The 268,052-nt window shown below is 42.3% G+C and overlaps 9 protein-coding genes and 2 long non-coding RNA genes across 19 annotated transcripts; 3 read left to right on the plus strand and 8 right to left on the minus strand.

Annotated features, from left to right (window-relative positions):
- Positions 1-5,712: 5,712 nt before the first annotated feature.
- LOC149972580 (uncharacterized) lies at positions 5,713-57,116 on the minus strand. Its single transcript, XR_016491104.1, has 3 exons — positions 56,799-57,116; positions 6,463-6,569; positions 5,713-6,075 (listed from the first exon to the last, which is right to left on the minus strand). It is a non-coding gene; the product is annotated as an uncharacterized LOC149972580 (long non-coding RNA).
- Positions 57,117-76,905: 19,789 nt separating this feature from the next.
- On the plus strand, positions 76,906-96,455 carry LOC149972581 (uncharacterized). The gene is made up of 2 exons (XR_016491105.1): positions 76,906-77,172; positions 96,392-96,455. It is a non-coding gene; the product is annotated as an uncharacterized LOC149972581 (long non-coding RNA).
- LOC110502837 (choline O-acetyltransferase) lies at positions 93,858-123,222 on the minus strand. Its single transcript, XM_036960551.2, has 15 exons — positions 122,593-123,222; positions 122,118-122,224; positions 119,580-119,771; positions 117,177-117,295; positions 112,472-112,525; positions 111,661-111,838; positions 105,804-105,981; positions 105,454-105,623; positions 105,120-105,220; positions 104,696-104,824; positions 104,336-104,458; positions 102,347-102,488; positions 101,882-101,944; positions 101,232-101,369; positions 93,858-96,574 (listed from the first exon to the last, which is right to left on the minus strand). The coding sequence occupies exons 2-15, from the start codon at positions 122,163-122,165 to the stop codon at positions 96,272-96,274; spliced, it is 1,938 nt and encodes a 645-aa protein (XP_036816446.1). The 5' UTR covers positions 122,166-122,224; positions 122,593-123,222; the 3' UTR covers positions 93,858-96,271.
- Positions 123,223-123,898: 676 nt separating this feature from the next.
- Positions 123,899-128,944, minus strand: LOC110502838 (putative vesicular acetylcholine transporter-B). Its single transcript, XM_021581166.3, has one exon. The coding sequence runs from the start codon at positions 126,378-126,380 to the stop codon at positions 124,785-124,787; it is 1,596 nt and encodes a 531-aa protein (XP_021436841.1). The 5' UTR covers positions 126,381-128,944; the 3' UTR covers positions 123,899-124,784.
- A 151-nt stretch (positions 128,945-129,095) lies between these two features.
- On the minus strand, positions 129,096-184,582 carry LOC110502839 (C-Jun-amino-terminal kinase-interacting protein 4). 6 transcript variants are annotated; one of them, XM_090217392.1, is made up of 29 exons: positions 183,910-184,566; positions 166,133-166,253; positions 163,497-163,567; positions 162,090-162,172; positions 151,591-151,735; positions 145,595-145,663; positions 144,413-144,926; positions 144,116-144,212; positions 143,727-143,863; positions 142,990-143,047; positions 142,419-142,571; positions 142,187-142,235; positions 141,954-142,084; positions 141,363-141,416; positions 137,240-137,419; positions 136,922-137,054; positions 136,711-136,806; positions 134,994-135,161; positions 134,704-134,875; positions 134,341-134,556; positions 133,568-133,736; positions 133,357-133,485; positions 133,118-133,266; positions 132,708-132,856; positions 132,222-132,393; positions 131,907-132,020; positions 131,585-131,758; positions 131,375-131,512; positions 129,096-131,253 (listed from the first exon to the last, which is right to left on the minus strand). In XM_090217392.1, the coding sequence occupies exons 1-29, from the start codon at positions 184,207-184,209 to the stop codon at positions 131,132-131,134; spliced, it is 4,263 nt and encodes a 1,420-aa protein (XP_090073518.1). In that variant the 5' UTR covers positions 184,210-184,566; the 3' UTR covers positions 129,096-131,131. The 6 variants fall into 6 exon arrangements, with proteins under 6 accessions (XP_090073518.1, XP_090073517.1, XP_021436845.1 ...); XM_090217391.1 differs by having other exon boundaries at positions 141,360-141,416; XM_021581170.3 differs by lacking the exon at positions 145,595-145,663 and having other exon boundaries at positions 141,360-141,416; positions 183,910-184,582.
- A 228-nt stretch (positions 184,583-184,810) lies between these two features.
- On the minus strand, positions 184,811-195,789 carry LOC110502843 (diacylglycerol lipase-beta). Its single transcript, XM_021581174.3, has 15 exons — positions 195,050-195,789; positions 194,523-194,674; positions 194,152-194,326; positions 193,734-194,001; positions 193,539-193,661; positions 193,331-193,458; positions 191,760-191,886; positions 191,563-191,646; positions 191,409-191,486; positions 191,104-191,184; positions 190,885-191,012; positions 190,700-190,768; positions 188,859-188,931; positions 188,462-188,712; positions 184,811-185,978 (listed from the first exon to the last, which is right to left on the minus strand). Exons 1-15 carry the CDS (start codon positions 195,142-195,144, stop codon positions 185,783-185,785), a joined length of 2,028 nt encoding a protein of 675 aa, XP_021436849.1. The 5' UTR covers positions 195,145-195,789; the 3' UTR covers positions 184,811-185,782.
- A 568-nt stretch (positions 195,790-196,357) lies between these two features.
- Positions 196,358-201,759, minus strand: LOC110502842 (uncharacterized). The gene is made up of 7 exons (XM_021581173.3): positions 201,291-201,759; positions 200,031-200,233; positions 199,809-199,910; positions 199,555-199,650; positions 199,320-199,430; positions 199,095-199,218; positions 196,358-198,999 (listed from the first exon to the last, which is right to left on the minus strand). The coding sequence occupies exons 1-7, from the start codon at positions 201,316-201,318 to the stop codon at positions 196,547-196,549; spliced, it is 3,117 nt and encodes a 1,038-aa protein (XP_021436848.2). The 5' UTR covers positions 201,319-201,759; the 3' UTR covers positions 196,358-196,546.
- Positions 201,446-208,725, plus strand: LOC110502841 (uncharacterized). 2 transcript variants are annotated; one of them, XM_021581172.3, is made up of 7 exons: positions 201,446-202,065; positions 202,461-202,663; positions 202,779-202,880; positions 205,162-205,257; positions 205,351-205,461; positions 205,572-205,695; positions 205,824-208,725. In XM_021581172.3, the coding sequence occupies exons 1-7, from the start codon at positions 202,038-202,040 to the stop codon at positions 208,538-208,540; spliced, it is 3,381 nt and encodes a 1,126-aa protein (XP_021436847.2). In that variant the 5' UTR covers positions 201,446-202,037; the 3' UTR covers positions 208,541-208,725. The 2 variants fall into 2 exon arrangements, with proteins under 2 accessions (XP_021436847.2, XP_090073521.1); XM_090217395.1 differs by having other exon boundaries at positions 201,774-202,091.
- Positions 208,726-208,772: 47 nt separating this feature from the next.
- On the minus strand, positions 208,773-219,538 carry LOC110502849 (ER lumen protein-retaining receptor 2). The gene is made up of 5 exons (XM_021581183.3): positions 219,188-219,538; positions 216,690-216,790; positions 211,907-212,065; positions 211,517-211,769; positions 208,773-210,122 (listed from the first exon to the last, which is right to left on the minus strand). Exons 1-5 carry the CDS (start codon positions 219,276-219,278, stop codon positions 210,088-210,090), a joined length of 639 nt encoding a protein of 212 aa, XP_021436858.1. The 5' UTR covers positions 219,279-219,538; the 3' UTR covers positions 208,773-210,087.
- Positions 219,539-219,846: 308 nt separating this feature from the next.
- Positions 219,847-223,655, minus strand: mettl9 (methyltransferase 9, His-X-His N1-histidine). 2 transcript variants are annotated; one of them, XM_021581181.3, is made up of 6 exons: positions 223,055-223,655; positions 222,687-222,848; positions 222,172-222,362; positions 221,814-222,023; positions 221,567-221,751; positions 219,847-221,316 (listed from the first exon to the last, which is right to left on the minus strand). In XM_021581181.3, exons 2-6 carry the CDS (start codon positions 222,780-222,782, stop codon positions 221,105-221,107), a joined length of 894 nt encoding a protein of 297 aa, XP_021436856.1. In that variant the 5' UTR covers positions 222,783-222,848; positions 223,055-223,655; the 3' UTR covers positions 219,847-221,104. The 2 variants fall into 2 exon arrangements, with proteins under 2 accessions (XP_021436856.1, XP_021436855.1); XM_021581180.3 differs by having other exon boundaries at positions 222,687-223,437.
- A 21,270-nt stretch (positions 223,656-244,925) lies between these two features.
- On the plus strand, positions 244,926-252,317 carry LOC110502845 (uncharacterized). Of its 2 annotated transcripts, XM_090217400.1 has the most exons (5): positions 244,926-245,027; positions 246,895-247,062; positions 247,203-247,306; positions 250,226-250,328; positions 250,640-252,317. In XM_090217400.1, exons 2-5 carry the CDS (start codon positions 246,945-246,947, stop codon positions 251,581-251,583), a joined length of 1,269 nt encoding a protein of 422 aa, XP_090073526.1. In that variant the 5' UTR covers positions 244,926-245,027; positions 246,895-246,944; the 3' UTR covers positions 251,584-252,317. The 2 variants fall into 2 exon arrangements, with proteins under 2 accessions (XP_090073526.1, XP_021436854.1); XM_021581179.3 differs by lacking the exon at positions 244,926-245,027 and having other exon boundaries at positions 245,938-247,062.
- The last annotated feature ends 15,735 nt before the right edge of the window (positions 252,318-268,052 follow it).

The following is a 268,052-nucleotide window of genomic DNA, read 5'->3' on the forward strand; positions in this document are numbered from 1 at the left end:
ATCAAACCCACAACCCTGGCGGTGCGTATTCAGAGGTGGAAACTTTCCGTGGGAATTAACGGGAATATATGGGAATTTACGGAAATATATGCAAATTAATATTAATACCATTTAAATGTAGATGTTTTTTGCATTTGATATACTGTATTTAAAATATCATATGGAGACAGAAACATATACATTTTACCTTATCATAAGTAGACATAATTGCAAATGATTAAATCCTTCCAAAGGAAATTAAATAAACTATTTAGTTACGAATTGAACTTTATTTAAATTAGTTGACTTCACATGGGATGATTTCACTGAACAACAAAAGAAAGGGAAAATTGAATGATCCCCAATGATCCATCACATCTTCTAAAAATGTTTTCAACATACATCTGTAAAATGTTAGTCTTGAAACTAAAACTTTAGTTGTCTTCCTCTCAGGCGTCCATGTCTTCTCCCTGGACCTCCTCAATGTCCACCTCTTGAACGTCAGACTCTGAGGCCTCATCTTAACTGTCACTTTCCAACCTTGTTGAGGATTTTACCGGATGGCCAACAATTTTTCAACCCTTGCATTGGTCAGCCCGTTGCGTGCTTTGGTGTGTGTGTGTACCCAAACAAGGACCAGTTGCGCTCTGAGGCAGCTGATGTTGGTGGGATTTGGAGGATTTTGGAGGCAACAGGGGAAAGATCGTCAGATCCACAAAGTCCCTTCCACCAGGTGGCTGATATGTTGGGACGACTGCCATATTGCATATCCATCCCAAAGGCCTTGCTTGGAAATGTACTTTGCCAGACTTCCAAGAACCTTGCTCTCATCCAGGCCAAGGTGGCGGGACACAATAGTAATGACACTATAGGCCTTGTTGATCTCTGCACCAGACAGGATGTGCTTGCCAGCATACTTGGGGTCCAACATGTACGCTGCGGTGTGTATGGGCTTCAAGGCAGAAGTCTTCACACTTTTTGATGCATTTCAGAATGGCAGTTTCCTCTGCTTGGAGCAACAGTGAAGTGATCAGGGCAGTACAGATGTTTTCTTTTACATCTGCAAGCAGAGACTGAACATCAGACAGGATGGCATTGTCTACCTCATTCCGTACAATGGCTACTGCTATAGGTTTCAGGCTGCTTACCACTCTCTCTGTGATATGGCCATTTCTTGGAGAGACTCCTTCCCCTCCAGGAGACTGTCAAACATGATGACGACACCACCCCAACAGGTGTTGCTGGGCAACTTCAATGTGGTGCTCTTATTCTTCTCACTTTGCTTGGTGAGGTAGATCGCTGCTATAACTTGATGACCCTCACATACATAACCATTTCCTTGGCTCTCTTGTAGCGTATCCATTGTTTTCAGTGCCATGATGTCCTTGAGCAGATTCAATGCATGAGCAGCACAGCTAATGGGTGTGATGTGAGGGTAGGACTCCTCCACTTTAGACCAAGCAGCCAAATGTTCGCAGAATTCCAGAGCTTAACTTCTAATGGAAAATTTCTGGAAATTTATCGGAGCGTTTCCGACCCTTTGCAACACTTATGCAAGCGCCATGCTCTACAAGCGCCATGCTCTCGAGCTACATAGGACCACATCTCTTCTTGACCAAATGCATGAATTCATTATTTGTGTTAAGAATGTTTGTGGTGTTCTGTCAAATGTTTTCAAGAGAAAACGATCCATCACATCTACGGTTGTAGAAATACATGTTGTTACCTGAAGTGGCCATATGGTGGCACCTAGATCCCAGAAATCAAGGCGAAGACAGTTACTGCCAACAAAAAGCAAGGGCCTCCTGTGCTGAACAATTTTAATGACATTTATTGGTGTGCGTTCCCCTTTTTAGAATGCCATATTGAAATACAATTCCAATCATGCAAAGAGAGGGGTCATTCATTTGTACTGCAGCAAGGTAAGAAATAATGTTATTGAGTAATGATCCAATCACATTTTATTGGTCATGTACACATATTTAACAGGTGTTTCAAAATGCCTATGTTCCTAGCTCCAACAGTGCAGTAATACCTGACAATATAAAACAATACACGTAAATAATATTAATTTAGTGATCCGATTTAGTGATCACACACACAATCATCATCATTATGTTTTGAGAACCACTACTAAACTAATCAAGTGTTTATTATCCATAATGATGATACCAGTCAGATTGCCCAGCAGAAGGTAGCAAACCACAGTGCTAGTGGTGTAGTGATCTAGGTTCAGACACAGCACAGATGGCTCATTATCCATAGATCATATTGGCTGTGTAAGTCAGAGGCAGTCACAGTCTGTGCCCAAGAACGCCAAGGTAACCTGTCTAAATGACTACCGCCCCGTAGCACTCACATCTGTAGCCATAAAATGCTTTGAAAGGCACATTGCTCACATCAACATCATCATCCCAGACACCCTGGACCCACTCCAATTCAACAGATCCACAGATGACGTAATTTCTATTGCACTCCACACTGCCCTCTCCCACCTGGACAAGAAGAACAACTATGTGAGAATGCTGTTCATCAACCACAGCTCGGCGTTCAAGAAATGGAGGGCCGAACACTCCCCCATCCACATCGACGTGCCTGTAGTGGAGCGGGTCGAGAGCTTCAAGTTCCTCAGATCACTAAGGAATTAACATGGTCCACACACACCAACACAGTCGTGAAGAAGGCACGACAACGCCTCTTCTCCCTCAGGATGCTGCAAAGCTTTTGCATGGGCCATCAGATCCTCAAAAAGTTCTACAGCTGCACCATTGAGAGCATCTTGACTGGCTACATCAATCCTTGGAATGGCAACTGCTTGGCATCCGACTTTGACGCTAAAGAGGGTAGTGCGTACGGCCCAGTACATCACTGGGGCCGAGCTCCCTTCCATCCAGGACCTATATACCAGGCAGTGTCAGAAGAAGGCCCTAAAGATTGTCAGACTCCAGCCACCCAAGTCAGACTGTTTTCTCTTCTACCGCACAGCAAGCAGTACCGATGCACCAAGTCTGGAACCAATAGGACCCTGAACAGCTTCTACCCCCCAAGCCATAAATAGCTAACCAAATATCTACCCTGCATTTACTCTTTTTGCACTAAATCTTGTGACTCATCACATATGCTGCTTCTACTGTTTGTCATCTATCCTGTTGCCTAGTCACTCTACCTTTATGCACATACACTACATGACCAAAAGTATGTGGACACCTGCTTGTCGAATATCAACAAAGTTAGAAGCACCGAATTGTCTAGAATGTCATAGTATGCTGTAGAGTTAAGATTTCCCATCACTGGAACTAAGGGGCCTAAACCGAACCATGAAAAACAGCCCCAGACCATTACTCCTCCTCCACCAATCTTTAGTTGGCATTATGAATTGGGGCAGCATTGTCCTGGCATCCGCCAAACCCAGATTCGTCCATTGGACTGCATGATAGTGAAGAGTGATTCATCACTCCAGAGTCCAATGATGGAAAGCTTTAGACCACTCCATTCAACGCTTGGCATTGCACATAGTGATCTTAGGCTTGTGTGCTTGGCCATGGAAACCCATTTCATAAAGCTCCCGATGAACAGTTCTTGTGCTGACGTTGCTTCCAGAGGCAGTTTGGAACTCAGTAGTGGGTGTTGCAACCGAGGACAGATGATTTTTACGAGCAACACGAATCAGCAATAGGTGGTCCCGTTCTGTGAGCTTGTGTGGCCTACCACTTCGTGGCTGAGCCGTTGTTTCTCCTAGATGTTTCCACTTCACAATAATAGCACTTACTGTTGACCGGGGCAGCTCCAGCAGGGCAGAAATTGTACGAACTGACTTGTTGGAAAGGTGGCATCCTATGAAAGTCACTGAGCTCTTCAGTACGGGCCATTCTACTGCCAATGTTTGTCTATGGAGATAATTTGAAGGGATGTTCACCTACTTTTGGCCATGTAGTGGACACTGAGTGTACAAAACATTAGGAACACCTGCTCTTTCCATGACAGGCTGACCAGGTGAATCCTTGCAAAAGCTATGATCCCTTATTGATGTCGCTTGTTAAATCCACTTCAATCAGTGTAGATGAGGGGGAGGAGAAGGTTACAGAAGGGTTTTAAGCCTTGAGACAATTGAGACATGGATTGTGTCTGTGTGCCATTCAGGGGGTAAATGGGCAAGACAAATGGTTTTTCATGCTTAACAGTTTCCCGTATGTGTCAAGAATGGTCCACCACACCAAGGACATCCAGCCAACTTAACACAACTGTGGCAAGTATTTGAGTCAACATGGGCCAGCATCCCTGTGGAATGCTTGACACAAAATGAGGCTGTTCTGAGGGCAAAAGGGGGTGCAACTTAATATTAGGAAGGTGTTCTTAATGTTTTGTACACTTAGTGAAGTACATAGTTCAGTAGTTACCCTCTCTCTCTCCAATTCAACCATTCAATCAAATGTATTTATTAAGCCCTTTTTACATCAGCAGATGTCACAAAGTGCTGTACAGAAACCCAGCCTAAAACCCCAAACAACAAGCAATGCAGAGGCAGAAGCACGGTGGCTAGGAAAAACTCCCTAGAAAGGCAGGAACCTAGGAAGAAACCTAGAGAGGACCCAGGCTCTGAGGGGTGGCCAGTCCTCTTCTGGCTGTGCCGAATGGAGATTATAAGTGTACATGGCCATTTAAGGCCAGATTGTTCTTCAAGATGTTCAAACGTTCATAGATGACCAGCAGGGTCAAATAACAATCACAGTGGTTGTAGAGGGGGCAACTGGTCAGTACCTCAGGAGTAAATGTCAGGTGGCTTTTCATAGGTGAGCATTCAGAGGTCGAGACAGCAGGTGCGGTAGAGAGCGAGAGAGTCGAAAACAGCAGGTCCAGGACAAGGTAGCACGACGGGTGAATAGGTCAGGGTTCCTTAGCCGCAGGCAGAACAGTTGAAACTGGAGCAGCATGACCAGGTGGAATGGGGACAGTGCGCTGTGCTTGCAACACGGCTATCCTCACCATAAGGTGTTAGTTCTCCTGTATATTATGAGTACAGCTACAGCAATTAGATGGCATTGTGTTAATGTTACTACTTAGCTTTTTCGGCTGATGAAGGTCTTGTAGAACCATGTCCAGATAAAGCGTCCAGTGTGAAAAAGTTGAATGAAAATTTGAGCGAGGAAAAAACTAAGACCTCTGTAAATGTATTAAAAGTAAAAACCGGGGACTCCCGGGTGGCGCAGTGGTTAAGGGCGCTGTACTGCAGCGCCAGCTGTGCCACCAGAGACTCTTGTTTCGCGCCCAGGCTCTGCCGCGACCGGGAGGTCCGTGGGGCGACGCACAATTGGCCTATCGTCGTCCGGGTTAGGGAGGGCTTGGCGCACCAGCAACTCCTGTGGAAGGCCGGGCGCAGTGCACGCTAACCAAGGTTGCCAGGTGCACGGTGTTTCCTCTGACACATTGGTGCGGCTGGCTTCCGGGTTGGATGCGCGCTGTGATAAGAAGCAGTGTGGCTTGGTTGGGTTGTGTATCGGAGGACACATGAATTTCAACTTTCGTCTCTCCCGAGCCCGTACGGGAGTTGTAGCGATGAGCTAGTAGCTACTAAAACAATTGGATACCACAAAATGGGGGAGAAAAAGGGGTAAAATTCACCAAAAAATAAAAAATAAAAATAAAAATTGGCAGGTAGCAACAAACAGCATGGAGACAAGTCCGGAAGTTGAGGGCGGAGCGATATTCGTTGTAGTCAATCACAAATATCAAAACTATCATTTTAATTTTAATAAATCATTGTCAAAACAATAAACATTCAGCATTTCATATACAATTTATATTCATATATAGTCATATTTCATATTGTAGAAAGATACATTCTGAACTGCAAAGGCTCTTTCATAGAAATAAATACTGAAATGGCTAAACAAGGATATGAGGTGTCTTTTCTCCTAGAGAGCAGACAGACAGACACACATACATACACATATACAGGCACACACACACACTCAGACCGGCACAAAGGCACACACACACGCCCTCGTTCACTCCTCACGACAGACACCGTAGTAACACTCACCAGCACAATCTGCTGGTACACAGACCAGACTCCGGCAGAGTGTGTCAGGGAGGGGCCTGTGAATAAGCATATCACTGTTAGTCCACAACTGTTGTTTATGAAGCATGTGAATCATCTGGCTACATCTGCATGTGTCTGCATGTGTCTAAGGACAGCAACCGTTATATGGAATAGCCTAGGATTGCATTCACCCACAACTGCTATTCCCTACATAGTGCACTTCTTTCTAACAGAGCCCTATGTGTCCTGGTCAAAATGAGTGCACTATACAGTGCATTCAGAAAGTATCAGACCCCTTCACTTTTTCCACATTTTGTTACGTTACAGCCTTATTCTAAAATTGATGACATTTTCCTCATCAATCTACACACAATACTCCATAATGATAACTCAAAAACAGGTTTTTATACATTTTTGCAAATGTATTAAATATAAACAGATACCTTATTTCCATACGTTTTCAGACCCTTTGCTTCGGGAATTGAGCTCAGGTGCATCCTGTTTCCATTGATCATCCTTGAGATGTTTCTCCAACTTGATTGAAGTCCACCTGTGGTAAATTCAATTGATGGGACATTATTTGGCACCCACCTGTCTATATAAGGTCCTACAGTTCACAGTGCATGTCAGAGCAAAAACCAAGGCATGAGGTCAAAGGATTTGTCTGTAGATCTCCGAAACAGTATTTTGTCAAGGCACAGAGCTGGGGAAGGGTAACAAAAACATTTATGCAGTATTGAAGGTTCCCAAGAACACAGTGGCCTCCATCATTCTTAAATGGAAAAAGTTTGGAAGCACCAAGGCTCTTCCTAGAGCTGGCCGCCTGGCCAAACTTAGCAATCGGGAAAGAAGGGCTTTGGTCATGGAGGTGACCAAGAACCCAATGGCCACTCTGACAGAGCTCCAGTTCCTTTGTGGAGAAATACAGCCATCTCTGCCGCAGGCCTTTATGGTAGATTGGTATGGTGGTTAATTTCTTTGCTATCAAATGAGGAGAGAAACTTATCACACAAGTCAGAGTTATACTTAAATTAAATCTTGAATCACTCATTAATAAGGGAGCAGGTCAGTACAACACACACATATAAAGTGAATCGATTGAGTGCTCTACGATAATGATGGCTGGTCGACGATTCACGCTCAGATAATTCGTTGAGAGCCCAGAGACAAAAGTTCAATAGCCAAGATACACCCCTTTCAACCTACATGATGAACAACAGATGTATAGAATGGGTCACAAGGTTAAGATTTGTATGAAAGATACCTATAATACATAGCAGACAGTATCTGCTGTGTCAACAGTTTTCATTGTGTAGAGACCAGTGTCTGGCCCCCCAACTCCATACTGAAGCCATGTCTCCCTGGTACCTTATAGAACAGAAACATTAACTCATACTCTGGAATGCTCTTTAGGTTTTATCACCCAAAAGACATGGTAAATCTCCTCTGTCAGTGTTATCTCCCAGAGGCCCATCCTCAGTAGAACACACACACACACACACAATAGTTATAAGAATACTCTATTCTGTTGCATAAAACAACCATTTGATGCAATAAAAGTATTATAACATAATCTTGCAAGTTTCCACCATAGTGGCCAGACAAAAGCCACTTCTCAGTAAAAGGCACATGATAGCTCGCTTGTAGTTTGCCAAAAGGCACCTAAAGGACTGTCAGACCATGAGAAACAAGATTCTCTAGTCTGATAAAACCAAGCGTCACATCTGGAGGAAACCGGGCACCACTCATCACCTGGCTAATACCATCCCTACGGTGAAGCATGGTGGTGGCAGCATCATACTATGGGGATGTTTTTCAGCGGCAGGGACTGTGAGACTAGTCAGGATCAAGGGAAAGATGAACAAAGCAAAGTACAGAGAGATCCTTGCTGACAGCCTCCTCCAGAGTGTTCAGGACCTCAGACTGGGGTGACGGTTCACCTTCCAACAGGACAGCGACTTTAAGCACACAGCCAAGTCAATGCAGGAGTGGCTTTGGGACAAGTCTCTGAATGTCCTTGAGTGGCCCAGCCAAAGCCCAAACGAACATCTCTGGAGAGACCTGAAAATAGCCAGGTAGAGACGCTCTCCATCCAACCTGACAGAGCTTGAGAGGATCTGCAGAGAAGAATGGGAGAAAATCCCCAAATACAGGTGTGCCAAGCTTGTAGCGTCATACTCAAGGCTGTAATTGCTGCCAAAGGTGTTTCAACAAAGTACTGAGTAAAGGTTCTGAATACTTATGTAAATTTGATATATGTGACATTTGTAATGCTTTTGTAATGCTTTTGCAAAAATATCTAAAAAACAGTATTTGCTTTGTCCTTGTGGGGTATTGTGTGTAGAGTCATGAGGGGGGAAAAAACATTTCAATCAATTTTAGAATAAGTCTATAACAAAATGTGGAAAAAGGGAATGGGTCTGAATACTTTCCGAATGCACTGCATATATTTGGTAAAATAGGACTTGTAATAATAGTGTTTTGAAGTAAAGAGATGCTGAGATAAATAAGGTATTCATAGTTTGTCTCTTTTTTGCTCCTGTCAGTCCTAGTAATTCATTTGGTTTATTGCAGAATTCTGATGTTATATTATTTTCTGCTTCTTTGTTACAATTTATGTCTCAATCTCAAGACTCCGTTGACTTTACATAGGCTATTTCAAAATGGGGTCTGGGATAGATGTTGTCATTTACAAGGCCAGGCAGGGCACGGAAGACCTGGATTCACTCACGTTGACGAGAGAGCTGCTTAATTGGCCAGGGCTCTGTCGCCAGTCCAGTCTGCACCTGCGTGGCCTGTCTAGTGGCCAATTGGCCATCCATCCTATCTCTTCCCTCTTCTGTAGTTACTCCTCTCCTCTCTTTCTTTCTTTTTTTTGTCCCTCTCTTCCCTCTTCTCTCTGTCGCCAGTCTGCACCTGCACTGTCTAGTGGCCATCCATCCTCTCTTCTCTCTTTCCTTTGTCTCCCCCTTCCTCCCTCTCCTCTCTATCTCTTCTCTCTCTCTGTCTCTCTCTCTTCCCCCCTCCCTTGCTGTGCTGCTGGTAGCTACAGTACAGTCAGAGAAAGCCTCCTAAAGGAACACAACATCAGCACCTGCCTGCTGTCTAGCTAAACAGTCCCTAGAGAAACACAACATCAGCACCTGCCTGCTGTCTAGCTAAACAGTCCCTAGAGAAATGGGATCAATCTGCCTGAATTGTAGCAGTGGAAATATTCTGTTTTAAAAGACAGGTGACATCTTGACCTGAGAACTCAATATAGAGGATGGCTCTAAGTGGTTGGTTAGTCATTTTGTCAACTGAGCTTAACAAAACAAATTCTGAATTTCATTCATTGATGTTGTTCTAACATAGTATAGTTTAGGTACAGCAACAGGATAATGGAAATTGTTCAAAGACACATTCATTATTGTTGATGGTTCTCGTCTCAAGAAGAAATATATCCCTTACTATTCCTTTCATGCAAGAATGTCAGCAGTGTTTATCATTTGGCACAAAACAGTGTAATGGATGTCATGTATGTTTGAGAATTGCAGTGCTGTGGTAGCAGCTGTACATACCGAGGGGAAACAGGAGTCAAGAAGTCATTTAATCCCTTTCCATCGAAAGGTCACGTTTAGTAGGCTGTCAGAGGAAAACACTTGCCTGACATGACATGACATCACATAGAAACACAAAGCATTATTCCATTCTTAAACCTGTCAAATCAATTGAACAACACTATGTATGTCATAAATCATTTCATATAGTGGAGTATTTACATTGTTCTTACACTGATAAAATATTTTTTCACAGAATATAATTCAAGCATTGTCCACTTGTAACAGGATTTGCCTATTTTATGAAACAGGTTCCAAAACAAATACATATTAGATTTAGATTCTAGAACAAGCAAAACACTTTTTGCTATTCTCTCTGACAAGCTAACACCTTGATGTACAGTATAGCAAAAAAAGTGTTTGTGAACGTCACTCAGTTTTGCCGAAAGCAAAGCCATATGAAACTGCCCTAGCTGTCTGAAGAAAATCCATTGGGCCAGTCCCAAATGGGATCCTATTCCCTATATAGTACACTACTTTTGACCATGGCCCATAGAACTCTAATAAAATCCCTGCTCTTAATTGGATGTCAACAACATTGGTAAGTGATTGTTGCGAAAACACTTTACACATCTCAGAGGTGGATTACATTGACAGCTCAACAATTTAGTTTATAGTGGCCATACAAAAAGAAACACAAATTGTGGTAAGTTTTGGGCTATATAAGTCAATGGTACTGGACACTTACCGTGTACTAGTGATGTGCGGGTCAGCTGTTTGTTCACCCGCACCCGCCCGCATTAGCTAATAATTAATCCGCAACCGCCCAACTACATGTGATAAAGTGAAAATCTAAGACCCGCACCCAACCCAAACCCGCTAATATAGAAAATGCCACTACGTGGTACGTGGTAGTTAGCAGATGTGCAGAAACAGGCCCTGGGAACAGGGTTCTAAAAAGGAATTTGTCTCTGTAGATCAAGATAGGTGATATCGCCACCATTCTGTGTTCCTCACTGCAATTCCCACATAGCTAAATTCCTGCCGATTATAAACACATAACATCATTTTCTGGAATTTTCCAAGCTGTTTAAAGGCACAGTCAACTTAGTATATGTAAAATCAAAACGGACTCAATTCGTCGGGGCATGGCCTCTACAAGGTGTCAAGCATTCCACAGGGATGCTGGCCCATGTTGACTCCAATGCTTCCCACAGTTGTGTCAAATTGGCTGGATGTCCTTTGGGTGGTGGACCATTCTTGATACACACAGGAAACTGTTAACCTGTAACAATCTGGGTGTCGTGGATGTGAAGTCAGGCGCAGGAAACAGAGAGTTCAAGGTAGTGCTCTTTAATGCACACATGGCGAACATAGGCCACCCCACGAAACACTGGGCGCTAAAAAACAAATGCCCCAATCACGGGGACTAAAACAGTCCTGCAAAACCCACGAACAGGAACAAACACGTTCGACTCCAACATACACAAATGTTACACAAACAATCCCGCACAAAGAAACAGGCGGGCCGGCTGACTAATAAAGCCCAACTAATCACCACAATGCATAACAGGTGTAACCAATAAACAGACAAGGAGGGGGAGGAAATAATCAGTGGCAGCTAGTAGGCCGGCGACGACGACCGCCGAGCGCCACCCGAACGGGAAGGGGAGCCACCTTCGGTAGGAGTCGTGACATAACCGTGAAAAACCCAGAAGCATTGCAGTTCTTGACTCACTCAAACCAGTGCACTTGGCACATACTATCATACCCTGTTCAAAGGCACTTTAATATTTTGTCTTGCCCATTCACCCTCTGAATGGCACACATACACAATCCATGTCTCAATTGTCTTAAGGCTTAAAAATCCTTCTTTAACCTTCTCCTTCCCTTCATCTACACTGATTGAAGTGGATTTGTATTTTTTAGTTATTTAACTAGGCAAGTCAGTTAAGAACAAATTCTTATTTACAATTACCTTTATCTGGGGACAATGAAAAGCCAGAATAAAACGTGCAGTTTATCACATAACACAATGCCACAGAGGTCTCAAGTTTTGAGGGAGCATGCAATGTATTGATTGCAGGAATGTCCACCAGAGCTGTTGAGATATTGGCAGTATGTCCAACCGGCTTCACAACCACAGACCACGTGTAACCACGCCAGCTCACACCTGCAGGATCGTTTGAGACCAGCCACCCAGACAGCTGATGAAACGGTGGGTTTGCACAACCAAAGAATTTCTGCACAAACTGTCAGAAACCATCTCAGTGAAGCTCATCTGAGTGCTCGTTGATGGCCACTAGCATGCTGGAGAAGCGTGCCCTTCACGGTTGTATCCCAGTTTCATCTGTACTGGGTAGTTTGAATGCACAGAGAGCCTGAGGCCCATTGTTGTGCCATTCATCCACAGCCATCACCTCATGTTTCAGCATGATAATGCACAGACCCATGTCACAAGGATCTCTACACAATTCCTGGAAGCTGAAAATGTTATTCCGTGGCTTGCACACTCATCAGACATGTCACCCATTGAGCCTGTTTGGGATGCTCTGGATTAATGTGTATGACAGCGTGTTCCAGTTCCCGCCAAAATCCAGCAACTTCTCATAGCCATTAAAGAGGATTGGGACAACATTCCACAGGCCACAATCAACAGCCTTATTAACTCTATGCAAAGGAGACGTGTCACACTGCATGAGGCAAATGGTGTTCACACCAGATACTGACTTGTTTTCTGATCCACGCCCTTACTTTTTTTTAAGGTACAGTATCTATGACCAACAGATGCATATCTGCATTCCCAGTCATGTGAAAACTATACATTAGAGCCTAATGAATGTATTTAATTTGACTAATTTCCTCATACTGTATGAACTGTAGCTCAGTAAAATCTTTGAAATAGTAGCATATTGCACTTATATTTTTGTTCAATGTAAAAGTATACAGAATCAAACAAATCATATTAAAAAATTATCCCAGCCTTACTACCTTTAAAAAGCAAATATTTTGTTCCAAAGGCAGATTGTTTTTGGTAAATTCCCTGACCCTCCCTCTGGGGAGCAACTTGATTACTGACTGCTTGGCTGACAGATTCTGGAGTGCCTGCTAATGAGAGTATTCCAGCTGAAGATGTACACTGTCCTTTATCATGGCCTGTGTCCACAATGGCACCCTATTCCCTGTATAGTGCACTACTAGCGTGTCATTTCAGACGCAGCCATGGTCTTTCAGGCCAGCTTGCTGGCCACAGCTTCAGATGACTAATAGGACATAAACCTTTATTATGAGAACATCTATACAGTTTTTTCTGGATTCAAAGGGGGCTTAGGTGGTGGGCGTAACAGGGGCGTGGAAGGGGGCACACGTTTGTGCGGCTGAATTTTAGAACTCCCCCCATCTTGACTGTGTTGATAATTGTTTGAATTTTTAAGCCAATTCTCTGCAATTCTATACATTTCTATATCGAGCCGAGATACATTTGTACATTTTTAAAGCAAATTTCCTGCAATTCGACAACTTTTGCCACACAGCTGAGAGAAAATGTTTTCCCCATCCAGAAAATGTATTGGATTTAGATTTTTTTTATAATGATATCAATATACCTCACCGCAAATCTTTTTTTGCCAGTTCTCAATAGTGTGTGTCATGTATTGACCTTCTGAATCAACCCCACTGTCCTCCATTGTATGTTAGGCTAACTCATTCACAATGTAAAACTGTCAGTCAGTGACTATATGGGACAGAGTATAGTCCTATGTATGGCGTGTGAGAGAAAAATTATCTATTTACCTGCTTTGTTTAATATTAATAGTTAACAATTATATGCTTAACAATAGTAAGAGATTTTCATAACTACTAATGCTGTGCTTCTGTAAAAGGATGGTTACCCTCTAGCTCCCTGCAGGTGGTCTGGGCATATCGTCAAGGACATGGTGTGACTCGAGAGTGAGGTAACTTGAGGAACAGAACAGACCTGTTATTGTTTCTAATCAACCTTTAGGGGGCTCCCTAGTGGCACAGTGGTATAAGGCACTGCATCTCAGTGCAAGAGGTGACACTACAGTCCCTGGTTTGAATCCAGGCTGAATCACATCTCGCTATGATTGGGAGTCCCATGGGGTGGCACACAATTGCCCAGGGTAGGCTGTCATTGTAAATAAGAATTTGTTCTTAACTGACTTGCCAAGTTAAATAAATAATACTCTTCTGAGACACATGGTCACAAAGACAAAGAGCCTCTGAGAGTGACCACAGCTCTTCAGTCCATCCTGTTTCTTTCAAGGGCATAACTGTGTGGCGATATGAAGAGAACAGAGGCTGGCTTGAGAAAACGGAGTAACAGAACTGGCGTTATCACTTGTTTGAGCGCTATGACAAGCATTTCGCTACACCCATAATAACATTTGCTAAACATGTGTATGTGACTAATAACATTTTATTTTATTTTGATATGAACTCACACACCCAGACAGACTGTATGTGTAGTTACCTTGGTACACAGCTTAGACGTCCTCAGTGCTAATTGGACCATGTCTGGCTAATTTGACAATGTCTGGCAGCAGAGCCAGATGTTCCACAGCATCAAGCTCCAGAAGACGTTTGTTTCCGTTGGTTGTTTATTTACCACAAGGTGCTCAGCTGTGACATAGTCTATTAGGCTTTTGGGTTTTAATCCCGCATGATTAAACAATAACTTGATCATTTAGATTTTAAGCAAATAAATAAATAATATTGGTGACTAGAAAATATTATCTGGCAAAAGAGCAGGAACTAGGCTTAAATTGTCACCGAACCAATGTGTTGTGTGCTTTGCTCACAGACACATTTTATCTACTGTATATACTGTGCAGATCCTCCGGTGGAGACTTTCTGCCGTTGTGGTACATTCATTCATAATAATATTGCAAAATCAAAACGCTTCTATGACACGCCAACCATCCATGAACTCGAAATATAGAAGATATTTACTACCATGTATTTATTTACAGCCATAACGGCTGCCAAATGTCAGCGTGATCAATCACGGAGCAATTTCATCAAGGTTGCAGGGAGGGAACAAGGGGGCCGTGATTGAACGTAGCGTCTTCCTGGAACCGATGCAAATGACCCAGCAGTGTGTGTGTGTGTGTGTGTGTGTGTGTGTGCGTGTGGGGATAGGACAGTGTGTTAACTTCCTGGACAGGGGGAGAGTAGCAACAGGGAGCCTTGACTGGCGATTTAGTGTTGGGCCATGGGAAGGATGTTTATATTACAGCAAACAGGGCCTGACTAAATGCTGTCATAAGTAATGACCAGGGTGACATCATAAACCAGTCCTCTGGGCATAATGAATAAAGTAGGGCCTGATGGGATACAGCCGAGCTAGCATAGCCCCGGTTTGACTGTTAAATCACAGGGAGACATCAAATCAACTGAACTAACACTGGCTGTATGACTTGAAACAGGTCTATTTATCACATCGACCTGGCAAAGTAAATCAGGTGAGAGGAGAGGGGCCCGCCGGTGATGGAGAGAGACTCAAGTCAGGATTTACCACTACCGTTGCCTCTTCTACCCTCTTCTTCCCCTCCAGTCTTATACAATAAGTCAGGATTTACCACTACCGTTGCCTCTTCTACCCTCTTCTTCCCCTCCAGTCTTATACAATAAGTCAGGATTTACCACTACCGCTGCCTCTTCTACCCTCTTCTTCCCCTCCAGTCTTATACAATAAGTCAGGATTTACCACTACCGCTGCCTCTTCTACCCTCTTCTTCCCCTCCAGTCTTATACAATAAGTCAGGATTTACCACTACCGTTGCCTCTTCTACCCTCTTCTTCCCCTCCAGTCTTATACAATAAGTCAGGATTTACCACTACCGCTGCCTCTTCTACCCTCTTCTTCCCCTCCAGTCTTATACAATAAGTCAGGATTTACCACTACCGCTGCCTCTTCTACCCTCTTCTTCCCCTCCAGTCTTATACAATAAAGCATGAATACTTGGCTGGCTGGCTCTCTGGATATGTGACCGTGTAAAGATGAAACACTTGTGTCCGCACATATCCACCAATACCAGAGAAAACAAATCTGATGCTGTCTCTCACAGGCTTTTCTACTATTCATTAGGTGCATCTTCTATAATGCATATTCTATGAGCGCTTGCCCTGTCAACACCTGCCAGTCATCCCTCCATCTCACTCCTCGCTTGTTCTCCCTGACACTCAGACCCATCATGCTCACTGACATGTCCACCCCAGCTCTTTAAACAAACAACAACAAAAATGAATGAAAGGGAAAACAAACATTTTAACCTGATTTACAAGTGGCCCCCCATCTCTTTGCGTATATCACTTTTTTAATCGTATCAGAAGCAAACCCCTTCTCTCCCTTCAGCCAGTCTGCAAATTGGGTTGCTAAAACAAAGATCAATTACTCAGTCAAGATGTGAATGAAATGGGTGGAAGTGAGAAAATTAAACAAACTTCCTAAAAGTGTTTTCCCTCAGTGATATAAATCAGGAATCAATAAAACAGCCTAGGCCCCAGAGTGCATCCAAAATAGCACCCCATTCTCTTTATAGCAACCTATACCCTATCCCCATTATATAGGGAATAGTGTCGATTTGGGATGCGTTGCATGATGACATTTATCATTAACTACAGCTGACACATTAATTTGAGATTTGCACAGTGGTGATGCGCCGGTTGACTCATAACCCGCAGGCCCCAAGGTTATATCTGGGGGCAGCCGGGTTTAGGGTCATGCAATATTGTGGATGAAGGGCAGGTGGGTTGCGGGCGGGTTGAATGAAGAGAAAATCAATGCATTAAAAATCCATAAATGTATAATTCTTGTGCAATTCATAGGCCTATCTATAGCGTGCCAAATACATGGCAATTGCCAAATGCTTTTGGGAACTTGGGCAGAAAAAGTTTACATCTATTCACTGAGACAAAAAGGACAATGTCGGAGTTTAATTTAATAAGAGAAAAGATGCCAAATGGAGAGTTTAAAATAAAGAGAAGGGAGGGTTAGAATAGTGGTGTAATGTTTGGTTGTGTGGTAAAAGAGGATGGTAGCAGAGCCAGCAATGTAATGTGTGATGATTGTGAGGCGCTATACAAATTCGCCAGTCACAGGGACTTCAAAATGGCACGTCAAGGGAACTCAACTGTTCAGATAGATGAAATGGAATAGTAGCCTGAAATCTGGACACTGACTGCAGGTCTAGAACCCCTCACAGCCTGATAAACTGAGTGTACAAAACATTATGAACACCTGCTCTTTCCTTGACAGACTGACCAGGTGAATCCAGGTGAAAACTATGATCCCTTATTGATGTCACCTGGGGGCTTTACAAGTAGGTCGTCATTGTAAATAAGAATTTGTTCTTAACTGACTTGCCTAGTTAAATAACAAAAAAATTACCTTTAGGTATATATTTCATTTTAGGCCTCCACGTTCAAATGTTAAAGGCCATTCCCTGAAAAGAGCATCAGTGAACCTCCCCAAAACAAAAAGACCATGTGGATTTTGCGTAGACCAAACAGCACAAGTGGAATCTTGGCCCCCAGATTTGAGCTAACTTGGCAATAATGAGTCAGAAAATTGAGCAGCTAGTCAGAGATGGATTGAGCAGCCGCCTGAGGTCCTCAGAGAGAGCCTAATGAAATCTATTACCTGTCGGTGAGGTGTTGCTGCAGCCTGGAGCAGAGATTAATGGAGGGCCCAATCCGAATGGGCTTGGTCCCCATTACGTTCCTCCTCTCTCTGACGAACACCAAATTGGGAGCTAGCTCCGTTCTAGCGCCCTGATTTATGTATTGTATTGGTCAGCAGTTAGGATGGTTGGCCTGTGTGCAGAAAGTCAGTTCCCTTGATTTGAACAGGGACAAAAAACTACCTTCAAAATTCTTTCTTTAACCTTTCATTTGTGAAAAGGTTGATTCTCTGTCCTCATGGTGCCTTTGTAACAGGTTTTGGGCGATTGATGTAGATAGGCCTATGATGTGTGTTATCAATTCTACATTATTCTCCTACCACTGAGCTCTTTATCAGTTACATTTTATGCCACAAATTACTACCACTTGTATATTTACTTATTATCATTCAGCAGCCTTGTTTACTTAAATGACCAAACAAATTGTTTTACTCCTTGTCTGCTTCCAAAATGCCCTATAGAGTGCACTACTTTCGACCAGAGCCATGGGGTGCCATTTCAGATTCTCCTTAAAGGGGAGGTTGACCTAAAATCCAGAATTTTCCAAGTGATTCAATACATTGCAACTAGTTCAGTGGAGTTTGCTCTCTCCCTCTCACTCTCCATGTAGTGTAGAAGTGAGAAAGCTGAAAATAAATGGGTCACATGAAGTATCTGGTTGCAGCCCCCCCATCCCACCGAAAAGTAAGGGCATATACAGTAGTGTCATTAAACATAGCAGGGATTCCCCAAAGAGAGCACATGCTCAGTTGTTACACATTTCCTGACTCAAAACCAATGGTACTTTTGATAAAAATAGCTAATTCGGGAATAGGCTTTCTATAAAACAACGTGTTTGTCCACATTTAGAAGATTCCTGAAACAGCCGTTCCCTCACAGTGGAGAAGAGAGAGGACTGCATCCAGTTAATCACGAGTCACATGACCCATTTTTGCAGCGGTCTCCACGACAGGGAGGGAGCAGGCAAACTCCACTGAACTACTTTCAATGTAAGGAATCGCTTTCAGAAATTCTGTATTTTAGGTGAACTTCTCCTTTAAGGAATGAACAAACCAATCAATCACCATGGCTTAGGAGCAGACACAGACCAAGGTTTGTAGTTTTTGGAATCGCAGACTGCACCTTTATATGACCAAACTAATTATGTCGACCTTCCTCAATCACCCCTTTGGCCATTTAGTCCACTACTCTACATTTACTACACTAATAAATCAAGTAAGTCTGAGTCAACTGTAAGGGTAAGTCGCTCTAGAAAAGAGTGTCTGCTAATTGACAAAAATGTAAATGTGAGTCAAGAAATCACTTCTTGTCTTTTCCACAGTTTGGCTCTTTACTGTCATCATTATTGTCAGCTGGAACAAGGTTTCCTCTCCCCTGGGGAATAAAAATACATAAATAATATTAACTATTTGAAATTACCCTCTAAATCGTATACAATTACAATAAAAACATTGAAAATAAGTAATGACTTCTTGTCTTTTCCCCAGCCGATCCCTCTCCTTAAAGAAGGGATGGACCACTCCATCAACCTGTCTAAGGAGCAGGTGGCCTGTTTATTGGCCAATGCTTTCTTCAGTACCTTCCCCCTACTCAACTCCAGGATGTCAATGCACTCCAACCCCCCTGACATTGACTTCTACAGGGGTGTTAAAGCCAGGTTGCCATCTCCCCTCTTTGGTCACAAAGGAGGCACATTGTTGTAAAATAGTTCATTTACTTTGTATAATGTATGCCATTTTAGCATTTTATGTACGAGTGGTCCTGGGAATCAAACCCATCATCCTGCCGTTGTAAGCGCCATCCTTTACCAACTGAGCTACAGAAGATCACTGTAGCTCAGTTGATTTAGCCCTAGTCTTAATTGTTATTTTATATTTGGCCAATATACCCCGGCTAAGATACAGCCCTTAGCTGTGGTATTGCTATTATAAACTTGTTACAAATGTCATTAGAACAGTAAAAATGAATCTTTTGTCGTACCCGTAGAATACGGTCTCATATACCAGGGCTTTCAGACATTCAGTATTCTGGGCTCGAACATTAGGGTATTAATTAAAAGGTGTATCTATGAACATAATCTATTGAAATCAAAGAGGCAATGGCCAATAGAATATCTCTTACAAGTCATTGAAGTGAATATTCACAGTTCTGAGAACAGATGTTGACATCTGGAGGTGCACTCACTGCAGTTATAAAAAGCAACTGCAGATAGATATAGATGTCTGAAACTAGTCTCATTTCCATGAGGGGGCACTAGCCTACTGCCTTTGCTTTCCACACTAATCACTTTGTCATCTGTAACCTTCTCTCTGAGTAGTTGTTCAGCATATCTCTTAATATTAGTCTGAAAAGAGACCAATTTAAAAGTTTCAGTAACCTTAACAAATTGTTATGTATATATAGTATTTTAGGGGGCAGTTTTTGATGGAGGAAACTCTAGGACTAGGACTAGGTTTAATCTGTAGTCCAGGACTCGTTTTAGGCTTAATCTGTAGTCCAGGACTCGTTTTAGGCTTAATCTGTAGTCCAGGACTAGGTTTAGGCTTAATCTGTAGTCCAGGACTAATTTAAGGCAACCGGTAAACTTCCCTAATATGTACTGCTTTCATGTCAAACCCCACATAATCAGTGCATTGGGGTCAGGTGCATGTAAACATTGAAAACTGTGCCTTCAGAAAGTATTCACACCCAAGACTTTTTCCACATTTTGTTGTTACAAGGTGGGATTAAAATTGATTTAATTGTCATTTAATTGACCTTTTTTTTATCAACAATCTACACAGTTCTAACAGTTGTAAAAATAAGAAATAAAATAAAAATACAGTGCATTCGGAAAGTATTCAGACCCCTTTACTTTTTCCACATTTTGTTACGTTACAGCCTTATCCTAAAATGTATTAAATAATTTCCCCCCCTCATCAATATACACACAATACCCCATAATGACGAACCAAAAACAGGTTCTAAAACCTGTAAAACTGAAATATCAAATTGACATAAGTATTCAGACCCTTTACTTAGTACTTTGTTGAAGCACCTTTGGAAGCGATTACAGCTTCGAGTCTTATTGGATATGACGCTACAGGTTTGGCACATCTGTGTTTGGGGAGTTTCTCTCATTCTTCTCTGCAGATCCTCTCTTGTTAGGTTGGATGGGGTATTTGGTATTTTATCGGGATCCTCATTAACTGTTGCAAAAGCAGCAGCTACTCTTCCTGGGGTCCACACAAAACATGAAACATGACATAATACAGAACATTAATAGACAAGAAAAGCTCAAGGACTGAACTACATAAAAAAAAATAAAGGCACATGTAGCCTACATGTCAATACACACAAACTATCTACGGTGCCTTGCGAAAGTATTCGGCCCCCTTGAACTTTGCGACCTTTTGCCACATTTCAGGCTTCAAACATAAAGATATAAAACTGTATTTTTTTGTGAAGAATCAACAACAAGTGGGACACAATCATGAAGTGGAACGACATTTATTGGATATTTCAAACTTTTTTAACAAATCAAAAACTGAAAAATTGGGCGTGCAAAATTATTCAGCCCCTTTACTTTCAGTGCAGCAAACTCTCTCCAGAAGTTCAGTGAGGATCTCTGAATGATCCAATGTTGACCTAAATGACTAATGATGATAAATACAATCCAACTGTGTGTAATCAAGTCTCTGTATAAATGCACCTGCACTGTGATAGTCTCAGAGGTCCGTTAAAAGCACAGAGAGCATCATGAAGAACAAGGAACACACCAGGCAGGTCCGAGATACTGTTGTGAAGATGTTTAAAGCCGGATTTGGATACAAAAAGATTTCCCAAGCTTTAAACATCCCAAGGAGCACTGTGCAAGCGATAATATTGAAATGGAAGGAGTATCAGACCACTGCAAATCTACCAAGACCTGGCCGTCCCTCTAAACTTTCAGCTCATACAAGGAGAAGACTGATCAGAGATGCAGCCAAGAGGCCCATAATCACTCTGGATGAACTGCAGAGATCTACAGCTGAGGTGGGAGACTCTGTCCATAGGACAACAATCAGTTGTATATTGCACAAATCTGGCATTTCTGGAAGAGTGGCAAGAAGAAAGCCATTTCCTAAAGACATCCATAAAAAGTGTTGTTTAAAGTTTGCCACAAGCCACCTGGGAGACATACCAAACATGTGGAAGAAGGTGCTCTGGTCAGATGAAACCAAAATTGAACTTTTTGCAACAATGCAAAACGTTATGTTTGGCGTAAAAGCAACACAGCTCATCACCCTGAACACACCATCCCCACTGTCAAACATGGTGGTGGCAGCATCATGGTTTGGGCCTGCTTTTCTTCAGCAGGGACAGGGAAGATGGTTAAAATTGATGGGAAGATGGATGGAGCCAAATACAGGACCATTCTGGAAGAAAACCTGATGGAGTCTGCAAAAGACCTGAGACTGGGACGGAGATTTGTCTTCCAACAAGACAATGATCCAAAACATAAAGCAAAATCTACAATGGAATGGTTCAAAAATAAACATATCCAGGTGTTAGAATGGCCAAGTCAAAGTCCAGACCTGAATCCAATCGAGAATCTGTGGAAAGAACTGAAAACTGCTGTTCACAAATGCTCTCCATCCAACCTCACTGAGCTCGAGCTGTTTTGCAAGGAGGAATGGGAAAAAATGTCAATCTCTCGATGTGCAAAACTGATAGAGACATACCCCAAGCGACTTACAGCTGTAATCACAGCAAAAGTTGGCGCTACAAAGTATTAAAACTTAAGGGGGCTGAATAATTTTGCACGCCCAATTTTTCAGTTTTTGATTTGTTAAAAAAGTTTGAAATATCCAATAAATGTCGTTCCACTTCATGATTGTGTCCCACTTGTTGTTGATTCTTCACAAAAAAATACAGTTTTCTATCTTTATGTTTGAAGCCTGAAATGTGGCAAAAGGTCGCAAAGTTCAAGGGGGCCGAATACTTTCGCAAGGCACTGTAGGTCAAATAGGGGAGAGGCGTTGTGCCGTGAGGTGTTGCTTTATCTGTTTTTTTAAACCAGTTTATTTGAACAATATGAGATGGAACGGAGTTCAGTACAATAATGGGTCTATATAATACTGTATGCTTTCTTGAATTTGTTCCGGAATTGGGACGTGTGAAAAGACCCCCAGTGGCATGTCTGATGGGGTAAGTGTGTGTGTCAGAGCTGTGTGTAAATTGACTATGCAAACAATTTGGGATTTTCAACACATTAATGTTTCTTATAAAAAGAAGAAGTGATGCAGTCAGTCTCTCCTCAATTCTTAGCCAAGAGAGTCTGGCATGCGTAGTATTTATATCAGCCCTCTGAATACAATGAAGAGCAAGGTGTACCGCTTGGTTCTGGGCAAGCTGCAGCTAGGTCTTTCCTTGCAACACTGGACCGCATGACTGGACAATAATCAAGATTAGACAAAACTGGAGCCTGCAGAACTTGCTTTTTGGAGTGTGGTGTCAAAAAAGCAGAGCATCTCTTTATTACGGACAGACCTCTCTTCATCTTTACAACCATTGAATCTACAGTATATGTTATTACCATGACAGTTTACAATCTAAGGTAATGCCAAGTCATTTAGTCTCCTCAACTTGTTCAACAACCACACCATTCATTACCATATTCAGTTGAGGACCAGTTTATTACTGGCCACCCATTCCAAAACAGACTGCAACTCTTTGTTAAGGGATTCAGTGACTTCATTAGCTGTGGTTGCTGATGCGTATATGGTTGAATCATCAGCATACATGGACACACATGATTTGTTTAATGCCAGTGGCAGGTCTTTGGTAAAAATAGAAAAGAGTAGAGTGCCTAGAGAGCTGCCCTGCGGTACACTTACATTAAAGAAAACCCTTCGAATTCTATTAGATGGATAGCTCTGAATCCACGATATGGCAGATGTTGAAAAGCCATAACACATATGTTTTTTCAACAACAGGTTATGGTCAATAATATCAAAGGCTGCACTAAAATCTAACAGTACAACTCCCACAATCTTCTTATAAATTTCTTTCAACCAATCATCAGGTATTTGTGTCAGTGCAGTACATGTTTATTGCCCTTCTCTATAAGCGTGCTGACAGTCTGTTGTTAATTTGTTCATAGAGAAATAGCATTGTATTTGGTCAAACACCGTTTTTCTAACAGTTTGCTAAGAGCTGGCAGCAAGCTTAATTGCCGACATCAAGTGGTTTTGTGATGAATGAGCTATCTGATTCATTGAAAGATAGAGTTGAATTTGTCTTTCTGCCCATAATTTCATTTAATGTACTCCAAAGGCATCATAATACAGTTTCTTCTTATTTTTGTTGAGTTTAGTCACATAATTTTTCAATTTGCTGTAAGCCCCCAGTCAGATGTGCTGCCAGACTTATTAGCCATTCCTTTTGCACCATCTCTTTCAAAGACATTCAGAGACTTGTCCTGAAGCCACTCCTGTGTTGTCTTGGCTGTGTGCTTAGGGTCGTTGTCCTGTTGGAAGGTGAACCGTCGCCCCAGTCTGAGGTCCTGAGCACTCTGGAGCATGTTTTCATTAACCTCTCTTGGGTAGGGGGAAGTATTTTCATGTCCGTGTGAAAAGCATGCCCAGAAGCTAGGATATACATATAAGTGGTAGATTTGGATAGAAATCACTCTAAAGTTTATAAAACTGTTAAAATAATGTCTGTGAGTATAACAGAAAAGATATGGCAGGTGAAACCCAGAGGACAAACCATCCCCCCCAAAAAACAATTCAGCCTACCACTGTTTCCAATGACTTTCATGTTTATTATGAGGCGAAGTCCTCCCAGATTGCAGTTCCTAGGGCTTCCACTAGATGTCAAGTCTTTAGAAAGAGTTTCAGACTGGTTTTTGGAAAAATTAGCTAGAAATTGTAGTTTTTATAAGTGGCTACCATTTTGGCTGTAGTGTATCCATGCGTGTGGATGAAAGCGCGTTCTTTGTTATTTATCTCCGGTAATTAACATACTATTCTCCGTCTTAAATTTTATCATTTATTTACGTATTAGGGTACCTGAGGTTTGATCATAAACATTGTTTGACTTGTTTGGATACGTTTATTGGTAACTGATGTAACTGGGACCTTTTGGAGTGCCAACAGAAGAAGATCTTCAAAGGTAAGGCATTTATTATATCGCTATTTCTGATTTTCGTATCGCACCTGCCTGGTTGAAAAATGTTTTTCATGCTTTTGTATGCGGGGAGCTGTCCTCAGATAATTGCATGGTGTGCTTTCACGGTAAAGCCTTTTTGAAATCTGACACAGCGGCTGGATTAACAAGAAGTTAAGCTTTATTTTGATGTATGATACTTTCATGAATGTTAAATATTTATATTTCTGTCATTTGAATTTCGCACTCTGCAATTTCACCGGATGTTGGCCAGGTGGGACGCTATCGTCCCACCTGCCCATAAGAAGTTAAAGGTCATTCTCTACTTTGCTCTGTTCATCTTTCCCTCGATCCTGTCTCCCAGTCCCTGCCACTTGAAAAACATCCCAAACAGCATAATTCTGCCACCACCAAGCTTCACCGTACGGATATTGCCAGGTTTCCTCCAGATGTGACGCTTGGCATTCAGGCTATAGTTCAATCTTGGTTTCATCAGACCAGAGAACCTTGTTTCTCATGGTCTGAGAGTCCTTTAGGTGCCTTTTGGCAAACTCCAATCGGGCTGTCATGTGCCTTTTACTGAGGAGTGGTTCTGTCTGGCCAATCTACCATAAAGGCCTGATTGTGCTGCAGAGATGGTTGTCCTTTTGGAAGGTTCTCCCATCTCCACAGAGGAGCTCTGGAGCTCTGTCAGAGTTACCATCGGGTTCTTGGTCACTTCCCTGACCAAGGCCCTTCTTCCCTGATTGCTCAGTTTGGCAGGACTGTAGTCTTGGTGGTTCCAAAATTATTCCATTTAAGAATGATGGAGGCCACTGTGTTTTTGGGGACCTTCAATGCTGCCAAAATGTTTTGGTACCCTTCTCCAGATCTGTTCCTCGGCACAATCCTGTCTCGGAGCTCTGTGGACAATTCCTTCGACCTCATGGCTGGTTTTTGCTCTGACATGCACTGTCAACTGTGGAACCATAAATAGACAGGTGAATACTTATGTAAATATTTCTAAGAACCTGATTTCGCTTTGTCATTATGGGGTATTGTGTGTAGATTGCTGAGGATTTAAAAAAAATGTTTTTAGAATAAGGCCGTAACGTAACAAGATGTGGAAAAACTCAAGGGGTCTGAATACTTTCCAAAGGCACTGTATATGAAAAATAAAATACGAATATATCTTGATTACATAAGTATTCAACTCCCTGAGTTAATACAGGTAAGAAACTCCAGGGAATATTTTGCCTTGTGTTTAAGGTTATCGTCCTGCTGAAAGGTTCATTTTGTCTTCCAGTGTCTGTTGGAAAGCATACTGAACCAGGTTTTACTTTAGGATTTTGCCTGTGCTTAGCTATATTCTGTTTCTTTTTATCCTAAAAATCTCCCTGACAAGCATACCCATAACAGATGCAGCCACCACCATGCTTGGAAATTTAAAATAGTACTCAGTGATGTGTTTTGGATTTGCCCCAAACATAATGCATTGTGTTCAGGACATCAGGGCACATTTTTTTAGTTTTTGCAAACAGGATGCATGTTTTGCAATCTTTTTTATTTTTACACAGATTTCCTTCTTTTCACTCTGTCATTTAGGTTATTTTTGTGTACAAACTACAATGTTGTTGATCCATCCTCATTTTCTCTTATCGCAGCCATTAAACTGTTATAAAGTCTCCTAAGGCCTCATGGTGAAATCCATGAGCGGTTTCCTTCCTCTCCGGCAATTGAGTTAAGAAGGACCCCTGTATCTACGCAGTGACTGGGTGTATTGATACACCATCTAAAGTGTAATTAATAACTTCACCATGCTCAAAGGGATATTCAATGTCAGCTCTTTTAAAAATTGTTTGCGAACCATTGGAAAACCGCCCTGGCCTTTGTGGTTGAATCTGTTTGAAATTCACTGCTCAACTGAGGGACCTTACAGATAATTGTATGTCTGGGGTACAGAGATGAGGTAGTCATTCATGTTTAACACTATTATTGCACACATAGTCAGTCCACGCAACTTATTATATTTAGGCTTGTCTTAAAGGTGTTGAATACTTGACTCAATACATCTAATCTTTTCATTTTAATGAATTATTAAACATTTCAAAAAACATAATTCCACGTGTACATTATGTGTTACTGTGTGTAAGCTAGTTACACAAAGTCTCAATTTAATACATTTTAACTCAAGAGTGTAACAACAACAAAATGTGGAAAAGGTAAAGGGTTGTGAATAGTTTTTGAAGGCACTGTATATGAAGCCAAATCATCTGATATGGATCAGGTTAGCTTCCCCAATTACACAGACAGTGCTGGCATGTCTTTTATCTACAGCACTACAACAAATGGACATAGAACAGTTCAGCATGAATGCAATTGAGCACATGTTTTAAGAGCCACTGTACTGGCGTGTCGTTATTTCATTTCATTATTACATTTACAATATTGTGCAGACCTTTATGATTACATTTGACTTATATCAACATTGCATGGCTGTTATTTAATGTGTTTTCAGGGCAAAAGTGAATGAGAGAGGGCTATTATCTCTAGACGTAACTATTTCTCTGTCAGGTCAGTGCTACCATGCTACAGAACTATATTCATCACAGGATCAACATGTGAATCATACAGCAGGTCACAGTAATGTTGACCTCTACCCACTATTAACCCCAGAGATGAGCATACGAACCAACTGGTTCACAGCAGATGGGTATACTACAAAGCAGGATCAATGAATTAGCCAGCTAACTTGCCTAAATGTTCTGAATTAACCTTGAAATGGGCTTGATCTAATTAATTAACTCAATAAACAACAACACATCAGTTCCTCATGAACCAGAAAATCAATAGCTTTTTTGAGTTGTTTATTCAAGTTAGCTGACTAACTCATTGAACCTGTGTTGTAGTATACCGCTCTGTTCTGGTTCAGAGGTCAAAGTGGTCCACCCGCATCACGTATTATTCCTTTGTTTGTAACATTTCATGTCAACATGTTCTGACCATAACTGCTATGGTCATTCATTGCTCATTCTTGGTCATTCAAGTGCCCAGTCCACATAATCTTGAATGAACTATGAGAATCCATAGCTTTAAAACTTGTGTAGGAATGACCACTATCAGTTGAAAATGTAAATTGTCATTTCCAGTTTCTGATGTATGCATGTTTATGTTGTTGCGGTATGATTCAAATCCAAATTCTCCTTGTGGGATTAATGAAGTTGATCCCCCCCCCCCCCTCCCCCCTCCAATAGCACCAACAGCATTATTGTTGCTGTGGTGGTGCGGTTTTACTCTAATGGAGGAGCTTTAACTTCTAACATCGACTTTATAGGATTAATGTAATGTAATGTAATACTAGCCTATCTCAGTAACTCCTTAACCGAGCCTGGAGCTGCAGTCCTGCTCTTGCTGCTCTGTAGCCGTCTCTGTCTGCGCCTCAAATGGCACCCCATACTCTTTATAGTCCCTATGGTTCCTGGTCAAAAGTAGTGCACTATATAGGGAATAAGAAGCAACTTCGGACGTGTGATTATCCAAATGGAGGAGGAGATGAGATTAACATCGACTGCGATGGCTCTCTGATAATAGAAGAGCGAAAGGAGGAGGAGGAGGTCAGTGACTGTTTGCTGACTAAGACTGTAACGACCCCTTACTGACTATCAATGACTGTTTGCTGACTAAGACTGTAACGGCCCCTTACTGACTATCAATAACTGTTTGCTGACTAAGACTGTAACGACCCCTTACTGACTATCAGTGACTGTTTGCTGACTGTAAGACTAGCGTCTACTTACTGACTAACCATTTAATTCAGCCGGTAGGATAAGGTTTTCTTGAAAGAAGAAGTCCTAAACTTTGGAACTGAGATGGAAGCTTAACTAGCTAACAGTACAAACATTTGGAACTGATCTGCAACCCTGCTGATGACGAAAGATGTAAATGGTGATGGATGAGCATGGTGGTAAAGTTGATTTGAGATGGACTGTAACTGTACAGCATTAGGAGAAACCCTGTATGTCTGAGCTGAGTCGGTCACTCTAGTGGCGATTCGACACAAGCTAAGGCTGATTAACCTTGGCTGAGTTGCCTGGGGGAGGGAGAGGGTAGCCCCCCTGAGAGAGGGATCCTATTAAATTACTGGAGGGGCTACACTGTCATAAACCCTCAAAGTTCTAGAATGGTAAGAAAATGGCAGCCATTGTGGTCAGATTGAATTCCAAACCAGTCTAATTGGAAATAATGTCAGTAGAGGCATACTGTAGGTGATGCATTTCCTGCTTTTACTGATCCAGAAAAATACAAGTAATTTTTGCTAAACTAAGTCATATAATAATAAAGGCAGTTTATACAGGTTTATCCTCAATTTCTTTATAAATAGCCTCTGAAATGTATGTAAACAGACCATACTTTTCTCAATGTTTGTTTTCTTGGATAGCTGTAAATGTTATAATATGATACAATATCAGTACTTGTTGTATTTACAACTTTTCATGTCCATAGTAGTATTTTATTTACTAATTCTGTGGGGGAAACACCCAAGGACCTTCACCCAGGCTACACCACAATAGCACTGATTGTTGAATGCGTGTAAATTGCTGAGGACAGTGATCATTCTAGTGAGACTTGGACACATCTACCATTGAAATACTTGGGTGGGCTGCCTAAGCATATTTTCCAAGCTTTCATTTGAAAAAAAATAAATAGAAGGAAATTCGATTTAAACTGCAAAAAATTCTCAAATTGAGTTGCATAGATGGGCAAACAGTGCCCATTGTCACACCCCCCGCCACGCCCACCACATAAGCCCCTTTTTGATCCAGAAGAAACCCTGCACTAGCTAAGGTCTGATTAACCTTGGCTGTATAACGTTTCAGGTAAGACCCAAGTGCAGACTGCGTTGAAGTAACAATGTTTATTACAGCAACAGGAGCAGGCAAACGACAGGTCAAGGCAGGCAGGGGTCGATAATCCAGAGTGTTGGGGCAAAGGTACAGGACGGCAGGCAGGCTTAGGGTCAGGTCAGGCAGAGGTCGGTAATCCAGAGAAGGGGCAATGGTACAGGACGGCAGGCAGAGTCAGGGGCAGGCAGAGGGGTCAGGGGCAGGCAGAGAGGTCAGGCAGGCGAGCTCAGAGATAGGACAGGAAAGGGTCAAAACCAGGAGGGCGAGAAAAAGAGAGACTGGCTGACCTCTCTGCCTGGGGATCTTCCCCATTACAGGGGATAATGGGGAAGAGGGGTGGAGACAATCACAAGGACAGGTGAATCAGATCAGGGCATGACAGGCTGGACGTTCCTGAGAGAAGTTAGGGGGTAGGGAAAACTCCTAAAGGACCACCCAAGGACCCCCGCCAACACCACTTACTGATGATGTTGTGTCCAGGAGGAGAGCATTGTTAGTAGATCTCAATGATTGGTCATTCAGAAGAGTGCTGTTTTGGCAGCACCCTCGGCCTCCGCTTTAGGGTGATAAAATGAAACAGAAGCATTGTTTTCTACCATCCTCAGCAAGCTGTCATTTAAAACTGACTGAATATAAATGTATCTGTGATTCATGAATTTAATTTGTAGTCTATTGCGGTCCCATTTGTTTTAAGTTTTTCCAAGCCAGCATTTTCTCTATGTAAAGTAGATTTGGTTATGTTCTGTTGTCAGTTTCTCTACACAAATCAGAGAGTTCTAGTCAAATGGAAACCATCTGCACTCTGCAACACTTGTTACACGTTACATCACATCTATACATGAAAATCTTTTGATGGATTGTTATTTTACGTTATATAATTGGTATCTTAATTTCCCTGTTCCCAAAAGACCATATTCATATTGGTGTTCTAGAACTAAAAGCCTGCTCTTACCAACCATTGGCTGTCAAAGAAAGTTTGTCCTGTGGGCAACATGGCTAACATGACGCAAGATTGTTTCTAGTGGCTACAATGACAGCAAAGAAAAATGAAAGCCAGGGATCGGTTTAAATGAATGAGTTTCTCTGGGCCTGTGGGGGCTCTCAGCCTCGCATTAAGCCTTGTCATTATTTAATTTTGCTCTCATCAAATTCCTCTCTCTCTGATTGATTGAAATGGCATGCCGGTGAAGGGCAACGCAGGACACACACACAGAGGAGTTCAATAGACTTGGTTGTTGGTAGCGAGATGGTGATGACCTTAATGCTAGGTTAGAAGGAAGACATTCAGTTCAAATAGCCCCACTACTGCACCTCCACAGGCAGGCAGCTTTTGTTCCGGGCCAGGGGAGATGACATTTAGCCTCCTGAGGTCCCTGCTCCTTTTAAAAGGGACATGGGGCCTTGTTAATGTAGCCCAGGGGTTGCTGGGAGGTGGAAGGGGGCCATGGTTTTCTCTCTCTCTTTCATCCTTTTCCTTTTTGTGTGAGTGCTGTGGAGTGGAGTGCAGTGACATGAGTGTGACTTTGTGATGGGACTGAGGCCTGGGGCCGTCTGCCATTGTTGTAACGATGTAAGAAGGACTTTCTACATAACCGTCCCGGACCTGCTGCAGTGAGTGAAAGATGATTCTAATTCAAATCAAAAGTTAAAGCTTGACTGAACTCACATGGATGGACAAAGTGGAGGCCTTGTTCCTGTGTTTTCTCTCTCTCTCTCTCTCTCTCTCTCTCTCTCTCTCTCTCTCTCTCTCTCTCTCTCTCTCAATTCAATTCAATTCAATTCAAGGGCTTTATTGGCATGGGAAACATGTGTTAACATTGCCAAAGCAAGTGAGGTAGACAACATACAAAGTGAAAATATAAAGTGAAAAACAACAAAAATTAACAGTAAACATTACACATACAGAGGTTTCAAAACAGTAAAGACATTACAAATGTCATATTATATATATATATACAGTGTTTTAACAATGTACAAATGGTTAAAGGACACAAGATAAAATAAATAAGCATAAATATGGGTTGTATTTACAATGGTGTGTGTTCTTCACTGGTTGCCCTTTTCTCGTGGCAACAGGTCACAAATCTTGCTGCTGTGATGGCACACTGTGGAATTTCACCCAGTAGATATGGGAGTTTTTCAAATTTGGATTTGTTTTCGAATTCTTTGTGGATCTGTGTAATCTGAGGGAAATATGTCTCTCTAATATGGTCATACATTGGGCAGGAGGTTAGGAAGTGCAGCTCAGTTTCCACCTCATTTTGTGGGCAGTGAGCACATAGCCTGTCTTCTCTTGAGAGCCATGTCTGCCTACGGCGGCCTTTCTCAATAGCAAGGCTATGCTCACTGAGTCTGTACATAGTCAAAGCTTTCCTTAATTTTGGGTCAGTCACAGTGGTCAGGTATTCTGCCGCTGTGTACTCTCTGTTTAGGGCCAAATAGCATTCTAGTTTGCTCTGTTTTTTTGTTAATTCTTTCCAATGTGTCAAGTAATTATCTTTTTGTTTTCTCATGATTTGGTTGGGTCTAATTGTGCTGTTGTCCTGGGGCTCTGTAGGGTGTGTTTGTGTTTGTGAACAGAGCCCCAGGACCAGCTTGCTTAGGGGACTCTTCTCCAGGTTCATCTCTCTGTAGGTGATGGCTTTGTTATGGAAGGTTTGTGAATCACTTCCTTTTAGGTGGTTGTAGAATTTAACGGCTCTTTTCTGGATTTTGATAATTAGTGGGTATCGGCCTAATTCTGCTCTGCATGCATTATTTGGTGTTCTACGTTGTACACGGAGGATATTTTTGCAGAATTCTGCGTGCAGAGTCTCAATTTGGTGTTTGTCCCATTTTGTGAAGTCTTGGTTGGTGAGCGGACCCCAGACCTCACAACCATAAAGGGCAATGGGCTCTATGACTGATTCAAGTATTTTTAGCCAAATCCTAATTGGTATGTTGAAATTTATGTTTCTTTTGATGGCATAGAATGCCCTTCTTGCCTTGTCTCTCAGATCGTTCACAGCTTTGTGGAAGTTACCTGTGGCGCTGATGTTTAGGCCAAGGTATGTATAGTTTTTTGTGTGCTCTAGGGCAACAGTGTCTAGATTGAATTTGTATTTGTGGTCCTGGTGACTGGACCTTTTTTGGAACACCATTATTTTGGTCTTACTGAGATTTACTGTCAGGGCCCAGGTCTGACAGAATCTGTGCATAAGATCTAGGTGCTGCTGTAGGCCCTCCTTGGTTGGTGACAGAAGCACCAGATCATCGGCAAACAGCAGACATTTGACTTCGGATTCTAGCAGGGGGAGGCCGGGTGCTGCAGACTTTTCTAGTGCCCGCGCCAATTCGTTGATATATATGTTGAAGAGGGTGGGGCTTAAACTGCATCCCTGTCTAACCCCACGACCCTGTGTGAAGAAATGTGTGTGTTTTTTGCCAATTTTAACCGCACACTTGTTGTTTGTGTACATGGATTTTATAATGTCGTATGTTTTACCCCCAACACCACTTTCCATCAGTTTGTATAGCAGACCCTCATGCCAGATTGAGTCGAAGGCTTTTTTGAAATCAACAAAGCATGAGAAGACTTTGCCTTTGTTTTGGTTTGTTTGGTTGTCAATTAGGGTGTGCAGGGTGAATACATGGTCTGTTGTACGGTAATTTGGTAAAAAGCCAATTTGACATTTGCTCAGTACATTGTTTTCATTGAGGAAATGTACGAGTCTGCTGTTAATAATAATGCAGAGGATTTTCCCAAGGTTACTGTTGACACATATTCCACGGTAGTTATTGGGGTCAAATTTGTCTCCACTTTTGTGGATTGGGGTGATCAGTCCTTGGTTCCAAATATTGGGGAAGATGCCAGAGCTAAGTATGATGTTAAAGAGTTTTAGTATAGCCAATTGGAATTTGTTGTCTGTATATTTGATCATTTCATTGAGGATACCATCAACACCACAGGCCTTTTTGGGTTGGAGGGTTTTTATTTTGTCCTGTAACTCATTCAATGTAATTGGATAATCCAGTGGGTTCTGGTAGTCTTTAATAGATGATTCTAAGATCTGTATTTGATCATGTATATGTTTTTGCTCTTTATTCTTTGTTATAGAGCCAAAGAGATTGGAGAAGTGGTTTACCCATACATCTCCATTTTGGATAGATAATTCTTCTTGTTGTTGTTTGTTTAGTGTTTTCCAATTTTCCCAGAAGTGGTTAGAGTCTATGGATTCTTCAATTGCATTGAGCTGATTTCTGACATGCTGTTCCTTCTTTTTCCGTAGTGTATTTCTGTATTGTTTTAGTGATTCACCATAGTGAAGGCGTAGACTCAGGTTTTCCGGGTCTCTATGTTTTTGGTTGGACAGGTTTCTCAATTTCTTTCTTAGATTTTTGCATTCTTCATCAAACCATTTGTCATTATTGTTAATTTTCTTCGGTTTTCTATTTGAGATTTTTAGATTTGATAGGGAAGCTGAGAGGTCAAATATACTGTTAAGATTTTCTACTGCCAAGTTTACACCTTCACTATTACAGCGGAACGTTTTACCCAGGAAATTGTCTAAAAGGGATTGAATTTGTTGTTGCCTAATTGTTTTTTGGTAGGTTTCCAAACTGCATTCCTTCCATCTATAGCATTTCTTAATGTTACTCAGTTCCTTTGGCTTTGATGCCTCATGATTGATTATTGCTCTGTTTAAGTAGACTGTGATTTTGCTGTGGTCTGATAGGGGTGTCAGTGGGCTGACTGTGAACGCTCTGAGAGACTCTGGGTTGAGGTCGGTGATAAAGTAGTCTACAGTACTACTGCCAAGAGATGAGCTATAGGTGTACCTACCATAGGAGTCCCCTCGAAGCCTACCGTTGACTATGTACATACCCAGCGTGCGACAGAGCTGCAGGAGTTGTGACCCGTTTTTGTTGGTTATGTTGTCATAGTTGTGCCTAGGGGGGCATATGTGGGAGGGAATGCTGTCACCTCCAGGCAGGTGTTTGTCCCCCTGTGTGCTTAGGGTGTCAGGTTCTTGTCCGGTTCTGGCATTTAGGTCGCCACAGACTAGTACATGTCCCTGGGCCTGGAAATGATTGATTTCCCCCTCCAGGATGGAGAAGCTGTCTTCATTAAAATATGGGGATTCTAGTGGGGGGATATAGGTAGCACACAGGAGGACATTTTTCTCTGTTAGGATAATTTCCTTTTGAATTTCTAGCCAAATGTAAAATGTTCCTGTTTTGATTAATTTAATGGAGTGAGTTAGGTCTGCTCTATACCAAATTAGCATACCCCCTGAGTCCCTTCCCTGTTTCACACCTGGTAGTTTGGTGGATGGGACTACCAGCTCTCTGTAACCTAGAGGGCAACCAGTGGGTCCGTCTCCTCTATACCAGGTTTCTTGCAGGATGACAATGTCTGTATTACCGATTTCTTTGGTGAAGTCCGGGTTTCTGCTCTTTAGGCCAAAGGCAGATGACCTCAGGCCTTGGATATTCCATGATAATATAGTGAAGGCTTTTTGTTCCATAGAGTGTCCAATGTTGTTGGTCGTGGTTTGGCCTCAGGCCAGTAAGTGTGAGCAGAGCCTGCTGAGCATCTGGTACATGCCATTGGCTTCGGCGAGTGTGAGAGTGGGGGTTGGGACTGTTTGCCCGCTCACTACCTGGGCGTATGTGTGGCTTCCATGTTGAGGCCCTCTTTGCGGGGGTGGGGTGCATGGGGTGGGCAGGAGTGACACTGGATGTTGTCTCTTCCAGTTATTTTTTTATTTTAGTTATGAAATCAAAGAAGTGGCTGTTGATATTAATGGCTGTGATGTTGTGTCCCCAGAATCACTTGGAAAAGAGAAGCACTGTCTATAAAGCGTTATAAAGTGTTATGCAATGTACACTGATAAGAGATTGAACCAGATCTTAAGCACTTACAAATTTGTAACATATACAAATTGCAGTATGTTATAAAAAATAAGAATTGGGGGATGTAAAATATGATATAAAATGGATGACGTTTTACACAATTGTGCACAATTTTCGTGGACCCGTTTTGGCTCGTGAGCACTACTTTTACATCTACTGGCTGAAATTATACAGAACCTTTTTAATTACACTTTTAGAAAAAAGTAAACTAGATTTTAAGTGTATTTAATCAGCCTTTGAAAGACTCACTTTGAGACTTAACATTTACTCTTACTTTCAGGCTGTTTGAGGGGTCCTCTCCAAAGAAGATGGAGAAACTAAAAACACTTCTGTGCTATTTTAGAAGTGTAACCGAGCAAGGTAAGGTTTTGTATTACTAAATCAATGTTATGTCAATTATTTTATATTGGTTTCAAACCAAAAGCATTGATGATTGATATAACTTTTTGGTTTGTTTTATCTTTCAGGACATACTGGACTGAAAGATAAACTTTGAATCATCCTCCAAATTGGAAAAAGTAATGCACTTCATGAGAAATTATTGCCTATCCATTCTATCCAATAATTCTATGCATTTTATCCAAATAGCAACAAGGGAAAATGTTTCACTGAATGGTGATTGAGCTAAAAAGGCCATTCATTTAGCTGTATTCCAGCACCGACTCGGCTCACAAAGCTCCACATAACATGTAGGAACCAGACGATGGGTACAGCATGCTACAGATAAGATGTATGGAAGAGTTGACTGCTCCATATGAGTATGTATATGGGTAACGTCCCAAATGGCATCCTATTCCCTTTAAAGTGCACTACTGTGTGTATGCATGCTGGTGTTCATTCCTTCGTGTGTGTGTGCGCGCATGTCTCAGAGTATATGTGTGCTGGGACTGGGGTCGAGGCCCTGCTCTCCCTCTGCTCTCTACCCCGACCGTTCTACTCTCTCCCTGTCTCCTTTTCACCTTTTGTTTGCCTGCGGAGGCTGTGCCATGGGCTGACAGCTGATGGGTGCACATGACCAGATCCAGTTGGGGCCGGGGCACCCTGCCCGCCGTCGGAGTGACTGAGCCTCTGGTGAGGAGGGGCTCTCTGACAGCCTGTCAAAGACAGACAGCAGCAGACTTGGAGACTGTGTGTGTGTGTGTGTGTGTGTGTGTGTGTGTGTGTGTGTGTGTGTGTGTGTGTGTGGCATCCTGGGCCCCCCCTACTGTCCCAGAGTTGAGTGACCAGTTCAGTGAGATCATATGCCAAACAGACAGACAGACTGTCAGACAGACTGCCAGTCACTGCCTGAGTCTAGTGTGAAAGGGTGAGAGTGGGTGAGACAGACCGGGTTGGCCCTGCCTGGCCTGGGCTGTCTGAGGGCCAGTGAGCCAAAACTGACAGTCCTGAAAATTGTGGATTATATGGTTTCCTACGCAGCAAAGCAATCTGTATTCCTGTCTATATCAAGCCTTGAAGAACCTTGTTTGTTGTTTTGTTGTGAAATGGTAAACAATTTAAATAAACAGACCTAGTGCTGTAAATTGGCAGCTTCATTATGCATGTTATAGAACTTAGTTCATTTGCAGAGAAAAAGGAGAACTTCATCTTACAAAATAAAAGAAGGACGTCAGACATAGATTGTCAAGATGCACTCTCCTCAATTTAGCAGCAGTGGATCGGGACTGGACTGGGCTATTATTGTCCCAAATGGCACCCTATTTATTGTGTAGTGCACTACTTTTGACCAAGTGGACTATATAGAGAATAGGGTGCCATTTGGGACAAAGCTTGTGAGTGACTGGGGTGCGGAGAGCAGGACAGTAGTACTGCTCTGTTCTGTTGTGATGTTGGCTGTCTCCTGAGCTGGCATGGACAGCTCCTAACTAAGTGCTGCTCCCAGGGAGAAGTCATTTTGGCACGAGGGGACAGATGTCTAAACAGCCACCCTCCCTCCAGCACACTGGGCCACTACCATCCCAATCAGCCTGAGAGAACATAAATATCCTGTCAGAATGAGGGGGTGGGGGATTGACGAGGTCTTGTTTATTTTTTCCTCTACACAATATCAATCATATCTGAAAGACAAAAGATAACTTTGTTTGGCATTTTAATTGATTCACTTTTTATTTTTTTCTCTCTGTCATTAGTGCCAACTGCTCACAAACTGAAATCTCATATTTGCATAGTAGACAGACAGCACACTCTGCTCTAGATTCTGCTCTGGACTCTGCTCTGGTCTCTGCTCTGGTCTCTGCTCTGGTCTCTGCTCTGGTCTCTGCTCTGGTCTCTGCTGCTCTGGACTCTGCTCTGGACTCTGCTCTGGACTCTGCTCTGGACTCTGCTCTGCTCTGGTCTCTGCTCTGGTCTCTGCTCTGGTCTCTGCTGCTCTGGTCTCTGCTCTGGACTCTGCTGCTCTGGTCTCTGCTCTGGTCTCTGCTGCTCTGGTCTCTGCTCTGGACTCTGCTCTGGACTCTGCTCTGGACTCTGCTCTGGTCTCTGCTGCTCTGGTCTCTGCTCTGGACTCTGCTCTGGACTCTGCTCTGCTCTGGTCTCTGCTCTGGTCTCTGCTCGGGTCTCTGCTGCTCTGGTCTCTGCTCTGGACTCTGCTGCTCTGGTCTCTGCCCCTAAAACCAATCACCACTACTGTCTACTCTAGTACACTTTCTGGGGATTTTCATGAAATGTAATCCACAGCAGGGACCTTTAGAGGACGGACTGTTGACATATCCACTGAGTATACCAAACATTAGGAACACTTTCTTGATATTTAGATACACATCCCCCCTTTTGCCCTCTGAACAGCCTCAATTCGTCGGCGCATGAACTCTACAAGGTGTCGAAAAAGTTCCACAGGGATGTTGGTCCATGTTAACTCCAATGCTTCCCACAGTTGTCATGTTGGCTGGATGTCCTTTGGGTGGTGGGCCATTATTGATACACATGGGAAACTGTTGAGCATGAAAAACCCAGTAGCGTTGCCAGTTCTTGTCAGAAACCGGTGTGCCTGGCACTTACTAACATACCCCGTTCAAAGGCACTTCAATGTTTTGTGTTTTGTCTAGCCCATTCACCCTCTGAACGGCACACATACACATTCCATGTCTCTATTGTCTCAAGGCTTTAAAATCCTTCTTTAATCTGTCTCCTCCCCTTCATCTACACTGATTGAAGTGGATTTAATTAGGGGTCATCAATTAGTCATAGCTTTTACCTGGATTCACCTGGTCAGTCAGTATGTGTCATGGAAAGAGCAGGTGTTCTTAATGTTTTGTATAGTATATATTTTACAATATTTTGGTAATTGTTTTATAAGTCCCAAAATGTTTCGCTTGTAACTTTCAAAATACAAAATACAGCATCATATGTTGCACAATGCAAGGATGATTTCTGTATTTTGAAAGTTACATATCTTTAAAACCTGATTTGCTATCTTCAGCATCGTGAAGTCATTAATTACACTTTGAATGGTGTATGAATAAACCCATTCACTACAAAGATACCGGCGTCCTTCCTAGCTCAGTTGCCGAAGAGGAAGGAAACCACTAGGAATTTCACCATGAGGCCAATGGGGACTTTAAAAGAGTTACAGAGTTTAATGGCTGTGATAGGAGAAAACTGAGGATGGATCAACAACATTGAAGTTACTCCACAATACTAAACCAAATGACAGAGTGAAAAGAAGGAATCCTGTACAGAATAAAAATATTCCAAAACATGCATCCTGTTTACATTAAGGCACTAAAGTAAAACTGCAAAAAATGTGGCAAAGAAATTAACAATGTCCTGAATACAAAGTGTTATGTTTGGGGCAAATGTTAGGAGTTTTTATGGGAAAAGAAACGGAATAGAGCACAGGTAAAATACTAGAGGAACACCTGGTTTAGTTTAGTTTCCAACAGACACTGGTAGACAAATTTACCTTTCAGCAGGATAATAACCTAAAACACAAGGGCAAATATACACTGGAGTATACCAAGAAGACATTGAATATTCCTGAGTGGCCTAGTTACAGCTTTGACTTAAATCGGCTTGAATGTCTACGTCTAATGTCTTATTCTAAAATTGATTAAATAGTTGTTGTTTTTTCATCACTCTTCACACAGTACCCAATAATGACAAAAGCAAAAACAAGTTTTTAGTTTTAATTTATTAAAAATAAAAAGTGTAATATATCACATTTGCATAAGTATTCAGTCCCTTTACTCAGTACTTTGTTGAAGCACCTTTGGCAGCGATTACAGCCTCGAGTCTTCTTGGGTATGACGCTACACGCTTGGCACACCTGTATTTGGCAAGTTTTTCCCATTCTTCTCTGCAGATCCTCTCAAGCTCTGTCAGGTTGGATGGGGAGCGTCACAGCACAGCTATCTTCAGGTCTCTCCAGAGATGTTCAATTGGGTTCAAGTCCAGCCTCTAGCTGGGCCACTCAAGGGCATTCAGAGACTTGTCCCGAAGCTCCCCCTGCATTATCTTGGCTATGTGCTTAGGGTCATTGTCCTGTTGGAAGGTGAACCTTTGCCCCAGTCTGAGGTCCTCTGGAGCAGGTTTTCATCAAGGATTTCTCTTCTTTGCTCCGTTAATCTTTTCCTCAATCCTGACTAGTCTCCCAGTCCCTGCCGCTGAAAAATATCCCCACAGCATGATGCTGCCACCACCATCCTTCACCGTAGGGATGGTGCCAGGTTTTCTCCAGACGTGACTCTTGGCATTCAGGCCAAGAGTTCAATCTTGGTTTCATCAGACCAGAGAATCTTGTTTCTCATGGTCTGAGAGTCCTTTAGGTGTCTTTTGGCAAACTCCAAGCGGGCTGTCATGTGCTTTTTACTGGGGAGTGGCTTCCATCTGGCCACTCTGTCAGAGTGCCATCTGGTTCTTGGTCACCTCCCTGACCAAGGCACCTCTCCCCTGATTGCTCAGTTTAGCCGGACGGCCAGGTCTAGGAAGAGTCTTGGTGGTTCCAAAATTCTTCCATGTAAGAATGATGGAGGCCACTGTATTCTTGGGGACCTTCAATGCTGCAGACATTTTTTGTTACCCTTCCCCAGATCTATGCCTCGACACAATCCTGTCTTGGAGCTCTACAGACATTTACTTCGACCTCATGGCTTGGTTTTTTGCTCTGACATGCACTGTCAACTGTGTGACCTTATATAGACAGTTGTGTTCCTTTCCAAATCATGTCCAATCAATTGAATTTACCACAGGTGGACTCTACAGTTGTAGAAACATCTCAATGATGATCAATGAAAACAGGATGCACCTGAGCTCAATTTCGAGTCTGAATACTTATGTAAATAATGAATTTAACATTTTTTATACATTTGCAAAAATGAAGAAAACCTGTTTTCGCTTTGTCGTTATGGGGTATTGTGTGTAGATTAATGAAGATGTTTTAAAAATTGAATCCATTTTAGAATAAGGCTGTAATGTAACAACATGGAAAAAGGGAAGGGGTCTGAATACTTTCCTGAATGCCCTGTACTTTCTGAAGTCACTGTATATGGCTGGCTAGGGTACTTAATAATGCTGTGTACTCTTGACCCATCATCTGAAGGAGGAAATAACAACAGAACAGACAACAGGTAACTCACAGCAGGGTTGCTGTAAATGACAGAACCCTTCAGTCTTTCAGTCCTACTCGTCAGATGGCTCTCACAGCACCAGGCATCAGCCCAGAGAACCTACTGCTGTGACAATCACTTCCTGGAGTGGGTACCCTCTCCCTGTTCTTTCCTCTAATTGGCTCTTCCGAAGATTGGCCCCATCAATGACTGGTTAGTAGTAAACATACTTTTAATCGGTCTGTCTGCATATTTCCAGACATGGCATGTGGGGGTGTAGTGAGATACCCAATGGGCTGGACGATTCTCTTCTAATCACTCATCTTGAAAAAACACATACTAAAAACTTGGAAATCAATCAATCTGCCATCATTAACACAATGGAAAATTCAAATGATTCATTATTTAAATATTGAAATTAGGATGGGCGACAGAGAAACAAATTAGTACAATTTAAAGCCAACAATAATGCAGGCACTAGGGATGGGGGGGGGGGGGGGGGGGGGTGAGCATGCTGGTCTGGGCAGATGAGATGTAGTCATTGTTTGTCTGTAAGATGTTCGTATGTAGAAGTTTGTATATGGACTGTTGATTGCTCAGTCTGTTTGTGTGTGGGGTAATTACTGATTACATCAGGTGCATGTTGTGAATGGTATAGTCCTGATAGACAAATAAACAAACAAGAATTTATTTACCGGCTCCTGTAGTTATAATCAAGATGTCCTTGTTTATAAAGGGCTTCTCAACTTCACACGAAAGTGGAAATATTTAGAACCTGAACATTCATATTCTTGAACAATGAAAACAGAACAGAAACCCTTCAACATCCATGGTCTGAGTCTATGCTGAACCCAGCTCTGGTGTGTTTTAATCAATACTGTGCTGTGTCCATTTTACAGCTGAGTAACTAAAGAATGTGGCTTCTCCTCTCCGATAGATCTCTGCCGCCCTGATAAAGAGCATATAAAGGGGGTCATGTCTGAATGCATTTTGATAACTGAAGTGAATTGAAAGGCTGCATGCAAGGACAAATGTAGCTAGCGCTCACTCCCCTCTCTCTCGGCCTAGTGCCTAGCGAACGCTGGCTGAGATGCATTTTAGCCCAGGGCGCACACTGGCTGGCTGAACGGCCCAGTAAAACCCATCTCGCCCTGTTTAAGCAAGCGTTAAGATGAAATAGTAAGAATGAAAATAGCATGATCAGAAAAGTAGTTTTTTTATAGCACTGAATGGCACTGAATTTGTCATTTAAGTTTCATTCCTATCTCTATCGGTGAGAACCCGGTTTCTGTCAGTTAATTGTGCAACGATTTTATATTGACTTTCCCAGAAATACAGTATGGCCAAAGCATTACAGCATTGGTTTTAATGTCACTGTTGAAAAGAAAATGGCTGAGTCATCCATGTATAATTTCTCTAAATATATGGCTTGAATTTAGCCGCAGCCATAAGTGATTGGCCATTACTTTGCAGACTGATCTCATAGCTCTTCAACGATGTGAACCTGTCGGTCCCAACAAGTGAGGATGAATCAGTCCCGGAGACTAGAGTTTGGTGAGATGACTGGGTTGGTTAGTGAGATTTTGACTGAAGAGAGAGGGAATTCTGCCTACGCTGTGTGTGTTTGTGTGTGTGTGTGTGTGTGTGTGTGTGTGTGTGTGTGTGTGTGTGTGTGTGTGTGTGTGTGTGTGTGTGTGTGTGTGTGTGTGTGAGCGCATAGGCTGATTGTGAGTCGGCCTGGCAGGTAGCACGCTGTGAAGATTCCCCTATCTTTCTTAATCAGACACCCCCTCTACAGGCAGGCACTACCAACACTCACACACACACACACACACACACACACACACACACAAAGACTCAGTACACACCCTCACAAAAAAGGAAAACAAACACTCCGTACACACATTCACATACACAAACACGTACACAAACACTCCGTACACACACTCAGACACTAAATCCCCCCTCCCCCCATATTTAAAAAGACCCACTGTGGTAAACTACTATTTGTTTAAAAGACTGCAAAACAATGAAAAATATCTGTTTTATTAAAGTTCTTTTACAAGGACACACACAGGGAAATGCTGAAAACATACAGCATGACGTTTCAACAACCCTCCTGTATGTAGCTGACTGTGTCTTAACACCCCGCAGGTCACTTCTTCTGAGGTATTGTTCTGCTCTGTTCTGCGTCATGTCGTTTCCTGGTCAGGAGGACTGAATCATCTGCTTTCCCCTTCATCCTATTTATACTTTTGACCGCCCTGATGGCAGACACACAGTACAGCCTAGCCAGGCAATTAAGGCAAATTCAATTAGGTCCGGGCACTTTGGCAAATTTCAATGGGGTAAGAGCCATTAAACATCTCCCCCCATCCCCATCCCCCCCCCCCGTCCTCCACCAACTTATGTCAAGACATATCATGATTTAATACCGGCTAGCAATGATACAACAGACTTGAGACTTGGGGGGCAACAAAATGCTGGTGGTGGTGGGAAGGTTTAATAAAGATGACGGAAGGGGAACAGGGACAGGTCTTCATGCACTGAGGTAATGAATTCTGATGCTGCTGTAATAACACTAAGTGGTGTAAGTGGATGGGAGAGAGGAGGGGAGGAGTGGGTAGGGGAGAGTGGAGGAGAGTGGAGGGGAGAGGAGGATAGGGGAGATTGGGGCAGGGCCAGGTGGGGAGGGGAGGGAGGCTGAAGGTGACTCCTCTCTAAGAAGTACCCTGTCCTTCATCCCTCTTTTCCCTGGCTGGCTGGTGGAGAGGGTTAGAATACTGATTAGGTGGGTGGAGCTACAAAACTCTGGTTGCTTGTGAGTTCCTGGAAGGAATAGCCCCAGAATTGGCCGTGAGAATCGGAACTGTGATGTATCATGGGTAAGTTGTGACTATCTACAAACAATATTGAGTAGTTCTGATGCAAGGTGATTTGTTGATCAGTCAGTCTCGACTCGCAGGCTCAAGTTGGTTGCGATGTTGAACGGTCCCATTCACTTATGTGGTCTAGGTTGTGTCCCAAATAGCACCCTAGAGGGAATAGAGTGCCATTATTGTGCTTATATAGATCCAAAGTGTAGGCTCGTATAATGACTATATGTACAGCAGAGTATGTATGCATGCTTATAAAGGCTACAAACTGTTTATGTTGCTGAATACTGCTGGTATACAGTTTGTTTGCAGACTGAGTACATTGTGTGGGTGGGTATTTTTGTACTCTGTTTGTATACATTCATTGTACTGTACACAGTAACAGTGGTCTTTTAAAGGGCAAGGAAAGAGGTGGATGGTCATTGATTATGTTTATACTAAAGGTTTTAGTGACATTCTGGTATTGAGACTGAAAGTAACCTCTCGAGGGAAATCGCCTCCACTTGCCTAGTTGTTCCTTGAAAAGCTGAAGATGAGATTTGTTTCTGACCTTTCTCTGTCTCCCTAGTGGCCAGTCCTCAACAAATTAGAGAGACTATATTTGTCAGAAACAATACATGTCAAGAACTGGCATATTTACCCAGCAAAGCATTGAAGTGAATGAACGTCCTAATCATCAAAGCCAGTCCCGGGCCTCTAGTCTGGTCTGTGCCCTATCAAGCTGCTCACATATTAAACAGCTGTTTGTGTGATTGTAAGAGAGGGAAAGACTGATTTTGAATGTGTGGCCTTATGAAACTTTCTCTGGTGAAATAGATCAAATGCCAACCATTGGCTTTCCAGAGAATCCAAACGTTTGTTTTGTCTCAAATAAGAACCTTTGGTCCTCGTCTTCCAAGACAATGCTCTATCAATATCACACTACTCCCTTCAATGGGCGGTGTGACAGTCAGAGTCAGACAGACACAGTTTAGCATTCGAAAGGAATTATTCTGATGGTCCACTTGTGATGAAGGTCAAATGTATCTGTCTATCTGCATCCTGAAGTGCAGGAATGAATGTGTTATCTCTCAACTGCCAATAAAGACAAAGGCCTTGTATGCGTCCCAATTGTCACCCTATTCCCTTTATAGTGCACTATATAGGGAATATGGTGCCATTTGGGACGCAGGCCTTATCTATTAACCAAGCTCCTCTCCAGTCCAGATGCTGGCATTTCCCTTTTACAGTTTGTAGATGTGTTACGCCGCCTTGCTCTCCGACTGCCATAAGCCATCTAGTTTAATAGATTTCCAAAGCTCTTAGTGCCTTGGCTCAATCTCTATAACTGTATTGTATAGCTTACTTTACCTCAATCGATACCATCTGTTATCTTAATATCAGGCAATCAGCCAATATGCAATCATTATAATAATATGAATACATTTTATTTGTAGAGCGTTTGTCATTTACAGACAGAAATCACAAAGCTCTTTCCATTATGACCAACCATTGAAGAAAAATTTTTATAAAATAGTTAAAAGCTTTAAGCAAGAATTAGAAATATTGCTAGTGGTTATTTCGATTGCTCAAAATGTAGCTTAAGTAGGATTTGAACAGTTCTTTGAAGCACTAATTTTGCATGAATCCTTTTTTATCATTCTCAGAACTGGAATAACACACACACAAGAGATGCTGCATCAACGTCTTAGAGAGGCAAGTGTTACCAGGACTTACCAGATGTCTCTTCGAAACAGTGGCAGTTGTTACCGAGCGGACGATCCTAGTTAGGTACATACTGTACATACATCAAATGAAAAAATATATAAATCCTGAGCTGATTATTAGTGACCTACCGGGCTTGTCAAATAACATGGCTCATAAAATGTCTCCTGGAGAGCAGACATACTAACCCACTGACCAGAGGGCTCTCCTCCAGTAATCAGCTCTTGTTTGTACACTCACTGCAAACACACATACACACACACACACACACACACACACACACACACACACACAGCTACCGCAGGTACTAATGACGCCTAATGAATGAGAGGTTAATTTGTGCCTTCGTTTTGTTCTGAACGCTCCCCTCCATCCCTTCCTCCCTTGTGGGCTGGGCTGTTGCTAGGGCTGTTGCTAGGGTGCGTCACAAACGGCATCCTTTAGATTTCCTTTATAGTGCATTACTTTTGACCAGGTCCGATAGGGGTCTGGTCAAATGTAGTGCACTATGTTTGGAATAGGGTGCCATTTGGGACACAAACTAGCTCCCTCATCTACCCACGGGGGTAATAAGTTGACCTTACTGTTGTTGGAGCCAGCTGCTCTCCTGTGGCATCAGTTCATCAGTTCACATGGTACAATTACAAAAAGAGAGATTGGCTGGCTGTAAAAATCACAGCTATCCTGAACTTTTTGGTACATTGTCTTTCACTGTCAATTGTCAGTCATTTATGCTCAATTGATGCTCTCATTCAATGAAAGTGCCATAGGCTAACATTAAAGACTGTTATAGTCTTTAATTCAAGATATTTCCCCTTACCTAGAGTAAGATTAACTCGTGGATACCATTTTTATGTCTCTGAGTGCAGGTTGGAGGAAGTTGAAGGTAGTTTCATCAGCCAATGCTAAAGCAATGACTGGAAGTCTACCGGAAGACCTCCAGTCATAGCGCTAATGCTAGTTAGCATTGTCCCGTGAAACTACCTTCAAACTGCACACAGAGACATAAACATTATATCCCTGACCCTGGGTAAGTCGAAAAACGCTTAATTGCCTAAATCTCACTATCCCTTTAATATTGGTTAATTGTTGATATTGGTCTGATTCTGAATGGTTTCTGTTCTGTTGGGCCCCCCAGGTACTGAGCAGTACAGTACATACACTGGCTACGCAGAGAGCTACCCATGGGATGGAAAACATCAGGACAAGAACCCAAGATGCTTGCTAATCAGACAGTGATATACTGTACATATTTAGGGGATTTCACTTTGAAATGTTACACAAATTGATTGCCCAATTTTCTGAAATTACAGGTGCCTTACCGCCACTGACCTCGTTCGTCTTTCAGTCACCCACGTGGGTATAACCAATGAGGAAATGGAACGTGGGTACCTGCTTCTATAAAACAATGAGGAGATGGGAGAGGCAGGACTTGCAGCGCGATCTGCGTCAGAAATAGAACTGACTTCTATTTTAGCCCTTGGCAATGCAGACACTCGTTGACGCACGCGGGCAGTGTGGGTGCAATAATTTAATAATATGGATTCCTGAATTTATTTTGCAACGCTCGCGCACTCGACGCGAGTGGTGTAGTCAGCCTGTAAGAAAATGAACAGAGAACTGAATACTCAATATGATGAGTATGGTTTGTAGCTGGAGATTTGTGAGAATTATACTAAACCAAAAGTAGGCTACAAAAGCATACTAAACAGTAGAAAACACAATTAATGTACAAAATACTTAATTAGAGTACACCATTCAGTACAAAAAAGTATAAAACACCAATTCATGATGTAACCTTTTGGCAACTTTCAAACTTAACATTGTTGTTGTGTGGGACTGGGGCTGTGGCAGCATCCCAAATGCACCCTATTCCCTACGTATTAACTACTTTTGGAATAGGGTGCCATTTGGGGAGCACACATTCTCTTCTGCGTATATCTGGAGTGCTTTAAGTGAAATGTGTTGTCCGTTTTAATGTAGACACAAATATGAACATTCTGTATTATTAATGACTGTGGAAGTAAGAAGGGGGACACACTACAGCTACCGTTCTTTGATGTTAGGCTTTGATCTTCCATCTGTGTGTATGTGTTGTGCCTCATGCCTTAAAATAATTATATGCATCACTAAGAACCTTAATTGGCATTTAAGTTCAAATTAGCCTCCTCACATTGATGTAATAGCTTTAGTGTCAAGCCATTGCATACAGTCAGACAAATACAACGCAATGATTTCATAATCGCTACTGCCAAATGTAAAGTTAACTGAAATGACTAACATGTTTACTGTTCCTTAGGTAAACATTGTACTAGATACAAGCCTGGAGGTGGAGTGTGGAGCATGTCATCTTCAATGAAAGGATATTGAGTGGTTAGGCTAGTTGGGCCTAATTATCATATTCCATGGTCATTACAATCCACTACAGTGCTACGACTATTCTACTACAATACTGCTACTACGGTACTACTTATTGCTATGACTATTTTACTACTACATTCTACAACTGTGACTATTACTACTACATTCTACTACCACTACTATCACTACTACATTCTACTAATATGACCACATTCTACTTCTATGACTACTACATTCTACTGCTAAATTCTACTACTACTACTATTACTACTACATTCTACTACTACGACTATTACTGCTACATTAAACTATTACATTCTACTGCTAAATTCTACTACTACTACTATTACTACTACATTCTACCACTACGACTATTACTGCTACATTCTACTATTACTACTACATTCTACTACTATAACTATTACTGCTACATTCTACTATTACTACTACATTCTACTACTATAACTATTACTGCTACGTTCTACTTTTACTACTACATTCTACTACTTACTGCTATGACTATTATTGTTACATTCTACTACTTAATCCTACATTCTACTATTTCTACTAAATTCTACTACTAAGACTATTACTACTGCATTCTAATACTACAGTCTACTACTGCTACTATTACTAGTACATTCTACTACGACTATTACTGCTACATTCTACTACTTACTGTTACATTCTACTATTACTACTACATTCTACTACTACGAAAATTACTACTACATTCTACTACTACGACTATTACTACTACATTATAGTACTACTGCCACTATAACTACTACATGATACTACCATTGATACTGTTATTACTACATTCTACTACTAATGCTACTGCTATTACTACTACATTCTACTACTACTACTACTATACTACATTCTACTACTACCACTGCTGCTACTACTACTACTACTACATTCTACTAATGCTACTATTACTACTACATTCTACTACTACTGCTACTACTATTACTACTACATTTTACTACTACTACTACTACTACTACGTTCTACTACTACCACTACTGCTACTATTACTACAACATTATACGGCTACTATTACCACTACATTCTCCTACTACTGCTACTACTACTATTACATTCTACTACCACTGCTACTACTATTACTACTAAATTCTACTACTACTGCTACTACTACTATTACGTCTACATTGTACTAGTACTACTACTACTATTACTACTACATTATACTACTACTGCCACTATAACTACTACATTATACTACTATTGCTACTATTACTACCACATTCTACTACTACTACTATTACTACTACTACTACTACATTCCACCACTACTACTACTACATTCTACTATTATTACTACTACTACTATTACTACTACATTCTACTATTATTAATACTACATTCCACTACTACTACTATTACTACTACATTCTACTATTATTACTACTACTATTACTACTACATTCTACTATTATTACTACTACTATTACTACTACATTCTACTATTATTACTACTACATTCCACTACTACTAATATTACTACTACATTCTACTATTATTACTACTACATTCCACTACTACTAATATTACTACTACATTCTACTATTATTACTACTACATTCCACCACTACTACTATTACTACTACATTATACTACTATTACTACTACATTCTACTACTACTACTGCTATTACTACTACATTCTACTACTACTACATTCTGCTACTACATTCTACTTCTATTATTACTACTACTACTACTACTTTCTACTGCTTCTTCTTCTACTACTACTCCTACTACTACTACTATTACAACTACATTCTACTATTACTACTACTACTGCTACTACTACTACCAAACTACTACTACTACTATTACTACTACATTATACTGCTACTTCTACTACTACTATTACCACATTCTACTACTACTACCACTGCTACTTTCTACTGCTACTTCTACTAATATGACTACTTCTACTACATACTACTACTACGAATACATTCTACTACTACATTCTACTGCTACTACTACTACTGCTACATTCTACTACTATTACTCTTACATTCTATACTAATATTACTACTACATTCTACTACTATTACTACTACATTTTACTACTACTACTACTACACTCAGCAAAAAAAGAAATGTCCTCTCACTGTCAACTGCGTTTATTTTCAGGAAACTTAACATGTGTAAATATTTGTATGACCATAACAAGATTCAACAACTGAGGCATAAACTGAAAAATTCCACAGACACTTGACTAACAGAAATGGAATAATGTGTCCCTGAACAAAATCAAAATCAAAAGTAACAGTCAGTATCTGGTGTGGCCACCAGCTGCATTAAGTACTGCAGTGCATCTCTTCCTCGTGGACTGCACCACATTTGCCAGTTCTTCCACCAGGGCACCTGCAAGTTCCCGGACATTTCTGGGGGGAATGGCCCTAGCCCTCACCCTCCGATCCAACAGGTCCCAGAAGTGCTCAATGGGATTGAGATCCGGGCTCTTTGCTGGCCATGGCAGAACATTGACATTCTTGTCTAGCAGGAAACCACGCACAGAACGAGCAGTATGGCTGGTTGGATTGTCATGCTGGAGGGTCATGTCAGGATGAGCGTGCAGGGAGGGTACCACATGAGGGAGGAGGATGTCATCCCTGTAACGCACAGCGTTGAGATTGCCTGCAATGACAACAAGCTCAGTCCGATGATGCTGTGACACACCGCCCCAGACCATGACGGACCCTCCACTTCCAAATCGATCCTGCTCCATAGTACAGGTCTCGGTGTAATGCTCGTTCCTTCGACGATAAACGCAAATCCGACCATCACCCCTGGTGAGACAAAACCGCGACTTGTCAGTGAAGAGCACTTTTTGCCAGTCCTGGCTGGTCCAGCGACGGTGGGTTTGTGCCCAAAGGCGACGTTGTTGCCAGTGATGTCTGGTGAGGACCTGCCTTACAACAGGCCTACAAGCCCTCAGTCCAGCCTCTCTCAGCATATTGCGGACAGTCTGAGCACTGATGGGAGGACTGCGCATTCCTGGTGGCAGTTGTTGTTGCCATCCTGTACCTGTCCCACAGATGAGATGTTCGGATGTACCAATCCTGTGCAGGTATTGTTACACTTGGTCTGCCACTGCTAGGATGATCAGCTGTCCATCCTGTCTCCCTGTAGCGCTGTCTTAGGTGTCCCACAGTACGGACATTGCAATTTATTGCCCTGGCCACATCTGCAGTCCTCATGGCTCCTTCCAGAATGCCTAAGGCAAGTTCACGCAGATGAGAAGGGACCTTGGGCATCTTTCTTTTGGTGTTTTTCAGAGTCAGTAGAAAGGCCTCTTTAGTGTCCTAAGTTTTCTTAACTGTGACCTTAATTGCCTTCCATCTGTAAGTTGTTAGTATCTTAACAACCGTTCCACAGGTGCAAGTTCATTAATTATTTATGGTTCATTGAACAAGCATGGGAAACAGTGTTCAAACCCTTTACAATGAAGACAGGGTCCTGAAAAAGGGATGTTTATTTTTTTGCTGAGTTTATTAATACGACATTCTGATCCTTATTGCTACTACTATAACTATTCACATGATTTGATCCAAATTAAGTGGAGGGTAATTGAATCAGAATTATTCAGGTGTCCAGTTCCTCTCATAGTACTCTCTCTCTGATAGAAATTGACAATGCGCAATCAAGACGTTACATTGATGTTGTCAAGTCTCACTTCAGAAAGCAACGGAAATACATTTGACATTTCTGACAGGAGGTGTAACATCCGAACATGGAGATCAATCTTGTTTAGAGGGTTGTTTAGTTAAGTGTCACATCTGCCCTTTTAAACCCCTAGAATGGACCACTGGACAGACGGGTGTGGATGCGTCCCAAATGGCACCCTATTCCCTATGTCTTGCACTACTTTTGACCAGGGCCAATGGGAATATGGTGCCATTTGGAATGCAGCTGGGGAGGAGGGGTACTCACCATTCATTCTGACTCTACTCACCTCATTTATCATGCAACAAGTGATATCCAGAGCGCCTGCTTATATCCATCATTTAATTTGCCTAGATGACTCATTTCATGTCAATCAATATCAAAAGCCCTTGTTGATGTAAATGTTCTATAGGTCTGATTGTTCTGTTTAGGTGTCATTTTCAAATATATAACATTTAAATGGCTGGAAAAAAATCAAGCTCTGTGTGAACTGTGAAGTTGTTAATACTCAGGTAAACCGGATCTTTCCTCTGGGCTTTTACACACGCAGCATGCATTTCATTGAATAATGTGCCAAGCTTTAGGCCCTGCAGGCAAGTGGAATGACATTGCTATGTTATATATTTCATGTACAGTGGCAAGAAAAATTATGTGAACCCTCTGGAATTACCTGGATTTCTGCATAAATTGGTCATCAAATTTGATCTGATCTTCATCTAAGTCACAACAATAGACAGACACAGTGTGCTTAAACTAATAATACACCAATTATTGTATTTTTCTTGTCAATATTGAATACATAATTTAAACATTCACAGTGCAGGTTGGAAAAAGTATGTGAACCCCTAGGCTAATAACTTCTCCCAAAGGCTAATTGGAGTCAGGAGTCAGCTAACCTGGAGTCCAATCAATGAGACGAGATTGGAGATGTTGGTTAGAGTTGCCTTGCTCTATAAAAAACATTCACAAAATTTGATTTTGCTATTCACAAGAAGCATTGCCTGATGTGAACCATTCCTCGAACAAAAGAGATCTCAGAAGATCTAAGATTAAGAATTGTTTACTTGCATAAAGCTAGAAAGGGTTACATAAGTATCTTTAAAAGCCTTGATGTTCATCAGTCCACGGTAAGACAAATATTCTGTAAATGGAGAAAGTTCAGCACTGTTGCTACTCTCCCTAGGAGTGGAAGAATTCTAGAGCGTCAGCTAAAGACTTACAGAAATGTCTGGAACATGCTAACATCTCTGTTGATGAGTCTACAATACATACAACACTAAGCACGAATGGTGTTCATGGGAGGACATCACGGAAGAAGCCACTGATGCTCAAAAATATTTCTTCACAAAAAAAGGCACAGAACAACAACATCAAAACCTCATCCCAACTGTAAAGTGTAGTGTGGTATAGTGTGGTTGCGTCATGGTTTGGGGCTGCTTTGCTGCCTCAGGGCCTGGACAGCTTCAAATCATTGATGGAAAAATGAATTCCCAAATTTATCAAGAAATTTAGCAGGAGAAAATAAGGCTATCTGACTGTCAATTGAAGCTCAACAGAAGTTAAGTGATGCAACAGGACAACAACAAAAAACACAGAAGTAAATCAACAACTGAATGGCTTCAACAGAAGAAAATATGCCTTCTGGAGTGGCCCAGTCATAGTCCTGACCTCAACCTGATTGAGATTCTGTGGCATGACCTTAAAAGAGCAGTTCACACCAGACATTCCAAGAATATTGCTGAACTGATACAGTTTTGCAAAGAGGAATGGTCCAAAATTCCTCCTGACCGTTGTGCAGGTCTGATCCGCAACCACAGAAAATGTTTGGTTGAGGTTATTGCTGCAGGAAGGAGGGTCAACCAGTTGTTAAATCCAAGGGTTCACATACTTTTCCCACTCTACACTGTGAATGTTTACACAATGTGTTCAATGAAGACATGAAAACGTATAATTGTTGTGTGTTATTAGTTTAAGCAGACTGTGTTTGTCTATTGTTTTGACGAAGATCAGATCAAATTTTATGACAAATCTATGCAGAAATCCAGGTATTTCCAAAGGGTTCACATACTTTTTCTTGCCACTGTATGTGTGAATGTACGGGATTTTACTGGAGTTGTCATGATTGTGTTATGAAACATACCAGTAACCTGTGACGTGGAACTACACTGAACAGTGATCGTAGCCCTGCGGCTAAATAGGCTGCTTCCTTCCGCCTTTACTGTACTTAAATGAGATATCATCTTCGACTCACTTACCGGTAGCCAGGCCTGCCATGACTGATGATCTGTTGACTTGGCATAATGTCACATCAGCATTGACCAACTGAAGGGTTCAGTTTATTTCTCACCAGTGCATTTTATATGGCCCCATTGTTTATCACCACTGCACTTTATATGGCCCTCATTGTTTATCACCACTGCACTTTATATGGCCCCATTGTTTGAGTTAATTTGATAAATTTCTGGCTGCTTTTTTTGGTCTTGTTTTTTGTATATCTTCTCTAAAGTCACTCTCTCTTCCTTTCTCCCGCTCCCTCTCCCTTCTCCCTCAGGCGTACTGTGGTTTCTCCCGCTCGGGGGAGAGGAGTCAATCTCTCTGCGGTTGCTACAGGGAACTGGGGCTGTGGGGCGTTTGGGGTAACTCCATGTAATGAAGCATTTATATAATGGATGAGTAATAATAACACTCAAAACATTTGCAAGGTATTTATAAAGTATAAATAGCCCTCATTTTTAGATGAAGCCATGCAAAAATACTTTACTAATGATTAGTATATGTTTTATAAGGACCTATATTAAGCATCTTATGATGACCTTAAAAATCATTATTACATACTGTAAAAGTTGTTTATAAATGTGTGAATAACTGCTTTACTAACATTACCAAAGTAAAGATTAATACATGGTGAATAAACTATTTACAAATCAATTATCAACACTTTATTACGTGGAATTTTTATTTGGAGTGCTCCCTAAAATGGCCCCTATCAGTATAACATGAAAAACACATTCTGAATAATCCATGAATCCTTTAAAACCCCCAAGAGTCGATCTAACATAATTAAAGAATCCCTATCAAAATCTGAAAATTTAAGCTCGAGATATGTTTTTGCATTGGATGCTTATCAATCAATCACATCTGCCGATGTCGCACTGACAGAGCTGGAGTGGAGTTTGTCAGACCATGAGACATCCCAAAAATCTGTCTTCTCACAAAAAACTGTAGTGTCTTGAACGGTTTGACCTACAAACTATGACCAGTCTATGGAAAGGGGAGACTGTCACGATGGTGTTCTCCGTTTTGCTCTACGACCCCCACAAGTGTCAGGGAACCCATCTGAAGTCGGTACAGTTGTTGTGCCAACTTCTGTTTGTAGCATCCGAACCGTTTGGGCTACAAGCCCTGTGAAAAGTGGAGATTCTCACGAACACGATGTCGTTCTTTATTTTGCTCTATGACCCCTACAAGTGTCACGGAACTCGTCTGAAGGTAACCGGTAGCGATTTTAAAAAATGTATGGAAATATGGAGGTAGTTTTGTTCTTACCTCCCAATTTTTTTTTAAATATGGGTAAAAAAAAAAATATATATATATATATATATATATATATATATATATTTGAAATATATATATTTCTTGAGCTTTCTTATATCACCTAGATACAGTGGGGAGAACAAGTATTTGATACACTGCCGAATTTGCAGGTTTTCCTACTTACAAAGCATGTAGAGGTCTGTAATTTTGATCATAGGTACACTTCAACTGTGAGAGACGGAATCTAAAACAAAAATCCAGAACATCACATTGTATGATTTTTAAGTAATACATTTGCATTTTATTGCATGACATAAGTATTTGATACATCAGAAAAGGATTTGGTGCAGAAACCTTTGTTTGCAATTACAGAGATCATACGTTTCCTGTAGTTCTTGATCAGGTTTGCACACACTGCAGCAGGGATTTTGGCCCACTCCTCCATACAGACCTTCTCCAGATCCTTCAGGTTTCGGGGCTGTCGCTGGGCAATACGGACTTTCAGCTCCCTCCAAAGATTTTCTATTGGGTTCAGATTTGGAGACTGGCTAGGCCACTCAGGACCTTGAGATGCTTCTTACCGAGCCACTCCTTAGTTGCCCTGGCTGTGTGTTTCGGGTCGTTGTCATGCTGGAAGACCCAGCCACGACCCATCTTCAATGCTCTTACTGAGGGAAGGAGGTTGTTGGCCAAGATCTCGCGATACATGGCCCCATCCATCCTCCCCTCAATACGGTGCAGTCGTCCTGTCCCCTTTGCAGAAAAGCATCCCCAAAGAATTATGTTTCCACCTCCATGCTTCACGGTTGGGATGGTGTTCTTGGGGTTGGACTCATCCTTCTTCTTTCTCCAAACACGGTGAGTGGAGTTTAGACCAAAAAGCTCTATTTTTGTCTCATCAGACCACATGACCTTCTCCCATTCCTCCTCTGGATCATCCAGATGGTCAGGCAAACTTCAGACGAGCCTGGACATGCGCTGGCTTGAGCAGGGGGACCTTGCGTAGGCTGCAGGATTTTAATCCATGACGGCGTGGTGTGCTACTAATGGTTTTCTTTGAGACTGTGGTCCCAGCTCTCTTCAGGTCATTGACCAGGTCCTGCCGTGTAGTTCTGGGATGATCCGTCACTTTCCTCATGATCATTGATGCCCCACGAGGTGAGATCTTGCATGGAGACCCAGACCGAGGGTGATTGACCGTCCTCTTGAACATCTTCCATTTTCTAATAATTGCACCAACAGTTGTTGCCTTCTCACCAAGCTGCTTGCCTATTGTCCTGTAGCCCATCCCAGCCTTGTGCAGGTCTACAATTTTATCCCTGATGTCCTTACACAGCTCTCTAGTCTTGGCCATTGTGGAGAGGTTGGAGTCTGTTTGATTGAGTGTGTGGACAGGTGTCTTTTATACAGGTAACGAGTTCAAACAGGTGCAGTTAATACAGGTAAATAGTGGAGAACAGGAGGGCTTCTTAAAGAAAAACTAACAGGTCTGTGAGAGCTGGAATTCTTACTGGTTGGTAGGTGATCAAATACTTATGTCATGCAATAAAATGCAAATTAATTACTTAAAACCAGTTGCGACGAGCAAACCCATATCCGGGAGCATAATCATAGCCTCAAACACATTAGCATAACGCAACGGACATACCCTAGAACCCTAGAACCCTAGAAACTTTTCCTTTTCATGAAAATCGCAAATGAAATGAAATAAATATATTCAAACAAAAGCTTAGCCTTTTGTTAACAACACTGTCATCTCAGATTTTCAAAATATGCGTTACAGCCAACGCTAGACAAGCATTTGTGTAAGTTTATCATGGCATAATGCTATGCTAGGCTCTGCTGGCAGCAGACAACATTTTCACAAAAATAAGAAAAGCAACCAAATGAAATAATTTACCTTTGAAGAACTTTGAATGCTTTCACTCAGGAGACTCCCAGTTAGATAGCAAATGTTCCTTTTTTCCAAAAATATTATTTTGTAGGTGAAAAAAGCTCCCGTTTCTTCACCATGCTTGGCTGAGAAATCGACCGAAAAATGCTACAACTATAACGCCAAACTTTTTACAAAATTAGCTACATAATATCGACAGAAACACGGCAAACGTTGTTTAGGATCCATCCTCAAGGTGTTTTTAACAAATATATTCGATAATATATCCGTCGAGGCAGTTGGTTTCTCATAAGAAGCGATTTGGCAAAATGGCTACCTCAGTATTTTACACAAGGTTTTCTGCGGGAGACACCATGTGACCACATGCCATATATGGTCCCTTACAGCCATTCTTCAAGGGAAATGCCTAAAAAGATGTCGCAATGCTGTAGACACCTTGGGGAAAACGTGGAAAACATAAGCTCATTCGTAGCTCATTCACAGTCATATAAGGAGTCATTGGAATGAGGCGGTTTTCAAAAAATGCGGTACTTCCTGGTTGGATTTTTATCTGGGTTTCGCCTGTAACATCAGTTCTGTGGCACTCACAGACAATATCTTTGCAGTTTTGAAAACGTCAGAGTGTCTTCTTTCCAAAGCTGTCAATTATATGCATAGTCGAGCATCTTTTCGTGACAAAATATCTTGTTTAAAATGGGAACGTTTTTCATCCAAAAATTAAAATAGCGCCCCCTAAATCCAACTGGTTAAAAATCATTCGATGTCATTTTCTGGATTTTTGATTTTAGATCCGGTCTCTCACAGTTGAAGTGTACCTATGATAAAAATTACAGACCTCTACATGCTTTGTAAGTAGGAAAACCTGCAAAATCGGCAGTGTATCAAATACTTGTTCTCCCCACTGTATACAGTACCAGTCAAAAGGTTGGACACACCTACTCATTTAAGGGTTTTTCTTTATTTTTACTATTTTCTTCATTGTAGAATAATAGTGACAACATCAAAACTAGGAAACAAATTCTTATTTACAATGACGTCCTACACTGGCCAAATCCGGACAACGCTGGGCCAATTGTGCGCCGCTCTACGGGACTCCTAATCACGGCCGGTTGTGATATAGCCTGGATTCGAAACAGGATGTCTGTAGTGACGCGTCTGGCACTGAGATGCAGTGCCTTAGACCGCTGCCATTCATGAATGTTGTTCAATGCGTTCCTCTGTAGTAGTAAAGACCAAATTCAATATTTTATCAATGTAATTGTAATATTTTAATACCTAAAATGCTAAATCAAATAGCTATATGATTCATAGTATGACCATCATAAAACAATTATATATGTCCGCTTAGAACCCCCCACCCCCAATGGATTAGACTTTTAAGAATGAGCATTCTTCTTCTGTAACTCTGTGTTGTCTTGGTCCAATGTGGACTGCGCTGCTGGGTAAAGGAGAGACGAGCATGAAAAGCCAAGCTCCAACAGGTAATGCATGAGTCTCAAAGGCACCCTATCCCCTACAATATAGTGCACTCCTTTTGTTTAGTTTAGTGCACTAAATAGAGTGCCATTTGGTGCCATTTGGGACACAGGCCAGTTAGTATGGCCTTTCTTTGGTTAGTTTTGGCTATGGAACACGTTAATTTACTTAAGACCTATTTGTCTGCCCACCTCTTATTGATCAAATGACAACGTTAATATTTTTCATTAATAGGGGAATTGATCGCCTGCCCCAGCCCACCTATCCATTATGGACCTACAGTGCCTTCAGAAGGTATTCATACCCCTAGACTTAATCCACATTTCGTTGTAACAGCCTGAACAGCCTGAATTCAAAATTTATTAAATAATTTTTTCTCACCCATCTACACCCAATACCTGACAAGAAAAAAGTTAAAACATGTTTTTAGAAAATTTGGCAAATGTATTTGAAATAAAAGACAGAAATAGCTCAATTACAGTGAATCCGGAAAGTATTCAGACCACTTTAGTTTTTCAACATTTTGTAACGTTACAGCCTTATTCTCAAATGGATTCAATCATGTTTTCTTCATCCATCTGCACACAATACCCCATAAGCAAAAACTGTTTTTTAGAATGTTTTGCACATTTCTTTTTTTAAATAACGGAAACATCAGACCCTTTAGTCAGTACTTTGTTGAAGCACCTTTGGCAGCCTCGAGTCTTCTTGGGTATGACACTACAAGCTCGGCATACCTGTAAATGGTGAGTTTCACCCATTCTTCTCTGCAAATCCTCTCAAGCTCTGTCAGGTTGGCCAGCTCTAGGAAGTTTGGTGATTCCAATCTTCTTCCATTTAGGAGTGATGGAAGCCACTGTGTTCTTGGGGACCTTCAATGCTGCAGAAATGTTTTGGTATCCTTCCCCCAATCCTGTCTTGGAGCTCTACAGACAATTCCTTCAAACTCATGGCTTGGATTTTACTGTGAAATGCACTGTCAACTGTGGAACCTTATATAGACAGGCGTGTGCCTTTCCAAATCCTGTCCAATCAATTGAATTTAACACAGGTGGATTCCAATCAAGTTGTAGGATGATCAATGGAAACAGGATGCATTATAGGGAAGGGTCTGAATACTTATTTAAATAAGACATTTTGTTGTTTTTATTTTGATAGATTTGCACAAAATTCAAAAAAACTGTACTTGCTTTGTCATTATGGGATATTGTGTGTAGATAAATGAAGAACATTTTGGTTTTAATTCATTTTAGAATAAGGCTGTGAAAAAAGTCAAGGGGTCTGAATAATTTCCGAATGGACTCTACATCAGGATTCACACTAAATTGAGCTCAAGTGCATCCAATTTCCTTTGATCATCCTTGAGAAGTCACTTTCAACTTGATTGGAATCCCCTGTGGCCAATTCAGTTGTTTGGACATGATTTAGAAATTACCACACCTATCTAAGGTCCCACAGTTGACAGTTCATGTCAGAGCAGGAACTATACCATGAAGTCCAAGAAATGTCCGTAGATCGAGATAGAATTGTGATGAGGTATATATCTGGGGCAATGGAGGCTGCTGAGGGGAGGACGTCTCATAATAATGTCTGGAAAAGAGCAAATGGAATGGCATCAAACAAATGGAACCCAAATACAGTGGCAAGAAAAAATATGTGAACCCTTTGGAAATACAGTACCTGGATTTCTGCGTAAATTGGTCATGAAATTTGGTCTGATCTTCATCTAGGTCACAACAATAGACAAACATAGTGTGCTTAAACTAATAATACAAACAATTATACGTTGTCATGTCTTTATTGAACACACCTTGTAAACATTCACAGTGCAGGGTGGAAAAAGTATGTGAATCCTTGGATTTAATAACTGGTTGACCCTCCTTTGGCAGCAATAACCTCAACCAAACATTTTCTGTAGTTGTGGATCAGACCTGCACAACGGTCAGGAGGAATTTTGGACCATTCCTTGTTACAAAACTGCTTTAGTTCAACAATATTCTTGGGATGTCTGGTGTGAACTGCTCTCTTGAGGTCATGCCACAGAATCTCAATCAGGTTGAGGTCAGGACTCTGACATGGCCACTCCAGCAGGCGTATTTTCTTATGTTGAATCAATTCAGTTGTTGATTTACTTCTGTGTTTTTTGTCGTTGTCCTGTTGCATCACTTAACTTCTGTTGAGCTTCAATTGACAGTCAGATAGCCTTATTTTCTCCTGCTAAATGTCTTGATAAATTTGGAAATTCATTTTTCCATCAATGGTTTGAAGCTGTCCAGGCCCTGAGGCAGCAAAGCAGCCCCAAACCATGATGCAACCACAGCAGTGGCTTCTTCCGTGATGTCCTCCCATGAACACCATTCTTGTTTAGTGTTTTACGTATCGTAGACTCGTCAACAGAGATGTTAGCATGTTCCAGGCATTTCTGTAAGTCTTTAGCTAACGCTCTAGGATTCTTCTTAGCCTCATTGAGCATTCTGCGCTGTGCTCTTGCAGTCATGTTTGCAGGACTGCCACTCCTAGGGAGAGTAGCAACAATGCTGAACTTTCTCCATTTACAGACTATTTGTCTTACTGTGGACTGATGAACATCAAGGCTTTTAGAGATACTTTTGTAACCCTTTCCAGCTTTATGCAAGGCAACAATTCTTAATCTTAGATCTTCTGAGATCTCTTTTGTTTGAGGAATGTTTCACATCAGGCAATGCTTCTTGTGAATAGCAAAATCAAAATTTTGTGAATGTTTTTTATAGAGCAAGGCAGCTCTAACCAACATCTCCAATCTCGTCTCATTGATTGGACTCCAGGTTAGCTGACCCCTGACTCCAATTAGCCTTTGGGAGAAGTTATTAGCCTAGGGGTTCACATACTTTTTCCAACCTGCACTGTGAATGTTTAAATTATGTATTCAATATTGACAAGAAAAATACAATAATTGGTGACTATTGTTGTGACTTAGATGAAGATCAGATCAAATTTGATGACCAATTTATGCAGAAATCCAGGTAATTCCAGAGGGTTCACATACCTTTTCTTGCCACTATATTTGGGTTATATCCTCCAATAATCAATGGATATATATCATAATACTTCATTCAAACTGCAAAAAAAATGACTGGAAGTTTACCAGAACGGCTAGACATAAAAATAGTATCAATGAGTTCATCTGGCTCTGGGTAAGTATAAAAATGACTTAATTGCCATTGTGTTGTTATCCCCATCCTCTTCCTTCTTTCCACCTTCATCATCGGTACTTCCTCATGTATATATATGTCAGCATGCATCCCAGTTAGTTAATTAGCCTAGCATCGGTCCAGAGCCAGACAGAGCCAGACTTCTCTCTATGAAGTCAACTGGCAGTGTTGTTACCCCACTGTCTTCATAATGGCATGCCTCTGGGGAGAACAGAATCTTAATATAGCCCAATGTGCCCCTCTATTTGCCTGGTCTTGCTCAAATAGCTCCATCCATACTTAAAATTGTGGGAATAGTTGAAAGAGAGATGACAACAGGAAAAAGAAGGAAAGGAAAGTGTGAACGAAAAATAAACTAGCTTCAGCCCCCACTGTTGAAGATGTTTATTCAGCAGTGTTTGTAGCGTGTTACCATTGCTTCTCTCTGTACCCGGTTACTTCATTAATCAGCCTCTTTATTAAACATACACTTGTCTCTGGGGCCAGACCCTGTCATCCCCTGTTCTAGGGCTGGCTCCTCAGGGGGGGAATCAACCTATCCCCAGGATCATACATTGAGTGTACTAAGCATTAGGAACACCTTCCTAACATTGAGTTGCACCCCCTTCGCCCTCAGAACATCCTCAATTCATTAGCAAATGGACTCTACGCGGTTTCGAAAAGCGTCCCGCAGGGATGCTGGCCCACGTTGACTCCAATGCTTTCCACAGTTGGCTGGATGTCAAGTTGGCTGGATGTACATTGGGTGGTGGACCAGTTTTTGACACACTCAAACTGGTGCGCCTGGCACCTACTACCATACCCCTTTTAATGACACTTGAATCTTTTGTCTTGCCCATTCACCCTCTGAATGGTACACATACACAATCCACATCTAAATTGTCTCAAGGCCTAAAAATCCTTTCTTTTACCTGTCTCCTGCACTTCATCTAAACTGGTTGAAGTGGATTTAACATCAATAAGGGATCAAAGCTTTCACCTGGTCAGTTTATATTACAGAAATAGCAAGTGTTCCTAATGTTTTGTATACTCATTGTATATCCCTTAAACATTCAAGTTTAGCCCTGGTTTGAGACAATGACTTCCACAGCCAGTTGAAATTGCGCTGGCTGTATCTGTTTGTGTGAGAGTTGTTGCTGTGTTTAGAACATGAACCCTATGATCCTGTCATCCGGTGGTGTACTGTGTCTGTAGAAAGCATCGGTCCATCTCTCCCTCTCTCTCCTCTCTCTCTGTCTCTCGCCCTCTCTTTCTCTCTCTGTTTCTCTCCCTCTTTCTCTCAATCTCCCCCACCCCCTCCCAGCTCTGCTCCAGATGCTTGCAGCTGCCGAGGCGGGCCGAGACGTGGCCTACTTCACCTACGTGACAGCGACCTGATGACAGACTTCCACACCATGCACTCCTTCCTCACACAGAGACAAGTCAGCGTAGGTAAGACACACACACACACGCGCACAGTCCTTCTCTATATCTGACATGTGTACTACCATGTCCCCAACCCTCACATGGTGCTCTCTCTATACTGTAATACTGAAAGGCATTTGATTTTTAAAAAGGCTGCGTATCTGACTTATCTCAGACATTTTTATCCTGAAGCTTCTGCAGGTGTTTCTTTACCTCTACTTTAAGCACACACTTGTTGTGGTCTCCTTCCCTTCATTTTAACTGATCATTCTTCAAGTGTTACAGGTGAAACTCCCATGTAGCATCTGCACACCAACCATGTGATTTGAATCAGATTCATGGGGATATGCATTTAGATCTTCTTGAGTTATACAGTGTAGTTTTGAAGTAATCTAAAAGTGTTGTTTTGAATGATGCACAGTGAGTGTATTTTAGAGCAGATGGTGTACTGTAGCGTAGCCTACCTGTCTATTTTGCCTAGTGGTGCACGCTGTTGAGTTTTGGCCACATGAAAGAAAAATGTGGTGTTGTTGTCTTACAGTAATGTTCTACTATGCTACTAAATTCAGTTATGTTATGTAGAATACATTGATTCAGCCAGACATTGATTCAGTTTGATCTAACTTTATTAAACAAGCACCGTTCAACCGAGTAGCCAGTTCTATATGAGTAGAGAATAAACAGGCGCAGAATGTGACCCAGAACGTGATCCACAATGTGATCCAGAACGGGTTCCGCACATTCGCAGAAGCTTCCGGATCTTTAGTCCGGGGAAAAAACAGCCTGGAGTAGTCTGATCTGGGAAAAGTCTGATGTGCAGCTTCTCCGTATTAAAAACACATCTCCCTCTCAAGCATGTCTACGGTACTCCCTCGGCTCACATCAGACCCTTTGCTTTGATGAAGGAATGAAGCTTGTACTGTAGTCTGTTGTTTTTTGCTCTCCATGTCTGGTGCAATCCCATGGCTCTTTACATACAAAACTGAAATGTATTGGAGGATTTTGCACATTGCAAAGTCAAACACCTTGTGATGATATTGATTATAGTATTTTGTATTTTTGGTGAACAATTGGTTTTACTAAATCACATGAACTGTACAATCAATAAAAATTACAATACCATTTTTGAATGTTTGTCCTCTGTTAGATGCTCAGCTGGTCTTGCATTAGGTCAGACACTTTGGTGCTTGGTGAATGAGATATAGTATTTTAATTTGATCACCCTGTTGATGCAGGACATGTCCTACACAGTAGAAAATGCAAACTGGTAGTGTATTCAAGGTTTAAAAGGATTCTAAAATGTGTAATTTACACTATAAAATGTCATACTTGATTTTCCCTAAAGAAAAATGTATCAACCCCTATAATCCACACAATAATTAATATTTCCTGTTGCTGCAGGATTATTTTCCTGCTGAGGGAAACTGGTCAAATTAAGATCCAACATTTGTATCTGACGTAGTCTCTTGTTTTTAGGGATGTGTTTGGTCTCCTGGGTCAGTACTACAGCTCAGTGTGTCAGAGCTGCCTCATCCGCTGTCCTGACATCAGCCTCTACTCCTTCATTTACCAGGAGGTCGGCTCTGGCTCCCCCTAGACCATAGACACACACACACACACAGGCGCCACCCCCTATACCGCCCGCGCCACAGAAGCCAGACAAACCGTCCCCACAGATTGCCACTAAGGTCAGGTGGATGATGAGTCACCATACTGAGAAGCTACAGTAACACAGGTCCATAGCTGATCTATTACCTTCTTGTGATTCATACATTTCTATTTACGACCATATAGTAAATGGAGGAAATGCCATTTGATACGTCATCCGCTGTCCACTGTTGGCTGTTAATTTCGAAGTTCATGGAGAAATACATTTTAATAGAATGGCAGAGGAAGTGTTTCAGTCCGCTATTCCCCACGTGCCATTCCAGTGAAAGTTAGTCTTCTAATTCTGCTGGTAGTAGCTAATAAACAAATGGATGGAGCTTCGATACGGTGTGATTGTCATTTTTAATGGTGAAGCAAAGGTTGCCATCCATCTTTTGAGTCTGTCATGTTTCCTTTTTTTTACGCCCACACATATCCAGACTAATTGAATTGGTTGTCAGAAATCCAGTAAAAGGAAATAATGAATAGAGCAGTTCTTAGAGAGGAGAGAGCTCAGAGCAATCTCTAAAAGAGATTTTGATTTAAAGCTAGATTTTTCCAGATGCTATTAGGGAAATGATCATCAGTCTTCGGTTAGTTGGACTCTTTTCTGCACTGGATAGAAGCTTACTGTATGCGGGAATGATCACGTGTGTGTGCCATGATCATTTAGTTTCTTTAAAATATTTCAGAATATCTTGACCATGCACCTCCATTAAGTGGTTATATTATTGTTAGTCTCTTTTATATGCATATGGTTTCTGTCTTCAGTTTGTTGTATGATCCTAGGCACCGATAATGAATATAACATTGTACTGTCTTTCAAATGGCTTTTTTAATACTTCATAAAGTTTGTAATTTATACTATAAAATGTCAGACTTGATTTGCCCAAACAAAAAATTGATCAACCACTACAAAAATGTCCATGAATTATATTCACAGAAACAACGGTACAGATTATAATGTCACCTTAACAACGTCAATGACTGACGGTTCTATTTCGGTGGACATTAGGTTATAGACAGGCCGAGTCCCAGGCAGTTCCAGTCCCCATACAGCTCAGCTTTAATGTTTTAAATCCTCTCAGAACCATCGTCTTGCCCTTTCACTCATAGTTTAATAAGGTCATACCTTTTATATAAACTGTACATGACACCTCATTAAGTAACGACAAGATCTAGTCAGTCTCAGTCAGGCTGCTAGCTAGAGGGAGGATGAAGGTTGATTTCCGTGCCAGCTAGAAATTTGTCTTATTTTCATATGAATCAAGAGCAGGACTGCATCTCAAATGACACCCTATTCCCTATTATGTGACTGACCGGCTCGATTCAGTCTTATGTAGCAAGATTTTAAATTGTGTTTTTTTACATTGGATAAAAGTAAAGACTCAGAGCTAGAAAATGGTATATCATACAGTACAGTTGAGGAACAATGGGAAAGTAATTATTCTTTGAAAGTTGAAAACTTATAACCTTACTTTTGAGAAAATGGCCCCTATCGGCCTATATCGAATCTTCCATTCCTCTCAAACATTTTAGAAAAGGCTGTTGCGCAGCCTTACTTACTGCCTTCCTGAAGACAAACAATGTATACAAAATGCTTCAGTCTGGTTTTAGACCCCATCATAGCACTGAGACTGAACTTGTGAAGGTGGTAAATTACCTTTAAATGGCATCAGACCGAGGCTCTGCATCTGTCCTTGTGCTCCTAGACCTTAGTGCTGCTTTTGATATCATCGATCACCACATTCTTTTGGAGAGATTGGAAACCCAAATTGGTCTACACGGACAAGTTCTGGCCTGGTTTAGATCTTATCTGTTGGAAAGATATCAGTTTGTCTCTGTGAATGGTTTGTCCTCTGACAAATCAACTGTAAATTTCGGTGTTCCTCAAGGTTCCGTTTTAGGACCACTATTGTTTTCATTATATATTTTACCTCTTCTGGATGTCATTCGAAAACATAATGTTAACTTTCACTGCTATGCGGATGGCACACAGTTGTACATTTCAATGAAACATGGTGAAGCCCCAAAATTGCCCTCGCTAGAAGCATGTGTTTCAGACATAAGGAAGTGGATGGCTGCAAACTTTCTACTTTTAAACTCGGACAAAACAGAGATGCTTTTTCTAGGTCCCAAGAAACAAAGAGATCTTCTGTTGAATCTGACAATTAATCTTAATGGTTGTACAGTCGTCTCAAATAAAACTGTGAAGGACCTCGGCGTTACTCTGGACCCTGATCTCTCTTTTGAAGAACATATGAAGACTGTTTCAAGGACAGCTTTTTCCATCTACGTAACATTGCAAAAATCTGAAACTTTCTGTCCAAAAATGATGCAGAAAAATTAATCCATGCTTTTGTCACTTCTAGGTTAGACTACTGCAATGCTCTACTTTCCGGCTACCCGGATAAAGCACAAAATAAACTTCAGTTAGTGCTAAATACGGCTGCTAGAATCCTGACTAGAACCCAAAAATGTTATCATATTACTCCAGTGCTAGCCTCCCTACACTGGCTTCCTGTCAAGGCAAGGGCTGATTTCAAGGTATTACTGCTAACTTACAAAGCATTTCATGGGCTTGCTCCTACCTATCTCTCTGATTTGGTCCTGCCGTACATACCTACACGTACGCTACGGTCACAAGACGCAGGCCTCCTAATTGTCCCTAGAATTTCTAAGCAAACAGCTGGAGGCAGGGCTTTCTCCTATAGAGCTCCATTTTTATGGAATGGTCTGCCTACCCATGTGAGAGACGCAAACTCGGTCTCAACCTTTAAGTCTTTACTGAAGACTCATCTCTTCAGTGGGTCATATGATTGAGTGTAGTCTGGCCCAGGAGTGTGAAGGTGAACGGAAAGGCTCTGGAGCAACGAACCGCCCTTGCTGTCTCTGCTTGGCCGGTTCCCCTCTTTCCACTGGGATTCTCTGCCTCTAACCCTATTACAGGGGCTGAGTCACTGGCTTACTAGGGCTCTTTCATACAGTCCCTAGGAGGGGTGCGTCACTTGAGGGGGTTGAGTCACTGATGTGATCTTCCTGTCTGGGTTGGCGCCCCCCCTTGAGTTGTGCCGTGGCGGAGATCTTTGTGGGCTATACTCGGCCTTGTCTCAGGATGGTAAGTTGGTGGTTGAAGATATCCCTCTAGTGGTGTGGGGGCTGTGCTTTGGCAAAGTGGGTGGGGTTATATCCTTCCTGTTTGTCCCTGTCCGGGGGTGTCCTCGGATGGGGCCACAGTGTCTCCTGACCCCTCCTGTCTCAGCCTCCAGTATTTATACTGCAGTAGTTTATGTGTCGGGGAGCTATGGTCAGTTTGTTATATCTGGAGTACTTCTCCTGTCCTATTCAGTGTCCTGTGTGAATTTAAGTATGCTCTCTCTAATTCTCTCTTTCTCTCTCTCTTTCTTTCTCTCTCTCGGAGGGCCTGAGCCCTAGGACCATGCCTCAGGACTACCTGACATGATGACTCCTTGCTGTCCCCAGTCCACCTGGCCGTGCTGCTGCTCCAGTTTCAACTGTTCTGCCTTATTATTATTTGACCATGCTGGTCATTTATGAACATTTGAACATCTTGGCCATGTTCTGTTATAATCTCCACCCGGCACAGCCAGAAGAGGACTGGCCACCCCACATAGCCTGGTTCCTCTCTAGGTTTCTTCCTAGGTTTTGGCCTTTCTAGGGAGTTTTTCCTAGCCACCGTGCTTCTACACCTGCATTGCTTGCTGTTTGGGGTTTTAGGCTGGGTTTCTGTACAGCACTTTGAGATATCAGCTGATGTACGAAGGGCTATATAAATACATTTGATTTGATTCAATTTGATTTTAATATTTGGGTACTTACACACCCTCTTAAGCTTTAGCCCCACCCATCTCTTTAAGGATTCACATGTGAGGCAATGTACTAAACAACCAAAGATGTCAAGACTAAAGGCTGATTTATACTATGGGTGTGTCGTAAATTTAATCTAGAGCGCCAGAGTGTGCTCTGCACGTTTGTAAACTCAGAGCGTTGTCAGATTGTCTGTTCGTAAATTCAGAGCTTTTCACTTTCGGAGTGTTCCGAGTGCACACTGGACGCTCTGGCTGAAAAGTAGGGATGATCAGAACTTTTTGACCTAACAACAACAGTCAAGCTCCCAAGCTAACTGGCTAACGTTGGCTAGCTTGCTTGGAACTTCCAGACACAAATGAGAGAACAGCTCACTCTGACCATTTTACTCACCCTAGCAGAGCTGGTTAGGCTGTTTTTATGTTATCCATAGAGTTGGTGATTGCAACTGTGCTGCTGGCAACATTTAATAAAGTTTTTTTGCCAACGTTTACTGACACCGGCCATATTCAACGGGTATTGAGTGTTCGTAAATTTGTCAGTTATTCTGCGAATTCGGAGTAGATAGCCAGAGTGAATTTACCAGATACGTCTATTGACAGTTGTCACAGTAACATCATAAACAGTCTATTGAAACAGTTACTTGCATAGTGGAGTCTTTTGTTTAGACATGTAGCTTGCTAAACAATGAACTATAATCTCAACTCATAACGCTTCTACCATGCATGAATCTGCAGATAGCTAACCAAGCAGGTTCAATATTAGCTAGCTAACATTAGGCTATAACTAGAAATGCAAATGGCTCTGAGAAACAAATAATAGTACTACACAGATCATACACATAATGTTAGCTAGCTGGCCAGCTAATGTTAGCTAGCTAGCTAAAAGTATACTTTAACTTGAAATGAGAATGACTTTCTGACTATGTAGCTAGCTCTTACCCGTGGATACATGGATGGACGCTACCCCCTTTCTGTCACGGATGCCATGGTTGCCTTCAGTTTGAAAATGTAATCCAGATCCTTCTGTGTGTTCTCTTTTTGACTCTGCCTGTTTGCAATCAAATGCCAGAATTTTCTACATCTCCGTAGCTATCATACTCTAATTCCACTGATTTCCAATCTCGGTCCTCCAGAAAGTGGAGAGCAACAGTTATGCAGTTCTACTACGTGATATCTTTCAAAAAAGCCGTGTTAGAAAGGATTACCTACACATACTGACTCATATTATAGAGAGAAGCGTGCTACATGGCAGACAAATCTGAACTCATCTCTCGGCATGTCCAGCCCACTCATTATCTCAGCCAATCATGGCTAGCGGGAAGGTTGCAATATTTTTCCTTGGCTAAACCAACTAGGCTCATAATTTAACAATTTTATTTGTATTTACAGATGGCATGCAAACAAGTTTGTTATGAAGGTATATGAAAGTTCACATGTTCCAGAAGGCCTTTCTGCAAAAAAAATGCATTTTGATAAAACAATTTGTATGTATGTTCAGATGGCTCTCCTGTGAAATAGTGACGCACGACATACGCTTAGTTTCCTGAAATGAGTCACATATAGTACACTACTTCAACCTGGACTCAGGAGTAGATGTAACATAATAAGCGATAATCCGGGACAGTTTGTCCTAAAAAAGTGGTATCTTGGTACAACTTACCCAGGGTATGGGGTAAGTTGAGCTGCATACACATTTCTGTACTGAATGAAATATTACCACCACCTTTTTAAAACCTTGCCTATCTTTATTTCCCAAACACAATTCAACATAATCCCAATCACTTTGTCTTTTAATCATTTTAATTTTACCTTTATTTAACTAGACAAGTCAGTTAAGAACAAATTCTTATTTACAATGATTGCCTACCCTGGCCAAACCCGGACGTCGCTGGGGCAATTGTGCGCCGCCCTATGGGACTCCCAATCCCGGGCGGATGTGATACAGCTTGGATTCAGACCAGAGACTTTAGTGAAGCCTCTTGCACTAAGATGCAGTGCCTTAGACAGCTGTGCCTCTCAGGAGGATATTTTAACACAAGCTTAACGCCTAACAAACACTTTGTACTTTGTTTACCACATTTAACATAGGCCAGGCCCTGTTGTTACCTCATATCCCATCGATAATGCCTTGCATTATGCTTGGGAAGAAAACACTTTAATTTGCTCAATTTATCCCATGGCTATTGGCTCAACTTACCCCAAGGCAAACATTTTGATTATATTAGCCCATACTACAAGAATGAACTTGATTTTTATTTTTGGGACCTCATATTGAAGCTTATAGACCCCAACTGATGTATAGAACAATCTTAAAAATATCTACTTTGGTATAGATACAAGCATCATGAAACCTCTTAAAACAAATTGATTTGACTTGGTGAAAATAGTTTTTTTGGACCTAACTTGCCTACTACTAATTTTTCCATGTGGTTTCTTCCTTCACAGACTCCATGAAATGATTACCTCTTACTAAATATTTGGTCAGATGGTTAATTTTGTGTATGGTTTCCTATAAACAAGGGTGCTCAATTTACCCCTTTGGCTCAACTTACCCAACTCTCCCCTACAGTGTGTGAAGTGTCTCTCAGTTTGTTGATAAAAGATGTTCACAGCTGTCAAAGATAACAACAGCTGATATTGGTGATGTTTTGTGAAGAAAGACACAAACACGACTCTTTCTACAGTTTTTTATTGATTTTGGTTTAGTGTGTAATCAGTTGTGAAATATCCAAACACTCACAAAAGCATAGTATTATCAGAGAGAAAGAGGCGAAGTGAGAGGTTTTACTCAGCCCAAAATCTGTCCACGAAAATAAGCCCACGAAGTAAGTCATTTTTTTATGGAGGTCAATGAGAGAGTGGCGACAACAAAAAATGTAATTAAACATTTGCTACGTGAGGCTTATTTCATTGAATAGGTGTTTCGTAATGTTTAGGTTGTTACGAATGCATTTCGTCAACTTTGAAAAAATATATATATATCGAGTTGTGCCTGTTGTAATAGGGATAGATGGAGAACTCATCATGGATATAACCTGTTTTAGCATGGACAATGCCATTGAAGCTTCCACCATTTTTAAAGTAGTGCGGTCACTCAACTATCTTGTCATTATAATAGACAATCTTTGGTATTATTGATGGAGAATGCATGATTTAGCATTTTCAAAGACATTTGAGATATTAATAGATAATTTGTTTGTATGAGGAATAAATGCCCCGGTCCTGTAATGTATAATAATTATTATATACGAAACAGGATGAATATCCAATGAATGCTTCCACAGGGTGTTGAGTATCGACTGCTCACCGGGTATATGTGAATGACAGCAATATCTCCCTCCATCCACAGGGAAGGGGGCTGTGTGTCTATGGAATTAGAGCCTGGTGTGGGGGCCTACCTCTGTAGCATGCTGTTATCAAAGGGCTCTTTGGTGGCAGCCTTCACAAAGGAGACCCTCCAGAGCAAAGCAGAGAAGCTCATGGATTGTTCCTTTTTTGATGGGACCCCATACGTGTGTGTCTGTGACCTTTCAGACACCATCTGTCACCAAACATGATCACTTACATGTTTATCATGTAAGTGATCAGGGCCAGTTTTTGCACAGCATTATCATAAATTAAAGTTTGATATCTTGCTTACATCTCAGTTTTAGAGTGCTACTAAACATTGATTAGGGGGAGCCCTGTACTGAAAAGGCTTCATGTCTTACTGTAACTGCGAAGCTTTAGTGTTCTAAATAATTATTAGAATGTTGAGATCAGAAGTTGAAGTCAGAAGTTTACATACACCTTAACCAAATACATATAAACTCAGTTTTTCACAATTCCTGACATTTAATCCAAATAAAAATTCCATGTCTTAGGTCAGTTAAGATCACCACTTTATTTTAAGAAAAAGTCTGGCATTTTTATGGCGGTTTTGGAGCAGTGGCTTTTTCCTTGCTGAGCAGCCTTTCAGGATATGTCGATATAGGACTAGTTTTACTGTGGATATAGATACTTTTGTACATGCTTCCTACAGCATCTTCACATGGTCCTTTGCTGTTGTTATGGGATTGATTTGCACTTTTCGCAGCGAAGTACGTTCATCTCTAGGAGACAGAACGCGAGTTTGAGGGTAGGCCTTGAAATACATCCACAGGTACACCTCCAAATGACTCAAATTATGTCAATTAGCCTATCAGAAGCTTCTAAAGCCATGACATCATTTTCTGGAATTTTCCAAGCTGTTTAGGCCTCTCAGCAAGGAAGAAGCCACTGCTCAAAAACTGCCATAAAAAAAGCCAGACTACAGTTTGCAACAGCACATGGGGACAAAGATTGTACTTGCATTTCACAAAATAGATGGCATCATGAGGGGGAGAAATGATGTGTATATATTGAAGCAACATCTCAAGACATCAGTCAGGAAGATAAAGCTTGGTTGCAAATGGGTCTTCCAAATGGAAAATGACCCCAAGCATACTTCCAAAGTTGTGGCAAAATGGCTTAAGGACAACAAAGTCAAGGTATTCAAGTGGCCATCACAAAGCCCTGACCTCAATCCTATAGAACATTTGTGGGCATAACTGAAATAGCTTGTGCGAGCAAGGAGGCCTTCAAACCTGACTCAGTTACACCAGCTCTGTCAGGAGGAATGGGCCAAAATTCACCCAATTTATTGTGGGAAGCTTGTGGAAGGCTAACCAAAACTTTTGACCCAAGTTAAAGAATTTAAAGGCAATGCTACCAAATACTAATTGAGTGTATGTACACTTCTAACCCACTGGGAATGTGATGAAAGAAATAAAAGCTGAAATAAATCATTCTCTCTACTATTATTCTGACATTTCACATTCTTAAAATGAAGTGGTGATCCTAACTGACCTAAGACAGGGAATTTCTACTAGGATTAAATGTCAGGAATTGTGAAAAACTGAGTTTAAATGTATTTTGCTAAGGTGTATGTAAACTTCCGACTTCAACTGTATTTGCTGTGAGTGTTTTGAATAAACCTAAGGGAAGTCAAACACAGTGAGGCTAACTCCGGTAGGGAGTGCTTTTTTGGGGTGGACTGTACTGGGGAGTGCGCTGGCTTGTCATGGGGAGAGAGAGAGAGAGAGAGAGAGAGAGAGAGAGAGGGAGAGAGAGAGAGAGAGATAGAGAGAAAGAGAGAGAGAGAGGGAGAGAGAGAGAGAGAGAGAGAGAGAATGAGAGAGAAAGACAGAATGAGAGAGAAAGACAGAATGAGAGAGAAAGACAGAATGAGAGAGAGACAGAGAGGAGGACGGTGTCTGAACAGACAAAGAGGGATCCTGAAACCAGAGCTCACCAACCCAACACACTGCAGTATACAGGACTGCTGTGATTCTACTGCCGTTGAACCAGCCTCTACCCAACCTGTATCCAAATAAATAGTGATTCTATCCTATTCATTCTATTTCTATGCCTGCATCATCAGCCCCTAAACAAACCAACTGTTATCTCACAGATGTAAATACATTAACCATGACAGTTGTGCCACAGAAAATATATTATATAAGACATGTTTACTATTGTGGGCTATTTATTCCTTTTGAGGTACAGTAGAGTGGAGTTGATTATTTAGCCCTTTTACAGATGTTTTATAGAGCCTGTTTTAACATTTAGTGTCGTTGCCTTGTTTGGCTCCCTAACATGGGCAAGTCAGAATACCCTGGAGGGGGTTGTGCAGGACAGTGGTAAGATTGTATGGAGAAAGCAAAAGGCTATTCGAGACATTTACAACTAGAGCATGTAAGAGGGGTAAAGTAATCATTATGGATCTTACACATCCACTGAACTGCCAATATGTACTGCCATCTGGGAACAGACTCCGGTCTTTACCGCTTAAACCCCAAGAGAGCCACTAACAGTATTATACCGGCATCAGTATGGCTTTAAAATGAAAATGTATACGTGACTTGTGTTTATCTTGTACAACACGGCTCTTTAATGAAAACGTTTTTGTGACTTACATTTATCTTGTATATACCTTGTCAGGATTTGTCATGTCAGTCATGTGAATGTTGCTCTTGTATGCCTACTATATATTTAATCTTATCCAACTTGCCACAACTGAAGTTCATTCTGGGAAAAAAAAGCAATTCAATCTTCATGTCATTTATACAGTTGTATCCCAAAAGGTAATTGCTAACGTAGTTGTATTTATAGTGAATACCCAAGATGTTGAAATTCATATTGATCTTATTTGCATAGCATTTGCATGGTATATTTGATAACAACTGATGGATCTCTGCAGTACGTGGAGGATGGTTTCAAGCTTCTGTTGGCTCCAGATAAGAGACATTATCAACGGAATGTTGATCTGTTTGAGGAAACAATTTTTATTTGGTTCTTTTAAATGATCTATCCATTCAAGGCAAAAGACATAAAATACACAACCATATACAGTTGAAGTCGGAAGTTTACATACATCTTAGTCAAATACATTTAAACTCAGTTTTTCACAAATCTTGACATTTATCCAGGAAAAATTAGGTCTTAGGTCAGTTAGGACCACCACTTTATTTTAAGAATGAAATGTCAGAATAATAGTAGAGAGAATTATTTATTTCAGCTTTTATCAATGTCAATGGTCATTGTCCATTTGGAAGACCCATTTGCGACCAAGCTGTTTTTTCCTGACTGATGTCTTGAGATGTTGCTTCAATATATCCACATCATTTTCCTCCCCCATGATGCCATCTATTTTGTGATGTGCACCAGTCCCTCCTGCAGCACCAGTCCTCCAAACATAACGATGGTCATTATGGCAAAACAGTCCTAGTTTTGTTTCATCAGACCAGAGGAAATTTCTCCAAAAAGTATGATCTTTGTCTCCATGTGCAGTTGCAAACCGTAGTCTGGCTTTTTTAATGGCAGTTTTGGAGCAGTGGCTTCTTCCTTGCTGAGCAGCCTTTCAGGTTATGTCAATATAGGACTCGTTTTACTGTGGCTATAGATACTTTTGTGCCTGTTTCCTCCTAAATCTTCACAAGGTCCTTTGTTGTTCTGGGATTGATTTGCACTTTTCACACCAAAGTACGTTCATCTCTAGGAGACAGAACGCGTCTCCTTCCTGAGCGTGTTCCCATGGTGTTTATACTTGCGTACTATTGTTTGTACAGATGAACGTGGTATCTTCAGGCGTTTGGAAATTGCTCCCAAGGATGATCCAGACTTGTGGAGGTCTGAAACAAAAATTCTGAGGTCTTAGCTGATTTCTTTTGATGTCCCCAGGATGTCAAGCAAAGAGACACTGAGTGTGAATGTAGGCCTTGAACTACATCCACAGGTACACCTCCAATTGACTCAAATGATGTCATTTAGCCTATCAGAAGCTTCTAAAGCCATGACATAATTTTCTGGAATTTTCCAAGCTGTTTAAATGCACAGTCAACTTAGTGTATGTTAACTTCTGGAATTGTGATACAGTGAATTATAAGTTAAATAATCTGTCTGTAAACAATTGTTGGAAAAATTACTTGTGTCATGCACAAAGTAGATGCCTTAACCGACTTACCAAAACTATAATTTGTTAACAAGAAATTTGTGGATGAGTTTTAATGACTCCAACTTAAGTGTATGTAAACTTCCGACTTCAACTGTACACTGAGTGTACAAAACATTAAGAACATCTTCCTATTATTAAGTCATGGAAAGAGCAGGTGTTCTTCATGTTTTGTACACTTTATTTTTATTTTCCCTAGTTTTGTTAATGTTAACTGTTTCAATAACTAGGATAGCTTTATGCGAAGTGCATCTCAATGCTATGGCATTAGCACCTACCAATTTCAAAACCTAGATACTGGTAGCTACAGTAACTGACAAGACAGGATTTTTTTTTAATATCAATAGAAATTATTCAGATGATACAGGTGGTACACAGCTAATTAATCATCGAAGGGATTCATTAAGAAATTGGTATTTTGGCAAGCTTCCCATCACTGCTATCTCTTGCTGGAGGGTTGCTAGCACATTGGATGATGGTACAGTCAAAGATACTCCAAGAAACGAGAAGATGCTAATCTTTTTGGCCAATGAATGGAGAAATTAATAATGCTTGGAGCTTCCCTTGTAGAAAGTTGAGGAACTGCTTATTTAGCTCCAGAGTATGTAATGTCAAGATTCCAAATATATACAATTTTACAGAGAACAAGTTGACTCATCGGCCAATTGACTCCTTGAACCAGAATCTCCCAGAATGCACTGCACAGCCCATTGACAGCACACGGGCAACGTACTCAATGGGTGTTAATAGAAATAGTTTGATGTGCAGGGTATTTCGCTAAATCGTCTTTGGTCCAGTTCATCTTTGACATTGCAACATCAGCCAAACAGTTGTTACACAATGTAGAGGTTAGCAAGAGTTGTTTTGGTATCAACCCTATGCATAGTGTGACAATGAGTATGATACTAGTGAGTGCTATGCTATTGTAGGCTTGCCTGTTTAGAACACATAAACAATAGCATTGCTGATGGTTCGGATTTCCACTCCTCCTTTGTATATTCTCCTCATTGTTTGACTCGAGGTTATAATCAGAATACTGCAGAATCAGTGGTTCTGAAGGAGGAAGTTGCCTTTGGACCAGGAACCATCTCAGCGTGTTACAGCCAGGGCCACAGGAGAGACAAATTATCCTCACACACCACCCGGGCAGGAACAGAGGTGCCGTTCCTACCTCTGAAAATCCGCAGATGAGAAGACAGGAGGGGAAAGCAGAGGAGAAAGAGGAAGACAGAATGAAAGTGAAATATTTAGGTCAGAGTTCAGACACGCTCAAGGCCATGCAGCGAAAATAGTTTGGTTTGGGAAATCACATCCGGCATTTGGTGAGTTAATTTTTTTCTCATCTTGATGACAGTGAGGGAGGATGGATATTGACTGAGGTAGCTGGAGGTGAAGTATGAAGCCAAGCAGGAGGACCCAATACCATACATCTGAGTTTAGTATGACGCCTGGTTGAAGACATTCAGTATTCATACTTCAAAATAAAACACACAATTTATAACAAAACAGCTGGCTGAGCAAATGAAATGATCTGGTGTCTGCGTGGGAAAGATGACATATTATTGCCAAATTAACTTTTTGACAGTAATGATACGTGTACATGATCACATGCACATAATAATATGACACTAGTGCCTACCACTTAGGGGCTGCATAAATAAACTGATTGTCAGCATTTCACAAGACAGTAGCATGATGATTATAACATTGAATTACCATTTTTGTTGTCAAGTCAAGGGGGGGGCATACATGCAGGCTGCCTCCCAAATAGCACCCTATTCCCTATACAGGCTCTGGTCAAAAGTAGCAAACTATATAGGGGATGGGTGCCAATTGGGACTCAGCCCGAAACTGTCCAATGGCACAGGCTGGATTTGAAGTCTAGTTTTGCATTGCCATTGAATAATCTTTCTCTCCTGGAGCTTGTTTTGAACCCCAGCAGTAGCACCTCATTGGGCCTGTAATTGCACACTTGTTGCAACGTCTTCTCTCCATGCACTACATAACACCATCTGCTCTGTGTCCACACTAGAGTCGACCAATCATATCAGAAAGCAAAACAGATTCTCTCTTTTCCCCTCTCTCTCTCTCTCTCTCTCTCTCTCTCTCTCTCTCCTCTGGCAGTGATTTCAAAGTGCCACAGGCAGCAACTTATTACGGGAACACAAGGGAACGTTATTTTAGCTTTAAAAATTGCATGAGAGTTTCTAATAGGATCAGGATGTTGGAATCCTAGGGTTTGGTAAGGCCGTGAGGGAGAGGACAGGTGTGCAGTATAATGTTGACTATATTGCCATGCAAAGCTATGGAAGTCAACCGAAGTCAACAGCGTAGCAGAGACAGCTGTGTTTCTGTCATATCAAAGCAGCCATTGACAGATGTTTTCTTCCACATTTCAAAGGAGACATTTTGCCAGGTTTTGGCCCTTGATAATTTTTTTAGGATATGATTAGATTCCCTACACATCTGTTTCAGAGGGGAAATAAGACTTTTCAGTGGAGAAAGTTGCAGTCTAGCAAGGAAGTTTTGCAGAGGGATTGCTGTTTGGACTTTGTTAGATTTGGGTAGTTACTGGTCAGGTGCAGTCCTTTCCTCGCCATATTTATTTATCACTGTTAATGTTATACAGTGGGGCCTGTACCTTTGGCTTTGTGACACTGGCCTGTGGAGAAAATGGAGAGAGTGTGTGTGTGGGAGTGTGTGGCAAGGACCTCCACCGGCTTTGTAAACAGGGGGTTGAGTGGCTGTCAGGCTAGTCAGTGTTGTATTGGCAGAGTGGACCTCCAGGTCCTCTCCATGCACTAGGCTCATTAACGAGCTGTCACTGCTGGGCTGGGGTTGGCTGTGGCAGGGCAGCACACCATGCCACGGCCCCAGTGAACAGCTCTCTGCCTGGGGTTGAAGGGGGAGATGTGGAGGGGGGGGGGTGCCCTGGTCCTGGAATCCCTGGCAGCCCTAGCATCTCTAGCTGTAGACACGTTGACTAGTAGTAGAGCTGACGAGGGCTTTTGACATACACTACACTACCATCTAAAAGTTTGGGGTCACTTAGAAATGTCCTTGTTTGTGAAAGAAAAACATTTTTTTTGTCCATTAAAATAACATCAAATGGATCAGAAATACAATGTAGACATTGTTAATGTTGTAAATGACTATTGTAACTGGAAACGGCTTATTTTTATGGAATATCTACATAGGTGTACAGAGGCCCATTGTCAGCATCCATCACTCCTGTGTTCCAATGGCACGTTGTGTTAGCTAATCCAGGTTGATCATTTTACAAAGCTAATTGATCATTAGAAAATCCTTTTGCAATTATGTTAGCACAGTTGAAAACGGTTGTGCTGATTAAAGAAGCAATAAAACTGGCCTTCTTTAGATTAGTTGAGCATCTGGAGCATCACCATTTGTGCGTTCGATTACAGGCTCAAAATAGCCAGAAATAAAGAACTTTCTTCTGAAACCCGTCAGTCTATTCTTGTGCTGAGAAATGAAGGCTATTGACACGGCCACCTAACAGGGCACTCAAGGAAGTCCAGAGTAGGATCCCCACCACAGTTGCAACATCTTCAATACAATACTTCTCCCGTCTGCAAACATTTGACAAGTGCCCATATCCTTTCCAATTCCCACACTAATGGTTTGGAGTTGCTTGATGAATTAAGGTAACTGATTAGTAAGGAACTCCCCTCACCTGGTTGTCTAGGTCTTAATTGAAAGGAAAAACCCAAAACCAGCAGACACTAGGCCCTCCATGGGATGAGTTTGACACCCCTGCTCTATGCGCTCTTGATTGTCAATTCTCAGACCAGGAAATTAACCCTCAGGTAGCCAGTATGTGTCTGTGCTTGTTGCAGTGGTAACATCCGTCCATGCTACAAGGTAAGACTTCACAGTCACGTGCACAGCTTCTTCTAGGCTGCATTTACACAGGCAGCCCAATTCTGATATTTTTTCTACTAATTGATCTTGACCAATCACATCAGATCTTTTCACCTCCAAACTTTTTCAGAGCTGATCTGATTGGTCAAAATACCTATTAGTGAAAATAATATTAGAATTGAGCTGCCTGGGCAGGTATCACAGTCACACAGCTCCTTCCCCAGAGACAGGCCTCGCCCCATCACCTCTAGCAGAAACCGCTACACTTGGATAAGCTGCTGCAGCGATGAGTCAGCCAGGTAAATGTCTGCCCAGTGCTGCCAGGCCTGTGGGAATCCCTCGGATAGAGGCCCTGATGACCTCTGTAGCCCCTTTTGAACAGGTCATCCTCTGTGGTCAGCCACCAGAACCATTGGTCAGCAGTGTTTGCCAACTCGAGCCTCACATTACCTTCCTCCATCTTATAGCTTGACTGCACTCTTCAATGTGGCGGGGTTTTCCGGAACTTCTGACACCATTTGTGACGTCGATCAAAGACAATGTTAATCAAAATAAGTAGAGCTCTTTCAAAGGAAAACCCCAGTCTCAATAATATGCCTGTTTAACCCAACAACGCGCCAGCCTTACCCTGACTCTGTCCCACAAACAAAGAAATGACAGGTGCCTAAATACAAATACCCATGATGCAACTGACCAATGTGAAACCATTACACATATCTGGTCAATGAACATTCAAAGCAAATATCATACATACATGTTTAAATAATTAACGTATGTATTTATAACAGCACACATATCAATAACTGTGCTAAATCCATGCTTTAGATAAGCTACCGCTGCACTACAATACTGTATGCCATGTGTGCCAAACTCATTCCACAGAGGACAGTGTCCATTCTTCTTGTTCTTCTATAGTATAATGGCGTTCGCGACAATTTGATGTGCATTCCACCACCTACTGTTCGGGCGAATAATAAGGATCCCCAAAAAGTAAATAAAGTGGGTGAAAATAAATCAAATATCATACAAGCTATCAAAAATAAATTAACTAAACAAAAACAACCGGCTTTTCTGTAAAAAAAACAACAACTAATTCTAATCAGGCCCCAACACAGGCTCAAAAGACCCCAGTGAGGGCGGGACATTTAGTCCTTGCAGTGCTTCTGCCGTGAAGTCTTGCAGCCCCAAAAACTTCTCGGCTGCAGATATGATGTCCAGCTTCTTAGACCCTTGTGCTGTACAATGAATCACTGTGGCTATAAACGACATGCAATCTACAGTCTTCACAATGAGTGTATCCAGATCACACAATTGACTTCAAACACTAGTAAGTGGTTGCAATGCATCTACCGCCATATCTTCAACACTGTTGCCTCTTGCCCTGTCAACCGTCTTCACTGCCTCCATATAGGAGACCTGCTGTACAGCCTTGATCCTTGACACCTCTACCTCGTTCCACCTAACAGGGTACTCAAGGAAGTCCAGAGTAGGATCCCCACCACAGTTGCAACATCTTCAATACAATACTTCTCCCGTCTGCAAAGATTTGACAAGTGCCCATATCCTTTCCAATTCCCACACTAATGGTTTGGAGTTGCTTGATGAATTAAGGTAACTGATTAGTAAGGAACTCCCCTCACCTGGTTGTCTAGGTCTTAATTGAAAGGAAAAACCCAAAACCAGCAGACACTAGGCCCTCCATGGGATGAGTTTGACACCCCTGCTCTATGCGCTCTTGATTGTCAATTCTCAGACCAGGAAATGAACCCTCTTTAATAAACATGGAAAACAAGGTAAGCATCTACATTTAAGGATAACCCTCACAATTGAATCATCAAACATCATTATATCACAGTTGTACTTCCTGATCATATATACATGAACATGAAGTTCACAGGAGGCTGCTGAGGGGAGAATGGCTGATAATAATGGCCGGAACGGAGCAAATGGAATGGCATCACACACCTGGAAACCATGTGTATGATATATTTGATACAATTCCACGAATTCCTCTCCAGTCATTACCACGAGCCCGTTCTCCCCAATTAAGGTGCCACCAACCTCCTGTGATAGTTCTATACTGGGCGACGCATGACAACAGGTTTTGCTTACATAAACCCATTGACAGCATTCGACCACACGTTTGCAGGTGATCAACAATCAAGACATTGAAATACATCGCTAATCCAACAATATATTCAGAAAGTACATGTGTGTCTAATAAACAGTTTCATTAGCATTGTCTGGTTATTCATAATCAGGCCTAACTTTAGCTTAGGTGACAATCGTCACAAGCATACTAGAAGCGAAGAACATTGCCTACTGTGAGATCTTCCCAGAGGCAACGCAGTGACTTGGCAATAATAAAACTCAACCATATGCAAATGAGAACAGTTCCTTCCAGTTTGTTTTAACACAACTTTTGATATGTGTTTCTTTTGGGTAACTGTAAACATGTGGAGACAATTTGCAGTTATATGGCCACTCTCCAAAAATGTTGTCATTCATTGTCCACACTCCAGCCTGCTCAGAGCTAGTTTTCCTGACAAGTTTCCCTTCTAAAAGCAATAAAGTGAAGACACACCCATCCCTCTACTCTGCAGTAGCTACAGGACCATCACCAATCCATAGCAAGGACCCCATCTGTGCTGTGTGGCAGGCTTATTTACACTGAGACATACATCCCACTTATGATGCCATCCCTCCGTCTCTCCATCCCTCTAAAGCCAGGCCCCATCACAACAAGAACACAACAACAAGGAGTGAGAGAAAGAACGAGAGAAGAAGATGAAAGACATCTAGCAAGGAAAAGACAGAGAGGGACAGATAGAAAGAGAGAGAGAGATGGAGAGAAAGACACATGGTTTAGTGAGTAGCTGAAGCTACACTTCCCTTAACAGATTGGTGTATTAAACATTTTACCTCCTGCTGTTCAATTACCCAAGTAACCTATAAACCTGGAGCTGAGCAGTGGTCCCAGGGGAGCCATCTTGGTGCTGTGATCTGTTTAGCGCAATAACACTGTGATTTAGGGTCATAGGATGAGTTTCCTAACCTCCGCCATGATGGAGTACCTCTCTCTCTCTCTTTTTCTCTCTCTCTCTCTCTTTCTCTCTTTCTTCCTCCTTTCTTTCTATCTCTCTCTGTCACCAACCAATGCTGTCCTGTCCCCAGCCTCCTATCAAAGGACTCATTACTTTAAAAGTGTCATCTTGCTATATACCTTCACTACCTCCTACAGTCTTCATATAACAGCCCTCTGGAAGTAAATATAAACAACTCACTTGTAAACAGAGGCTGCATCCCAAATGGGACCCTTCTTCCTATTGACTACTTTTTACTATGGCCCATAGGGCTCTAGTCAAAATGAGTGCACTTTATGGGAATAGGGGGCCATTTGGAATGCACACGAAGTCTGAGGTAAAGCTCCTGAGCCATAGCCTAGTTCTGAAAATCGCCAATGTTACTTTATGGGCTGTATGGCCCATTGGTTTTTTAATGCTCTCTTATCATATCTCATAATTTGCCAGTGTGTTGTGGGTAAGAAGCTTATTGCACTGGGATCCCTAGTGGGCCATACTGTGTAATGTGTGCTTTTGATCAAAGACTCCCATGTGTCCTGCTCTCTATGGTGTGGCTCCCGAGTGGCGCAATGGTCTAAGCACTGCATCTCAGTGCAAAAGGCGTCACTGCAGTCCCTGGTTTGACTCCAGGCTGTATCACGTCCGGCTGTGATTGGGAGTCCCATAGGGTAGGCCATCATTGTAAATAAGAATTTGGTCTTAACTTAACTTACCTGGAAGCTTATAAGAAATCCTGCTATGCTGTCTGACGAACAGGCAAAGTGCCAATACAGGGCTAAGATTGAATCGTACTACACTGGCTCCGATGCTTGTCTTATGTGACAGGGCTTGCAAAATATTACAGACGACAAAGGGAAGCACAGCCGCGATCTGCCCAGTGACACGACCACTGAGTGATCACGCTCTCTGAAACCGGCGTGAGTAAGGCCTTTAAACAGGTCAACAATCGCGAGGCCAGATGGATTACCAGGATATGTGCTCCGGGCATGTGCTGACCAGCTGGCAGGTGTCTTCACTGACATTTTCAACATGTCCCTGATTGAGTTTGTAATACCAACATGTTTATTTTTTTTATTTTTTATTTTACCCCTTCTTCTCCCCAATTTCATAGTATCCAATTGTTTAGTAGCTACTATCTTGTCTCATCGCTACAACTCCCGTACGGGCTCGGGAGAGACGAAGGTTGAAAGTCATGCGTCCGATACACAACCCAACCAAGCCGCACTGCTTCTTAACACAGCACGCATCCAACCCGGAAGCCAGCCGCACCAATGTGTCGGAGGAAACACCGTGCACCTGGCAACCTTGGTTAGCGTGCTGGTGCGTGATGAAACAAGGATATCCCTACCGGCCAAACCCTCCCTAACCCGGACAACGCTAGGCCAATTGTGCGTCGCCCCACGGACCTCCCGGTTGCGGCCGTACAGCGCCCTTAACCACTGCGCCACCCGGGAGGCAATACCAACATGTTTCAAGCAGACCACCATAGTCCATGTGCCCAAGAACACTAAGGTAACCTGCCTAAATGCCTACAGAATTGTAGCACTCACTTCCGTAGCCATGAAGTGCTTTTAAAGGCTGGTAATGGTTCACATTAACACCATTATCCCAGAAACCCGAGACCCACTCCAACTTGCATACCGCCCAAACAGATCCACAGATGACACAATCTCTATTGCACTCCACACTTCCCTTTCCCACCTGGACAAAAGGAACACCTATGTGAGAATGCAGTTCATTGACTACAACTCAGCGTTCAACACCATAGTACCCTCAAAGCTCATTACTAAGCTAAGGATCCTGGGACTAAACACCTCCCTCTGCAACTGGATCCTGGACTTCCTGATGGGCTGCCCCCAGTTGGTGAGGGTAGGTAGCAACACATCCGCCACACTGATCCTCAACAGTGGAGCCCCTCAGGGGTGCGTGCTCAGTCCCCTCCTGTACTCCCTGTTCACACACGACTTTGTGGCCAGGCACGACTCCAACACCATCATTACATTTGCAACGACACAACAGTGAAAGGCCTGATCACTGACAACGACAAGACAGCCTATAGGGAAGAGGTCAGAGACCTGGCCGGGTGGTGCCAGAATAACAGCCTATCATAATCAAGACAACGGAGATGATTGTGGACTACAGGAAAAGGAGGGCCGAGCATACCCCCATTCTTATTGACGGGGCTGTAGTGGAGCAGGTTGAGAGCTTCAAGTTCATTGGTGTCCACATCACCAACAAACTAGAATGGTCCAAAAACACCAAAACAGTCGTGAAGAGGGCACGACAAAGGCTATTCCCCCTCGGGAAACTAAAAAGATTTGGCATGGGTCCTCAGATCCTTAAAAGGCACTACAGCTGCAACATCGAGAGCATCCTGACTGGTTGCATCACTGTCTGGTATGGCAACTGCTCGGCCTCAGACCGCAAGGCACTACAGAGGGTAGTGCGTATGGCCCAGTACATCACTGGGGCTAAGCTACCTGCCATCCATGACCTCTACACCAGGCGGTGTCAGAGGAAAGCCCCAAAAATTGTCAAAGACCTCAGCCACCCCAGTCATAGAATGTTCTCTCTACTACCACATGGCAAGCGGTACCGGAGCGCCAAGTTTAGGACCGATAGGCTTCTCAGCAGCTCCCAAGCCTTAAGACTTCTGAACAAGTAATCATATGGCTACCCGGACTATTTGCATTGTTCCACCCCACCCCAACCCCTCTTTTACGCTGCTGCTACCCTCTGTTTATAATATATGCATAGTCACTTTGACCATACCTACATGTACATACTACCTCAATTAGCCCGACTAACCGGTGTCTGTATATAACCTTGCTACTATTATTTTTCGCTGTCTTTTTACTGTTGTTTTTATTTTTATAAGGCTGCTAGTCTACTATGTTGGGAATAGGGTGGGTGCCAATTGGGACATTACCTATTTTTAAGGAACATAGAAAAGGTGAGGCTTGACACAACCCAAACACACCAAGCAAGACATTATTAATCTCTCCTCTCCACTCGTTCTGGCCTTGTGATTTATTCTCCTCCCCTGGTCGGAGGACAGGACGTGTATCAACAGCAGAATAGCTTTTGTCTCTTCTCTCTCTGTCAACAACAACAAACTGGCTGGCTGTAGATGGAGCACTGGAACACACTGGCTACCGTTGCCGTGGCATTGGGACGGTGCTTCCATCTTTTTGTGCACCCGTCAGTTGCTCATGCTTTAATGGATCACTATAATTGGCTGAGTCGTTGGTTGCGGCCGGTGTTGTGGACTAGCGAGTAGTGATCAGATGCTCTATGGCATGTGGTTGTGGGATGAGGACTGATTGATGGAGTAGCTAACAGCTATGGGGAAGTGATGGTTGGCTGGGGGGTGGGAGGTGGGGGGTGGGAGATGGGGGGTGGATGCGGAGATGTAATGTTGGCTGGGGAGAGGCTGGGGACGGGGGTTGGTGGTATGGTTGGCTGGCTGGGGGTGGGGGGCGTATGTTGAGGTTGGTTGGGGGACTGGTCGTTGGGCTGGAGAGCGGCTCGAGGGGCAGCTGTTGGTTGTCAGGATGGGGGTCTGCTGTGGGGTTGTGGTGGGCTTGGACTGTGGGGAGTGCCTGTGTTGGGTCTGGCTGCTCATGACAGAGCCTCTGTTTGTCTCCTCACACAGCCTCTCTCGTCTGGGACACAGTGCTGGGACCATCCACGGTCTGTAATGAAGCACTACTCCTTTTCTCTCCTCAGTCAGCCTCTCCTGCCCTGCTGCTGACTGTCCCTTCATCCCTCTTACATCCCACTCCTTCCATCCCTCTCCCTCATCCCTCTCCCTCCATCCCTCTCCCTCATTCCTCTCCCTCCATCCCTCTCCTTCCATCCCTTTAATTCCATCCCACTCCTTCATCCCTCTCCTTCCATCCCAGTCCTTCCATCCCTCTCCCTCCATTTCATTCCTTCCACCCCTCTCCCTCCATCCCACTCCTTCCATTCTTCTCCCTCCATCCCACTCCCTCCATCTGACTTGTTCCACCCCTCTCACAACTCATCTGTACACAGAAGTAGAAAGTTGGGGGAAATGACCTTAACAGCAGTATAGGTCCATATAACCTAAATGACAGTCTATATGCATACAAACTGCAAACTTATGCATTCTGGTTTACCCTCCATTGACAAGTGGGATATTAGTGGCGTATATACAGTCTCTGTTCACCTACAAGTCACGACAACTATGCTGTAATGTCCTTCAGAAAACTCACCAGTCCACAAATATGCATCAGTGAGACGGGGCTTGTGAGGCAAGCAGTAGAGGAGTCACTATGCACTGTCCTTAATGAGGAGCTTTCTATCTTAACTTCTCTCTCTGTCCTGGCGACTCGGATTGATCTATATAGTGGATACTTATGCAACTGGCTCTCCTCTCTTCTCCTCTCTGAGCTTCTCTCCTCTCATGCTATGCTGTGAGACCAGGGCAGGCAGCCCAGAATCGTTACTCTGATGCGAAGATTAGAATTAAATGATTGTCTCCTTGTAATGCTTTTGTGGATGGTTGAGTCTCCTCTTAAGATGACAGCCTGGCACAACCACTTATTCTCCTGAGAGACTCTCAACTCTCATCTAGTCATGTGGCTGCTCACTCTGCATCTCTCTCTATCTTTCTCTCTCTCCATCTCGCTCTCTCTGTTTCTCTCTCTCCATATCTCTCCATCTCACTCTTTCTCTCTCTGCATCCTGGTCAACACTCTCTGGAGAGAGAGAGAGAGAGAGAGAGAAAGAGAGAGAGAGATAGAGAGAGAGAGAGAGAGAGAGAGAGAGATGCAGAGTGTGATAGCTGAGTTGGTTTGGCATGTATAGGGGGAATTATATACAGTCCCTTATCCTGTTCAAGACTGTAGTCCAGAAGGGTATCCTGTTCTGTTGTATCGTGGGCACAGATTACATACTATCCAAATCTATACAAACGGTACAATAAAATAACACAGTCTTCTCTATTCACTTCCAACTGAGGCTACAGTACTATTACATTTTTTTCTGAGGATCAGTGGAAAATAGGAATCAGACCTGATGATGATGAATGATGGGTGTGAATGATGCAGATGAAGATGCTAGTGGGTCCCTCATTAGGGGTTCTTATCTCCTTAATAATCAGAGCCCTGCTGGGGCCTTTCCTGTTGATGACTAAGACCCCCGTACCTTTCTACACACACACACACACACACACACACACACACACACACACACACACACCGTGCTGTTTTACCAACCAGCTCCTCCCGCTGGTCACCCAGGGGCCTCTATCCACCTCGTAGACCACTCAAATTAACCCCGGTCATTTAGTAGGAGCCCGAACGCTGCGGCACACATGCACACGCACACACACAAAAGCATAAATCACTCCAATGGCATCCTCGTCCTGCACAGCGTACAATAAGCTAAGATTTACACCCATGTCTAAGCATGGCCTGCAATCTGGAACCACTCCACAATGTCAACCCTCAAATTGGTTATTGATTTTACGATGAGGATATGAATCACGTGTTGCAAACACTGTTTAGAAAGATGAGGATATGAATCACGTGTTGCCAACACTGTTTAGATATATTTATTTATAGTAATATGATTTGGATTAGAGCTGAAATGCAGTTGAATATATTTGTTTAGGTACTGTAAGGAAATAAATGCATAGGTGCCATTAAAAATGGAGTAATACAATACAATGTATAGTATGAAATGACATTGAAAGAGATTTTTAGGCTTTACCTCTTGTCAAACCATATCATTAAAAAACAGTATAGTAATAGTAATACACTGAAGATAAGTGTTTGAGGAGAATCTTTCTGACATTAGAATGCCGCATTGTGAAAATGATGTCTTCTACCATAACTTTTTTTATAAGCTGGAAATAAAGATACCTCCGACCAGAATTTCTGGAAAACCTGGTAATTTTGGGAAGGTTACCGACATTTTCCAATCCTATCCTCATCTGTTTTTGGGATGTGATTAGTTTACAAAAAGCACCCACTTGTTGGTTATTCATGTGCAGAAAGATTGAGCACTCAACCATTACTAGGGTTTATTTTCAATGCTTTCTATGGACACAGTATAATTTCCATTCTATAGCCAACATTAATAATACAACTCTTTCAAAGTAGTCCAAGTGTCACACCCTGGTCAAAGTATTTTGTGTTTATCTTTATTTATTTGGTCAGGCCAGGGTGTGGCATGGGTTTTTGTATGTGGTGTGTATGTATGGGGATTGTAGCTAGTGGGGTGTTCTAGCTAAGTCTATGGCTGTCTGAAGTGGTTCTCAATCAGAGGCAGGTGTTTATCGTTGTCTCTGATTGGGAACCATATTTAGGCAGCCATATTCTTTGAGTTTGTCGTGGGTGATTGTCCTTAGTGTCCTGATGTCATTGTACTGTGTTAGGTTACACAAGTATAGGCTGTTTTCGTTAAGTTTATTGTTTTGATAGTGTTTGTGTTTAGTGTGTTACTTCATTAAACATGGATTGCAATAGACACGCTGCATTTTGGTCCGACTCTCCTTCTCATCAAGAAAACCGTTACACCAAGTCTTAAAAGCAACCAGTCAAAATAAAACAAATGCTTTTCAGTGTAAGAATGTCTGTGGAGGATTGGATAACGTGACAAGAGGTACATATCAGTACCTTTACGTCTATCTATGACTTTTAAATGGACTTCTGAGATCTGAGTTCTGAGGTGGGGATACATTACAATACCTGGACTACTTCCCAAATGGCACTCTTTTCCCTATTTAGTGCACTTCTTTACCCATACTGCAGTAAATAGTGAATAGGGTGCCATTTGGGATGCAGCCCTTCACTCAGCTCTTGGCATATAACTGTAACAGAAAGCTATTAGTTAATAGGCCTACACTTCTCGGCCAATTAGGCTCTGAGACGTTGTATAAAAACTTAGCCAGATAGGAACCTCTTCCTCAAGAACAGCTCCTTCATGAATGCCAGGAAGGTTATTATCAAGATCCTTTAGTGAGGAAAACAGACAGCCATAGTCTGGCTTAATTGAACGATTTTAAGAATGGCAGTCTAGTGTGGTAGACAGTATTATTTTCTTTGAATTTACTTTTAAATGTCACTGAGTTGTCTGAATAACTGAAACACAAGGCGACGGTGTGAGAATGTTTGCTGTCTAGTGTGTATCCCAAATTACACCCTATTCCCTAGTTAGTGCACTACTTTTGACTAGGACCCATAGTGCACTGGTCAAAAGTAGTGCACTATACAGTATGCCATTTGAGATGCACATCTAGATTCATTTCCGGAAAGAAATAGAAATGTCATCATGCTCAGTTTGCTTTTCAGAGATGACTGGCTACATCATGACTGTTGTTGAAGCTCTGAATTATATTCATAAATCAATGGAGTTGAACAACATATTTAGATGACAGTTATAGTTTTGGTTGGTATGAAACAGGATAATTGCCCATTGATTTGACTCATGGTTTCCTTGTGGCTATCATTTCTGATCCATGTGCAAATGTCAATTAGAGAAGGTGATTCAAACTACAGGGTGATCAGCTGCTGCAACATTAGAGCTGAATACTGTACAAATGATGACAAAGGACAGACTATTGAATAAATGGTAATTATGAACGTACTGTGTGTGGGCTGAGCATTTGAACTCATCTAGTTTCTATCCTGTCTGAGACAATAGAATAAAATAGAATAGAAAATAATAAAACAGAATAGAATAGGTTTGTACTGTATTAACAGTGTATGTCTCTCAGAGATGGACCTAAAAGTACCCATTTGCTTTCAAATGGGTATTATATTAAAATTAAAATAAATTGTATAAACTGCTTTAATTCTGCTAGACCCCTGGAAGAGTGGGAATGGGGATCCATAATAAATACAAATACAAAATAGCAGCAGGGGTTACGGTTCAATTCCTGCATGGGCCACATGTATTGAATATGTGTCCCTGTCCATGTTGACAGTTCTGTTTGTTGCTTTGAGTAAATTAGTCTGCTACTCTTCTTCACTCCACTCTACTCTACTCTGCTCTGCTCTAGAACACTGTTTCATAACAGAAGCACATAATCAGCCTGTCTCCTAACAGGGGAGAGATGTAAACAACAGTGTAGAGGTCAGCTCTGAGCACCAGTCAGTCAATAGCAGTCAGCAGGTGAGCCTGTCTTTCTGTCTGCTGCGTGGCAGACACCGATCAGCACTGATGTTCCCACATCACCCATCCACAGGTGGGCTTCCTACATCCATGGATCCTAACCTGTCCAAGTCCGTCTGGACTGGTCAACGGCTGCCTCGTCAACGGCAGCCTCGTCAACAGCTCAGTTGGTAGAGCATGGCGCTTGCAGCTTTAGGATAATGGGTTCGATACGTAAACTATATACACGCATAAAATCAAATCAAATCCAATGTATTTATATAGCCCTTCGTACATCAGCTGATATCTCAAAGTGCTGTACAGAAACCCAGCCTAAAACCCCAAACAGCAAGCAATGCAGGTGTAGAAGCACGGTGGCTAGGAAAAACTCCCTAGAAAGGCCAAAACCTAGGAAGAAACCTAGAGAGGAACCAGGCTATGTGGGGTGGCCAGTCCTCTTCTGGCTGTGCCGGGTGGAGATTATAACAGAACTTGGCCAAGATGTTCAAATGTTCATAAATGACCAGCATGGTTCAATAATAATAAGGCAGAACAGTTGAAACTGGAGCAGCAGCACGGCCAGGTGGACTGGGGACAGCAAGGAGTCATCATATCAGGGGGGGGGGGGGGGGGGGGGGGGGGGGGCAACCCAGACAGGAAGAACACATCCGTGACTCAACCCACTCAAGTGACGTACCCCTCATGACTAAGTCACTTTGGATAAAAGCGTCTGCTTAATTAAATATCATTGTTATAATAATAATAATAACACACACTCTACCACATGCTCAGAAATAAGGGTACAGTTAGGGTACAATTTTGTTCTCTGGGGTACAAAAATATCTAAATGTTAAGGTACATGTGTGGATAATCTAGTATAATGGAAGGTTTTGTCTCCGGTACTGGAGCATTGTCACCTTCCAAGACTTGTTGAGATTTTGTGTTGTCAAGTTTTACTTTTCAGCTCTTCTCAGTTGGCTTCAGGTGCTGTAAGGTGCCTCAATGTGGGGAGAGTGACATCCATCATTTTATGTAGTCATTTGTACAAATTCATAGAATTTATATAATTAAATACAGTATCATATCTGAATGTTTCCCAACTCCGGTCTTCCAGTAACCCCAACAGTACATACTTTTGTTGTGGTCATGGACAAGCACACCTATACACACCTGTCAACTAATCATCAAATCCTTGACAAGTTGAATCAGTTGTGCTTTTGTTGTAGTACAACAAAAATATGTACTACAACAAAAGTGTGTGCTGTTCTGGGGATTTTATTTATTTAACTAGAAAAGTCAGTTGAGAACAAATTATTATTTACAATGACAGCCGACAGTGCTGGGCCAATTGTGCACCACCCTATGGTACCCCCAATTACAGCCCAGTTATGATACAGCCTGGAATCGAACCAAGATCTCTAGTGACACCTCTAACACAGTGCCTTAGACCGCTGTTGCACTTGGGAGTCCATTAGTATTCAAGGACTGGAGTTGAGAAATACTGTCATATAATATATCAACTTAGATAGTTCTCTGGAAAGCTCCAGAGCTCATTGGCTTCCTGGCTGTTGTGCTAATGTGAGGTACAGTTTCATAGTGTGTGTATCTCTCTCACATTGTCACGTTCTGACCTTAGTTCCTTTGTTTTGTCTTTGTTTTAGTATGGTCAGGGCGTGAGTTGGGGTGGGCAGTCTATGTTATTTTTTCTATAATTTGGGATTTCTGTGTTTGGCCTGGTATGGTTCTCAATCAGAGGCAGCTGGCAATCGTTGTCCCTGATTGAGAACCATACTTAGGGAGCCTGGTTTCACCTTTGAGTTGTGGGTGATTATTTTCTGTTATGTGTATGTCACCGGTCAGAACTGTTTCGTTTCGCCTTTGTTATTTTGTTTAGTGTTCTCGGTTTAATAAATATATGATGAACACTTACCACGCTGCGCTTTGGTCCTCACCTCATTCCAACGACGGCCGTTACACACATAAAATAATTTAGACCCAATCAGATGCCAGTGGAACTAAGCCGTCTGCTGTTTTGACGGGTTGGCTGACAACGTCACGAAAATGAAGCGCGCATCGATGTGGCCGCAAGCCGCGTATTGTTATGATTCTGAACGATCAGATAGCTAGCAACAATGACAAGAAGTTGCCATTTAGGGAATAGTAGGTGGCTTGTTTCAGCTTGTTTTATCTTGTTCTTTATACCATGTCTTGTTTTGACTGATTTCATGTCAATGCTAATATTGGCTAGCTAAGTAACCAACAACTGTAACAATGTATTTGAGAGACAACAAGTGTTCATTGTGCAAATGGATTCATGTTTTCAATAAACATTGAGACTAAATATGGTTTACATGTTGTCAAAAATCTAAGCCAACCTCGTCTGTTTTGCCCCATAGTTGTGCACGCATAGGTTTTGTGGCTAAACAACCAACCCGTCTATGGAGTGGGTAAGACATTGAAATTTAATGAGTAGAATAGAGATACCCATTCAAGTCTATGTTCTGTGATGGGTGGACCGGCGGCCATTTTGAATCTACCAATGAATGGATCTCCATTCTAGTTTTGATATTTCTATGGGTTAGAGATGTGACCTTAAAATACACACCGATTGACTCAGGCAAAACAGGCTGGTTGTTATACCTCCAATTGTTGTGGCAGTTGACACAGATGTTCATTAGAGAGACTTACGACGGTATACTGTAGGCTACTCCCATGCACTTTATATTTAACAGATTGTGTCCTTGTTTGTCCCAAATGGCACCCTATTCCATATAGAGTGCAGTACTTTCATGTTAGAGCATTACGTAGGGAATAGGGTGCCATTTGGGATACACTCGCACTCTTGCACCCCCATTCACAGCTGAGGATTGACCTAGGAATTGAGTGTGTTATTCCAAGGAGAAGCTAGCCTCGTGATATTTTGGAATTCATTTTATTTATTGCAGTATTCTCTACACAGCAAAAGGTTACAATATATTCTCATATCTCCAGTACAATTCAAGTGCGTGTATCATATCGGTTTTTGGATGAAAATAAATGTATGTATTTAACTACAAAAATAAATAAGCTTTTCAATGTTTTACTAGATTTGTATGCATTCACTGAAAATTCAATTGACTATATAAAATAAATACAATTGATACAGCACAAACTACAGTACTCTCCCTATCACTAACGATAACATGAGCATGTATTTAGGGCTCGATTCAATCTGTAGCACTGAAGATCTGCATTGTAGCATGGTTGAAATGTAAAATTAATTTCTGATTGAGCTGACATGCATTGTTTACCGTGAATAGAGGAAAGGGGAAACATTGCCTTTAAATGTGAATCAAGCTATAACGCTGATATTCTGCGCTACTGCAATCAGCCTTAGATTCCATAATATGAGTGGAACCACACATTAGACCATTATCAATATATAAAGTATTTATCCCAAATGGCAGCCTATTCCCTATGTAGTGCACTACTTTTGAGCAAAGTCCTGGTCATTAGGAAAGCAATCAAAATATGAAACTCAAAAACCAGCATATCAACACCACTACTACATTCCTATTCATTTCCATACGTCACACAAACAGCTAACACATTTCTTCTTCCACAGAATCACCACATCCACTTGATGAAACGGTATGAGACAATCCTGCACATAATCTCTACTACCTATACCTACGGAACTATCTCTAGAAATACTGTACTGTAAGCATATCAGTCAAAAGTTTAAGGCAAATCTGTTTACGTTTTGTATGGACTCATATACAGGTACAACAACAGGCAGACATTTTTGTATCGATTTTTAAGCTTTTTTAAGTGCACTTAACGTGCATCTCTAAGACTTTTTTTCCTCATTGTGCATGCATAGGGAACTAGAGAGAGAAAGGAGGATAGGGTGACTATGTGAGGTATAAAGTGAGAAGAAGTACATCTGATAAAATACTTGCACTGTCACCTGGTTCACATTCAAATGTCCAGCAAAATACATTATTAACACAAAACAACAATAACATGTAACAGCAACAATGAACATTTCAACTCTTGACTTCGATATTTGTGATAGTAATGAAACATTTACAAGGACAAACTGACAGGTTTTGAACATGAGACCATCATCTAAAACATGCAGGGTTTTGCTTGTTACAATAAGACACTTCTCTATTACACACAAGAGGACATTACTGTATTATATGTTCTAACATTCTACATTCTACTGTGACCAAAATATTGCTGAATACCAAAAATAGCTAAGATAATGAATAGATTTCATATGAATTGCCTGTGCAAGCCTTGCTGCGTAAGCTATTTAATTATTGCACAGTAAAGCCTTGAATGACTGTATTTGATTCTTAATGTTTCTACACTACTACTGGTATACTATAGAAACATACACACAATGATTCACGTTACATTATCACCACTTAGTGAGTAAAGCTCAGTTTATCCTTACTGAACTGATGCAGTAAGGTAACACAGACATTTTCTTTACTCAAACTATTGCGTCACATATACACACATATAGGACATGACAAATATGGTTCACAGCACAAATATACTGATACATAGCAACGGTTGCTACTGAATTAAGAATCATTGAAGTATTTTTTTTCTCAAGCAATGAGCTCCTGTATATCCGTCAACTGTTATTCTTCACATATCATGTATTTCATATAATTTCTTAACAAACGTAAGTAAAAAAATATAGAACATTAAAGTGCCTGTCATCCTTTAGACTTTACCTGATAGAAATCCCTTTTTGTCATCGTCCTTATATTGACGATCTTAAACCTAGTTTACTTTAATCCTATTAGTTACAATATGATTGTTTGCATGACAAATGTGAATAATGGTATATTCCGGTATATATTTAGGAGTTGTTTCAACAAAGCTGATGAATATATGTTGAGCGTACATACACGGAGATCATTTAGGAGCTAGTTCATTCATCCTCTCGGTGAAGAGGAGCTGTCCGTCACTACAGTGCTGAAATAGCAGGCATGGCTTTACTTTCCTATTAGTAGACCAGATATCTCTGCTCTGTCTTGACTCCCACACAGTATCAAGGATGAATGAGAGTCTACAACTATGTTTTTTTCCATGTTTAATTCTTTGTAGTCATTACAGCTAAATTATTAACTCTTAGTTTTATGTACATAGTTACATAGTTAAGGCTTCATATTTTCTGATTGAATTGAGAGAATAAGTCGTAAAACAAAAACCTGATTGCACAAACATGAAAATACACACAGGACAACTAGTTAACGCTCCTTTTACGACATACCGGGATGCGGCGGAAGTTGAGTGTGACTGAAGCCGTCATAAGCTACATTGGTATGAATTACTTCCCTGTTTTCTGAAGTGTGCTTGGAAGCTTGCTGCCTGCTCCTTGGTTATTCACAACCGCCTTCGAGGCAGCAAGAGCAGCGCTGCTCTGAGGCTTATTACTCTTCCTGCACAGATCTCTCATCTCTACGAGGCCCTCGTCTAGAGCCTTGATGAACACTGCCGAGCAGGTTTCGGTGCTACCGTGGAAGCTGGTCACGCTGAAGAGGAGGTGGTCTGACTGGGGGTTGTAGCAGCACCCGTAGCCGTTAGGAACAACCGGGCCATAGCAGCAGAACATCTCCACTGTGGTTGGGACCTGAGGAGGATGTATACCAGTTAATACCCATCTACCAGTGGTTAATACCCATCTACCTGCCCCGTTATTCAGGGCAGGTGGGGCACCCTTTTGTTGTCTGTTTTGCATGTTATTTTGGCATTAATACGTGTCACATATCAGTTTGTAAACGATGTAAATAATCATTCAGTTAATAAAGCTGCATACAACCATGGTCTCTTTTTTGCTTTCTTGTGTAAGGCACCTCCCAAATGCAGGTGTTTCAGCCTAGATCAGTGCTTTCTGTGGTGGAGGGGCAGCCAGCGGACAACCCAGAGTGTAGGGATTGGTAATGCCCATCCAAGAAAGCTCAAGATCATTGGATGCAGATAAAATGACGTCAAATCTACTGTAGCTTTGATTGGACTGATCATGTCAATATCATACTTTCAAAATCTTAGCTGGCAAGCTAGACAAGCAGTCATTATCATGAATCAAGTCGACAATCTACTGGCAAATCCTTTTCAATCCTTGTCATTTGAAGAAAAATTATAGATAAAACGGTGCTCATCGGCTATTGGACATAAACATTCAAATTCAACAATGATGGGTTGGAAGGAATCAGGGGCTAACTGCAAGCATTGCAAAGCAGTCAGTAGCCAGCTATTCAGTGGAGAGGGTGTGTAGTCCAAGTCTGTGTTTAAGGGTCACTTTTCCAAGCTTAAAAGGATAAACATTCACATGCAACACCATGGACCAGAAAAGGTTGAATACATTGGCCATGCTGTCAATCCAGCATGACTTCTGCCACGTTCAAAACAACTGGAAACTTGGAACTGGGAAATCTCAGACTTCAGTGAATTCAAGACAACTGGGAACTTGGAAAAAAACGAGTTCCGACTGAGAAAATATGTTTTGAACGGTCATCCAACTGGGAATTCCGAAGTCGGGAACTCGCGCCTCTTTCTAGAGCTCCAACCTGAAGATCACTGACATCATGATTCGACCATGTTTTTTTCGAGTTTCCATTTGTCTTGAAAGCGCCATAAATCCAGAGAATGCTAGACTTTCCAGAGAATGCCAGACAAGGACCGCCGCGCCACCTTCCTGTTCAAGTGAGCACAGCAGGGGGTGCCGGTACGGAGTCAATGTGCACGGGTACAGGTTAGTCGAGGTAGTTCAGGCAATTTGTACATGTAGGTAGGGGTAAAGTGACTAGGCATAGATAATAAACAGCGAGTAGCAGCAGTGGGGGGGGGGGGGGTTAATGCAAATAGTTTGGGTGGCCGTTTGATTAATTGTTCAGCAGTCTTGGGAGTAGAAGCTGCTAAGGATCCTTTTGGACCTATACTTGGGGCACCAGGACCGCTTGCCGTGCAGTAGCAGAGAGAACAGTCTATGACTTGAGTGACTGGAGTCTTTAAAAAATGTTGGGGCCTTCCTCTAACAACACCTAGTATAGAAGTCCTGGATGGCAGGACGCTTGGCCCGAGTGATGTACTGGGCCATACACACTGACCTCTGTAGCGCCTTACGATCGGATGCCGAGCAGTTGCAATACTAGGAGGTGATGCAACCGGTCAGGATGCTCTCGATGTTGTAGCTGTAGTCCACGATCAGCTCCTTTGTCTTGCTCACGTTGAGGTAGAGTTTGTTGTCCTTGCACCCCATTGCCAGGTCTTTGACTTCCTCCCTATAGGCTCTCATCGTTGTCGGTGATCAGGCCACTGTTGTGTCGTCAGCAAACTTAATGGTGGTGTTGGAGTCGTGCTTGGCCACGCAGTTGTGGGTGAACAGGGAGTACAGGAGGGGACTAAGCACGCACCCCTTAGGGGCCCCGTGTTGAGGATCAGCGTGGCAGATGTGTTTTTGCCTTACCACCTGGGAGCGGCCCGCCAGGAAGTCCAGGATCTAGTTTCAGAGGGAGGTGTTTAGTCTCAGGGTCCTTAACTTACTGATGAGCTTTGTAGGCACTATGGTGTTGAACACTGAGCTGTAGTCAATGAACAGCATTCTCACATATATGTTTATTTTGTCCAGATGGGAAAGGGCAGTGTGGAGTGCAATTTCAATTGTGTTATCTTTGTGGATCTGTTGGGGCAGTATGCATATCGAAGTGGGTCTAGGATTTCCGGGATGATGGTGTTGATGGTGTTGTTTGAGCCAAGACCAGCCTTTCAAAGCACTTCATGGCTACAGACGTGAGTGCTACAGGGCAGTAGTAATTTAGGCAGGTTACCTCCGCGTTCTTGGGCACAGGGACTATGGTGGTCTGCTTGAAACATGTAGGTATTACAGACTCGGTCAAGGAGAGGTTGAAAATGTCAATGAAGACACTTGCTCTGAGGACACATCCTGGTAATCCGTCTGGCCCCGCGGCCATGTGAATGTTGACCTGTTTAAAGGTCTTGCTAGCATCAGCTACGGAGAGCGTGATCACACAGTCGTCCGGAACAGCTGGGGCTCTCATGCATGTTTCAGTTTTGCTTGCCTCAAAGCAAGAATAAACGGCATTTAGCCCGTCTGGTAGGCTCACGTTGCTGGGCAGCTTGCGGCTAGGTTTCCCTTTGTAGTTGGTAATAGTTTGCAAGCCCTGCCACATCCGACGAGCATCAGAGCAAGTGTAGTAGGATTCAATCTTACTCCTGTATAAACACTTTGCCTGTTTGATGGTTCATCAGAGGGCATAGCGGGATTTCTTACAAACGTCCAGATTAGTGTCCCACTCCTTGAAAGCGGCAGCTCTAGCCTTTAGCTCAGTGTTAATATTGCTAAAATTGCCACTGCCATCTACTCAGGTATACTCAGGTATACTTTAACTAGGGATTTATAAGTAGTTATATAAACTGTTACTGATTACTTCATAGATGATTTATATATATGTAATACATAGTTATAACACAATTGGTTGAAATAATATTATTGTCATCTAGCTGCTTGTCAAATACTAAGATTAGAGGTACAGTGCCTTGCGAAAGTATTCGGCCCCCTTGAACTTTGCGACCTTTTGCCACATTTCAGGCTTCAAACATAAAGATATAAAACTGTATTTTTTTGTGAAGAATCAACAACAAGTGGGACACAATCATGAAGTGGAACGACATTTATTGGATATTTCAAACTTTTTTACCAAATCAAAAACTGAAAAATTGGCCATGCAAAATTATTCAGCCCTTTTACTTTCAGTGCAGCAAACTCTCTCCAGAAGTTCAGTGAGGATCTCTGAATGATCCAATGTTGACCTAAATGACTAATGATGATAAATTACAATCCACCTGTGTGTAATCAAGTCTCCGTATAAATGCACCTGCACTGTGATAGTCTCAGAGGTCCGTCAAAAGCGCAGAGAGCATCATGAAGAACAAGGAACACACCAGGCAGGTCCGAGATACTGCTGTGAAGAAGTTTAAAGCCGGATTTGGATACAAAAAGATTTCCCAAGCTTTAAACATCCCAAGGAGCACTGTGCAAGCGATAATATTGAAATGGAAGGAGTATCAGACCACTGCAAATCTACCAAGACCTGGCCGTCCCTCTAAACTTTCAGCTCATACAAGGAGAAGACTGATCAGAGATGCAGCCAAGAGGCCCATGATCACTCTGGATGAACTGCAGAGATCTACAGCTGAGGTGAGAGACTCTGTCCATAGGACAACAATCAGTCGTATATTGCACAAATCTGGCCTTTATGAAAGAGTGGCAAGAAGAAAGCCATTTCTTAAAGATATCCATAAAAAGTGTTGTTTAAAGTTTGCCACAAGCCACCTGGGAGACACACCAAACATATGGAAGAAGGTGCTCTGGTCAGATGAAACCAAAATTGAACTTTTTGCCAACAATGCAAAATGTTATGTTTGGCGTAAAAGCAACACAGCACATCACCCTGAACACACCATCCCCACTGTCAAACATGGTGGTGGCAGCATCATGGTTTGGGCCTGCTTTTCTTCAGCAGGGACAGGGAAGATGGTTAAAATTGATGGGAAGATGGATGGAGCCAAATACAGGACCATTCTGGAAGAAAACCTGATGGAGTCTGCAAAAGACCTGAGACTGGGACGGAGATGTGTCTTCCAACAAGACAATGATCCAAAACATAAAGCAAAATCTACAATGGAATGGTTCAAAAATTAACATATCCAGGTGTTAGAATGGCCAAGTCAAAGTCCAGACCTGAATCCAATCGAGAATCTGTGGAAAGAACTGAAAACTGCTGTTCACAAATGCTCTCCATCCAACCTCACTGAGCTCGAGCTGTTTTGCAAGGAAGAATGGGAAAAAATGTCAGTCTCTCGATGTGCAAAACAGATAGAAACATACGACTTACAGCTGTAATCGCAGCAAAAGGTGGCGCTACAAAGTATTAACTTAAGGGGGCTGAATAATTTTGCACGGCCAATTTTTCAGTTTTTGATTTGTTAAAAAAGTTTGAAATATCCAATAAATGTCGTTCCACTTCATGATTGTGTCCCACTTGTTGTTGATTCTTCACAAAAAAATACAGTTTTCTATCTTTATGTTTGAAGCCTGAAATGTGGCAAAAGGTCGCAAAGTTCAAGGGGGCCGAATACTTTCACAAGGCACTGTATGCATGCATGATTTTGGATAAAAGCATCTGCTAAATTGCACATATTATATAGCATATATAATGGCTGCACTACCAATAGCCACATAGCAAAGCGATGACTAGAGGGTATACCTGACTGGTGGAGAGAATGAACTGGTTACTGGCCACATAGGTTTCATCTGTGAAGATCTCCGGCCTCTCCATCTTGAGCTCTTGTGCGATCTCTCTGAGTCCGAGAAGGTGATTGTCTATTCCCAACCCTGTAATAGCCTGTGAAACACCAAGAACCCTTAGCGCTCCATGTATTTAAGCTAGTTAGGGCCCAATTCAATCAGATCTGTTTTAGCCAACATCTGCATAGCTTTTGGCGGTGTCTGAGGTGGAACTGCGTTAGAGCTGTCAAATCCACAAGTGGCTACCGGCATTATAACTAAAGCGGACATTGCCACTGGAAGCACAGAGTTGCATTAAGAGAAATCCCATGCAGCCTTGTTTACAAGTTCGAACACTGGAATGTGAGATGTAATCTACACCTCGATTAGGCTGATAGAAATCCTCATTATTTAGTTTAATGATTTTCAATTTCGCGTCATTATTTCTACATAGGCTACACTCTCTCGTTCTGAACCTTTAATGCGAGTGGGGCGGGTGTGGCTTCGTGACAAGGATCACAAGAGCAGCGGTTAATGCTTGATCTGATTGAATCTAGGCCTTGAAAAATATGTTTCTCTTTATCAAATTGACTTATGCAATGGACAGTTTATTCAAATATCTGCACTTACTGTGATTGTGTAATTTGTCTGGGCGTTAATTGCATCCCACAATTGTTTCATCTTTTCAGAATCCTGTAAAATGTAATACAAACAAGATCACAATAAATAATTACATTAAGTCTTATGAGCTAAATATGATTACTCCACTTTGAACATGTTATGAGAGGAGACAAGGAGTCATATGAGAGATTGTGCTTGAAATATGTAGAGGGATCAGCTGCTTGTGTGTGTGTGTGTGTGTGTGTGTGTGTGTGTGTGTGTGTGTGTGTGTGTGTGTGTGTGTGTGTGTGTATGTGTGTGTGTGTGTGTGTGTGTGTGTGTGTGCTTCTGTGCATTGCTTGTGTGTTTGTGGCTGGAACAACGGACTCTCGACTCTGGTGGGAGGGAGGCGGTGGCACCAGTTAAGAGGACATGATGAACAGTATAATGGGAGTAGCCCAGTATTTGGGGGACTAAGTATGAAAAATGACTCACAGAGAGAGATGCCTTCTCGTCCGTCATGGCCTTCACAAAGGCCAGAGCCTCGGAGGTAGCTGAACGGATGTTGTCCACCCGGCCCTCATGGAAACGACGGATAGATGCACTTTCATAAGTGGACACCAGCCTTCCATTGCATCTGAGAAATCAAAAAGAAAATATACAGTGGGGCAAAAAAGTATTTAGTCAGCCACCAATTGTGCAAGATCTCCCACTTAAAAGATGAGAGAGGTCTGTAATTGTCATCACAGGTACACTTCAACTATGACAGTCAAAATTAGAAAAAAAATCCAGAAACTAACATTGTAGGATTTTTTATGAATTTATTTGCAAATTATGGTGGAAAATAAGTATTTGGTCACCTACAAACAAGCAAGATTTCTGGCTCTCACAGACCTGTAACTTCTTCTTTAAGAGGCTCCTCTGTCCTCCACTCGTTACCTGTATTAATAGCACCTGTTTGAACTTGTTATCAGCATAAAAGACACCCGTCCACAACCTCAAACAGTCACACTCCAAACTCCACTATGGCCAAGACCAAAGAGCTGTCAAAGGACACCAGAAATAAAATTGTAGACCTGCACCATGCTGGGAAGACTGAATCTGCAATATGTAAGCAGCTTGGTTTGAAGAAATCAACTGTGGGAGCAATTATTAGGAAATGGAAGACATACAAGACCACTGATAATCTCCCTCGATCTGGGGCTCCACGCAAGATCTCACCCCGTGGGGTCAAAATGATCACAAGAACGGTGAGCAAAAATCCCAGAACCACACGGGTGGACCTAATGACCTGCAGAGAGCTGGGACCAAAGTAACAAAGCCTACCATCAGTAACACACTACGCCGCCAGGGACTCAAATCCTGCAGTGCCAGACGTGTCCCCCTGCTTAAACCAGTACATGTTCAGGCCCGTCTGAAGTTTGCCAGAGAGCATTTGGATGATCCAGAAGAAGATTGGGAGAATGTCATATGGTCAGATGAAACCAAAATAGAACTTTTTGGTAAAAACTCAACTCGTCATGTTTGGAGGACATCCAAAGAGTTGCATCCAAAGAACACCATACCTACTGTGAAGCATGTGGGTGGAAACATGCTTTGGGGCTGTTTTCCTCAAAGGGACCAGGACGACTGATCCGTGTAAAGGAAAGAATGAATGGGGCCATGTATCGTGAGATTTTGAGTGAAAACCTCCTTCCATCAGCAAGGGCATTGAAGATGAAACGTGGCCGGGTCTTTCAGCATGACAATGATCCCAAACACACCGCCCGGGCAACGAAGGAGTGGCTTCGTAAGAAGCATTTCAAGGTCCTGGAGTGGCCTAGCCAGTCTCCAGATCTCAACCCCATAGAAAATCTTTGGAGGGAGTTGAAAGTCTGTGTTGCCCAGCAACAGCCCCAAAACATCACCCCAAAACATCACTAGAGGAGATCTGCGTGGAGGAATGGGCCAAAATACCAGCAACAGTGTGTGCAAACCTTGTGAAGACTTACAGAAAACGTTTGACCTCTGTCATTGCCAACAAAGGGTATATAACAAAGCATTGAGATAAACTTTTGTTATTGACCAAATACTTATTTTCCACCATAATTTGCAAATAAATTCATTAAAAATCCTACAATGTGATTTTCTGGATTTTTTTTCTAATTTTGTCTGTCATAGTTGAAGTGTACCTATGATGACAATTACAGGCCTCTCTCATCTTTTTAAGTGGGAGAACTTGCACAATTGGTGGCTGACTAAATACTTTTTTGCCCCACTGTATATAATTACTGTATATCAATGGAGACACTTCCATAAATAAACTTTATGTGTGACCAACGAAACAAAGTTCCTTGAGGTTTTTGTTGTTTTAAAATTACTGTCATTAATCAGCAAACAATGTATTAAAATTAATAGTGTGCTGATACAGTATAATAAGTCTTAATTTATCAAAACAACCAACCACATGTTATTTTAGATACATTTCATACAGGTGTACTATACCTGTAGAACGCCAGTTGTAGAGCCACCTGTATGTATGCATCTGGGCTCATCTTCTGTTTCTTGATGAATTCTTTTCCATAGACCTCAAACTTGTGCACATCCATGTCCAGATCTCTAACCAGCCTGAGGAATAGAAAACATTGATGAATATGAAACAACGTTTGGATTCAAAATGCATTGGTTATTGTAGTGAGGGGGTAAGATTAAGGGTAGATTACTAGATGGCAGGGCTATGCTGTGTGTGTGTGTGTGTGTGTGTGTGTGTGTGTGTGTGTGTGTGTGTGTGTGTGTGTGTGTGTGTGTGTGTGTGTGTGTGTGTGTGTGTGTGTGTGTGTGTGTGTGTGTGTGTGTGTGTCTTACCTCTGTAGTCTCTCAGCAGAGGCCTTCAGGAGGTCCTGGATGTGAGGTGTGGTCTTCCAGAGCAGTCTGGCAGGAGTAGGAAGCTCCGACACGCTGGTGGCCCTCCCCATCTTGGAGGGACTTCCAGTCCTGTGGAGAAAGCACGTCACATGACTTCCTTTGAATCATGTATTATTATTTATAAATGTATTATTCATCAACAGCATGCTGCTTTATGACAGACCTCAAATAATACAATTTGATTTGATTTGATTAATACATTAGCTGTAAATGTGAATGATCTGATTTAAGATGTATAATGTAATAAACTGGCTGTTAACTATATTGCACAGAACCCACAATATAACCTTGGGGGATACCAGTTGTCAACTCCACATAAATCTAACACCATAAGGATGCATTCATGTTTTGTTCCTTTGCTTACATAAATTTCATCAGGTATTCAGTACATGCCACCAGAACGATGCCCTCGAAGGGTGAGTGCTCGCACACTGTTCCACAGACTCCGTCCTCCCCTACAATAAACTGAAATAGAGGAGGGTTACACATCCTACATGGAACTGTCTACGCATCTTTCTATTCCATTCCACGGGCCCAGGGCCTTTATTTATAAGTGTTGATATAGGATCAGGTCAACCCCATCCATATTATCTTATTCTGTATTATCTTCTGTAAAAGGAAAAACTGGTCCTAGATCAGCACTCGGACTCTGAGACACAGTATGAATCCGGGTCGTGGTGCCATTGACATGGCCTTACCTGCATTGGCTTGTCATACCAACGGTTCGCCCCCATCTTCTCATGGCCTCCTCCATGGAGCATCAGCAGGGCTCGGCTGGTATCCCCAACCTCCATCCCACTGGGGTTGTCCAGACACAACACACACAGACACTTCTCAATCACAGCCAATGACTCTCTGTTTACCGAATCTAAGGGAGGGAGGAAGGAAGGGAGACAGACAGACTAGGTGAGTTTATGCAAATATATGTGTTTTCATAGTCTTGCCGAGATTTATTTTGAGTTATTACTATGAGGATATCACTACTTGATAACTGCGTTATTATTATAGTTATGACACAATGCAGACTGAAAGGTGTCTGAAGTGAAACCTTTGATGAGCACTTCTCTAGCCTGGGCCCATTCTGTTCTTCCATCAGACGTCAGCAGACCAAATGGAGGCTGTCTCTCCTCTGAGTTCTCCGCCATCTTCACTATCTTCTCCAACTGGGTTAAGATGTCCATTTCTTTCAGCTTTTTCTTATTTACAACTAGGTCCAACACAAAGAACTGAGAAGAGGAAAAACAAAAATGTTTGGATTAGGATTCATTTTATTGTACCCGAGCGGAAATTTGTCATGAACATGAAAAGGTGTTCGAATATTTACAGGTTAAAACATACATCTGATTTGATGTGCTTTATTATAGGACCTCAAAATAGATTAATATAAAGTCCTGCTGTACATCGGTCCATATGGTAGCTTGCTAACTAAAGTCCTGCTGTACATCGGTCCATACGGTAGCAGGCTAACTAAAGTTCTGCTGTACATCGGTCCATATGGTAGCAGGCTCCATATTGTAGCTGGCTAACTAAAGTCCTGCTGTACATCGGTCCATACGGTAGCAGGCTAACTAAAGTCCTGCTGTACATCGGTCCATACGGTAGCAGGCTAACTAAAGTCCTGCTGTACATCGGTCCATATGGTAGCAGGCTAACTAAAGTTCTGCTGTACATCGGTCCATACGGTCCATACGGTAGCAGGCTAACTAAAGTCTGCTGTACATCGGTCCATAAGGTAGCAGGCTAACTAAAGTCTTGCTGTACATCGGTCCATACGGTCCATACGGTAGCTGGCTAACTAAAGTCCTGCTGTACATCGGTCCATACGGTAGCAGGCTAACTAAAGTTCTGCTGTACATCGGTCCATATGGTAGCTGGCTAACTAAAGTTCTGCTGTACATCAGTCCATATGGTAGCAGGCTAACTAAAGTCCTGCTGTACATCGGTCCATATGGTAGCAGGCTAACTAAAGTCCTGCTGTACATCGGTCCATATGGTAGCAGGCTAACTAAAGTTCTGCTGTACATCGGTCCATATGGTAGCAGGCTAACTAAAGTCCTGCTGTACATCGGTCCATATGGTAGCAGGCTAACTAAAGTCCTGCTGTACATCGGTCCATATGGTAGCAGGCTAACTAAAGTTCTGCTGTACATCGGTCCATATGGTAGCAGGCTAACTAAAGTCCTGCTGTACATCGGTCCATACGGTAGCAGGCTAACTAAAGTTCTGCTGTACATCGGTCCATATGGTAGCAGGCTAACTAAAGTTCTGCTGTACATCGGTCCATATGATAGCAGGCTAACTAAAGTTCTGCTGTACATCGGTCCATATGGTAGCAGGCTAACTAAAGTCCTGCTGTACATCGGTCCATACGGTCCATACGGTAGCAGGCTAACTAAAGTTCTGCTGTACATCGGTCCATATGGTAGCAGGCTAACTAAAGTCCTGCTGTACATCGGTCCATATGGTAGCAGGCTAACTAAAGTCCTGCTGTACATCGGTCCATATGGTAGCAGGCTAACTAAAGTCCTGCTGTACATCGGTCCATATGGTAGCTTGCTAACTAAAGTCCTGCTGTACATCGGTCCATACGGTAGCAGGCTAACTAAAGTCCTGCTGTACATCGGTCCATACGGTAGCAGGCTAACTAAAGTCCTGCTGTACATCGGTCCATACGGTCCATACGGTAGCAGGCTAACTAAAGTCCTGCTGTACATCGGTCCATACGGTAGCTGGCTAACTAAAGTCCTGCTGTCCATCGGGCCATATGGTAGCAGGCTAACTAAAGTCCTGCTGTACATCGGTCCATACGGTAGCTGGCTAACTAAAGTCCTGCTGTACATCGGTCCATACGGTAGCTGGCTAACTAAAGTCCTGCTGTACATCGGGCCATATGGTAGCTTGCTAACTAAAGTCCTGCTGTACATCGGTCCATATGGTAGCTGGCTAACTAAAGTCCTGCTGTACATCGGTCCATACGGTAGCAGGCTAACTAAAGTTCTGCTGTGCATTGGTCCATACGGTAGCAGGCTAACTAAAGTCCTGTTGTACATCGGTCCATATGGTAGCTGGCTAACTAAAGTCCTGCTGTCCATCGGGCCATATGGTAGCTGGCTAACTAAAGTTCTGCTGTACATCGGGCCATATGGTAGCTTGCTAACTAAAGTCCTGCTGTACATCGGTCCATATGGTAGCTGGCTAACTAAAGTCCTGCTGTACATCGGGCCATATGGTAGCTTGCTAACTAAAGTCCTGCTGTACATCGGTCCATATGGTAGCAGGCTAACTAAAGTCCTGCTGTACATCGGTCCATATGGTAGCTGGCTAACTAAAGTCCTGCTGTGCATTGGTCCATATGATAGCTTGCTAACTAAAGTCCTGCTGTACATCGGTCCATATGGTAGCAGGCTAACTAAAGTTCTGCTGTACATCGGTCCATACGGTAGCTTGCTAACTAAAGTCCTGCTGTACATCGGTCCATACGGTAGCAGGCTAACTAAAGTTCTGCTGTACATCGGTCCATATGGTAGCTTGTTAACTAAAGTCCTGCTGTACATCGGTCCATATGGTAGCTTGCTAACTAAAGTTCTGCTGTACATCGGTCCATACGGTAGCAGGCTAACTAAAGTCCTGCTGTACATCGGTCCATACGGTAGCAGGCTAACTAAAGTTCTGCTGTACATCGGTCCATACGGTAGCTGGCTAACTAAAGTTCTGCTGTACATCGGTCCATACGGTCCATACGGTAGCAGGCTAACTAAAGTCCTGCTGTACATCGGTCCATACGGTCCATACGGTAGCAGGCTAACTAAAGTCCTGCTGTACATCGGTCCATACGGTCCATACGTTAGCAGGCTAACTAAAGTCCTGCTGTACATCGGTCCATATGGTAGCTGGCTAACTAAAGTCCTGCTGTGCATTGGTCCATATGATAGCTTGCTAACTAAAGTCCTGCTGTACATCGGTCCATATGGTAGCAGGCTAACTAAAGTCCTGCTGTGCATTGGTCCATATGATAGCTTGCTAACTAAAGTCCTGCTGTACATCGGTCCATATGGTAGCTGGCTAACTAAAGTCCTGCTGTGCATTGGTCCATATGATAGCTTGCTAACTAAAGTCCTGCTGTACATCGGTCCATATGGTAGCAGGCTAACTAAAGTTCTGCTGTACATCGGTCCATACGGTAGCAGGCTAACTAAAGTTCTGCTGTACATCGGTCCATATGGTAGCTGGCTAACTAAAGTCCGGCTGTACATCGGTCCATACAGTAGCAGGCTAACTAAAGTCCTGCTGTACATCGGTCCATACGGTAGCTGGCTAACTAAAGTTCTGCTGTACATCGGTCCATACGGTCCATACGGTAGCAGGCTAACTAAAGTCCTGCTGTACATCGGTCCATACGGTCCATACGGTAGCAGGCTAACTAATGTCCTGCTGTGCATCGGTCCATACGGTAGCTGGCTAACTAAAGTTCTGCTGTACATCGGTCCATACGGTAGCTGGCTAACTAAAGTCCTGCTGTGCATCGGTCCATACGGTAGCTGGCTAACTAAAGTTCTGCTGTACATCGGTCCATATGGTAGCTTGCTAACTAAAGTCCTGCTGTGCATCGGTCCATACGGTAGCAGGCTAACTAAAGTTCTGCTGTACATCGGTCCATACGGTCCATACGGTAGCAGGCTAACTAATGTCCTGCTGTGCATCGGTCCATACGGTAGCTGGCTAACTAATGTTCTGCTGTACATCGGTCCATATGGTAGCTTGCTAACTAAAGTCCTGCTGTGCATCGGTCCATATGGTAGCTTGCTAACTAAAGTCCTGCTGTACATCGGTCCATATGGTAGCTTGCTAACTAAAGTTCTGCTGTGCATCGGTCCATATGGTAGCTTGCTAACTAAAGTCCTGCTGTACATCGGTCCATATGGTAGCTTGCTAACTAAAGTTCTGCTGTGCATCGGTCCATATGGTAGCTTGCTAACTAAAGTCCTGCTGTACATCGGTCCATATGGTAGCTGGCTAACTAAAGTTCTGCTGTGCATCGGTCCATATGGTAGCTTGCTAACTAAAGTCCTGCTGTACATCGGTCCATATGGTAGCTTGCTAACTAAAGTTCTGCTGTACATCGGTCCATACGGTAGCAGGCTAACTAAAGTTCTGCTGTACATCGGTCCATATGGTAGCTGGCTAACTAAAGTTCTGCTGTGCATCGGTCCATACGGTAGCAGGCTAACTAAAGTCCTGCTGTACATCGGTCCATATGGTAGCAGGCTAACTAAAGTTCTGCTGTGCATCGGTCCATACGGTAGCAGGCTAACTAAAGTTCTGCTGTACATCGGTCCATACGGTAGCAGGCTAACTAAAGTCCTGCTGTACATCGGTCCATACGGCAGCTGGCTAATTAAAGTCCTATGGGTCCTGGTCAAAAGTATTGCACTACATAGGGAATAGGGGGGCATTTGGGACGCAACCTGATCAATTGTCCTTGTGACTCAAGGTGGCTCTCTGGCAAAATGGCAGATTCATTGTCATTGTATTCATTGTAAAAGATAACTCTTGGCTTCCCACCCTAATAGTCATGGTTACTTTAACGGTCTTCACATTGTTTATTGTTTATGTTGATGTTTCTGATGTTTCTGACGTTTTCCCTTTATGAACTTTGAACCATGACCTTCGGAAAGTATTCCGACCCAAATATAAAATACCTTATTTACCTTATTTACATAATTCTTCAGACCCTTTGCTATGAGACTTAAAATTGAGCTAAGGTGCATCCTGTTTCCATTGATAATCCTTGAGATCAAATCAAATCAAAATCAAATCAAATCAATGGTGGCCATCCAACATTCTTAAATGGAAGAAATTTGGAACCACCAATGACTCTTCCTAGAGCTGGCCACCCGGCCAAACTGAGCAATCAGGAGAAAAGGGCCTTGGCCAGGGAGGTGACCAAGGACCCGATGGTCACTCCTACAGAGCTTTAGAGTTCCTCTGTGGAGATGGGAGAACATTCCAGAAGGACAACCATCTCTGCAGAATTCCACCAATCATGACTTTATGGACGGAAGCCACTCACTCCTCAGTAAGAGGCACATGACAGCCGCTTGGAGTTTTCCAAAAGACTCTCAGATCATGAGAAACAAGATTCTCTGTTCTGACTAAATCTTTTCTTTCTATCTGCATTATTGGGAAGGGCCCGCATTTCACTGTAACCTGTTGTTTACGAAGAAAATTGTACAATTAGATTTGATATAATGCACTACTTTTTTAACATTTATTTATTTTCTCCCCAATTTCGTGGTATCCAATTGTTAGTAGTTACTATCTTGTCTCATCGCTACAACTCCCGTACTGGATCAGGAGAGACAAAGGTCGAAAGCCATGCGTCCGAAACAATGTGTCGAGGAAACGCTCACTGTGTCGGAGGTTAGCGCTCACTGCACAGGAGTTGCTGGTGCGCGATGAGACAAGGATATCCCTAACGGCCAAACCCTCCCTAACCCGGACAACCGACGAAATTAGGCCAATTGTGCGTCGCCCCACGGACCTCCCGGTCGCGGCCAGCTGCAACAGAGCCTGGGCGCGAACCCAGAGTCTCTGGTGGCACAGGAAGCACTGCAATGCAGTGCCCAAGACCACTGAGCCACCCGGGAGGTCATAATGCACTACTTTTGACCAGGGCCCATAAGGATAGGAAAAGGGTGCCATTTGATACGCAATCTTAAGGCGCAATTCAATCCGTAGCGCTAAAGACCTGCGCTACAGCATAATATAAATTTAAAGGCATTGTTCCCGCGTTCGCTGAGACTGCATTCACGGTAAATGCTGCATACGTCGGCTCAATCGGAAATTATCTTTACATTTCAATCACACCGCTATGGATTGAATCAAGCGCTTAGTCTCTCTCTGACCTGGTTCTTGCATGCCACGATGATGTGCTCCTGCTCAGTCGACCCAGGCTTGTGGATGATGAGGGTGTCCCTCTTGTGGCCGGGCAGACGGTATGTGTTGAAGAGACGGTAATACTGCTTCATACACAGAGGGGTCCCTGCCAGCTGGCCCCGAGCAAAGTCCACAGGCAACACCCGCCTGTCAGACCCCAAGGCCCAGGAGACACACAGACACAGAGACTCAGACAACCCTCAGCTGCTCTGGAGAGGACATTTATATTCTACATGGTATGTGTACTCTGTTTCTGTATAAATAAATACATATTTGTTTGTTTTATTTTCTAGATGAGGTATGTGTACTCTGTTTCTATGTGTTATTTATGTTTATGATAAATAGTACACAGGCAACGCCCACCTGTCAGGCAGCAGGCCCAGGAAACACACAGAGACACAGAGGCATGGGACTTCAGACAACCTCAGCTGCTCTACAGGACCGTTTTATCCACTTACATTCTAGATCCTTCAAACTCAACTCTGAACCTCGAAGCCAGCCTCACTGCATTTTTTAATTGTTCTCTTCTAATCAGGGACTGATTTAGACAAGGGACACCAGGTGTGTGCAATTAGTTATCAGGTAGAGCAGAAAACCAGCAGGCTCTGGACCTCATAAGATAAGAGGTGAATGCCCCTATTCTAGATTGTCTGTATATTGTGTTTATAAATAAAAGTGTTATTTTCCCCCTTTATATTGTAGAATATAGATTATCGTCATACTCACCTTCTATGGTATAGAATAGACTAGAGTGGACAAACTGTATTTAAGGGCACTCACGTGTCAATACGTTCCTTGTACTCCAGAACTCCTGTGATGAGGTGAGCAGCAAATCTGAGAAGATAGAGAATAGAAAGACTGATTCAGCACACAGCACACAACATCAATAGGACTGGCACAATACAAAGTGTACATGTAACAGTAGATTCATTTAATTACTGGCATCCATTATTAAAATATACCCTTTTTATACAATTTACAACATACAATAATATACTCTACACTATACTATACAATATACTCTACAATATACTCTACACTATTCTCTACACTAAACTCTACGATATACTCAGCGATATACTCAGCAATATACTCTACACTATACTCTGCACTATACTCCACACTATAATCTACACTATACTCCACACTATGCTCTACAATGTACTATAAACTATACTCTACAATATACTCCACACTATACTCTACACTATACTCCACACTATACTCTACAATATACTAAATACTATACTCTACCATATACTCCACACAATACTCTACAATATACTCTACACTATACTCTGCACTCTACAATATACTCTACTATATACTCTACACTGGACTCTGCCATATACTCTGCACTATACTCTACGCTATACTCTACGCTATACTCTACAAAATACTCTACAAAATACTCTACAATATACTCTACACTATACTCTACACTATACTCTACACTATACTCTACAATATACTCTACACTATACTCTACACTATACTCTACAATATACTCTACACTATACTCTACACTTTACTGTACACTATACTGTACACTATACTCTACACTATACTCTACACTATACTCTACAATATACTCTACACTATACTCTACACTATACTCTACAATATACTCTACACTATACTCTACAATATACTCTACACTATACTCTACACTATACTCTACACTATACTCTACAATATACTCTACACTATACTCTACACTATACTCTACAATATACTCTACACTATACTCTACACTTTACTCTACACTATACTGTACACTATACACTCCAATATACTCTTCTTCTTACTCTTTTCTCCATATATGTACAGTATAGTGGTTAGAGCGTTGGGCCAGTAACCGAAAGGTTGCTGAATCGAATCCCTGAACTGACAAGGTAAAAATCTGTCGTTCTGTCCCTGAACAAGGCAGTTTGATCTTAACTGACTTGCCTGGTTAAATAAATAATTAAAATATGTATTACTGAATTGTAACTATATACTTGTTCTGCATGTGGATATTTTATTCATCCATATCCCTAATTTAAATATCCACATATACTGATTGACAAACAGTTCCAGGCTGTTACTTTAACATCTCCATCTGCTCACGATGCTTCAAATGCACGCAAGACACACCACAACCCACTCCCCCCTTTTCTCATTGGAGAGCTATAATTACATTTCTACTAGATTATAGGGCTATGCTGTGTGTGCGCGTGTGTGTGCACGCGTGTTTGTGTGTGTGTGTGTGTGCGTGCGTGTGTGTGTGTGTGTGTGCGTGCGTATGTCTGCGTATGTGTGTGTGCGTGTGTATTTTTGCGTGCGTGCGTGTGTGTGTTTTCGTGCGTGCGTGCGTGTGTTTTCATGCGTGCGTGTGTGTGTTTTCGTGCGTGCGTGTGTGTTTTTGTGTGTGTATGTGTGTGCGTGTGTGTGTGTATCTAGATAAGGAGCAAAACACAGCGCCACGTCAGCCCTGGTGTTTTCTGTCATTTGTCTCAGTGTTTATGTGTTCAAACTCCAGATCAATATACAAAGTGGGCTACACCACACACACACAAACATACACACACAGATACTTATTACACCCCCCAACCACACATTCACCACCACACCCCTGTATGGAGGCTGAGGATGGGGAGGAGGAGGGCAGCCAGCTAAGCAGGCCACCAGTCTCAGCGGACTGCTTAGATCTTTCACTCCTAATCTAATAAGACTCTCTGTCGGTCTATTAGCAGGCTGTTCTGGAGGTCCTGCTAGTTTTCACTTTGCTCACTGTGAGCTGACAAAAGCTAATGTTGACTAACAGTACACAGTCTGTATCTGGTGTGTATGTGTGTGCTTGTGTTTGTGCATGTGTGTGTGTGTGTGTGTAATTGTGTGTTTGTGTGTGTGTGTTTGTGTGTTGTCTGTCAGGCTGGCTGACCACAGCTCATTTAATAAGCAGCAGAGATGTAGAGAAGAGATGATGCAGACTGGCTACTGATACTCTCCACGTACTGCAGCTTGTAAATCTGGTTTGGTTTATGCCTGCTGAAAACATTGTTGTAAATCTGGTTTGTTTTATGCCTGATGAAAACATTGTTGTAAATCTGGTTTGCTTTATGCCTGCTAAAACATTGTTGTAAATTTGGTTTGGTTAATGCCTGCTGAAAACATTGTTGTAAATCTGGTTTGGTTTATGCCTGCTGAAAACATTGTAAATCTGGTTTGGTTAATGCCTGCTGAAAACATTGTTGTAAATCTGGTTTGGTTAATGCCTGCTGAAAACATTGTTGTAAATCTGGTTTGGTTTATGCCTGCTGAAAACATTGTTGTAAATCTGGTTTGGTTTATGCCTGCTGAAAACATTGTTGTAAATCTGGTTTGGTTTATGCCTGCTGAAAACATTGTTGTAAATCTTGTTTGGTTTGTGCATGCTGAAAACATTGTTGTAAATCTCTCACCAAATGTGGTTTACAGTACAGGACAGGAAGCATAGTAGCCATGTATTGCATTGCACCAGCACCATTGTATATTGCAGAATAATACAATATTGTACTCTGTATATTGTATTTACCATTATATAGTTGGACAGCTTCTAGTTGTGGAGGGATTCAGGATGAGAAAATGCAAAAATAAATAAATAACTATCTAAATAAGTAAGTACCTAGTTCAAACAGTCAAAATCATCTCAATGTACATAGTCTCTAGTCAGAGTAGCTGATTTGGTTTGGGTGCCGAGATTACTACAGAATGTACATGACTCCATGTTGTCAGGTATAATTAAGCTGGTTGTCAGTCAAACAGCACTAATCTTATTCACACTGAGGAAGTGAGTCTTTCAAATACCTGAGTGAGTCTTTCACACAGTGGGGAGAACAAGTATTTGATACACTGACGATTTTGCAGGTTTGCCTACTTACAAAGCATGTAGAGAGAGGTCTGTAATTTTTATCATAGGTTCACTTCAACTGTGAGAGACGGAATCTAAAACAAAATTCCAGAAAATCACATTGTATGATTTTTAAGTAATTAATTTGCATTTTATTGCATGACATAAGTATTTGATACATCAGAAAAGCATAACTTAATATTTGGTACAGAAACCTTTGTTTGCAATTACAGAGATCATACATTTCCTGTAGTTCTTGACCAGGTTTGCACACACTGCAGCAGAGATTTTGGCCCACTCCTCCATACAGACCTTCTCCAGATCCTTCAGGTTTCGGGGCTGTCGCTGGGAAACACGGACTTTCAGCTCCCTCCAAAGATTTTCTACTGGGTTCAGGTCTGGAGACTGGCTAGACCACTCCAGGACCTTGAGATGCTTCTTACGGAGCTACTCCTTAGTTGCCCTGGCTGTGTGTTTTGGGTCGTTGTCATGCTGGAAGACCCAGCCACGGCCCATCTTCAATGCTCTTACAGAGGGAAGGAGGTTGTTGGCCAAGATCTCGCGATACATGGCCCCATCCATCCTCCCCTCAATACGGTGCAGTCGTCCTTTCCCTTTTGCAGAAAAGCATCCCCAAAGAATGATGTTTCCACCTCCATGCTTCACGGTTGGGATGGTGTTCTTGGGGTTGTACTCATTCTTCTTCTTCCTCCTCCAAACACGGCTAGTGGAGTTTAGACCAAAATGCTCTATTTTTGTCTCATCAGACCACATGACCTTCTCCCATTCGTCCTCTGGATCATCCAGGTGGTCATTGGCAAACTTCAGACGGGCCGGGACATGCGCTGGCTTGAGCAAGGGGGACCTTGCGTGCGCTGCAGGATTTTAATCCATGACGGCGTAGTGTGTTACTAATGGTTTTCTTTGAGACTGTGGTCCCAGCTCTCTTCAGGTCATCGACCAGGTCCTGCCGTGTAGTTTTGGGCTGATCCCTCGCCTTCCTCATGATCATTGATGCCCCACGAGGTGAGATCTTGCATGGAGCCCCAGACCGAGGGTGATTGACCATCATCTTGAACTTCTTCCATTTTCTAATAATTGCGCCAACAGTTGTTGCCTTCTCACCAAGCTGCTTGCCTATTGTCCTGTAGCCCATCCCAGCCTTGTGCAGGTCTACAATTTGAACCCTGATGTCCTTACACAGCTCTCTGGTCTTGGCCATTGTGGAGAGGTTGTAGTCTGTTTGATTGAGTGTGTGGACAGGTGTCTTTTATACAGGTAACGAGTTCAAACAGGTGCAGTTAATACAGGTAATGAGTGGAGAACAGGAGGGCTTCTTAAAGAAAAACTAACAGGTCTGTGAGAGCCAGAATTCTTACTGGTTGGTAGGTGATCAAATACTTATGTCATGCAATAAAATGCAAATGAATTACTTAAAAATCATACAATGTGATTTTCTGGATTTTTGTTTTAGATTCCGTCTCTCACAGTTGAAGTGTACCTATGATAAAAATGACAGACCTCTACATGCTTTGTAAGTAGGAAAACCTGCAAAATCAGCAGTGTATCAAATACTTGTTCTCCCCACTGTACCTGGGGGAGTATTTCACATACCTGAGTGAGTCTTTGCGATCTTTAAAGTTTTGTTTTGGGAAGACCATGGCAGGATTGGAGTTGACTGGTAGGGCCAATCTCTGATTCAAATACATATCTTCTAGCCAGTAGTCATAAACCTGAGAGAGCGAGAGATAGAGATGGTGAGAGAGAGAGGGAGAGAGAGAGAACACAGGCACAAGGCCTCCACTTTGTCCATCCATGTTGACAAGGTGCCAAAAGCTGCTCCTGCAGGTTTTTAAACTGTGGCTTTGTTGAACTGGCTTTAAACACAATACTGAAAACGTATTCTTAGAAGGGAATCTCATGGGCATCAGTGTGAGAAGCCATCAATATCATGAGTGCACTGGATATCATAGCAAGATGGAGGGGAGTAGAGGAGGTGAGAGGCTGCAGCAGCAGGAGTGGGAGTTTGATAGAGAACAGAGAGAAAGAGAGGACAAAAAGACTACAGGAGGAGAGAAGGAGAGAGGCTGCAGCAGGAGGAGTGGGAGTTTGATAGAGAACAAAGAGAAAGAGAGGACAGAAGAACTCTAGGAGGAGAGAGGCTGTGGCGGAGGAGTGGGAGTTTGATAGATATCAGAAAGCTACTTTAATTCAGGACTGACTGATCATCTAAGTGGCCAGTGATGGATCGGTCCTGCAGACACCAAGTGGCAGATCTGATAGATCTATGGCCACAGCTTTAGTTCTTTCCTCCTTCCGTTGCCAGCTGTTATTGATGGTCCAAGTGCATTGGGCCATTTATGAAGTTGATAGTGTCTTCAATCACAGTGTGGAGACTCTACAGTCCTTATGGACAGGTCTCCAATGGGTTATCAAAGGAGATTGTTTAGCTTTCCGTTATCGACACACTCCTGATATATCACACCTTTAGGTCGTGTTTACTTCTACTTGTGCTCTACAATGTTTCAACCTGAAGTGATGCCGAAGTATACTGTACACTCTTAGAAAAAAAGTCTCCCAGTGTCTGGTGGAAAGCAGACTGAACCAGGTTTTCCTATAAGATTTTGCCTTTGCTTAGCTCCAGTCAGTATTTTTTTTTTATCCTGAAAAAACTCCCCAGTCCATATGGATTACAAACATACCCATTACATGATGCAGCCACCACTTTGCTTGAAAATATGGAGAGTGGTACTCAGTAATGTGTTGTATTGGATTTGCCCCAAACATAACACTTTGTATTCAGGACAAAAATTCAGTATTACTTTCATGCATTGTTGCAAACAGGATGCATGTTTTGGAATATTTTATTCTGTACAGCCTTCCTTCTTTTCACTCTGTCAATTAGACTAGTATTGTGGAGTAACTACAATGTTGTTGATCCATCCTCAGTTTTCTCCTATCACAGCCATTAAACTCTGTAACTCTTTTAAAGTCACCATTGGCCTCATGGTAAAATTCCTGAGAGGTTTCCTTCCTCTTCAGCAACTGAGTTAGGATCACCTGTATCTTTGTAGTGACTGGGTGTATTGATACACCATCCAAAGTGTAATCAATAACTTCACCATGCTCAAAGGGATATTCAATGTCTGCTTATTTTTTTATTTGTTTTACTCATCTCTGCGAAGCATTGGAAAAGCTTCCTGGTCTTTGTGATTGAATCTATGTTTTAAATTCACTGCTCGACTGAGGGACATTACAGATAATTGTACATCTGGGGTACAGAGATGAGGTAGCATTAAAAAATTATGTTAAACACTATTATTGTCCTGCAACTTCTTCTGTGACTTGTTAAGCACATTTTTACTCCTGAAAGTATTTAGGCTTGCAATAACAAAGGGGTTGAATACTTATTGACCCAAGACATTTCAGAATTTTCTTTTTTAATTCATTTGGAAACATTTGGAAAAACATCATTCAACTTTGACATTATGGGGCATTGTGTATAGGTTAGTGACATTAAATCTAAATGTAATCCATTTTAAATTCAGCCTGTAACATAACAAAATATGGAAAAAGTCAAGGGGTGTAAATACTTTCTGAAGGCACTGTAGATGGAACCCAAAGGGGTTCCACCTGGAACCAAAAGGGTTCTACCTGGAACTAAAAGGGTTCTAATTGCAACAAAAAAGATTATAGATAGTACCATTTTTTCAAGGAGTGTAGAAGTATAAGGGTATACTACTTTGCATGCTTCACACATGTGGCATCCCATCCCACACCAAATCTGACTTCTGTTTCAAAACAATAGAAACCTAACAAGGATCACACTCCCACAGTGGCTAACAGAATGTATAAGGTGTCATGTTTACATTTACTAGAGGGTCTTGTCTGCCTCCCAAATGACACCTTATTCCCTATAGTGCACACTACCTTTGACCAGAGCCCTTGCACTATATAGGCAATAGGGTGCCATTTGGGAAACAGTGCTTGTCTGAGTGAGGGAGGGAGGGAGTTTACCCAGTTGTATGTCTTCTCACTCCTCTCCAGTAGTTTCTTCTGCAGCAGCTCTCCAGTACCGCCTGGCTCTCCAAACTTCACCACGATGGCTTTAGTCTTCTGATATTGTTCCTCCTTCACCAGGTGTTTCATACAGTTCAGGTACATGTCCAGAGTCTGTTTCAGGGGTGGGACAGGCACCTTGGGCAGGACCTAACATTGTGAGATCAATCAATCAATCAGACCCTCTGTAATGGTTGGATTGGGATAAATATTGACTCAATGATGCTGCACCCAAAAGGACAAAATGTGTTCATCATTATAAGGAAGCTGTTTTCCTGCCTGTAGGCATGTATTCATTCGTCTGAACATTAAAATACCTCATTTTCTTCATGAAGTTTCTCTTTAAAGCTTGTATTCTTAGAACCTGAGTGAATTATTCATTCGAACTGCTTGAAGCCTAGTCGAGAATTAATTTTACAGCGCCCTGTGGGATACGAAAACGCTCCTTTTGATCGAAACAGCTATGGTTATTTTATATTGAATAAAATGCTAATGGAAAGTGCTGTATATGGAGTGGGAGTAAGTGTGTTGAGTGTTGACTAATTATTTGTCCCAATTTGGCCTGATATGTTTGAATCAGTTCTGTCATTCTGGCCAGTGTAACTTGTGAGAATGGGTTAACTACACACTAAAAGAAAAGGGTTCTATATAGTGCCAAATAAGGGTTAATATGGCTTGTAACCATAGTGAAACCCTTTTTGGTGCTATATAGAACATTTATGGAGAATGGTTCTATAATAAATAATGTTTTCAATCTGAAATGTTCTTTGAAGAACAATACAGGGGTTTTAATTAGGGTTTAATAGCCATAATGCATTGTTAAACTTCCGCAATACTTTATTACTGTTTTTATTGATGGGTTGAATAAAGTGTGCCAGCATTTAGTCAACCGTTCTCAATTGACACAAGGCCATATGTGAGTCTTTAACAAGACACAATCACTGGCCATAGGCATAAGTCACATATAATAATACAACACAACACAACATATTAAATAAACTGGAATGACACTCTCACTCTCGGTTGCACAAAAAGAGCTGTGCGCAAACCACGCCCCAACATATTCTAATGAACCAACTGCCCTACATGTTAATCATCACTAAAAGAGGAAAGAACCCTTATCTGAACTGCAAATAACCATTGAAGGGCTCGAAGGGATTATTTGGGTCATTATGGTTCCACATAGAACCATCACCCTTCCCAAAAACCTTTGAAGATCTCTTATTTTTAGTGTGTAAATCAAATGTGAAATAGGTATGATTGAATGGATATGTTGGTGATATTTTACCTTAGAATTAGCCCCAAGCGAATGGCCACTCTTGGGGGAGATCCATTAGAATCGTATCGTTCTGAATTCAATTTTGTTTAATTAATTGATCCCCAGTGGGCAATTAAAGTGTCACACCACGGGCTTGTGCTTCGTTCATGTTCGCTGTAACCTAAACCAATGGTGCTGTGTAAATTCTAGTAGCATATAGCTAAAGTGCTCTGGCAACAGAAACGTGAATTGTTGAGACGTTTGACTTCCCGGATTTAGTTCTCGGTTATTCTTTTACAATTCGCAGAATGTGTATATCTTCCAACAACAACAAAAAGCCTCGATAAATTGGCTTTTACATTATAAAAGTTTAGACAGAGAACAATCATTTGGGCGCAAGTATCACGGCTTCCAAAGCTCTGTGTTGGATCATACATTTGCATTACATCAAATCTGAGAGTGTATTTTAATTTCCCAGTTTTGTTAATACCAGTGTAATAAAATCCTTCCAGTTCTCTAGTTTCTGCCCCTAGCGGTCAGTACAAGGACACAGCGTTTCAGCATCCATGTTATTTTCAGCCCCATGGGCAGCGCCTGTACCTGTTACACTTGGAATAGCTTTCAAGCTTGTTGCTACATACTTTTTCTATTGATAATCAGTGCGTTAGTTCTGCAAGACACTTATGAAAATCACTTCTCATTGCAATTTGTTAAGAAATAGAACAAGTAAGAAGCCAATTTGTATCAATAAATGCATACTTTGGAAAACAATTAAGGCTACAAAAAGGACTGTGGTACATGTCAAGGTAAGAAACGAATTCCCTAAAATAGTGTCTCAGCAACGGTATTTTGTCAGTCACAAGCAACATTGTGATAAAACAGCAACAATGTAAACTGAGTGAAACAAGTAAAGCAAGCAGATTTTAGATTATGCTAATTATCCACCAATAAATGACTATCGATTCAGTTATTGTTACTCACTTCTGCGACGACCTGAATAACATAGACCTATTTCAATTCACCTTATAATGTTGTCCGATAAAGCCTACATTTTCATTATATGCCCGTATTGATAAAGCAAATATTTGTTTTAGAAATAGTTGATAGCAAGTTACAGCCACTCACAATCCTTATTAAACAATTCATTACCCTCAGTGTTTTAAACAATTTGAATGTATCGATTTAGTGCATAAAGAATATTAGTATATCGATATATATATAACCTAAGACTTTCATACATAGCTTTCCCTTCGGCCTTTCGGCGGCTCTCTCTCCAGGATAGGCATGTTGTTATCCAGCCAGGATCGGTCAGGAGGAATTCAAGAGTTGGTTGAAGTTCAGCCTTCTGCATGAAGCCGGTACATCCAAATCATTCAAAACAAAGGAAAAAAATGATTACTTTAAAATAGGATTGCTACGTTATAACTGTCACTGTCGAGTTTGTATTATAAATTTAATTATAAAACAAAATATTATCACCAGGTTTTGATATGGTATGCATTAGTGTTAAATATAATGTATTATTGTATTCAGCATAGATAGATTATAAAATAGATTATAGATACATAACCACAATCACAATCTATCCATTAGTATTAATCGAGGAGCTGTCTCCTTCCAAGTCATCCAAACTAAGCACATCGTGCACCTGTTAACTTACTGAACTAGGTATATTTGTGAATAATGAGGATAAGAGAAAAGATTTCCGCTTACCTGAGAAATTAATGTCTTCCTTCACTCCTCAAGAGGTCAAAAAGGTTTGCAACAAGATTAAATATTGTCCCGCGTACGTGCATAGAACTAACATAACTAAATCCTTTGACGCGAACGAATGATCGTTCCCCATTCTGTCTCAAGCTTCATGATATTCACTCCTATCTCACACCCATTGCAAGGCTTTGACTTTTAAAGCGCGCTTGCTTAGTAAAGATGCTCTAGGTGTTTGTCTGTCTCTACCTAACCCGCAAGCAGCAAACTCCTCCCATCGAAATCTATTCGTGGAACATATTATTTGACAGCTTGGCTTGCTTCCCCTGCCCACCTCTGACAAAGTATGAAAATGATCTTGAGATTGTAGTAGCTACAATCCGGGTTAGCCCGTCTGACTTTATTGTTGAATTTAGAGTGTGTCGGGGGAAAGAATGGGCTTTTTCTGAGTTTGAGAGCTGAAAATCAACGAATAGCTTGACTACCTACACTTGGTTGTAGAGAGAACATTATCGTTAGAACCGTTCTCCTTGTGGGGCGTCTGCTGCGAGCTTTCACAGCGCGTGTCAACTTTCAGAACCACGGACAGCGCTGAGCACAAGCTAGTTGCACCATGCCTTTACGCACCACCAAGTAGACGTTTACATGACATTACAGGAACTAAATCATTCTTAAATAATAAGAATATGGTTCGCATTTTTCTCTCTCTCTCTCTCTCTCTCTCTCTCTCTCTCTCTCTCCCCTCTCACTCACACACCCATAAAACACGCACTCTCTCTCTCTGTTTCTCGTGCGTAAAGCTTTTGATGAATGATGTAATCTATAAACCCCACAGTGAAACGATCAGTTGGTTGAAGTATCATATTCAATACCCATATTTCAAAAGGGCAAACTATTCGTTATCTTTACAGTATAGGTTGAATAACAATCCACCCCTGTAACTGTCATTTTCTCTCAAATCTCTGACTACAAAGCGTTTACACCTAAATCAAAATTACGCACAGAAATTGTAATGTTTGTAATAGAGATTGTTAACTAATGTCTGTAACTAAACTGTTGATTCAACCAGGATGCGAAGGGGGCTTGTGTATTAACTTCATCGTCTTGTCTATTCTCTTCAACATAGGGATTGGGTGTAGGACAGACAACATTAAGGATTTCTATCCACCAGTTTATTTGGTAACATTGCTAGCTAGCTACCATTACGCACCTAATCAAACGCTATTCGTTTGATTCAGAACTGAATAACAAGTATGATTTAAAGATGATTTTATAATTTCACTATAAATAATTATGACACACACAAAACACGTTATATTTAAATACAATTTTATTATAACTATTATTGATATATGAACATATATGTGCTCAATTTAGGAAGTTGTTAATGAGCGGATGACGGATAATCACTTCATTACGTTTTGACAATACACCGTTTCAACATACACGCATACATCACGCACACACTCAAATATGCATAGGCCCAAATACAATTGAATCATTTACTATGTAAATATCCACATATGTACAACACGCATTTGTTTATAATACACTACATTTCACGAAGAAAAACAAAAACATCACAAAAAGAAATTACAAAAATACAGAGGTCACAATTAGGCAACGTTTCGATATTAGATATGGAAAAGGAAAACAAAACAAAACAAAAGCAAAATACAAATGATAGTCAATATGTCAACGAAATTAAGAAAGGAAATCAATGGTTACCAGTATTAAAAAGGAGTTGTTGTTTTTTGCACAAAAGGCTAGTTGATGCGTTGGCAGTTGGACGTGTATTTATAATATCAATATAATCTTGTACATACATTTATCTATTTACTTTTTTACAATACTCTGCAGTAGTAATGCACACATAGTCAACTGTATTTGATAGACCTCTCACAATAGTACTCCATTTAGACGACCATAAGAAACAATACATACAGAGAAGACTTGTTCAATTACAATGAAATTAAATAAACTTTGGAAACGGGTCACACAAGGATGATTGGGTGATTGGGTATTTCTATATTGCACATGAGTATATTACAGAGTGAAGTGACTGTCTACCCTCTTTTGGCAGGTCCATAAATCCTAACTCTCGAACTCTCAGTGTATTCAGGGACGTTCTAAGTTGTACTCCATTCTAGGTGTAGTTCTATGTTGCGATACAGTATTCTAGCTGTACTCTGAGTATTCTAACTGTACTCTGGACCAAATGATTCCTCTGAAGAGGCACGTGTTTGTGCTCTAAACGGGTCAAACCCTCCATTCTCATCCACCATCACCACAGGCAAGCAGTTCCCTGCCGAACTATAACCCTTCTTCTTGCCTGTCCGCTCCTCCATCTTCATGGTATCATACAGACCCTCGGGTTCATCATCGTCCACCAACAGGTTATCTCTCTCGGAGTAGGACGGCTTCATTTGGCACACATTACGGAGCAGCAGAAGCGCCGGTGCGTACAGGACATTGACGAGGCCCATGCCCAGGTTGAGTTGGACAAACCCATAGTTGTGCACTATATTCCCCGCCACGATAGGACCCATGGCATACGCGACAGAATAGGAGATGTCAGCTAAAGCGTAGACGCTGCCGTACACGGACACATGACGCACGTCGACCAGAAAGGCAAGTGTTGGCAACAGTGCAGTGTCCACGAGAGCAATGCCGAAACATATGCCGCATAACGGGGCGATTAACTGGCCGAATGTTTTGCATGCTGGAACGGTGCATGAGCTGGCCCCGATAATGACCATGCCCAGGGCTCCATAGAACCACTGCAGGTTGGGGTACTTAGAAGCCAGTTTGACGGTCATGTAGACACCCAGAACATGTGGGAAGAAAGCAGGCAGCCAACATAATCCCATTTCCCATTTAGTTGAATGCATGGTGCTCTCCATCCAGTTGGCTATGGTGGGCTCCAGAAAGGCCAGGGGGATATTGCACACTGTTAGGGCACCTGCCACGACAGCTATGTAGGGGTCAACCATTAGTTTGTAGATGGGGGTACCCACCGGCATATTGTCTCTAGTCCTGTTCGAGAACGGCTTGATCACGGTCAAGAGCAGAATCCCGTCTATAAGGCAAACAACGGCGAGAACGATAAACGGTACTCGTTTACCGGCAAACTCGTACAGGATACCCCCGAAGGGAGGTGCTACCAGGCTCCCGAAAGAGATGAACGCCAGGGCGATACCAAGGGCTTTACTTCTCTCCGATTCTTCGGTGTATTTATCTGCTATCATGGCAATTCCTGAGGTGTCGGCGAAAGCTGAGCCCAGACCTTGCAAACTACGGGCAAAAAACAGCGTCGCGTAGTTCTCAGCGAAAGCAAATATACATGTAGAAAAGAACATGACGGTTAGTCCTATCAGGAGTGGAATGTCGTATCCAACGCGGTCTATGAAAGTTCCTGACAAAGGGTTCACCAAGAGCTGCAAGATAGCCTTCGACGCAAAAAGTACTCCTATTTGGACGTCTAAATTGTCCCTGTTGCTTTTAGCTTGGGCTGAGCTCATTGTGCTGTTGATTGAAGAATTAGGATGTATAACTACGTGGACGTGCTCTGCTTGCTCAAGCTCTAAATCAGCAAGGTAGTCGGGAATAATCGGGACTATAACCATATAGAGCATATTGTCTAGAAGAAGAGCCACGCAGACGATCACTAAAATGATCCGTCTTTGATGGTCCGGGGCTTTCATTGCGTTGCCAAACTGTTTCGTTCTTTCTCCCATCTCGGACAGTTTTACAGCGGCTGATTTGGCCAGCCCGGAGGACCCCCCTGTATCCATGATGATCTGCTATTATTGTTGTTGTCAATACAAAACAGCAGTTGATGTTTTATTTTCCTCTGCTCTCTGCTGCTATTCTGATATCTCAGCAAGACAGATAATACTGTCCCTGTACATTTATGTAGCTGTTTTTTAGTTCACTTACGCAATGCGAAAGACAAAGGCGCAGCAGGCTTAGAACTTTTCTCCTTGTGATTTTCTGACAGCGCGCGAGGCTGCTGGCTTCTTCGGCGGTTGGTGGATTTCTCAGCCTCAATTTGTTCTTGTTTCACTCCCTCGCGCTCACATTCGGTGCTGTTTCATGGTCTATAGAAGTGATGCGGTGAAATATTGTGCTCTTCTCTACACGGTGTAGGACTTCAACCGCGAATACTCCATGTCAAGTTTCTATGGAACGTTTGTATAAGTTGTTTATGGAACTTGGGACCCCGGATATCTTCGATTCCAATGCTCATGCCTCGAATCACCTGTAGCACGTTTGTGTTCCGTTTTGAGATCACGAATGGTTTCGTTGCCATTGGCACGCATTGATTCGCAGGTTTGTCGATATTTTGAGTTATTTTTTTTCTCTCTCTTTCAAGAAGGGCTGTGACGCATCACCAGCTTACCCCCAAGTGGATCCTTTTCCAGTTGCGTCCTTTATGCTAATTCAGAACATGGCAGTCCCTTAACCAATAAGAGTGAGCATCATCATGACGTCTCTAAACCTACACGATCGCGGGAAAACCCTCCCAGCAAGGTACACTGATTGACATTCCAGATGTATTGGCCCAAGTTATTAGCCTATTATTGGAGTTTTAATTTATCACTGTTTCTTTACAATTCCCTAATCATGTCGCTGCTCTTGCGCGTTGCTCTGGGATGATCGTGGCTATGGCACCCGGATTCGCGCCATCCCGAACGTTCTTATACTCAGCACCACAGCGGAGGGGACAGCTCCTGCCCAGTGCACAGTCAGACAGGCCAATGTACAATGATCATGTCAGGACCATACCGTATTTCTCTACACAGCCTTTGTCAAATTAATATTAAGTATAATCGAAAACGCACCCAATTTAAATGACTAGCCTACACTAGTTGCATGGGTCTCTTTTGACTCTCACCTAAAACCGAAATTACTTTAAACATTCCCGGAAGTGTTAGAATTCTCAGGTAAAACGATCTCTGATCCCACGCCAGGTCAGGAATCCCAGTGTTACATGCACATAAAGCAAGCAAGTATTTTTCTCTGCCATAGAGCATTGAGCTTGCATAGTAACTAAGTACTCCTGAAGAGGTTGACTATATACAAGACACTGGTGCTATCTAGTGGTCACTAAAACTACTACATGCTATACTCTATACCAGGGTTATTCAACTGCGACCCTGCGAGGTTCAGAGCCTGTTGGTTTTCTGTTCTACCTGATAATTAATTGCACCCACCTGGTGTCCCTTGTCTAAATCAGTTCCCAATTAGAGGGCAACAAATGAAAACACGTAGTGGTACTGGCTTCGATGTCCAGAGTTGAGTTTGAGTGCTCTACAGGATGCAGCTGTGATTGTAGCAACCTCTTGGACACTGGTACCCGATTAGCTCTGGTCCAGGGCGTTACAGGAGACTCACGATGAACCAGAGCTGAGATTCCATGTACAAAAAGTGCTGTAATTCTGAAATGGTTCACTCGATATGGATGAAAATACCCTCAAATTAAAGCATTTGTCACTGTCCCAATACTTTGAGCTCACTGCATGTATGCGTTTTTAAAATTTGAAAACAATGTATATTTCATGAGGTCGATTTTAAACACACCTCATGTATTGGAAAGACCCAGGTCTGTTAACAAGCAGCTGAAAAAAATTCTTGAAAATCTTGCAAAAAGCCAAAAGCAGAGGAGACACACAAGTTTCCCCACAAGTCAGTTTAATTGATAGTTAAAATAATGAAAGGCTAAAGATATGCTGTATCAGTACATAGATAGGTGATGGATGTACTGTTATTGGGGACAACCAGTCACAGCAACACAAGTTGGGGAGGAGGAGGGGGGGGGTGACCTTGACCTGCTCATCAACACAGGAGTTGGAAGAAGTTGATCTTAGGCACTGACCTAAAGTCAGTTTCACATTTTACCTTAGCAGTAATGAAGGATTTTGTGAAGATACACTGGCCCCAGATCTGTGCCTAATGCCAACTTCTACCCAGTGCACTCAACCTCCCCCCGGGAGTGTACAAAACATTAGGAACACCTGCTCTTTCCATGACAGACTGACAAGGTGAATCCAGTTGAAAGCTTATTGACACCACTTGTTAAAGCCACTTCAATTCAGTGTAGATGAAGGGGAGGAGACAGGTTAAAATACAATTTTTAATCCTCAAGACAATTGAGACATGGCTTGTGTATGTGTGGCATTCAGAGGATAAATGGTTAAGAATGGTTTATCATGCTCAGCAGTTTCCTGTGTGTATCAAGATTGGTCTACCACCACCCAAAGAACATCCAACAAACTTGACAACAGTGGGATGCATTGGAGTCAACATGCATCCCTGTGGAACGTTTGATACCTTGAACAATCCATGCCCAGACAAATTGAGGTTATTCTGTGGGCAAAAGGGGGTGCTACTCAATATTAGGAAGGTGTTTTTAATGTTTTGTACAAGCAGGGTAGTGTATAGCGTAGTAGTCTCTCTCTAATTCAACCATTCCAATTACAATCAGTCAAAACAATAAACCCAAGCCATTTAAATGTTTCATATACAATTTATATTTATATAGTCATATTTCATATTGTACAAAGTTACATTCTGAACTGCAAAGACTCTTTCACAGAAATAAATACTGAAATGGCTATACTGCGATATGAACCGTCTCTTCTCCTGGAGAGCAGACACACACACACACACAGAGACAGACCAGCAAAGGCAAAACACACGCCCTCGTTCACTCCTCACGACAGACACCGTAGTAACACTCACCAGCACAATCTGCTGGTACACAGACCAGACTCCGGCAGAGTGTGTCAAATGACACTTTACTCCGCATCTAGACGCAACCACAGATTAAATGACACCTTTACTCCCATCTAGAAGCAACCACAGATTAAATGACACCTTTACTCCCCATCTAGAAGCAACCACAGATTAGGGTCGAAAAGACAAACATACAAAAAGTCAATAATAAAAATAGGCTTCAAATAGTCTCTGAACACTTCAGTATCATATCAACCTATCAGGAGGGATCCTGTTTGGTCAGAGATCAGTCACTCTGTCCCCTAGTGTACAAAAGGTAAAAGGAAGACGTTGCCCCTAGACGCTTATCTAATGTCAGTGTTGAGTTGTTCCTCCCCTAATTGTTCACGTTGGGATTTGCGGAGGGTAAATTGATCCTAGATCTGTGCCTATGGGTAACATCTACTCTCAGCATACAAAAGATACCAGGCGCAGAGAAACCAGCTATTATACACAATCACATCTCTGCATTTGCAGAGATGGCTTAAAAATATATCTATCCATACACCACAAACCTTATAACAAAGACGGTCTGTCAAAATGTTATTGTATCTACAGAGAGACGGGTTGAAAATACTGCTACAACACTGTACATTTACTTTATTCTGATCAACTGAAATTATTTTTCCTTTGGTAACATTCTTTCACATAGGTATACATACTCAGTCACACTTCAAAAGTCCATAATGCAGTTTTAAACATTTCCTTTTTTTCCTTCTTTTTTTAAAACTTTCAAACCTAAGGCAACAGTTGATTTTTGTAAAATGTCTGCAAGCTCTAGCTGATGGGAAGGAAGATGGGAGAGCAGGATGGGAGAGCAGCGGCCCAGAAACTAAAGTCAGAGACCCTGTTCCAACACACTTAAAGTGCAACACTGCCTTCCTACCTACCTTCCGTGAGGTAATTAACTACTAATCTGTCTCAATCATCAATCCAACCCAGTTGTAATTACCCCTAGGAAGGGAGGATGCATTTTTAGGTATTGGAATAGGGTGATTCTCTGACCCTGCAGCTGCAGACATGATTGATCTGCGATCTATCTGGTTTTCCATAGACCATAGTCATGGAGAACAACACTGATCCCAAGTCCAGAAAACTGACAATTGATTAAACTGTATTGCAACATCCATGTTCTCACAAAATAAAATAAAAATGATCATGCAGGAAGAGCACACCTGTATCATTTAGGACACACACGATTGGCTCCATCGCTGGATTGTCCTGTAATACTTGCTTTCTTATTGGACATCATGCAGTTGATTTGGTTTTGCAGTTCAAACACCGACATTATTATTCTCCTGTGTGCAGGTGTCTCGTACAGTTTCATACAGTATTGTCTCCTCTGTCCCATCGGTCCTTTACTGAAAGGAAGCAAAGATGAGGACAGGGGTGTGGCCAAAGACATACCCTGAACCTACAATGATTCCCACCAATCACCACGCAGTATTTGGACAAAGGGGTTGGACACTAGGCATACAATATAAAACATGACCTAAGAAAATTAAATAAACAGAAATGATTTAGTTTTCAATAATAATAAAAATAATAATAATAATAATAATAATAATAATAATAGAAGAGCAACAGGCTTGTATCAGATTTAAAATTCAATACAATCAGTAAATTACAAATTAAATAAAAAAATAACTGTAAAACAAAAATAAACATGCAGAGGAGTGAATCTGATTGGCCAGCTTTGTTCCTGCTTTGAGCAGGCTCCTCCCATTCTTCATCTCTGTGGCAGGGTTAGAGATCAAGGGTTAAAAGTTCAGGCCTGACTGCCCATAACCTGCCAGACGATCAGGTGACTCCTCTCAGCTTTAGCCAGGAAAGGCTGCAGCTTCAGAGTGTGCTCATCCAGTGGCTCCTCAGTTTCCCCAGCCTCGTCACCTACACACAGACAAACATTAAGCCACTTCAATTTATACAAATCTGTATGTTTTCATTCTCTGCCATATACGGACAGTACTTGTCAATTGATTGTCTGATAATACGGTCCTAGCCAACTCACCCATCCTGAAGTCAATGTATCCCTCTCCACCACTCATCACTAGAACAGACCTTTCCTGCTGTTGTTGAGGGTGCTCCTCTACCAACTTGTCACTCCCCACTTCTGCTGCTCCGCCAGCACCTGACGGGATCACCTGACCTGGGGAGGGAGGACCTTCATCCAGTTAAAAGGCAGGAGGAGGAGAAGGAGAGGGAAGAGAAGTGAAATTACCTGGGACAGCCGTGAAGAACTTGACGGCATCTCGGTGACCATGGAAACAGAGCTGAGCGTGAGCCATGGAGCAGAAGGGTACAGAGGTTCCAGCTGTCACCTTGTCACTGTTCTCATCACCATACACACGGATTGTTCCACCAGGTTTACCTGGCCCCGCCGTCACCTTATTGGCTAGAGACAGAGCGAGAGAGAGATGAATCATTAAATAGAGAAAGGGTGAATAGATGGAGGGATGAGAGATAAATTAATAATTACATAGAGGGGAACGAGATGGGCAAAGAGACGGTGATGGAGAGAGAGATGCATTACTTCCCCTTACTGTCAGTGAGAGGTATAGAGATGATGACTCCATTGCCAGTGCCGACCCAGAGACGGTTACAGGACACCATGAGAGCTGTGATCCTGACAAACGAGAAGCCCAGCTTCCCCGTACCTGAGGGAGATCAACATGACTCATTATTAAGAAAATAAATAATGAAGTACAGGTCTATATTTCCTGTACGTGACTTGGGCTTTCTAACGCCATGAATCCCTGTTCCATATTAATCAGCTAACGAGGACACACAAACTCAAACAAGTTGCATTAGAAGCATAGAACACAACAACAGGTGTTTAAATGCCCTGGGTTCCTCACCCAGCATCTTGCTGACGTAGGGTTCTATGTCGACATCCTGCAGGTGTTGGTGTGTGTGGGCGTGGAACAGTCTCAGAGTAGAGTCCAGTCGGATCGACACCCAGATACCATCTCCATCCCACGCCAGCTGTCTCACCTGGCTCTCCTTACGGGGGTGGGCATCAAATGACTTCTACGGGGGGAGAGAGATGAGAGAGGATGGAAAAGGAGAGGAGGGTTACAACTATAATATGTGGATGGTTAGACTTGTGTGTTCAGTATGCGAGTCAGTCCGCCTGAGCCTGTGTGTTCAGTACGCAAGTCAGTCTGTCTGAGCCTGTGTGTTTAGTACGCGAGTCAGTCCGTCTGAGCCTGTGTGTTTAAGTACGCGAGTCAGTCCGTCTGAGCCTGTGTGTTTAGTATGCGAGTCAGTCCGTCTGAGCCTGTGTGTTTAGTATGCGAGTCAGTCCGTCTGAGCCTGCATGATTCCGTGTGTGTCAGGCATGCCTCTATCTTCATGGCTTTGGGCTGGACAACGTAGATCTTGTTCCTGAAGCCACACCAGACCTTGTCGTGAACCACGGTCATACAGCGGATAGAGTGGTGGGGTCTGCCCAGGTCTAACAGGTGGTAGTTGGTCAGATCCCACTGACCATCTGGAGGGGAAGGGGTGGGGGTTAGCACCAGCATATACAGTGCATTCAGAAAGTATTCAGACCCCTTGACTTTTTCCACTGTTATGTTACAGCCTTATTCTAAAATGCATTCAAACTTTTATTTTTTCCCCCACCCTCAATCTACACACAATACCCATAATGACAAAGCAAAAACAGGTGAATCCCCTTATATGGGATTCAAGTAGATGAACGGACACACAAACAAATGTAAGAAAGCATATGGAAACACGTCAGCCTTACCCACTCCTCTGTGGAAGATAGCCAGTGTTCCATCAGCCAGAGACACCAACACTCTCCCCTTCACATGGACGATGCCCAGGACAGAGTCCTTCAGCTTTATAGAGTGGAGACACTTCCTCCACTGGGCCACTGACGAGTGCACGTACACACTGACACACACACACACACGTTTGACTGATGAGATCAATATGAGATTGATAAACAGATCTGATTGATTAATTAGCAGATTGGCGTCTCACCATCCGTTCTGTGCCCCCAGCCACATGGTGGGTAAAACACTGCTCATCTTCTGGGCTTCTTCTCTCATCAGGTCCTGTTCCTCTGGGTTAGGGTTGGAGCTCACACCATCCTTTACCAGATCAGACTCCCTGAGAATGGAAACAGAATGTATAATGCGTGTTTGTGTGTGTGTTTTTGTTTGTCCGTGTGTGTGTGTGTGTTTGTCCATACCTCTGTGTGTAGTTGGCTGGCGACTTCCCAGGGCTAGTACTCTGAACACCCAGAGGGTCAGTGAAGACATGTTCAGTGTAGACTCCCCTCTGACTTAAGTCATGCTCCGGACCTGCGGGACCTGCACTGGCCTCTGTAGCTTCAGTAGCCTCCTCTGCAGCCTTGGAGTCTACACAGGGAGGAGGGAGAGAGAAGAAGAGTAGAATACTTTTTAAATGGACCGGGACCTGTAACCCTGTAGGGTAGACCTAGGAATTCAGCGGATCATTCCATGGAGAAAGTGGGGTGAAAGGGTTTAGTTTAGAGGTCTTCACTGGTCCGAGTGGGCCTGATATACCCGACAGTCGTAACTTGTCCCTCGGGACCGGGTCGGTCCTGTTTGATTGTCATCGGGTCTCGGTCTACGTACCTACAGCTGACAGACTGAATGGACCTGACCACAGCTCTGCATAGACTATAGCATATTTATTTTACGCTAATAAGGTGAATGTATTAACTTATAGAAGGCCTAGTCAACATATAAAGACCTACTTGTTAACCAGTAGACCAACTTGGCTGATAAACATAACATTTTTGTCACTCTGGTCCAATCGGGTCTAGGTTCCATTCGGGTTCCGGTCTGATTGTTCTCGGGTTCGTCCGGGTCCATGACCTCTCGTCTAGCTAGCAAACCCAGCAATCAACCACCTCTGGAACTAGCAAAGTATCCACTAACTCGGCACATCAGTCCAGTGTGACTAGATCAGTAGAAACTTCAGAGGGACGGCTCTTACCTGTGTCGGTCTCATTCTCTGGGCTTGCTGTCTGGGGGGTAGCCACCACCCCCTCAGTAGAGCAGCCAACCACATTGATCCCTGCCAGCACTCCAGCTTCGCCCCCTGAGCCACTACTGGTTGTGCTGGCTTCGAGAGTCCCGCCCTCAGCACTTGACCCCGCCTCCGGGTTATGGGGTACCTCCTCCCCTGCTGGGTAGTCAGTCTCTCTGGCACCTGACACACACGCAAGCACATATACACCCAAGACCACCATATATAAACGTGTACAAACAAACATGTTATGGTTAGCTACAATCAAAATAAATATACGTATTTTGCTGGGTCTTGAGTGCTCATATAAAAACGCACAAACACACAGACCTGGTACGCTGGCCATGCAGAGGACGTGGGAGTTGCAGACTAAGAAGTTCTCCAGGACGTTCCCAGGCTGGTTGGCGTCGATGACGATGACCTTCGTGGTGGCCTGAGTACTGGTACAGATCCAGACCAGAGAGGACAGCTCCTCCTGGTGATGCAGCTCCTTCTCCTGCTCCTACACCACACACACAAGTATTGTATGAGCGTGCCTGTATTGCATGAGCGTGCCTGTATTGTATGAGCGCATGTGTGTGTGTGTGTGCTGGCTGACCATGTGTGTTGTGTACATGTACCTTCAGGTCCTGGTCCAGTTTGTCCAGACTGCTCTGTGATCCTGTCTTCCTGCAACGGCTCTCAGGACCAGGGCTGGTCAGGTCACTGTAGAACACACTGGCTCCTACTATTGACCCCCCGTCACGAGTCTTACCCCCTGACAGGTTCACACCTACAGCACACCACAGCTATGGGAGGGAGACACACAGTTAGCAATATGTCCCTATATATAGAGAGACATACAAGGTAAGAATAGGTGTAGAGATCAGTTTGTGAGCGGAGCTGAGCGGTCCTTTCCTACTGCTCTTCTAAAAACCACTCATCGCTCATAGGAAGAGAAACTGCTGCTCCAAATTCGCTCCATTCATTAAAAATCACAATTGAACCAAAACCCATCTATTTTTGTGACTACCCAGACCTACCATTTTGTTTTGAAGTATTGAAACCAAATCATATGACCTGAAGGAAAAGTATTTGAATAAACATGAAAAGATGAATGTAAGAAGCGCTCATCATTTCAAATAGGCTACATGTCATATTAAACAGCATATAAACAATCTAAATAGATCAGGAGCCAGACAGGGAGCCTAAGAAGGAACAAAATTGAATTACTTAGCCTATATTATTTAAAACATGTCAAGGCTATAGGCTACAAAGAAATACATTGTGAAGCATTAGCGAGCGCTACACCAGACTGGCAGGGACATTAAGTGCTCAGCATTTGAAAACAACATTTTGTTGTATTTGTTAGGTTCTGACAAACAGAGTGAAAAACTAACAGACAACTAATCAAAGCTTAAACCAAGTTTATTCACCAACTGGGTCAAACAGCTGAAAAGACAAAGATATGTCTCCCCCAGCACAAGCATTTATACCCTCCTTTAGGCAGAGTCTCCTCCTTGCACCTCTAAACACCACATCTTTGTTGTCAGGCATGTTAAGTTACGTGTAATAATACATTTAAAAAAAAAAGTTCCTTCTCCCTTCATCTGACCTGAGTCCACATTCCTCACAAATCCATAGCTATCCAACTTTATCAGTGACCGCAACCAAGTGATTTCCTTTTCCCTTACGTAACTCTCCAGACCCATACTTCTTATCCACCCTCCATTGATCCCACCATATACATTCCTCATAAAACAACCCTATCAAAACAGATAAATCTCCTTGAAAGAGGTAATAGAGGTAATATGAGGTAATATGCCTGGCCTATTGGGATAAAATCAATGATGGCCTATTGTATAGATAATAGAACAAAAATCAACAAAAAACTTAGAGAGATCTGATTTTTAGTTTATAAATACTTTGCAACAATGACACAGCTAGCTACTCACCTCGTTCCTTTCTGTTAGTATGTAACGTACTAAGTACTTTCGGGATACCAGTCTTTCCTGACCCCATAATGATTCTTTAGTTGTGGACACTACATTACCACACGCCCTGCCCTCTCTTGTGCTTGGACCTTTTCATCTTTGTAAATCACCTGATTTTGCACCTGTGTGCTTTATCAGTTTCTTTATGAAAATATTTAGCATACTAGATGACAGAAACTAAAGCAAGGGCTATTAGCAGCACACAAATAAACTGCAAATGCATGCTGGGCATGGCCTGAGCTTGTGAAGTGAGCGCTACTGGAGCGGGCGAGAAGGCCGAAGCGCCATCCTTTGGGAAACTCACTCCACGCTCCAGTCAAATTGGGCACGCTCCGCTCTAGCTCACATACTCTGGTATACACACCTTCATGGTAGCATCTTTCTCATCCAGTGGTCGGAGGTAGACCGGTACAGGTAGATTCTTCATCTTGTTCTCTGACGTCTGACCACCGTTGGCCACCTGTAAAATAAAATTGTGTGGTCAAAATACCTGGAGTTGCTTAACCTAACGTAACCTACAGCCCGTATATTAAAAGTCAGCCATATTAAGTAATCCACAAAGAGACTTGAACTACCTTGAATTTCTGTGGCAGGCTCCACCCATAGGCCTGTACCCGGCCATCCTCTTCCTTCTCAACGTGGGCTTTCACCTGTCTGTACTGGGCTCTCTTCTGCTCCCTACGAGACACCATGTTGCCCGCCTCAGACCTGAACGGGGGGATGCATAAAAAAAAAACTCCCATCTATTCTGGACACACAATCTGGCATAGATAGATAAATAAACAGAATAGATGGGGGCATGGAGGTGGGGCCAAAGTAGGATTAAATCCTTGATGAGTGAAAGGCTGCATTAATAATTGGGTGGATCATGAGTAGATGTCTCCAACACTCACTCCTCATTGAGGAAGTCGAAGGCCTTGCTCTTGTCACTGGGTAGCTGTTGCAGTGCTGCGCTCCTCTTCTTCACGGAGGGCTGGACCTGGGACGAGGGGGCGTTGTACTTCACATTGACTGGAGCCGCCTCCGCCGGCTTCTTAGCTGCTCCACCACTTGAACTGAACAACCGGCTGAAACTGGAGGACGGAGGGAGGGATGGAGAGAGGGAAACAGGGATGGAGGGAGGAAGAAGGTAGAAAGAAAGAGCAGACAGAGACACATATAGAGGGGTGGACAAAGCAGCAGCGGCAGGGTTTAAGGGATAAATATTCAAATCAAGGGTTGATTTACACCCCCCCCACCCCCAAGACAACACCAACAACCAAAAGGAGGGTTTAACAGCGAGCCAGTCTCCACTCAGCAATTTTACAGGGGTTGGGAGAGCAGGGAATGCATTGGTTAATACTGTAACATGAACCCGGCAGTTAGTATGTCAACACAGAACACAACAAAAGTTACAAACTATTACTGCTAATCCCAGCTGTAGACAACGCTTGTTAAGTAAGAGTGAGATGATAAGGCTAGATCCAAAAATATCAGGATTCTTTCTGTTTAAGATCAAATATCTACAGTCCATCAGGTCAAAACATAGACTATGACCCTCTCCATATAGCAGAAAATAGCCTTCCCTTTTGGTAACAACCTCAGTCTGTCAATTCAGAAATCTGTCCAATCACAGATGGCATACTGCACCTGAAACTGGAATACAACCATCTATTCCACCGTATGCCCAGTTTCTCATCACAACCCCATCACACACACCCTCCCACATCCCAACAAACCTCCTGCACACATATGACAAACAACAACAACCACAGGCATGATAACAGAGACAGAGGGACCAGAGGGCAACAGGAAAGACAAGGGATTTCTTCATCAATAAACATGCATTTACATTTGTTCACGCACACACCGCCTCTTCAACAAATAAATGCTTTACCCTCTGCCTAAAATATAAGTAAATTATTAGTCAGATGCATTACACCCCTCTCCAACAATACATGTAATTCATAAATTAACCACACACCATAGCCATTCCTACTGAAACTCAACAGGGAGAGCATGTATTGGGAAATGGCTATTTACAAGACATTTAAGTTAAATACATTTCATATGCATACTAGGTAGGTGAATCGTATTCAAAACTTTTGACAAAGAGGATAAGTGTTGGTTTTCCTTAGGAGTTTTCAAAAAATGTGAGCTCACTCCGACTTTAAATGAAAACAAAATGTCACTTGAAGTAAAAAGCCATTCCCTGATCAGGCAGGCACTCCCTGCATGTTTTGTTAATGTTGTTTGTTAAAAACCAGATTCAAGAAGACACTTAGCATGGCAAAGGTTTACCTACACGCTGGAGATCAAAACGCGATGTAAAAAAAACATATAATAAAGACAAAATTGAAAACAAAAAGGGGAAAACAGAATCAATGATGGTCAACAATCATCGTAGTCACTTTAGCTTCAGGTATGGTATGACACCTCTGAGATGAGGAGTGTACAGAGAAATACAAAGAGAACACAAAAAAGCAGAGACAAAAAAGAAAAGAGTAAAGAAAATTAGATAGAAAGGAGTGGTAGTAGAAAAAGGAGTGGTAGTAGAAAAAGGAGGGGTGGTGAAAAAAGAGGGGTAGTAGAAAAAGGAGTGGTAGTAGAAAAAGGAGTGGTAGTAGAAAAAGGAGTGGTAGTAGAAAAAGGAGTGGTAGTAGAAAAAGGAGTGGTAGTAGAAAAAGGAGTGGTAGTAGAAAAAGGAGTGGTAGTAGAAAAAGGAGTGGTAGTAGAAAAAGGAGTGGTAGTAGGAAAAAGGAGTGGTAGTAGAAAAAAGGAGTGGTAGTAGAAAAAGGGAGTGGTAGTAGAAAAAGGGAGTGGTAGTAGAAAAAGGGAGTGGTAGTAGAAAAAGGGAGTGGTAGTAGAAAAAGGAGTGGTAGTAGAAAAAGGAGTGGTAGTAGAAAAAGGAGGGGTAGTAGAAAAAGGAGGGGTAGTAGAAAAAGGAGGGGTAGTAGAAAAAGGAGGGGTAGTAGAAAAAGGAGGGGTAGTAGAAAAAGGAGGGGTAGTAGAAAAAGGAGGGGTAGTAGAAAAAGGAGGAGTAGTAGAAAAAGGAGTGGTAGTAGAAAAAGGAGGGTAGTAGAAAAAGGAGGGGTAGGTGAAAAAGGAGGGGCGGTAGAAAAAGGAGGGGCAGTAGAAAAAGGAGTGGTAGTAGAAAAAGGAGTGGTAGTAGAAAAAGGAGTGGTAGTAGAAAAAGGAGTGGTAGTAGAAAAAGGAGGGGTAGTAGAAAAAGGAGGGGTAGTAGAAAAAGGAGGGGTAGTAGAAAAGGGAGTGGTAGTAGAAAAGGAGTGGTAGTAGAAAAGGGAGTGGTAGTAGAAAAAGGAGTGGTAGTAGAAAAAGGAGTGGTAGTAGAAAAAGGAGGGGTAGTAGAAAAAGGAGGGGTAGTAGAAAAAGGAGGGGTAGTAGAAAAGGGAGTGGTAGTAGAAAAAGGAGGGGTAGTAGAAAAGGGAGTGGTAGTAGAAAAAGGAGTGGTAGTAGAAAAAGGAGTGGTAGTAGAAAAAGGAGTGGTAGTAGAAAAAGGAGGGGTAGTAGAAAAGGGAGTGGTAGTAGAAAAAGGAGGGGTAGTAGAAAAAGGAGGGGTAGTAGAAAAGGGAGTGGTAGTAGAAAAAGGAGGGGTAGTAGAAAAGGGAGTGGTAGTAGAAAAAGGAGTGGTAGTAGAAAAAGGAGGGGTAGTAGAAAAAGGAGGGGTAGTAGAAAAGGGAGTGGTAGTAGAAAAAGGAGGGGTAGTAGAAAAGGGAGTGGTAGTAGAAAAAGGAGTGGTAGTAGAAAAAGGAGGGGTAGTAGAAAAGGGAGTGGTAGTAGAAAAAGGAGGGGTAGTAGAAAAGGGAGTGGTAGTAGAAAAAGGAGGGGTGGTGAAAAAGGAGGGGTGGTGAAAAAGGAGTGGTAGTAGAAAAAGGAGGTGTAGTAGAAAAAGGAGTGGTAGTAGAAAAAGGAGGGGTAGTAGAAAAAGGAGGGGTAGTAGAAAAGGGAGTGGTAGTAGAAAAAGGAGGGGTGGTGAAAAAGGAGGGGTGGTGAAAAAGGAGTGGTAGTAGAAAAAGGAGTGGTAGTAGAAAAAGGAGTGGTAGTAGAAAAAGGAGGGGTAGTAGAAAAAGGAGGGGTAGTAGAAAAAGGAGTGGTAGTAGAAAAAGGAGTGGTAGTAGAAAAAGGAGGGGTAGTAGAAAAGGGAGTGGTAGTAGAAAAAGGAGGGGTGGTGAAAAAGGAGGGGTAGTACAAAAAGGAGGGGTAGTAGAAAAAGGAGGGGTAGTAGAAAAAGGAGGGGTAGTAGAAAAAGGAGGGGTGGTGAAAAAGGAGGGGTAGTAGAAAAAGGAGGGGTAGTAGAAAAAGGAGGGGTGAAAAAGGAGGGGTGAAAAAGGAGGGGTAGTAGAAAAAGGAGGGGTAGTAGAAAAAGGAGGGGTGAAAAAGGAGGGGTAGTAGAAAAAGGAGGGGTAGTAGAAAAAGGAGGGGTAGTAGAAAAAGGAGGGGTAGTAGAAAAAGGAGGGGTGGTAGAAAAAGGAGGGGTAGTAGAAAAAGGAGGGGTAGTAGAAAAAGGAGGGGTAGTAGAAAAAGGAGTGGTAGTAGAAAAAGGAGTGAAGTGGTAGTAGAAAAAGGAGTGAAGTGGTAGTAGGAAAGGAGTGAAGTGGTAGTAGGAAAGGAGTGAAGTGGTAGTAGGAAAGGAGTGAAGTGGTAGTAGGAAAGGAATGGAGTGGTAGTAGGAAAGGAATGGAGTGGTAGTAGGAAAGGAGTGAAGTGGTAGTAGGAAAGGAGTGAAGTGGTAGTAGGAAAGGAGTGAAGTGGTAGTAGGAAAGGAGTGAAGTGGTAGTAGGAAAGGAGTGAAGTGGTAGTAGGAAAGGAGTGAAGTGGTAGTAGGAAAGGAGTGAAGTGGTAGTAGGAAAGGAGTGAAGTGGTAGTAGGAAAGGAGTGAAGTGGTAGTAGGAAAGGAGTGAAGTGGTAGTAGGAAAGGAGTGAAGTGGTAGTAGGAAAGGAGTGAAGTGGTAGTAGGAAAGGAATGGAGTGGTAGTAGGAAAGGAGTGATGGTGAAAAAGGAGGGAATCTTACAACTGCCAGATGCTGGATTTCTTCTTGTCTGCGGTGGCAGGGTTCTCTCTAGATGCTCTGAGGGAAGATAACAACATATTTCATGGAGTCATCACTATTCAGCTGAGACAAAAACGATCTTGTTCCTCAACTAGCTAGAGTCGCCAAAGACGGAACGCACTAGAAGGGGTGCATGTTTATCAATAAGAACAATGTGTGGGTGGAACACAGAAGACAAAAACTCCTAAATATGCACCACTTTGTTTTGGAGTAGCTCAGCTTTAAAAGGCGCTGCTTGGTCAATCCGATGTCTGCATTGGCGGTCATGCGGCCTCTGCAGAAGTCAGAGCAGAGCAGTGCAGAGGTTTTGAGCAGAGCTGTCATCAAGTGAGTGTATGATTATACAGGACCTCCAGCCGCCACCTACCGTCAACCAATCCTGTCAATGTGGAGCTATACGGAGCCCTCCGCATTGTTACAAAATTTGGGAGGCCCACAGTGGCACTAAATTTGGCCTCCGCAACTGCGTCACATCATCTATACGAAGCCTTTTTGAATCAAGCATAAATTGGCTCTTAGTTACAAGACTCCCCTCCTCCCTCCCCCTCTTCTCACCGTATCATCTCTGTCCATCGTACAGCTTCCTGTAGCTCCATCAGTCTCTCCTTGTACTGGTTCCTCTCCATGAGGACTCTGGCCATCTCTACCCTGGTGAACCTCTTCCTCTGAGCCGTGGGAACATCTGCCTGCCAGGAGTGGTATCAGCACCCTCATTAGACACTTCCACAAACAACTCACACACACACAAACAACTCACACACACAAACAACTCACACACACAAACTCACATCTTCCTCACTCTTGGTCTTCACTTTGTCTTCCTCTGCCACCCGAACCCTAAGAGAGAGAAACACACCATGTGATGAACACACATCGGGGGGACACATACCGGAGATGAACACACACACCAGACACACACATGCTTGAGATGAACACACACAGGAGATGCCTGGGGATCCCATATTAATCTCAACAGGGGAACGAACAGACAGAGAGAAGGAAGGCAGAGTAAAGACTGACCTCCTGAGTTCCTCCTCTAGCTCCTTGTTCTTCTCCTCCAGTCTGGTCTTGGCCTGAGTCACAGCCTCCAGCTCTCCCTGCAACACCTCCTTCTCACACGACAGCTCATCTACACGCGCTATCAGGTCATTCTTCACCACATTCAACGCATTTCTGACACAACCGTGAGGACAGAGATTAGTCAGCATGATCATTAGGCCCTACACCAACTTTCTCTGGGCCACTGTTTCTGCATCCTGGTCCTGGGGACACAAAGAGGTGCACATTTCTGTTTTTGTCCTAGCATTACACACCTGATTCCACTAATCAACTCATAATCAAAACTTTGATTAATGGAATTGGGTGTTTAGTTCTAGGACAAAAACAGAAATGTGCACCTCTGATTCCAGGACCAGGATTCAGAAACACTGCGCTAGGTGAACTCTTTGACGAAAGCTAAATCCCTCTGTGAACAGAAGGTGGCAGTAGTGGGAATTTACTACACAACGTGGGACATTCTTGCTCTGGCAAATTAATAATGTTCCATTGATTTCTTGAGCATGGATGCAGGTGATTTGAAAACACGCCTTACTTGGTCTCCAGCAGCTGAGTGTTCTCATGGATGAGGTGCTCCACTTCACGACCCATACCTTCGAGGAAAAGGAGGGATGAAAAGGAAACATTTTTAATAAGAAATGGGAATTCCTCCAGTCTAAAATGGAACGATATAAAACAACATGATACACACATTCCTTCAGTCTTACCAAGAAAGTTAAGGTCTGAGTCTGACACCCATGCTGGCAATGTGAGGTAGAAAACAAAACTGATTAACTTGACAAGATCGTCTTACAGCACAACTTGACTCTATGGGGACTCCACCAGGTCAATATACAGCCTAAAGAACACCTAACCTACAACCTCACAAAAAGGGAGCCCCACTGTATATTTTAGTCATAGTTTGGAAGCTAAAAAGGGAGAACTAGGGAGAGGGTGATGAGTGATAAGGGAGAAAATGCAAGGGGTGTGAATGGAATGGTTGATACACACCAGAAAACTCATCTGAAGAGAAGAACCAGGAAAATATGAAATAATGAGATGAAGTATGCAGTATGGAAATAAAGTTAATGTGAAAGGGGAGAAATAGCAAATATTTTCTGTAGAAAGGGGAGTCCATCCTAGTATATATGGCAAGTACACACAAGTGCCAGTCAAGTTTTTGCCATTCATTTGGGACTGAGGTAAAGTTTTCCAGATTTACCCAGGGTGTGGGTATGAGATGATGGTCTTGGAATAGGTAAGTGGCAAGTGTCTACAGGGGTCGTGTCTTACCGAGCAGGTCGGCCCCCTCGTCCATGTCTGCTATGTCTACTTCCATGTCGGGTCCTGCCGAGGACAGCTCCGCAAACAAAGACTCTGTGTTCCTGTCGAACGCCATGTTTTCTATACCTACTCCTTTAGAAGGAGTACTGGAGAGAGGGATGGGAGGAGGGAGGTGGAACGGGGAGAGATGGATCGGGGGAGGGAGAGAGCGGGAGGTCATCTGAGTGACCACAGCTTCAATACACTGCATCATGAAATAAAGTGTTTGTTTTCATATCCGGCTGCAAGGACCAAGCTGGAAGCGATTGTCTGTACAGTTTGACAGATAAATGATGATTGTATGTTCAGGATAGAGATGCAGAGATGGAGATAGAAACACTAGTTCCTGTTGACCCTACCTGGCGTCTTTGTAGCCACTGAGGTCCATGTCCAGTTCAGGAGTGGACTCTATGATGGACTGCACCTCTGATGACTTAGTGTTATCATCTTCTGCGTCTGTAGAGGAGATGGAATAACATGTTAGAGTACTAACCTTCTGGGACAAATGGGTACATTTGACATGGTGAATACAGTGGTGAGGCCAATGTGATGCCAAACACATTTTAGTAGGTTTTCTAATGTAACAAAATCCAAGTCCCCCAACATAGCCAATCCCCATGTTATCTCAGTTTATGCCCTGGAGCTACAGTACTGACCTGTGAGAGGTCCTGACCCTCCTCTGACTCCTGCTCCTCTCAGCTCAGAGTCCTGTCCCTCCTGTACTGTGGTGTTCTTACTGCTGATGTTCTCTGGCTTCCTGTCACTTCTGTCCAGGTTCCTGTTCAGACCCTCGCTCAGTTCCTCTAACTCTTCCTGGTGGGGCGTGCCCACAGATGCCATGGCAACATCAGACGCAGAAGTAGACATGGGAGTGGCCGACATAGACCCGCCCCCTTGACTGGACATTGGGGAGACAGATATGGAGCCGCCGCTTTGCGTGGACATTGGGGTAACCGACTTTGAGTCCACCCCTTGAGATGAAATAGGGGTACTGGATTTGGACTCTTCTTGAGAAGACATCAGGGTGGCCGATTTAGAGCCACCTTGCTGCGAGGACATTTTGGAGCCTGCTCCTTGGCTGGACATAGGGGTCCCCGACTTGGAGGCCCCTTTAGGAGACATAGGTGGGTTGGACTTGGAGCCTCCACGGTTAGCATTTGACATCTCATCCTACCGAAGAGAAAGAGGAAGAATAAATTAAATAATGACAGATGGTCATTCTCAAGTAGGCTTCTTTCTCTCAAAAAGGAATAAGCATATTTGAAAAAAAGTTAGCCAATGCAACAAAACCATTAATGCTCAGTCAAAAGGCAATGGTATAAAGGCAATGGTATAAAAGTGCATAAAACAAAAACAAGAAAACTAAATGCAGTTTAAACCAACCAGAAAAACATCTAAATTCAAATCAAAGTCGTTAGATCACAGTTAGAAAACAAAACAAACATGTTGTAGTATATTCTACAGCTACGGCTAGTTGATTGGGTTGAAGTACAGCTGGTGCTCTCTATGCATTAGTAATCCTAGCAAGCCGTCTGAACCCCTGAAAGACTGCGATGCATCTGAAATGGCACCCTACTCCCTATATAGTGCACTACTTTTGGTCAGAGCCCCATAGGGCTGAAAGTAATGCACTACATAGGGAATAGGGATCATTTAAGATTCAGCCCCACGGTCACACCCCGGTCCAGGTGAGGAACCCGCTTGGGTTGCATGCAGCTGGCAATGTACTATGATCTATGGTGGCATAAAGGCTAGATTACGCTTTTATGAGACAACGTCGTATTCGTCGTCAACAACACAGCAATTACAGGCCATAAAAACAACGCGGTAGTTTGGACCTGGTTCTGTTTAGCCTGCTGATTGGCCGAAAGCCTCTGCCATCTGCTTGGGGAGTATGGCGCCCCCAACTGGTTAAGAGAAAAATGACAACAAAGGCCTGTTTATAGCCGCAATCACAACTGGCCACAATCAAAACACAGAGGTATAAAGATTACAAAGGGGGGGCAATCAGAAGAGATAGAACAACAGATTTATGTTGAAACAAGATTATTGCAAAGTCTTTAAGTATCTATCGATATTTACACACTGAACAAAAATAAAATGCAACATGTTTCATGAGCTGAAATAAACATTTATTTACAGCCCTATTGGTGAGCATTTCTCCTGTGCCAAGATAATTCATCCACCTGACAGGTCTGGCATATCAAGAAGCTGATTAAACAGCATGATCATTATACAGGTGCAACTTGTGTTGTGGACAATGAAAGGCCACTTTAAAATGTGCAGTTTTGTCACAACACAATGCCACAGATGTCAAAACGCCACAAGTTGAGGGAGATTGCAATTGGCATGCTGGCTGCAGGAATATCCACCAGAGCTGCTGCCAGAGAAATAAATGTTAATTTCTCTACCATAAACTGCCTCCAATGTAATTTTAGAGAATTTGGCAGTATATCCAACCGGCCTCACAATCACAGCTCCCAAGTGGGTGGGCCTATGCCCTCCAAGGCCCACCCATGGCTGCACCCCTGCCCAGTCATGTCAAATCCATAGATTAAGGCCTAATTAATTTATTTCAATTGACTGATTTCCTTATATGAACTGTAACTCAGTAAAATCTTTTAAATTGTTGCAGTTCAACTCATCCCAAACGGGTTGAGGTCGGGTGATTGTGGAGGCCAGGTCATCTGATGCAGCTCTCCATCCCACTCCTTCTTGGTCAAATAGCCCTTACAAAGCCTGGAGGTGTGTTGGGTCATTGTCCTGTTGAAAAACAAATGATTGGCCCACAAAGCACATGGGAAGGCGTATCACTGCAGAATGCTGTGGTAGCCATGCTGGTTAAGTGTGCCTTGAATTCTAAATAATTAACAGACAGTGTTACCAGCAAAGCACCACCACACCACCTCCATGCTTCACGGTGGGAACCACACACGAGGAGATCATCCGGTCACCTAATCTGCATCTCACAATGACACGGCTGTTGGAACCCAAAATCAAAAATGTGGAGTCAGACCAAAATGACAGATTTCCACTGGTCTAATGTCCATCGCTCGTGTTTCTTGTCCCAAGCAAGTCTCCTCTGCTTATTAGTGTCCTTTAGTAGTGGTTTCCTTGCAGCAATTTGACCATGAAGGCCTGATTCACGCAGTCTCCTCTGAACAGTAGAGATGTTTCTGTTACTTGAACTCTGTGAAGCATTTATTTGGGCTGTAATCTGAGGTGCAGTTAACTCTAATGAACTTATCTTCTGCAGCAGAAGTAACTCTGGCGGTCCTCATGAGAGCCAGTTTCATCATAGCACTTGATGGTTTTTGCAACTGCACTTGAAATTTAACGGATTGACTGAACTTCATGTCTTAAAGTAATGATGGACTGTCGTTTCTCTTTGCTTATTTGAGCATTTCTTACCATAATATGGACTTGGTCTTTTACCAATAGTATACTACCCCTACCTTGTCACAACACAACTGATTGGCTCAAATGCATTAAGAAAGAAATTCCACAAATTAACTTTTACCAAGGCATACCTGTTGAAACCTGCCGTTTCCAGGTTCCATTACAGGCTCAAAATGGCCAGAAACAAAGGACTCTCTTCAGCAACTCGTCAGTCTTTTCGTGTTCTGAGAAATTAAGGCTATTCCATGCGAGAAATTGCCAGTTTGAGAAACGGACTCCTCACAAGTCCTCAACTGAAGATCTCGTACAACGCTGTGTACTACTCCCTTCACAGAACAGCGCAAACTGGCCCTAACCAGAACAGAAAGAGGAGTGGGAGGCCTGAGCAAGAGGACAAGTACATTAGAGTGTCTAGTTTGGGATACAGATGCCTCACAAGTCCTCAACTGGCAGCTTAATTAAATAGTACCCGTAAAACACCAGTCTCAACGTCAACAGTGAAGAGGCGACTCCGGGATGCTGGCCTTCTAGGCAGAGTTGCAAAGAAAAAGCCATATCTCAGACTGGCCAATAAAAAGAAAAGATTAAGATGGGCAAAATAAACAGACACTGGACAGAAAAACAATGCCTAGAAGGCGAGCATCTTGGCAATTTCTCACATGGAATAGCCCTCATTTCTCAGAGCAAGAAAAGACTGACGAGTTCAGAAGAAAAGTATTTGTTTCTGGCCATTTTGATCCTGTAAATCGAACCCACAAATGCTGATGCTCCAGATACTCAACCAGTCTAAAGTAGTACAGTTTTATTGCTTCTTTAAATCAGCACAACAGTTTTCAGCTGTGCTAACATAATTGCAAAAGGGTTTTCTAATGATCAACTTGAATTAGCAAACACAACGTGCCATTGGAACACAGGAGTGATGGTTGCTGATAATGGGCTGCTGTACACCTACAGTTGAAATACACTTAGGTTGGAGTCATAACTTTTTCAACCACTCCACAAACATCTACTTTGTGCATGACACAAGTAATTTTTCCAACAATTGTTTACAGACAGATTATTTCACTTATAATTCCAGTGGGTCAGAAGTGTACATAGTCAACTTAGTCTATCTTTTTAAACAGCTTTGGAAATTCCAGAAAATTATGTCATGGCTTTAGAAGCTTCTCATAGGCTAATTGACAATTTGAGTCAATTGGTGGTGTACCTGTGGATGTATTTCAAGGCCTACCTTTAAACTCAGTGCCTCTTTGCTTGACATCATGGGAAAATCTAAAGAAATCAGCCAAGACCTCAGAAAACAAATTATAGACCTCCACAAGTCTGGTTCATCCTTGGGAGCAATATCCAAACACCTGAAGGTACCACATTCATCTGTACAAACAATAGTGCGCAAGAATAAACACTATGAGACTACGCAGCCGTCATACCACTCAGAAAGGGAGACGCATTCTGTCTCCTAGAGATGAACGTACTTTGGTGCGAAAAGTGCAAATCAATCCCAGAACAACAGCAAAGGACCTTGTGAAGATGCTGGAGGAAACAGCTGATCATCCTCTCAGTGTAACAACACCTGCACAGGATCGGCACATCCGAACATCACAGCTGCGGGACAGGTACAGGATGGCAACAACTGCCCTAGTTCCACCAGGAATGCACAATGCCCCCATCAGTGCTCAGACTGTCCGCAATAGACAGAGAGGCTGGACTGAGGGCTTGTAGGCCTGTCGTAAGGCAGGTCCACACCAGACATCACTGGCAACAACGTCGCCTATGGGTACAAACCCACCGCCGCTGGACCAGACAGGACTGGCAAAAAGTGCTCTTCACTGACGAGTCTGGATTTTGTCTCACCAGGGGTGATGGTCGGATTTGTGTTTATCGTTGAAGGAATGAGCGTTACACGAGGCCTGTACTCTGGAACAGGATCGATTTGGAGGTGGAGGGTCCGTCATGGTCTGGGGCGGTGTGTCACAGCATCATCGGACTGAGCTTGTTGTCATTTCAGGCAATCTCAACGCTGTGCATTATAGGGAAGACATCCTCCTCCCTCATGTGGTACCCTTCCTGCAGGCTCATCCTGACATGACCCTCCAGCATGACATACAAATATTTACACATGTTCAGTTTGCTGAAAATAAACGCAGTTGACAGTGAGAAGACGTTTCTTTTTTGCTGAGTTTATATATAGATGTATACACACACGTACAGTTGAAGTCGGAAGTTTACATACACCTTAGCCAAATACATTTAAACTCAGTTTTTCACAATTCACAAAATTCCATCTTATTTTAAGAATGTGAAATGTCAGAATAATAGTAGAGAGAATTATTTATTTCAGCTTTTATTTCTTTCATCACATTCCCAGTGGGTCAGAAGTTTACATACACACACTCAATTAGTATTTGGTAGCATTGCCTTGAAATTGTTTAACTTGAGTCAAACGTTTTGGGTAGCCTTCCAGAAGCTTCCCACAATAAGTTGGGTGAATTTTGGCTCATTCCTCCTGACAGAGCTGGTGTAACAGAGTCGGGTTTGTAGGCCTCCTTGCTCGCACATGCTTTTTCAGTTCTGCCCACAAATGTTCTATAGGATTGAGGTCAGGGATTTATGATGGCCACTCCAATACCTTGACTTCGTTGGATGGTCATTATGGCCAAACAGTTCAATTTTTATTTCATCAGACCAGAGAACATTTCTCCAAAAAGTACGATCTTTGTCCCCATGTGCAGTTGCAAACCGTAGTCTGGCTTTATTATGGTGGTTTTTGAGCAGTGGCTTCTTCCTTGCTGAGCGGCCTTTCAGGTTAAAGGCACAGTCAACTTAGTCTATGTAAACTTCTGACCCACTGCAATTGTGACACAGTGAATTATAAGTGAAATAATCTGTCTGTAAACAATTGTTGGAAAAATTACTTGTGTCACGCAAAAAGTAGATGTCCTAACCGACCTGCCAAAACTATAGTTTGTTAACAATAAATTTGTGGAGTGGTTGAAAAACAGGTTTTAATGACTCCAACCTAAGTGTATGTAAACTTATGACTTAAACTGTATATACATATATATTATATATACACGTATGTATGCAAATATACACACACTTATTTTTTCCTGGCGAGACACGCTTTTAAATGGGTAGTTGTTGGCTTAATGACTGGAAGTCTATGGGAACACCCACCAGTACTGAAAACAAATCCTATGGGAAACACTGGTGTGTGCAAACTGGAGACAGATAGAATCAGCGGGGGAGAGGGAGAGAGCGAAAGAGAGGGAGAGAGAGAAAGAGACAGTGGGAGAGGGGGAGGAGTGTAACCAAAAACTGTAAATCTTTGGGAAATGTCGAATCGGAGGTGTCACACAAAGGCATCCCTGTGAGTCTGAACTGTGGGAGTCTGATGAAAAGGCTGTGTGTGTGTGTGCTAAAAAGTCAGCATGAGAGATCCACAGTGACACCTCTATTGTGCCAGAGGCATCTAAAGTGAGAAAGACAGTTTAGTGGGATCAGGGATTGAGAAAGCAAAGGTTTAGTCTATGTAGAAATAGACTAAATGTAGAAAATGTAGAAAATATGATTTAGCAGCAGCCAGGACTGAGATTCAACATGAATAGATGAAACCTAAGTGCCAGTCCCATATCTTACGTCAAATATTGTCTTGCAATCTCTGACATGAAATACCCCTCTTCCTGGTACCGGAATTATTCCATTTGACCCCCGTGTAGAAGAATATCACAACAAATGAATACTTAAAATCAGCCCATCATGAATGAGTATTCATGATAGAACTTTTCTCACAGCGTGGTTTCTATGGGCAACTGTGGGGAGGTTCTAGCATGGCCCTGGCAGAAAGCAGCCCTTCGGTCTGCTCCGACACTCTGTCCTGTTTCTCTGTTAGACTCTTCTCTCGCTCCTCTGTTCCCCTCTTCCCCTGTTCTCTCACTCTCTCCTCTGTTCTACCCTTCCCCTGCTCCCGAATGGTACCACTTCCTCTCTCCCCATGGGCCCTCAGCCACACAGACACACTCATACCCCACCCCCCTGCTTAGGCATTCCAGGCACACTGATTCAAGTCTCCCTCTCAATCGTGCTTTGGTACTGCAGACACACTGAATCAAGCTTCCTTTTCAATAAGCCTTCCCATCCTCCGGCAGGGTGATGGGTTGAAAGCGTATGTTTCCACAAAGACACAGAGTCTTTGGGCCAAATTACCCCTGCCTTACGTCACCCCTCAGAGTTCTGGGAAATGCTAAGAGGAGGCATGGGGGATGTTCAGGTCTGAGGGTACGGTCATTCATCTTAGATTGCAGACTTAAACCACCGAGTACACTTTGTACTCACACAGTGAATTTGTGAAAAGTCTTTCCAAAACAGTGGCTGCATGATAGAACAACGTTGGCACCGGAGAAAAGCGATTGACAGGTGGGAAGTAGATTGTTACCTTAAGGCTGGTGTTGGAGTGAGGGTGGCTCAGGTCATTATATCTCCAGGGTTCAGACGGTGTTTCCACGGTTTCCCTCTGTGGGTCAGGGGTCAAATCACTTCCTGGTAACTGGAATAACCCCATGGAGATGGGACGTTCCTTCCTGGATTCAGAGAAAGAAGAGGGGGAGGAATATTCAGTATTGACAGAATAAGGGAGAAGAGATGGATTGTTGATTGCTGGTCTCATCTCCATGGGGTTATTTTTTTCCTCATTGCACTTTCTGTGAGTCATAGAGCTATGAACTTAAATCTGTATTTACCTCATTTCTACTAGAGGTTGACCAATTATGATTTTTCCATGCCAACACCAATACCGATTATTGGAGGACCAAAAAAACCTGATACCGATTAATCTACCGATTATATATATATATATATATATATGTAATAATGACAACTACAACAACACTGAATGAACAATGAACACTTTTATTTTAACTTAATATAATACATAAATAAAATCAATTTAGTCTCAAAAAAAGAATGTAACATGTTCAATTTGGTTTAAATAATGCAAAAACAGTGTAGGAGAAGAAAGTAAAAGTGCAATATGTGCCATGTAAAAAAGCTAACGTTTACGTTCCTTGCTCAGAACATGAGAACATATGAAAGCTGGTGGTTCCTTTAAACATCAGTCTTCCATATTCCCAGTTAAGTTTTAGGTTGTCATTATTATAGGCATTATGACGCGTCAACTATTTCACGCTACACCATTTGTATTTTATATACCTTTGACTATTGGATGTTCTTATAGGCACATAATATTGCCAGCCTAATCTCGGTAGTTGATAGGCTTGAAGTCATAAACAGCGCTGTGCTTCAAGCATGGCTAAGAGCTGCTGGCAAATGCAGGAAAGTGCTGTTTGAATGAATGCTTACGAGCCTGCTGCTGCCTTCCGCAGCTCAGTCAGACTGCTCTATCAAATAATAGACATAATTATAATAAACACAGAAATACGAGCCTTAGGTCATTAATATGGTCAAATCTGGAAACTATCATTTCGGAATCAAAACGTTTATTCTTTCAGTGAAATACGGAACCATTCCGTATTTTATCGAACGGGTGGCAACCCTAAGTCTAAATATTGCTTACATTGCACAACCTTCAATGTTGTAATTATGTAAAATTCTGGCAAATGAATGAAGGTCTTTGTTAGGAAGAAATGGTCTTCAGACAGTTCGCAACGAGCCAGGCAGCCCAAACTGCTGAGAAGAGAAGTGATATAATTTCCCTAGTTAATATTGCCTGCTAACAACAATTTATTTTAACTAAATATGCAGGTTTAAAAATATATACTTGTGTATTGATTTTAAGAAAAGGAATTGATGTTTATGGTTAGGTACATTGGTGCAACGATTGTGCTTTTTTCATGAATGCTCTTTTGTTAAATTATCACCCGTTTGGCGAAGTTGAAGTAGGCTGTGATCCGATGATAAATGAACTGGCACCGCATTGATTATATGCAACACAGGACAAGCTAGTTAAACTAGTAAATTTCATCAACAATGTGTAGTTAACTTGTGATTATGTTAAGATTTAATGTTTTTAATAAGATAAGTTTAAAGCTAGCTAGCAACTTACCTTGGCTCCTTGCAGACACCAGGTCCTTTTGATGCTGCACTCGCGTAACAGGTGGTCAGCCTGCCACGCAGTCTCCTCGTGGATTGCAATGTAAATCGGCATCCAAAAATGCAGATTACCGATTGTTATGAAAACTTCGGCCAATTGGCCATGCCGATTAATCGGTCCACCTCTAATTTCTACCAGCATGTCACATGAGTAACCAGAGGAAAATTAACTCGACCACCTTTACGCCACACAGAGATGCATACAAAGCACTCCCTCGCCCTCCAATTGGAAAATCTGACCATAATTATATCCTCCTGCTTACAAGCAAAAAATGAAGAAGGAAGTACCAGTGGCTTAATATGGAAGTGGTCAGATGAGGCAGGACAGTTTTGCTAGCACAGACTAGAATATGTTCTGGGATTCATCTAATGGCATTGAGGAGTATACCACCTCAGTCACCGGCCTCATCAATAAGTGCATCTACGACGTCATCCCCACACGTACATATCCCAACCAGAAGACATGGATTACATGCAACATCCGCACCAAGCTAAAGGCTAGAGCTTCCGCTTTCAAGGAGCGGGACACTAATCCAGACACTTATAAGAAATCCCGCTATGCCCTCAGACGAACCATCAAACAAGCAAAGCATCAATACAGGACTAAGATTGAATCATACTACAACGGCTCCGATGCTCGTTGGATGTGGCAGGGCTTGCAAACTATTACGGACTACAAAAGGGAAACCCAGCTGCAAGCTGCCCAGTGACGTGAGCCTACCAGACAGGCTAAATGCCTTTTACGCTCGAGTCGAGGAAAGCAACACTGAAGCATGCATGAGAGCACCAGCTGTTCCGGATGACTGGGTGATCACGTTCTCCCTAGCCGATGTGAGCAAGACCTTTAAAACAGGTCAACATTTTTTATATATATTTTTTATTTTACCTTTATTTAACTAGGCAAGTCAGTTCAGAACAAATTCTTATTTTCAATGACGGCCTAGGAACAGTGGGTTAACTGCCTTGTTCAGGGGCAGAAAGACAGATTTTTACTTTGTCAGATCAGGGATTTGATCTTGCAACCTTTCGGTTACTAGAACAATGCTCTAACCACTATGCTACCTGCCGCCCCACAAGGCTGCAGTGCCAGACGGATTACCAGGACATGTACTCAGAGCATGTCTAGACCAACTGGCAAGTGTCTCGTTGACATTTTCAACCTCTCCCTGACTGAGTCTGTAATATCAGCATGTTTCAAGCAGACCACCATATTCCCTGTGCCCAAGAAAGCAAAGGTAACCTGCCTAAATAGCACTCACGTCAGTAGAAATTAACTGCTTTGAAAGGCTGGTCATGGCTCACATCAACACCATCATCCCGGAAGCCCTAGACCCACTGCAATTCGCATACCATCCCGTCAGCTCCACAGATGACGCAATCGCACTCCAAACTGCCCTTTCCCACCTGGACAAAAGGAACACCTATGTGAGAATGCTGTTCATTGACTACAGCTCAGAATTCAAACACCACAGTGCCCACAAAGCTCATCACTAAGCTAAGGACCCTGATCCTCAACACGGGGGCCACTCAGGTGTGCCTGATTAGTCCCCTCCTATACTCCCTGTTCACCCATGACTGTGTGGCTAAGCACGACTCCAACACCATCATTAAGTTTGCTGACGACAAAAGTGGTAGGCCTGATCACCGACAACGATGAGGTAGCCTACAGGCAGGAGGTCAGAGACCTGGCAGTGTGGTGCCAGGACAACAACCTCTCCCTCAATGTAAGCAAGACAAAAGAGCTGATCGTGGAAGAGGATGGAAAAGGATGGCAGAACACGCCCCCATTCACATCAACGGGGCTGTAGTGGAGCGGGTCGAGAGCTTCAAGTTTCTTGGTGTCCACATCACCAATAAACTATCATGGTCCATGCACACCAAGCCAGTCACGGAGAGGGCACGACAACACCTTTTCCCCCTCAGGAGACTGAAAAGATGGCGCATATTTGGCGCATGTGACAAATAACAATTGATTTGAAAGAGTTTCAAAAAGGTATTGACGGTATTGAAAAACCCTCCCGTGGCTACAGTGGGGCAAAAAAGTATTTAGTCAGCCACCAATTGTGCAAGTTCTCCCACTTAAAAGGATGAGAGAGGCCTGTAATTTTCATCATAGGTACACTTCTAGGTAAACTATGACAGACAAAATGAGGAAAAGAAATCCAGAAAATCACATTGTAGGATTTTGAATGAATTTATTTGCAAATTATGGTGGAAAATAAGTATTTGGTCACCTACAAACAAGCAAGATTTCTGGCTCTCACAGACCTGTAACTTCTTCTTTAAGAGGCTCCTCTGTCCTCCACTCGTTACCTGTATTAATGGCACCTGTTTGAACTTGTTATCAGTATAAAAGACACCTGTCCACAACCTCAAACAGTCACACTCCAAACTCCACTATGGCCAAGAACAAAGAGCTGTCAAAGGACACCAGAAACAAAATTGTAGACCTGCACCAGGCTGGGAAGACTACATCTGCAATAGGTAAGCAGCTTGGTTTGAAGAAATCAACTGTGGGAGCAATTATTATGAAATGGAAGACATACAAGACCACTGATAATCTCCCTTGATCTGGGGCTCCACGCAAGATCTCACCCTGTGGGGTCAAAATGATCACAAGAACGGTGAGCAAAAATCCCAGAACCACACAGGGGGGAACTAGTGAATGACCTGCAGAGAGCTGGGACCAAAGTAACAAAGCCTACCATCAGTAACACACTACGCCGCCAGGGACTCAAATCCTGCAGTGCCAGACGTGTCCCCCTGCTTAAACCAGTACATGTTCAGGCCCGTCTGAAGTTTGCTAGAGAGCATTTGGATGATCCAGAAGAAGATTGGGAGAATGTCATATGGTCAGATGAAACCAAAATATAACTTTTTGGTAAAAACTCAACTCGTCGTGTTTGGAGGACAAAGATTGCTGAGTTGCATCCAAAGAACACCATACCTACTGTGAAGCATGGGGGTGGAAACATGCTTTGGGGCTGTTTTCCTCAAAGGGACCAGGACGACTGATCCGTGTAAAGGAAAGAATGAATGGGGCCATGTATCGTGTGAGATTTTGAGTTAAAACCTCCTTCCATCAGCAAAGGCATTGAAGATGAAACGTGGCTGGGTCTTTCAGCATGACAATGATTCCAAACACCGCCCGGGCAACGAAGGAGTGGCTTCGCATTTCAAAGTCCTGGAGTGGCCTAGCCAGTCTCCAGATCTCAACCCCATAGAAAATCTTTGGAGGGAGTTGAAAGTCCGTGTTGCCCAGCAACAGCCCCAAAACATCACTGCTCTAGAGGAGATCTGCATGGAGGAATGGGCCAAAATACCAGCAAGTGTGTGAAAACCTTGTGAAGACTTACAGAAAACATTTGACCTCTGTCATTGCCAACAAAGGGTATATAACAAAGTATTGAGATAATTTGTTATTGACTAAATACTTTTTTTCCACCATAATTTGCAAATAAATTCATAAAAAATCCTACAATGTGATTGATTATCTGGATTTTTTTTCTAATTTTGTCTGTCATAGTTGAAGTGTACCTATGATAAAAATATGAGAGGCCTGTAATTTTCAAGTGGGAGAACTTGCACAATTGGTGGCTGGCTAAATACTTTTTTGCCCCACTGTATTTCTAAATACCCCAGAACACGGTACACCGCCCAAGCCTACTTTAAACATCAATGGAAGTGGAGCTCAATATTAAACCACCCACATCAAATGAGGAGCTAACAGTAAAGTACCGTAGGCAGAAACAATGGCTTCCATGTTAAAAAGAGCCAGCTGTACTTAATAGCAGACCATAGGCAATCGTCACCCCACTATGGAGAGACAGAGACAGACAGACGTCACTGCCTGCCATTGGACATAAACTGGAGAGAAGCTTAACTAAAAATCAACTATATTTTTTCAACTATCAAAGAAATATCCTAAAACCAAAAATAGCATACAGCTTTGACAGGTCCCTCTTGTAAAGGAGATGTTTTATTTATCAAATGGGATCAACTGTATAAATAAATGATACATTAACGTAAATAATATGTAATGTTAGAATGGATGAGTGTGTCTGAGTATCTACTATCTGAGAAGGTTCTCTCACCTGACCTACTTTCAGCCTGCAGAACCATAATACCTGAATGTCTGCCACAAACACAGCAACAGCATGGTAACCACATGTTAATATAATGGCAACTGGCTTTACCCCACGGGAAGTAAACAAGGAAGGGAAAGAGGGATCAGGTAGAGTGAGAGGGGTAAGCACAGATAAATGTACAGGTGATTTAAGCAGAGAATGGACAGCATGAAACAAGGAGAAGATGAGAAGACAGAGTAGGAACAGAGAAAGAGCAGAGATGGAGAAGAGGACAGGAAGGAGGTAAACACACCCATCCCTTTCACAGAGTTACCTTCAGGAGTGAGGCGACTTACAGTAGGCTGTTTCTGTCCCTCTCTCACACACACACACACACACACACACACACACACACACACGGTCGTACAGTACCTGTTTAGTCGTGGCAGGGCGGGCAGGGCAGGGAGGCCAGTAGAGACAGAGTAGTGCACCAGCAGCAGGACAGACAGAGAGACCAGCACGGCAGAGTTAATGACCACGGCCCCCCCCACAAAGCCAAAGACAAACAGCAGTATACGCCCCGGGCTCATGGCCCTCCCTGAACATGGCCCAGCGCCCCACACTGCCGGGACCAGGGGAAGGGGGCTAAAACACACGCCTCTGAAGCTTTTACACACTGTCCCTGGATCACAACGCCAAGAAGTATAATCCCCTTGGTGTCTGTCGACAAAGTACACCTGACATACACACGGTCTGTCGCTGACTGCTGGAGTGAGAAGAATAGTCAGGTACAGGAGATCTGGTTCAGAGTAGAGCAGTCTCGAGCTATGTGAGCTCAGACCAGCAGGCCAACAAGCGACAGCCACAGAAACAACAGCAGCAGCAATCCCATTAGCAGCAGCGGTGGTGGTGGCGGCGGCAGAGAGAGAGACAGAGCAGCAACTGCTACTGTAGAGTAATGCCGGCTTCAGTTCAACACTACTGTGACATCATCCAGAGAGAGAGAGAGAGAGCGGGTGGACACTGGCTTCGCAGCGGTTTTCCCTTTCTCCACTCTTTTGATGTATTGTATCCTCTTTCTGTCAGACGATACTCTTGCTTGTCCTTTCTTTGCTAAGCTGCGACACTGCTGCCGCTGTACAGTCTAGAATTCTCGCTCTCCACTCCCTCTCTCTTCCCCCCCGCCTCCCTCCCCTCTTATCCCTCCCTTTTGGATGCTGAGGCAGCATTAGAGCTAGTAACATATGCCTCCTCCCAGCTCGATGCTGATTGGCTGAGCCAGGGAGCGACTCGGAGGACAAACCTGTGGATACTGGCAGCGCCTGCTACTACTGAAAGACTGGAGGGCTGCTGCCACACACATAACACATAATGTAACACCTGTGTTAGGGGAAACCGCTGAAAATTACAAATGAGTGCCTTGTGAACAAACACAAAATGTTTAAATCTGTTTCAATCACAATCTGCTTTAATGTAGTGGTCAAAGTAAATATCCCTCTCTAGACCGTTCAAAACGGAGGCTTATCCAGCGTGAGACCATGACCTCTTTTCACTGCTGTTTGACTCACTGTTCTGATCTGCTCAGCAGACTAACACACTACAGCTCTGAAACCCTCTAATCATCACACTGAGATTACTGCAGCTGACCACTGACAACTTCTAGCTGGTTTATATACAACAGAATAGTCCCACTCAATCTCCATATCCCAATCTCCTCCTCCACTCCCTTCAACTCAGATCCATTAAAATGTCATCACCTACTATCCTCTCTTCGTTTGCCTGCCCTCTCCCTCTGCCCTGCTCATCCCATCCTCGCTTGCCCTCTCCCCATCCCATCTCCTCTCCCATCCCCTTGCCTGCCCTCTCCTCCCATTTCTCTTCTCTTCTCCCCTCCATCAGGTTCTGAACTGCCTGTGGAGAACAGCAAGCATTGGAGTGTTGCCTGCAGTGATGAAGCACCTCACATCAACTTACTCTCTCAGGGTTAGGAGCCAACTATGCCAATGAATCTTGATGTGCCATACTGATACGGATATTGTACACTAAAATACAAAAACACACACGCTACCCAGGATGTACTGACCACAAACCAGCAGTGTATTTGGGATACTGTACACGCAGTGATTTTGATAGTTGTATACAGTACCAGTCAAAAGTTTGGACACACCTACTAATTCAAGGGTTTTTCTTTATTTTGACTATTTTCTACATTGCATAATAGTGAAGACATCAAAACTAGGAAATAACACATATGGAATCATGAAAAACTAAAAAGTGTTCAACAAATCAAAATAAACGCAGCAAAAAAAAAGAAAAGTCCTCTCACTGTCAACTGAGTTTATTTTCAGCAAACTTAACATGTGTAAATATGAACATAACAAGATTCAACAACAGACAAACTGAACAAGTTCCACAGACATGTGACTAACATAAATGGAATAATGTGTCCCTGAACAAAGGGGGGCTCAAAATCAAAAGTAACAGTCAGTATCTGGTGTGGCCACCAGCTGCATTAAGGACTGCAGTGCATCTCCTCTTCATGGACTGCACCAGATTTGCCAGTTCTTGCTGTGAGATGTTACCCCACTCTTCCACCAAGGCACCTGCAAGTTCCTGGACATTTCTGGGCGGAAATGGCCCTGGCCCTCACCCTCCGATCCAACAGGTCCCAGACATGCTCAATGGGATTGAGATCCGGGCTCTTCACTGGCCATGGAAGAATACTGACATTCCTGTCTTGCAGGAAATCATGCACAGAACGAGCAGTATGGCTGGTGGGAATGTCATGCTGGAGGGTCATGTCAGGATGAACCTGCAGGAAGGGTACCACATGAGGGAGGAGGATGTCTTCCCTGTAAAGCACAGCGTTGAGATTGCCTGCAATGACAACAAGCTCAGTGATGGACCCTCCACCTCCAAATTGATCCCGCTCCAGAGTACAGGCCTCGGTGTAACGCACATTCCTTCAACGATAAAACGTGAATCTGACCATCTGACCAATCTGACCATCGCAATTTATTGCCCTGGCCATATCTGCAGTCCTCATGCCTCCTTCCAGCATGCCTAAGGCACTTTCACGCAGATGAGCAGGGACCCTGGGCATCTTTCTTTTGGTGTTTTTCCAGAGTCAGTAGAAAGGCATCTTTAGTGTCCTAAGTTTTCATAACTGTGACAATTGCCTGTAATTGTCAGTAAGCTGTTAGTGTCTTAAAGACCATTCCACAGGTGCATGTTCATTAATTGTTTATGGTTCATTGAACAAGCATGTGAAACAGTGTTTAAACCCTTTACAATGAAGATCTGTGAAGTTATTTGGATTGTTACGAATTATCTTTGAAAGACAGGGTCCTGAAAAAGGGCCGTTTCTTTTTTTGCTGAGTTTATATTTTTGATTCTTCAAAGTAGTCACCCTTTGCCTTGATGACAGCGTTGCACACTCTTGGCATTCTCTCAACCAGCTTCACCTGGAATGCTTTTCCAACAGTCTTGAAGGAGTCGCCACATATGCTGAGCACATGTTGGCTGCTGTTCCTTCCCCCTGCGGTCCAACTCATCCAAAACGGGTTGAGGTCGGGTGACTGTGGAGGCCAGGTCATCTGATGCAGCTCTCCATCCCACTCCTTCTTGGTCAAATAGCCCTTTAAGCCTGGAGGTGTGTTGGGTCATTGTCCTGTTGAAAAACAAATGGATAGTCCCACTAAGCGCAAACTAGATGGGATACTGTATCGCTGCAAAACCATGCTGTGGTAACCATGCTGGTTAAGTGTGCCTTCAATTCTAAATAAATCACAGACAGTGTCACCAGCAAAGCACCCCACCCCATCTCTTCCTCCATGCTTCACGGTGGAAACCACACATGCGCAGATCATCCGTTCACCTACTCTGCGTCTCACAAAGACACGGCAGTTAGAACCCAAAATCTCCAATTTGGACTCATCAGACCAAAGGACAGATTTCCACCAGTCTAATGTCCATTGCTCATTTTTCTTGGCCCAAGCAAGTCTTCTTTATATTGGTGTCCTTTGGTAGTGGTTTCTTTGCAGCAATTCATCCATGAAGGCCTGATTCACGCAGTCTCCTCTGAACAGTTGATGCTGATGTGTGTCTGTTACTTGAACTCTGTGAAGCATTTATTTGGGCTGCAATCTGAGGGGCAGTTAACTCTAATAAACTTATCCTCTGCAGCAGAAGTAACTCTGGGTCTTCCTTTCCTGCGGCAGTCCTCATCAGAGCCAGTTTCATCATAACACTTGATGGTTTTTGCGACTGCACTTGAAGAAACTTTCAAAGTTCTTGACATTTTCCAGATTGACTGAACTTCATGTCTTAAAGTAATGGACTGTTCATTGAGCTGTTCTTCCCATAATACGGACTTGGTCTTTTACCAAATAGGGCTATCGTCTACATACCACCCCTACCTTGTCACAACACAACTGATTGGCACAAAAGCATTAAGGAAAGAAATTCCAAAGAAACTTTTAACAAGGCACACCTGTTAATTGCAATGCATTCCAGGTGAAGCTGGTAGAGAGAATGCCAAGAGTGTGCAAAGTTGTCATCAAGGCAAAGGGTTGCTCCTATGAAGAATCTCAAATATAAAATACATTTTGATTTACTAAATTATTCCAAATGTGTTATTACATAGTTTTGATGTCTTCACTATTATTCTACAATGTAGAATGTACAATGTACAAATTATAGAAAACCCCTTAATTGTAGGCGTGTCCAAACTTTTGACTGGTGCTGTAAATGACCTTACCTTGATCTGCTTGTGCTTGTGTCCGAGGGTGTCTCCTGCTGGTGTTTGGTACGTTCCAAGTGCTCCATGTAACTGTGGATCATCTGCATGGGGCATACCACAGGGAGACGGGTTAGCGTGGGCAGGGAGTGTCCCTTTTCGAATACATTGTTGAAGATAGCTACTGTTTCTTATGGAGTTTTGCATCCATGTACAGCTGGAACAGACAGCCTCCTGGCATGTGGGGTACCATGTACAGTTGGAACAAACAGCCTCCTGGCATGTGGGGTACCATGTACAGCTGGAACAGACAGCCTCCTGGCATGTGGGGTACCATGTACAGTTGGAACAGACAGCCTCCTGGCATGTGGGGTACCATGTACAGTTGGAACAAACAGCCTCCTGGCATGTGGGGTACCATGTACAGTTGGAACAAACAGCCTCCTGGCATGTGGGGTACCATGTACAGTTGGAACAAACAGCCTCCTGGCATGTGGGGTACCATGTACAGCTGGAACAGACAGCCTCCTGGCATGTGGGGTACCATGTACAGTTGGAACAGACAGCCTCCTGGCATGTGGGGTACCATGTACAGTTGGAACAAACAGCCTCCTGGCATGTGGGGTACCATGTACAGTTGGAACAAACAGCCTCCTGGCATGTGGGGTACCATGTACAGTTGGAACAAACAGCCTCCTGGCATGTGGGGTACCATGTACAGTTGGAACAAACAGCCTCCTGGCATGTGGGGTACCATGTACAGTTGGAACAAACAGCCTCCTGGCATGTGGGGTACCATGTACAGTTGGAACAGACAGCCTCCTGGCATGTGGGGTACCATGTACAGCTGGAACAGACAGCCTCCTGGCATGTGGGGTACCATGTACAGTTGGAACAAACAGCCTCCTGGCATGTGGGGTACCATGTACAGTTGGAACAAACAGTATCCTGGCATGTGGGGTATTCAGCTGTCAACTGTGCACTGTGTCAGCTTCTAAAAATCGCATTTCCATCCATATTTAAAATGTCATGTTCTCTATGCAGGCCAGAGTGGTCTGTTTTGGCGTCTGGGCCAATGTGTTTGTATTACATTATGGAAAACAGACTTTAGACAGACTGAGTTGAGGCAACATATTTAAATGTAGGGAGTCTCTCTCAACAACAGGATGCAGACCTGGGTCTCAAACATTGGTCATATACTTACAAATACTTTACTTTTACTTGCCCAGTACAATGGTAAGAATGGAACAGTCCCAATCACAGATGGTGTCAATTCTGAAAGTAAACTAAATTCCAATTCCAAATTTTCCTAACTGAAAAGCATTGGAAGAGAATTGGAATGTCATTGTAATTTCTGAATTGATATGAAATTGACCCCAACAATGGTCCCAATACGCACTGCAACACACTTCCCTTCCCTCCTCATACCTCTGTGTGCCTCTGGTGGAGGGCATTGTACTCCTTCTTCAGCTCTGCTTCTCGTTCCTCCATTCTACCGACTGAAAGAGACGTGTGATCTCAGTTAAAACATAACATGGTCAATGAGGCAAAATAACACTGTTATAAAGAACATAGAAAAGCCTTTTGTGTCCAGTTAGTTAAAAGTGAATGCAATCTTGAAACATCAGTAACATCTGTCCGTGAACATCAGTAATATCCTTCTCAAAACAGGCTTCCAAGATGAAAAACCAAATAAAGTACCAACTGCTGTCAGTTGTAGTAGCACTGCATGACCACCAGGTGTCATTAGCGCACTAGTAACAACACTGTCTGGCTCACTCAAACATTCATGCAGAGATATTTTACACAGCTTTGGGTTAGGGGTCCCTGAGCAGCCATAATCATGCCATGAGTAAAAACGTTTCCCTATGAAGAATTTCAGGAATTCTATGCTGTTTCATACACAAAGTTGTACCATTCATCACACACTCGGAAGCAATGTTTAAACTGTACGATAAAAAAAGCACAAGCAGGAACCCAAACACACTAGCCTACATTAGAATCAACTCTACTCTATTTCAGTATAACACATAGCTCTGAAACTTAATCCACTGTAGGAAACTTGGCTGGCTTGGACTGTTTATAGTGAAAACACCATGACAATATCCTGTGTGAGTGTTCAGATGACTGCCCAGCCTTATAAATGGTGGAATTTGTATTTGCATGGCCCGGTGCCCTGGGTGGGTGGAGATTTCAATTAAAGGACCAATGGAATGGTCTAAAATGAGCTAACTCCGCCCACCCGGGCCATGCGAAAAGAACTCAACCAATGCCTTCACAAAGACAGAGTGTGTGAGGCAGACACACTAACCCAAGCAGGAATACCATCTGGTCATTGACAATGACCCTCCCAACACAGCGTGAGGTGTTTGTCAGTAAATGCTAACAAAGTTATCTAAATCAAATCTGCTACCCCCCTCTACATTTCTCTATGATAGCACGGCTAACAGCGGACTGTGGTTTTTTGTCGTTGCCTCTTAGTGGAATATGATATAGGTCTGGAATTTGCTTCAGTAGAACACAGGCTTCAAACCCAGACCGTCAGAGGTGGTTTAGTGAATGCCTAGGACTTAGCTCTGCTGTCTTTGTGATTTACTTGTTACCATTACTAGTGACTACCGGTAGACAAAGAGGAACCAAGTAGAGAATGAACAGACAGAAATAACCCTTTAGGAATTCACCTGCTGTGTGTGTATTGGAAAGTGGAAGTGTGTTTAGGGCTTGCGGTCTACTATATCTGTCCTGTTCATCATCTACTCTACCCACACCTGATGAGCAATCTGAACTATGAGCTGGCCTCATGAGGAGTGTTCTCACATCTAAATGACTCAACACATGCGTATTACTGCTCAGCCTCTCCCTATCTAGTTCCTGTGTGTGAGAGCGAGGGAAATATCATGGCTAAAAGAAGAAAGAAGTGAAATAAAAGAAAGGAAGAGGTGGTGACAGGGGAAGGGGGGGAAAGACAACATTGGAGAGAACAAGGACTGTGGACCTGGCTGTGAGTGTTGGTGAATATCAAGTCAGGCGGTGTGTCTGTGAGTGTTGGTGAATATCAAGTCAGGCGGTGTGTCTGTGAGTGTGTGCACTCAGTTGGCAGAGAGCAATACATGTACTTCCCCATAAAGTGGTTAGTTAACCCGATCAGAGTCAAACACCAATTCAGCAGACCGGAATAAACTTACTTTGATGTGTGATGCAGAATGAAATTAAAGTCTCTATTGAAGACTGCACTTATAAACACGTCCAAACAACCCCCTTATAGACTGCACTTACAGACACCTCTGAACAAACCCCCCACCACTGCTGAAAATAATCCTAGGGGAGACACTGATTAGGGGTTCACAGCTCCAGTCCTAAAAGATAATGATTGATTGATCAATTATGTAACTGATAGAGTATTATGGTGGAAATTACAAGATTGTTATAATACCTTCATTGCATCAAATGGTTGTTTTATGCAAAAGAATAAGTGGTTGTTAGAACACTCATCTGTGTGTGTTCTACTGAGGATGGGCCTCTGGGAGATAACACTGACATGAGATTTACAATGTCTTTTGGGTGACAAAACCTAGAGAGACCGCATTCCAGAGCATGAGTTAATGTTTCTGTTCTATAAGGTACCAGGGAGAGATGACCCCAGGGCCAGACCTTGGAGTCTAAACAATGAGAACCGTTTTTACAGCAGATACACTCTGCTGTGAATTATAAGTAACTTTTATACAAATCTTAACCTTGTGACCCATTCTATACATCTGTTGTTCGTCATGTAGGTTGAAAGGGGTGTATCTTGGCTATAAAAAAATACCTTTTTACTATTGTCTCGGGGCTCTCAACAAATCATTTGAGGGTGATTCGTCGACCAGCCATCATTATCGTAGAGCACTCAATTGATTCACTTTATATGTGTGTGTTGTATTGACCTGCTTCCTTATTAATAAGTGATTAAAGATTTAGTTTAAGTATAACTCTGACTTGTGTGATAAATTGGTCTCTCCTCATTTGATAAAGAAATTAACCACCACAGTATGAATCTGTCCTTTTGTGTGTTTGTTAAGACTCACTCTGGTCCGAGTAGTTCCTGGTCTTGAGCTCCATTTGACGTGTGTGAGACTCCAGCATCACCAGTCGACCCTGAAGGTCCTTCTTCTCCATGTCCTGACTGTCCTCAAACACCATGTACCGCTACAGACAGACAGAGAGTTGTTAAAACACTGTATAACACAGTGTGTAACACAATGGCATGTGTCCATGTGTGTTAAGTACTTGTGAGAAAGGTCATTGATCTCTAGCCAACAGACAGGACACATTGCTAGCTGTATGCATCATGTTTGTCAGATTCCTTCTGCCACCACCTCCTGTGATCCTTAGAGACAGACAGACACACAAGTGAATTGGGAGAGACTAGGGACTGACTCAAATCTGGAGTGAGATCAATGAGACAAAACCCACCTGTCTGCGTCTGTCTGCAGATGCATTCAGTGTGCTGTTTTGTGTGCGTCTGTCTGCAGATGCATTCAGTGTGCTGTTTTGTGTGCGTCTGTCTGCAGATGCATTCAGTGTGCTGTTTTGTGTGCGTCTGTCTGCAGATGCATTCAGTGTGCTGTTTTGTGTGCGTCTGCAGATGCATTCAGTGTGCTGTTTTGTGTGCGTCTGCAGATGCATTCAGTGTGCTGTTTTGTGTGCGTCTGCAGATGCATTCAGTGTGCTGTTTTGTGTGCGTCTGCAGATGCATTCAGTGTGCTGTTTTGTGTGCGTCTGCAGATGCATTCAGTGTGCTGTTTTGTGTGCGTCTGCAGATGCATTCAGTGTGCTGTTTTGTGTGCGTCTGCAGATGCATTCAGTGTGCTGTTGTGTGCGTCTGCAGATGCATTCAGTGTGCTGTTTTGTGTGCGTCTGCAGATGCATTCAGTGTGCTGTTTTGTGTGCGTCTGCAGATGCATTCAGTGTGCTGTTTTGTGTGCGTCTGCAGATGCATTCAGTGTGCTGTTTTGTGTGCGTCTGCAGATGCATTCAGTGTGCTGTTTTGTGTGCGTCTGCAGATGCATTCAGTGTGCTGTTTTGTGTGCGTCTGCAGATGCATCCAGTGTGCTGTTTTGTGTGCGTCTGCAGATGCATCCAGTGTGCTGTTTTGTGTGCGTCTGCAGATGCATCCAGTGTGCTGTTTTGTGTGCGTCTGCAGATGCATCCAGTGTGCTGTTTTGTGTGCGTCTGCAGATGCATCCAGTGTGCTGTTTTGTGTGCGTCTGCAGACGCATTCAGTGTGCTGTTTTGTGTGCGTCTGCAGACGCATTCAGTGTGCTGTTTTGTGTGCGTCTGCAGACGCATTCAGTGTGCTGTTTTGTGTGCGTCTGCAGACGCATTCAGTGTGCTGTTTTGTGTGCGCCTGCAGACGCATTCAGTGTGCTGTTTTGTGTGCGCCTGCAGACGCATTCAGTGTGCTGTTTTGTGTGCGTCTGCAGACGCATTCAGTGTGCTGTTTTGTGTGCGTCTGCAGACGCATTCAGTGTGTTGTTTTGTGTGCGTCTGCAGACGCATTCAGTGTGTTGTTTTGTGTGCGTCTGCAGACGCATTCAGTGTGTTGTTTTGTGTGCGTCTGCAGATGCATTCAGTGTGTTGTTTTGTGTGCGTCTGCAGATGCATTCAGTGTGTTGTTTTGTGTGCGTCTGCAGATGCATTCAGTGTGTTGTTTTGTGTGCGTCTGCAGATGCATTCAGTGTGTTGTTTTGTGTGCGTCTGCAGATGCATTCAGTGTGTTGTTTTGTGTGCGTCTGCAGATGCATTCAGTGTGTTGTTTTGTATGCTTCTGCAGATGCATTCAGTGTGTTGTTTTGTATCTGTGGATCAAGAGACAGTCGGTCTTCAGTTCTATTCAGTGGATGTCAGACAACAGGTTCAGAGCGCCAGCTCCTTGGTGCCCACACACCACTTGTGTGTGTGTTGCACTGACAGATCAGTGTCCGGCAGTAAGTTCTTGTTGTTGTCCATTAGAGCTCAGCACCAGTATCTTCACATCGACAATTGTTGTAGTTTTTCTGTTGATGGGAACGAGAGAATCTGTCTGTAACTGGAGAACTCTGCCGCTGCCAGCAAAAACTTTTGAGAATGACACAAATATTAATTTTCAAAGTCTGCTGCCTCAATTTGTATGATGGCAATTTGCATATACTCCAGAATATTATGAAGAGTGATCAGATGAATTGCAAAGTCCCTCTTTGCCATGCAAATTAACTGAATCCATCAAAAACATTTCTACTGCATTTCAGCCCTGCCAGCTGACACCATGTCAGTGATTCTCTCGTTAACACAGGTGTGAGTGTTGACGAGGACAAGGCTGGAGATCACTCGGTCATGCTGATTGAGTTCAAATAACAGACAAGAAGCTTCAAACGGAGGGTGGTGCTTGGAATCATTGTTCTTCCTCTGTCAGCCATGGTTGCCTGCAAGGAAACACGTGCAGTCATCATTGCTTTGCACAAAAAGGGCTTCACAGGCAAGGATATTGCTGCCAGTAAGATTGCACCTAAATCAACCATTTATCAGATCATCGAGAACTTCAAGGAGAGCGGTTCAATTGTTGTGAAAAAGGCTTCAGGGCGCCCAAGAAAGTCCAGCAAGGGCCAGGACCGTCTCCTAAAATTGATTCAGCTGCGGGATCGGTGCACCACCAGTAGAGCTTGCTCAGGAATGGCAGCAGGCAGGTGTGAGTGCATCTTCACGCACAGTGAGGCGAAGACTTTTGGGGGATGGCCTGGTGTCAAGAAGGGCAGCAAAAAGCCACTGCTCTCCGGGAAAAACATCAGGGACAGACTGATATTCTGCAAAAGGTACAGGGATTGGACTGCTGAGGACTGGGGTAAAGTCATTTTCTCTGATGAATCCCCTTACCGATTGTTTGGGGCATCCGGAAAAAAATCTTGTCCGGAGAAGACAAGGTGAGTGCTACCATCCGTCCTGTGTCATGCCAACAGTAAAACATCCTGAGACCATTCATGTGTGGGGTTGCTTCTCAGCCAAGGGAGTAGGCTCACTCACAATTTTGCCTAAGAACACAGCCATGAATAAAGAATGGTACCAACACATCCTCTGAGAGCAACTTCTCCCAACCATCCAGGAACAGTTTGGTGACGAACAATGCCTTTTCCAGCATGATGGAGCACCTTGCCATTAGGCAAAAGTGATAACTAAGTGGCTCGGGGAACAAAACATCAATATTTTGGGTCCATGGACTGCCCAGACCTTAATCCCATTGAGAACTTGTGGTCAATCCTCAAGAGGTGGGTGGACAAACAAAAACCCACAAATTCTGACAAATTCCAAGCATTGATTATGCAAGAATGGGCTGCCATCAGTCAGGATGTGGCCCAGAAGTTAATTGACAGCATGCCAGGGCGGATTGCAGAGGTCTTGAAAAAGAAGGGTCAACACTGCAAATATTGACTGCCTCAACTTCATGTAATTGTCAATAAAAGCCTTTGACACTTATGAAATGCTTGTAAATATACTTCAGTATTCCATAGTAACATCTGACAAAATTATCTAAAGACACTGAAGCAGCAAACTTTGTGGAAATTAATATTTGTGTCATTCTCAAAACTTTTGGCCACGACTGTACACCTGGCGACAGTGTCAGCATGCACTGCACCCTGCCCGCCACAGGAGTAGCTAGAGCGCGATGGACAAGGACAACCCAGCCGGCCAAATCCTCCCCTAAGCCGGACGATGCTGGGCCAATTGTGTGCCACCTCATGGGTCTCCCGGTTGCGTACAGTAAAACGTACAGTAAAAGAGCTGAACCAGCCAGTGACAGTTTAGAGACCCATTAGAACAGTGTTGCAGGCTTTGGGTCTGGCCCAGCACCAACACACCTGACACTAGATTGAGGTGAATCCGGTGTTATAACACAAGGCTGGAACTAAAGTTGCCCTCAGTCACTGCCGACACACGTATACAGTCTTGAGTCTTGTGATCATAGAGCTGTGTGTGGATGCAGGGCTTATCGACCAGAGCCCATCGGCTGGGATGAGCAGTCATCTGCTGCGGGATTGACTCACCCGAGTCCCCTGCTCTGCCGGAGGCCTACTGGAACAAATAGGCTCTTCTCTACATGAAGGCAACTTTCTATGTCAGAAAGCAGATGAAGGCATTCCTCAGAATGCCTTTTACGAACATTAAATCATTTGTTTGGCTGCAGGTGTATTCAAGGCCCTGTTCAAATGGTTAGGAAACCATAAGCATAGCGAGACAACGAGAGGGCAAGAAAGAGAGAAATGGATTAAGAAAACGATGTGGGAAGGTATGAGAGAGGGTCTGAAGGGCAGTAAAGAAAAGACACAGACTTCCTCACAGTAAACTCCAAGTAAAACAGCAAATCTAATAAGAGCATTAGGCTACATGAGGCCTGGACTGGACAAGAGGGCTGGGAGAAGAGCAATAGGAGGGAGAATTGATCAGTCAACAACACTAAACACAAGGCTCCACGTCACATATGGTTTTAACTGTCATAAAAGCATAATACCCAACATCAATCCCTAGAACCTCACCCCTCTTCCTAATCCCTTAGACTACCCCCCCACATACACCACTTTCTCCGTGCTGCTAATCATATGACCCATAGTTGGGTGTTCATAAGACAACGCTCCAGAGAAAGAGTTTCTCTAGTCTCCATCTACCTCCTCTTCCCCCTCTCCTCCTGACCATGCATAATGCTCCCTTTGTCCCTTCACACACACAAACTTTCCCTCTCTCACACACACACAGCTCTATCACACAGACACACACACGCTCCATCTCACACAGCTCTCTTTCTTTCACACGCACAAAGTGCCCCAGTGTATCAACATTGTATTGACAGAGAGTTTTATTAAGTGCACAGAGTCTTCTTTGGATTGCTGCCTGGGTAGAACAGGGCAGCTGGGATAGCAGGATTGCGCTGCCAGAGAGGAGATCAGATATCACAGATCTGGAAGTCACTAAAAGGGTCATGCATCTGTGTTTGGCAAGATCCTGAAGTTAGATTTGAGATGAGTTTATTAAACATGCAAATCAACTTAAAATATTGTTATAAATGTGTTCCTTGGTTTGAGGGTCAAGTGTGTGTGTATTGTGCGTGCATTAATGTGTCTGGGGTTGGAGCAGGTCACAGCACGATCTGTCAGAGCGTTTGTGATCTTCCAGCGAGACAACATTATAAGAACAAACATCATGTGAACAGGAACACAAAGACCTTTTCACTTTCAACAAGTCAATAACAGCCAGGGGGTATTCAATCAAAGCCTGTTATAATTTTTGCTCAAATCCCAATTGACTATAATATGAAATCAGAACTGGCTCAACATCAAACATCCCGATCATTGTCCAAATCAACAAACAATATGAATGGTTTAGGCTGTGAAATTCAACTGCGGGGCTAACTTAATTAAAACTGATGAATTGGGTTCAATACCTGGTCGTTACACAAATTATGTCAATTGTAACAGCACCTTTTTTTTTTACAGCAGAAATGTAGGTCTAATCCAGAGAGCCACGTTGGTAGTCCTGACTCTCTGTATGTGGTGTGTGTGTCAGTCCTGACTGCTCCTACTCATCCTGGGTACAGATGCAAGACAGTAACAGCTCCTGCCTTTAACAGGCCCATAGCTTAGGGAGGGTTCTGCTCTGTTCAAGCACTCATCAGCTAACTACAGCAAAGTATGGGCTGAGCGACTGTGGGGGTTTGTTTCAGTACAGTGACAGAAACTGACAGCTGGACTAGAGCCTGGGTTTGACGTAGGGCTGGGCGATAAATCAATATCGAGAGGTAATTACTTCCCTCAATAACCATATAAAAACATCTACATTCATTTCAACAATATCGATATAGAATAATTAGGTCCAGCAGTCCATTTCACCTACGTGATGTAGCAGGAAAGTGCGGAAAAGTGACAATATGCACGTGGAGAGGTATACGGCCACTAAAAACCACTTAGCACCTCGAGTGATGGAGTAGCCACTATTAACCACGAAAAATGACTGATTTAGGCAAAAACAGTGGCAGTAATAGCCATGGAGAAGAAGCAGCTTCCCTCTAAGACATTATTGATAAAAAAAAAGGGTCCAACTGTTTCAGTTATTTGGAAGTGGTTTCGCTTTTTGAAGTCCGACAAAGATGCAAAGTATGCCGTAGACAGGTGGCTACCAAGTCTGGTAATACGACAAACTTTTGTCACCATCTGAAGCAAAATCACTCCTTGGAACATGCAGAAAGTTTGAGCCACAATATTGATAAACGCCCCTCAAGCACCAGCTAATCTCGGGATGTTCGCCCGAAGCAGTCAACACTGACAGCGTTTATACCCTATGAGCAAACATTGAAAAGACACAAGGACATCCCAAACGCTAGTATGCATTGCATTGCTGAAGACATGCTACCAATTAACACAGTCAAAAATGAAGGTTTAAAGTGGTTTATCAATTTAATTGACCCCAGGTACGTGCTCCCTGGCCGCAAACATTTCTCTCACATCGCACTGCCTAAACTCTACGCCGAGTGTATGGAAAAGGTTGAGGAACAGCTCAAGACATATTTTATGTATGTTGCTACTACTACCGATCTGTGGTCTAGTCACACATCAGAGCCTTAAATTAGCTTCACTATCCACTATATTGACAGAGTGGAATCTTCGTAATAAATGCCTTCAAACATCATACTTTCCCGATGACCACACGGGTGAAGCTATAGCAGAAGGGCTCATTGACGCTCACGCCTCCTGGGGACCCAGTCAAGACAGACAGGTCTGCATTACAACGGATAGTGGTGCGAACATTGTGAAGGCCGCTCAAATCAACCAATGGACCCGACTGCAATGTTTTGGACATCGTCTGCACTTGGCCATTGGTAAGTAACCTTGTCAATTGTGTATATTGACGTGATTGGATAGAATAAATTAAATGTGCTTCCCCCCCCATCAACTGATTAAGTATTACATTTGTACATAACTAAAGGGATTATTGTGATTTTAACATTTTATTAAAATGTATTGATTTCTCTTACAGAGAGTGGGTAGAGACAAAACGGGTGCATCGAGCAATCGAGCAAGAAAGTGGTAGGTGCCTTTTCCTATTCGTGGAAAAAGAAGAGACCTGGCAGTTGATCAAAAAGAACACAACCGACCCCAGCACAAGTTTGTGACGGAGTCGCCTACCAGGTGGGGATCACATCAAAAGATGGTGCAAAGAGTACTGGAGCAGGAGAAAGACATTTCACAGGTCTTGTCCAGTGACAGAAGACCCGGCACTGAGCTCCCACCTATACAGATATAGTTGTTCTTGAGTCCATAAACCAGGCATTGACCCCACTCCTAGAATTCACAGATGCTCCACCTGGTGAGTCTTATGTCAGTGCGTCTTACCTGAAGCCAGTACTATACCTGTTCAATACAAAGGTCATGAAACAGGGCTCACCCAAACAATCAAAACAAATTAGAAATATGATGATCTAGCCACAGATGACCTCCTGGACATAGTCTCGTTGGTCGACCCTCGGTTGAAAACACATTACATCAGAGGAGAAGATGGGCCACATAAAAGCAAGAGCTGTCTCAGAGATGGTCAATGAGGGACATGAAAACCCAAGCCCAGCACAGGGAGACATTGCTGCTGCTGCTGCTTCACCACAAATGCCAGCTAAAGAGAAAGTTTTTTCAAAAAGCCATGCTCCACCACCACAGGTCTTACTGAAATCCAGCTGGTAGAAAAGCAACTCAGCTGCTACCTTCAGTCTCCTGATGCTGACAGTGAAACCAATCCACTGGACTGGTGGAAGATCCACCCCAAAAAAAAAGATCCACCTCAGAGCGTGTTTTTAGCACAGGTGGCAACATAGTGACCTGCCATAGGGACCGTAGACAGACTTGTCTTTCTTGCAACTTATAAGACAACAACCCAACATAAACTGATGTGCCATTAGGCTAACAGTTAATGCATATCGACTTGCACTATTATATCTTAAGGGTTTACATATTTATTTTTAAATGTGGAGTTAAAATGTTATTTGTGAGTTCTACTTCTGACAATAAGAAACACTGAAGCCTTTGGATTGTTCAGGCATTCTTGAGCAGATATGCACCTTTTAAACATTATTAGAATAATATCGTGATAATGGACAAAAAAAAAAGTGCTTTTCTTGCAAAAAGGACATTTCTAAGTGACCCCAAACTTTTCAACGGGTGTGTGTGATATATATACACACACACACACACACACACAGTGGGTTGAACAAGTATTTGATAACCTGCAAAATCGGCAGTGTTTCCTACTTACAAAGCATGTAGAGGTCTGTTATTTTTATCATAGGTACACTTCAACTGTGAGAGACGGAATCTAAAACAAAAATCCAGAAAATCACATTGTATGATTTTTAAGTAATTCATTTGCATTTTATTGCATGACATAAGTATTTGATACATCAGAAAAGCATAACTTAATATTTGGTACAGAAACCTTTGTTTGCAATTACAGAGATCATAAGTTTCTTGTAGTTCTTGACTAGGTTTTCACACACTGCAGCAGGGATTTTGGCCCACTCCTCCATACAGACCTTCAGGTTTCGGGGCTGTCGCTGGGCAATACGGACTTTCAGCTCCCTCCAAAGATTTTCTATTGGATTCAGGTCTGGAGACTGGCTAGGCCACTCCAGGATCTTGAGATGCTTCTTACGGAGCCACTCTTTTCATGCTGGAAGACCCAGCCACGGCCCATCTTCAATGCTCTTACTGAGGGAAGGAGGTTGTTGGCCAAGATCTCGCGATACATGGCCCCATCCATCCTCCCCTCAATACGGTGCAGTCGTCCTGTCCCCTTTGCAGAAAAGCATCCCCAAAGAATAATGTTTCCACCTCCATGCTTCACGGTTGGGATGCTGTTCTTGGGGTTGGACTCATCCTTCTTCTTCCTCCAAACACAGCGAGTGGAGTTTAGACCAAAAAGCTCTATTTTTGTCTCATCAGACCACATGACCTTCTTCCATTCCTTCTCTGGATCATCCAGATGGTCATTGGCAAACTTCAGATGGGCCTGGACATGCGCTGGCTTGAGCAAATCAAATCAATCAAATCAAATGTTATTTGTCACATACACATGGTTAGCAGATGTTAATGCGAGTGTAGCGAAATGCTTGTGCTTCTAGTTCCGACAATGCAGTAATAACCAACGAGTAATCTAACCTAACAATTCCAAAACTACTACCTTATACACACAAGTGTAAAGGGATAAAGAATCTGTACATAAAGATATGAATGAGTGATGGTACAGAACGGCATAGGCAAGATGCAGTAGATGGTATCGAGTACAGTATATACATATGAGATGAGTAGTGTAGTTTACGTGCGCTGCAGGATTTTAATCCATGACGGCGTGGTGTGTTACTAATGGTTTTCTTTGAGACTGTGGTCCCAGCTCTCTTCAAGTCATTGACCAGGTCCTGCCGTGTAGTTTTGGGCTGATCCCTCGCCTTCCTCATGATCATTGATGCCCCACGAGGTGAGATCTTGCATGGAGCCCCAGACCGAGGGTGATTGACCATCATCTTGAACTTCTTCCATTTTCTAATAATTGCGCCAACAGTTGTTGCCTTCTCACCAAGCTGCTTGCCTATTGTCCTGTAGCCCATCCCAGCCTTGTGCAGGTCTACAATTTGAACCCTGATGTCCTTACACAGCTCTCTGGTCTTGGCCATTGTGGAGAGGTTGGAGTCTGTTTGATTGAGTGTGTGGACAGGTGTCTTTTATACAGGTAACGAGTTCAAACAGGTGCAGTTAATACAGGTAATGAGTGGAGAACAGGAGGGCTTCTTAAAGAAAAACTAACAGGTCTGTGAGAGCCGGAATTCTTACTGGTTGTCATGCAATAAAATGCAAATTAAATACTTAAAAAACATACAATGTGATTTTCTGGAATTTTGTTTTAGATTCCGTCTCTCACAGTTGAAGTGTACCTATGATAAAAATTACAGACTTCTACATGCTTTGTAAGTAGGAAAACATGCAAAATCGGCAGTGTATCAAATATTTGTTCTCCCCACTGTGTGTATGTGTGTGTATATACACACACACACACACACAAACAACACAATGTCCTTGTTTTGGCAAGAAAAGCTATTTTTTTTGTCCATTAAAATAACATCAAGTTGATCATTAAATAGTACCCGCAAAACACCAGTCTCAACGTCAACAGGATGCTGGCCTTCTAGGCAGAGTTGCAAAGAAAAAGCCATATCTCAGACTCGCCAATAAAAAGAAAAGATTAAAATGGGCAATAGTAACAGACACTGGACAGAGGAACTCTGCCTAGAAGGCCAGCATCCCACAGAGGAACTCTGCCTAGAAGGCCAGCATCCCACAGAGGAACTCTGCCTAGAAGGCCAGATGCTCCAGATACTCAACCAGTCTAAAGGCGGCCAGTTTGAATGCTTCTTTAATCAAAACAACAGTTTTCAGCTGTGCTAACATAACCCTTTTGCAATTTTCTAATGATCAATTAGCCTTTTAAAATTATAAACTTGGATTAGCTAACACAACATGCCATTGGAAGGCATGAGTGAAGGTTGCTGATAAATGGGACTCTGTATGCCTATGTAGATATAAATTTTTAAAATTATTTTATCTGCCGTTTCCAGCTACAATAGTCATTTACAACATTAACATTGTCTACACTGTATTTCTGATCAATTTGATGTTATTTTAAACTGACAAAAAGTGATTTTCTTTCAAAAACAAGGACACTTCTAAGTGACCCCAAACCTTTGAATGGTAGCGTATATCGTAATAATTTGTCATATCGCCCAGCCCTAGTTTGACATGTCTATAAACCTGTGAGAAACTGACACAGCTGGACTAGAGCCTGGGTTTGACATGTCTATAAACCTGTGAGAAACTGACACAGCTGGACTAGAGCCTGGGTTTGACATGTCTATAAACCTGTGAGAAACTGACACAGCTGGACTAGAGCCTGGGTTTGACACGTCTATAAAAACCTATTTGTACCCTCCCAGGTGGCGCAGTGGTCTAGGGCACTGCATCGCAGCGCCAGCTGTGCCACTAGAGACTCTGGGTTCGCAGCCGGCCGCGACTGGGAGGTCCGTGGGGCGACGCACAATTGGCCTAGCGTCGTCCGGGTTAGGGAGGGCTTGGTCGGTAGGGATGAGACATCCGGCCGGCTGCGAACTCAGAGTCTCATCGCTCACCAGCGACTCCCGTGGTGGGTCGGGCGCAGTGCGCGCTAACCAAGGTCGCCAGGTGCACAGTGTTTCCTCTGACACATTGGTGCGGCTGGCTTCCGGGTTGGATGCGCACTGTGTTAAGAAGCAGTGCGGCTTGGTTGGGTTGTGTTTCGGAGGACGCATGACTTTCGACCTTCGTCTTTCCCGAGCGAGTTGTAGCGATGAGACATTAACTACTAATAATTTGATACTACGAAATTGGGGAGTAAAAGGGAGTAAAATTTTAAAAATTAAAAAAAATTGAACTATTCGTCACACTCATCCACTGACTCGTAGGACAAGGACGGCTCCTGGAAAGTTCACTTCAGGTAAGCGCAAACTCGACCCGACCTCAGTTTTCCAGACCCAATTCAATGACATACTTTTTTAGTCGTTCCTGATAACCGCTGTGAACTGACAACTAGGATATGGTGGAAAAGGCATGAGTGTGCTGTGGGTCTGACAAATGACATAACCCTCTGACATCATCATCCTGAACCGGTCCATGACCTCAGGATGTCTGGAGGAATGTGTCCCAGGAGTATCCTGGCCGGAGTGAGGAACTCAGGAAGTCTCGTTTTCCCAGGAATTTCCTGCCTGGCCCTGCTCTTCCTCTCTCTGTCTGTAGTGAAGAGTAACAGTCCATCTCGAAGAGTTCCTGTGGTTTCAGCTCTGGGAGAGATCAGTGCTACACTGGACTTACTGAGACTGTTTGGGTCTGTCTGTTGCTTGAGTCCCAATAGTATTAAATGGGTTGTAGTACTTGTGACCGGGGTGTTCATCTGCAGTGTTGCTCACGAACTGAGAACCATCATGTCTCTACTTACAGCCTAGCAGGTGTCTGGATTTTTACAGTCCTGCGAACGTGAATGGGTTTTTTAGAGCCTAACGAACAACATGACTGAGTTAGCCAGGCCTGTATGTAAAGCAAATTAAGCAGACAGTTTTCAACCTCGAAGTAAACACCTAGGCATCACACTGGTAAATAATTTAACATTGGACTCATGCTTTTTCTATTTGTTTATAAAGTGCTTGTGAAGTAATTTACCCGTTTATTAAAAAATTACGAACCATCTCGATTCTTGTTGTAATTCGCGAGATCCACATGCCAATGAACTGCAGCTCTGAGGAGAACGTCAAGATCAGTGCAAAGCAAATGACTGGAGGGACACACACACACACAGTCCCTGGCCAGACCCACCTAGTGTGCAAATCATGACATGTCTAATAAAAACTAGGCCTACATAGTATACTACAAGAGCTCTCAGTATTGGTGGCTAACGGCAGAGAATGCTGTGACATGACAAAGTGAGAGATAAGTCGCAGATTTGGAACATTACACTGTGACCTTCAAATGTTGTCTAAGTGGTCAGAGTTAACACTAATAGTGAATGAAGTTGAAGGGCAGAGCACCACACACAATCCATAACCAGCACTACAAAAGAGGACTCCAAAACCATGCTCAGAGAAAGCAAAACATTTAAAAACAGGTGAAGCATACAGCATTGCTGCTGTCAACTGCTAAACAAGGATCACCTGACCTGTAAATTAACCCATCTATAGGAGAGGAAAAGAGCTTTCACTTTGGCTGTGTGGTGGCAGAATTTAGGGTGAGCAGTTGTAACTTCAAGGGATATGTTCTGTGTTATGCTTTTCATAGACTCCTGGTAAGTCTGCACCCTAACAAAAAGCCATTGTGTTCTGGAAGAGCTGCTTTTATTCAAATAACTGTTGTGTAAACAATATGATTGTATTATCACCTCCCACTATATAAGGGACATGTAACCATTTATTCCTGGAGTTCATCCCTGTGAAATCAGAGATAGATCTCCCCTTGTAGCTGCTTGTGTTAAAGATTATTCTATTATATCATTGAATAGTCTTTGCCTTAATCTTTGGATCAAACTTTCCACAACAGCAGTTATGGGAATAAAGAGAGTTCAACGACACAGAGGGGGGTTAGGAGGGGTGAAATACAACCACTCTAGAACAGCGTGATTATAGATAGAGAACATATGGATAGCCTAGTGGGTGAAAGGCAGAGAACCGAGAGAGAAAGAGAGCAACAGGGGGACAGAAAGAGAGTAGTCTGGTAGGTAGACTGCATAATGCGTTGGTGGCAGAACAAATAACTGTTCAGTTGCAGCAGGATAGAGCGGAAGAGAGCAGTCTGAAGCTAGGCAGATATGTCATCTGGATGCAACAGCTGATGACAAGGTTACACATAATATTATGGTTGTGACAACATTACTGTACTTCAGTAATTTACACCATACAAATGGAGCTCCACCTAAGGGGAATGACGTAATATAGTACATCTTCTCTGTCAACATATATAAGGCAAGGTTTATATGACCTCATTTCAAACAGCCGAAATGCTTGAGTTTCTAGAGCCAACAGTGCAGTAATATCTAACAATTTCCTAACAGTACACACACATTTAAAGTAAAGGAATGGAATTAAGAATATATAAATATTTGGACGAGCAACGTCGAAGCGGCATAGACTAAAATACAGTAGAATATAATACAGTATATACACATATGAGTAGTGCAAAATATGTAAACATTATTAAAGTGACTAGTGTTCCAATTATTAAAGTGGCCAGTGATTTCAAGTCGATGTATATAGGGCAGCAGCCTCTTAGGTCCAAGTGATGGCTATTTAACAGTCTGATGGCCTTGAGATAAACTGCTCCTTTCAGTCTCTCGGTCCCAGCTTTGATGCACCTGTACTGACCTTGCCTTCTGGATGGTAGCGTGGGTGAAAAGGCAGTTGGTCGGGTGGTTGTTGTCCTTGATGATCTTTCTGGCATTCCTGTGACATCGGGTGCTGCAGGTGTCCTGGAGGGCTGGTAGTTTGCCCCCAGGTGATGCGTTGGGCAGACCGCACCACCCTCTGGAGAGCCCTGCGATTGCGGGCGGTGCAGTTACCATCCCAGACGGTGATACAGCCCGACAGGATGCTCTCAACAGAATATGTTACAATCCCTGATGTCTCTCTGGAAGGAAATCCTCGACCTGAGCTCATCTACTTTATTATCCAGAGACTGAACATTAGCGAGTAATATACTCGGAAGCCGTGGGTGGTGTGTGCGCCACCTGAGTCGGACTAGGAGTCCACTACGAATACCTCTTCTCCGCCAGCGGTGTTTTGGAGCAGCCTCTGGAATAAGTTCAATTGCCCTGAGGGGTACAAACAAAGGATCCAATTCGGGAAAGTCCTATTCCTGGTCATAATGCTAGTGAGTTACCGCCGCTCTGATATCCAAAAGTTATTTACGGTTGTATGTAATAACACAAAACATTTGAGCTAGTAATATAAGAAATAACACAAAAAAAATAAAAAAATACTGCAAAGTTGTTCATGGAGCAAGAAGAATGGCTGCCCTATCTTTCAGCGCCATCTTGCTACACCTGCAACAAAGTGATAAATAAGGGGCTGCTTGAAATGGGGTCATAAACATTGCTTTATCTATTTATTATTTTTATTTTTTATTTATTTTTTACACATAATGTAACATCTTCTGTCTGAAATGGGTATAGGTGACTTCATTTTCCATGGATTTTACACATTACCACTTTCAGATATACAAAAAAGCTTGTATAAAAACTGGGCATAGTAAATTAGTGGGATTTTGGTTTGTGTATGAAAGGGAAAGAGAGTAGCAAGTCAACCAGATAAATGTCTCTAGCCAGAAAGCTCGAACCTAGCCATACTTACAGCCAGGATTGCCATGTATGCGGTTCCCTTGCGAAATTGGGCTACTTTCAAAACGATGTTGCGGGTTTTTGGGATACTTCTAAATTGCACTGCGGCCGCCATGGCATTTCTCTTTAAAAAATAATAATAATATAACCTGATGCTGCTGACTATCAGGCAGTGAGGTAGGCTGTTACTGAGTGAGTGTTGAGAGCACTGGTTGAGACTGCTGCAGCGGACAACTGATTCACAGAGCTAGAGCATCACTCGCACAAGTCATGGCAACTTCTTACCAGTTGTAGGTAGGCTATTTACATTGGTCATTGTGGAGACACTTATTTCCAAATCTCTTTCCATAAAACATATTAAAGCGTAAGAACTGATATAACGGCAACAAAGCACTGGAAAAATACTTTAGGCGCACTAGAGTGCTTTAGATAAATTCACTCAGAGGTGGTATAAATAAACTGCATTCTAACGTCAACATTTATTATGAAAAATCACATCAAGCATAGGGTTTTATGCATGCTCAGTTCTTGGGTCTTGAGTCATGCACGAGTAAAATTTGAAATTGAAGTTATATTACATGCTTCTGTTATGGGGAAAAAAGTACAAAAACTGACATTAAATATGGAGAATGATAGTTTTTCATCTGTTGGCCATCAAGTAGGCTATTAATGTATATGCCATTGTAGGCTACTGTAGCCTACAATTTGGTACAATAAATATGTTGAAATTACAATATCACTGGAGTCATTGAAAATCAATTTGTGCCACTTGTGTAACCTATCAGAACTGGCAAACAGATTTAATAAATAGCTTATAACTTCAGTTTGTTGTTGTAGCCTTGTGTTATTATGATATTATTAATGGCTATGTTAAATTCATTTGGAAGTAATCAATTGTAATCATGGTCATAGCTCTATCGCAAATATATCATCCTCCACAGTTTCATTGTGGACTTTTTTTTGTTGTTGCCAGCAGCATACCACCCTGCATACCACTGCTGCCTTGCCTTGCTTCTGACGCTAAGCAGGGTTGGTACTGGTCAGTTCCTGGATGGGAGACCAGATGCTGCTGGAAGTGGTGTTGGAGGGCCAGTAAGAGGCACTCTTTCCTCTGGTCTAAAAAAATATCCCAATGCCCCAGAGCAGTGATTGGGGACACTACCCTGTGTAGGGTGCCATCTTTCGGCTGGGACGTTAAACGGATGTCCTGACTCTCTGAGGTCATTAAAGATCCCATGGCACTTATCGTAAGAGTAAGGGTGTTAACCCCGGTGTCCTGGCTAAATTCCCAATCTGGCTCTCAAACCATCAGTCACCTAATAACTCCCAGTTTACAATTGGCTCATTCATCCCCTGTAACTATTCCCCAGGTCGTTGCTGCAAATGAGAACGTGTTCTCAGTCAACTTACCTGGTAAAATAACGAATAAATAAATACAAATTTCCCTAAAATTAGATACTGGGATATCAGTGGCCATAGGCTACCTGCATATAGCTCGGCAAAGTTGAATTGCAATTATTACCTCAGATTTTAGTCAGTAGCCAGCCTATGCCTATTGAAATGCATCACTCGCAAATAGGCAATTTATAACAGTTTGTAGTCTTAACATCTGGCACATAATAACAGCACAATTGCCAGAAAATCGCCAAAGATTCATTTTTTATGTCTGTCCAACTTTTATCACTCAAACTCTCCTGTAGAATGTATCTATAGTTATGTACATGCAAACTGGATTTATTTACAATTATAAGCTGGGTAGTCTGAGCCCTGAATGCTGATTGGTTGAACGCCATGGTATATCAGACCATGTACCACGAGTATGACAAAAAATGACCTTTACTGTTTTAATTACGTTGGTAACCAGTTTATAATAGCAATAAGGCAGTGGTTTGTGGTATATGGCCAATATACCAGGGCTAAGGGCTGTGTCCTAAGAACAGTCCTCAGCAGTGGTATTATTGGCCAAATACCACACCTCCTCGGGCCTTATTGCTTAATCATAGAAGTCAAAACAAGTTAATCGACAAGCATTGATGGAAAATGATCTAATATGGACAAATTATAGTTTCTCTTCTGACATTCTTAAACTCACTGTAATTATTATTTTAAAGGAAAACTACATTTTGCTTCTTAGCTTACGTCGTTACATCGATATTCCTTCCTAATTCGCTCATAGCATTATCGAAAAAGGGTTTCTTGGATAAATGATACCAGTCTTTTGCTGCAGAAAAATAATGTTGGCCTAGTTTTCCCGGCCATGTGAGCCGTTTGAGGTGTCATTGGGCTACACATTTTTGCAAGACCTGGCAACCCTGCTTACAGCTATCTGGAGCTGTGACCTAAAAGGAGTCAACCGAGACCCACCACTCCGTCCTAACCCATTATTTGAGAAACATGTCATTCTCCTTGGGTGGAGCTGCATTCGTATAGTGTAGATTATTTAAGTACAGTAATGTGTCACCTGCCATAATATTTGCAACAGTGCTAAATGAGGCATATGTATCAGCTGTTGCAGCCAGATGACATTATCATCCTGGCGTCAGACTGCTATAGCTTTAAGGTTAGCCTACAGGCTACCAACATTGCCATAGTTTGCATGCATGCTAGCATATTAGGGGATTAAAGCTAACAAACAAGCGTATATATGTAGCTAGCAAACGGTTCGCAAGTTCTCCTAAGAAACATGCACTGCTAGCTGAGAGTTATCTCAAATTGGAAAACTTACTAGCTACAGTATTGGGTACAGTATGTATGTGCTGCTTGTTGTGGTATATTACTTGTGCTTGAACTGTCAAAGCTACCTTTAGTGATCTAGCAGTTGGAAGCATGCAAAGCTTTTCCCATCAACTAACTTGTCCTTATTTTCCCTCTTTGACAGTCGAGGACTCAAACCCACCTCTTCTGTAGATTTTCTGAGCGATTTCTCCCGTTCATACTGGGTAACAAGTTGTTCGTTGTCCTCTTTCAGAAGCTCCAACTCGACTTCGTGCTCCTGGTTGTCCGCGAACACCGCGTCCAAGTTCTCCAACACTGCGACGACGAGCGGCATGAGTTCTTTCACAACGTCCTCGTCGTACTGACAGATCAACCGTTCAAACTCTCGGTAAATTGAGCTCGCCAGACCCGAAACCCGTTCAGACATCATCGCCGAACTGCCAGAGTCGTCCTGGTAAAGAACTCCATCGTCCAACTCCATTTTCTTGTCCTCCTCTCTTCTCGCCAGCTAGCGGGCTAACAGTAGCCGAGGAAAACGTTACGCTAATTGTGAAAGAAAGCCTGCCAGCAGCAACCCAATTATATTTCTGTGGTGCAGCGAGACCAAATAGTGTCCTTAAAATCTAACCGAGTTACCATTAGCTACGGAGAAAATAAACAATAGTACAATGAACGACTTTCAACAAGTTGCGGTCCCTTTCTCATATGGACAGTTTACTTTACAAGGGGGCTAAATAGAAAAGTGTCTCGGTTGCTACTTGGCTCCGCTTCTTAGTTACCTTCCCGACTTCCCAACAGATGAGCTTCTGTGTTGTTGACTGGCTCCGGTCATGGTGACGTCACATGCTAAAAGCGGGCTGGGGTTTGAGGGGAGAAAATGTAATAATTTTTGATATTTTGGAAACATTTTGTAATTTGTGCCAGTTTTCATTCCCATCAATATTGGTCATATCTGTAATTGGCCAGCTTTATTCAATATGCTTCATCAATGTACTGTTTTAACAGGTAGTCTAAAAAAGCTGCTTCTGGACTTTTCAAATGTTTGATAAATAATGTAAGCTGCCTCCAGAAACAAAAATAACTACAGAAACATGACATGCTTTTATTTGTGTCGTCAAACGAAATAATACACAATTCAGGATGTAAACTACTACATTACTGTGACTTTCTGTTATCAATGTTGAATTACCTGATGATGTAATAATATGTAAATAGCAAGTTAACAGAAAATGTGTTATGAAACTGGAGTAATTTAGGTTACCTCATATCACCCAGAAGTTGTTTTCATGCAAATTAACTTATTTGTTTCATGCACTACTCATTCTGCATACATGGAGCAAAACAGAACACTGGTCAAGCATCGAGAGTATTGGTGAGACTTATTATGTGATGCATAGGCACTATTCACCCTGATCTTTGAGGTAGAAGTTTTCCCCAACCACATATACAGGGTCAGATATTGTTCATCACCCTAATGGTTAGGGGGAGGATAATCTGATCGTAGATCTGTGGTCCAGGACAATTTCTTCCTCAAATCTCAGACATTCAGCACAGGACAAAGACAAACCACTTTTAAACAATCAACAAATAATCTCTTCAAAACCAGCAACCTAAAAAAATAGTCAAAATAAAATCTGAATGTACACTTTTGGAATTATAGTTACACTGCAATAATATCTAACTATGTACACAAAGCGCATTTGATGTTAACGACACAATGACAGTTTTTCATGGAATTACTCAAAAGAAGAAAGCAATAACCAATGAATTGGCAACAAATGATGACTACAAATAAATAATCAAATTGCAACTCCCTTTCCAAAGTTATAGTGAGAAAGAAAGTCCTGCACATTCCTTTTATTGATGAGTCTAATTGTCTTGCCCCTTTGACTTGGCTGTTGAGGAACCCCTCATGGGGTGGCGACAAAACAGGGACAGAAGCTGGGGGATTATAGACAGGGGAAAGGAAGAAACAGGACTGGAACAGAAGGACTGGGGACAGAATGGGGTCAGACTAGCGAAAGACAGTCAGGCTTGTCCTGTCCAGGTGTGAATCAGATGACGTTGAGGTGGCTGTTGCTAAGCGACGAGGGGCAGAGGTTGAAGGGCCTGTCCTGTGTCAGACTGCGAAGCGACAGGAGCACAGCGTCAGGCATGTGGTCGGCCATCATCCTGGGACTGATGAGAACACTACGGAACACCGTTTCACTGGACCACTCCACCCGGTAACGCACTTGGGAAAAACAGGACCTAGGAGGAAGGAAGGGTAAGAAAAAGTGGAGGACTTTGGTCAATGACAAAGGCAGACATGGATATAATGTACTTAAAGGGACAGTGTAGTTAACATGATTTTCCTGTTGTTTTTCCTTCTACATATTTCCACACGGAGGTCAAAAAAACTTTGTGAAAATGATAATGCCCTTTTTATGTAAGAGCTGATTGAAAAAAAAATCCTGGAATGTGTGTGTCACAATGTGGTCTGATTATAATAGACCATGACTATTCATCTGGGTAAGGGGATAGGCTCGAAACCATCCTATCAGTCAATCAGGGCTGTGTTTGTAAATACAGTTGAAGTCAGACATTTACCTACACCTTAGCCAAAAACATTTAAACTCAGTTTTTCACAATTCCTGACATTTAATCCAAGTAAAAATTCCCTGTCTTAGGTCAGTTCGGATCACCACTTTATTTTAAGAATGTGTAATGTCAGATTAATAGTATAGAGTGATTTATTTCAGCTTTCTCACATTCCCAGTGGGTCAGGAGTTTACATACACTCAATTAGTATTTGGTAGCATTGCCTTTAAATTGTTTAACTTGGGTCAAACGTTTTGGGTAGCCTCCCACAATAAGTTGGGTGAATTTTAGCCCATTCCTCCTGATAGAGCTGGTGTAACCAAGTCGGGTTTGTAGGCCTCCTTGCACGCACACGCTTTTTCAGTTCTGCCAACATATTTTCTATAGGATTGAGGTCAGGGCTTTGTGATGGCCACTCCAATACCTTGACTTTGTTGTCCTTAAGCCGTTTTGCCACAACTTTGGAAGTATGCTTGGGGTCATTGTCCATTTGGAAGACCCATTTGCGAACAAGCTTTAACTTCCTGACTGATGTCTTGAGATGTTGCTTCAATATATCCACATCAATTTCCTCCCCCATGATGCCATCTATTTTGTGAAGTGCACCAGTCCCTCCTGCAGCACCAGTCCTCCAAACATAACGATGGTCATTATGGCAAAACAGTCCTAGTTTTGTTTAATCAGACCAGAGGAAATTTCTCCAAAAAGTATGATCTTTGTCTCCATGTGCAGTTGCAAACTGTAGTCTGGCTTTTTTAATGGCAGTTTTGGAGCAGTGGCTTCTTCCTTGCTGAGCAGCCTTTCAGGTCATGTCGATATAGGACTTGTTATACTGTGGTTATAGATACTTTTGTACCCGTTTACTCCAGCATCGTCACAAGGTCCTTTGCTGTTGTTCTGGGATTGATTTGCACTTTTCACACCAAAGTACATTCATCTCTAGAAGACAGAACGCGTCTCCTTCCTGAGCGGTATGACGGCTGCCCTGGTCCCATGGTGTTTGTACAGATGAACATGGTACCTTCAGGCATTTGGAAATTGCTCTCAAGGATGAACCAGACTTGTGAAGGTCCACCATTTTTTCCCCTGTGGTTTTGGCTGATTTATTTTGATTTTCCCATGATGTCAATCAAATAGGCACTGAGTTTGAAGTTAGGCGTTGAAATACATCCACAGGTACACCTCCAATTGACTCAAATGAAGTCAATTAGCCTATGAGAAGCTTCTAAAGTCATGACAGAATTCTCTGGAATTTTCCAAGCTGTTTAAAGGCACAGTCAACTTAGTCTATGTAAACTTCTGACCCACTGGAATTGTGATACAGTGAATTATAAGTGAAATAATCTGTCTGTAAACAATTGTTGGAAAAATTACTTGTGTCAAGCACTTAGTAGCTGTCCTAACCGACTTGCCAAAATTGTAGTTTGTTAACAAGACATTTGTGGAGTGGTTGAAAAACTAGTTTTAATGACTCCAACCTAAGTGTATGTAACTTCCGACTTCAACTGTATCTTCAAATTTGTTTCATAATGCCCACACGATCAGCCTGCGCATTTCAAGAAACAAAGGAGGCTCAGGGAAATAAATGATCCAAAAGTTATTTTCAATAAATAAACAGTGATTTATTAAGACAAAGTGATGACTTCAAAATAACATTAAAGACTCCATGCAAGGAAAGGTTCTTCATCTTTTTTTTTTTACAACCAAAATGGTGTAATTCTGAACTTGATTAGTAACGTTATATTCCATTTTGTATGACTTGAGTAGTTTCCCCTATCCAGGTGTTCCATGCTCTGTGTAGGCTGCGTGGAGAATGGAGGGAGAGGTATCGCTCAAGTCGCAACAAAATGGAACATAATGTTGCAGAAAAAGTCGGAATTACACAATTTCATGTGTACAACATCTAAAAGACCCGCATCACTATACTGAAAGTGTTTCTGTTTCTAAAATGATTTATTTGGGTGTTTTTGGAGCATTTGTTCATGTTTTGTTCAAGCTCCCATACTGCAGAACGAGAAAGTCTCACCGGGTGGAGTAAGTTTCTCAAAAACAAGTGACATCGCAAAAAGTGTCTGAACACTTCTATAAAATCCTAAATACAGATCTGGTTGTAAAAAAAGTTAACTTTGTGTGTGTGTGTGCCTCATACACACCTCCGTGCCGGCCCATCCTCTGTAATGTGCAGTATACGTCCCGGTAAGTAAAGTGGCAGGTGGGAGCCGTGTACAGGTGACTCCTCGGAAGCCAGGCCTTGATAGGATGATGAGCTGCGAATCAGCAGTGACTCCTCCCCCAAAAGCGGTTGGTTAAGCTCCTCCTTCCGTCTGTTGTCCATCTCAGTAGGGAAGTCATCAGGCTCTCCCCCAAACAACTCATACCAACAGCCCTGGAGCAGGATACGGTACTGAGAGGGAGTGGAAGAGAGAAAAGGAGAAGGAAGAGGAAGAAGTCATCAGAAATCATAAAGGTCCCTCTCCATAGTTACGATTCTGCCCATATCATTTTACTCATAATAAACTTCATTTTGGATTTGAATGATAATGTTCTCACCTTGGGCTTATTGCAATTAGAAACCATTTTTAGTATTCTCCTCTTCAAGTCCTCCATGTTGGGATAACTCAACCTGAGAGATGGAGAGGGGGAAAATGAAATATGTGCAGCCTTTCAACAAAACACAGAACAAGCACATGAACGCTAACTCAAGACAAAAAATTGTTTGAGAGGGCGGTGGAGTTGCTGTCATTTTCTGTGTGCCTGTAACAAGGGGACAGATCCTAAATATATCGTCTCCATTGTACACCATAGCCCTTTCACATTCAGACTCAGAAATCAGGAGTTTCCACTGGAATCGACACACTGACACTCGGTAGAGCATTTTCCTCTCCAGCTCAGTCGGTAGAGCATGGTCCTCTGCAGCTCAGTCAGTAGGCCATTTTCTTAAAACATTTTATTTAACCAGGTAGGCCAGTTGAGAACAAGTTCTCATTTACAACTGCCAGCTGACCAACATAAATCAAAGCAGTGCGACAAAAACAACATGGGATAAACAAACATACAGTCAATAACACAATTGAAAAATATGTATACAGTATGTGCAAATGAAGTAAGGAGGTAAGGCAATAAATAGGCAAATAGTATTACCATTTAGCAATTTACACTGGAGTGATAAGTGCAAATGAGGATGTGCAAGTAGAAATACTGGTGTGCAAAAGAGCAGAAAAACAAAAACGGGGATGAGGTAGGTAGTTGGTTGGATGGGCTATTTACAGATGGGCTGGGTACAGCTGCGGTGATCGGTAAGCTGCTCTGACAGCTGACGCTTAAAGTTAGTGAGGGAGATAAGTCTCCAACTTCAGAGATTTTTGCAATTCGTTCCAGTCATTGGCAGTCATTGGCAGCAGAGAACTGGAAGGAAAGGCGGCCAAAGGAGGTGTTGGCTTTGGGGATGACCAGTGAAATATACCTGCTGGAGCGAGTGCTACGGGTGGGTGTTGCTATGGTGACCATAATGAAGAGCTTTACCTAGCAAAGACTTATAGATGACCTGGAGCCAGTGGGTTTGGTGACGAATATGTAGCGAGAACCAGCCAACGAGAGCATGGTCACAGTGGTGGGTAGTATATGGGGCTTTGGCGACAAAACGGATGACACTGCATCCAATTTGCAGTAGAGTGTTGGAGGTTAATTTGTAAATGAAATCGCTGAAGTCAAGGATTGGTAGGATAATCAGTTTTACGAGGGTAAGTTTGGCAGCATGATAATAATAATAATATGGGCCATTTAGCATACTTTTTATGGATGGGTGGCCCCGGAAATCGAAGGCTTTGTTGCGAAATAGGAAGCCAATTCTAGATTGGTCCTCTGTCCTCAGTAGAGCATGGTCCTCTGTAGATCCGTCAGTAGACGGGTTGTGGGTTCGATTTCCGGGGCCACCCATCCATAAAAAGTATGCTAAATGGCCCATTTTATTATTATAATTATTATTATTATTATTACATGCACACAAGGAACAAGTGTTTCCCAGTCCCTATCCTGGTCCACTGTGTGTACTAGTATAATTATTATATATATTTTTTTACCTTTATTTAACTAGGCAAGTCAGTTAAGAACAAATTCTTATTTTCAATGACGGCCTAGGAACAGTGGGTCAACTGCCTTGTTCAGGGGCAGAATGACAAATTTTTACCTCAGGGATTCGATCTTGCAACCTATCGGTTACTAGTCCAACGCTCTAACCACTAGGCTACCTGCCGCCCCTAATAATGTGTAATAGTGAGAAACTCATAACAGAAACTCATTAATAAAACACAGTTTGTTTGAGATAAACATGGGAGCACAGAGGGTCTCCATAACCAGAGGGATGGGTTGAGGAGGGCTCCTCTCCTCCTCACCTTGGCACCAAGTCCTTCCCCAGCACCACAGACACTACAAACTCCTTGGAGAAATCAGCCAGGGCTTTACTGCAGAGAGAGCACAGAGGGAAATCAATCTAATACTATGTACATTACACCAAGTTAAATCAACACTTGATGTAATGCTAAACATGCATTATTTTGATGTGTGTTGAACTTGTTACCTCATGAGTCCCCCTGGTGGAGAGAAGGCATAACACTGCAGGGTGGGAAAGGAGCTCCGTAATAGAATGGCCAGGAGAGAGGCTGTACCCCCTCCAAGACTGTGGCCTGTGATGACTAGCTTGTACTCCTGAAAAAACACAAACACACACAGTTGGTGATTTTAGGGTTACATACAACTAATTTACTTTATCTGAGAGAGGAAAGGTGAGGGTTCTTACAGGCGCGATGGTGAAAGCCTGGTTTAGAATGCCGTCGTTGAGGAGTTTCTTACAGATGTAGCTGGCTGCCTGAGACATGCCCTGTGGAACATAAGAGGTTACAGCCAGCTCATGTCTACCAATACCTCCCTTCGTAGATGAGTTATGATTTGATAGAAATTCTAAGAAATTAAAGCTCAATAGAAGTTAAGTTTGGTCCCGTGGCCCCGCTTGCAGTACTAGGGTTGTGGGTTCAATTCCCACTCACAAGTGTAAGTCATTCTGGGTGAGAGCTGACTAAAATGTAATGTGATTATTCCACCCACCTTGTGAGCATAGCATGCTCCTGACACTCCCTCTACTGGAAGGTTCTCACAGTCTGCAGACAGGTCAGTCAGCAAATCCTACACAGAAATGTACATTAACTAGTGAAAGATTGAGATGGATAGACAGGAGGTTTAGAGTGATGAGAAGTCTCACCCGTAGTGACAGTGTTCCTCTGATAGCCACCAGTACTGCCGCTCTCTTATGGTCCAGAGCCACAAAGAACGGAATCTCATAGATCTGGAACAGACAGAGTTATATTTATCAGAACTAGAGAATTCAACACTGGCCAACGGGCAGCACACTAATGGGGGAATAGGATCTCACTTGAGATTTGCCCTGAGTCGAAGTACCTGGTTGTGAAAGCTAACGTAGATGAAGTCTCTGTACTGTAGGCCGGTGCTGTGGAGGACGGAGGAGAAATGGCAGCCCATATTGTCTCCTCCGACAATGTCATACTCAGCAGACTGGGTCTTACAGCTGAAACATACAGTATATGGGCATATATGTGTTTACAGTACATAGTGGCAAGAAAAGGTATGTGAACCCTTTGGAAATAACTGGATTTCTGCATAAATTGGTCATAAAATTTGATCTGATCTTCATCTAAGTCACAACAATAGACAAACAGTCTGCTTAAACTAATAACACAAACAATTATACGTTTTCATGGCTTTATTGAACACACCGTGTAAACATTCACAGTGCAGGGTGAGAACAAGTATGTGAACCTTTAGATTTAATAACTGGTTGAGCCTCCTTTGCAGCAATAACCTCAACCAAATGTTTTCTGTAGTAACAGATCAGACCTGCACAACGGTCAGGAGGAATTTTGGACCATTCGTCTTTCCAAAACTATTTCAGTTCAGCTATATTCTTGGGATGTCTGGTGTAAACTGCTCTCGAGGTCATGCCACAGCATCTCAATTGGGTTGAGGTTAGGCCACTCCAGAAGGTGTATTTTCTTCTGTTGAAGCCAATCTGTTGTTGATTTACTTGTGTGTTTTGGGTCGTTGTCCTGTTGCATCACCCAACGTTGGTTGACATTTTTCAGGAGAATGTAAGGCTTTGATAAACATGGGAATTAATTTTTTTGGTCGATGATAGCAAGCTGTCTAGGCTCCCTCCACCAAACTTTACAGATGGGATGAGGTTTTGATGTCGGTGTGCTGTGCCTTTTTTTCTCCACATATTGTGTTGTGTGTTCCTTCCAAACAACTCAACTGTAGTTTCATCTGTCCCCAGAATATTTTGCCAGTAGCACTGTGGAACATCCAGGTACTCTTTTGCGAACTTAAGATGTGCAGCAATGTTTTTTTTGGACAGCACTGGCTTCTTCCGTGGTGTCCTCCCATGAACACCATTCTTGTTTAGTATTTTACGTACCGTACACTCGTCAATAGAGATGTTAGCATGTTCCAGAGATTTCTGTAAATCTTTAGCTGACACTCTAGGATTATTCTTAACCTCATTGCGCATTCTGCACTGTGCTCTTGCAGTCATCTTTGCAGGACGGCCACTCCTAGGGAGAGTAGCAACAGTGCCGAACTTTCTCAATTTATAGACAATTTGTCTTACTGTGGACTGATGAACATCAAGGCTTTTAAAGATACTTTTGTAACCCTTTCCAGCTAAACACACTGTGTTTGACTATTGTTGTGCCAGATGAAGGTTAGATAAAAATTGAATGGCCAATTAATTCAGAAATCCAGGTAATTCCAAAGGGTTCACATACTTTTTCTTGCCACGGTGTGTGTTTACAGTACTTGTGTGCTTGTGTTTTTGTTCATGTAGTTACTTAATACACTGATGTCCACTGTCCTTGATATTGCTGTTAACAAATATGTAGGACAAATTACTTTCACATCCCAGCTCAAAAATCATTAAGGATGAGCACATTAAATTAGAGGTGCCACAGTCTTACCAGTCCCTGCTGAGTCTGCAGGCTCCGGTGAGAGGGTTGGAGTAGACATACATGGGCCAGCCATATGCAGCTACAGCAAATTGCATACAGTGGGTTGCCTTCTCCAGCTCTGCCTCAAGATCTTCTGCCTACGGAAAACACACACACCAAGGCAACTGATTGATTGATTGACAGTCTCACTGATTAATTGACTGACTCCAGTACTTACGATAGGTGATGAGGGGCTGTGAGATAGGGCCTCGTCTGGATCTCTACACTGCTCCATCTTATCCTGCTCCTGGTGTAGCAGAGCCAAACCTGCTGCGATGTCACTGGGAACCAGGTCTGTATCCTAGAATTACACAAAGTTAAAAAATGAACAAGATGTGCATGCACGTACACACACCCTGTTTCCTTTACTCACCGAGAAAAATCCACTGACAAGCTGAGCTATGCTGGAGAACGCAGCTCTGTGGCTCTCATCCCGAGGCAGGCAGCAGCAGAGGAGCCTCAGCCTGCTCTCCCACACCCTGACAGCCACGGAGCGGGCAGTGGACAGGAGCTGTGAGCCTTGACTGCTCTCCAGGTCCCTTACTCCCAGCAGCTCCTGTGACTGAGGCCCAGGATGGGTGCTGCCTAGCGGGTCGAACACAAACAGCACCCCCACCCCTGTGGACAGCAGCAGAATCCAACTGCCAGGGAGGGAGACAGGAGAATGTTTCACATCATGTAAACTGACAATGTGTATTCATGGGGCATGTAGGCCTATATGTGTTGCCTTAACCACACATAAACATACCACAGTATACATTGAGGGGAAAAAATGAGTTCTTCCAACCCACCTGGCGACCACTGCAGCGATGACGGCCCCTACCTCAGCAGGCTGACAGCCCTGGCTGTCATCAGACACCCAGATGGCCCCCAGGATGGCCCAAATTAGCTCAGGGACGTACAGCATCGCCCGCACGTACACCAGCACTGGGATGGAGCGCCGCGGGCCTGGGTTAGTGATCGTCCCTAGGGAAACAAAGCAATCAGAGATGAGTTCCATGTTGACGATATATGTTATGATAAACAGACCTGTTTCTTTTTAATATATTATTATGAATGTTCAACAACAAAAAATTTGACATATAACACCAATTCTAAACTCTGTGGATAATTAATGTAAATTCCTCATCATATCATAACAGTAAAAGTGTGCCGGATTCACCTTGAGCGCTGACGTAGACAATGGCACATAGAGACAGGATGATGAAAGCCAACAGGATGAGTAAAACCACCAGGTAGCTGTGTAGAACTCTCCCACCAGAACAGTCAAACTTCCCCTCATGGAGAGTGTACAGTGCCAGTGTCCCTATCCACCTGTAGGGCAGGGGTACATATTGATTTTATTAGATCATTAAAAAAATCTATGCAATACCAGCAGAGGTCACTGCGGCAACCTTTGGAAGGGTGAGGTTGTGGGTTTGGCACAGCAAGGAGGATAACATTGTTTTTCTTGCTTTCATAATTTTCTAATAAAATAAATACAAACCAAGAAGAGAGAATAGGCCTTCAGCTGCTGCCTTGCTAGTTGCTACAGTGTGGGATCGAGGTAGCAATGACTGACAGCAGTCTTTAATACTGCACGTGCTATATGACAACACTTGTGAATCATCCCTCCGTTTAAATATCGTACCGTTAATGTCGAGCTCCCTTTTGATAGGACAAATGTAATTGTGTGGCAACAACACTTACCATAGAACCCTGACGAACAGCTCAAATGAGCCGGGGAAGACCAGATCGTCGCTCGCAATTCCCCATCGCCGGCCAAACGCTACCATTCCAGGCATCTTGACAGAGAGAAATCTCCCTATCTAGCAAGTAAAAGTGAACAGCTAGCTAACTGGCCAAAGTTTAAAATTCTTAATTGTTATCTCTGGGTGAAGAAACACTACTTTTTTAAGATTGCCATTTCGCAACACCCTCGATCGACCAATTGTTGTTGATGTAATGCCAAGGGGACGTCGTTAATGTGTTGACATTGGACTGCTCTCGAATTTAGGCTAACGCACTTCGCTAGCTAGAACGCCACCATCCGCGATTGTAAGAGTTCGTTTATAGCTAAACTACCGCACACTTATTCACATTCTAATTGTAATGTCAACGAAAAAATTCAGAATTCAATTTGCTAGCTAATTTATCAAGCAGTGCGCTAATGACACTGCGATTTGCGCACCAGCTTCAGCTGTCATTTAATTCCTGGTAAATTCCTGGAAGCCATCGTCAGCGTAGGTTTATTCATTTGAGTAAAAGTACAAAAAAAAACTCCCAAAAATAATAATTAATATAGTTAGCAGGCTGACAGTACAGTATAGGAGCAGACAACAAAGCTACTCATAGCCTGCTCGAAATGTTTTTCTTCTTGTGATTGTGTCCGACTGTTAAAAGACCCCCAATCAAACGATGTGATGTGAATCAGTTCCACTTCGGTTGTCTATCATTTGCATATTTCCATGATGTTCATGGGATTTAATGAATGTGTTCAATGAGCTAATTCTGTGTCATGGTGTTTTCATAGTTAAAATAAACTCTCCAAGTAATTTTAAATTGTTTTGCGTTCTAAGCACAAGACAATGTAAAAATACTTGCATACTAAATTATTTTTTATAGACCAGACTGTGCGCAATGTAGCCCAGGTTGAGGCAAAGAAAGTGACTAAAGGACCATGGTTACACATACACAAATCTAGAGGCGAAAGAAACACACCAATTTAGGTGAGGTGCTGGCTATCACATGAAAAATAAAGGAGCCACTCACTCTAGCTCAGACGCAAAAATGGAATGTCCAACGTTGACAGACAAGCTGTCTTCATCAGGGTATAATGACAAATACTGCGGGGTGACTCGTTTATATAGTCTCAAAAGACACACACAGTTGTCTGTAATCATGGCCGGGTGTGGCCTGATATCATTGGTTAATTCTCATATATTAAAATAGAGATTACATTTTTGCATCTGAGCTCCTAGTGTGTGGCTACACATACACAAAACCATACAACTCCAATGATGTATTATACTTTTATTAAAATTTCACTTATGGAAGAAAAGTATAACTGCAGTAATATGAAAAAGAACATTTACAGATTGACCGTGTTAAATAATTTCCCAGTTTTTTGTTTGTCAGGCCACAATCTTATCAACTCTGTACACATCTTGTTATATTATGCAAAAAAAAAAAAAGTACATTTCAATACTATGATGTACATGATCGTTGATGTACATTCAACAACGTTTTACGTTCGAAAGCTTTTCCACAATCCAGGCACTTATAAGGCTTCTCGTTTGAGTGTGTAGACATGTGTCTCTTCAGGGAGTCATGGTAGTTAAAGCGTTTGTCACAGAGGGAACATGAATAAGGCTTCTCCCCTGTATGAGTCCTGTAGTGCGTAGTGAGAAAATTGGCTTGAACAAAGCCCTTTCCACAGACGTTGCACTTGAACGGCCGTTCTCCAGTATGGTATCTCATGTGTATCTTCAGTTCAGCTCTCGACCTGAAAGCCTTATCACAATTCTTATGATTGCATTTAAAAGGCCTCTCCCCCGTGTGAATCAGATCATGCCTTTTCAACGAATCTGCACAAACAAACTGCTTACCACAGTACGTACACGGGTAACGCACCCCACCGTGCTGAGTCTTCTCGTGGTTCGCACGGGAATTACTAAGCCTGAACGGTTTCCCACAATGGCGGCACGGGAAGCGATACTCTGTGGATTTTTCACCATGGCTATTCTGCATGTGTTGTTTCAGGTCAATGTTGGTATAAAAGGCCTTGCCACACTCCCAGCAGAGACAAGGCCTGTCGTCAGAGTGCCTTTTCTCGTGTTCGACTAGGTCATAATTGTAGATGAACCTTTTTGGACACTGGGAGCACTGTAAGGGGAGGTTCCCAGTATGAACCATCTCGTGTTTGATGAGGGAATGGAACTTCTTGTAGCTTTTTGGACAATGGGTGCAGACGAACGGCCCGCTGAACTTATGGACATCCAGATAGTGCGTTCTGAGGTTTGTGAGCATGAAGCTCTCCTCACACATGCTGCACTGAACAGGCCGGTGCCAGAGCTTGTGTCTGGTTAAAGTTTGTAAGTCAGGCAATACCTTTCTGCATCCTGCGCAGTAGAGCGGGCCGTGGATAAGTTTGTGTTTCCTTAGTTTTGATTGGATAGTGAATGTCTTTTCACATTTGTCACATTCAAAACGTATGTCGAAGCTGTCAAGCTCAGCAGCATCAACTGTCTGAACCTTGCAATAACGTCTGAGATGGGCCCTCAAACCTCCGCTGTGTATGAATTTCATCCCACACTGAGGATGAGGGCAGGAGAAAGGGCGCTCGCCTGAGTGAGTTCTCATGTGATACTCAAAGGCGCCAGCAGTCACGCTTTTACCACAAATACGGCAAATATGTTTTTGGAAAGTTTTTCGGTCAGGCTTCTTTGTTGTGCTGCAACACTTGGGTCTTTTGGTCTGGCTGGGTTCTGGGTCGTAAGACGGGTCCTGGTGTGTACTGCTGGTGAAGGACGAGTCACTGTCCTCAGGTGTTGCCTCAAGAGGAAGACCACTGGACGGCTCTGTGTCCCCTCCTTCAGGTGACGGTTTCTGGACTGTTTCCGCTTCTCCGAGAGAATAGTGGCGATTCTCTGAGTGAATCTTCATGTGGGTACTTAAGTATCCAATGCGATGCACAATCTTGCCGCACACTTTGCATGTTCTACGGTCTATGGAGGATTGTGCGAATTCTGTCTCACACGTAGTAAACATAGCACTACTGCCCTCTCCAGAACAAACCTCCTCTTTTTGCCCAGTACCAAACAGACATGACTTTCTGTGAGTTTGCAAATTGTACAAGTGCTTGAAAGTCTTCTGACAATTGCGACATTGATAGGTGCGACCGTTGTTATGGGTTTGCATGTGCTTTTTCATGTCTGAAAAGCGGGATAAGACACGGCCACACACTGTGCATGTATTGGGGTTTTGGGGTGTTTTAACTCTTTTGCAGACACTGCGTTTCTCTTCTGAAAATTCAGTTTTGGTTTGTTTCCGTTCTCCTGCTAGCAAGTTCTTCATCTTACACCCCCTGTTTCTTCTCACTGGTCTTAAGGGCAATGTTAGGTTAGTGGTATTAATCCTTTGTATCTCCACTGAGGGCTTGTGAAGCATGGACGTTATGATCCTATCAGACAGGTCTATGCTTTTCATTTGTGCAGGGCTAGGTTCTCTGTGTTTCTTTCCATGAGGCATGCCACTGGCATCAATTCTCTCTCTTTTGTGCCTTTTGAGCTTATTCTTGACTAAAGGCTCCATCGTCCCATCTTTCCCTAAAACTGTCACAGTTTCATACACTGGTTCCACCGCTTCAGTCTCTGGGTCAGCAAACTCTGCATTATCATCCTCCTCATTTTCCTTTCTCTCACATTCCACGCTCTCCTCTCTTTCTACTACATCCATACTTGTCCCCGGTTCCATCTCTGTGTACTCTGTCAGTGTTGCAGAGTCCACCTCCAACTCTTTGGTGAATGTATCCATGAAGACATTCAAGGATGATACTGGTGTTTCTGACTCTGTCTGTTCTGTTGCAATCACCACCCTTTCTACAGGAGGGAGACAGAGAGCTGAGAGAATGCAGTCCCCGTCGGTAGAAGACAGAGTATCTAGAAAAGGATAGTATGGTTAAATAAAGAATAAATGTTAATGTCCCCAACTGAAAAAATATCTAACATCTACATGAGTCCTGAAAGATGCCTACCATTGTTGTCTAGCAGGCCGAGGTCTCTGTGGTACTGAAGCAGGGTTTTCAACTCTTGAGGGTGAGACACAGACTCGACACATTCCTCCAGAACAGAGGGAACATTGCTGAGCAGCGAGGAAGCCTGACAATGACAAATACAGAGTTAGAAGGAATATAGGTAGAATTCCCACAGTGCCTAAATGTCAAGTCCATGGTTCCTCTATGATCTTAGAGGACTAGTACCTGTTGGAAAGTTGATACGGGAAGTAGCTTCTCAAGCCTCGAAAGAAATTGCCATACGAGTTTCTGGATAGCGTCGTCATAACTGGGACCAAATTCTACAGGAAAAACATCCTAAAACAGTGTAAAGAAATATGAGCTATGAAAATCTCTCAGAAGAGATTATTTAAATTGTTGAAATACACAGCAGTCATGAGGGAATGACCCATGGCTATTCCATACCCACATACTGACTGACCTGGAAGAAATGTTCTCTCTCATCAGGGTCTTTTAGAAGGGTTTGAACCAGCCCCAGGAAGTTGGATTCAGATAATCCTACCTCTGCATCAGTCGCCTGAAACGCATAAAATCATGTTGCCTTCATTAGGACATCTAGATGATATCTTGTCATTTAGGGTGCATATGTTTTTGCCAAAATGCATCAATGTCTTATCAGAAATCTCTAAGACTGACTGGTTAAGAAATTAGCCGAGTCTGCCCTAAGGAGCTCACCTGTGTCCCCCAGAGAGGTGTGAGGGTCTGTATCCTGTCCAGGTGTGGCTGAATGGTCTGGAGGTCTGTGATCGGCTTGGAGGAACACAACTCCAGGACCAGCTGAAACCAGAGCAAACCAGTCAGGAGACATAGTGGGTACAATAATACTAAATATGATCATCTCATCTTTCCAATGGTTTGATTAACACTACACCCCCCCCCCCCCCCCCCCTTTCTCACCCGTGCTCGAAGACCCAGAATAAGTTGGGCCCTCTGACTGTGATTCAGAAGCTCTGGAACCATCTCTGTGACCATGGTAACAAACTCCTCCAGCATCCCATAATCCATCACTTGTCTCTGCTGGACCGTTTGCCAGATGGCTGCTGAGACCAGCCGCAGAGGTGGAACCATGAGGCGCAGAGAGGGGAGAGGAAGAGGGGGACCTGAAAACAGAGAATTTGGTTGACGAGGACAGCAATGCCAGTTTTGTTACAACTGATTCCATTCAGATGAACCATAGACTGAGTCATCGATAACGCCACCCAATTGTTTCCTATGTGAAGTCTGTGTTGCACATTTCAAGATCAAGTAGTGTCGTTTTAGCTCTTCACCATCTTGCTTCATGGAGCAGTTTTTGGAAACATTGCATGAGCTTTTTGAGCTACTCTAGGAAGCATCCTAAACAGTAGAACAAAGTTTAACATTTCCAAAATGTAGTATACTTTATAATGCCCGGATGTCATACTCATTTCAGCTTTGACAACAGCTTATCAATTAGATATGGGGGCACTAACCACCACCTTTTTTTTGCCCGGATGTGATACAGCCTGGATTTTTACCAGGGACTGTAGTGACACCTCTTGCACTGAGATGCAGTGCCTTAGACAGCTGCGCCACTCAGGAGCCATTTATTTTACTTTTATTTTGTAGGCCTAAATCATAATCATATTGCAGGGCATGTCTCTCTTTTTCTGACAAGAATTGAGTATTCCCACTCCACAATAAATATTAGGCTATTTATTCGACAAAAAGCTTAATTAGCAAGAAACCGAAGTATACCTTTAAATCCCCAAAAAGTGTGGGCAGGCTACTTCTAGAATCTCCATGTACTCCAGAATGTAGTAAAACATTTAGGCACGGGGTGTTAAATCAGTCCCCTGCTTTCTGGAAACAACAGCCTGCATTACCGAGGTTGGCCTTGAACTTCGTGGCATTAATGAGAAGGGGCAGTCGTTCTACGCTGCGATGAACAATGTACAAATGGATGGTGGTGGCTAAGCTAATACATGACTAGCTAGCTTGAGTTCTTTGGTAAAGCTACATATGGCTAAAATAAATACAATTCGACCCGGACAGTGAACGTGAACTTCACTGGCTAGCGTTAAATAATTGGGTAAAAGAGAAAAGGACGTGAACTTCACTGGCTAACGTTAGCTAAGTTAGATAGCTAGCTTCTCTGTAGCGTTACAAGTTTGGATCACAAATTCTACTGCATTTTACCATTTTTTCCTGAAATGTGTCCGCTCATCGTGTGGTATTCGCTCCAGTCACATCTATACTCAAAAACGGTGGTGTTGCTTTATGGTTAATCAAATTAATTTCCGGTCTTAAAGTTCGTGAATGTGAGGCGCCAAAGATTTGCCTCGGGAAGCGCTCATTGACGGAGAGGAAGAGGCGAAGCGAGAGCGTTTACTCCGCCCAAAAATCTGTCCACGAAAATAGAACCACAAAGTGAGGATTTTATGTATGGAGGTCAATTAGAGTATTGAATTTGGTCAACAAGAACATTTAATTTGCTACGTGCGTCTTATTTGATCGAATATTAGTTTCGTAAAGGTTAGGTTGTTACGAATCGGACTATTTCCATTATTGAGTGGTTGCTCAACTATCTTGTCAATATAATATAACATCTTTGTCATTGCGCTCTTAACGGAAGCGCTTGTCGGCAGTCCCGCTCTAAAATTATTCCGTATGGAATTGATCGCACTGCTCAAAAGTTCTGCGCAGCGAGTTATTTTTTTGTTTTGCTCTAGCGCTTGTGCGGAACCATTGCAATGTCAATATAGCTTCCACACGGATGTAAAATAGGTACCATTAACGACCATTGAGCCACCATCTTTGATTGAGTTACAAAAGATAACGTAACGACCTAACATTTTTTTGTGCAAACTTACGAGTAAACGTGGCTATTATTAACATAATTTTCACACCTACCGTTTTCGGATGTAACGGCAAGGAACACTCAATATGGAAAGACGCATCCATGGGGGGAAAGGTAAAACAGGACTTTTAGCTAAAAAGGTAGCTAGACAGTGGATATAAAGAAATCAGTATAGCAGCTACATGACGAGCTAGCTAGCAAAGTGGCTAACTTCCTGAAACCGAATGTTGAAGAACATAAACAAAAAACATATTTATCACAGTCAGTTGCAACTGCATTACTTGCTGTTTGGGGTTGTCGGCTGGGTATCTGTATAGCACTTTGTGACAACTGCTTATGTAATAAGGCCTTTATAAAATACATTTGATTCATGAACTGATAGTTGCTCATCGTTCTCACATCTTTTAGTGTTTTATAGTTTGTTCATCCTGCTAGAGTTTGATGTAATGTGCAATAATAGGTACTTATACATTGATTTGTGAACGACTAAGTCAACTTCTGTGTTTCAGGTCCCCCTCTTCCTCTCCCCTCTCTGCGCCTCATGGTCCCACCACTGCGGCTGGTCTCTGCAGCCATCTGGCAAACAATCCAGCAGAGACACGTGATGGATTATGGGATGCTGGAGGAATTTGTTACCATGGTCACAGAGATGGTTCCAGAGCTTCTGAACCTCAGACAGAGGGCCCAACTTATTCTGGGTCTTCGAGCACGGGTGAGATGGAGAGACGGAACTAGTGCTCATCATTATGTGGGGAACAATGTCATATGATAATATTTAGTCATCTTTGTCTCAAATGAGTCTCCTGACATGTTTGCTCTGGTTTCAGCTGGTCCTAGAGTTGTGTCGCTCCAAGCCGATCACAGACCTCCAGACCATTCAGCCACACCTAGACAGGATACAGACCCTCACACCTCTCTGGGGGACACAGGTGAGCTCCTTAGGGCAGATACTCAGCTATTGTTTAAATCAGTCAGTCATAGGCATATTTTTTGTTAAGACATTGATTAGGGATGCACGATATATTGGTGAGCATATTGGAATCGGACGATATTAGCCAAAAATGCCAACATCTGTATCGACACAATGTCTAGTTTAATGGCGATGTTAAAAACCGATGTCAAAGCTACCGTGCATATCTATATAACTTAGGTACGTGACATAATAACGGCACGTAAAATTTTGCTTAACACAGCATTCCTAACCTAGCCCACACAATGTCTGCTATGTGGATCGAGCAGGCAACAAGTCGAGCAGTCATTTGAAAGAGTAAGAACATTTCAGAGAGACAACTCAAAGACGAAATCTATTGAGCCAAGATAATGGAATTCATTGCCCTTGACAATCAACTGTTCTCTGTCGTTGGTCATGTTGCGCTATGGTGCGCTATTTTTCAGATGTTGCCCTACCGGAGTTACGCAGTATAAGCTTCACTGATATTCGCTTCACGACATGCATACTATGGAACACGTTTTGGTCTTTGCGTGTCAACAAAGATACAGTAGCACTGTCAAAGCTGTACAAAACGCTCTGCAAACAAGCAAACACCAGCCACAAACGATGTGTTTACAATACCGCGTGGGTAATAAAGCATAATTTGTTCGACCGCAACTTCTGGGGTAGTTAGCTTTAGCTTGGTACCTAGCTAGCATCAATACAACCAGCCTGTAAACAATGACCAGTAGAATCTGCAGTTTTAGGAATCCTTGTGAGTAAGTATTAGCGAGGTTGCCACTTGTTGTTAGCCTATTGAAATTGAACTTTAGTTCATGAAAATAAATATTCATGAAAATAAGTAGCTAGCCAGCTACTTCATCAGCTGATGTAAGAAGGGCTTTATAAATACATTTGATTGATTAACCCTGTTGCCCAAAGCTAATGTTATAAGCAGCCAGCTAGCTTCATCTGGCTAGTGAGGCTCAACCGGACCGTGTTGTGAAGCTAGCCACAATAAGAATTAGGCACAATAGTGGAATTTACGGTTTGCCTTCAAAATAAAAGTATGTAATTGACAGTGATGCAAATGAATACAAATAGTAGAATTATGCCATAGTTTTATTATGAAGGCTAACCGCAATGTCCACTATTGTGGCTAATCCATATTGTGGCTAGCTTCACATAGATGGGGCGGCAGGGTAGCCTAGTGGTTAGAGCGTTGGACTCGTAACCGGTAGGTTGCAAGTTCAAACCCCCGAGCTGACAAGGTACAAATCTGTCGTTCTGCCCCTGAACAGGCAGTTAACCCACTGTTCCTAGGCCGTCATTGAAAATAAGAATTTGTTCTTGCCTAGTTAAATAAAGGGAAAATAAAATAGATGGGTCCGACTACCTTTAATCAAATAAGAACTGCCTTATAAATTATTTTAGATGACACCTATATAGTTAGCAAGCTAACTGTAGCTACTGAAACAGATTGTTGTTTTGCTTTGTTTTTGGGGAAGAACATTGTTTGCATCCATGAGCTAGATAGGTTTTTTTGTGACCAGCACTGTAGGTGCGAGACAACTTTACCAGCATCATAGCATACTTATCGATGAATCGTTGTGACATATAAAATACGAGGGATAGTGTAATCAACGTGTAAAAATTAATGAACGCATATTCAGGTCCTGGTTGGTCAACAAGCTTATTTGACGTGTATCTTTCTTGACACGCAAAGACTCAAACGGCATTCCATAGAAATCCTGGTTGAGAATGAAACAACTGAACAAATGAACAACGAAACAGCACAGCAAGTAAGTGAAATAAATAGGTTTTGATTATGTTTTACTGGTAATGGGGACATACGCCTTTATTTAACTAGGCAAGTCAGTTAAGAAGAAATTCTTATTTACACTGATTGCCCGGATGACACTGGGCCAATTGTGCACCGCACTATGGGACTCACAATCACGACCGGATGTGATACAACCTGGATTCGAACCAGGGACTGTTGTTACGCCTCTTCCCTGGCATGCAGTGCCTTAGACCGCTGCATCCATGTGTGTGTGTTAACTGTACTAGAATGCTTAAAAGGACGCTAAAATTAAAATATTGGTTATCGGTATCGAATCTTTTGTCAAGGAAAATATTGGATATCGGTTTCAGCCAAAAATGTCATATCGGTGCATCACTAACAATGATATGTTATGGCAAAAACATATGCAGCCTAAATGACAAGATATCATCTAGATGTCCTAATGAAGGCAACATGATTATATTCTGTGTTTCAGGCAACTGATGCAGAGGTAGGATTATCTGAATCCAACTTCCTGGGGCTGGTTCAAACCCTTCTAAAAGACCCTGATGAGAGAGAACATTTCTTCCAGGTCAGTGGGTATGGAATAGCTGTGTGTCATTTCCACAAATTAAATAGTCTCCTCAGAGGTTTTCATAGCTCATATTTCATTACTCTGTTTTAGGATGTTTTTCCTGTAGAATTTGGTCCCAGTTATGACGCAGCCATACAGAATCTCATGTGGCAATTTCTTTCAAGACTTGAGAAGCTACTTCCCATGTCAAACTTCCAACAGGTACCAGTAAGAAATAAACTAAAATCATATAGAGGAACCATGGGCTTGGCACTTATGCTTTGTGGCAATTCTACCTATGTTCTTTCTAACTCTGTACCCTCATCTGTCAGGCTTCCTCGCTGCTCGGCGATGTTCCCTCTGTTCTGGAGGAATGTGTTGAGTCCGTGTCTCACCCTCAGCAGCTGAAAACCCTACTTCAGTACCACAGAGACCTTGGCCCGCTGGACAACCATGGTAGGCATCTCACAGAACCCATAATTTTCATGCTTTATATGGTAGATTTGTTTTGACACACCCAATGGCAAATTACGTCTATTGAGCATTACTGGGTTGAGTTTTGGTTCCCTTTCCTTCTTTCACAGACCATCCATCTTCCACCGATGGGGACTGCATTCTCTCAGCTCTCTGTCTTCCTCCCGTGGAACGTGTGGTGATTGCAACAGAGGTGGAGAAAGAAGGAAAAAGTATGGATGTGAAAGAAAGAGAAGAGGGGATGGATAGCAGGTCAGCGGAATGTGAGAAAAACAAAAGATCCTCTGTTAGTGAGGAGGAGGCAGAGGATGCTGACCAAGTGAGAGCGAGAGATGCGGAGTATGAAACAGTGATGGTTATAGGGGAAGATGGGATAGAGAAGCCTTTCAAACTTCTCAAAAAGCACCCCCAAAAGAAAGAGGAAACCCATGATGAAAAATGCAGAACCACAGTCAAACCTGGACAAAAGATAAGCATAGGCGTGTCTAAAGCAATCATGTCCTCCATGATACAAAAGACCTCGGTGGACCTACAAGGGGTTGTTATCGCTAACGTAACACAGACCCCCAAATCCAGTCCAAAGGTTGGAAGAGCCAAAAGGTCCCTGGAGCGTAGGACATGCAAGGTGTGTGGTAAGGTCGTCCAGCGTCCTGCAGTCTTGAGGAAACACATGGTGACTCACACTGGTGACTGGCCCTATCAATGTCCCACCTGTAAGAAGATTTACAAGACCTTGGGAAGCTTCCAGGAACATACTGAAAAATGTGTCTTTCCTATTGAGGAAACGCCTGAGGAAAGTGAGCCGTCCATATCAGTAATGCAATACAAGGGTCTGATGTTGAAGAAAATTTTACCGCGTCCACCAGGACAAAAAGTAGCCCAAAATGAAAAAAAACAAAAACGCATTGTCTGCAAGACATGTCCTGTTTGTGGGAAGACTTTAGCCACAAGCTCGAGCATGAAGCGGCATCAGATTATCCATACCGAGCCCAAAAAGTGCAGAGTGTGCGAACAGGTCTTCCCTAACCCTTCCGAACTGAAGATCCACATGGAGTCCCATCCGAAGAAAGGCATCCATCAATGTAGTAACTGTGAGAGGACTTTCAAGCACGATTACAGTGTGAAGGCTCATGAAGAGGCTTGTCTGTTTCTGAGTCGTCAACAAGGGGAGCTTGGAGAGAGCAGTGGTCTTCCAGCTACGGGGCAAACAGACCCAGGGCCATCGGGCAGTACACACCAGCAGAGCGTGACATGTGAAGCAGAAATCCTACAACTCTCTGCCACTCTGAGCAAACAGAATTCTGCCTTCACTTACATGCATTCCGTGGAGGGGTCATCCGCAAGGGCCAAAAGGTCCCTGGAGCGTAGAACATGCAAGGTGTGTGGTAAGGTCGTTCAGCGTCCTGCAGTCTTGAGGAAACACATGGTGACTCACACTGGTGACTGGCCCTATCGATGTCCCACCTGTAAGAAGATTTACAAGACCTTGAGAAGCTTCCAGAAACATATTGAAAGATGTGTCTTTCCTATTGAGGAAACGCCTAAGGACAGTGAGTCGTCCTCCACCAATGCAACCGAATCTTCTTCCCCAGAACCCAGCGCACCTATGGGATCATCCAAACGCTGTGCAAGGTGTCCTATTTGCCATAAATTTATATTGGGATACCTGCGATATCACATTCTATCTCACTCAGATGAGCGCCCACATGCTTGCCCTCGTTGTGGGTCGAAGTACAAGTTTGACTTTGTGTTGAGGAGGCACATGAGACTGTTCTGCAAGGTGAAGAAGGGTGAACCTGTTGAATTAGGGGAAAAGAAAGTCCATAAGTGTAATGAATGTGGTAAGGAATTCGGGCTAAAATCCACACTGACGGCACACAAGCGCATCCACAACCCGCTCCGCTGTGCCTATTGCCGAAGGATGTTCCCAGACCAAGAAACACTTGCAATACACAAGGTAGAGCACAAACCGGTTCAATGCACCATGTGTGAGAAGAGCTTCAATGTGATAAGGTACCTCTCTAGACACTACGTCGATGACCATCAGTTCAGCGGTCCGTTCCGCTGCACCTACTGTGAGAGAAGCTATGCTGATTTAGCAGCTCTCATCAGACACCAGAGGATTCACACTGGCGGGGAGCCCCCATACAAGTGCGCCCACTGTCCAAAGAAGTTCCATTTTGAAACTGCTCTTGTGACACACCAGAGAAATCACACGGGAGAGAAACCATGCCTTTGCTGGGAGTGTGGTAAGACCTTCCAATCCAAGGGGATTCTGAAATCTCACATGAATCGTGTTCACACTCCTCAGGTGAAACGCATCCCTTGTTCCCAGTGTAACAAAGTCTTCAGGGACAAAGGTCAAATGAAAATGCATGAGAATGTTTACCACAAAGGGGTGCGTTACCCATGTTCCTACTGTGGTAAGGGATTCTACAGCCCTGCCCCATTGGCAAGACACGTGCTGATTCACACAGGGGAGAATCCTTATTCCTGCACATATAAGGAGTGTACAAGGGTTTTCAAATCCGCATCTGAACTGAGGATACACATGAGATACCATACTGGAGAGCGGCCATTCAAGTGCAAGGACTGTGGGAAGGGTTTTGTTCAAGCCCATTATCTCACCATACACCGACGAAGTCATACCGGGGAGAAGCCTTATCCATGTCTCACCTGTGACAAGTCCTTCGGCACCTCCCATCAGTTGAGCAGACACATGAAGACTCACACGGGAGAGAAGCCCTACCAATGTATGGATTGCGGGAAAGCTTTCAATCGTAGAGATCGTTTGCGGACTCATCAAGACAAATGCCACCCAGCTTAATAGTCAATGTTCTATAAATGCTTGTGTTATCCAACTGTAAATTAACTGCAATTTATGTAGCTTATTATGTAGCCAGTAGCAAATAACACTGCCTGAATTGAACATGCATAATGTTGCATTTCATTTTTTACTATGGCTGTAGTGATTAACTAATTTCTGCAATTAATAAAGTACAGTCATCTCAACACCTCTCACTTCTCATTCAGTCAAGTCAGGAAGCCAGAGTCAAATGTTTCCCGTAAAATCTTTATTTGTGATGGCAACATCATGCAAAAGAAAGCTCAGGAAAAAATCAAATCCTAACCAATTGGAATGATCTGCATGTGAAGACAACATCAAGGCAGATGTCTTTAAAATAAGGTAGTCATTCTGGTTCCAATTTAACAATGCCCGTAGAATCATGTTTGTCACAGATCAACAGCTAGATCTCTAAAGTGAGCTCAACAATACGCACATCACGTAGACAATTCTATGGACATTATCTTTTTTTGAAAGGAAAGATACACAAAATATATCTGAATAGAACAATGGCTTCAGGAGCTGATTTCTGCCTTGGTAGCCTATAGCATATTGCCATCGAATGAACTAATTTCAGAAGAGCCATTTTGAAATGACAGAATATGATAAATATAGATAGCCCATTGTAAGAAAATGTTGACGTAAATGTGAATTGAAAGCCATTTACAGCAATGCAGATGCGGCAGTTACTGTATCAGTGAAAACATTTGGGGCGCTGAGTGAGACCTCATATCCACCGAAAATGTACAGTTAACTCAAATAGCAGGTGACAGTTACTGGTAAATTCCAACTTCAAAAAAAATAAAAAATAGCCAGTTTGGGGAAATATTAAGTATTGACTAGGACATGAACAGTTTTAACTGCCATCTTTATACAGGAATGTACACTGGGTCAGAAAGACAAAACAAAGGTTTTCCAGCCAAGGGATACAACGCCTCCATTACACTTCCGCTCCATTGGGATTCAGGAAAAAAATACTATGTACATTTGAGATAAATGGTTTTAGTTAATATCCCACCCCAAGAAGTTGGCTCCAATGTTTTACAGTGCCAAATCAAAGGCAATTTGTTTTCACCTCTTTTGCTAACGTGTCAAATCAGAGTACACTTATGTAGAAAAATTCTTCCTTTTTTCTTCCTTTATACAGTGATAAAAAAAGGCTTGATGCATCAAACAGAAAGCTGCAGGATGGCCTCTTCAGGTTGATTCTAGGGTGTATTCAGCGAGGTGAAGCGTTCAAAGCGTTGCAGATAGAAATATAATGAATTGAGCTGACAACTATTATCTAGCTCTACATAATCATCTGTTCTACACAGTACATTTCTTTCTGAGAGCCCTTACGTTTGCACCCCCCTGAACAGGCCCATGGGTGTCGCTGATAGTGGTCAGGAGACAGGACAAACTGTAAAAGTCTCGCTCTCTGTCTCACGCATCTTACACTGGTGGGGGGAGTAGAGGGGGTGGGATGGAGGCAACGGTTTCCTTTGTCGCGCCATCCACGAGTCTGCCAAATTGATGATCTTTGGCACTTATGCTGGAAGACTCAGCTTCTTTCCTTTCAGTACTGAAACAGAGGAGAGATGTTTAGGTTCAACACTCCTGTTCAACCGATGCTCAGCACATTTTCTTCACATTAACAGATACCAGAGGCTCCTGGTGAGTGCTGAAAGTGACAAGCCAATCATATATACTGGACTTTAAGACCCTAGGCTTCCACATTGAGAGTAGGAGTAAAGTACCTGGTTAGTTAGCCAACGTATACAAATGCTGAACCATTATAGCTCCCACTTAATATAGAACGGGGTAAGATGAGACACTAGACTCAGAAGTCAAAGTTCATGCTAGCTTATTCACGCTGCACGGCCTCATTAAGTCACCATTGCACGATACACCCAGACCCATTTTCTTACATTTAGCTGCGTGTCAAAACCAGTACCCCATAGAATACTTAATGCCTCATTCACATTACATCTGAGCAGTCTGTAGAGATGTGCCAGATGTCATTCATTTAAATGGGGACTGTATGCAACAGTGTTGTATCACTGCGCACCCTGCAGTTGAAGGCTCTGTTGTGAAACGGATGTGCATACTTTTACATTTTTCCAAACTTTGCATTGTCATCAAGTGTGCTTCAGCGCAGCCAGAGTCCGTGTACAAGTACAGTGAGATGACTTTCTAGCAAGCTCTAAACCCAACAATGCAGTACTCAATATCAATGTAGTGCTAAAAATAACATAGAACAAAAACAAATGAGAAATAAAATAAAAACAAGCTAAATACAGGTGAACAAGATGTGATTTTCAGCAATGGTTTTATGGGATAGCTAGTGGCTTATAAACAATTATCCATTCCTATAAGTGAGTACTATTTTAATAGTATTGTTAAATACACATTGACCGCTAAGCCAATTATACTATGTGACTTGCCTCCCATTTGAGTTTGTTTTTATTTCTAATTATTAGGTGCAGGTCTCTAGCTACAATATCTTATGCATAGCCTAGCTTTTAGCTACCGTTAGCTAGCTGCTCTGTAAACTAGTTTAACTTGGTAGAAAATTTGAGAAACAATTTTAGGAAAAACTAAAATAAATGTTTTATTATCACCTGAAACAATATGTTTCTCCTGTCTAGAATGAAAGTCATTTTGCAATTTTCCAAAATAAATGTGATCTCTGACTAGAGACTCTCCTCAATCTTGTGTTGTGTCATCTTCATGCAATTTGGTTCCATTACTGGATGGAGTAGCGTCCATTAGCTACCGTCCAGTAGCGGAACCAGATTGCATGAAGATGTCATACGGCATAATGAAATAAGTCACGATGTGAATGGGGCATTACTCTAAGCACTCTTTGTAACAGTTTCGGCGACTGTAAGAGAAGTGAGTAAAAGGACACTACAGCGTCACACTTGGCACCAAACTTACTTAGGAAATAAGTTGGAAGACTGCAACTCGACTCACCTTTCGTTACGTACAGATAGAAGAAGTCGCAATAGAGGATTGTCTGAACAACACCGGCCACGATAGCGATCATGTCGAAGAACCCCTCCAAATAGAAGCGCCAGATCCAGTTGATGAGGTACAGGGCCCGGTACAGGCCCAGGAAGAACAGGTAGTGGGTAGTGATAGTCTCTGCCTCGCCAGTCTTACTGATCATGAAGAGCTGTGGCAAGATGGCCACCGACTCCAAGTAGATGGAGAATGTCCACAGGATCTGGAGGGAGAGAAGATAGGGAGAGAGAGCGGGAGTGTGTGGCTCTAAATCAGTTGCTGTATAAGACACTGATGCAGTATGCACTCATCATACCGAGACGTACGTGTGTGTGTGTGTGTGTGTGTGTGTGGACTTACCTCGAGAGGAGAGAAGTCGTGGTTGACAAGGAAAGCCAGCCCTCCCACGGGAACGACCAGAAACTCCACTCTGAAGGTGTCATGGTTACCGTCGTAGGTGGCCTTGAACTTAGTGTAGATCAGGTACACGGTGGCATACGCACAGCCAATGTAAATGACCTGAAACATAATACAATCCACTAGTCAAGGTGAGGACACATACAGCACACTGACTAGATGATCCCTTCACTAGAACTTGGAAGGCGAGTGTTTACATCCAAATTACTTTAACCCAAGGGTCTCCAACAGGTAGATTAGCTCGCAGCTCACCTGAGTGGCTCGCCAATCAATTCTAAAGTACATACATTTAAAAGTGTTCCGTTGCAAACTGTCAAACAAATCTCCCAGGTACTATCCAATAAAAGCCACATCCCACCTCTAGTTATCCACTATTGCCTCAAAAAGCCAAATGTAACATCCGCCAATAAATGTTCAGCAATATTGCCCCCCCCCCCCCGTCTGTTTGGTGTGCGCGTGTCTATCTAGACAGTTAGCGATGCTAATGAAAACCATCTTGTGGGTAGACCGAATGGGTTTCACAAAAAAACTCAAATCTCATTGAAATGTTAACTGCAAAGTAGGCTTACCTGACAGCACTATATTGATACAATCATTGGGTGGCCAGTGTTTTGCAAACTGCCATGACGTGCTACAGCAGTAGGCCAACAGCAGAAAATTGCTAGACCTACACATTCCTCTTGCTAGATGAGCAATTAAAGGGGAATTACACCAACAACAAATCTAAATCAGACCTCAATAATGGTCTTCTGATGAGATGTAAATATTTTCATGGACTCTGAACATACAATTATTCATAGCGAAACAATGAAAATATTGAGTAGCAAAATAAAAACAGGAAACAGAATTTGGGAAAATACTAAACATTTTAGATTATTTAGCAGGTATATTGACAGAAAACATACATTGTACATCACAGATCCAGGGAAGAGTTGCAGGGTAGAGAAGAATGTGCCAATTTGAAAGCTATTAAAAAAATGTAAGTAAACTTTATAGCTTGCAAAAGGTTAAAAACACACACACACGAAAAGGTTGCAGACCCGAGTTAACCAGTCTTCAGAAAGTACTCATACCCATTGACTTATTCCTCAGTGTTTTATATCCTGAAAATGTATTAAATTATACACACAATAACCCCATAATGACAAAGTGAAAATGTTTAGAAATGTTAGCAACTTAATTGAAAATAAAATGCATAAACATCCAATTTACTTAAGAATTCACACCTAGCCAATACTTTGTAGAAGCACTTTTGGCAGCAATTACAGCTTTGAGTTGTCTTTGGTACTGTATGTCTATCAGCTTTGCACATCTGGATTTGGGGATTTTCTCCCATTCTTCCTTGTAGATTTTCTCAAGCTCTTTTAAGTTGGATGGGGAGCTGCGGTGAACAGCAATCTTCAAGTTCTTCCACAGATTTTCAATAGGATTCACGTCTGGGATTTCCCTGTACTTGGAACCTAGTCTCCGCCACTGAAAAGCATCCCCATAGTATGACGCTGCCACCATGCTTCACGAAAGGGATGGTGTTAGAAGTGTGATGAGCTGTGCCTGGTTCTCCAGACACAGCACTTGCATTCAGGCCAAACATTTATATTTTTGTCTCAGACCAGAGAATATTTTGTCTTTCATGGTGACCACAGCACTTGCGTTACAAAAAAAACATTACACATACATGTTATTCAATCATTTTATCCACACTGCTCACTTGTGTCTACATGGCCAGGCGCTAAAATAGCTGAAAGTCCCACCCCCTCATTGGTTTTTAGGAGCATATACCCACGTGGGTGATTGAACGATTAACTGAGTTCCACACTCCAGTTGGTGATGATGCATTTTAATTATGCATTTTGCCAACCGCCATATAAAGTTCAAAGAAGAGATTATTAGAAACTAACTTGGTTTACCTTTAATTGTAGGAGTAGAGAACATTGTGCATTTCAGGTAAAATTACAACTCAATGGTTATATCCCAGGACAAATCAGCTAGCAACAGCACGCTAGCTAGCTGAATTGCCATGAATATTAATATGCTTTTCGACCAGTCCCCAAATTAATATAATTGGTTCGGAGTTTGTTTTGATATTTCAACCAGTGAGTCCTGATCGCATCTGGACAAAATCAACATGTGCGCGATGACGCACGCAGTCTAGTCAGCATGTCTTTCACCTGCCTTTTTGCAAACTCCAGGTGTATTGTTATGTGCCTTTTTCCTAATAGTCACTTCCATCTGGCCACTCTCTCAAGGCCCAGATTGGTTGAGGTGCTGTAGAGACTGTTGTCCTTCTAGCAGGTTCTCCCATCTCAGCCAAGGAACTATGTAGTTCTGTCAGAGTGGTCATTGGGTTCTTGGTCACCTCCCTGACCAAGGTCCCTCATGCCCGGTACTCAGTTTGGTTGGACAGCCAGCTCTAGGCAGTCTGGGTAGTTCATGTTTTTTTCCATTTCCCAATGGAGACCACTGTGGAAATTGTTTTATACCCTTCCCTAGATATACAGTAGGAAGAAAAAGTATGTGAACCCTTTAGAATTACCTGGAGTTCTGCATAAATTGGTAATACAATGTTATGATCTTCATCTAAGTCACAACAATAGACACAGTCTGCTTAAACTAATAACAAACTATACTGTTTCATGGCTTTCTTGAACACACCGTGTAAACATTCACAGTGCAGGGTTGGAAAAGTATGTGAACCCTTGGATTTAATAACTGGTTAACCCCTTTTTGGCAGCAATAACCTCAACCAAACTATTTCTGTAGTTGTGGATCAGACCTGCACAACAGTCAGGAGGAATTTTGGACCATTCCGCTTTACAAAACTGTATCAGTTCAGCAATATTCTTGGAATGTCTGGTGTGAACTGCTCTTTTAAGGTCATGCCACAGCATCCCAATCGATTTGAGGTCAGGACTATGACTGGGCCACTCCAGAAGGCGTATTTTCTTCTGTTGAAGCTATTCTGTCGTTGATTTACTTCTGTGTTTTTGGTTGTCCTGTGGACATTCTCCTGCAAAATGTCTTGATAAACTTGGGAATTCATTTTTCCATCAATGATAGCAAGCTGTCCAGGCCCTGAGGCAGCAAAGCAGCTCAAACCATGACGCTCCCTCCACCATACTTTACAGTTGGGATGAGGTGTTGATGTTGGTGTGCTGGGCCTTTTCTCCACAGTGTTGTGTGTTCCTTCCAAACAACTCAACTGTAGTTTCATCTGTCCACAGAATATTTTGCCAGTAGCTCTGTGGAACATCCAGGTGCTCTTTTGAGAACTTCAGACGTGCAGTAATGTTTTTTTTGACAGCAGTAGCTTCTTCCGTGGTGTCCTCCCACAAACACCATTCTTGTTTAGTGTTTTATGTATTGTAGACTCGTCAACAGAGATGTTAGCATGTTCCAGACATTTCTGTAAGTCTTTAGCTGACACTCTAGGATTCTTCTTAACCTCATTGCGCATTCTGCACTGTGCTCTTGCAGTCATCTTTGCAGGACGGCAACTCCTAGGGAGAGTAGCAACAGTGCCGAACTTTCTCCATTTATAGACTATTTGTCTTACTGTGGACTGATGATCATCAAGGCTTTTAGAGATACTTTTGGAACCCTTTCCAGCTTTAGGCAAGGCAACAATTCTTAATCTTAGGTCTTCTGTGATCTATTTTGATCGAGGCCTGGTTCACATTAGGCAATGCTTCGAGCAAACTCAAATTTGAGTGTTTTTCTTTAATGGGGCACGGCAGCTCTAACCAACATCTCCAATCTCGTCTCATTGGACTCCAGGTTAGCGGACTCCTGACTCCAATTAGCTTTTGGAGAAGTCATTAGCCTAGGTGTTAACATACGTTTTCCAACCAACACTGAATGTTTAAATTATGTATTCAATATAGATAAGAAAAATACAATCATTTATGTGTTTAGTTTAAGCACACTGTCTATTGTTCTGACATAAGATGAAGAACAGATTTAGTCAAATTTACACCGAAATCCAGGTAATTCCAAATGGTTCACATACTTTCTTGCCACTGTATGCATCATCACAATTTCATCTTGCAGATCTATGGACTGTTCCTTCAACTTCATGGTATAGTTTCTGCTCTGACATGCACTGTCAATTGTGTTTCTTTCAAAATCACATCCCAAAAAATTGAATTGGCCACAGGTGGACCCCAATCAAGTTGTGACAGGAAGATCAAAGAAAATTGGATGCACATGAGCTCAATTTGGAGTGTCATAGCAAATGGATGTCAATACTTATGTAAATGAGATTTCTGTATTTCATTTTAAATACATTTGCAAACATGTTTTCACTGTCATGCGGTATTGTGTGTAGAGGAGTGAGAAAAAGAGAATTTTATGCATTTTGAATTCAGGCTGTAACAAAATGTTGAATAAATGAAGGGTTTTGAATACTTTGAAGGCACTTGACATCTTACTAAAAGCAACCTCAGATAGATGAGAAAAGTTAGCAAATTATCTGCTTGTTGGGTTTTAAAATGTACTAACTAGCGGTATCCATAGTTAGAGGTATACGTTTTGGACATACCCACTCACATACACCAATGAACCTTGGATATTCAAGGGTGTGTCAACTTATCAGTACTTCAATATTGACTCGTGAATAGATCGCTCTACTACAGAGCACGGGTGGGGTGTGTTGGTGCACAAAGAGCTGTAAGAGGATGAGCCTGCCACCCTCATGGAGGTGAGGGGGTCTATGGTGTTGGTGTCTCACCTTCATGGTGGTGTTGTAGAGGGAGATGAAGGAGGTGAGCAGGTCCAGGTAGCGCGTGGTGAACACCAAGGCGAACAGGATCTGACTCTTCCCTGAGATACCTGTCAGAGAGACAACCAACCAACGGGTGTATGAGACGTCAAATGTTGCTCTTCTCTACCAAACTCACAACAGTCCCCCAAGAGTGTATCTCAAAAGCCTTAAGAAATTCCTCTTCTTGTCCTTCATCTGAAATTGTTGTGCAATCCTTCCTTAGAGTGACCACGGATGTGACGCGACAGGGTTGGTGTGAGGCTAAGAAGTGGAATCCTTGCTTTCACCTATCCAATCAGATCAGTGTAACTTCCCAGGGAGGAACAGGTACTCTGGTGGCCTCTTGATAGGAATCCAAACCTGGCAAGCTAATTTTATCCCATTTCACAGGCTAACCCAGTTAGACCCTGCACCAGGCTTCTGTCTTCTCTAGCATGGCCAGATAAGACACCACCCGATGTCACAGGAAGGCCATAAAGATCATCAAGGACAACAACCACCCGAACCACTGCCTGTTCACCCCGCTATCATCCAGAAGGCAAGGTCAGTACAGGTGCATCAAAGCTGGGACCGAGAGACTGAAAAACAGCTTATATCTCAAGGCCATCAGACTGTTAAACAGCCATCACTAACATTGAGTGGCTGCTGCCAACACACTGACTCAACTCCAGCCACTTTAATAATGGGAATTGATGTAAAATATATCACTAGCCACTTTAAACAATGCTACTTAATATAATGTTTACATACCCTACATTATTCATCTCATATGTCTATGTATATACTGTACTCTATATCATCTACTGCATATTTATGTAATACATGTATCACTAGCCACTTTAAACTATGCCACTTTGTTTACATACTCATCTCATATGTATATACTGTACTCGATACCATCTACTGCATCTTGCCTATGCCGTTCTGTACCATCACTCATTCACATATCTTTATGTACATTTTCTTTATCCCTTTACACTTGTGTGAATATGGTAGTAGTTTTGGAATTGTTAGGTTAGATTACTCGTTGGTTATTACTGCATTGTCGGAACTAGAAGCACAAGCATTTCGCTACACTCGCATTAACATCTGCTAACCATGTGTATGTGACAAATAACATTTGATTTGAATTGATAGTGATGACAGTGATAAGAACTTAGACTTCCAAGGCGTTTTATTACAGGCAATCTAAACAGGCATAGACTCACAGCTGCCCCTCAGAAGGCCTGCCTGCAAACACTCAAGTGGCAACCTGTCCCCTCACACCCACTTGTAGTCAACCTCCCAATACATTAATAACGCCGCTGGTCTAGAGTATACTAAAAAATGTATTCAACTTCAGTGGTTTGGTTATGTTCCTAATGACAGGCACAGTACCTAAGCATAAACAGATTTTTGCCTGACTGGAATTGGTGTCACAAATCCAAACTCTTGTGGGCCACCTGCCAACTGAAGTTGTTGATACATGACAGGTGTCAGTGACTCCTCAGATAATGCATCCTAAACCTGACCTTCAACCCCAAACTAGTTCTCACAACAGACTATGCAAGAAACCTTGTATTCCCAGGGGACATTGGAATTGAACTAATTAAATTTTGTATAAGGTAAAGTCAATATTCTGCTCTAGCTGTGTATTCGACAGCTATTTCTCTTATCCGCGTTTAAGTAAAAGCGCTGCTGCCACGTCACAGGTCAGGCCAGGGTAGCATCGGCGTTCAAATCAACTGGGAACTCAGAAGAATAAATATCATGTCGTCAGTGACGATTCAGGTCGGACAGTCTAAACACTAGAAAGAGGCGTAAGTTTTCGAGTTGGATGGCTGGTCATAACGATTTTTCCCCAATCTGAGCTCGTTTGTTTCCGAGCTCCCAGATCCTATACAACAGGGATAATTGCATTTTTTTCCGTTCTTTAACTAGCCAGTCAGTTAAGAAATAATTCGTATTAGTGGGTTAACTGCCTTGTACAGGGGCAGAACGAAATTTGTACCTTTTCAGCTCGGGGGATTCGATCTAGCAACCTTTCGGTTACTGGCCCAACGCTTTAACCACTACGCTACCTGATGCATGACATATCACACAGGGAAACGGGTTAATAGTGCCCCCAAACTGACATGCGCAAATCTGTTGCCTGACATAGCAGCTAGCTGGTCAGCAAATGAATGGGATACTCAACTAGTTGATGTTGGTGTCTTGTTAATTAGCTGTACAAGCGAACTAACGATAACCAACCAAAAGTGTCATGATCACTGGGATTTAGGTGATTTAATTTGGCTAGGTGTATTTCGGCCTTTCCCAACATTATTAACAAGGCCGTGCTAGCATCAATGTTAACAATCTGGTTTGCTATAAAGCCGCAAGCGCTAACGTCGTTACCGAGCTAAGGAAACGTTGCTAGCTGGAATGAAGATGTCAATCGGAGATGTGTGCAGGCTGCAAATACTCCAAATGGGAATCTTACTCACCGGCACAGGACCTGGTTTTCCATATTTTTAGAAGTAGAATAATGATGGCTGCTAAATGGGAAAGATCGCCGGTGAGTCTGAAAATGTTCATGATTCTGCTGGGTATTGAAGGCGGCTTTGCCTTCGCTAGCACGAACTTATGCCCGTCAAAACAAATTCGACCTTCTAGCCCCCGTTACTGACGAGTTTAAAACCTTACAAGAGGTTCTGTCAGGCACCTAAATGGACGTTTTCATCGGTCTGAACGGGAAAATGTCGAGTAATGCGCGACGTGGCCAAAGATATCGGCGCCCAAATGCAAGTCGGGAAAAACTTGACGTTCGCGGAATGGGACACGCCGGTGGGAGGGGCACGTCCGTGATCACATAAATTGAATTTCTATTCATTATTTTTAACTAGTCTATTTATTAAAAAACGGACTAATCCACAGACCGAACTGAGAATTTGACATTGGATTGAACAACTACATTGGAGAGTATTTTCAAATAAGCTTAAATAGACTTAAGTCACTCAAATGCACATCATACATTACATTGGCATCCAAGACATCCTTCATGCAAATTACATCCTTTCTGATACATACTGCACCTACGTCATCTCAAACGTCCACTGCACTTTAAATATAAAAAAGTGAATATGAAGGTCAAGAATGACATAAGTCACAGAAAAAATATTTTAATTGTTGAGGTGATATTACTTTACGTAAAATACAGTGACTGGAACATTAAAGTAAACTTGTTCTGCTGCCTATAAAACTAGATGGGAGATATTCACTGACAAGGCCTCACATTGCTATAAATAATCAACCCAGATGTCATTGTAACAGAACGTTACTGCCCAGTTGATAATACAACAGTTAGAAACAGTGTGCTTATAATTAAACCTTAAGACAAATAGACTGGTGGGAAGGAATTCCCTCCATCTGTGCTTGACTAAATCAATTAGATCAACCGGTTCATATGTACAGTATCACAATGTTATTGTTGGAGAAATTACCAACTAAGCCAGAATAAGACAATACATTTACATCACTATACGTCAACCAAGAACAGACAATTTCCAGTGATATGTTGGCACAGAAGATGAAATCCTCCCTCCCTATCATTTACAGAGTTGTGTTATTATATTCCAATCAAGTTATTATATTCAATGGCAAACATCAATTTTTTTGTTTCTTAGACTGTAGAGGTATGACACAGTATGACACGACAGTTGGTAAACAGTGGAGCTACCCGAGTTTCAAACCAGGATTCCCCAGCTGACTTTAAAGAGAAAGTGGTAATGTAAATGAGAAATACTCTCAATGTAATTAAGAAAATCTTACTTAACCTTCACTAATTCAATACAAATCCAGCAGCCAGTCAGAAAGCCTTCTACTGTATCTACTGTACACAGATGCTCTAGGAAAGGTCAGCTGATGCATCTCAATAGTCTAAAGTTGCTTCCTCTCCTCGATCTGCACTCATCTGAAAACAAAGGATGGGTAAAAGCAACAGTTGAGCATGACTCCATCAGGGTCACCAATAGGAATCAGCCAAATAAGTTGGAAGTCCCACCCAGTTGACTACATTAAAATGGTGGAAGCCCTAAATGGCGCTGACCATGCTAATACAGCCTTTTGGCCTCTAGAGGACTTTATCATTGGCCCTGTTTGAGAGCATCAAATCCATGATGCATTGTGGACAAATGGTGACTGACATAACGATCTAAAAATAATAAACAAGTTGTTATGTATGGTGCTAAATCATTTGTAGATCAGTCAGTCAGCAGTCACCTGCACTGTGGAACCAGCCCATTATCTATGGTTCAGTCTCGTTGGAAGGACGGTTGGTTGTTTTAGGATAATGCAGATGAAGGAAGGAGATGAGGATGCAAATGTGGATAATTGAGATGCACCCCAAGATACAGTAACTGACTTCACTCCTCCACAGGTTTCAGGACGAAGACAGCATCATCCAGTACATAGTAATCTTTGTACATGTCTCCCTCACACAGGTACGGCAGCCGAGTCACTGCCTCCACCTCAAACCCCACTTCCCGGAACACCTCATTGGACAGGTTGGTGACTTGCTCCTCCCATTTCTTCCCCTTCACTTTGATGTGCTCTCTAGGGCGCTGCCACTTCCCACCTAGAGACAGAAAAAACACAGATTCAGGAGACCAATCTAGAAAAGGCCTTGTGGCAGCCAAAACAATAAAAGTATTCTACCTGTCTCCATATATTTTATTTTAAATACCGTTACTACCTGCCCGAAAGCAGCTCCATACACATTCACACAAATATCTCATTGACATCAACATATGATTTAGCTGGAAGTCTCAAGTAAGGACATGGCCCTAAGTCTTCAACCTGTATCACTGATTTGTGCTCCATCTCACCTATCTCCACCCAGGGCTGGAAGGGCAGGACAGCGGCCAGGATGAGTCTTCCCGTGCTGGGCACCAGCGAGCGGTGGATGCCCCTGAGGAGATCCAGGGGGTCGTCACAGCGGTCTAGCAGGTTCAGACAGCTGATCAGGTCATACTGGAACCCAGTATGCTGCCATTCATCAATGCCTAAAAGCCTAAGAGAAAGAAGAGGACATCAGAGACTGTGTATGGTGTGTAATGTGTGTGTATCACTTACCTGTACTTCTTCCTCTGGAGGTGCCACTTCATGGGAGGAGAAACCTCAGTGGCGTAGACCTCTCTGAAGTGGGCTCCCATCACCTCAGTGACGCCCCCATCCCCGGCCCCTAGGTCCAGCAGTCTCTCCCCTCGCCACTCGGGGGCGACGCGAAGCAGCTGCTGGAGCTGATCTGCAGAGAACACAAACATAGAGCCACGACCTAGGAACCTGGGAGAGAAGTAGAGAAAGGATAATAATGAGTGAGGGGTACAGCACCTGGACAAAACATATTGAGAGGCGAGAAAAGAGCAAGCAGAGACCCAAAACAGGAGGGTGTGAGAGACAGAATGACAGCATTAAAACACAGTTTCCCTACCCATTGATGGATGTGCGTGACACCAGGGGGCTGAGGACAGTGGAAATGAAGGAGTGGTAGAACTGGGTGAACATCCAGCCAGACTTTTCTATGCTGCGTCTCAGAAAAGCCTGGGTGTCCTGGTCCAGATGGCTCTGCACAAACAGAGGCCTAACCACCTCCCCCAACAGGTCTGGGGAGCACTTGTACCACTGAGGAGCAGGGAGGGGAAAGGAGGAGAAATGAGAGAGTGCAAGAGAGTGAAAATTACTCATTACCACAACACTGGTTAATCCGGTTATTTGTGTCAATCTCTTCATAAATACGGACATAAAATAAAAGCTCTTGAATAATTTATTAGGAAATACGACTTCTTTTCCACCTGGCAACCAAGGAAATACAGTCGCTGGTTCTTGCTGAATGCACAATTTTCCTTTAAAATGCTCACTTCCGCAAAATTATGTCAGGGAGAAGTGTGATATTCTGCCAGTAAATAGTGTAATTGTTTAAAGGTAACTCTGTAGTTAGACACTTACCTCTTGGGTTTCTTGTCCGGATTCTTCGCTTTCGCTTATCATGTTCATGAAAAGTGAACGAGCGAGTGGACTGCGCACGTACTTCCCTGTCCACATCTTTCTAGTACCGAGCAGAAAGGCGATGTAGCCCAACACCCACGCTACAAAAAGCAATGTCCTCAGCTGTAGATGACACATACCGACAATAACGCAACAGATTTGGCAGCTATTGGAAAAGTGCCTGCTGCAACCTGGTTGTTCACTAACTGGTCACTAGATTTTCAAGTTGTTAGACAGATGTAATATTAGATAAACTAGCCAGAGAGTATCCAATTGTGATAGCACACGCAGTGCATACCTTCAGGTCCAAACATAACAAACACACAAACCTGAAGGCGTGGTGACCTTTTGGAGTCCACATGTTATTTATTCGACATCTTAATCCGTTGTGCAAATACTTTCAGCTCAATTCGAATTGCCTTGTGACGGTCACATCTGAAGACTGCCAGCCTAGCAATGCTACGTTCAAAACAACTGGGAAATATCAGAGTTCTGTGCATTCAAAACAACTAAGAACTACGAAAAATAACGACCCCCGACTGGTAAATTTCGTTTTCAACAGTCATCCACCCGGAATTCCAAATCGGGAACACGGGCCTCTTTCTAGAGCTCCGACTTTCCGACCTGAAGTTCGCTGACGTTATGTTTCGTCATGACTCGTTTTTTCCGAGTTCCCAAGTTGTCTTGAAAGCACCATAAACCTACAAAAAAGGATAGGGGGTAAAAATCTGGAAATACACGTTTGCTTCCTGTGTTACATCTAAATAGTTCCCACATAGTCTTGTCCAACAATTAATTGTTTTCTTTAACCTTTATTTAACAATGCACACCCCAAACCACACATCGGCAGAGATGGATGGCATTTTCAATCACCTCAACGGTTTCAGTTGTCTGGTGTGACTTAACGTTAAGTGGAGAGACAAGACGTACAGAGACATTTCTGGGGAGGTAGCATATTTGTAGTTATTAACTGTGTGGTTCCAGCCCTGAATGCTGATTGGCTGACATACCACTGGTAGGAGAAAACATGTAGTTTTACTGAGCTAATTACGTTGGTAACCAGTTGATAATAGCAATAAGGCACCTTTGGGGTTTGTGGTATATGGCCAATATACCACGGCTAAAAGGGCTGTGTCCAGGCACTCTGCGATGTGTCGTACATAAGAACAGCCCTTAGCCGTGGTATATTGGCCATATACCACACCCCGGCATAACTTATTGCCTAATTATACATAAGCTATTGGAGTTAGGTAGGACGTGTTTTAAATGGCATACAGGTCTGTTCTGACTTTACACGGTTATTGTTCTATAGTTATTAATACTTATTTCCAAAAAAGGTCTTAGGAACGTTTATATGTAAAACATTTTTTATTCAATTATTTTATGATCAGTTTTCATATGTACTTAAAATAGTAGGTACCCTTTTATTTAAATTATTATTTGTTGTTTTATTTCTCAGAATAGTTCCTGTTTACACTAAAGAGGGTTTTTAGTCTCTCTTACTACAAGAACCCTTGGTTGAACTTGAACATAATTTCCAGTTGAGTTGAATTTCAAAGGTTATGGAATAAGCTATTTTCACTTTAATTGACTTAAATGGTGCAGATCTCGGTTCCTTATCGTTTACGTTCACTGCTCCTACGTCTTTGACTCATCCTACTACAGTTTATACTTTTATATAATCTTTGCTGTTTTGTCTTTGTCTATATTATCTCTTAATGCTAGGGGGTTACGAAACAGTGTGAAGCGCAAGGCCTTATTTTTATTTGCTAAACAATTTCGAACAGATTTTTGCTTTTTTCAAGAGTCTCACTAAATTTTGGCTGATGCCAACTTCTGGAGGTCACAGTGGGGCAACGATATTTGGCTTTCCCATGGATCTGAACGCTCCGCTAGAGTCACTACAATGAAAAATACCTTTGGTGGTAATATTCTACACTCGGAATGTGACCCCTTTGGTCACTTTATTTGTCTTGTGATCAGTTACAATGACATTATGCTCATTACTGTAAACTTCTACAGGTACAACACCAAACATGAGAATGATCAGTTACAATGACATTACGCTCATTACTGTAAACTTCTACGGGTACAACACCAAACATGATAATGATGAGTTGCTTGAATCTATAGAGAAACATATACTTCATTGGTTATCTAAATTTCCCAATTCGTTATTATTGATAGGAGGGGACTTTAACATTACAATAGATAATTCAACTGATAGATGGCCCCCAGGTAGCCCAACCAATCAGAATTTGAGTTTAATACTTTTTATGGAAAAGTTTGATCTTATATATGGAGAGAGAGGTTTCCGGCCGAAAGATCATTCACTTGGAGTAACAAAACGGGCTCCAGACAATCCAGAATAGATTTTTGGCTTATATCCAAATGTATTGATAGTGAGTGTGTTACTACAAATATTTGTACTACTCCCCTCACAGACCATAAGGCTATTTACATTGATATCAAAATATTTACCCCTGAAAAGAACCTTGGTAGAGCATCCTACTGGAAGCTAAATAGCTCATTATTAAATAATGATATAGTTACATTTGAGGTTAAAGATCTGCTCTCACACTTTTGGGAAAAGGCTTGTGAAGAAAAATCTTATTGCAAGAACTGGGAGCTCTTTAAATTTGAGGTGTCCAAATACCTTAGAAAATATGGTAGTAATCTTGCTAAGACCAGAAGAGCTGAGGAGGAAAAGGTGATCATTAAGATAACTTCCCTTTCTCAGAGGTCCCCAGCTGACCTCTTGGGGGAGGAGAAGATGGAACTAATTGAGTTACAAAATAAACTGGATAACATATATAAATTAAAAGCAGAAGGAGCCTTTATTAGATCTAGGAAAAAATGGATTGAGGAGGGGGAACAGAATTCATCCTATTTCTTTAGACTTGAGAAATTTCACTCTAAAAATAACACTATCCATAAGTTAAACATTGATGGTGTTATTATAGATGACCAAAAATTAATCGCTAAATACTGCAGCAATTTTTACAGAAAATTGTATAGCTCTACGTACTGTCAGGAATCCACAGATATGTTTTTTAACTCACTGAATAATGTTCACTCTATCAGTGATATAGAATCTAAACAGTGTGATGAACCCATCAAAGTTGAAGAGATTATAGAGTCTATCAAACATCTAAAGAACAATAAATCACCAGGTGTTGATGGAATTACATCAGAATTTTACAAATTATTTTCTGAACAAGTAGCTCCCTTCCTATTTTAAGTCTTTTTAGAGAGTATTAAAAACAATGTTCTCCCTCCTACAATGAGTCAGGGGTTAATAACACTGATACCTAAGCCTAAAAAAGAAGTGCTGCTCATCGATAACTGGCGTCCAATTTGTCTTCTTAATAATGACTGTAAGATATTAGCCTCACTACTTGCAAAAATAATTAAAGAAGTCCTGGATGCAATCATTGATGAAACACAGTCTGGCTTCATGAGGAACAGACATATTTCTAACAATGTCAGACTAGTATTAGACGTACTTGACTACTCAGACCTAATAACTGAGGATAGCTTCATATTATTTTTAGATTTTTATAAACACAGTAGAGCTTCAGTTTCTCTTCCACTCCCGTGAGAGACTTGGCTTTGGGGATTTTTTCTGTAAGGCTATTAAGACTCTCTATGCAAATGGTAACAGCTCTATCAAATTGAAATATGGCACCTCACCTAGATTTGAGTTAAAGAGAGGAATTAGGCAAGGTTGTCCTATCTCTCCGTACCTGTTTTTATTAATCACCCAACTTCTTGCAAATTCTTTAAATAATAGTCCTGTATAAGGTATCTCCATAGCTGGTAAAGAAATTATTATAAGCCAGCTGGCTGACGATACTACACTTTTTCTGAAAGACGCTAACCAAATTCCCATATCGATCAATGTGATAGAATCCTTTTCCAAAGCGTCTGGTCTATATCTTAACATTAAGAAATGTGAACTCATGGCTGTCAAAGATTGTGTGACACCTTCATATTATGGTATTCCAGTAAAAGAAGAACTTTTAGGCATAATATTTAGGCATAACCATTACAAAGGATCAGAAGTCTAGAGGCTTACAAAATTTTAACCCTCTTATTAAAAAAACCCAGAAGAAACTAAATCAATGGCTACAGAGGGACCTATCTTTAAAAGGTAGAGTCCTAATAACCAAGGCTGAAGGTATCTCTAGACTAACATATGGTGCGCTATCTTTATATCTTGACCGTAAAATAAGCAAGGAGATAGATCAGATGCTTTTCAACTTTCTTTGGAGAAACCGTACCCATTACATTAGGAAAACTGTTGTAATGAACACTTATGAGAATGGAGGACTGAATTTTCTGGATTTTACTACTTTAAATAATACTTTTAAGATCAATTCCTAAGAAGACCCACTTCTATCTGGAATTTTATTCCTCATCATGTCTTCTCTACTTTTGGTGGCCTTAACTTCATGTTGTTTTGCAATTATAATATTGACAAAGTTCCAGTGAAACTTTCTGCTTTTCATCGGCAGGTTTTCTTGTCATGGTCTTTAATTTATTAACACAATTTTTCTCCACACAGATATTATATATGGAATAATCGGGATATATTGTATAAAAATACCTCTCTGTTTTTAGAATATTGGTTCCGAAATAATATCCTATTGGTGAGCCAACTGGTAAATGCAGAGGGTCTTTTACTCAGTTATAAAGAATTCTTATCACTTTACAAGGTCCCTGTAACACCTAAAGAATTTGCAATTGTTTTAGATGCCATTCCCTCAGGTGTTGCTATGTTATTCAGGAACGTGTCAAGACCTGACCCTCAGAGCCTACCTTCTATCGACCCTGTTGACTCATCAGTAGGAAAGATTTGTTTCTCTTTTGGTCCATTCAACAACAGAGCGATACGAACCTTGTTTCAGCAGGACCTTATGCCATGCCTTATTGGAATGGATTTATTGATAATATCTGTTGGAAAAAAGTTTGGATGTTGCCACACACATACCTACTTGTTAACAAAATTAAGGAAGTTTCCTTTAAAATTATTCATAAATATTATCCTGCCAACCACTATATGAAGAAGTTTAAGGAAAACATCAACTCAAATTGCTCCTTTTGTAATGACCACCCAGAAACAGTTGTGCATCTTTTTTGGCATTGTATGCATGTAAGAAAACTGTGGCAAGACATCAGTAGGTTTATAATTGAACACATTTATGAAGATTTTACACTATTGTGGAGAGATGTACTGTTTGGATTCTTTACATACAATAGAAATAAGCGGAATCATTTTTATGTAATTAATTTCATTATTCTTTTGGCCAAATTTCATATACACAAATGTAAATTTACAAACAGAAAACCACATTTTTGTACCCTACAAAAATAAATTGAACTGTATTTTAAGACAGTTAAATGCTCTACTAACAAAAAAGCTGTTAGAATTGTAAGTATATGCATGTCCCTTAAGGTCCTTGTGTAATTGTAATGTGATATTGTACCCCCTAGCTCGATTGTCTATTGTTTGTAATCTATGTATGCTTGTGTTCCCTCATGTGCTTTATGTATTGATTTGAAATTAATAAAAAAAAAAAATAAGAAAAAAAGACTGCTCCAATAAACCCCTAATGATGAAAAAAAAGGTAGGACGTGTAGCAAGCTATGACTAACTTCCTGTTTCATTGTGCGGGAACTGTCACCATGACCCGCGTATCGTCAGCAACACCACAGATAGAACAATGAGATAGATATTTCACTGGATGTATAAATATGAAGAATCCGCTTGGAGATTCCACTTACTATCAAATATGGTCGTGAGAGGAAGCCAATTAGCGAGCAGTGGGAGAAGATGGAAGGAGATGGATTTTGGCCTACATTCTGCAAATGTTCTCATCGATTAAACATTTGATCTCAATACAGTTTTCTGTTCCCAAAACTAGAATATGTTATGAACAGAGTGGACTAAGTTTTGTAGACTTTAGCCTTCGCCAACGTTTTTAAAAATCACGTTGTTTAGGATTGCAAAGTCGGATTGAGTTATGGCACACGCGCATTTCACATAGTAGGCGTTCCCTAACGGAAATATACATATGTATGCTGGATTGGGCAATAGGATCTCGCTAGCTTGTGCTTGGCTCTGCCCACCTCCTTGCTTGTTCTGCCCACTATGACTCATCTGTTCATATTTGAAACGACAGGGGGCTATCTTGGTTTAGTTATACAAAAACATCTTTGGCGTCACGAAAAAAAGCATTTCCGGGCCACGGAATTTCTGTAATTTTCGAAATAAAAGTCCCCCACGTAATAGTAGAAAAGTATCAATAACTTGTATTTATTCATAATATAGTAAACATAATTGTATAAACATTAATAGTTATTCATATTTGTTCATATTTAAGTGAAATTTGCATTAAATGTGGGTTTCAAAACAAACATGTTTCAAAGTCAAATAAACATTTCTGTATACCGCACATACAAATATTGCACTGTACAGGACAAACTATTGATTGTGTCTCCGTAAAACCAGGGTCCAGTCTACTCACTATAGTCCCTACAATAAAAAACAGATGAGTTTGAACAAAAGCTAGGTCATTTGAAGTGTTGCTGACTTTTTACTCCGCCCCTCCATAACCTCCAATGCAATTAATTGTATATGGAATACATATTGGACTGTAGAGAAAAAACAACTTTACTACCATTCTCAAATAAACTGGGGTGGAAAATACTCAGTGGGGTTTCTACTAACCAAACATCATTTGTTTTGGAGGGGGACTGTGTCGTACAGACTGTTGCTGGCTTTTACTCAGCCCCCTCCATAGCCCCCAATGCAATTCACTGTATATGGAATACATATTGGCTGTAGAATTTTTTTTCTCATAGGATTTAAAAAATTTGTCGACTGGAGTAGACAGCGCTATTAGTAAGTAAGTAAACTGTAATAGGACCAAAGAGTTAATCAATGTGATTTTACCATAAAAAGACAAGTATATACTTCTCCATCGTTGCAGAATCTTATCTATTTTGATTGTGGTAAGTTAATTCATGTTTTTTTAGATGTGAATACCAAGTATGTCTACTTCACCATCCGCCCATTTTATTGGTAAACTACAAAGTAGTGTAAACACTGTGTCTTTTAATGATCCAATATGTAATATGGTACACTTGTCATAATTAGGTTTTAGTCCAGAGAGGCTAGAAAAGTGATCAAGATCTTCAATGAGACTGTGCAGGGATCCAGATTGCAGACTTTAGAAAAACTTGAGCCACCGGCATACATTGACACTTTTGTTTTTATCCCCTGGATTTCTATCCCCTTGATGTTCTTATTGGAACTAATTTTAATAGCTAGCATTTCAATGGCCATAATAAATAGATATGGAGACAACGGACAGCCTTGTTTAACTCCTCCTAAAAGCGCAATACTTTCTGAGAAGTAACCATTATTTACTATTTTACATCTGGGGTTGCTGTACATAACTTTAACCAATTGTATAAGAGATTCACCAAAATTAAACTAATCGAGGCATATATATATATATATATATATATATATATATATACACATATATATACTCTAGTAGTACTTTATCAAACACCTTTTCAAAATCTGCTGTGAAGACCAGGCCTGGTATCTTTGATGTTTCATAATGTTCAATTGTTTCAAGTAATTGTCTTAATTGTCTTATCTCCAATAAATCGTCCATGTAAAAAACCTGTCTGATCAGAATGAACTATCTGGTAAAACCTTTTTTATTATTTGTTCTATGCATTTCGCCAGGACTTTCGCATCACAACATTGAAGTGTAAGAGGCCTCCAGTTTTTTAAATGGACTGGATCTTTATACTTACCACCTGGGTCCTGTTTTAATAGTAATGAAATCAGATCTTCTTGTTGAGTAACTGAAAGTCTAACATTTTTATAGGAGTATGCTAATAGTACATCAAAAAATGTCTAATATACTTCTGCTGGTATACCGTCAAGCCCTGGTGGAAATATTTAATTGCCTCAAACAGTACCACTTCTGTAAGTTGGCCTTCATACAGCCCTTTCTGTAAATTTGTTAAATTTTACATTCTTATTATTAATATCAGGAAATAAATCCTTACAGTTAACATCATTCAGTGGAAATTGAGGAGATTGAAAAGAAAACATCTGCTTAAAATATTTTCAAAATATAATTTGGTAAATCAGGGACAGCTTATTTTTGTAATACATTACACGTGATTGTTCTTGAATAAGTACCTCCATTTCTTTTTGTTTTTCCTCTAACCTATTTTGTGCCTCAATAGTACAGTTTTCATTACCATCTACCTGCGCTGTTATTTCCTTTATTAGTCTAATCTCTTTTGACCTAAACTGCTTTTGTTTTAATGAGTATTGTATTGAATGTTATTTAAAAGTACATTTAAAAGTGTCCCACACAATAAGGGGATCTGCTGTACCTATGTTGTGCAGAAAAAAAGTAAATTATGAATTATTTTGTCTTAGTTAAAAACAAATTGTCATTCAATAGGCTTTGATAAAATGTCTAATATCCCCGTCCACGTGGAAATTCTGTAAGAGTTATATGGAGGCCAATTAGATGGTGGTCCGACCGCATTCAGTCTCCTAGTAATTCATTTTTTACTTTTGATGCCAGCAAGAACAAGACCAGTAATCAAGACGGCTAGCTTGATTAAGCCTCTTCCATGTATATCTCACTAGGTCAGGGTTTTTCAGCATCCATATATCCACTAGTTCTAATGTAGCCATGATCTTCGTGATCTCCTTAAGTGCGATAGTTTGTTGTGCGATTTCCTTTCCTTTTCTTTTTTTTTACCTTTATTTAACTTGGCAAGACAGTTAAGAACAAATTCTTATTTTCAATGACGCCCTAGGAACAGCGGGGTAACTGCCTTGTTCAGGGACGACAGATTTTTACCTTGTCAGCTCAGGGATTCAATCTTGCAACCTTTCAGTTACAAGTCCAACGCTCTAACCACTAGGCTACCTGCCGCCCCAAAAATTGTGATTTCCTTTACGATCCATTGAGGTACTTAACAGCGTATTTTAAACCCCTCGATAATAATAGATTCATTCTTTGCTTGTGAGCTCAATAGATTATTATATTTATTTTCAAATTAGTGTGGCTCATCATTATTTAGCCCATATAGATTAATTAGCCAGATCTGTTTTTGGTCCAATAGCATATTTAAAATAATCCATTTTCCTTGAGGATCTGTTTGCACATTTTGCACAATTGGATCAATTATTTAAAAATTAATTAGTATAATCACCCCTTTGAAGTTTATTTTTCCATTACAAAAATATATTTCTCCCTCCCAACCCCTTTTCCACCCAACCTCATCAATATTTGTAGAGTGAGTTTCCTTTAAACAATAGATAATATATTCTCTCTTTTAGCCAGGTTAAATTTTTAAAAAATGATGATCTGCTAAGCCATTAAAATTGTAACTGGCTATATTTATTTCCCCACTTACCATGATGATACCCAAAATTGATCTGAAATTGTTGCCACCCCTATTACTAGCCTGTTCAACCTCTCTGTCTGAGATTCCCAAAGATTGGAAAGCAGCTGCGGTCATCCCCCTCTTCAAAGGGGGGGACACTCTTGACCCAAACTGCTACAGACCTATATCTATCCTACCCTCCTTTCTAAGGTCTTCAAAAGCCAACAACAATCTCACCATACCCTCTCTGCTATGCAATCTGGTTTCAGAGCTGGTCATGGGTGCACCTCAGCCACGCTCAAAGGTCCTAAACGATATCTTAACCGCCATCGATAAGAAACATTACTGTGCAGCCGTATTCATTGATCTGGCCAAGGCTTTCGACTCTGTCAATCACCACATCCTCATCGGCAGACTCAACAGCCTTGGTTTCTCAAATGATTGCCTTCACTGGTTTACCAACTACTTCTCTGATAGAGTTCAGTGTGTCAAATCGGAGGGTCTGTTGTCCGGACCTCTGGCAGTCTCTATGGGGGTGCCACAGGGTTCAATTATTGGACCGACTCTCTTCTCTGTATACATCAATGATGTCGCTCTTGCTGCTGGTGAGTCTCTGATCCACCTCTACGCAGACGACACCATTCTGTATACTTCTGGCCCTTCTTTGGACACTGTGTTAACAACCCTCTAGGCAAGCTTCAATGCCATACAACTCTCCTTCCGTTGCCTCCAATTGCTCTTAAATACAAGTAAAACTAAATGCATGCTCTTCAACCGATCGCTGCCTGCACCTGCCCGCCTGTCCAACATCACTACTCTGGACGGCTCTGACTTAGAATACGTGGACATCTACAAATACCTAGGTGTCTGGTTAGACTGTAAACTCTCCTTCCAGACCCACATCAAACATCTCCAATCCAAATTTAAATCTAGAATTGGCTTCCTATTTCGAAACAAAGCATCCTTCACTCTTGCTGCCAAACATACCCTTGTAAAACTGACCATCCTACCAATCCTCGACTTCGGCGATGTCATTTACAAAATAGCCTCCAATACCCTACTCAACAAATTGGATGCAGTCTATCACAGTGCCATCCCTTTTATCACCAAAGCCTCATACACCACCCACCATTGCGACCTGTTTGCTCTCGTTAGCTGGCCCTCACTACATATCCGTTGCCAAACCCACTGGCTCCAGGTCATCTATAAGTCTTTGCTAGGTAAAGCCCTGCCTTATCTCAGCTCAGGTCACCATAGCAACACCCACCCTAAGCATGTGCTCCAGCAGGTATGTTGGACTGGTCATCCCCAAAGCCAACACTTCCTTTCTCCGCTTTTCCTTACGGTTCTCTGCTGACAATGACTGGAACGAATTGCAAAAATCTCTGAAGCTGGAGTCTTATATCTCCTTCTCTAACTATAAGCATCAGCTGTCAGAGCATCTTACCGATCACTATACCTGTACACAGCCAATCTGTAAATAGCACACCCAACTACCTCATCCCCATATTATTACTCACCCTCTTGCTTTTTTGCACCCCAGTATCTTTACTTGCACATCATCATCTGCACATATCACTCCAGTATTAATGCTAAATTGTAATTATTTTTGCCTCTATGGTCTATTTATTTCCTTCCTCCCTACTCTTCTGCATTTGCACACAGTGTGCATAGATCTTTCTATTTTTATTTTCTTTTGTGTTATTGACTGTACGTTTGTTTATGTGTAACTCTGTGTTGTTGTTTTTGTTGCACTGCTTTGCTTTATCTTGGCCAGGTCACATTTGTAAATGAGAACTTGTTCTCAACTGGCCTACCTGGTTAAATAAAGGTGAAATAAAATAAATAAATAAATCTTGCTCTTGTGACTGACTGGGTTCAAACCAGGTCTCCTACATGTCACAAGACTGTGTTAGCCCAATTAGCGAAAGCCTACAATTTGTATTTAATTTTGATTATAGGGATAAGTTCAGGAAGTTAATGTAAAAGACAGCCCGCTGCCTGCTTAGCGAGTCCCTCTTACCCCTGATTCAGCTCATATGGAGATTTGAACTCAGGACTTCTGCCTCAGAAACATACTTGACCGCCCTCCTGAAGCATTCTAACCCATCTTGCTATTAAAAAGGGCTTTTTTCAATTGCGTAAAGGGCAATACTATAGGCTGAGTAATCAGTTTCACTGATCCCGTTCTGCTACACTAATACAAGCCTTCAAGATCCAGCAAGGTTACTCATCAAAAGAGCGTGGTTTGGTGGTTCATGCTTATGTGATGAGCAACCTTGCCTGAGACCTGAAAACGTGTTAGTTTGACAAATGTTAGTTTGTGTTAGACATGTTAGTTTCAAGTCTCTGGCAAGGGGGGTCATTATAAGGGTAACGTGACCGACTGGGTTAAGACTACATTTTCTTGCTGAGCTAAAGCCTAGGCATTGGTCCTGTGACTTGGATGGGTCGATTCAAGGAGGTAACAAGGGGGTGAAATGTAACACAGGTGGATCGGTGATCACACTCGTGTGATGACTAACTTGTCTGAGACCCGAAAAGTTGCATTGTCTGGCGCACAGGAGACCTGGATTAGAACCCCATCAGTCAAACTAACACGTCTTCTGGTCTCAGGCAAGGTTGCTCATCACATGCATGGATCACAAAACCACCTCTGTTGCACTCTCATTAAATGGGGTTCACAGATGTGTCTGCTTCTGTTTGCCACAGAAAGTGTTGTTGTTGTGCAGTAGGCCTGATTTAGAACCCAGTCAATTATATTGGTGCCGTGATCTCTGAGTATAAGGTCAAAGGGGTGTGTAAAATGTAACTGAGTTGGTTCGATGAACCATGCTCTTTTGATGAGTAAACTTGCTGGAGACTTGAAGACTTGTGTTAGCTTCCTGAACTTATCCCTATGGACTTTAACTAAGTGGCCTAACACAGTTTTGTGACATGGAGGAGACCTGGTTCGATCCCACAAGAGAAAGATTAGTAGGGAGTGGAAAGGATATCCTTAGAAGGGCTATGACAGAGCTATTCAGCTATATTCTTATGGGGGCAAATGTTGTTTTTGTGACATTCCCTTCTAACATGTCCAGTGCGGCCTGTGATCATCATAGAGGGGATCACGTTTTGAGGGAGTGTGCAATTGCTGAGGAGTATTTCTGTATGTAACAAAGCCCTTTTGAGGGGAAAAACTCATTCTGATTGGCTGGGCCTGATGGCTTCCCAGAGGGTGGGCCTGGCTGCCAGGTGGGTAGGCCTATGCCCACCCAGGCACACCCATGGCTGCACCCCTGCCCTGTCATGTGAAATCCATAGATTAGGGCATAATGAATTTATTTCAACTGACTGATTTCCTTATATAATGTTTCTTGGCAGCCGAGGGATCCTGATATAATGCATGTTAAAAAGGTGGACCTTGTATCGTTTATTGCAATGTCCATAAACTGCTCAGCGCAAATAGAGAAGCAATCTGAGAAAATTGGCATCATTGTGAGAGCAGCTGAACGTTTTTTGTGAATCAGTGATTTTACAGCTGAGACCATGCAAGGAATCCGGTTGAAGAATGTTCCACCCTCACAGGCCCCTGAGCATGTAGGGATGTGATTTGAATTGGACTGTGACTGGAGGAGTAGGATGGTTTTTAAAGTGTCTATGTTTGTAAAAAAAAAAATAATAATCCACCCCTTACATTGGATTTTTTTTTATTGTTTACAATGCCGTACAGTAGGTGGCGGCAATACACCTTATCGGTTGTAGTCTGCCAATAAACCTCAAAGAATAAAAAGAAGATGGAGAAAGGCTATATGGCCACGCCTAGTGCCCAAAATGTACAGTGGCTTGCGAAAGTATTCACCCCCCTTGGCATTTTTCTTATTTTGTTGCCTTTACAACCTGGAATCAAAATAGATTTTGGGAGAGTTTGTATCATTTGATTGTGTAAATTGAAGACGCACTTTGAAGACGCAAAATATTTTTTCCTGTGAAACAAACAAGAAATAAGACAAAATAAACAGAAAACTTGAGCGTGCATAACTATTCACCCCCCCCCCCCCCAAAGTCAATACTTTGTAGAGCCACCTTTTGCAGCAATTACAGCTGCACGTCTCTTGGGGGTATGTCTCTATAAGCTTGGCACATCTAGTCATTGGGATTTTTGCCCATTCTTCAAGGCAAAATTGCTCCTGCTCCTTCAAGTTGAATGGCTTCCGCTGGTGTACAGCAATCTTTAAGTCATACCACAGATTCTCAATTGGATTGAGGTCTGGGCTTTGACTAGGCCATTCCAAGACATTCAAATATTTCCCCTTAAACCACTCAAGTGTTGCTTTAGCAGTATGCTTAGGGTCATTGTCCTGCTGGAAGGTGAACCTACGTTCTAGTCTCAAACTGAAACAGGTTTCCCTCAAGAATTTCCCTGAATTTAGCACCATCATTCCTTCAATTCTGACCAGTTTCCCAGTCCCTGCCAATGAAAAACATCTCAAGACATTATGCTGCCACCACCATGCTTCACTATGGGGATGGTGTTCTCTGGGTGATGAGAATTATTGGGTTTGCACCAGACATAGCATTTTCCTTAATGGCCAAAAAGCCCAAGTTTAGTCTCATCTGACCAGAGTACCTTCTTCCATATGTTTGGGGAGTTTCCCACATGCATTTTGGCAAACACCAAGCGTGTTTGCTTATTTTTTTCTTTAAGCAATGGCTTTTTCTGGCCACTCTTCCGTAAAGCCCAGCTCTGTGGAATGTATGGCTTAAAGTGGTCCAATGGACAGATGCTCCAATCTCCACTGTGGAGCTTTGCAGCACCTTCAGGGTTATCTTTGGTCTCTTTGTTGCCTCTCTGATTAATGCCCTCCTTGCCTGGTCCGTGAGTTTTGGTGGGTGGCCCTCTCTTGGCAGGTTTGTTGTGGTGCTATATTCTTTCAATTTTTTAATAATGGATTTAAATGGTGCTCCGTGGGATGTTCAAAGTTGAAGATTTGTTTTTATAACCCAACCCTGATCTGTACCTCTCTACAACTTTGTCCCTGACCTGTTTGGAGAGCTCCTTGGTCTTCATGGTGCCACTTGCTTGATGTTGCCCCTTGTGTATATATACTGAGATCAAGTGGCAGATCATGTGACACTTAAATAAAGTCCACCTGTGTGCATTCTAACTAATTATGTGACTTCTGAAGGTAATTGGTTGCACCAGATCTTATTTAGTGGCTTCATAGCAAAGGGGGTAAATACATATGCACCAACCACTTTTCTATTTTTAATTTTTTATAATTTTTTTTAAACAAGTTTTTTTTTCATTTCACTTCACCAATTTTGACTATTTTGTGTATGTCCATGACATGAAATCCAAATAAAGTTCAATTTCAACTACAGGTTGTAATGCAACAAAACAGGAAAAATGCCAAGGGGGATGAATACTTTTTCAAGGCACTGTATAACATGCAGCGAGAGTTCAGTGGGGACAAATGGATTCGGTTCATTCAGTCATCCTCATGAGCCCTCCCCAGCTAGCTACTTTATGCTTGTGGCTAGAAAGTCTGGCGAGAATTTGCACCTGTTGTGTTCGGTGCGTGTGACAAATACATTTGATAAACCAGTGGTTCACAACCAGGGGTACTAGGACCCCTGATGGTACTTGGCCTATACACACGGGGTACTTGAGAAGACTCATATGACCATAGGCTTAATTGTAAAATGCACATGAGGGGGTAATTCAGGGGTAGTCTGGACAGAACAAAATGCAGTTGCTGGTACAGTAACCGAAAAAGGTTGAGAACCACTGGACTACACTATCTAGCTACTTCCCTCACCTTACTGGGCCCTGTGTTGTTGTAAATTCTCCCTGAATTTACACTGAGACATCCAGATGGTTATTTACTACCAATATTCAGTGCTTGACTTGGACGGAAATATTGTGGAGGTACTCATTTTGGGTTCTGGTACTGTTTATATTTAGGTGCAGGAACTTCACAATACTTTTGAGCTAATATTCTATAAGACAAACAGGAGCTCTAGCTGTAGAACATGTGAGGTGCCGGTGTGGTGAGAACTCGATCTGTTGGAATACAGTACCACAGTATGAGTCATAATACCCATAAAACCTAGCAGTCGAACAGGGAAATGGCTCCCTTTCATTTTTCCCATAGGGGATTTTAGAAACACTTCAAATTAGGGCTGTGTAGGCTTACAATGGCATGACGTTTTGATAATCGTGTACATCTATCTCTAGGACAAGGTGACTTTTATCCATATATTCGCCTGTATATACCCCCCCCCCCCCCCCCCCAAAAAAAAAATGAAATGCTAATTAGCGACTAATGTGGCTATCATAAGGAACTACAAATGCCATGATGATCTGGGCAAGACTGACGAATCGAGGCAAAGGTAAGAATCTCTGGATTAACTATACAATGTTAGCTAAATGTAGTAATGAATAAATTGTCTGAATGTCTATGGAAAATTCCTTCGACCTCATGGCTTGGTTTTTGCTCTGACATTCACTGTCAGTTTTCTGAGTCAATTCAGGTAGCATTCAATGTCCTGCATTTGTGTTAACCGTGGCAGCCATCATAGTAAATAAAGAGATGTGCAGAAATATAATCAGCCTCTGTGTCTCTGAATCCTTTCACCTTAATGTATTTTTCATGTCAGCCAGGCCCATCTTTTTAAAGATACACTATTTATTTAAATCTCTAATTGAGTAAATAATTGAGTAAAGATAAATCGTTATGTTCTGGTCACAAGATAAAATTGCAATAAACAGTACCACACTAATGTTCTATTTTCAGCCAGGCCCATCTTATCAAAGAAGACACATTTTGGTTGAATGCATTCAGTTGTGCAACTGACTAGGGTATCCCCTTTCCCTTCCCTTCGTTGTTGTTATGCCGTTTACTACTCAAACATATTTGACTTGTTAAATCAAAGACGAAATTAACTGCAACACAGTGGTCTAAAATATATTAGCATAACTAGGCTACACATAACCATGGCGGCTTTTCCCAATACTAAAACATCTCCCAGTGCAACATGCCTAGATATGTCCACTGGGGTGTGGTTTACAGAGCGCTCTTTGAAATAAGAGCTCATATTCAGTGATGGCAACTTAGCAATTTTGTTGCTAGATTTAGCAACTTTTCAGACTACCCTGGCAACTTTTCTTTTCAAACAGCACCTAGCAACAAATTTAGCTACTTTTAAAAATGTATTTGGGATTTTTAGCAACTTTTGAAAAGTGACTCAAATGCTAAAATGCAAGCATTTTCCCTCTAAATGACACAAAAACGATTTCTCTGTCACACACAGTCACAACACACGTGCCTGGCTGCAAAAGTGCATTGTGAGTGATGTCAGCAGCAGTTTTACGTTATCACACAATGACATCACAACGTCATTTAGCAACAAATCAAACCTGCCTCTAGCAACTTACCCTGAAAATTTGTTGGCAGCACTGCTCATATTGCCATGTTCCAATGTATGGAGTTCTCACCACACCAGTACTCAGCTCTGGTGTGCTCCTGCCCAAGTCAAGAACTGCCAATATACAACAAGTTGTTTCTCGTGTAGGCTGCTATCATATTTGAAATATAATCAAGTGGGATGGAACAAATTGGTCACATTAACTGCCACCAGCGACGTGATACAGCTGCCCAGTTGGAAGCAACAGTGGGAAGCACCTCGATACAACACCGTTGCACACTAGTCATTCACACCGGATTAAGCTATGTCACAGTGAAATCTAGGTGGTGAAAAATATTACAAGTTATTTATCCCTCACCCATCAAAATAAACATCACTTTCTTTTAGGTTTTAACTAGCTGCTGCTGTTGTGGCCAGCTAGCCAGCATAACCTAGACTCATCAGGAGACTGACTGAAGAATTGACTGAACCGAATCCGTTCGTCTCCACTCAACTCTCAACTGTACAATTTACGTCATCAGTTTGGGCACCATGGGTGTCCGTATAGCCACAGATAGAACAATGAGCGAGATATATGGAGCGAGATAGCTGCCAAAATGTTGAACATATGTATCGTTTGGATCGTAAGAAAATCCATATTGTTAGGATCGTAAGAAAAGCCAATACGTGAAACATAAAATTAGAATTTGTACATTTACAGATCTATGTTAAGATTATGAATGAACATCTTCCTTTACTTGGATACAGAGCTTTTTGAAACTTAAACTTTTGTCAGTAATGTGGCATTTTTTATTTAACAAAGCATGTCAGTTAAGAACAAATTCTTATTTACAATGACGGCCTAGGAACAGTTAACTGCCTTGTTCAGGGGCAGAACGACTGATTTTTACCTTGTCAGCTCGGGGATTCTATCTTGCAACCTTTCGGTTACTGGCCCAACGCTCTAACCACTAGGCTACTTGCCGCCCCACATCTGCAAAGGACATGAACTGAACATAGCTAGTCGAAGTTGGCAAGTCAATCAAGCAACTCCAGCCCAGACGTTAGAGCTTGTTTTAGAACTGCATTCAATAATGGCGTTATACCAGTAGATGGGCCTTCAGCAAATTACTTGTGTGAGAATGATAGACACAGAAGATCATTCTCTAGAATAACCACCTGAGCTGCAAAACAGTTTATCTTATTTAGGCTAGGTCTATTCCGCTATCAAAATATGCCATGATGTTGTGTGTTATTTAATGGCCACATAATTGCATATATTTTTTATCTCTGCTTGGGGCTACTGTGTTGATAATGTAACCTAATGAATCACACCTTTTCCAGTATTTTAGAGAATGGACTGTAGGCCTTATTTTATTATATTAGGCATTTTGACTGTTGTATTAGTGAAGGCTTGTTATTCTATTCATCCTATTCACATCTGGATCCTGGGACGCATTTAGCGTTAACGCTGGGACCGCTGATATATGTCCCAGGATCCTTGCTCAAACAAGTTGGTACTACATTGGCGAAGCAGCTAACCTAGCTGCTAGCAATCAAGCTAGGCAACCTGGTCTACTATTGCCGGATACCAAGCACGCTAAGCGGTTAGCCTTTGTGGCTAGGGCTGCACTTTTATGTCTCAGTTTTAGGACCTCCAATTTCCAGAGTTTTCTACTGCCGGTGTCTCTCATTTCACAGAGTGAATAGCGGTCTCGTCCTACTATCAGTACTATCATGCCCTCGAAAAAAGACGAGGATCACATCTCTGCTGGGCAGGTACGTGAACTCTTGGAGAAGCAGAACGTTTTCTATAAGGAAAAGATACTTCAACAGGAAAATAACTTTAAAAGCTTCATACAAATGATCATGGAGTCTACCAACAAATGGCTGGACGACCTGACTAAAGATGTACAAGACATTAAAACAAGCCTTCAGTTCACACAAAAGGATGTGGATGTATTGAAGACCACACAGGATACACTTTCCGGAAACTGTTCCTCTATGCGGAATAAAATCACCACAGACAGGGAGGGCCTCCAGAACATGTCTGGGAAGGCTGATTACCTGGATGGACAATCGAGGAAAAATAATATTGTAATAGATGGTATCCAGGAGAGCCAAAGTGAGACATGGGCTGAATCAGAGGACAAAGTTCAAAATCTGTTTTCTGAGGAGCTACAATTGGATCAACAGGTTGAGCTGGAACGTGCTCACCGGTCTGGGAAACCAGGGGGCACTGATGGTGCCAATGGAACCAGACCCAGGCCAATTGTAGTGAAATTCCTCAGGTTTAAGGATAAGCTTGCAGTCCTTGAAAAAGCCAAACGTCTTAAAGGGTCCTTCATCATCATCAATGAGGATTTCTCAGATGCAGTCCGTCAAAGAAGAAAGGAACTAATACCAGCTATGAAGGCTGCAAGAGAACGAGGTGACATAGCATATCTGAGATATGACAAACTGATTGTTCACCCTCCCAAGAAGTTATGAGGAGCGACAGACACAAGTAATTCCAGACCCACACACACACTTAGTATCGCTCTCTCAGATTCCAACTGCTGATTCATGTTTGGACATATAAATACTGGAAATCTACCAAAGAAAGGTCTGTTAATTGCTCACTTGAATATATGTAGTTCAAGGAACAAAATTCATAAAATATGCGATCTAGCGCAGTCAAACAATATTCATGTATTGGCAATATCAGAGACTCACTTGGACTCTTCTTTTGAGGATGCTGAGATCTCTGTACATGGATACAATTTGTTCAGGAGGGACAGAAATAGATATGGGGTTGGAGGTTCAGTTTCCATTCAGAGTCATATTACAGCAAAACAACGTCAAGTCTTAATGTTGAATGGATTAGAGGCGCTATGGGTAACAGTGCATGTAATGAACACGATGGGAGACAGAGAGCTGGTTTCAAGCACAGGACGCAGCAGGTGTTCATTGTAAAGGACCACAGGAGGAGGCAGGTAGTTGAGTCCAGGGGCAGGCAGAAAGTCATACACAGTGGGTCCAAAAAAGGCAACAGTACAGGCAGGGAAAAGGCTAGTAACGTCATCCGGGAGATCAGGCAATAGGTTAATAACAGGAAATCTGATAGGCTAAAGTACATTCAGGGAATAGGTGAAAGGCATCGTTAGTGAGGCAGGCAAAAACTATCATACACGGGAGAAGTACATTACAGTTAAACCAGCGCTCCAAATAGAAGTGTGTCAAAAACAAACAATGCCTCACAATGATGGGGTGCAAAGAACTGAAATAATTAGTGTGTGATTATGACATACAGGTGTGTGAACAGGTGATCAGAATTCAGGTGATTGGGATCTGGAGAGTGAGCTACGTTCAGGGGATCTTTGTGTTTGAGAGTGTGAGCTGGAAAGTGGGCTGGAAAGTGAGCTGTGTATGTGTATGAAAAGTGTGAGTTGGAAGCAGACGTTACAGTGCATTTACCACATTTGAAACCTATACTAATTGGTTGCTGCTATTGGCCACCTAGTGCTGATGTGAAATATCTTGTAATGTAATTTGCGAAATGTTGGATAAGGTATCTGATGAAATACGGAAATACATTTTTTGGGAGATATGAATATAGATTTTTTTGAATACCAACTGTCCAATGAGAAAGAAACCTATGTATGTAACCTGACCCAAGTTAAGACATTACCAAACAGAATGTTCACTAATAAGTCCGGTATCACATCATCTACTTGTATCGATCACATTTTTACTAACATGGTTGAACATTGTTCTAAAGCTGTATCAGTGGCACTAGGTTGCAGTGTTCATAACTTGGTTGCACTCACTAGGAAAACTAAAATACAGAGGGTTCAATTAGGACTAATTTGTGGATGAGATTAAGAATGTGCAATGGTTGGAAGTGTGTAGTAAGGATGATCCTGAAATGTCACAAAGTTTGTTTATTAAATTATTTAAAAGTATAACCTGATTAACATGCCGCTTTAAGAAAATGCACTATGAGGTCAAACGGTGCGTCAAGGATTGATGATGAGCTGAGAAATTTAATGATTCAACGCTATGATGCCAAAAAAGTAGCAGATAAATCTGTCCCTCTGTTTGATAGGCAAAGTTTTTGTAAATTAAGAAATCTTGTGACTAAGCTAAATACAGGAAAGAAGAAGGGATTCTATCAGCACAAAATGTATGAAGTAAAAGGTGATGGGAAAAACTGTGGAGAACGTTGAACACTATTATGGGTAGGAATTTGAACATGTCTGCCTCTTTTGTTGAATCAGAGGGTATATTTATTACAAAACCAGATGACATCACAATCTACTTTCATGAATATTTTACAGGCAGAGTGGACAAGTTGAGGAATGCTATGATTCCAACTGATGGCTCCATGTCATATACCCTTATAAAAGATTGTATCTTGAAGGAGAGGCATTGCATGTTTGAATTTCATCAAGTAGAAAGGGAAGGTAGAAAGGATGCGGTTGTCTCTTTCGGATGACAAGTCACCTGGTACAGATAATCTTGACGCCAAATTACTTAGAGTTACAGCTAACCAAATATCTACCCCAATCTCTCGACTCTATGGCTGCATGCCTATAGAAGAGCATCTTCTGAGGCTGAAGGGTGCTTTTCTGAAGGCGCATGATGCTTTGGTTCTGCATGAAGATCACAAGCTCTTCAACTGGGCTGAGATGGAGGAAATAGCCTATATGCAAATTGGAGTGGTTCTAGGGTGGCAGGTAGGGTGGAGGTGATATAGTCCTTGACTAGTCTCTCAAAGCACTTCATGATGACGGAAGTGAGTGCTACAGGGCGGAAGTCATTTAGCTCAGTTACCTTAGCTTTCTTGGGAACAGGAACAATGGTGGCCCTCTTGAAGCATGTGGGAACACAGACTGGGATAAGGATTGATTGAATATGTCCGTAAACACACCAGCCAGCTGGTCTGCGCATGCTCTGAGGACGCGGCCGGGGATGCCGTCTGGGCCTGCAGCCTTGCGAGGGTTAACACGTTTAAATGTTTTACTCACTTTGGCTGCAGTGAAGGAGAGCCCGCAGGTTTTGGTAGCGGCGGTGTCAGTGGCACTGTATTGTCCTCAAAGCTGGTTATGATTGCAGACAGAGCCCAGTGAATGGGATGATGCAATATTGGATTAATCATATTTTAATAAGCTGCATGCATGGGGATGCCCATGCTGTGGAGATAGACCTAGCGGACTGAAACCTCACTGTTGTAGGCACAATACAGCTAGTGCTATCGAGACTCACGCTGGCAAATCAATCCATTACGTTAGCTACCTAAATGTGAAGTAAACTCAACTGAGTAATAGAGAATGGAGACTTTTAACTTGAAAACGTGCAGGATAACTATTTCTGGTTTCCTTGACTTACGTTTTTTTTTTACTGTGTAATGCTTGTTCTCGTAGCACTCCTCACAGGCCGTTTGGTGTACGTTTTTATGTCGCTGAGATGAAACTGCCAAAACTCTGACAGGTATTATTGTACATCAGAATTGCATCACACTATTTGCTCAAGCCTAAAATATTAGTCCGTAATCTTAACATGATGTTTGTATGTTCACAGACATAATTTCACATTTACGTTTAATGTTTCACGCATGGCTTTTCTTACGACCCTACCAATTTACGGATGGATTTTCTTTCCAGCCTAACGATACGTACGTTAAACTTTTTGGGAGGTACCTCGCTCCATACAGATGTTTCACCAGATAAAATGTGAAGCATCCAGTTGGCATTTCCACTTACTACCAAATATGGTGGTGGGAGAAAGCCCAGTGGCCAGCAGGGGGAGAACATGGCCAAGAAGGATTTTTGGCCATTCTGCTAATTTTCTCATCAATGAAACATTTGATCTCCATAACATTTTCTGTTTCCAAAACTAGAATCTGTAACAAACAGAGTGGACTGCGTTTTGTAGACTTTACCCTTTGCAAAAGTAAAACAAAAATGGTGTTGTTAAGGAGTGCAAAGGCGAATTTAGTTATTGCACACTCGCACATCACATTGCTTGCTGTTTGGGGGTTTTAGGCTGGGTTTCTGTATAGCACTTTGTGACATCGGCTGATGTAAAAAGGGCTTTATAAAGACATTTGATTGATTGATCGTAGGCGTTCCATAACAGAAATATACAATTAAATGCTAGAACGCGCCAATAGGCTCTCACTAGCTCGTGCTTGGACCTGCCCACCTCCTTGCTTGTTCTTGTTCTGCCCACTATGATTTAATTGATTTGCTCCCATTGGAAATGACAGGCTCTGGTCTATCTTGGGTTAGTTATAAAACATCTTTGGTATTGCCTCTCCCACGAAGAAGAAGAAGACCCTGCCACTGAAAAGAGAAGCGTATGGTTGCTATGGATTTGTATATATTTATTTCACTACCCGTACAGTAGGTGGCAGCAATACACCGTATCGATTGTAGTCTGCCAATAAAGCTAAAAGAAGAAGAAGATAAAGAAATTGGGGAAAGTAGTGGTAGGTGGTAATTGTAGGGGTTCCCATGGGGCTGGGGATCAGAAATGTCCCGTGCGAGAGAAGCAGGTTGAGGTTTCCAGGGTTAGAGTAGTGCAGAAGTTGTCATATGCTGAGGCAGTGAAGAAAGTAGAGGAAGATGGGTCAAGGGGGAGGGATCCTGAGAGGACGTACGTTAAGGAGTAGTAGATCTGTACCAGTACAGAGGGATAGGACAACAATTGATATATGTTTCAGTAAGATTTGATTTTTAGCATTTATTGAAATGGTTATCAACTGTACTGCAAGGATGGAATGTAAGTCGCAGAAAATTGAGGTTGTGTTGACAGCTGCAGAGAGGTATTTGGGTATACGAGATTTGACATCAGAAGAGTTACAGGGTGTGAGGTAGGACTAAATATATTTAAATAGTGGAGTTTGGTGGTGTTACTTTTTTATTATTTGATTTTTTTTGTGAGTGGTGTAGATAAGGTATTTCTTTTTTTATTTTTTCAAGCTAAGTATTAGGAAGTTGTACTCCAGTCTAGTAGGTGGCGGTAATGCAACATTTATTGGATGCCAGCTGCCATTAAACCTCATCAAAGAAGAAGAAAAGGTGACCGACGCTGGTGGTCCTCTGTTTACTTTTTAGTGAACTACACCAAATTTGATTTCGAGGTGTCTGCATCTATCTGTACTTTTCAACAGCCTTTTGCTTCTACACTACACATCCATTAACAATTACTTATTCGAAGGCCATTTTCGGTCAAATAATGGCAAATGACGTTGCTTTTCACACTCAGCTAGCCTCCATCATGGAGGTTTTAGCTAACGCGGCCGTTGCTGAAATCTGCGAGCTTGTTGACAATGGCTATGCGGTCCTGCATTTAGAGATATCTCAAGGGCAGAAGGAGAATGAAGCGTTGAGGAGAAAACTACGGATGATGGAGCTGAAAGTGTCTCGTGCGAGTACTCCGAGAGCGGGAATGGGAGGCTCAATCCTCGCGCACAGTCGTTCTCGAACTCACTTTGGCATGGAATCGAGAAGGACATCAGTCGGTAAGATTCGGCGGTTCCAATAGAACGCATACTAACTACATTTATAGGTTACATCATTTTAGAAAGCAACTTATCAAGACACCATTGATAAAGTGTGTTGTGTGTGAATGTAAACAATTTCTATTGTCTGCTAATTTTAGGCGAGGTACATTGTCGGAGAGGAGTTGATTCCCAGTTGGTCACCAGCCTGTTTAGGGACGGAAAGTCCTCAGGTGATACTGGACAGGCTACCACACAGAGAAAGGTACAGGGGCGAAAATCTGATATCAACTTTGGAGGGGACAATTACATGACATTCTCTCAATAGCAATTCCTGAGGGGGACACCAAAAGTAGTGCTGTAACACATAGCCTACGTTGTAATATGTTAAATGTATATTGAGGAACCATAATTACTACTACTGGGTAATTGATAGGTACAGTAGTTAAGTGAAGGGTTGTCCCAACTTGTTAAAATGTTTAAATCATTATAATACTACTACTAATAATAGTTATAGCAGTGTTCCTTATCAGTCCAGTATGTATGCAGGTATTTGTATTTACAACTAGCAATACCAAGCAAGGCCAGTAGGTGGTAATGGTACTGTACACTGTATGGGCGCAGGTTTCATAAATACAATGAACATGATGCGATCTCATCTCAAATAATCTCCATTGAGAACCATCACAAAGTTGGTCTCCGCACTGAACTGACCTTTTTATTGAACTTTTTCTGATTCATTTATATAGTCATTAAATATGTGCCACTGGTTTGAGTCTATTACAACATCTTTACAATAACAAAGCACTCAGAATACGTTCAGTTCTAAAAGCAAAAGAACTACTTCAATGAAAAACCCAAACAAATCAACCAAAATATCCTTCAGAAATACTTAGTTATTGTTCAGTCAGTGTCTCAACTCTTCAAACAACAGCTATTGACAAGTATGTCACACAAAGTATACCATTTTAAATAAAATAAATAATTAGTAAGTGTACTGTCATGGACTAAAAACTACTAAACAAAATAACAAATATCATACTATACACCAGGGGTTCTCAAACAGGGTAGGTTTGGTGTTATGGTGTTATGTCAAGTGGTCCATGAAATAAAAAAGTGTAATGAACGTATTCAGCAGCACAAGGATTCCACTAACTTTACATATAATATAGAGGGGGTGGAGGTCCCTGAGGAGGACCACTCAAAACCTTGCCTGCCTTTCCTCAAAATATGCAGGGGTTCCAGTACTCAAAAAAGGTTGAGAACCACTGCCATACACACTACTGAACAAAACAACTGAACATATGTTTGAGGGTTTCAATGGATCCAACAAATTGATGGCAGATATTTTCCCTCAAGACTGTCCAGCCTGTCTTTATGTACATTACAGGCAAAATTCTGATCAGCACCTCAACTTGGTCAACCAACCCCCGCACCTGCACTGGAAGCCTCCTGAGGACCTCTGCTGCCTCTCAACGGCTGCTACAGGGGTATTTGTTGCGAAAGAGAGGCAACTGCACTGAAAGAGAATCAATGTTCAGCTCAGGGTACTGATCTAGAGACTCATCCAACTCCCCTGTGAGAAGCACTCTTTCCAACTTTTGCAGAATGTTTAGACTGTCCTGGTCAAAATGGTGGCCAAACTGAACCTCCACACCATCCAACACTTAAAACAATTCTGCCCTATAGTGATCCACTGCTTTGCCAGCAAATCGTCTTGAGTGTGTCTCAATGGATTTAATCAATGTTGTTGCTTTCTCATACAGTGCAAGGTAGCTTTCGTCATTTCCACGCGCTGGATATCTGGACATTGATTGGATTTAGCTGGTGTGCTGTTACAGTTACAGTGGTGGCGGTGGGTTTGGCAGTTTTGATGGGCTGTGAATTTTACAAAGGCTTTTCTCCAGTTCCTAAATGCTGCACTAATGAAGGCAGCATCCGCTCTTTGACACCTGGTCCTGCCGTGGCTGTGCCACTGTCCCCTATACTGGTGCAGCTGGGAACAAGGTTGACACCTGGTCCTGCCGTGGCTGTGACACTGTCTCCTATACTGGTGCTGCTGGCAACAAGGTTGACATCTGGTCCTGCCGTGGCTGTGACACTGTCTCCTATACTGGTGCAGCTGGCAACAAGGTTGACACCTGGTCCTGCTGTGGCTGTGACACTGTCCTCTGAAGTCTCTATCCTTGGCCCTTTCCCTTTCACCACCCTCACTGCCTCAGTCTGTCTCCTAGAAATGAAATAAGGTGTTTGCCATACTCCTAACTACCGCTACCCAAAACTACCCAAATAATCACAACAGCAATACCATTGCCTTAAACAAATCTTAGTTCAGTCACCAGTTTAAGTTGAGAGTGGGGGTATCCATGGGCATTTTCCAATTATGTCCCTATTTTACAAGTAAAAAAAATAAATAAATTGAGAACCTTTCATAATGTTGCCAAACAGAGACTCAACAAACCTACCTGAGACTCCCTGTCTTTGCCAGTCTGTCCCTGCCCACATGTCCCCAGCTCTGCTGTCTATGTGCCCTCTGTTGCCTGATCTGCCTAATGACATCATGTTTACAGTGATATATTGTGGGGGACAAATCATATTTTTCCCCCCTGGGATTTCCGCCTATGGAAAGGTAAGCATTTGTCCACACTAGTTTCAGAAAGGGCAGCCTAATATTTCAGTGGTTATCAACACAACCTAGGTCTGAATGTAAATATGACATATAGCCCACCCATGCTAGTGGTAATTTTGTAATCAAGTGATCCTGTTTTACCTGTTTACTGTTCTGTTAGTGTTCTTGTGTTATATATTTTTTTCAGCTGTCTTTATGACTGTGACTGTACAGAGCATTATTCACAGTTTTAACTGTGTGGTTCCAGCCCTGAATGCTGATTGGTTGACAGCCATGGTATATCAGACCGTATACCATGGGTATAACAAAACTTTTAGTTTGACTGCGCTAATTATGTTGGTAACCAGTTTATAATAGCAATAAGGCACCTCGGGGGTTTGTGGTATATGGCCAATATACCACGGCTAAGGGCTGTGTCCAGGCACTCCACGATGCGTCGCACATAAGAACAGCCTTTAGCCGTGGTATATTGGTCATATACCACACCCCCTCGTGCCTTATTGCTTAATTATATCTTGCATCCCAATTGATTTTACCCAACCTTGTGTCCAACAGCCTGTAGCGTTGGATATGAGAGACTCCAAATCACCTACCATCAAAGAGGAGAGGCGGGAAGAAGCCTGGGACAGTCACGACCAACGAGAGAGACTGAGTACCGGTAATTAAATGGGAGACGGGCTTAAAAAAGTGTCTTTATTATGCCTTTTGGAAAAAAACATGATACATGAATACTGTCATGTAAAATGATTGCAGTAATGTTAGACTGTACTGCGTACAATTCATAAATTGATTTAATTATAAGTACAATAGATTTCATGGCAATATTTTTGGCTTTCATATAGACTAGACTAGATTTATACTAATACATTTCTCAGAAATTGCTCATATCCTTTGACTGATGTGTAGTATTTGATTACCTTCATGAGCATCCAGTTCAGTGATTCACACACTGTGTTGTTGATGTTGTAGGAGCTTTAAATCCCCGTGTTGGAGGAGAAAGGCATTCCAACATCGACACAGGGGCTGCTCAATCAATCAGCAAACAGGAGAACGCCAGCTCTTGTATATGGGTGAGTGGTGAAACAGACAACAGCCTCTTGCCAGAATCAAATGAAAATATGAGTGTGAACAAAAGATCTCAAACCCCAGCATTGGAAGATGGTGATGGAATACTTGACCATGCAGGCTTTGATTGTATGATGTTTGAGCCCCCCAGACAACTTGGGACCCTTAGCACCCAGGGTCCTGGGGCTGATCTTCCTGAGTGCTCTTACTCTCATGTGGATGTTGTACCTCTTAATTCTGATTCAGAGAATAGTTTTCCCTTTTCGATGAACAAGGTGAGTCGCTCCATAACTGAGCACAAACAACCTGTAGCTTACAGAGACAATAGACAGAGGGTGCCGTTGCCCTCAGATGAGCCTCACATGACTGTGCGAAAAGGCATGGAGACTGGATCCAATGCCTTGGTAATGACGGATGGTTGGGTCTCCCATGACAGTCATAATAACGAAGCTGTGAATTACAACCAAGACGGCACAGCAGGTAACCGGTTCATTTGTAGTTTCTGTGGTAAGACTTTGGCGTGTCTGAAGAACCTCAAGACACACCTTAGGGTTCACACCGGGGAGAAGCCGTTCAGCTGCATGCAGTGCGGGAAGCGCTTCTCCGACTCCAGCAACCTCAAGCGACACCAGAGCGTACACACGGGGGAGAGACGCTACGGCTGCAGCCACTGCGGCAAGCGCTTCGCCCAGTCAGGCTCACTCAAAGTGCACCTTAGCATACATAAAGGATGCAAGCAGTTCCGATGCCCACAGTGTGAAAAGACTTTCATATCGGCCAATCACCTCAAGAGACACATCAGTGTCCACGATGGAGAAGAAAGTATTTTACCAACCACTTTTCAGTGAGTGAAAGCATACCCAAACGTGTGCCAGCCCAGCTTGAACAAAAAAATGAATTGGGGGCTCAACTGAAGGAGTTGATCATCCAAAAAGTATTCCATACACTTTTGAATGAGTGTTTTTGTAACTCTTATCATTGAAGTTGTTTATCACTCATCCTCAGCCCTCAGCCCAGTAATCTCATTCGTCACACCGGATACTACATACAGTGTGGGGAGAGGTTTGCTGCGAAGCACATTCTTAGAATTCACCTAGAGAGAAACTATTCTGGTGCTCTAGTGCTGGAGATTGTATTGTCACTGAGTATACCACGAACACAGTTATTTGTGAATAATTCTACTTTCACATTTTGACTGAACACATTTTGTCTGTATTGGGCTATTTGTTATTTACAGTTTAGGAGTAGTCTTATAACAAAAGGAATGGAATTAAAACAAAATATTTTGTATGTGTATCTAATAATGTGTACCATTATTATTTCAAAAGTGCTGCAAGAAATATATGAACAATACAAACAGTGATTGTTACTACTATTATTATTATTAGTAGTAGTAGTAGTAATATAAAACATACTACCTCTCTTTAGGAAAAACACTCCTCCAAGCCAACCAGTCTAGTAAAATGATATCTCGCAAAGGCCCATGTATGACATTTTGAAATATGAATTATCTTGCACACATTATTTTTGTAAACATTTCCTCTGAAAATGTGTTTTTGTGAAATAAACAATTGTAAGAAAATGGCCAGTATATTGCTGACTTTTTTGACTCATCCAGTAGGATGCAGAACCAGCCTCTCGTCAGCAACACTAAGTAAGCACTTCCGGGTCATGAAATAAAAAGTCCCCCACGTAATAGTAGAAAAATGTAAATAACCTGTATTTAGTCATGGCATATGAAAAATGATTGCTTAAACAATAATAATGATTCATTTTTGTTCAAATTTAAGTGAGATTTGCATTAGTTGGGTTTTAACATGTTCCAAGGTCAAATAAATAACACTTTTCTATATACAAATATTGCACTGCACAGGAAAAACTATTGATTGTGTCTTCATAAAACCAGGGTTTTAACTCTTCCCCCTCCATAGCCGCCATTTCAATTTACTGAATATGGAATACATATTAGACTGTAGAGAATAAACTTTATTACCTGTCTCAGCTTATGTGATGTGGAAAATAGTCAGTAGGTTCTCTACTAACCAAATATGCACACACACTCATTTTTTTCTGTACAGGGCTGTATTTGTACTGTTCAGGCACCCCACTTTAGCTGTTTGACCACAGTAAAAGTCAAGCAACACTTCCATTGACCTAGCTTTTTGTTCAAACTGTTTTGTATACTAGGAATTCAAGTCTCTATGGGGGTGCCACAGGGTTCAATTCTCGGGCCGACTCTTTTCTCTGTATATATCAATGGTGTTTCTCATGCTGCGGGCGATTCCCTGATCCACCTCTACGCAGACGACACCATTCTATATACTTCCGGCCCGTCCTTGGACACTGTGCTATCTAACCTCCAAACGAGCTTCAATGCCATACAGCACTCCTTCCGTGGCCTCCAACTGCTCTTAAACGCTAGTAAAACCAAATGCATGCTTTTCAACCGTTCGCTGCCTGCACCCGCACGCCTGACCAGCATCACCACCCTGGATGGTTCCGACCTTGAATATGTGGACATCTATAAGTACCTAGGTGTCTGGCTAGACTCTAAACTCTCCTTCCAGACCCATATCAAACATCTCCAATCGAAAATCAAATCAAGAGTCGGCTTTCTATTCCGCAACAAAGCCTCCTTTACTCACGCCGCCAAACTTACCCTAGTAAAACTGACTATCCTACCGATCCTCGACTTCGGCGATGTCATCTACAAAATTGCTTCCAACACTCTACTCAGCAAACTGGATGCAGTTTATCACAGTGCCATCCGTTTTGTCACTAAAGCACCTTATACCACCCACCACTGCGACGAATTGCAAACATCTGCCATCTGAGCAGCTAACCGATCGCTGCAGCTGTACATAGTCTATTGGTAAATAGCCCACCCATTTTCACCTACCTCATCCCCATACTGTTTTTATTTATTTATTTTTCTGCTCTTTTGCACACCAATATCTCTACCTGTACATAACCATCTCATCATTTATCACTCCAGTGTTAATCTGCATAATTGTAATTATTCGCCTACCTTCTCATGCCTTTTGCACACAATGTATATAGACCCCTTTTTTCTACTGTGTTATTGACTTGTTAATTGTTTACTCCATGTGTAACTCTGTGTTGTCTGTTCACACTGCTATGCCTTATCTTGGCCAGGTCGCAGTTGCAAATGAGAACTTGTTCTCAACTAGCCTACCTGGTTAAATAAAGGTGAAATAAAATTAAAAAATAAAAAAATAAAAGTGAGTAGACTGGACCATGGTTTTATGAACACACCATCAATTTTTCCCTGTGTAGTGCAATTTGTTTGTGCAATACAACAAAAATACTGTAAGACTTTGCTTAAACATTACTTTTCAAAATGGCATCCTTGAACAATCACACCAGTAAATTAACAGTAATTATACAATATATTTTTTTATTATGTTTTATTTTCTTACCAGTAGACTATGTTCCTTACATGAATTGACTTGAGCTCCAACCATTTCTCAATGTGCTCTAATTCATAGTATTATTTATCGTATATGAAATAGTAATTCCCTTTAGTTTTAGATTTTTCCATGGTTGGCTATCATTTTGTAACAGTTCCAGCCTTATGCAAATTACAAAAACATCTTGATTTCTTATAATACACATAGCGTTTACAGTGGACTTAAGTTTTTAATTTGGATAGATGCAGCTACAGTTGAAGTTAGACGTTTACATACACTTAGGTGTATGTCATTAAAACTTGTTTTTTAACCACTCCACAAATTTCTTGTTAACAAACTATAGTTTTGGCAAGTCGGTTAGGACATCTACTTTGTGAATGACACAAATAATTTCTCCAACAATTGTTTACAGACAGATTATTTCACTTATAATTCCAGTGGGTCAGAAGTTTACATACACTAAATTGACTGTGCCTTTAAACAGCTTGGAAAATTCCAGAAAATTATGTCATGGCTGATAGGCTAATTGACATAATTTGAGTCAATTGGAGGTGTACCTGTGGATGTATTTCAACGCCTACCTTCAAACTCAGTGCCTATTTGATTGACATCATGGGAAAATCAAAAGAAATCAGCCTAGACCTCAGTAAAAAAAATGATGGACCTCCCCAAGTCTGGTTCATCCTTGGGAGCAATTTCCAAACGCCTGAAGGTACCACGTTCATCTGTACAAACAATAGTACGCAAGTATAAACACCATGGGACCACGCAGCCGTCATACTGCTCAGGAAGGAGACGCGTTCTGTTTTCTAGAGATGAACGTACTTTGGTGCGAAAAGTGCAAATCAATCCCAGAACAACAGCAAAGGGTCTTGTGACGATGCTGGAGGAAACAGGTACAAAAGTATCTATATCCACAGTAAAACAAGTCTTATATCGACATAACCTGAAAGGCCGCTCAGCAAAGAAGAAACCACTGCTCCAAAACCGCCGTAAAAAAGCCAGACTACGGTTTGCAACTGCACATAGGGACAAAGATCGTACTTTTTGGGGAAATGTCCTCTGGCCTGATGAAACAAAAATGGAACTGTTTTGCCATAATGACCATTGTTATGTTTGGAGGAAAAAGGGGGAGACTTGCAAGTTGAAGAACACCATCCCAACCATGAACCACGGGGGTGGCAGCATCATGTTTTGGGGGTGCTTTTCTGCAGGAGAGACTGGTGCACTTCACAAAATAGATGGCATCATGAGGTAGGACAATTATGTGGATATATTGAAGCAACATCTCAAGACATCAGTCAAGTTAAAGCTTGGTCGCAAATAGGTCTTCCAAATGTAAAATGACCCCAAGCATACTTCTAAAATTGTGGCAAAATGGCTTAAGGACAACAAAGTCAAGGTATTGGAGTGGCCATCACAAAGCCCTGACCTCAATCCTATAGAACATTTGTGGGCAGAATTGAAAAGGCGTGTGCGAGCAAGGAGGCCTACAAACCTGACTCAGTTTCACCAGCTCTGGCATGAGGAATGGGCCAAAATTCACCCAACTTATTGTGGGAAGCTTGTGGAAGGCTACCCAAAACGTTTGACCCAAGTTAAACAATTTAAAGGCAATGCTACCAAATAGTAATTGAGTGTATGTAAACTTTTGACCGACTGGGAATGTGATGAAAGAAATACAAGCTGAAATAAATCATTCTCTCTACTGTTATTCTGACATTTTACATTCTTAAAATAAAGTGGTGATCCTAGCTGACCTAAGACAGGGACTTTTTACTAAGATTAAATGTCAGGAATTATGAAAAACTGAGTTGAAATGTATTTGGCTAAGGTGTAAACTTCCGACTTCAACTGTACATGTTGCTGATATAATGGAAGTTCTGTGGGCAAAGTGTTGGAACAACTTTTGCAGGTTTGGGAGCATCCAAGCAAAGAAAATGAAGATTCTGTAAAACAGTCTTGTGCTGTTATGAAGGTAGATGACTAATAATGTGACAATGCATAATATCTCTTGTCTGGGAAATGTTTACTACGGTTTTAGGCAACCTAGTTAAATTGCAGTACTGGTATCATTGACTAGGACACGGATGAGGAACTTTGTGTGCCAACGATTTACACTGAGGATGACCTGTTTTTTTTTTTTTTTTTTTTTTTTTTTTAAACCTTTCTTGCACTATGATTTTTTGGGCACGATGTTCTAATAAACGTCTTGATTTTCCATTCAAGGCTCAGTTTTGGATTTATTCCTTTTTTTGACAGTGTGCTGGTCTCACCTCTTCCAGGTTATAAAATGTAAGCAATTGCAAGTAAAACATTTAGTTTTTCTGCAGAAAAAGTTGAATTTGTCTTAAGTATCTTCAGTCTCACCAGCGGGTTCACACAGGAGAGAAACCCTTCAGCTGCTCTGTGTGGGTAGAGGTTGTGGTGGTTAATTTCTTTACTATCAAATGAGGAGAGACAAACTTATCACACAAGTCACAGTTATACTTAAACTAAATCTTTAATAGTGAGAGCTTTGCAATAGCAATGGCTTGTTGACGAATCACCGTTTCTGATGATCCGTTGAGAACGGCGAGACAAAGGCTACTGAGATCTTTTATAGCAAAGATCCACCCCCTAGTCGACATAACAAACCACAGATATTTTGAACGGGTCACAAGGTGAGACTTTTTAAATGAGAAAGGAGTATCCCGTAGCCAGATAGCATTCGCTATAAATTATCGTTCAGTTTGGCCCCTGAGACGAGGTTCTAGTCTCGTTCCTGGTACTTCATAGCACAAAAACACCAACTCATCCAATGGCATAAATCAATTGTCAACTCCAGATACTCCCATCTCAAGTAAAACCCCTTCTTGACCCCACTCCTGGACAAGGTCACTGAGGGTAGTGAGCCTCTAGGTCATACACTATCCCAGAATAAGTGCAACATCAGCGATGCCATACAATGGTTCCAGACACTACCACACATATCCCCCAATGCCAAAGGAGGGAGTGACTGGTGCACAGACATTGTGGAGACAAGTAATTGGTTCCCATTATTCACGCTATCCCTTCACATGGTTTAAGAATAGGTAAACACTTTCACATATGAAGACAATGTTCCCTTCTGTCCTCTTCCCTTTCTGATATTCTGCATAGCACCAGGGACATGTGAAAGACAAGCCTGACCTCTCCCTTCTCTGGGCCCCAGGTGACTGAGCCCCAGCTGAGGGAAGAAGTGCAACTGCCAACACAAGAGTCCGAAGGGATACATTCTAATAACAAGTATATCACATAAGCATATTATGCAGATAAGACATATTAATTATCTATGTTACACAACTAATTCTGATTCTTCCACCACAAGGTTCAGCTAACCTGGTTATCTGAAGAAACATCAGAATGTCCACACGAGAGAAAATATTTGTTTGCCCACTGTGTGGAAAGCAATTAGTGGACTCAAGTAATCTCATTTGATACAAGAGTGTTCATACAGGAGAAAGACCCTTCATCTGAATACAGTCTGGGGGAGGTTTGTTGTAACAGCACAACCTTACAATTCACCTAGAGAGAACATTCAGGTTGCTCAAGTGCTGGAGATTGTATTGTCAGCATACCATGTACACAATTAGTCATGAATAATTACATTTTTTAAAACATTGTTACTGAACACATTTTGTCTGTAGGCTATTTGTCATTTACATTTGAGGACTATTGTAACAAAATGTGTGATTCATATTTCAAAAGTGCTTAAGCAATATATGAAAGGTGCCGTACAAACAGTGAATGTTACTACTATTATTATTAATATAAAAAAATACTACCTCTCTTTAGGAAAAACACTCCTCCAAGCCAATCACTCTAGTAAAATTATATCTCACATGACATTTTGAAATATGTATTATTTTGCACACATTCTTTTTTTTCCAGAATAGGCTCTTAAAATGTATGTTATAAATGCATTATTGTTATATTTACACCCTTTTCCTCCCCAGTTTTCGATCTTGTCTCATCGCTGCAACCCCCCACGGCCTCCGAAACATGACCCGCCTAACCGCGCTCCTTAACACCCGCCAGCTTAACCCAGAAAGAACACTTTATATCAGTGTTGTCCCTGTTGAAATTCGAGACGGTCTATGCATATTCATGAGGATAGCATAGCATCTCACTCTCCATTGAGAACAGGCGGTTGTTGACAGCCTGCCGTTCTGCTCTGTGGACAAGGAATCCCATTGTTAGGCATCTCCTCATTATATCCAAATCTCTGATGTAGCTGCATCTATCCCATAGAGATAAATAGGGGACTCATGGACATAACCCATTTTAGCATGGACATTGCCACCCACCACTAAAGTAAATATAGGAAGAAAATGTACTACTTTTAAACGGGATGGAACAGAACCGAAAATAACACAATTATTAGAGGAACAGAATCAGAACCGGCAATGAGAGTGATTTATACTGTTCCAGAACAGAACCATTATTTAAAAATGCATGGGAACCGATAAATAACTTTTTATTTTTTGTTAGCTGCATTTTTTTCCCAGTCCCACAAAAATCGCAACAAAGTGCCTATGCAAAGACCTCACTCTGTCACTCAAACTTATTCCAGTGTCCGCCTGCCAGCTGGAAATCTTTACCAGAATGGCCCCATTCATTCTTTCCTTTACACGGATCAGTCGTCCTGGTCCCTTTGCAGAAAAACAGCCCCAAAGCATGAAGTTTCCACCCCCACAGTAGGTATGGTGTTCTTTGGATGCAACTCAGCATTATTTGTCCTCCAAACACAACTAGTTGAGTTTTTACCAAAAAGTTATATTTTGGTTTCATCTGACCATATGACATTCTCCCAATCTTCTTCTGGATCATCCAAATGCTCTCTAACAAACTTCAGACGGGCCTGGACATGTACTGGCTTAAGCAGGGGGACACGTCTGGCACTGCAGGATTTGAGTCCCTGGCGGCGTGGTGTGTTACTGATGGTAGGCTTTGTTACTTTGGTCCCAGCTCTCTGCAGGTCATTCACTAGGTCCCCCCGTGTGGTTCTGGGATTTTTGCTCACCGTTCTTGTGATCATTTTGACTCCACAGGGGGGGGGGGGGATCTTGCGTGGAGCCCCAGATCGAGGGAGATTATCAGTGGTCTTGTATGTCTTCCATTTCCTAATAATTGCTCCCACAGTTGATTTCTTCAAACCAAGCTGCTTACCTATTGCAGATTCAGTCTTCCCAGCCTGGTGCAGGTCTACAATTTTGTTTCTGGTGTCCTTTGACAGCTCTTTGGTCTTGGCCATAGTGGAGTTTGGAGTGTGACTGTTTGAAGTTGTGGACAGGTGTCTTTTATACTGATAACAAGTTCAAACAGGTTCCATTAATACAGGTAATGAGTGGAGGACAGAGGTCTGTGAGAGACAGAAATCTTGCTTGTTTGTAGGTGACCAAATACTTATTTTCCACCATCATTTGCAAATAAATTCATTAAAAATCCTACAATGTGATTTTCTGGATTTTTTTTCTCTCATTTTGTCTGTCATAGTTGAAGTGTACCTATGATGAAAATTACAGGCCTCTCCCATCTTTTTAAGTGGGAGAACTTGCACAATTGGTGGCTGACTAAATACTTTTTTGCCCCACTGTATTTACAGAATCACTGGTATTTAACCTTCGTCCTATGCTGAGTCACCTCCTTACACATCTGGACAGTCAATACAGCTCGGTTGCTAGGCTGGACTTTGGTGATGCCTGTTCTTTCTCACTTCATCTGACCTGACCTCAGCCCAAATTCCTCACTCCTCCCCAACTCACGGCTGCCCTGTTGACTTGTAACAGACTGTGGACCTTCTCTTTTCCATTGGATATCTGATGTTTAACAAGAACATGTTCTGACAGAATGTTAACATTCTGCATTCCCCTTAGTGACATAAATAGAAAAATTACATAAACAACGTATTTTATTTTTCTCCTTCTGGTTCCTAAGAGAGTGATAGCAAAAGACTTGAAAAGAAAAAAGAAAAACAAAATAACAGGTTCCAAGAGGTGTTCCCAAGCCATGTCATTTTCACTTCGCTCCCCATCTCCTTCCTCCTCCATTGCCACCCGATATACAAGTGCGGTGGCCCTAATCAACTTTACCTCATCTTGAGGAAACTCAGCACTGTACATACATTTCACATCAATGCCCTCAGAAGATGATATCCCAACAATGCCACTAAGGTAACCCCTGCTACTACTAACACTGCCCATGACGCAAACTTCAAAATCCCCTAATTTGCCCTATAGTCCAGTTCCATGCTGTTACTATAGCATCCGTAAGCATTGTACCTTTGACGAACCCATCATTGAAAGTTGACAATAGTGTCTGAAATGATCACACTATCTCTGCTACTCCCACCATGATCTGGGTATGTGTGAGTTTCAATTTAACTTCGTAGTCTCTATATTGTGCACAGTTTGCTGTCCTTCCTCTCCAACTAGCTATTCCCTGATATCATTATACACAGAGTGGTATACTACCTCCTTCCTTAATTTATGAGCCAAGCAGATCTCCTCCTTAGTCACATTGCATTCCGTTCTCCCAATTCCCTATTGTCAGGTTCGCTGGAATAATTATCAGAAGAAGCTGCAGCGAGATAAGATTTCCACATATTATTTATTAGAAACGCACAAAACAACAAAGAAAGAGCGAAACAAACAACGAACCGTAAGAAAGAGGTGTAACATACACTAACTCAAAACAATATCTCATAAAACACAGGTGGAAAAATGCTACTTAAATATGATCCCCAATTAGAGACAACGATAGCCAGCTGCCTCTAAATGGGATTCATACCAAACACCAACATAGAAAAACTAAACTAAAATAATAACTAGAAAACCCCCCAGTCACGCCCTGACCTACTCTACCATAAAAAATAAGGGCTCACTATGGTCAGGACGTGACACCTATAATGTTAATGCCTTGGTTTTTCGGGACTCCACATAATACACTGATGTCGGTCTTGCCAGACTCTGCAATTAACACCCTTATGCAAACATTCTGTCTCCAATACCTTGCCTCTGGCCACAAATACATTCGCACATAAATAATTCCATCTTACCCATAACACATTAGTCACTACTAAAGTCAATTTCCAACAATCCCTCCTCTGGAACAATGATCACTCGTTCCATGACACCTAGAAAACATACAGTTGAAGTCAGAAGTTTACATGCACCTTAGCCAAATACATTTAAGGTGCATTTTTCACAATTTCTGACATTTAATGAGTAAACATTCCCTGTCTTAGGTCAGTTAGGATCACCAATTTATTTTAAGAATGTGAAATGTCAGAATTATTTATTTCATCTTGTATTTCTTTCATCACATTCCCAGTGGGTCAGAAGTTTACATACACTCAATTAGTATTTGGTAGCATTGCCAAACATTTCGGCTAGCCTTCCACAAGCTTCCCACAATAAGTTGGGTGAATTTTGGCCCATTCCTCCTGACAGAGCTGGTGTAACTGAGTCAGGTTTGTAGGCCTCCTTGCTTGCACACGCTTTTTCAGTTCTGCCCACAAATGTTCTATAGGATTGAGGTCAGGGCTTTGTGATGGCCACTCCAATACCTTGACTTTGTGATACAGAGAATTAAGTAAAATAATCTGTCTGTAAACAATTGTTGGAAAAATTACTTGTGTCAAGCACAAAGTAGATGTCCTAACTGACTTGACAAAACTATAGTTTGTTAACAAGAAATTTGTGGAATGGTTGAAAAACGGGTTTTAAGGACTCCAACCTAAGTGTATGTAAACTTCTAACTTCAACTGTATTGTCTTGAACAGGGAAGAGAAAATACACATTTAATAATTTCACACCACCCTTGATGCGAATAAGACTGGGGAAAGAACCGTCCATCCGTTCTGTTCTATGCCAATGGAATCCTAGCCTTCATCCTTATCCTCGGGTGTCAAAGCAAGACAGACTGAGCCTTGTACGTAATTAATTGTACTGTATCATCCAGCAAGCCATATGTATTGATATGCTTTAACATTAGGAATCTGATGGCATGGTAAAATTAAACCCCTACTATCAAATACTATCATAGTTAGCCCAATCTATCATCTGTTTTAGTGGTTCTCTAATAACCTCCCTCTCAGGTGACACTAAAAGATAAAGTTTCCTGGGACGAAATCCTCCCAAAACTCAATAAATCCAAGCAGTGCACTCCCCCTTCACTTTGTGCTCTCCTCACAGCTTAGGGGTAGCGTCTCTCTTTCTCTCCTTTCCGAATCATTATTAAACACTTGATAACTTATCCAACCCAAATTTAGAATGACAGTCCTTAGTGCTTCACGTTGAGTCTATCACTCGAATTCAAGACCCTCAACTCACACTGTTAGAATGTACATTTACAAACAGGGAAAATACATAAACAGTATGTACTACTTATATTACAGATATGAACTTTTCTCATTACGGACCCCATTTGTCCCTGTTTTACTGTCGCGAGTGGCATGTTAATGACAGATTGGTATCTCAATGCATTATTAACCTAAATTACCATGATTTTCCCTGTGTGTAGACTTCCAAAATCAACCTGATACCACAAATAAACAGTTTAGGGCAACCCTAAATCAATTCACAGGCACAGTTGACCACCCCCCCTTCTTCCCGGCACTCATCTTCTGTCGTATCTTAATTTTCTTCTTCAGATAGCGTTACAGTTCATCTTCCCAACGGCACATATGTAACTCATGCCTGTCACAGCTGATGTCTGGGGAATATAAGATTTTCCCAAGCACACAAATCTCTCACCTGAGACATCACCATCATTCTGTATAGTCTATTCTGTCTGGTCCATATTCCAACCAGTGCACCAGCAGCATGAGAGGAGTTTGAACGTGATCCCTTTCCCTGCTCACTCCACATGCACCGTCTCAGGACTCATGCCCCACTCCTGCCGCTCGTACACAGGTTGCTAGCTCGGACTCAGATCACAGGTAGGAGTGGTGAAAGACAAGGTCGTAGTGAACGCCTTTGTCACTATTTCTTCAGCAGGTTAGGTTCACACTATTCTTGGTCAAATTATCCCTTCCATGCATCAAGACACCATCTGTGGTCACTTCGCCATAACCCGAGAGAGGACCGAGCAAAACAACAGTTTAAGACATTTCTTATTTTGGAAATCCAGACCAACTATTCACCGTATGACAAAATTTTACATTCCCAATTTTATTAATACCAAAATCTCTAAGACAAATGTCCAAGAGCATAACACACTGTTGAAAACATTTTCCAAATTGGCTTATACTCCCTTATCATACTGGCGACCTCACCGCAGTTACCTGGTCAGGGAGTTAGAGCGCTAACCCTTAGGGGGAAATCCCGATTACACAGCAGACCCAATCTGGTAAGATTTGTATCGAAAAACAAAGACAAAAAACATGAAGCAGAACAACAACAGCAATACACATACATCACTTAAGGTGGAGAAAACCGCAATCCATTTGGAGTAACTATCAACCATTATCAACATATCCTTTTCATTTATATGCAGACTAAACAAAATCCATTTGTATATTTACGACAGGGCCCCAGGGAAATGGTAATTTTCCCTTTGAACATGACTCACATCGTGATTCATGCAACAAAAAACACTGCCTGTTAAATCAAATTAGAATTACAACTCTTGATAATTCCATAAGGAAATAATTGTATCCCATAAGGTAATGGTAAAATAGACTAGAGACAGGTGTCCCTCATTCATATTATACTTAAATCTCACCTAATGTCTCTATCATTTCTAGTTAGGTCAATCAGGCCTCACCAGAAAGTCAGGACAAAGGTCATTCAACACCATTAAGTATTTTCTGCCCCTTTTCTGTCCCTGTACTTCAGAAACCATTTTAAAAAATCTCAAACATTTCCATCATTCTGCATACCCAGTTCACAACCAAATTAAAAAGACCCAACACAATAAAAAAAATCAAACACGGCATTAACATCACTAACAACTGGGTTGTGTGGTAAAACATAGGGCAAAAACACACAACTGGCCACACAATACAAGACTATCTGGGAGCTCCCTTTACAGTCATATCCGGATAACTATCAGGGATGCAAACTAGTCACCTTTCGGGCGAAATTCACAGTTTTGAATCCAAAATAGGTGACCTACGTGATTCGTGTAGGTCCGGTGAGAAATGTGGAGAGATTTGGATTACTACTTCCTGTATGCGAACGAGTGGTGCGCGTTTGGAGCAATACTGTCTACGTCAAAGGCTCAGCCAATCATTCACATAACAACAGAATGCAGCATGCGACTGGAGAGAAGAGACAACCAATTTGCTAGTTACAGCATCTACGTACACTGGAAAGAAGTGGAGAGCGGAAAGGCAGTTTTCCAGTTACAGCAGCACATCCCCTGAACGATAACAAAGAGGTAGGTGAGGAGCCTGACCACGGAGACTGGGGTGAGAAGGTGATGAAGCGTACTTTGTGTGCTGTAACCGGAAAAACAACTGGCATTTGGAAAGTTTGAGGTTAGTTAGCCAGAGAAATGTTGAGCAACATTAGCCAACTTAACTGATGTATTTTTAAAACCCTTTTTACATCAGCCGATGTCACAAAGTACTCAAAACCCCAAACAGCAAGCAATGCAGATGTAGAAAGACGGTAGCTAGGAAAAACTCCCTAGAAAGGCAGGAATCTAGGTGGAAACCTAGAGAGGAACCAGGCTCTGAGGGGTGGCCAGTCCTCTTCTGGCTGTGCCGGGTTTACATTATAACAGTACATGGCCAAGATGTTCAAATGCTCATAGATGACCAGCAGGGTCAAATAATAATAATCACAGTGGTTGTAGAGGGTGCAACAGGTCAGCACATCAGGAGTAAACGTCAGTTTGTTTGGGTATGGACCTGGAAAGTATGACATTACTTTGCAGGCTATCTCTGCAGTAGACTGCAACTCCTCCCCCTTTGGCTGTTTTATCTTGATGGAAAATGTTATAGTTGGGTATGGAAATCTCAGACATTTTGGTGGCCTTCCTAAGCCAGGATTCAGACACGGCAAGGCCATCAGGGTTGGCAGAGTGTGCTAAAGCAGTGAGTAAAACAAACTTCGGGAGGAGGCTTCTGATGTTGACATGCATGAAACCAAGGCTTTTTCGATCGCAGAAGTCAACAAATGAGGGTGCCTGGGGACATGCAGGGCCTGGGTTTACCTCCACATCACCCGCGGAACAGAGGAGGAGTAGTATGAGGGTGCGGCTAAAGGCTATCAAAACTGGTCGCCTAGAGCGTTGGGGACAAAGAATAAAAGGAGCAGATTTCTCGGCATGGTAGAATATATTCAGGGCATAATGCGCAGACAGGGATATGGTGGAGTGCGGGTACAGCGGAGGTAAGCCCAGGCACTGGGTGATGATAAGAGAGGTTGTATCTCTGGAAATGCTGGTTGTAATTGGTGAGGTCACTAAACTAAAACTAAACTAAACTAAACTAAAACTAAAACAATGATAACTAACCTGAACAACAGTATACAAGGCATATTGACATTTGAGAGAGACATACAGCGAGGCATAAAGTAATCGCAGGTGTTGATTGGGAGAGCTAGCTAAAACAACAGGTGAGACAACAACAGCTAATCAGCTAACACAACAACAGCAGGTAAAATGGCGATGACTAGGCAGAGAGGGTCGGATTAACAACACACAGAGCCTGAGTTCGCGACTGGGGCCGACAGATAAAAAATAAATAAACAATGGACAGTCCAGCAGGCATCAGCTATGTAGCCAAGTGATCATAGTGTCCAGGGGACAGCAGTAGATGGAACAGGGAACCCGCCACTACGTTAGCAGGCGACAAGGCGTTTAAAGTTAGCAGCCCTCCGACGGAGGCCGGTTGAAGGCACAGCGGAGGGAGTATTCGTCGGCAGACCAGTCCTGGTGGTGCGGCGGGGAGCCGTGTCGACAGAGAATCCAAGCCAGATGGCGAAAGAGGTATTGTAGAATTGAGTTTGCTGGCTGGGAGATGCGCCTGGCTCACGGCTAACTGGTGCTAGCTTCGTGGCAGTGGCATTAGCCACTATAGCCAATCGGTAGCAGCGGTGATCCGGTGCCAAAGTCCAGAGTTTACAGCAAGGATCCGGTGGAGTATCGGGCTCTAGCCGTGTATGAGTGGGGTTCGGGTGAACAGCTGAGTAGGGGCCTCAGGGATAGCTTCGGTACTGGGTGCCACGGTGAGCTAGCTAGCTGCAAGCTGTGAGCTGCAAGCTAGCTGTGAAGATCAGAAGTAGTGGTCCAGGAATTACAGCAGGAATCCGGCGTTGTTGTGGAGAGACTGGCGAGTATTATCCAGGCTAAGAACAGGGCTGGTATCTGTGCAGAAGGTAAAAGCCGCTAGCAGTGGCTAACAATGACTGAATAGCTAATTAGCTGGTTAGCTTCTGGAGGTTCTTGAATGTGTTCTAAAATTAAAAATAATAGCGATACCGTATCACAATGGGTGAGGCAGGTTACCGGAAGGTATAATCAAATTAAAAATCGAAAAAAGATTGAAAATAAAATTTAAATATATATATTTTTTTAAACGAAAAATACTAAAGTACACGAGACACGAACAAAACACGTCTTCACTGCTACGCCATCTTACAAACATAATATTATTATTATTTTTTTAAATAGTGCCCCCTAGCTTCAAGAGGTTAACCTTGCTCTGAACACCTCCAAAACAAAGGTAATGTGATTTGGTAAGAAGAGAAGACCTCATACAAGTACTTGGGAGTATGGCTAGATGGTACACTGTCCTTCTCTCAGCACCTATCAAAGTTCAGGCTAAAGTTAAATCTAGACTTGGTTTCCTCTATAATCGCTCCTCTTTCACCCCAGCTGCCAAACTAACCCTGGTTCAGATGGTTCAGAGGACCATTCTACCCATGCTAGATTACAGAGACGTCATTTATAGATCAGCAGGTAAGGGTGCTCTCGAGCGGCTAGATGTTCTTTACCATTCGGATATCAGATTTGCCACCAATGCTCCTTGTAGGAAACATCACTGCACTCTATACTCTGTAAACTGGTAATCTCTGTATACCCGTCACAAGACCCACTGGTTGATGATTATTTCTAAAACCCTCTTAGGCCTCACTCCCCCCTATCTGAGATATCTACTGCAGCCCTCATCCTCCACATACAACACCCATTCTGCCAGTCACATTCTGTTAAAGGTCCCCAAAGCACACACATCCCTGTGTCGCTCGTCTTTTCAGTTCGCTGCAGCTAGCGAGCTGCAACAAACAATCTCTTCACTCAAAGACTCAATCATGGACACTCTTACTAACAGTTGGGGTTGCTTTGCGTGATGTATTGTTGTCTCTACCTTCTTGCTGTTGTCTGTGCCCAATAATGTTTGTACCCGGTTTTGTGCTGCAACCATGTTGTGCTGCTGCCATGTTGTGGTCATGTTGTGTTGCTACCATGCTGTGTTGTCATGTGTTGCTGCCATGCTATGTTATGTTGTTGTCTTAGGTCTCTCTTTATGTAGTGTTGTCTCTCTTGTCATGTTGTGTGTTTTGTCCTATATTTTTATTTAATTTATTTGTATTTTTAATCCCAGCCCCCGTAGGAAGCTATTTGCCTTTTGGTAGGCCGTCAGTGTAAATAAGAATTTATTCTTAACGGACTTACCTAGTTAAATAAAGGTTAAATCAAAAATAAATAAAAGTGCAGTCACAAAAACCATCAAGCTCTATGACGAAACTGGCTCTCAAGAGGACCGCCACAGGAAAGGAAGACCCAGAGTTACCTCTGCTGCAAAGGATAAGTTCATTAGAGTTACCAGCCTCAGAAATTGTAGCCCAAATGCATGCTTAACAGTTCAAGTAACAGACACATCTCAACATAAACTGGTCAGAGGAGACTGCGTG

Source organism: Oncorhynchus mykiss, chromosome 23 (assembly GCF_057628025.1).
Source record: "Oncorhynchus mykiss isolate SJ-2025 chromosome 23, ASM5762802v1, whole genome shotgun sequence".
NCBI classification, from domain to species: Eukaryota; Metazoa; Chordata; class Actinopteri; order Salmoniformes; family Salmonidae; genus Oncorhynchus; species Oncorhynchus mykiss.

Bases quoted from the DNA above. Each gene is read 5' to 3' on its own strand.
- LOC110502841 (XM_021581172.3), top strand. From the start codon at position 202,038: ATGGAAAGACGCATCCATGGGGGGAAAG. The intron at 202,881-205,161 runs GTGAGCTCCTTA...TCTGTGTTTCAG, and splicing joins CACCTCTCTGGGGGACACAG to GCAACTGATGCAGAGGTAGG. The intron at 205,696-205,823 runs GTAGGCATCTCA...CTTCTTTCACAG, and splicing joins TGGCCCGCTGGACAACCATG to ACCATCCATCTTCCACCGAT.
- LOC110502842 (XM_021581173.3), bottom strand. From the start codon at position 201,318: ATGAGCGGACACATTTCAGGAAAAAATG. The intron at 200,234-201,290 runs GTAAAATGCAGT...CTCTGTTTTCAG, and splicing joins ACACATTTCAGGAAAAAATG to GTCCCCCTCTTCCTCTCCCC. The intron at 199,431-199,554 runs GTCAGTCAGTAT...ACACTGTTTTAG, and splicing joins AGAGAGAACATTTCTTCCAG to GATGTTTTTCCTGTAGAATT.
- LOC110502849 (XM_021581183.3), bottom strand. From the start codon at position 219,278: ATGAACATTTTCAGACTCACCGGCGATCTTTCCCATTTAGCAGCCATC. The intron at 211,770-211,906 runs GTAAGTCCACAC...CTCTCCCTCCAG, and splicing joins ACGACTTCTCTCCTCTCGAG to ATCCTGTGGACATTCTCCAT. The intron at 210,123-211,516 runs GTGAGTCGAGTT...CCTCTGTTTCAG, and splicing joins CTATCTGTACGTAACGAAAG to TACTGAAAGGAAAGAAGCTG.
- LOC110502837 (XM_036960551.2), bottom strand. From the start codon at position 122,165: ATGCCTATCCTGGAGAGAGAGCCGCCGAAAGGCCGAAGGGAAAGCTAT. The intron at 111,839-112,471 runs GTGAGTGCCCTT...GGGGTCTGACAG, and splicing joins TACAAGGAACGTATTGACAC to GCGGGTGTTGCCTGTGGACT. The intron at 105,624-105,803 runs GTTTCACTTCAG...TCCCTCCCTTAG, and splicing joins TAGAGAAGTGCTCATCAAAG to ATTCGGTAAACAGAGAGTCA.
- LOC110502843 (XM_021581174.3), bottom strand. From the start codon at position 195,144: ATGCCTGGAATGGTAGCGTTTGGCCGGCGATGGGGAATTGCGAGCGAC. The intron at 194,675-195,049 runs GTAAGTGTTGTT...CCTGCCCTACAG, and splicing joins CTGTTCGTCAGGGTTCTATG to GTGGATAGGGACACTGGCAC. The intron at 190,769-190,884 runs GTAACAAGTTCA...CTCTCTCTGCAG, and splicing joins CCACCAGGGGGACTCATGAG to TAAAGCCCTGGCTGATTTCT.
- mettl9 (XM_021581180.3), bottom strand. From the start codon at position 222,863: ATGTGTCATCTACAGCTGAGGACATTGCTTTTTGTAGCGTGGGTGTTG. The intron at 222,024-222,171 runs GTAGGGAAACTG...CTTCTCTCCCAG, and splicing joins TCACGCACATCCATCAATGG to GTTCCTAGGTCGTGGCTCTA. The intron at 221,752-221,813 runs GTAAGTGATACA...TCTTTCTCTTAG, and splicing joins CTCCAGAGGAAGAAGTACAG to GCTTTTAGGCATTGATGAAT.
- LOC110502845 (XM_021581179.3), top strand. From the start codon at position 246,777: ATGGCAAATGACGTTGCTTTTCACACTCAGCTAGCCTCCATCATGGAG. The intron at 247,307-250,225 runs GTACAGGGGCGA...TGTGTCCAACAG, and splicing joins AGGCTACCACACAGAGAAAG to CCTGTAGCGTTGGATATGAG. The intron at 250,329-250,639 runs GTAATTAAATGG...TTGATGTTGTAG, and splicing joins ACGAGAGAGACTGAGTACCG to GAGCTTTAAATCCCCGTGTT.
- LOC110502838 (XM_021581166.3), bottom strand. From the start codon at position 126,380: ATGGATACAGGGGGGTCCTCCGGGCTGGCCAAATCAGCCGCTGTAAAA.
- LOC110502839 (XM_090217391.1), bottom strand. From the start codon at position 184,209: ATGGAGTTGGACGATGGAGTTCTTTACCAGGACGACTCTGGCAGTTCG. The intron at 133,486-133,567 runs GTATGGACAAAC...TTCCATTCTCAG, and splicing joins CCAGCCAACTACACACAGAG to GGAGTCTGATCTGGTAAAGG. The intron at 131,513-131,584 runs GTAATTTCACTT...CTCCCTCCCCAG, and splicing joins GTTCTTCACGGCTGTCCCAG to GTCAGGTGATCCCGTCAGGT.